Source organism: Hemicordylus capensis, chromosome 4 (assembly GCF_027244095.1).
Source record: "Hemicordylus capensis ecotype Gifberg chromosome 4, rHemCap1.1.pri, whole genome shotgun sequence".
Lineage (NCBI taxonomy): Eukaryota > Metazoa > Chordata > Lepidosauria > Squamata > Cordylidae > Hemicordylus > Hemicordylus capensis.
Window position 1 is genome coordinate 36,174,307 of NC_069660.1, and position 288,358 is coordinate 36,462,664.

The 288,358-nt window shown below is 45.0% G+C and overlaps 4 protein-coding genes and 1 long non-coding RNA gene across 22 annotated transcripts; 2 read left to right on the top strand and 3 right to left on the bottom strand.

The window, feature by feature from the left end:
* The first annotated feature begins 12,240 nt into the window (after positions 1-12,240).
* On the top strand, positions 12,241-20,002 carry LOC128325408 (uncharacterized). Its single transcript, XR_008307431.1, has 2 exons — positions 12,241-12,695; positions 17,610-20,002. It is a non-coding gene; the product is annotated as an uncharacterized LOC128325408 (long non-coding RNA).
* A 422-nt stretch (positions 20,003-20,424) lies between these two features.
* SRC (SRC proto-oncogene, non-receptor tyrosine kinase) lies at positions 20,425-154,649 on the bottom strand. 6 transcript variants are annotated; one of them, XM_053247351.1, is made up of 16 exons: positions 153,478-153,661; positions 152,158-152,251; positions 85,119-85,193; positions 72,479-72,721; positions 70,532-70,631; positions 67,581-67,598; positions 47,251-47,286; positions 46,292-46,390; positions 43,917-44,020; positions 34,702-34,851; positions 33,846-34,001; positions 32,480-32,659; positions 31,368-31,444; positions 30,353-30,506; positions 29,669-29,800; positions 20,425-28,169 (listed from the first exon to the last, which is right to left on the bottom strand). In XM_053247351.1, exons 4-16 carry the CDS (start codon positions 72,711-72,713, stop codon positions 27,961-27,963), a joined length of 1,650 nt encoding a protein of 549 aa, XP_053103326.1. In that variant the 5' UTR covers positions 72,714-72,721; positions 85,119-85,193; positions 152,158-152,251; positions 153,478-153,661; the 3' UTR covers positions 20,425-27,960. The 6 variants fall into 6 exon arrangements, with proteins under 6 accessions (XP_053103326.1, XP_053103325.1, XP_053103327.1 ...); XM_053247350.1 differs by lacking the exons at positions 152,158-152,251; positions 153,478-153,661 and adding an exon at positions 153,734-154,649; XM_053247352.1 differs by lacking the exon at positions 152,158-152,251.
* A 44,247-nt stretch (positions 154,650-198,896) lies between these two features.
* On the bottom strand, positions 198,897-219,056 carry MANBAL (mannosidase beta like). Its single transcript, XM_053251183.1, has 3 exons — positions 218,989-219,056; positions 214,700-214,896; positions 198,897-201,505 (listed from the first exon to the last, which is right to left on the bottom strand). Exons 2-3 carry the CDS (start codon positions 214,847-214,849, stop codon positions 201,398-201,400), a joined length of 258 nt encoding a protein of 85 aa, XP_053107158.1. The 5' UTR covers positions 214,850-214,896; positions 218,989-219,056; the 3' UTR covers positions 198,897-201,397.
* A 61-nt stretch (positions 219,057-219,117) lies between these two features.
* On the top strand, positions 219,118-247,929 carry GHRH (growth hormone releasing hormone). Of its 7 annotated transcripts, none has more exons than XM_053246537.1 (7): positions 219,118-219,465; positions 239,385-239,575; positions 242,050-242,150; positions 243,783-243,914; positions 245,063-245,158; positions 246,538-246,669; positions 247,782-247,929. In XM_053246537.1, the coding sequence occupies exons 3-7, from the start codon at positions 242,071-242,073 to the stop codon at positions 247,822-247,824; spliced, it is 483 nt and encodes a 160-aa protein (XP_053102512.1). In that variant the 5' UTR covers positions 219,118-219,465; positions 239,385-239,575; positions 242,050-242,070; the 3' UTR covers positions 247,825-247,929. The 7 variants fall into 7 exon arrangements, with proteins under 7 accessions (XP_053102512.1, XP_053102517.1, XP_053102514.1 ...); XM_053246542.1 differs by lacking the exon at positions 219,118-219,465 and adding an exon at positions 220,531-222,860 and having other exon boundaries at positions 247,159-247,914; XM_053246535.1 differs by lacking the exon at positions 219,118-219,465 and adding an exon at positions 220,536-222,860.
* Positions 247,930-249,144: 1,215 nt separating this feature from the next.
* RPN2 (ribophorin II) lies at positions 249,145-288,186 on the bottom strand. Of its 7 annotated transcripts, none has more exons than XR_008306261.1 (19): positions 287,962-288,186; positions 286,005-286,198; positions 281,909-282,004; positions 277,875-278,050; positions 276,925-277,000; positions 275,056-275,190; positions 268,101-268,277; positions 267,030-267,148; positions 266,131-266,236; positions 262,407-262,498; positions 261,384-261,498; positions 260,467-260,661; positions 259,424-259,510; positions 258,711-258,806; positions 258,309-258,384; positions 256,859-256,988; positions 254,647-254,732; positions 251,859-251,892; positions 249,145-249,466 (listed from the first exon to the last, which is right to left on the bottom strand). XR_008306261.1 is itself a non-coding variant. In XM_053246530.1 (18 exons), the coding sequence occupies exons 1-17, from the start codon at positions 287,972-287,974 to the stop codon at positions 254,681-254,683; spliced, it is 1,935 nt and encodes a 644-aa protein (XP_053102505.1). In that variant the 5' UTR covers positions 287,975-288,185; the 3' UTR covers positions 249,145-249,466; positions 254,647-254,680. The 7 variants fall into 7 exon arrangements, 4 of the variants coding, with proteins under 4 accessions (XP_053102505.1, XP_053102508.1, XP_053102509.1 ...); XR_008306263.1 differs by lacking the exon at positions 251,859-251,892 and adding an exon at positions 255,418-255,497; XR_008306262.1 differs by lacking the exons at positions 251,859-251,892; positions 254,647-254,732 and adding an exon at positions 255,418-255,497.
* Positions 288,187-288,358: the final 172 nt, after the last annotated feature.

Below are 288,358 nucleotides of genomic sequence, written 5' to 3' on the forward strand. Positions count from 1 at the left end.
GAGATGGCAATGGTAAGCCCCTCCTGTATTCTACCAAAAAGCCAGCATGGTGTAGTGGTTAGAGTCCTGGACTACGACCGGAGAGACCTGAGTTCAAATCCCCATTCAGCCATGATACTTGCTGGGTGACTCTGGGCCAGTCACTTCTCTCTCAGCCTAACCTACCTTCACAGGGTTATTGTGAGGATAAACTTAAATATGTAGTACACCATTTTGGGCTCCTTGGAGGGAAAGCAGGATATAAAATGTAAAAAATAAAATAAAAACTAGGGTTCTGTGGTCATCAGGAGTTGACACCAACTCGACAGCACACTTTACCTTTAGCTAAGTATTCAGTCATGTGGGCCTGCAATCTGAAATGGTGCAAGCAGGATTCAAAGTGTAGGTGTGTTAGAAGTCAGGATCTTGTGCACCACTTGTCAAGTACATTGCAGTGCTTTTCAGCCACACCAAATTTAAGGGCCATGAAACTCCCTCTGTGAGTTCTCTCTGGACAACTACTTTATGATGGCTTCCATTTGCTCTTCTGCTTTCCATTTGTCTTGTAGCACAGCTCCTCACTTGCTGCCTTCTAAGAGCATTCCCGTGTTCGGTTTCTTATCAAGGCTTCTCCCTTGCCATTTCTTTATCAGAATAGCTCCACAGAGTGTAATGCTCATCAGAGGTCATTTTGAAACAATCCCTTTAAAACAAGACTCTTTGAACTGTCAAACTCTCAGGCAAAGAGGGTGGATAGGAACTGAGTTATCCCAAATATGTCAAAGAACAAGATGAATACATGGAAACTGACTGACATACTGCGTAAAGTTCCATGCGTGTTGCAATGGAGCATGCACACAATTGCACACTTTGCGCAAATGCAAACGTTGCACAAATGCAGCTGTGCAATGGACAGCCATTATTTTTCAATGACTTGACACAAACAATACAACAGTTGGGAGGGCTAATATTGCCCCTCTCAGTAACCTCAATGTTGGGCTGGAATCCAGAATTTGGGCCATGCACAGGCCTAATGCTAAAACCTCACAATATGAGCTGTATCGAATTGGAAGCAATTATTGTTCCTGTTTGATGCACAGCCCTATCAGATATAGCCAGGGTTTTATCATTTATCTTTTGGATTTTGTAACATTAATGTTTTCCTTTTTCTTACAAGCAAAGAAATGGCCAAACCTTTTGCCACGTCTTGTTTAACGTTTGGTAAGGCCACCCATTGGTTTGGTGTCTGAATCAGCAGGGAGGCCACCTGTGAACTCCCCCAGCCACAGGTTATCCCTCTATTTCAGAAAGGGAATACTTAGTATTTACTTCCTCACCCACCCTGCCCTCTTTGCTTTTTTCCAAACACTCTGTCCCTATTGACCAGTGACAGCCCCTGCTTTCTGGTCTCTGACTCTCTTAAATAATTGCCTACAGTTTTTTTGATCCTCTTTTGCCTCTGAGGAAATGCCTTGTTAAATCTTGTTAACCTGAATTGCTAGAGTGGTCATTCTTCATAGGTCAGCTCCCTCTCTAGGGCACTTTCTAGTTTGGACACTACAACAGTGTCACTCCATGTCTGTTAAGTCCTTGTTTCTACATTGCTGTCTCTCCGCTGTCAACAAGGTGCCGTTCACATTTCTGGTGCCGCCTTTTGGGTTTTATTGCTGCATTACAGTCCTACAATATTGTAAAAAAAAAAAAAAGCAAGCTGTATTTTCCTGTTTTAGGGAGTTTTGCGCAAGCTAGAAAAGACTGCCCCCACCCCCCCCGTGGGTGGCTTTGCACAACATCCTTTATTTACTGTTTAAATACAATTCTGCCAAGCTGAAGTAAACTACCGCTGTAATCTAGAAATCACCCAGGATCTTTATACATTAAAGCTCTGACTGCATGGAACATGGTTGAATTACACGTGTGAACATGTAAATTCCCATTAACAGTGTAGTGATCAATCACTCCTCCCCTAAAGAGTTAACCAGAAGTGAACCCTGTCCTGACTGACAGCCTGGTGAACTCCAGGAATCAGCCAATGAGCACACCAGGTGGGTGGGACCTAGAGAGCCATTGAGAGGCTTTATTTGTTAGAAGAAGCAGGCTGGGGGTGGAGAGGAACACATGTGGCCATGAGGTCTGGCTGCAGGAGCATGTCCCTTCTGCAGGTTCTAGGAAGCCAGGAGGGCAGGAAGCTTGAATCCTCTACCAGAGTTTGGTAAGTTCAAGAAAAAGAAACCCAGGGCTCTGACTTCAGGAAGTTAGTCTAGGGGAAAATTTGTTTAGTCAGACTGTGCGTTAGACATTCACTTTCTTTTGTATGTGTTTTGCATATTCCCGATACTGGTCTTTTATTGCTTCCCTGTAACGTAACTAAACTAAGAAACACTAGCCTTCGCCCATCCACCCAGAGCATTGCAAAAGACTCTATAAGCTTTTAAAGGTGCTTTTGTATTTTCCTACATACCTGCTCCTTGCAACTGAGTAACCACAATTTTTAAAGTGTGCCACCCCTACATCATCTGGGATGCTTTTTGAAGCATTCTTGTGATCTACTGAGTAGTTTTACCTATAACTAAAAGCTGAGAAAGCCTCAAATGGAAGCAGTCTGTAGCATTTGAATAAAACTGTTTTTATTTTATTTTTGTTCTTTGCACTTTACAAGCCTCTCTGAGTGGGTTGTTAACTCAAGAAAGGGGCGGGGCTGAAAGGGCTCCCCCCACCCTCTGGTGCAATCTGTCAGCAGCTACCTCAATCTGTCAGCAGCTATCAGTTTTCTCACCACATGTAGGTTTGTAGGTGGAAGGCTTTTTTGTACTTTTCCAATAGCAAAAGAAAGAGGGTTTTCCCTGGGATTCCACCCAATTCTCGGTGTGTGTGTGTGTTTCAAGCTCTGTCGATAAGTGGGTAGTGGCAGCAGCCTTTAGAACCTACAAAAATTACAGGAAAGTTTGAGGAGAAGCCTTGCTCGGAAAGCTCAGAGGGGATGATTCAGCATTTTTCTTCCCCTCACGTGAGCTTGCTCTGAGACAAAGGCTTTAGTCCGCTACAAACAGGCACAATGTTAATTCTCATTTCTCATGGTGGACTTGTGATGTCTTTTTGGAACCATTGATAACTGATTGCAGGTCACCCACCTTGACCTTTCAAACAGTTCAGGGCGGGCTATTGCAAAGTTTACAAATATAGCAAAGAAGAGTAGGGGTAGCCAACCTAAGGCTCAACACCTGTTGTTGGATTATCATTCCCATAATCCCCAGCCATGGTTTATTATGATTGGGGATGATGGGAGCTGTAGTCCAACAGTAGCTGGAGATACTCCAGTTGACCATCCTTAAAATAGAGCCTTCAGCAATGCACAAAAGGCAGAGCCTTGGGCAGCAGGAGAATAAGAGTGTTACAAATATGGCCATATTTTTATCTATGAAATATTAGTTGCTCTTTCTTCTCATTCTCTTGCATTCACTTCCTTTTTTGTTTTTTGTTTGCTTATGCAACAGCCTTTATTCGACATTCTTTTTTGGAAGGCTTGCATTTATGCTCAAAAGGAGGAGGAGGAACTCTGGTTCTCCACTACAAACAAGTTGATATAAACAAGTCGGTCAACGCAGTGCCCCCATCTGCCCGCGGTCGTGTTTTCTGCCTCTTACAGAGCGACGGGTACATTCATCAACACAGAAGTTATATATTTCCAATGAACTGGAAAGCAGAGGGATTTTGCCTCCTGGGTGGTTGAGAGAGAGGTGGGTTTCTATTTCCAAGTGTGAACGCTCCAGTGGCTCATCCAGTTATCAATTATTAAGAAATGGTGTGGGGGAGAGTAGAGAGACAGAAGGTGGGCAAGAATATTTTCTCTCTGCTTAAGCTATATTTTAGGACAACTGTGGGCTTCCCTTTAATGCGAATGAGATTTTCAGCACAGAAGGCAAATGCTAACTAGTTTCCCCAAATCCTCCCCCTCTTTTTTGCAAAAATAGTTTTTTTGTTCGTCAGTAAGCCAGCATCCTCTCTGGATGCCAGCAAAACATAGGCAAGGATTGCATTGACAATGTGTTGAGAGGTGATGCCATGGTTAAGCCAGGACCGCCTAACCCCCATAAGCAGTGCAAGTGGCAGCCTAGCACAAGGCAATCAGGACAGTTCTGTAGATAGAAATTCGCCCCCTGCTCCAGGCCCTTGAGACAAGATAATCTGAGGGGTGGGGCAACTGCTCCCTCATTTTCTCTCATTTCATATAAGTGAAGGGAGCCAAAATGTGTTCCTGTAACTTCATTTGTTTTTATGGAATCAGGAGAACCCTTCAGGAGGAAAAACATTCCCCCTCATCTGCCTCCAGCAAGATTAGTGGGGTCAGTGTTTACCTAGAGTAGCACAATAGCTGGAAACACCCCTGTTGTTAATTGCCAAAGGTCTCCTGAGATGTGTGCAGCAAGCACGTGAGTGGAAAGTGCCTTTTGTGGAGAAGTCAGCCTCATTTCATCCCCCCCCCCTTTTTGTGATTCACTATTCATGGATCCGGTTTATAGCAAGATGGATTAGGTTGTTCATAGCACAATGATGCTTTTAACACTATCCCTACTCTAATACCTACAATTCTCCTTATATGAGGCCACCATCAAGAAAGATATCACCCCTAGGTGCCTGGGAAGGTCCTAAATGCAAGCCCTGGCATCTCTAGTCCAGGCTGGGAAAGATTCCTGCAGAGCTGACAAATGATTTATGTATTTAGCATATTTGTATGCCACCCACTACCAAAGTCACTTGCAAGCTTCACTGAACTTCTACCAAAACTCTGGAGAGCTGACCATTGGAAGCTATGGTAGAGCATCCGCTTTGCATGCAGAAGGTCATAGGTTCACTTCTTGACATATCCAGGTAGGATTAGGAAAGACTCTGGCCTGAACCCTTGGAGAGGCATTATGCCAGTCAGTGTAGGAGATGCTGAATTAGATGGACCAGTGGCCTGATTCAATAAAAGGTAGCTTCCTTTGTTCCTTGGCGAAGGATATGTCTATCATCCTGAATTATTTCCTCATATGAACCTTATGTTAAATCCCTCTCTCTGGTGCTGGTATACACCATAGTGATGACAATTTCCTCTGCAGAGGTAAGCAGCAGAATGCTCTGTTTCATTGAACATGATCCAGAACTTCCCCAGAGGTGGCCCAAGGTATTTCGTGCCACCAGTGCTGCGTTGCCCAATGCCCTTTTCAATACTGACCCTTGAAAATGTTCGAAGGGGCACGGAGGATACGGAGGAGAAAGGTTTGCCAGCAGCCTCCGGTTCCCTCCTCATGCTTGTTGCAAGCTTTGCAAGGGGTGTGCAGCGAGGTGCTCCTTGTAGAGCTTGCAAGGGTCAGATCAGCACCAAAGAGCTGCTCCGATGATGGCACTGGAGGGCATCTTGCCAGCCTGCTACTGGTGCTAATGATCTGCCACCTGAGGTGACCACCTCGTCTTGCCTTGTAAAGGAACTAGCCCTGAACTCCCCCCCCACCCGCCACACACACACAGGCTGATCCATCTAAAAGGTGTATGGATGGGGTGAACTATGGGTGGGGAGTGTACAGCACAGCAGGTGTTTGCTTCTGAATGACTCCTACAGAAACACAATATTTACCTGAATCCAAGACTAGTTTTCTCCCCAAGTTCTTTGCTGTTAGAAGTAGTGGTGGTGGTGTGCTAAACTCAGAGTGCTCTTCCTTTCAAGTAAATACTTGTATAACCTTTTTTTTTTTTAAGGTGGTCATATTCAGAATAGTCTTCGATTCAAGGAAATAAGATATCTAATGCCGCTTACTTAAGAACATAAGAACAGCCCTGCTGGTTCAGGCTCAAGGCCTATCTAGTCCAGCATCCTGTTTCCCACAGGGACCCACCAGATGCCTCTGAGAAGCCCACAGGCAGGAGGTTATGGCATGCTCTCTCTCCTGCTGCTGCTCCCCTGCAACTGGTATTTGGAGGGATCTTGCCTCTGAGGCTGGAGGTGGCCAGTAGCCACAAGACTAGTAGCCCTTGATAGACCTGTCCTTGGTGAATTTATCCAAGCCCTGTTTAAAGCCATCCAAGCTAGTGGCCATCACCACATCCCATGGCAGATAATTCCATAGATAGATTATGCACTGTGTAAAACAGCACTTCCTTTTATCAGTGCCAAATTTCTGACCATCTGTTTCATGGGGTGACCCCTAGTTCTAGTGTTGTGAGAAGGGGGAGAAAAATTTATCTCTGTCCACTCACTCTACTCCACGCATAAATTTATACACCTCTATCATGTCTCCCCATAGTCGCCTCTTTTCCAAACTAAAAAGCCCCAGATGCTATAGCATTGCCTCATAAGGAAAGTACTCCATGTCCCTGATCATCTTGGTTGCCCTCTTCTGCACCTTTTCCAGTACTACAATGTTCTTAAGATAGGGTGACCAGTATGCAGTACTCCAAATGTGGCCACACCATAGATTTGTATAAGGGCATTATAATATTAGAATTTTTATTTTCAACCCTCTTCCTAATGATTCCTAGCATGGAATTTGCCTTGTTCACAGCTACCGAGGATTGAGTTGACACTTTCAATGAGCTGTCTGCCATGACCGCAAGATCTCTCTCTTGGTCAGTCAATGACAGCTCAGATCCCATCAGTGTATCTGTGAAGATGGGGCTTTTTGACTCAATATACATCACTCTACACTTACATTGAACAACATTTGCCATTTTGTCACCCACTCATCCAGTTTGGAGAGATCCTTTTGGAGCTTCTCACTGCTTTGGGTTTCACTACCCTGAATAGGTTAGTGTCATCTACAAATTTGGCCACTTCACTGGTCACCCCATCATCTAGAACATTTACGAACAAGTTAAAGAACACTGGTTCCTGTACAGATCCCTGGGAGATCCCACTTCTTAGCTCCCTCCATTGTGAAAACTTTCAATTTATTCCTACCCTGTTTCCTGTGTCAAAAGCTTGTTGGAAGTCCAAATATACTAGGTCAATCGGATCATCTTTTATCCACGTGCCTGTTGACACTATCAAAAAGTTTAGTGAAGTGAGACTTACCTTTGCAGAAACTATGCTGGTTGTCCTTCAGCAAGGCCTTTTCTTCTATATGTTTAACAATTTCATTCATTCATTCATTCAATTTCTATACCACCCTTCCAAAAATGGCTCAGGGAAGTTTACACAGAGAAATAATAAATAAATAAGATGGATCCCTGTCCCCAAAGGGTTCACAATCTAAAAAGAAACATAAGACAGACACCAGCAACAGTCACTGGAGGTACTGTGCTGGGGGTGGCTAGGGCCAGTTACTCTCCCCCTGCTAAATAAAGAGTATCACCACCTTAAAAGGTGCCTCTTTGCCAAGTTAGCAGGGTATTTTGTCCTTAAGTATGCTTTCCATCAATTTTCCTGGCACAGAAGTTAAACTGACCAGCCTGTAGTTTCCCAGATCCTTCCTGGATCCCTTTTTGAAAACCAGAGTTACATTAGCTACTTTCCAGTCCTCTGGTACAGAGCCTGATAGTAGGGACAAGTTACCTATTTTTGCTAGGAGATCAGCAATTTCACATTTGAGTTCCTCCAGAACTCTGGGGTGGATGCCATCTGGCTCTGGCCATTTGTTAATTTTTAGTTTTTCAAGACAGTTTAGATAGAACATCCTCTATCATCACCTCAAATTGGCCCAGTTCTTCAGCCTCCAAGCCTGAGAAGCTCAGTTCCGGAGCAGCTACATGGTCAGTATCCTCCGCCATTAAGACAGATGCAAAGAACTCATTCATCTACTCTGCAATCTCCTTATCCTCCTTAATAATCCCTTTCACTCGCTCATCATCTAAGGGTCCAGCTGCCTGCCTGGCAGGTTTTCTGCTTCTGATATATTTAAAGAAGTTTTTGTTAACACCCCCCCCACACACACACTTCTAGCTATATGCTCATTTATTTCCATGGACACAGCCTGGGTAGTTTGAGCAGGCTTGCTAGGGGCCTTTCTTGCTTCTGGGATCTCAGCCTGATCAAATTCATATCCTGTTCCGAGATCACAGACAACCAAACATTAACACAAACAGGAAGATTAATGCCAAGTAACATAATGCCTTAAGGCTCATTGGCCAGCCCAAATCTGGATTAGCAACTGTCTTGACCTGGTAACTGGCTGGTAAAGGATCAAAGCATCACAATGCTGCAAAATGAGGTCAGAAGGGTTTGAGATGGGTGGGGGGTACTTGCTCAGGAATAAACATTAGAAAGTCACATAGGAATCTGTTAAGTCCTTTTAATAAAAAGAATATTTATTTATTTAACGTATTTTTGTCCTGCCCAAACTTACATCTCTTAATAATAAATAAAATAAAATACTTCTCATTGCTCCTTTAATTTAGTCAGTCACTCTGTCTGTCTGTCTATCTATCTATCTAATTTGTGCACTGTCCCAAACTTTCATCTCTGGGTGGTTAACAATAACATACAAGTTAAAACATACATAAAACTTAAAAACAATTTAAACAATTTAAAAAGTCAAATAGATTAGAACCTAAAATTTAAAAAGCCGAAAAAGCTTGGATGAAGAGGTGGGCTTTCAAATGCATCTTTTAAATTGCCAGAGATGGGGAGGATTGTATTTCTGTAGGGAGCGCATTCCACAATCTTGGGGCAGGAACCAAAAAGGCCCATCCCTGTGTGGTCACCCATTATCCGTTCCAGATGACCTCTCCAGATGCCCTCAAAGGGCAGTGGGGCTCATAACGAAGAAGACATTCTCTTAAATTTAGCAAGACATGCAGGGATTTTTCTACTCTGCATCAACCAGTCAGTACCAGATGATGTTTCCCCAAAATAACATCCATCCCAGAAGAAAGACTTGTGATTAAAAGGTGAACAGGGAGCCCATTCTGTGCAGCAGTACCCCCAGTTCAAATCCAGCACAGATGCCGATCCTCATGTGGGACTCTTGCATGTTTCCCTTCATGTCTGCACAGGGAGCATTAGACCCACTTTCTCCACTGAAATGAATGAGGCAACTTTTTATGCTTTTCTGCCTTGCAGCACAGCATCCACATCCACAAGAAGACCCTGCATCAAAGTGATGCCATCACACAGGGCATGTTTGCAGGGAGATGGATGCTTGTTGAGCAACCGAGAACCTTTCCAACAATAACCACCTCCCCACTACCACACACACTACTTAACGTGAAACTTGTGCAAGTTCCAATCCAGTACTACTATTCCAAGCACATACTCTGCAAGGACATTACAGAAAAGGGCTCTTGACATTGCAGAGCAGTTCGTGGAGAGGGGCTGGAGGTCACCTTTAAGTTATTTGGAAAAATTATTTGTAAAGGTTTTTGGCTGAGTACTCCAGTGTGGTGGTTGCCCAACACAGGAGGGTATAGACAGAGGAAACCTATGTGTGTGCACACATATTTATTGCACTAAAATGGATTGTGCAGAACAAGCCTTAAAAATACACCATTTCCATATTATCTTATCTCACCAGGATATTTTGCTACTGTAAGGAGCATCAAATGAGAATTGCTAAGAAGCCTCTGATTTCATAACAGCTTCATGGTGGGTAAGAAATGCCTCTTTTATGACATCTCCTTTAAGAGACAGTTGTGCTAAATAATGTGTCCTACTTTTTTCCTCACATCATGCTGTCTCAGTGCTTTTAGATTTCAGGGAAATGATGGTTGGTAGAAATCCTCTTTACCTTTTCCTCAGCAGAAATGGATGTACCAATTAAGCAATCAGTCCATGTGTCAGAGAGACTTGCAGGAAAGATGTTGCTGCAGAGAGAGATTTCCTTTCATTTTGTGAGCTGCTTTAAAGAGGGGTGTGTAGTACAAAGATTGGAACATTTAAAAGATAAGTGTGACTTTGCTTACCAGACTGGTAGATCAGAGGAGCAGAAGGCAAGATTCAAAAGGGCTGAAATTGAGAAATCAGTGACTGCAAACTGGGCACATACTGGGATTCCCAGGCCTGGTGGCATTTCAGAAGCATTAGCGTCACTTTCGGGATTTGTTGTATGGGTAGGAGGAGCAACGTAAGAACAGCCCTGCTGGATCAGGCCCAAAGCCCATCTAGTCCAGCATCCTGTTTCACACAGTGGACCACCAAATGCCGCTGGAAGCCTACAGGCAGGAGTTGAGGGCATGCCCTTTCTCCTGCTGTTACACCTCTGCAACTGGTACTCAGAGACATCTTGCCTTTGAGGCTGGAGGTGGCCTATAGCCCTCTGACTAGTAGCCGTTGATAGCCCTCTCCTCCATGAAGTTATCCAAACCCCTCTTAAAGCCATCCAGGTTGTTGGCTGTCACCACATCTTGTGGCAAAGAATTCCACAAGTTGATGATGTGTTGTGTGAAAAATGTGTTGTCTTTTTTCTAAACTAAATAGCCCCAGGTGTTGTAGCCTTGCCTCATAAGAAAGGTGCTCTAGGGCCCTGATCATCTTGGTTGCCCTCTTCTGCACCTTTTCCAGTTCTACAATGTCCTTTTTTACGTGTGGTGACCAGAATTGCACGCAGTACTCCAGGTGTGGCTGCACCATCATTTTGTATAAGGGCATCATAATATTAGCCGTTTTATTTTCAGTCCCCTTCCTAATGATCCCTAGCATGGAATTGGCCTTTTTAACAGCTGCCGCACATTGAGTCAACACTTTCAACGAGTGTCGACTCAATGTGCGGCAGCACAAGAGTGATTTCCCCTTATTGCTATCACGGCGGTAGCCCTGATCCATGATTGGTAGCTTGATAAGGAGGGAGCCTCACTGGCTAGGTTAAGATGAATGTCAGAAAGCAAAGTGAAGGAAATCAGGTATTCCCAGGGAGTGCATGTTCCTGGCATGAGCAGCTACTTTCGGCCACTTCTATATTGCCTGAACCTGCCAGTGCTGGGTTCCCTCCAGCAACCTGACATCGGCAACCAAGAGTTGAAGTTGGGAGGCGGATATTGGGTGGTGGAGGGAACCCAATATTGGTGGGTTTAGATGACACAGAAATGGCTGGAAGTAGCTGCTCATGCTGTGGGAATGCATGCTCTCTGGGAAACTGTGGTTCCCTCTCTCTTATTTTCCAGCAGTCAGTTGAACCTGCCTACTGTGTCCATGTGTGGGGCATAACCCCCCACCCAATGTTACCCATGTTCCAAAACCCATTCAGTCCCAAACAGCTTAAAACCAGGATAAATCAAGGGCTGCCTTCTTCCATCTGTGCCTCCCTCTGCACTTTACCAGCTCCAGGTTTCAGGGGGCCCTTGGCAAATAGTCTTCCATGGACCTTCTCCTACCTAGATTAATCCCAAGAATGTCCCTCCGCCTCCCTGGGGCAACCCAAGGTATTCTGGTGCCAAATGCTGCCTTGCCCCCACAGCCCTGGTGCATGCCAGCCCCTTTTCAAAACCAGCTCTTGCAGGCTTTGATAGTTGTGCTAGGGGTGGGGAGGAGGGCAGGTTGCCAGCAGTCTCCTGCTCCTTGCAAAAGCCAAATCTGTCCTGAAGAGCTGCTCTGATGGCACCAGTGGGAGGCATCAAGTCATCCTGCTGGTGCCCCAGTAATCCGCCACCTGAGGCAACCACCTCACCTTGCCTCATTGAAGGACTGCCCCTGCTGCTACCAGCACATCAAAGCTATGGGCCTCAAGGTGGTTGTAGGGCTCAGCAGTGGACCATTCTAAAGGCTCTGAGCCCTCAGCATGCTGACCCTCATCTGAGGCCCTGGTTCAGGTACCCCTACCAGGTAGCTAGGGGAGAGGGGGCTCATGTTTGCCCCCTCTTCCCGGCAGACTCTCACATGCACCACCAGCCACACACCCCTGTATGTGACATGACATGCATGGGTGTGGCAAGCAGCCGCAAGGGCCTGCACGACCCTCCTGAGTTTCCCAGCTGAAAATAAAGCAGGGGTGGGTTTTTTCTTCATTCCCTCCCTAGAGTAAGGGAGATCCAGCCCTCTAGAATTTGCCAGCACGGCTTTCCTGAGTACATTTCCTAGCCGGCTTCCTTGCTGGCTGGGTGTTTTCTTCATTCTCTCCCTTGCTCAGAGTGAGGGAGAGAACAAAGAAAATAAGGAGAGGTGAGGGACAAGCCAGGTAGCTCTCAGGAGCTGGATGGCTCAGGTGTTTTTTGAACCCATCCACCCACTGATAGCTCCACCCCTGACCCCTACCAGTTGAGATACAAAGGGCATCCTGTGGAAGCAAGGCCATTGGGATGCCCTTGTGGAATGTCTGCCTCATGAAGGCCAGATGGGTGCCTTCTAGTTCTGCTTTTCCCCTGCTTGAAGCAGTCTGAAAACCTATAAAACATGTTTGATAAGTAACCAAGGCAAGCAATGATGGCCCAACTTCATCACATCCATGTCCCTGAAAGTCAGTTGTTGGTACAGCCTCAGTGGACTCCTTACTCTAGAACAGGGGTGGCCAACATGAGGCTCTCTGGCTAATGTTGGACTACAACTCCCATCATCCTCAGCTACAGCTGAAAAGCCTAAGGTTGACCACCACTGCCGGAGGGGATTGTAATGTACTTGCTAGCTCCGTTACCTTCATTATTTTTCAAGTGTTAGAGCCATTTCTTACTGTGCTGAACTCCACACAGAGTACTGTGCTTTTTTAGTGCTTCCAGGAGGGCCCTTTAAGAAAGATGGTATCCTCTCAAGAGCTCTAGGAGGGAAAGCACTGGGAAGAGCTACACTTCCGGGCTTCAAGGAGATCTCTCCAAACTGGGTGAGTAGGTGACAAAGTGGCAAATGCGGTTCCATGTTGGCAAGTGTAAAGTGATGCACATTGGGACGAAAAACCCCAACTTCAAGTATACGCTGATGGGATCTGAGCTGTCAGTGACTGACCAGGAGAGGGAGCTTGGGGTTGTGGTGGAAAGCTCGTTGAAAGTGTCGACTCAATGTGCGGCGGCTGTGAAAAAGGCCAATTCCATGCTAGGGATCATTAAGAAGGGGATTAAAAATAAAACTGCTAAAAAGCCGCAGGCTACAACACCTAGGGCTTTTTAGTTTAGAAAAAAGACGACTATGGGGAGACATGATAGAGGTCTACAAAATCATGCATGGTGTGGAGAAAGTGGATAGAGAGAAATTCTTCTCCCTCTCACATAACACTAGAAACAGCAGTCATCTCATGAAATTGATTGCCAGGAAATTTAGGACCAGCAAATGGAGGCACTTTTTCACACAACGCATCATCTACTTGTGTAATTCTCTGCCACAAGATGTGGTGACAGCCAACAACCTGGATGGCTTTAAGAGGGGTTTGGATAACTTCATGGATGAGAGGTCTATCATTGGCTACTAGTTAGAGGGCTAGAGGCCATCTCCAGCCTCAAAGGCAGGATGGCTCTGAGTACCAGTTGCAGGGGAGTAACAGCAGGAGAGAGGCCATGCCCTCAACTCCTGCCTGTGGCTTCCAGTGGCATCTAGTGGTCCACTGTGCGAAACAGGATGCTGGACTTGATGAGCCTTGGGCCTGATCCAGCAGGGCTGTTCTTATGTTCTTAAGGTGGTGCAGGGTCTCCAGCAGGCTCTGTTTCCCTTAAAGGAGCCACTCTCCCTACTGCCTGCACTGGGCAAGGCAAAGCACTACTCAGTGGGAAGTCACCTCCCCATGGTTCCAGGGGACTGTGCAGTTTTTTTCCGTTTTGGCCAAAGCTTCACACAGACCCAACCAACAATTAGTCAGGTAGCCACACTTTGGGTGGATTGGGGCTGCCAAACTGATGTCTTTAATATCAGGAATGATCATCAACATATTTATTGCCTAAAGCCATGCTGTTTAAGGCAACTTTTGTTTTGAGAAGCTGCTTGCTGTGATACTCAAGCACAGAAGGAGTGCTTATGTAGCTTGGACTCCTATCAAGCAACTTCTTGCTTCGTGTTTGAAGCAAGACTGGTGTCTTTAAACATTGGCCTTCCTATAGGCCATTTGGCAAGATGTCTGCACTGCACACAGGCACCAGATGGCAGCAGGCAAATGCAGAGGGAATGCTTTAAGGACTGTATAGCTGAAGTAGAATCCGTTTTCTCTGCCTCATAAAGGCAGAGTAGATTCAACAGCTGAAAACCTCAGTGTCAAAAGTATTTCAGGATTTAGATTTTGGTCTCTTGGAACTGCAGAAGACAGTGCGGAATGATAGAAAGCATGCCACAGCTGTAAAGCTCTAAATATTATTTTTGAAGAGCTGAGATTCCTGAAATGCCATCCCGCTACAAAAATGTGGCGCAGCATTCTTGTTTGGCAATTCCAGAGAAACATAATGCAGGAGCAAAGATAAACACACACCGTGCACTTGATTAAGGGATCTTGTAATAGTGCTGCCTTACCCAGAAAGCATGTGCAGTGGCTTAAGGGTCAGTGGTTGGATGCTAGCACCAGGCCAAGTTAGTTCTCTTCAAAACAGATTCTACTGTGACAGGGTCAGCAGAATTGCCTGTTTTGAAATAAAGCAGATAAGAAAAAGGCCTTGGGATAGGCCAAGATAAGCAGAGCAAGCCTCTGGCCTCATAGTGTATCAAGCAAGTTGATGAAAGATGAAACCAGCTCCAGCCACATGGACACTGGTACCCTCAAGGAGAATCTTTGCATCTTTGTTATGCATCTCTTCAGAGCAACTGCTGCTGCACAGAAAGGCTGGCTCAATAGGAAGACTATTGTTAGAAGAGATATTTACTCCCTGTATTTCGCTTATCTCTTGGTTAGGTATTTTCACCAGACACCAGCATCAAAGTTTAAAACAAATCTTTATTTCATTGCTAGCAAAAGCTTTTGGGTGCAGCTGCCTGCCTAGTCTGGCAGGCCATCCATCTTTTTAAACTCTGGAGTAAACAATGTTTACTCCATTGTATACAACATCAATGTTGTATCACATCGTATACAAGCCAAAGTGTTACTTTAACCCAGGCCTGCACAACTCAAATAACCTGGTGGGCTGAAACTGACCGTGACTTGGTTCATGGGGGCCGAGGTCAATTTTTAGGGTGCTGATGATCAAAGTAACACTAAATATCAATCAATTAAATCAAATCAAATTAAAGTGAAATTAATTAAAATGAACTTAATCAAAATTTAAATTTGAAGCTCTGGCAGGGCAGGAGTAATTTAAATTAAAATAAAATGAATTGAATTAAAAACTCTAATAAAATAAATTCAATACAATCTGTACAAAATACATAACAATAATTGTTCTTCCTTTCCACCTCTGTCAAATCATCACACTTAACACGGAGCACTTTTAAGGGGAAAAATTAGTGAATTTTTTCTATTAATGTTTGATAAGAAGGTTACACTTTGATCCTTCACCACACAGGCTTTTATGAGGGAAAGAGAGAAATGAGACAAGGAAAGAAAGGGGCAGGCTTGGCTTGAGAAAGAAAATGGGGCAGACTTGGAGGAAGAAAGTTTAAAAAGAAACTTGTTGGAAATAGCTACCCCACCGCACAAGGTCTGCATTATGGAGAGCTTCTCAGCACCAGGAAATCACTAATCTGCTTCCGAGATAAGAACAGGGGAGGGGACTCAAGAATGCAACTTGGCCCTTTCTGCTTTGTTGGCCAAACACTTACTGCACACGTGGCAAGGGTGGGCTGATGCAAATGTTCCGAGGCGCTTTGCTTCCTCAGAAGCAGGCGAAGAAGGGCTCACCGAGGAAGAGGAGGAATGCAAAGGTGATATGGTAGGAGCTGTGGCCGCGGCAGCCCTGGTCAAACTGCAGCTCTTCAGCGGCTCCTCGAGAGCCACCACACTACTCCCTCCCCCACTGCCCTGGGCCCCTGGCAGGAAAAAGGCACAGCCCCTGTTGTGGAGCTTCTCTTTCCCATGCTCCGGAGCTGGCGGCCCAGGCAGGTCCTGGGAGCTTGGGAGGTCCTCCTGAGGCGGCGGCAGCAACAGGAAGCTGCCTCTTGCCAAGTAGCGCTGCAGGCGGGCCCTGGTGCCCTCTCGGTTCCCATCCCGCTTGCTGTCCTCCTCCGATGCCTCCGCCACCCCTCCGCCGCCACCTCCTCCTGGCCCGAGGGAAGCAAGGCTGCCCCAGCTAATGAGCGAGGCAAGAGGTGTGTGTGTGCATGCACCCAGGCAGGGTACACGCGCTGGACTTGCACCCACCTCACTCTCGCCGGACTGCCGGGAACCAGAGATTGGAGAGGGGGCGGGAAAGGAGTGAGCAAGATAAAAGGAAAGGCTCCTCCACCTCGGGGGAAAGCCGCGCAGGCGCTCCTTGGCCACGCGGTGGCTAGAGTTGGAATTAAAAAAACAACAAAACACCTCACGGAGATTCGCAGCAGGGAGAGGCACGGAGAATGGCCCAGCGGTCCGTATCTTGTGCAGGCCTGCTTTAACCCCAAAGGTTCTGATTTACTTCCAAGTCGTATATTTCCCTCTTACACTCTCAAGACATCTGGCTTGTGGCCTTGGTTTGGTTTCCCCTCCCCGTTGAGACATACTTTTAAGCAGTGCCATCATATCCTCTAGGCGTGGGGGGATAAACCAACAGCTTCAAGAGCCATTGATAGGGCATGTATCATAGGTAGCCAAGTGCTGTGCAAACCAACCGTGCTTTTGGGCTGTTTGAGAGCTATTTGCAAATAATATTCCAACACTATGATGAGGGTTGTGTGCATTTACATGTTTATAATTACACTGCTTGACATACTATGCAACAGTACATCAACCTAGTAATGTTGTATTTGTGCATTTTGCATAAGTTGAAAATAATGGGCTTACTCTTGTGTATCACAATGTTCACAAAGTTTCTATTTGCATAACTGATACAAACTGTGCAAGTGCAATATTACTAGGCTGATGTACTGTTGCACAGTATGCCAGCCACTAGGAACATAGGAAGCTTTCTTCTACCAACTTTTGCATGGTCCATCTAGCTCAGTATTTTCTCTCTCAGCCCTATCTGGAGATGCCAGTCTTGTGGTAGCAAGCATGACTTGTCCCCCAGCTAAGCAGGGTCTGCCATGGTTGCATTTAAGTGGGAGACCACATGTGAGCACTGTAAGATATTCCCCACGGGATGGAGCCTCTCTGGGAAGAGCATAGGGTTTCAGGTCCCCTCCCTGGCATCTCCAAAATAGTGCTGAGAGAGATTCCTGCCTGCAACCTTGGAGAAGCCACTGCCAGTCTGTGTAGACAATACTGAGCTAGCTAGACCACTGGTCTGACTCATTGTACAGCAGCTTCCTATGTTCCTATGCCTGCAAGGTCCTGCTTCCCAGAGCGGCCCCATTCCCTAAGGGGAATATCTTATAGTTCTCACATGTAGTCTCCCATTCAAATGGAAGCCAGGGTAGATCCTGCTTAGCAAAGAGGACAATTCTTTGCTTTCTAGCAAAGAGGACAATTCAAACTTGCTACAGCAAGACCAGCTCTCCTCCCTGGTTGAACATTTGATGTATAGTGTGGAATTTGATAGACAATGTAGAATTCCACCCTTTAAAGTTTAAGTTTAATAGTTTTAGGAAGCACTAGAATGCTAAACAAGATTTTTGACAGGGAGTGAAGTTTCAGCTTGTTTTCCCCCTTTCCCCTCTTCCCCACAAGCAAATATTACTAACTTGCACAATTTATCTAGCTTGCAGCAGTGAGAATTTCTTCATGAATTTGCTTTGGTTTTGTTTTGGTTTCCAGACTTCTGAAAGGTATACAGTGTACTGTGCTTGATTGGCCAGCAAACTCGCCTGACCTGACCCCATAGAGAATCTATGGGGCATTGCCAAGAGAAGGATGAGAGACATGAGACCAAACAATGCAGAAGAGCTGAAGGCCGCTAATGAAGCATCCTGGTCTTCCATAATACCTCATCAGTGCCACAGGCTGATAGCATCCATGCCACGCCGCATTGAGGCAGTAATTGCGGCAAAAGGGGCCCAAACCAAGTACTGAATACATATGCATGCTTATACTTTTCAGAGGTCCGATATTGTTCTATTCTTCAATCCTTGTCTTCTTGGTTCCATGTAATATTCTAATTTTCTGAGATTGTGGATTTGGGGTTTTCATGAGCTGTACGCCATGATCATCACAATTATAACAAATTAAGGCTTGACTTATCTCGCTTTGCATGTAATGCGTCTGTCTCATATATCAGTTTCACCTTTTAATTTGCATTACTGAAATTAATGGACTTTTGCACGATATTCTAATTTTCCGAGTTTCACCTGTATATGCTACTTGATTTAAAATATTTGTATATAAAAAAGGCAGACACCTTACCTGAAGGAACAGGAGAGGGGAAGCTTACCAGATGAACCTTTTGTAATCACTGTTAACAATGTTACATTTGCCTTTACCCTAACTAGCAAGAAAAATCTATCTTCTATATATTTAATTCTCTAAGGCATACTCATGGCTAATGCCATGAGTGGCAGCTCTCGTGACAATTCGCAAGCAGCTGCCAGATAGCCAAGGGTATGCTGCCGCCGGTGAAGGAACGTGCCGCTGCCGGGCCTGCGGGTGGAGAAGACAAGCACCGGGTGCCAGCCAGGCCAGTGGGTAGGGAGGGAAGGGAAAACCGACTGGGAGGGGAAGAACAGACTGTAGCTGAAGGAGCGTGGAGAGGAGAACGTACTGAGGCTGAAGGGAGGAAGGAGAGACAGGGAGGACTAGGGGCACAGATGCTCTGCGCCAGGTCAGCTAGTGTGTGAGTGTATATATAAATAAAACTAGTGGGCCCGGGCCCCTAGTTGAGCCCAGCCGTTTTTGCCAGCCGCCTACTCCCACTGGCTGCCTCCTCCATCCGGCCAGGCAACCAGCCTCCTCCGGCAACTGGATGCCAGCGTAGCTCCGCCCGCCACCTTGGCTCCACTGGCCCCCATTGCTATTTTCTGTCCTGCTCGTGAACTCTCGCGAGATTTCCACCATTCCTTTTTCCCAGCACATCTTGGAGAAATAAGTATATAGAAGATACACTAATGTAGTATGTGGCAAGCCCTGCCCACACAGTGCTTTACCAACCAGAGGTAATATAACAGATGCACCGTGGTTGGGCCGTGGGGATTCCATGTGCAGATAGGGAAGAGGAGCAGGGATGGGGCAAGTGGGTGAGCGAGTGAGTGGGGAGGGGGTGATAAGTCCTAGTGCACAGATGATCTGTGCGGGTTCAACTCGTATTAGTGGTTACATGGAACCAATAGTAGAACTCCTGCTGCCCTAAAGTGGAATTCACCTCAATACATCCTAGCTGCCCAGTGGAAGACTGCTTGGCCTCCTACTCACTTTTCCTTTGTCCAGCCACAGTAGTAGCTCAAGTAGTAGCCCCAGTCATTGACTTCCCCCTCCAGTTATTGCTTCCATCACCAAAGAAGCCAAGTGTCTCCAGCAGTATGTATTCAGGGCACAGCAAAGTGCTCTTAAGTTCCAGAAGCATTTCCCTACAGTTAGGTTGGTCAAGGGCAGGGCTGCCATTTCAGGCACCTGTGATGGGAGGAGCCATAGACTTGAACATGTGTGAAGGAGGCTCTCAGGATAATTTAAATTTAAATTCCCGCTTTTGGGTAGGTTCAAGATGAAGTTGCAAAAATATCTCCTAGCAATTACAGCACAGTGTTATCAACCGACATCAAAGTTGTCCCTTTTTGAAAGTAAGGGCATTTCTGCTTTTGACAGGTATGCATACACCCACTTAATTATTCTTATCTACAAGAGGCACAGCATGTAGAACCAATGGCCAACAATCTGTGCAATAGAACACTAGCATTGGGGACTTACCTGGGCTGCTGCACACCCCTAGTTACATGTGGGTTTACAAACTATATCTTTGGCATTCGATTTGTGGAGGAAAACTGACCAGTACTCTGCACAGCTGAACACTGGCATGTGGGCACTTGCGTTGTGCTACTTCTTTTATTTCCTAGGGAAGTAGCACTGCCCATGTGCTCTTTGAGATCAGCATAGCACTTCCTGCCTCCACTGAATTTCATGTTGCACAACAGCCCCAGCAGGTTTCTGATGCCAATGTTCTGCAGGATAAAATGGTGGCCAGTGGTTGTTGGGTTTTTTTAATAAATAAAAAATGCCAGAGATATAGGAGTTAAGAGTCTTCTGGTTATCGTGATATGGACTCTCATGGTGTTTGTTACTGAAAGTATATCAGTTAATTTCTTCACCACCACTCCTTTTGCGGGGGGGGGGGGGGTCGCAGAAAGCAATATCAGGAAGGGGGCGGGGCTTGAAGTAGGCTCTAAGCCATATCAGTTCATTTGTTTCCTTGCAACAGTCTTTTGAGACCTCCCCCTCGCTCGGGGTGGCTTTTATTTAACAAAACTGCTCAATAAATGAATTACATCAGTTAGTTACAAGATGATCTTCAGTTCTACACATTTAGGAATGTTTGTTTTTCAAAAAGAATTTATTCTCAGAAAAAGGGTGTTAAGTATTCAGACACTAAAATGGTAAGGGATAGAGAGAAAGAAAGATCAACACATTCTCTGCATAGATAACTGGAGATTTTACAAAATGTGGGTTTTTAATTTTTTTAAAAAAAAAAATTACAGTAGCAGGAAAGATCTGTGTACAGAATTGTTTCAACTTCATTCAAGAAATGCCAAGGCCTCATGGGCCACTCTAGCTGAAGACATTTCTCAACCTCAGGCTTCTTTTAAAAAATGAATAAGGAAGTGAATAAGGAAGATAAAGGCCAACAAAAGAAGCTCTCCTAATGCTTCTTCTGTTTAACAAGGCCATTGTAAAGGTCAGGCTCCAATTCCAAGACTGTCTCCTGGTCGGTGCCAAGAAGTCTACATCATGCATGAAAAGGTGTGCAAGGGAAATTCACAAAAGGGGACCTTGACTCATTTTTCTTTCAAAAATTTGACCTTGGCAAAGAAGAAAGTCATTAGAAACACTGTTCACTTAAATTAGTATTCATCATCATTATTGCTATACCAAAACCAGAAGAGAAACCAGTGAATTTAAACTGATCTATTTGCTTTGATTGGTTTTTAAATGTACATACTTGAAAAAAAACTATACATTCATATCTATATCTATATATATACATATACATATATACATACGTGACACGCACACACACACATAGGGTTTCAGCTCCCACACTGAAGCTTCTCCCCAGCTTGGTCTATCTTCCATTTTGTATTTGTCAAAGAACTGTTTATCCTGGTAACAGACACTTAAAAATAAAGCATATAAGTTATAGAAGTATTATTGGCACGAGACAACAATGCTGTCCTTCCCCCCTTAACAAAAAGGGTTTCTCTCCAAATGTAATAAAATGACAAAGTGGCACCCCCGTGCAGAGAAGGATTTCTTCCCTATTAAAAAAAAGCCTGTTCCAAGTTATGCAGAAACAACACACCCTTACACACATAAAATGAATGCAAGTCCTGCTCACAAATGAGGAATGCTTTTTTTTTAAAAAAATGCAGCAATTGTGGGGAAACGGCTCAATCACAGACTTCGTAAGAGAGGAGATGTTTAGACCTGGTTCTGACTGAGGTGCTAAACCTGTGTCGGGCTGTACCACTTCAAATGGTAGATGGAGGCCCCTCCATACAAAAATAGCATGTTAGGGAGGAAGCTAGGCTTAGCAACCTTCTCTCCAACATTGTGTGGCCACACCTGCAGTCTGAAATGGTACAACCCAGATGCCTCAGTAAAAACAGGGCATTATAGAAACACATTCACTGAACAAGTCTACAGGTACAGGGAACATTCTGTCAAGAATAAATATCAATCAATCTTTATTATATGAAAGAAAGCCCTCACCTATGCAAGCTAATTTTATCAATCCACACTGGCAATCTAAAATCACCTTGCTTTAATAAAGGGAGAGACTGACACAGCTGGATATATGCAGGTATATTGGGATGATAGAAAATGGCAAAAGGAAGTCATTCTGGTTCTTGGAGTTCTCCCAGCTATGGGAGAAAAGGTATGTTCAACTTGGAAAAGAACAGAAACAAGGTCTGGAAAGGCACAGATTCCTTAATTCCTGGATTAGCTCCTTTCCCACTTGATGTGGTACTTGCTTAAGAGGGTCCCATAGAAGGACTCCAGATTTTAAAAAGGGATCAGACTTTGAATTCAAGACATTAGAGAAAATGGATTTGTACAAAGCCAACACTGAGTCTCATGGATATAAAAATGGAGAGCAACATGTAAGGCATACCATGAACGAGGAATGCAGAAGAGATCAGAAAGATACAGAAGAGCGGACTTTTGACACTGCCTTCCACAGTGCATCACACCTTGGCACACTGGAGAAAGGAGGCTAGGCCCTGTTCCCAATACAGGTAAAGCAGGAATTTTGTTTAAAATCCTGCCGAGGGTTGGGGGTAAGGATTTGGCATGTAACAAAGCAATTGTTGGAAAATACAGTCATGGGGCCTTCCCATTGCTCTACTAATGGGACCCTGTTGCCTCAATGTAAACTACTGCTGTACTGCATTAAGCATTTCTGTGGTTCTAAGGTACACACACTGACCTGACATAAGGTGAAGGTTTGGCTCAGTTATCTCAAAGATTTTGAGGTCCAGTCCTTAGTATCATAAACACTTGAATCAGGACTGCGTAGGGAAGGAATTTGTGCAAAGGGTGGAAATACCATCCTGTTTCAGGTCCTTTCCTTCACCAAGAAGCAAGGTTATAGCCACTTCAGGTGCCTTCTCAGCTGTGCTCCATGGATCTCTAGGCAATCATCCCTTGTTAAGCCAAATGATCTTTCAGGCTGGGAAGGCAGCAGGATGAGATGGTAGAATGGACTCTTCCATCTCAGATTATAGGCAGGGAACACACTTCTCCCATGTAAGGACACTGGCTGGCTTACTGTGCAAGGCTGCCATCAAGCTAGGAAGGGAGCACTCTTTGTGCAAGACAGCACAGTTGTGCAAATGCAGTTGAACAATAAATGATGCTTGCTCAATTGTGCCATCTTGTACAAGAGCGCTCTTGCACAACTGTGCAGCTCTTCAATTCCTAGCCCAACAGAGCCTTGTGCAGTGTTGGCATAGCATTGGTTTTCTGTTTGCAGGGAGTTAACACAGGGGAGCATTCGAAAATGTGACCCACCTACCAAAGTGGTGCAGTCCATTCTACCACCTCAGCATGCTGCCACCTAAGTGCATGTGCCAATCATGCTTAACTGGAGCATTGACAGCCGTTGTACTTTTCAAAACCAACCCAAGTTACCGAAATCACACATCCTCTTCTCTGTATGAATCAATGCTACCAAATTCCAGCTTTGGAGCTTTCTGAGCAACGCTCCCTCCACAACCTTCTTATTCTAGCACTGACAGCAAAATGCAGTTACGTCTTGCTCGTGGGAGATGGCACAATGAAAAATGGATGAAACCACGAGCTTGTCTAAAGCAAATAAGCTCTTGGAAGCAACATCCAAGTCCTGATTCAAGTAGGCCCTGAATGATAGTTAATCAGACAATTAAAAGTGACATCCAGAATTAGACATGCATTATAAGATGACCAAGTGATGGCAGTAGCCAAAGCCTTGCAAGCCGACGACAATGAATTCCAGCTAAGTTCAATTGCAACAGACATTCTCATTACTTTAAAAAATCACATGCACTTAAGTCAACATCCAAAGCCACTGAGCCAGAGCTCAGATGACTCAAGGGCTATATACACAAGAGGAGCTATTTTACAGCTGGTAAGAAATTCTCTCAGTAAAATAAAGGGGTGCACCACAGAAGGGTCTTCTGTACCATGCTGGCAGTAACCATTGCAACAAAGGCAGATACATTTACATATGGCTTGGATTGCAGTTTCTGCTTGGGCTTTCAGTTTTCACACAGAATTCAATAATACTTTGGTGTGGGAAGGTAGTTGGAGGTAGCAGGCAACATCAGAGAGGATTGCTGGACTGCTTTTCCTTGCATTTTCCAGCCCTGTGGCAATAATGGAAAGATTCCCATCCAAAGGCTGGCCAAAGATCATCTGAAATGTCCCTGCTCTGTAGGAAGGTGGGCTTCCTTGGACTGCAGACCTCAGCTGTAATCACAGACCTCAGTCTAAAAATAGTCCCACTCAAGTCCCATGAGATCAAAGGGAAAGGTTGCAACTAACAAGGCCTACTATTTGCAATGGGATTTTAGAACAATTAGATTGGGGACATTCGCTAACATCTGGACTAAGCCAGCAGCAGCGGGCCAGGAAGACATGCCTGTGTGGTGGAGTACTCTTAGCTCTGTAGTGCATAGCATGCAGTGTGGGGAGGGATATTTGTTTCTCTCTGCTTCTGCCGAAAGTGCCCTGCATCACCTGAAAATATGTCCTAGGGCCATGCAATCCTCATGGACATATTTTCAGGTGGTATAGGACAGGGATTCTCAGCCTTGGAGCTCCAGATGTCATTGGACTTCAACTCCAATAATCCCCAGCCCCAATGACCTTTGGTTGGGAATTATGGGAGTTGAAGTTTAACAACGTCTGGGGACCCAAGATTGAGAACCCCTGGTATAGGACATTTCTGGGGGAAAGCAGTGATTGACGGAAAACCCCACCCACCCTGCCCACTCCATGCTTCAGTACTTTGGAAGGATTTTGCAGCATGGGTGTGGTTTCCCAGCACACTCCTGCTGGCTTAGTCGTGATGTTAGCCAATGAGTACAAGTAGAACCTATGCAAAAACCAGTATTTGGGTTCAGACCTAGGCAGACTTGTTGCCAAGTACATTGAGGCGAGCCAGAGTGGCCTTTGGCTCTGTCCCACATATATTTTGCCAATAGTAATCCAGGAATGTCAACATACAGAAAATAAACACTGTGCGTGTGTGGGGAAGGGGAGCAGCAGCTGAGAGTTAAGTTGAGTAAAAGACCAGAAGATGAATCCAAGTGGTTTACATCTCAATAGCACGAAGCTTTCCAGCTTCAGATGCTGGTGACCGTATTAATTTTTAAATGCTCCTACATCATGGTCACAAACAGGCACTTCAGAGAGGCTGCCTTTTCAGTCATTTGGAGGCATGTTCACAAGCGGTAAATCTGGGAGGAGACATGGCTTCTGTCTGCAGAGTTGGCCCAGTTAACAAAATGACACAGCTTCGAGTCTGAACTCTCCTGCCAACTTCTGGAGTGCATCTTGGGTCTCTCTTAGTGTGCTGTGAACAGTCCTATCCATCTGCCCATATACCCTCAGGGTGCAGATTCTTTGGCCAACGAACGCTCATCTCACAGGCATGCTCCAGCCAAGTCAACCGCTATTTGTTTTTCGGTCCTTTGCCTAGGCAAAGACCATTGAGCAAGGTTACTGCAGCACTTAGGCTGATGGGCCGAGGAGCTGGTGCCCACGTCTCCATCTGGTCCAACATCTTGTTTTCCCTCAGGAGAAGATGGTTTGGGGTTCGTACTAAAGCAGTGCATTACAGATTTTAAACAAAGTGAGAGCCGATTCTAGCAGCTTTTCCATACAGCACAACATTGATTGCCAAGTTGATTTCTGCTGTGTATGCTCAAGCTTGAATGTAAGCTACACAAACCAGCTGATCAGATACCAGCTGCCATTAAGCTTCTGATGCACAGCAGGATGGATTCAAGCTGGGAGAACTCCTGCAGGATTTGTGGAAACCAACCAACTAATTGCACAGGGCATGACCCAGCAGTAGCCTGAGCACCCATAAATAGGGCTCTTGGGGCCAAACTACAGCTGTGTTTACCTTTTCTCTCTCTGACTTTAAAAAAAAAGCAGCTTCTAAGGTTGTGACTTTCAACACAAGAGCAACAGTGCGTGTGCATGCACATGCACACTTAACTTTTCCTTTTGCATGCTTTCCTATTAAAAACCACACACATACACACCCTTTCCCTTGTGGGGTGAAAAGTAGCTTAGAGGGGTAAACATTAAGTTCCTTTCCCACCATTCCTCCGCTGAAGCTCACAGTCTCAGAGGCTGCTTTTGAATGAAAAATAGAAATATCAGAATAAAATGATAATATGCAGCTGCATGTAGCATGTTGTTTGGCGTTTAGTACTTCGCAAGATCAGAGTGTTTTCCTTTTCTGCTGCTTTGGCCAACAGAGCTTTAAAAGTGGTATGGCCTGAGAGAGCAGCAGAACGAGAACACTTGCCATGGTTTGGGATTCCAGAGGGCAAGTGGGACTCATTTCAGGTCATGACCAGACACCAAGCACAACAAAGGAGTCTGAATTCTTAAAAGGGTCACTCTGTGCAAGGAGACTGGCGTTTATAAGCTCTGGCAGGTGTTTACTAGGACAGGAGACTGGATAAAACCGATCTAAAAAAATTACTAAAATTCCATCTAGCAAGTCCATTCTCAAAAGATGATATACTCCCAAGAAAGCAGGTTTCAAGTTGCAGGAAAGAGATGGCGTTTTCAGAGTTCTAGGGGTTTCACTCTTGTAGTAACCTTTTTCTTCCTCTCACTCGTGCATCTAGCTCAATCACAAATTCTAATGGGCAGATGGAGTAATGGTTAGAGTGCTGGACTACAACTGGGGAGACCCGAGTTCAAATCCCCATTCTGCCATGAAACTAGCTGGGTGACTCTGGGCCAGTCACTTCTCTCTCAGCCTAACCTAATTCACAGGGTTGTTGTGAAAGAGAAACTCAAGTATGTAGTACACCACTCTGGGCTCCTTGGAGGAAGAGCGGGTTATAAATGTAGAAAAGAAAAGAAGAAGAAACCAGCTTCTGAGCAGAGAATAGTCTAAGGGTGCATATTATATGGCAAAGGTAATGTGGCACCTGCATGAAGCAGGACTGCACGCACTATTAGCAGACTTGTAGAACCACTTGCTCAGCTGAGATTTGCCCAGGAAAAGTATCATGCTTCTGAGGCACTACGAAGCATCAGAATCTGTAACGATTATGAAGCATCGATAAGGGAAGCCCATGTACTCAACGAATTCTTAGAACGGCACATGGAAGACTAGTATTACTTGGATGGGAGGCTGGCAACATGCTATGTATAGGGAAAGAGGGATTTATGACTTCACTATACCTTGCTGGAGTTTTATGGAATTGGTATTAATAGACATCCTTTGTTGAAAATAAACCCTGCAGTCCAAGATCCAACACAGCCCTGAAAGATGCTCATATTGTTACTGGAACCACAAGCATCATAAGTCAAGACCCTACACAGTTGTTAAGTGCAATCTCACCAAAAAGTTCAGTTAGTTTTTAATTCATTCCGCAAAGGGCAGAGAACAACCAGACCCAACAACCTGCATTTTCTTTCTTTTTGGTCAAGCCCACCACTTCCAGTTCAATTTCTTTGATGCTTATGGTCTGCAGTTGCACCTGAGAGAAGGGGACAACACTGGGTAGACAGAAGAGAAGAATGACGGGTTAAAAAACAAAAGGAGCACAAGTACATGGAAACACCAAGTGTCCATAATAAAGTGGGTTACAGTGTTTCCTGGAATGAAGCACTCAGTCAAATTCCAGGCAGTGGCATTTGGATATAATAAGGGAGAGGGGAAATTGTGCTGGTTTAGAAATAAAGGAGAATAGGAGCCACATGAATCCAAAAGGCATCATTCTATAACATTGCCAATCAGAGATGACCCAAGAACTGTGAAGTCATGCAGACTGCAAAGCAGCCCATCTGTCTCCATCAGATTCAGGTTGTCAAGTTCCTTCTGATTGTCCCCCAGAGTGGGTTGGAGGGAGGGCAAACTCCAGAAGGCAGGTGGCCCTCATGAATACGACTCCCTAGTTTTCACTCGACCTCTTCTCTTCTAGAAGACTTGGCTTGTTTGAAACCCTGTCTGCTGTACCACAGCTAACTTCATATTAAAAAGAACTGAGACATGTTGTTTAAGTCATGACCTATCAGGACTTTCTTAATACAGAGCAGCCAAGGGCACTGTATTTGTTTGAACAACCACCCCAGTAGCATCCTTGAAAGGAAGGGCAAATCACCAGATGAGGAGACGACCCTCGTGGATGTTCTGGAGTTATTCCAAATATGTCTCAAGGTCTCTGGTTCTTAAACACAGATGCAGGAGGAGGCAACAAAGAGTCTTTGGCATCAGATTCTGTCCCCAGATCTATAGGTTCTCGCCTGGCTGATACTGAGGCTCTGTTGATGTGAAGTAGTCCTCCAAGAAAGCTTGTAGGTATTCAAAGGTTGGCCTTTCTTCAGGATCCTTCCTCCAACACTGGCACATCAAATCATGCAAAGATTCTGGGCATTCTGGTGGGCAAGGCATCCGATAGCCACGTTCCACTTGATCAAGTACTTCCCGGTTTACCATGCCTGTTAGTATGAGAGAGATGTGGCAGGGTGTAGGTGTCATTGATACCACTAGCAAAGAAGTAAACATACATGCCCCTGTTGGTTCCAAAACTTTATCAGTCTCTAAAAAGGAGTATATTACTTCGCTCTTCAACAGTCAAAATGCACAGAGGCACTGCTAATAGCTTAACCTCCCATTAATTAAGTATTGCTTCAACTAAATTGCAAGGGAGCAATTCAAGTTGCTCTCCTTGTGCCAGCATTAAATCGGTGACCTCTTTTTTTTCTCCAAAGCTTTTCTACTTCCAGCAAATCAAGAACTGGAAACTTGTTGGGGATGGAAAAAACCGATTTATCCCATCATCCAGTTCCATGTCATATGAGTAACATACAGTCCCAATCACAAGGTTGGCCCAGATCACACTGGGCCTGTTTTCTGTCCCTCTCCAATCAGTTCCCCTAATGTCAGTGCGAGAAGCACCCAACTGATTTAGGCCACCCATGTGACCATCTATCACATTACTGATGCAAAGTAGAACTAGACGATGAGAAATGCCAAGCCATGCCCTGTGAGCCAATAGTTCAGGGATAACACCATCTCTCCAGAGCCTTTAAGAAATCAGCCTTTGGGAACTTTTTCATAGTTCTTTATACATCCATGGCCTGAGTGAAAAACTTTGAGGGAGCACTTGAAAGCACCCAGAAAAAAAAAGATGCTTTTCAATGCTAATAAATGTTGAAAATTTTCAAATCAGAATTCTTCATAAGGAGCCAATAGTTGATGGCTTTCCCCCAGGTAAGCTAAGTTGTGTGTTCTATGCCCGTCCCTGCCTCAGAGGGTTCTGCATTGGCCAGACAGGACTAACACTACCTTGCTGGCTTGGGCCACATATTTACTGCTGCAGCAATTGAGAGAAGACTTTCCCCCCAGATCTGATCTGAAATTCATCCTTCTGTTACCCCTTCAGAACAGTGGAACAGAAGACAAAGAAAGGACACCCAGGAGTCTCCAAGGACTGTGCGCTAAGCATGGAGGGATAAGCCTCAACTACCACTTTGGATCCATGACTCACTAAGAGCCAGTTTAGATGATACCCATCGGTGGTCCATGCCCTACGAGATAAACAAGTGAGCACTCCATGAATGTGCATGTCTGCACTTCCTTTCACCCCCTCTTGGCACACTGTTCTGTTGCACGGAGGTGCATTTCAGCTGAACCGCCCCTCTACGCACACTGCAAAGGCTACTTTAAAGTGCTAAGAGCAGCAGTTCAGATGAAGCCCATCCCAATGCAATTCAAGAATGGCATCCTGGCATGCTGGTGTTGGGAAGGACATGCATGCTCACTTGACAAAGTATCATCCAAAACCGTCGTAAGAGGCAACAGAGCTAGTTGACAAAAGCAGCATGGGATGGCTGGCTACCTGGGGTGCTTGCAAGAACGAGGAGTTTCTATGACTGGGCTCGTGGCCAGCTGCAGCACTGGCCTCGCAACACCTGTAGCAAAGCTGAGCCCTTACCTGGATATGGCACTCGGCCCTTTGTGGCTAGTTCAGTCAGCAGTATTCCAAAGGACCACACATCTGACTTGATGGTGAACCGGCCGTAGAGAGCAGCTTCTGGGGCAGTCCACTTAATGGGGAATTTAGCACCTGAACAAGACAGATAAGAATATAAAGCAAGCTCAGAAGTACCATTCAATAAGTCCACCAAAAAAGAAATGGTGGATGAAGGTTGACAACCAAGATCTACCCACTACCTCTGTCATCATTCACCACCTAGATGGTATGGCGTAAGTGTACTAAATCCAAGACAGTCTCAGGGTGCCTTCACTTGTCCTGTGGGCAACTGAGAGCACAGGCAAAAGCTAATTCTGAACAGCAACTTCTTGCTTAAGAACACAGGAAGCTGCCTTGTACTGAGTCAGACCACTGGTCCACTTAGCTCAGGACTGTCCTCACAGACTGGCAGTGGCTCTCCAAGGTTTCAGACAGGAGTCCTTTCCAGCGCTACCTGGAGATGCTGCCAGGGACTGAACCTGGGACCTTCTGTATACAAGCAGATGCTCTACCCCTGAACTATAGCCCCATTCTCTGGTTCTGTGACAGAAGCCTTTCACTCAGCATTGCCACCCACTTCCCCTTCTAAAGCGATAGTTCGTAGCTCATTATCTTGCCTAAAGCAATGGAAAGAGTAGTCCATACCTTGCCTAGCTGTGTATTCATTGTCCTCAATCAGTCGTGCCAATCCAAAGTCAGCTACCTTACACACCAGGTTTTCCCCCACAAGGATATTGGCAGCTCGGAGATCTCTGTGAACATAGTTCATCCTCTCCACATACGCCATGCCAGATGCAATCTAGAACCATTCCAACCCACAAAAGAAAAGTAGAGTTTTATTTAACAAGACTATCATCAGCCACAGTCAGGGTTTGCTATAAAACATCAGCCACATCAGAAAGGCAATAATTTAAGAAGGGAATCAATGTAGTTAAGCCACTGGGGTGGGTGTGGGTGTTCTATATGTAAAGACAGTTCAATGGGAAAACCATGTCCTTGAGCCAAATGCCTCCACAGTAAACTTAGGATGGTGTCCCAGGTTACATATCTCAATGGAGAGAGTGTGAAGAAAGCAAAAGTCCATGAATAAATGGCATCAGGAGATGGCACATAACTGTTGACTTATGCAAGTATACATAGCTGCCAGCTGTTGTGAAGACTGAAAGGAGCACGGATTCGCACTGTGCCCAACTCAATACACATAGAAAAGTGGTAGGTGGAAGAAACTAGAAAAGCCAACAAAAAGGGAAAGTATGGTAGGAAACCATATATTCGTTTAAATAAGGAAGCCAACAACATGGTTCCACAAGACTTTCCAGAGCACAGCAAGTTTAGAGCCAACCTTCACATGCAGCAGAACTCATGGTGTAGTATTTCCACTCTTTATAATTTCAGACTGTAAAGGAAATGCATGTATGAATACATCCCCCACAGGGGAAATATTCCTCTGTGAACAGAGAAAATGAGCATGTCAGGAAGACCAGTTCTAAGGTAGCCTTCTACCTGACAAGCTGTCTATGTGATCTTCCTTGAGGGGAAGCATTTCAACATGCAGTTCCCCCACATGATGTCTGAAATCGCACAAGCCCAAAAAAGCTGCAGTATTCAGTTCTGCACATCCAGATTGGCCCTCAAAGGCTATAAAGCAGGCCATACTCACCTGAGCGGCCATGTCTACCAACTGGGGCAGCCTCAGATACTTGCCCATGTCCCCCTTCAAGAAATCCAGGAGGCTTCCTAGGACAGGACAGACAGTTGTCAGCAATTAAGGTAGGGGCAAGCTCGAAACTCTTTAAAATGCCCCACCCCATCTGGGCAGAGATTTGCAGCTGGCTTAATCTCACAGAATGCAAACGAAGCCAGGTGAAGAAGCAGTGCATTTTAATGGGGCCAGCCAGTGTGTAGAAAACGCTGAATGGAGGAAAGAAGGGAAGACACCAAATGCAGAAGTGAAAGAGGAGATCACCTCAAATGCTGCATAAAAGAATTTACTGCCCGCATCTTTCAAGTACTAACTCTTCTCAGGGACAATTCTGATGTAGCTCTTCCGAAGAGAAATTTTAAAACCATTTTCCATACCATCTCAAAAAAACATGGGCAATAGGTTCTCTTCTGCGTACCTTTCAGGTTTCCTACCCTTTTGTTCTTAAAAAGCATTTAACCCACATAAAATTATTTAGGATATAAACATCTGAAATAATAATCCTATATTCTTAGGATATAAGCATGGAATAATTAAGCTATACAGTAATTCTCTGTTCAGAGAATCGTTGGTAGTGATGAAGCAGCAAGTAAGAGTTGAACTGCGAGTTCGGCTTCTGCTGAAACAGATATCCTTTACCTATCCCAGTACCTATCACACTGCATGAAGCTACTCGGTTCTTACCACACACCAGTTTGGTTGCCTGAATCAGCCCTGATATCCCATGAATCAGATAATGACCAGCTGACAAGCACACATTCACAGAGCAGCTAACTCCAGCTATAGTTAAATGATAAAATGGCAGTGAGGTGAGGAGAAGAGATGCCTTCCCTCCCAGCCTTGAATCTCTAGCCCATGGGTTCCCAACCTGTGGATCTCCAGATATTGCCCAACTATAAATCCCATCATCCCCCAGCCTGTGAGATGATGGGAGTTGTAGTTCAGCAACATCCAGAGGACCACAGGATGGCAACCCCTGCTCTAGCCCATCCAGTTTTACCACTCAGTTTGAGCATCCATACAACACATCCAGCCAGCATATGTGAGCCTTAGCACCCCATATGGCACACCTTTGCACATGTATTCTGTTACAATATAAATGGGCTCTTCTGAAACGACCGCATACAGCTGCACCAGCTTCTCATGGCGCAGTTTCTTCATGACCTGAGCTTCCTGCAGAAACGCCTCTGGAGACATTGTCCCAGGTTTCAGAGTCTTTATAGCCACTCGGGTGGTACCATTCCAGGTCCCTGGAGTGGAAACATAAGTAGATTACCAAAGCAGCCTTTCCAGCAAGAAACATGGCATTCATGGGTCCTGCTTAACACGGTGACACCATCTCTAGAGAAGAAGATAAATAAAAGTTTGCAATTCAAGGTATTTATTTCAAATATTTATATCCCACCTACTAACTAAATTCCACGACAATGGGAGTAGCTGCAATAGCACGGATTGTGCAACCGCTCGCTCTCTGCAGTGTCAGTCTGCAACAACCCTGACACAGTGCACAATGGCATTGTGTGGCTGAGCATCATGTCAGCCAGTGCCTACCTTGACATCTCAAATGTCTTTCACTATATTGGTGGAAGCCTACAGCCCAGTGTTGCACTGGAGAAAGGTGCTTTGCATTTGATATGCGACCAAGGGCAGCCAAGATGATCAGGGGCCTAGAGCACCTTCCTTATGAGGCAAGGCTACAACTGCTGGGGCTGTTTAGTTTAGAAAAAGAGACGACTGTAGGGAGACATGATAGAAGTCTATACAATCATGCATGGTGTGGAGAAAGTGGATAGAAAATTTTCTCCCTCTCTCATAACACTAGAACTAGGGTCATGCCATGAAACTGATTGCCAAGAGATTTAGGACCAACAAAAGGAAGTACTTTTGCACACAATGCTTAATTAATCTATGGAATTTTCTGCCAAATAATGTGGTGACAGCTAACAGCCAGGGCAGCTTTAAGAAGGGTTTAGATGAATTCATGGAGGACAGGGCTATCAATCACTACTAGTCTGAGGGATATAGGCCACCTCCAGCCTAAAAGGCAAGATGCCTCTCAATACCAGTTGCAGGAGAGCAACAGCAGAAGAGGAGGCATGCCCTCAGCTCTTGCCTGTGGACTTCCAAGATGCATCTGGTGAGTCACTGTGTGAAACAGGATGGTAGACTAGATAGGCCTTGGGCCTGATCCAGCAAGGCTCTTCTTCTGTTCTTGTGGTATCATTTGTCATATGCAGCAGATCATAGAACGAGGCTGAAAATGCTTCCATGAATCAGCTGCCTCCTCAGTATTCAGAAAACAGCCAGGAACAAATACCTGCTCTGCAACCAACACTAGTGGTTGCTTTTTCTCATCTTGCCCTTCTAAAAGACCCAGCCAGAAACTCAGAGGGCCTTCCAGCCACGAAGGCTCAGGTACCTGCTAGGGATCCTTACCCATCCAGACTTCTCCAAAACAGCCTTGTCCCAGCTTCACCTCTAACCGCAGTGACTCCCGAGGGATTTCCCAGGCATCCTTTGCCAGGCCTTGTGTCTGAGGCTTGCTGGTGGGGCAGACATTGGTGAGACGGTGGCACAAGCCATCTGCATGTTCTGGGAAAGGGAAGCACGTATAGCGGAAGACGACACACACAAAAAGCTACGTCACATGGAATATTTTGAAGGATATCCAGCCTTTCCTTTCCTCCTCAAACTCAGTATGAATTCCCTTGAGCATCCATTTTACTGTTCACCCTTGCTATCCCTTGTTTGTGGTCTGATAAGCAGGCAGACAAATGGTTTTATGGTACAGTGGCAGCTAGACCACATTGTGCCAAACAGTAGAGGAATACCCTTAAACGCACTCTTCAACACACTATTGATTTCATCAATACCGCCTTCAACATACTTTATTGATTTCATGATGGATGCTGGAATTCTTGATAGATTCGCATGTTTGAATCATGTGGATTAATCTGTAGGGAGCAGATTAAGGAGAAGCCTTCCTAAAGTGAATGATTACTTCCTTCAAACCTTATGATTCTAGCCCTATTGCCCTGCTTTCTTGAGATGTGTCCAAGCATGTTACCTGGTCTGCTTTAATTTAAAAAGAACTTTGGGTAAGGACTCTGCATTCTGGGAAGAATCCTGCATGATTCGAACTTCCAGGGGTTTAGTCTGTTGCAGCAAGAGGTCTTGTAGCACAAAAGATTACCCTGAAATAATTTTTAGTGTTGTTGTATGTACTCTTTGTTGTATGTACTCTTTGTAGTTTTTGCTGCATGATCAGAAGTAGTGTTGACATGACACTTACTGGAATAATAAGCCACAAGCTGCTGAAGGCTGCTGAACTGTGTGCGGGAAGTGATGTAGAAGCCCCCATTGTCCAGCTTACGGATCTTGTAGTGCTTCACATTGAGGCCCTTTGCATTGTCAAAATCCGAGACGGAGAGACAGTAGGCACCTGCCGAGAAAGAGGAGGCACAGCTCAGATCTTTTGTTCAAAGAAGCCTTTGGGGCAGTGTTATATACACACACACGCACATATGGATGGACAAAACATTGCAGTATATTCCTGGTGTTTATAGCCCCCACCCCCTGCCTTCAGACAAAAGTGAAAGCTCAGCTCATGGTTACAGGCGCCAAAGGAGGCAGGAAGTCCCACCCCAGCGCTGTCACTCATCCTCAGCCGCTAATCTCCAGCTGCTCACAGTTACAGTGGTGGTTGTCTGCAGAGGGATCCACTGAGACCATGAAGGCAGACACTTTTGTGATTGGCAGCCTGAGGAGATCCTGGCTGCTGATCACAGAAGCACCTGCCTTCACGGTTAGAGTGGGTCCCTCTGCAGACAACCACTGCTGTAACTGTGAGCAGCTGGAGAGAGCGGGTGTCAGCACCAGGGTAGGACTTCCTATCCACTTTGGTATCTGTAACTGTGAGCAGAGCTTTTACTTTTAACATCTGAATGGGTCCATGCGTTACTTGAGCCTGTGCCTAAGCATGGTGAAAGTTTTGACACCTTTTCTCCTTAGAAGCAGAAGGAATTGTGGCTTGAGGGAGTATTCTTCAAACTGAGAAACTTCCCAACTTTTGTTCAACCCTCCTTCTCCCACCTCATTGCCACCGAGTTCCATTAGCTCCACCCACCTAGTTTTCTGTTAACCAGCCACCTTCTGAGTCCACAAACCTTCTGCTCCAGTGAGTAACACTGGGGAACTTGGGGTGGGTGGAGCTGTCTCCTCAGGTCTTTTTATTCAGATTTTTGTGAAACTGAAGCATTTGAGAGTCACACCAAGTCTGACAGTACCTCCCCTCTCACCCACAGGTGCTCCAGTTATGGGTCCACAACATTTCCAATTCTTTCAGGTATCAATCAATCAATCAATCAATCCTTTATTATGCTCAGTTGACCATCTGGGAGCTTGGGGTGTGTGTGTGTGTGTGTGTGTGGTGACCGAAGGAGAAGCACACACACATTGATTCATCTATATACACCTGGGCCCACCTTGTAAGAGATGAGAACAAAGTGAAGGGAAACCAATACCTAAACCCCTACTGATTCATAGTTCCCTCATGACACTTTAGATTGGGGAAAACATGGAAGACATGTGGATTTGCAAGTAAACCTCTTGTGCTAGAATGTTTCCATGCCACATCTATAAGAAAGAGCTGGTGATGCTGCAGTCAGCAGGATGGCAACTTCACAGCAGGATTAAAATGGGGGTGGGGGGAAATGCAGAGTGGATACCTTTGAAGAACAAAAGCAGCTGGCAAGGCCAGGTCTGCCTAATTATGGCCTCCAGCTGGATCAGCCTTCAGTGTGATCCTGTCAAACCTCAGCCGCTAATTTGTGGACGGTTAACACAGAGCTCAGAGACAGAAAACCTTTGCTGCAATACCTCAAGGGGAGGGTGTGTGTGTGTGTGGAATAGATCCTGGCAGCTAATCTATAGGGAAATGTCCTTTCTTCCTTTGCTGCTAATGTGGTGCCCCAATTATACATGGGGAAAGTGCTGCCGTGTTAGCTTGTCTGAAGTGTCAGCTTTGGACCTCACGCAGAAGCTAGGATTATTAGGCAGGCTTTTCAACACAAAAAACAGCTGTATTTTGGGACTGGCTTTTCAAAAGAGCTGCTCAGCAACTAGTGTTCTGTATTGCCTTCATCTTAAAATCTCACCATCAATCACACATTGGCCCAATTCGTAACATGATCTGGTTCGTGCCTGAATAGGATAAGAATGTTTGGAAACCTCTCTAAAGATTCTCTGTAGTTAGAAAAACAAGCTTGTTTGTTACAATTATTATTCTGGGTTTGCTGAGAATTTTTTAAGGGAACAAAGCCTTTATTCCTTGTCATACAGGTGGGGCTCATGAGCCCCTGGTGGCGCAAGTGGTAAAACTGCTGCCCTGTAACCAGAAGGTAACAAGTTCAATCCTGACCAGGGGCTCAAGGTTGACTCAGCCTTCCATCCTTCCGAGGTCGGTAAAATGAGTACCCAGAATGTGGGGGGGCAATGTGCTAAATCGTTGTAAACCGCTTAGAGAGCTTCCAGCTATAGAGTGGTATATAAGTGTAAGTGCTATTGCTATATAAGTATGATATTCATCCTCATGCCCTATCCATTTTGTAAGGGGTTATGTCGTCCCCCAGCCTTATTGATTCAGCATATTTGTATACCACCCCAAACTCATGTCTCTGGGTAGTTTACAGTTTAAAAAAAAAAAGGTAAAACATTAAAACAATGATAGATTCTATAAGTCTAATTAAAAACCTGGGTGAATAAATGTCTTTTAACAGGCTTTTAAAAAGCTGTTAGAGATGGGGCGGCTCTTATTTCAGCAGGGAGTGCATTTCAAAGCTTCAGGGCGGCAATGGAGAAGGCCTGTCCCTTAGTAGGCACCAGATGAGCTGGTGACAGCTGCAGATGGACCTTGCCAGATGATCTCAGTAGGTGGTGGGGCTCATAGCGTAGAAGGCATTCTCTTAAGTACCCTGGGCCTAAGCTCTTTAGGGCTTTATAGGTTATAACCAACGCTTTGTGTTTTGCCCAGAAACATATTGGTAGCCAGTGCAGTTTTTTAGAATATAAATGTAATATGGTCTCTTCAAGATGACCCCGAGACCAATATTTTGCACCAGTTGCAGTTTATGGATTATGTATAAAAGGCAGCTCTAGATAGAGTGCATTGCAGTAATCCGGTCTGGAGATTACCAGCATATGCACTACTGTTCTGAGGTCGTGTATCTCAAGAAAGGGATGCAGCAGGTGTATCAGCTGAAGCTGACAGAAAGCACCCCTGGTTATTACCTCAGCCTGAGATACCAAAGAGGTTTGGCTCCAGAAGCACTCCCAGACTGCATACCTGTCCCTTCTGGGAGAGTGTAACCCTATCCAGGACAGGCAGACTGAAGGTATCTCCCGAGTTCTGATTTCACACAATAAGTACCAAAATCTTATTTGTATTCAGGCTCAGTTTGTTACCTCTCATCCAGCCCATCACTGCCTCCAGGCAGGCATTTAGGGAGGTTACGCCTTTTCCCCAGGATGCTGACATGGAGAATAGATTTGGGTGTCATCAGTATATTGATAACACCCTGCACAAAACTGCATGATGATCTCTCCCCAGCATTTCCATGTAGATGTTAAAAAGCATTGGAGACAATATGGAGCCCCTTGTGAGACTCCATACAGAAGCTCTCATTCTGAAAAGCAACAATCTCCAGGCGACACCATCTGGAATCTGCCCGAGAGGTAGGAGCTGAACCACTGCAAAGCAGTGCCTCTCACTCTAAAGCTCCTCAAATGCTCCAGAAGGATCCCATGGTTGATGGTATCAAAATCAACTTTTTGTTGATAGTATACATTTTTAAATCTTCTTTACCATCTTAGACAATTGCCATTGGAAAGTTGGCTGCTTAGTTTTCGGTGGAAGCACCCAGACAGCAAAATTTACTACTCCATGAGATCTGTTTAGCCTGTCTCTTGCTTTTCTCTTGGTTAGGATTTTTTTTTTTTTTTTAAGACAAGCATTTGATTTTCCTGTTTAATTGGATTTTTTATTAGCCAAGTTAAGTTTGTATTTCTTTTATTATTCATTTATTATTCATTTATTATTATTATTATTATTATTATTATTATTATTATTATTATTATTATTATTATTATTTATGGCATTATCCAGGTATATAGTGCTTTACAGGAGATGAAAAGACAAGTCTCTGCCCTTTTGGGCTCACAATTTAGAAATGGATACAAGAGAGATAACAAAGGGGAGTGGAGGCAGGGTTGCCTCAAGCCTCAGAGGCAGGATGCCTCCAAATACCAGTTGCAGGGGAGGAACAGCAGGAGAGAGGGCATCCCCTCAGCTCTTGCCCGTGGGCTTCCCAGAGGCACCTGGTGGGCCACTGTGTGAAACTGGATGCTGGACTGGATGGGCCTTGGGCCTGATCCAGCAGCGCTGTTCTTATGTAGGATTATAGGAAGGATATGCAGGGGTGGTCCTTTCATAAGTCAAGGTAAGGCGCCAAATTATTGGCAGCAGCGCAGCAAGATGCCCACAGCCACCCCATCAGAGCAGCTCCTTGCAAGTTTAGGAGGAGTTCCTCTCCTCACTCTCCCTACAAAGCTTGCAAGAAGCACAAGGAGAGAAGAGGCGGCTGCTAGCAACCTTCCCTCCTCCTTGCCCGTGCACCACTTTTGAAGCTTGAAAGGGTTGGCTTTGAAAGGGATCTGGTCCCTACCAGGGCCATGGAGCAAGGCAGGACTTGGTACTTTGGTTCAGGTGCCCCAGTACCATGGGCTGCCCAGAGAATATGCGATTATTTCTTAGTCTTGTGGTAACAAGCCTGAATTGTCCCCTTTGCTAACCAGGGTCCACCCTGGTTGTATTTGAATGGGAGACTACATGTGAGTACTGTAAGAAATTCCCCTTGGGGATGGGGCTGCTCTAGGAAGAGCATCTGCATGCTTGCATGAAGAAGGTTCCAAGTTCCCTCCCTGGCATCTCCAGATAGAGGCTGAGAGAGTCCTGCCTGTAACTTTAGAGAAGCTGCTGCCAATCTGTGGAGACAAGACTGAGCTAGATGGATCAATGTTCTGACTCGGTAGAAGGCAGCTTCCTATGTACACACACACACAGAGGCTTGGTTGCAGTAGAGCATGTGGGTCAGGGATCTGTGTGTCAAACCCATTTCTGAGGAAGAATTTGAAGGATGAAAGAGAGGTGGGATCACATGGGAAATCTGAGAGGGAGTTGTTCCCCTTTTGCCTGGGGGCAAGGGACAAAGGGCAGAGACAGCTGAGGTAATAGAGGACTTTCAGATGGCTGAGGGTGGTGGAGCTGGAGGAGCAAAGAGCATGGGCAGGAGAGATAAGGAGGGGCAAGGCCATGGAGAGCTTTGAAGGGAAGGACCAGGAGCATGTGCTGGATCCTGACGAGGACAACAGGGAGTCAGTGCAGACATGTCAGGATAATTCTGCTCTGCTGTTTTGGGTTATAGTGCATATTATACATCATATGCCATCTTAAGCACCCAATTCTGGAGTAAGAAGACAGGATATAAATCACAAATAAATTATAAATGCTGGAAAAAATATGTCATGCAAGACAAACAATGCATCAGAACTGTGGCCCATACAAGCTGCAAATGTATGATCTGTGCCAAGACCCAATGAAATACAACATCCCAGGCCAGATGAAAAACGGGGGCCATAGGCCACTTGCTGATCTATCCTTGGAGAGGAATGGAGAGAACACACTGCAATCTAGGTGCACAAATTGCAGCCTGCTAGGAGCCAAATCCCACTTGGCAATGGCTGGTGCCAGCCCAGGCAATCTTTATGCCAATACCAAGGGCTTAGCAGTCTGAAAAGACCCACTACCACAATGCCATTTTATTTCCTCAATAATGCCCAGAGTGATGCTATGCTGGGGGTGCTGTGAGAAAGTATAGTGGTTCTAGCTGTGACACCACCAAGGGGAGTGCCACTTCTGCCAGGTAAGCCAGCCAGGGCCTACCCACAGCACTGAGAGAAGCACCATCGCTGCTGCCCAACCCCACTTGCATCAGGTCTCACCCTTATAGGTGGGGCAATTTGCCCAGAGCCCCTCAAACTTGAAGCTGGCCCTGTGCCCTTGCAATGATGCCTATTAGAAAAGCAAGTACCTAAGCTAAGCATCCAAGGACTCCCCTTAACCATACAGGCCACTCCTTTCATTTTCTTCAAGGAGACAGAATACCATAAAGCAGAAGGGATGTGGTTTTCAATCCTCAAGGAGAACAAAAACTACATCCCTTCTGCTTTGTGGTGGCCATCAGTGGCATATACATCTGCACATGTTGCTTTTTACATCAACTCCTATTGCTTTGGTTCAACCCTCCAGGCAAAACAAAACCACAAAATCACCAAAAGAGGTTGCATGAGAAAAAGATTTACATGTAAAGGGCTGTATATACGCTGGGCTTTAGAGATCAAAGGTTTGCATCAAGGTCACCCAAATTCTGTACCAAGAAAAAGCTGAATTGTGCACACTGCATACATTATGCAAATAAGTATATTTGTATTTTTCTCCCTAATAGAAATTGAATTAATAATAATAATAATAATAATAATAATAATAATAATAATAATGATGATGCTAGTTATGAGAAAGAGCTAGGAATTATGTGGGGAACTGAAGCCTACCCCAAACCTTATTTAGCTGCCCCTCTAAGATAATGAAAATGAGACTTGGCTCACCCACCCAGATCCAGCCTTGCTAAAGCACCCAGGGGTTCACTGGGGTGAACCCAGGGGTGCAAAAGTGTCATGGGGGGGCCATATATGCAAGTTGCTATGAAAACAATAAGTGTCATATTCCTTTTATCACATCCTAGGCCAATAGCACAGAAGGATTTAATATAACACATTAGGGAATCTTTCAGGGAGGAAAGCACACAAAAACCAACTAAAACACACACAAAAAAACCCCACCCAAACAAAAACATTTTGAGTTTAACACATGGAAAGGAATACATGCGATACAGACATTCTGTCACTAGTAGAATGGCCACATGCTCCCCTGGTCCCTGGGGCTGCCCCCCCACCCCGCCCCATTCTAATGACTTGTTCATAGGTATAATGGCTGCTTCTAATGTGAGCTTGCACCTAGCTTGGGTAAATGTATCATACAAGGAGGGACGGCAGGGAGGCAGTCATCCAAAGCTAAACTCTACTCACGATGCTTGTATTTTGCCTGTGTGTTGCAGTTATCCTTTGCCCCTACCACTGACCAGTTCTTATGTTCCACTCACATACATGCAGACATCATAAATCTGCTCCCACAAATGCAAAAACAAAAGCCCCTGGAAGCACAGAAAGCAGGAAACAGCAGAGTTCCCTGTTGCCATTGGATACCCAGCTATTCCCAGCTCAATGACCCAGTTTCAGCACCATTCTCTTGCAAAGAGGAAGAGCACAAGACCGGAATCTCTGTTGACATTAGATATTTAAATCCCACCCAGTTCTCCGCCAATCAAATCAGAATAGGGAGGAGAGACAAAGGGAGCTCTGCCTGATTGATAGAACTGACTACCATAGGGTGGGGAGGGTGATAGGGATATGAACACCACAAAGAGTTCCATTAAACTAAAAAAGAAGAAGAAGAAGAAGACGACACAGTATGTTATTAAGGATCCTGAGCCAGAATAAAGGAACCCGGAGAGATTGCTCAACCTGCAAATACTTCAAAACAGGAGCCCAACTGGACTACCAACTCCATGGTAAATTTCTGTACATGGTTCATGGGAGTAATTTGCATGTGTGAACTGGCCTCCAAGCAGTTGCAAAGCAGATACGTTTAATTCCTTAACTGTGTTCCACTAGTGTGCCACACTACTGTACTATAAGAAATAAAAAGAATCTAATAATTAAAAGGCCCAGAGTGCCCACCCACAGAAGAGGCTACCCCATAACCCACGGCTTTGCCTCTTCTAATTTGTCTCTTCTAATTTTGTCTAATTTGATAATTCTGCCTTCTCTTTTCTTCAAGTGTGAGGGGTAACTTTAGTTGCTGCTAATGTAAGGCACAGGAGGGGAGGAGTGTTCTCAACCCAGGACTTCCAGCAGTTAGTCTCTGGTGCTGTACCTCTTCAGCACCCATGCTCCGGCCCTTCAGAAAGCCAGGCAGATTAAACCAAAATGAAGTAAGGCTGCCCTCTAGCCTGAAATGCTGGGCAGAGCAGTCAGCTGACCCCTGTCCTGCATGTGGTCAGCTGATGCCTTGGCCCAATAGAACACTTGCCTCCAAGCCACTGGAGCCTAGCACCCGTCCAATTAGCCACACGGATTGTGTCATCCTGCCTGGCCTCAACTACACTGGTACCAATTGTATCTTCTGCCTCTGGTGCTCTGCATTGCCTGTCTCACTTGGTACCTGAACCTGGCCAGTCCTCAATCATGCCTCCTGCTTCTCACCCTCTGTCCCCCTCATCTGGAGCTCATCCACGAGGGCCGACGAGGCGGGAGGGGGGAGCCGGTACAAATTACCAGGGCCCGGTGGTCCAGAAGGGGGCCTGGGGCCAAACTATGTCGCATATGTTTTTGTCTTGCCTCCTGCCGCCCCCACCACACAAAGCCGAACCACTGATCTTTAAAATAATTATAGCTGCCATGTGCACGGCTGGGGGATTTGGGGTGAGCTGAGCACATACACACCCCGCAGTGGCAGGTGGAGCAGGAGCGGCCACTGAGCCTGACCCGTCCAGCCCAGCAGCCCTTGAGAACTGCGTGGCGCTCCAGTGCCCCTGCGCAGTTTGAATCCAGCGTCAATGCTCAATTCAAACTGCGCAGGCACACTGGAGCACCTCACATTTCTCAAGGGACGCTGGGCTGGCTGGGTCAGGCTCAGCGGCCACTCCCGCTCCGCCCACCACCGCCAAGGAGTGTGTGTGTGTGCTCAGCTCACACACACACAACCCCCAGCCGCGCACATGGTGGCTAGAATTATTTTAACGATTGGCGGCTGCCTCATGGAGGTGGGAGGGCCCAAACATCCCCCCCCCTTTTCACCAGGGCCTGAAACCGCTCTCAGCAGCCCAGGCATCTCCTGTCTCTGGCCCTTCACACCCCACTGTGGGGAGTGTCAGTGCTTGGCCAAGTCATGCTACATGATTATACAGAATTACCACAGAAAGGAAGACTCATCTCTGCACAACTCTGGCCTCCTTCCAGTCAGGAGTCACACCTAGAATACCGATTCACTCAGAAAGACAGGATGTGGGTTTCTCTGAGGGCAGGTAATTCTTCCCTCTTGACATTATCTAGAAGTCAGCCTTTTAGGGTATAAGAGTGAAGTGTTACACCAGTTTCTATTCATGGGGTGGGGAGGGGAGTGTGCTTCAGCTGTTGGAAACTAGAGAAACACTGCTCTAGGAACACCAGGAATTTCTTTTTCTCAGATGCAGGGAAAGGGGCCCCTGAAGAGCAAATTGCTGGAGACAATGCCCATCCCAGAGATTCTTGTCTTCTTCACCAGTGCCCATTTACCTTTTGTTGTCTCACTCTCCCTGGCCAGGAAAGTCCCTCGGGGATTCTCAGGATTGAGTAGCAGCCGTTCAGACTCTCGGCGGGTTATCTTGCCAAAATACCACCTGCAACAGTGGGATACAGAAGAACATGGAGAGATCCCATAATCCAGTTCAGCTGCCCAAGTTCCTTTAGTCACTGCTACCATTTATAAATGCAAGAATTAACACCCACCCATTCCCATAAGTACTGAGTTTCCAGGTGCTGAGTAGGGATGTGCATGGAACCGTTCAGCACTCCATTCTAGGAGTGCCAAACCGGTTCCGGCAACCAGCATTCGAACCAGTTCAGAGGGGGCGAAGGGGTCGCTTTAAGGGGCAGGGAAGGCGCTGTCTATCTGCCAGCCCCTGCCCTGCCTCTTTTCCCATGCTGGTGCTCTTCCAAGAAGCAGGTGTGTAGGGCTGCATGCTGCCGGGATCAGCATTGCCATGCAAATGGCCAACACGCGTATGCACATATGGCGATGCTGATCCCGGCTGCAAGCAGGCACACTGCAGCCCCGTGCGCCCACTTTTCCTTTTGTGCAGTGGACAAAAGGGAAATTAAGAAAAAGAGCAACAGCTGGATTGTGCTCAATTTTTAGTTGGACAGGAAGAGCAGGTCTAAATGTTCTGAAAAGCACATGGGACTGTATGATCTCAGAATGCATGTAGGGAAAAGGCAACTGGACTGCTAGGCTAAAGGGCAGCCAACATATCTACTAGATAAAGAAAATGAAGAGAGAAAAGTTGTAAAGCAAGCTTTGGATGCAGTGCAGTGTATCTGTACAAGACCATAGGGATGCACTGAAGCTATTAAGTAGAAATAGATAGAACTGGATGGTGTGAAAGATCTGTGTAAGAAGTGGGAAAGAATCTGGAAACATTCCAGAGATAGGTCTTCTGAGATATTCATGTTATTCTATAAGTATGGACAGTATGTTTTAATGGACCTTCAGATACTGTAGCATGCCTCCAATAAGAACATAGTTTCTTTCAGGAACAAGGATAAGCATATCTTAAAACCTAGCCAATGGCAAGGTTAAGATCCAGCTATATATGCATGCATATCACTCATCTGATTAGACACAATGCATGAACTCTCCAGTGAAAAACATGGTATCCAAGGTGATGTGAGTGTGATGTTCAGTATACAAACTCTCCTCCACACTGGCAAGTCACCACTTGACACTCTATTAATCAAGGGATAAGTATGCACAGGACCACCTCATTAATCGTGGGTCCAGCACTCAAGGTTTTGTGTATCGCTGTTGGGTAATTAGCACCCAACCTCAGTATATGTGGGGAAACTCAGGGGTGTGTGTGTATTTAAACCTGCAAATCCGCAGTTTGGGGGTAGCCAGAAATGACCTCGGAGGTAATTTCCTGCCACCATTTGTGTTTGGGAGCTATTTTATGGCTTATTTAGTTGAAAAATATGGGACAGAAACAACAATTTTCAGCCAATTTTTTACCCCCCTGGATGCCTTGGACTACACTGCAGCATGGGCACTTTTGGGGGTGATTGGGGAGAAACGAGGGCAAAAACTTATTTATAGTCAATTTTTGGCTGTTTTGAGCAGTCCGGGAAGCTAACCACCCCCATGCCCCGTTGTTGTTGTTGTTATTATTATTATTATTATTATATTTATATCCCGCTCTTCCTCCAAAGAGCTCAGAGTGGTGTACTACATACTTAAGTTTCTCCTCACAACAACCCTGTGAAGTAGGTTAGGCTGAGAGAGAAGTGACTGGCCCAGAGTCACCCAGCTAGTATCATGGCTGAATGGGGATTTGAACTCGGTCCTAGTCCAGCACTCTAACCACTACACCATGCTGGCTCCAAGCTGGTTATTCATGGATTCACTATCCGCGGGGGCCTCCCCACAGAACGGAACCCAGGTTCTCCTGTATGTGTGAACCAGCCCTAACAACAACTTTATTTATATGGCTACCTTATAACAAATTGTTCTCTAAGTGGCTCAAAAAAATCAGGAGCCAGGAGAATTACTTGGCTATTTGAGGGGTAAGGGCACTCAATGGCACTCAAGTGTGCCATTGAGTCAGTGTCGACTCCTGGTGCCCACAGAGCCCTGTGGTTGTCTTTGATAGAATACAGGAGGGGTTTACCATTGCCTCCTCCCGCGCAGTAGGAGATGATGCCTTTCAGCATCTTCCTATATCGCTGCTGCCCGATATAGGTGTTTCCCATGGTCTGGGAAACATACCAGCGGGGATTCGAACCAGCAACTCTTGGCTTGCTAGTCATTTCCCCGCTGCGCCATTAGGTGGCTCCCCTAGCATATCTGGCAAAAGCATTGCTATGTCCTTTTAAACCATCTAAAAGATTTCAATTACTCTTCAGCCTGGATGGAGTCTGAGGGTGCAACATAGTTACTGGGGATGTAGCCTTTCTGACCAGTTGTGAGGGAATGAGCCAGCCACCAATCTCCTTCCCTGAAAAACACAAAACAAGAGAGGGTATCAGTGAAGTCAAGACAAATAAAAATTATCTTCCCAAGCCACTGGCATTCAGAATCTCTCCCATCGATCCCATCTAGCTGCGCCTGCTCGCTTTGCACAAGACCAGGGATAGCCAACCTAAATTCTTTGAGCTCATAATATGTTCTCCAGGTACTAGTCGAGAGATCAGAATTCTCTAACCTTTCCATGGGTAGTCAGGCTCTGTAATAAAGTTTATGGGAGCTTAGAGTGTGCATCCACTTGGAAGGTATGGGACCATTCACAGGTGTGTGTTGCCTTTCCAGAATATGCACAAGATAGAAATACTATAAAACGTATAAGCAACACAGACAGAGAGCTTCTTTCCAAGTGAAACTGATTTTTTCTTTTTAATTTAATCACCTTGATTAAACTTGGCAGAGCCACTGGGGCCCAGATAACATTGTTTTGGAGCCCGAATCTGGCTTGTGGACTGCCAGTTGGTGATCCCTGGCTTAGATAAAATGAGAAGATGGGAAGGGGGGGGGGATCCACCCACCCTACAAACAAAACAAAACAAAACAACAGTTTTTCAGACAGATTAAGTAAACAGGTGCATGATTTACATAATGTATTCCGACCAAAGAAGGCAAGATTTCTTAGCAGTGAGTTCTACCGCCTGTAACTATGGGGTATGCTGCTAATGAGGATAACTCTGGCAAATAACGTGGCCCCATAGCAATTGAACTGTGTCATTATCAGAGATTCCACATCTGGCATCTTATTAGTTTGGTTAAGTGACAAATAACACAAGATCCTTTTAAATAAGGAATTTCCTTACTTAAAAAGGGATGTCAAGTGCCCACTGAAAATACCTTTGGAGCCCTTTGAATCTGAACCAGATCTGGCTGCTGTATGAAGTATTGAAAATCCAAGAAAGCAGGGGTGAGAAAGGGGGAGGGGAACAGGCATACAAACAAAAAAGAAAAGAAAATGATAAGAGGGGAGCTCATGGCCCAAAAGCCAAGGTTTAATACACAACAGCATAAAACAGCACTAGGAACTAAAGCATATACATGCAGCCCAGGAAAAACCAATAATAAAGTTATGAAGGAAATGCTGTATCTAGGAAAGGAGAGGCGCATGCTTCATGTGAAGTCACAGTAGAAGAAATGCACTGAATAGGCAAGGCTATACAGAACAGGTTAAGGCAATATATTTTACTGAACCAACTTCTGTTGGTGGTTGAGTATACAGTCTTCTGAGTTCCACAGAAATATTCATCAAGCGGAATATAAAGGAGGAAGAGAAAAGGTCAAATACGTATTTAACAAAGCTTTGAATTAGTCACTTCAGAAAGGTCTAACACATGCATAGGCTCACATGGAAACTACTTGCAAACTCAGTTACAGAGTTGTCCGCAATCATGTGAACCCACCCTATGGCAGGAACTACATGTTCCTTTGAGACAGGAAACTAGATGTGTAACCAAGAACTGAAGTTGGCTTGTCATCCCTAGTAATGCTCCACCTTTGGTTCACACTACATGAACCCATGCTCTTCAGGAACCTCTGGTTTGTTCGCAAGCTGCCTCCATTTGTAAATCGGGACCAGGAGCTGTGAAATGAATGGTGTAGGATAAGCTTGCCAGTCAAAGGGCAGCACAAGGCAGGCTGCGATAGCATCCAGAGACTTGCAGAGAGGCTCAGATAGGGGGCCTATTTCTGGATGAAATCAGGCACTTCCAACAAACCGAGAAATGTGACCATCTGCAGTGTTAACCAAGTTCCCTCTAATTTTGTTTCTCTGTGTGAGGAGTGAGGCATGTGTTCGCATGTGCATTCAGAGTGGGTCCTTCCTGATTCAACCTGAGCGGGGTCGAAAATTAACTGAGTGGACATCAAAAAACTTATGAGTGAGCTCACACGCCTTAGAGGGAACACTGGTTCCCTCCATATCTTGGGCTGGGGGCAACTGTAGCTTCCCCACTATGTGTGCGCTCGTCCATATCGGGCCACTCTCTTAAAATGGCTAAGAGATCGGAAGTAAGCTGCAAGATTGTGTGCTTCCTCTCCAAAACTTCCCCTAGCAAATGTTTCCTTCTGTACCTCTTAAATGTTGGCACCGACATGAATTGCCATTAAGGCTACCCATGCCTTGTACTTAATGAGATGCTGACTGATCCCTCAACCATAATTAAGATGGGTGGGTTCCGCTGCAGGGGAGGAAGGAAATGCGTGGCACGAGCACACAATTCCACAGTCTGCTCCCAAACACAACCATGGTCATGAGATCAGGGCTACTCTGTCTGCACCAATGTAACTGGCATTGATATTTATACTGGTCTCACAGAAGTTTCCTCTGCAAGAGAAGGATGAGGAAGAGTGTAAGCCAGGGTGGGAAGAAGAGCACTTTAGTGACTTGGTATTTCTTTGTAGACTCTGGGCAATAAATGTCGGTTCCAAACTGACTTCAATACAGCAGTCAGGTTCTTAAAGAAGCTTCAGCTAGCCAAACTGGATTAAGCGGATGTTTAAGCCACACTCCATCATTCCCTCCTCCTCCCAAAGAGAGTACCAATTATGTAAAGTTGCTGGCTTTCTCAGAACAAATGGAGCAATGCCTAAGGATTAGTGTTAAACAAAGAAAGAGGGGAGGCGTGTGCTAAATTTTCAGAGGTGTGTTAGTTTTTAGGCAAGAATAATCCTCATACAGGACTTTGATGCACCAGACATACTCCAGTTCCTGTAAGAGCAGGCAAGAAATCTCAAAGTGGTTGCAGGCAGGTCTCAGCTGCATCTCAGGCAACTTAATATATCCAAGGGCAAAACAGGTCAGAGGTGAGGAATGCCGCCACGACTCCCCCAGGCCTGCATTCTTCTCTTCCCGCACTGCATGACTAAGCTCAGAAGAACTCACAGAATGTCCAGGTGGCTTGGAATGGCTCTCTCTTGAAAAATCACAAAGTGAACCACTACAGAGGATGCAGCGGGTCGCAAAACTACACAAATGCCTGGGAACAACGTAACTGATCCCTCCAGCCAAGTGCCGCTCTCGTTTTCTACACAAGTTTTCCCACAAATGGAAAAGTTTTTTCCAACTGGGCCAATGTAGAACAATCTTCAAGCAAAGACAAAATCTCCCCTAATTCTGGAAAGAGGCAGGTGTGCATTTTAAAAAACATGCCACATTATGTAGACCATTCACCAAGAGCCCAAAGGCTAATTTTTCCTTACAGGTTTTACAATGCATATTGAAAACAGCTGGAAGGTATACAACTTTTAAAAACAAAACAAAACTTGGGAACAGTCATACAGACAACTCATATGAATATTGATTGAGTCAGACCACTGGCCCATCAAACTCCGCTTTTGTCTCCAAAAACTAAAAAAAGAAAAAAGTAGCAGCTCTCTAGGGTCTCGGGTGGAGATATTTTCCAGCCCTGTTATTGGAGAGCCCTTTAACTGAGGGTGCCAGGAATTGAACTAGGAACCTTCTCCCATGCAAGGATATGGACTACCACTGTGTATGCCATGGGCCCACTAAGACTTAGCTGAATAGACAACTGAGAGATACATCTGAATATTTCCTAGTTGTCAAAGAGACATGTCATATATATCATATGCAGTTTAAGACTGTATGTAGCTATGTAAAAGGAAATGCAAGAACTGGCCCTGAGAACATCAGTGAAAGTCCACTGGTCTCCTGAAAGGCACAGTTTTCCTGTGTGTACTCACTACCATCAATAGACCACCATCAATAGACCACACCCATTTTTTACATACCCACCTTAAAGGCGCTTCTCAACCCACCCACCCCAAGTGTTATGGAGTGGATTTTTTAAAAACTCCAAGCTGTCCGGGAGGGTGCAAGGCAGAGCCAGGAGCACACTGGCAGGCAGAGGGAGTCGTGATGGGTGTCGGCAAGTTGTCCCCATTATGCACAGGCTCTCCTTTCAGGAGAAGGGTGGTCCTCCAACGCAGCTGAGGTAGAATTAGGAGAGAAGTCCTTCCCTGTCAGGGAAGAAGATCTTCCTGTGGCAGCGGAGGCGGCAGTGACTGTGTCGGCTGCTACTAACCCAGCCAGATCACTCTCTCATCATCCTTCCCAATCCTCCTTGGAGCCTCCGGTCTGAGACTGAGGAGGAGCAGGAGGAAGTTATTCTGCTTCCTGTTCCTGGATCTTCTCAGCCCCAGAACGAGGGTGGAGGTCCCCAGAAAGAACCAGCAACTCTAGTACCACCACCACCAAAACGAGGCCAGACCGGCTCTGAGGGCAGGGTAGTGTGGGACCACTTTGAGCTCCACCCTGGTGACCCAACCCATGCTGTCTGCATCCACTGCAGGGTACAGGTCAGGAGGAGGAAGGACCCTAAGCACCTTTCAACATCAGGCATGCTGCTGCACTGCAACAGCATCACCCGAGGGCTCCTGCTGTCAGCAATAGGCCTGGTGTGCCCCCAGCTAGTGGCAGCAATAGAGTGGCAGCTCCTTTTCCCCAGCAGGGGAAGTTGCCTGCAAGGTAGATGCACTCAGTGGTCGCCCAAAATCTCATCACTCAAAGCCCTTGCCGAGATGATGGCTTTGGATGAGCAACCATTTCAGGTGGTGGGGAATGCCGTCTTCTACCAGCTGCTCCTACTATTTGCCCACGACTATAAAATCCCCCCCGCAAACCACCTTCAGCAGTCAGGTGACGCCCTTCCTGTGCCAGACATGCAGGGAGGCCATGTTGGGGCACATCGTGCACTTCATTGCGGATCAGTGGACCAGCTGCAATGGACTGCACGCTGCTTTCTTGTCCCTCACGGTACACTAGTGGGGGCAGGAGAGTGAGAGGACAGCTACTGGTGGCATGGCTAGTCCCTCCCATGCAACAAAGCAGAGGTGTTGTCTGCTGCATGTGGAAGTGGTGAACACTGACAACATGGCAGATGAGCTCAGCAATGCTGAACCAGGCTTTGCCTGCCACTCTTCTCCTTGAAAAGGTGATGGCTGAGCTCCAGTCCACACTGACCACTGAGGAAGCAATCACCTTGGCAAGTCGGCTGAGGACTGGAGAGGTAGATTGGCTTAGGACACCCTTGGGTGCACTGGCAGCACATATTTTGTCCTGCCTATGTGACCCAAGGATGAAGGGCAAAGCTGTCACCTCTGACCAGATGCCCAGGCGGAGGGACCTCCTGGTTGAAGCAGTTAGGCGAGCTGAGAAGAGGCTGGGTCACAACCAGGAAAAGGGTGCCCCTAGCAGCAGCACCGCTACCATTTCCTGGTGCAGCAGCATGATGACCCTGGCATGGCCAAAAGAGCTGATAGTTCCACCTCAATGTTCCACCCGGTGGTTCACAGAGGGCTACCTTAGTGCCTCACCAGGGTGACAGGAGAAGCCCACTGGGTCCTGCAGCAGTGCTGAGCAGTGTGTTCTGCAGTACCTATAGAAGCCAGTGGCAGGCCAGGAGATGGAGCCAATCCACTTTGGGGCAATGCATCACCAAGTCTGGCTGGACTTGGATGCTGATACTTGGATGCTGACTTGGTGGAGTGGCTGGTTTTCCTGAAGGCCAACCTCTCTCTGCTAGGCTATCTAGAGCTGGTTACAATGGGTGAGTGACTCATGGTAAACCCCCTCATTACAACACCACTGGCAGCTCGCCCCACCCTGGCCAACCCCCAAACCAGATGTGTGACATTCTGCCCATTACTGCTGCTGACATGTGCAGACACACATGCATACCACCACCATGGCCAATGATGAGAAGATGGATGGATGCCCTGACCCATGTATCAAGCTGTCAGCTGTGGTCCAGTACCAAACTGAGGCCATGGTGTTATCCAGACACAGACAGGGAGACAGCAGTGTCACAGCGCAGAATATACAGATGCTGGAGAAGAAAGAAGATTCAACTTTTTGTTTCTTCTTGTCAGACCACTGGTCCATCTAGCTCAGTATTGTCTACAGGACTCTGTCTCCCTGTGGCAGGCAGGATGGCAGGAAGGAAGGTTTGATTTTGTGTTTTTCTTGTCAGCACCACTGGAGTATAATATGTTGTGTTATTGTTGCTATAACTATGTGGTTTTGCTCAATCTCAGATTGACAAAGGCAGAACTTGGGTGCCTGGCTTCCTTGAGTTGTGGTTCATTCATCTGTTTATGAAACAGTGTTGTTGCAAGAAATGGACAGTGGCAGCTATGTGTAATTTCTTGGTGATTACTGTGATGAGCTCATGTCTGGCCTTGAGATTAATTTATGCTTCACTCTGCTCTGCAATCTTCATTGCAAGGTATACTAAGTCAAAATGTGGCTGAAGTTGCTCTAGTTGGGTGTATGGCTATGCTTGCTGCTAAGGGTGCTGCTGTGGCAGCTGTTGCAATGCTAGGAAGAAACGTAAAGGAGTTATAATTGTATGCAAGAGCAACTTGCCAATGATGTTACTGCAGCACAGGCACTATGGCTGGCTGTGGGTTCTGGGTCAGCGGTTCCTTTTTTGGCCATGTTTGGACTGTCTTTTAAATGTGTGTTCTGTGTTGGTAGGGCCAGATTCCCTTTTACTGTGTGCTTCTGCAGTGCTTTTCAAGACAGGGTTGCAAAATTGTGCACTCTGTTCAGCCATAGGGAACAATGGGGAACTCGACTGGTCCCCATGGGTAGCTTGTGGGGACACCAAAAGTGAGCTTGGTGGTATGGCATGATGGGTGCTACCTACCACCTAAGCCACAGAAGAAAGCAGGCAATTTAACCATTCCCCATAGGATCCTATGGGGATTTCTATAGGAACTTTCCCCCATAGGATCCTATGGGAGTTTGGGGAAATTATAAATTATAAATTTATAATATAATAATTTTAAAATTAAAAATAATTTAAAAGTCGCCCACTTGCCCATTTCTTTGGTAAGCTGGGTGGTAGGTAGCACCCATCATGCCCTACCACACATCCCACTTTGGTGTCCCTAGCTACCCATGGGGAACAATGGGGTGTTTCCAGTTCCCCATTGTTCCCTATGGCCAAAACACTTATTGTTTTGAGTTGTTTTTGTCAAAACAGCCAGCTTGGCCACTGTTTCGATGTAACATTTCAAGTATTTTATGTTTCGTTTTGAGCTTGAAATGAAACAAAATCCTTTTGTGCACACCCCTAGCAAATTCCTCCACACCAATCCCTCTGTCTGGATGATAGTCACCCAGAAGCCTATGCAAGCTGGAAACTACCAATGCATTTATTCTCTCCACAGCTATCCATCATAGCCCTAGACCCATGCAATTGCATAACAGCCCAGTGAACAGCCCTTAATCGGCACAGCTAAAACAAAACAAGGAAGTACAATGCTGCATGCCACATGCTCAGGGGACTTTACATCCTCAATTTCACATGGGAAGGCGTGTGGGATAGCACCCTCCTGCCACAAAAACAAAAATCCAAGAGTTGCCACATCATAGACAATGAAATGCAAGAACCAATTCCCCAAACAACTAGAATAGTTCTACCAATAAGCAAGGCAAGGTGGTCAATTTGGGGAGGGTATGATGATTAAATGGCAGCAAATTGTCAATTGCTTAGTTAATTGTAGGAACATAGGAAGCTGCCATTTACTGAGTCAGACCATTGGTCTATCTAGCTCAGTATTGTCTTCACAGACTGGCAGTGGGTTCTCCAAGGTTGCAGGCAGGAATCTTACTCCTATCTTGAAGATGCCAGGGAGGGAACCTTCTGCTCTTCCCACAGAAGGTTCTCACCACAAAACCAGCTCTCATGTGGGAGTTATATGTAGGATAGATTTGGCGAACCATTTTGTCCATTAACATGACAACTTAAAAAAAAACCACAACTTTATAGTGCTACCACATGGTAGCAGTAAACAGATTCAGAAAATACCGAATTGCCACACCATCTCTGCCATTGCCATTACATTTTTTGCAAAGCAGCCCAACTGATAGCCAGGGTGTTGTGTATGTTACCTTGGTATGAGATGAAAGCCTCCCATTCTGTGCTGCAGTTGTACTGTTAAACATGTATGTCCTTGGCCAAGCAGCTTATCACTGATAAGAAGAGAGCTGGTCTTGTGGTAGCAAGCATGACTTGTCCCCTTAGTTAAGAAGGGTCCACCATGGTTGCATATGAATGGGAGACCTGATGTTTGAGCTCTGTAAGATGTTCCCCTCAGGGGATGGAGCCACTCTGGGAAGACCAGAAGGTTCCAAGTTCCCTCCCTGGCTTCTCCAAGATAGGCCTGAGAGAGATTCCTGCCTGCAACCTCGGAAAAGCTGCTGCTAGTCTGTGAAGACAATACTGAGCTAGATGGACCTATGGTCCAACTCAGTCTATGGCAGCTTCCTATGTTCCCAGAGTGGCTCCATCCCCTGAGAGGAACATCTTACAGTGCTCACACTTCTAGTCTCCCATTCATATGCATCCAGGGTGGACCCTGCTCAGCTAAGGGGCAAGTCATGCTTGCTACCACAGGACCAGCACTCCTCTGGTCTTGTCATATGGACCCAGTGAATTGGTCTTCAATTGTCATATGAAACACTGCATTATAAAGGGGGCATCATTTGGATCTCGTAACATTGTGGGCTATCCTCATCTCATTCACAGACAGACTGAGCCATGTGACAATGAAGTGGTGCAGGCAGGCATGGGCAGCCCTTCCATGAGGCAGAGTGACACAGTCACTTCAAGCATGGGTGTGAGGAGCAGTACAGGAAGTGGCAACCTACAGCATGCCACAGTCCTTCCTCATCCTGCTGCTCATTTTCTTTTCCTCACCCCACTGGGGTGCGCTTCTTCTTCCCTCCCATCCCAACTTGAGTGCCCCTGCCACCACTGTCTGGCTTGGTGGCCTAGTCTGAGAATGCTTGTGTGTCACCTCAGCATGATCTGAGGACGCTGAGCTCCTACCAACAGATGGTGGTGGGTGTCATAGTAGCCTCCTCTCAGGCAGTACAATGTCTTGGATCCCCTGTGAAGCCCAGCACGTATAGGCTTCAGAAGACTCATGAAGGCCAACACATACACGACCAAAAAGGAGGCCAAAAATTATTCCCTTCTTACATTCTGAATCACAAACTGTAGGGTAGGTGTGCACAGAAGAAGCCAAAAAGGAGAGCTATTTAGAATGGTGTCTACAAGGTGGCTGTTTTGATGCATGCAAATATACTGCTCTCTCCATTCAGCAAGCTAGGGAGGGGAGAGGTCATAGTGATGTGAAGAAAACCATTCCAAGAATACAGTTGTTGCTCTTAAATAAATTATAAAGAATAATAAGTGGCTGCCACTACCAACCAGTGCTCTCTAAGCACCCTCAAACCCCTTCAGAAAGTTTCAAACTCTTAAAAATAAAATAAAATCCAAGGAAGTCCCTCACCCCCAAATGGAGCAGAGAATCTCAGGGGCCATTTCTCCTCATCCAGCATGTGTAATGTCATAATCACTAGTCAAAAAGTGCTTGAAACATTCACACAACCTTATTTCACAGTCCATTATTACAAACTGATCTGCTAGGTGCAGGGTCAGAGGAAGCACTCCATATTGACTGTATATGGCTGCTTCAGTGCCGGCAAAATGCATTTTCTGACAATAGAAATGCTGCTTTAAGGAATGTCTGTATCTTGTATGATCTCTGAGAAACAACTGTGCAATTATCACACTAACCAAAAAAAAAAATCATCTACAAAGACCCTTATATAGAAATTGTTTACAACTCCGGTTCCAATTCAATCTACTATTAACAAATTGATCTATTAATCACACCAGTAGTTTAGTTTGTGCTTTCAGTCTTCTAAGCGTATCACAATGAAACTAGATCCATTCCGATGGGAAAACTTTGTTGGAAATGACAGGTAAAATAAGATGGTATGCCCACAGAGAAAACCTTATTAAAAAGAGCTTTCAGATTCTTCCCTTCCCACCCCCCCACACAACCACAGGGCTACCACCCCAGGGAATTTTTGTAATTGGGGCAGAAGCAAGAAAGAATGCCAGAGAACAGTGAGAGTGTTATTCATTTGAGAAGGAGGCTGCAAGGGCTACCTTGCATATTAGAAAGAGTGATGCCTCCCTCCCTCTATGATATTTCAGTGTCTCTGTCTAATTTACTGTGACCACAGGGGAAAACTGAGCCCTTTAAAAAAAGAAAGAAAACCTGTAATTTCTTCCCAGGCAGTCTTGAGAGAGTTTATCAGAATATAAACTTTTCAGAACAAGCTCTCTTAAGAATAACCTAGTGAAGCACAAATCGTGAAGGGCAAACCTCCCTGTTCTGACTGACAAGATCTGGATCCAAAGTTGTCATGAAATTCACTGGGTAGGTGAGCAAATCATTCCGTCTTAGTCTAATCTAGCTTGCAGGGTTAGGAGAAAATCCCATGCACACTGCTCACTGAAGGAAGGAAGAGTTACAAGTGTGATAAATAAAGCTTTTTAAAGGATGCATTTTCCTCCACACCATCACTCCATTCTCAGTTTATGGGAAATATTTATATGGACATTTGCTCCTTTCCACCCCAGGGTAAAAATAAAGATCTCACAATGTCCCGCAAATACCAAAAGAAATTAGGTCCTTTATATCCTGAAACTTCAGATTCCCTTCTGCTAAAAGTGCAACTCTGAAACAGATCCCCCGTCCCTTCATTACTGTCATCACAAACTGGGTGAAGGATACAAAACACATTTTTGGACCCATTTTATGCCTTGAGTAGCCCAGCTAAAAATGCAAACATTTGATCTGTGACCATAAGACGACACACTGCACTAATACAGCCACACAGCTAAACAAACTGAATTCCTACAGCAGTAAATTTGGGACACATTTGGAGCAACTTCCTATATTGCTTCATACAGACAAAGAGTTTAAGCACAAAGTTACTAGAGGGCATGCTTGCAAAGCAGCATATAGGCTGCATGGATCACCATCAGGGTTGCCTCAATCCAAAGAGGGAGGATATATCATGCTAGTTCCATAAACAGACTTGGCTGGGGTCACAGGAAGAGCTTCTCAAGCTTGGGCCAATTTGAGGTGATGAGAGGATGTTCTAAACTGTATTGAAAAACTAAAAGTTAACAAATCGCCAGGGCCAGATAGCATCCACCCAAGAGTTCTGAAGGAACTCAGATGTGAAATTGATGGTCTCCTAGCAAAAATATGTAACTTGTCCCTACAATCAGGCTCTGTACCAGACTGGAAAGTAGCCACCATAACGCCAATTTTCAAAAAGGGACCTAGATAATATCTGGGAAACTACAGGCCAGTTAGCTTAACTTCTTTGCTGGGTAAATTGTTGGAAAGCATACTTAAGGACAAAGTTGTTAAACATCTGTCTATATAATTAATTCTCTTAGCCGGCATGCGTGTCCAGGATTTGGCAGCGGAACTCTCGCGACACTCTGCAAGAGTTCCAGTGAGAGGCCCGGCCAAGTGAGGAGGAAGGAGGAGAGGGGGAAGAAAGTGGTGGCAGGCGGGTGGGCAGGCGGAGGAGGGGGGAGAAAAAAGCGGTGGAGGGTGGGGGAGAGAAAAGCGGTGGGCAGGCAGGCTGAGAGAAAAGCGGAGGCGGGCATAGGGGGGGAGGAAAGGTGGCGGTGGGCAGGTAGGTGGGAGAGAAAAGCCATGTGGGTGGGCGTGGGCTATCTTGGGCTATCGTGGGCTATCCATGGGGGCGGGCATGGGGGGAGAAAAAAGCGGCGGCGGCAGGCAGACAGGAGGGAGAAAAAAATGGCAGTGGGTGGGTGGCGAGGCCCTTTTTGGCCGCCCGCCGCCCAGTGAGGCTCTGTGTGTGGGGAGGGCTAGAGAGTGTGGGGCTAGAGGGAAGAGGAAGAGAGGAGAGACTGGGGCAGGAGGGAGAGGGAGGAGGAAACAGCCAGCCCCAAAGTGCCACACAGATGCTCTGTGTGGAGTCAGCTTATAGAAGAAAAGGCCCTGAAGGCAGAGAACCAGCATGGTTTCTGCAAGGGCAAACTTCACTTCACTAGCCTTTACAAGAGCGTCAACAGGCATGTGGATAAAGGTGATCCGGTTGACCTAGTATACTTGGATCTCCAACAAGCTTTTGACAAAGTTTCCCACCAGAGGCTAGCGTAATCTTAGCAGTCATGGCATAAGGCGACAGGTTCATGTGTGGATTGGTAACTGGTTGCAGGGCAGGAAACAGAAGATAGGAATAAATAGACAGTTCTCTTACACTGAAGGAAATAAGGAGTGCTACACCTGTAAGCCTGCCATCACCAAATTAGAGGTAGGCAAATATTAGTAAACCTGTCACCCCAAATGGTGACATTGGCAGGGTTTCCCCATCTTACTTCCTTTTTAATGGATTTTTCCTGACACATGCTCACCTGAAAGGTACTTTCCCACCATAATAGCCAGACTGGGAAGTGAACATAAGAACAGCTCTGCTGGATCAGGCCCAAGGCCTATCTAGTCCAACATGTCTCACACATTTTCAGTTGCTGGCAGATATGGTAGAAGAGGAGGAGGTGGGTAAGAGCAGAAACGTTCCTTAGAACTTCTTATGAGGTAGCCCACGCACAGTTCCCCTGCCCACAGGTGCTTCCCTACCAATTTCAATGGAAGGACTTAAACAGCCCCCACACAGGGCTATATATTGGTTTCTTCTCTGAAGCGAAAGGGGAAGCCCATACGCACATTGGACCAAACAGTTGGGGCAGTCATAATTCGGGCTCTGCACTGCATCTCCTGCTTTGCTTTTTGTTCTAGTCAGGTTCATCCAAAACTGCTGCAGAGTATGTGTCTGGGAAACCTCAATGAGTTTAAGAAAATATCAAAGCTGGGCTGCTAGGTCAAGACAGTACGGTCAGTTCTCTTGGAAAGATGCAACATCAAGAGATGAGAGTTCCATAACAGAACCAATACAACTCAAGCAGGGACTGACTAATGAAACACTGGTGCAAACGTTCACCATGTGCCCCAGAAGAGGCACAATTTTTGCCCATCTCCCTTCCCTCTGAAGCCTGTTGTGCCTTCTGAAGTTCTGTCATCTCTGAGGGCTGTGCAACCCTCAGGGACCTATTGTAGGAGAACACAGTGAGCTCTGGAGGAAAAGAAAGAGTGACTAAAATTGTCCCTTTTGAGGAGCACACACACACTGCTGCTACACCAGCAGTTCCGGTGGATTTTTCATCCATTCCGGTGGATAGAGCCAGCGTGGTGTGGTGGTTAGAGTGCTGGACTAGGACCGGGGAGACCCAAGTTCAAATCCCCTTTCAGCCATGATACTTGCTGGGTAACTCTGGGTCAGTCACTTCTCTCACAGCCTAACCTACTTCACAGGGTTGTTGTGAAGAGAAACCTAAGTATGTAGTACACTGCTCTGGGCTCCTTGGAGGAAGAACAGGATATAAAATGTAAAAATAATAATAATAATAATAATAATAATAATAATAACGTCAGCCGGTATCTTTAGAAATCAGCTTCCATATTTAAGAAAATAATCTGAATTAACAGACATACTCAATCGTTCTTTCACCAGACGTCTGTGTGGGGAAAGCATTTCTTCCAATTTAGCTAGGCCGATGGGGAAAGCAACGTTTACTTTATAAAGGAAAAACCTATATCAATTTCTTAGATTTTCAGTTGCTGGCAGATATGGTAGAATAGGGGAGGTAGGTAAAGAGCAGAAACGTTACTTAGAACTTCTTATGGAGGTAGCTCCTTAACCTCACTGAAGCATCAAGGATTTTGCCCTTGGAAATCATAGCTACAATTAACTATTGGGTCAACAGAGAGGTTGAGGAATAGACCCACAGGGAATAAGACTGCAAATGTAAAGGATCAGGGCTCATGTGTAAGAACAGGTTGAGCTTTACTAATTAACACCTACCCCTACCCCGCACCTTGAGAGTTACATATCACTAACTAGGTTTCTCAAACCACGAGGACTAGCAACACCTTCAAAACAAAATGAGGAGGAAAGCAGAGATTCTCAAGACTGAATAAAACCATACCATGGCATTTACTGATCAGAGCACTGGATTCCATGATACAGATTGTGGCAATGCAGATGCTTATTTTTTGTGTGTGTGTGTCTTCTGAATATAGATTGGTAGATAGATCTACTTGCTAAGCAGGGGGAGATCTTTCCAACCCATCTGTCAAAAGGCAGGAATGATTAACGTGTAGTGGTGAAGAGCCATGAAACTAGGTTACTGGAGGTTTAAAAATCCAGAAGAGCAGCACTTTTCAGCTGGGAACTAGAACAATTAAGGCGGCACTGATTTTGTACGAAGTCAGGGAAGCAGGTTGTCAGGTAATGGCAATTTCGGGCCAGAAACAGCCAACTGCTAGGACAGTGAATTGTTACATTTACAGAGATTTTAGAATTAGTTGAGAGCAATTAGTATTGCACAAATCAGAGGTGGGAATGGGCTCCAGGGCTGAAGACATTCCCCGCAACGAATAATTCTCCACTTCTACCTACTAAATTAAGCAAGTTAACTACGTCTGCCAAAGGTGGCAAAAATGGCTGCCCCTCCTTTTCATATCCTTGTACCAGGTCTGGGCATTAATTAAAGCTATAGCTGTGGAATTCCACAGGGTCAGCACAACCTGCCAATGGAGTATGTATTTTTCTCAGGAATGTTCTCTCCATGCAGTATGTTGCTAGGCAGAAGGCCAAGCACCTCAGCCATTCAAGACATTGCAGTTCATTACTGCCACAATATCACTGTGAGAACCTAGCCCTTATCCTTCGCTCCAGCAGTGAAACGATATTGGACACGGCTGTGGAATACATCGCTTGCAAGTCATCTGGTTTCCCTCCTACAAGCTTCACTATAATGCTTTAAGAAACATGCACATCTTCTGTGGATCATTTTGTTCTTAGCGTTATTTATATAAGACAACAGCTGTGAAACTGCAAATATATTCACAATATTTTACTACATTTGATTCGGTTGCTTTGTACCTAGAAAGCATTCCAGCCATCTAGAGACCAGATGCTCCAGTGGGATAAATATTTTTTTGTTTTTATCATTAAAAAGAAGAAATAACCTCAAGTTTAGGCTAGAAATATCAGCTATCCTGCTGAAGTTTAGACTGTGAGCCCATTTGAGACATGGAATAATTCTACCTTTCTTATGTAAACTGCTTTGAGAACCTTTTTTGTTGAAAAGCAGGACATAAATATCACTCAATACTATTATTATTAATAATAATAATTCAGCCCTAGGATGGCTGAATTTTATTATCAATGTTGTTGCTGTTATTATAGATATCGTTGCAGAATATAGGCCGTTCCCAGTAAAGTTGCTTTTTGTAATTGGCTGATGGTGATTTCTGTGGCCCCTATGGTGTTGAGGTGCTCTTCAAGTTGTTTTGGAATTGCACCTAGGGTGCCAGTTACCACTGGGATTACTTTGGTCTTTTTCTGCCACAGCCTTTCAATTTCAATTTGTAGATCTTTGTATTTGGTGATTTTTTCTATTTCTTTTTCTTCTATTCTGCTATCCCCTGGTATTGCTATGTCGATTCTTTTAACTTGTTTTTCTTTCTTCTCGACTGCAGTTATATCTGGTGTATTGTGTGGCAGATGTTTGTTTGTTTGTAGTCGGAAGTCCCATAATATTTTTACATCTTCACTTTCTACAACTTTTTCAATTTTATGGTCCCACCAATTCTTGGCTACAGGTAGCTTGTATTTTTTGCAGATGTTCCAGTGTATCATCCCTGCTACCTTGTCATGTCTTTGTTTGTAGTCAGTCTGTGCAATCTTTTTACAACAGCTGATTAGGTGGTCCACGGTTTCATCTGCTTCTTTACAAAGGCAGCACTTGCTGTTTGTTGTAGATTTTTCAACTTTTGCTCTTATTGCATTTGTTCTTAGTGCCTATTCTTGTGCAGCCAGTATTAAATCCTCTGTTTCTTTCTTAAAGTTGCCATTCTTAAGCCATTGCCAGGTCTTGGTGATGTCTGATTTTCCACTTATATTGTGCAAATATTGACCATGCAGGGGCTTATTTTTCCATTTTTCTGCTCAGTGCTTGACTTGTTCTTTCTTGTAGGCCTGCTTGGTTTCATTGGTGTTGAATAGTTTCTCATTACTGAACATTTTAAATGCATCTTCTTCACTGTCCTTTATATATTCTTCAAGGCCTCTTTTCTCCTCCTCTACTGTTTGATGGACTTGCAGCATTCCTCTTCCACCTGAGCTGCGAGGGAGGTATAGCCTATCTACATCACTGCGGGGGTGTAGAGCATGATTGATGGTCATGATTTTCCTGGTCTTACGATCTCGCGTCTCTAGCTCTGCCTGGGTCCAGTCTATTATTCCTGCACTGTATCTGATAACAGGTATAGCCCAGGTGTTTATGGCTTGTATGGTGTTCCCACCATTGAGTCTGGACTTGAGGATTTTTCTAACTCTCCTGATGTATTCACTTCCAATTTTTCTTTTAACTTCAGTGTGTACAATGTTATCATCCTGGAGAATGCCAAAGCATTTGAAATGTTCTTTCTCTTCCAGGTTCTTGATCTTGCTTCCATTGGGCAGTTCTATTCCTTCTGTTTTTGTTATTTTTCCTCTGTTCATTATTAATGCAGCACACTTATTATTATTATTATCATTATCATTATCATCATCAGCAGCAACATTATAGTTGGAATGGCAGCCATACTTAGATTTCTTTTGTGGGAGGTTTGAGGAAGCAACCTAGTTTCTGGCTGTTCTGAGTTGGCAGAGCTGGTCCAACAAGATATTAGGGATGTGCGCGCAACCATGGAGCTGTGGTATGACCCCGAGGTGGGGGGTGGCTCTTTAAGGGCAGGGGAGGGTGCACTTACCTCTCCCGCTGCTTCCCCCCTGCCGGCATGCCAGTATTTTCCAAAATCCATGAGGCGGCAGCATACTTCCCTACCACCCCTTTCCCCCATTGTTGGCTGGAAATGAGGAAGTATAGTCTGTCCGTGCGCATGCGACGTGTGTGATTGGTCCATGCGCAGACTACACTTCCTCATTTATGGCCAACAACGGGGGAAGTGGTGGCAGAGAGGTATGCTGCTGCCCCATGGATTTTGGAAAATATCGGAGCGCAGGCGGGGGGAAAGCAGTGGGAGGGTAAGTGCACCCTCCTCCGCCCTTAAGGAACCCCCCCCCCGGTGTCGGACTGGTGGAACCACCAGTTCTTCGAACCAGTTTGAAGGCCCATAGAGGACCTCCGGACCGGTTTTGTGCACATCCCTACAAGATAGTGTGAGGCTTGGGAAGAAAAGCTCAAATGGCTCTCCTCCAAGAGTCATTGATGGGAAGAGGGGCTGCCTAAAAGCACTAACATGCTTTTGAACAGCAGCCATTCATTCAGTAGGGCAGGGATGGGGAACCTTGGCACTCCAGCTGTTTTTGGACTACAACTCCCATAATCCCCAGCCACAGAGGCCAATAGCTAGGGATTATGGGAATTGTAGGCCAACATCTGCAGGAGTGCCAAGGTTCCCCATCCCTGCAGTAGGGTTTGTGTTGAACAACTTCCTGTTGGATTGTGACCCATGCATCAGATCAGCCTCTCCCACTCTGCCACCTTGAGTAGTGCTCAAAATCTGCCAGCGGACATTGCAGCCTGATAGGCCTGCTTCTGCAATCTAAATCAGAGTGCTGATGACTACATCTCCTAGCAGTGGAGGAGAGTGAGAGTGATCTCTGTTCTTAGCACAAGAGAGAGTTACAGTTATGCCAAAGAGGAACAGTAGTTCTAAGTTCCCCCACAATATGGAAGACCTCTATCATGGTATTGCCTGTTTACAAGCTATAGTTGCACATTGCAATGCCATATGAAAGCACAGCAAATCATCTGAAGTATCCCTAAATCTGGGAGGTAAAGGTTGGTTGCTCAATGGTATGGAGAAGAGAGGTTTCTAAAATGCTCTTCAGCCACAGTCTCCATCATGGCAACACACTCTGCACTTCATACATTACATGCCTGAGCCCTCAGAACCGAAAACAAGTTCCAGCACTCAACCCTGGTTTGATATAAGTGAAGGAATCTAAGTAGCAAGAAACCTGCAGAAGTTGATTCCTCTGAAGCACTGATGCACAGATGCTGAAGATCACAAGAATTTTATTTAAAAGTATGAATAGATTATTACTGAAAGGTATTAATATTGCAAGAGAAAAACTTAATGCCTTGAAAATTTCCTGATCTTGGCAATGTAGGTTTGAATTAAACAAAAAGATCAGGAAAATTGCTTGTCTTAGAATTTGTAAAGCAAAATAAAGGAGGAAATCAGGATTATTTGTCTTGTGCAAGGCATATACTTTTGCCTGATGAGTCAGCAAGTTTAAGAGAACGCCTTCTTCATCAACCCCACCACCTATTAAGATTGTCTGGGGAGGTCTAGTTGCAGATGCCACCGGCTCGGTTGGTGGTGACGTGAAACTGGGCCTTTTCCGGGATTTCCCTGGGACTTTGGAACACACTTAACGAAATTAGAGCCTCCCCTTCTCTGGGTGTTTTTAAGAAGTAGCTGAAAACATACTTATTTAGTCAGGCCTTTAGATTATAGTTTTAAAGTTTTAGGTTTTAGAGGTTTTATCTGTATTTTAAACTGTTTTAATTGTGTTAATTATTTAATTGTGTTTTTAGATTGTGAACCACTCAGGGTCTTGCATATGGGGTGGCATAAACATGGGTCAGATAGACAGACACAGACAGACACGTTCTCTGTGGGGGAAAGCAATTTAGCTCCCATATATTCAGTATATTCTGTGGTCATTTCTGTATGTTCATAAATATGAGAAAATATTTGTTTAGCCCAAACATAATGGTCAGCACCCTAAGTTACTCAACAGTACTACTCAGGAGTAACTAAAGGACTCCTTGAGAGTAATTTAATCTGGCTGTCAGACAGTGCCTTTGCTGCTGCAGCCTTTTATCAACAACGAATAGTTATATACTACTTTTCAACAAAAGTTTCCAAAGTGGTTTACACAGAGAAATAATAAATAATCCACCTCCTGTCTGGAACCACAGGGATGCACATTGCATCAATGTGCAGTACAGAGACTGTGAGCATGCAGTCAGGTCAGCTGGCAGCCAGTGTGCAGAGTGGGAGCTTGTGGGGAAAGGAAACAAAGAGGAACACACCATTTGCGCACTTGCCACTCATGGCAAAAACACATAATCTGGAAAGTATATGGGCTGCTTGCACCCCACTGTAGTCAATTTGAATAGTATAGCTGTGTGTATTATATCACTAGGAAGACACGAATGGGAAGGGGGGGGAATTATGGAGTGTGTGGGAAGGGGAAGCAAACAAGATGTGCAAAATTGCACAATAGTTAGTAAACAATCTATATTATCTATATTATAATTTCTCTTAGTCGCCCACCGTGGGGATGCGTGTCTTTGGGGTGGAACTCACAACATGCTGCAAGAGTTCCCGGCAAAGACGAGAGCAAGGACTGAGAAATTGGGGCCTGATTGGGAAGGAGCCACACGAGGGAAGCGGCGGGCTCGGATGTGATGGGGAGGCGGCAGCGGGCCCGGCTGCGGTGGCGAGGCGGCAGTGAGGTGAGGAGGCGGCCCAGGGGGAATGGGCTGGCTTTAAAGCCGGCCAGAAACTGCGGGCGAGGTGGGGCGAAGGACCAGCCTGGGCAGGAAACATCAGCCCCAAATACCTCACAGATGTTCTGTGTGGGGTCAGCTAGTATAGCATATTTCACATTCATGATCTTTGCTAGCTGGGTGCAGCCAGCCCAGATCACAGCTCAGACAGCAAATTCCCTTTCCACGATTCAAATCAGTGGGCACTAGCATATTTCAACACACTGTTATTGTGATTTGCCCCAAGTCAGCTGGGTCTCAGTGAAGCTGGTTGTTGGTTTTTTTTGAAAAGCAAGGGGTAGGCCTTGCTCAGAGTCATACAACCTCTGTCTGGTAGATGGCGTTAAAGGAGATAGGGCAGTCACTGGATCAGAACCTTGATAAATTAATCACTTCTTCAGCATAGCAAACGCCCAATCTTATGCTCTTTACCTTCTGCATGATTCACACTGACGGATGAGCTTACACATCCAGCAAAATCACATAGTAGGGTCCTTCTTGTACTACTTTAGACTCTAGGGAGTGGGTAAAACTGCATTTTAGTTTTCTTTTACAGTAGAGAAAGATTCAAGCCTACTCCTCCAACAATATGCATGGTGCCTGGGCCCGTAGGAGGGCCTTCTCTGTGGCTGCCCCTCGTCCTTGGAACACCCTTCCCCCCAATTCATTCAGGCCCCTCCTTCGTGGCTTTTAAGGCCCTTCTCAAGAGCTACCTTTTTCGCCTGGCTTTTGCCCTTTATTTTATTTTAATTATTGCTATTGTTATTGTTCACCGCCTAGAGTCTTTGGAGGAAGTGGTATACAAGAAATTTTAAATAAATAATAAATAAATATGGTATTATGTGCAAGAAGCTTTTATATTGCTAGCAGCAGAAAATGCTACAGTCCCAGAAATGGCCTTGCTAAACATAAATGACCCAAGTGGAATTTGAGGGTAAAAAAGAGAAGTACAGATCCTAATTCCTCACTGTTGATTGTGGAGGCTAGTGGAGTGGTGCCCACCTCTTCACTTTCCAGGACCCATCATCACAGGGAATATAGTTATTTGCACTGTGCAAAGTAGAAAAAAGAACTGTAGTATAGTCACAAGATTTCACGGCCGATGATATTTCCAGGGAGGGAGGGCAGGTTCAATGTTATGTACTCCTGTTCATAAAATGTATGTCAACAGTATACAAGTGAAGTATACTCTTCTGAATAATTTTCTCCAAATGTACTGAAAAATGATTTGCTTCTGTTCACGAGAACCCAGATTTTCATTTATTAAAATATTCAGACTGAATGTTATGTGTATGAGTTCATCTTGATCAACCTACCACCACATCTCCTAAATTATTCCAGTTAGAAACCAAAAGCACACACAACTTTCCAAATCCATAATTCATTGCAATGTTTCCAAGATGACATCAGCTGCTCAGGTACAAATATTCAAGATCCAAGCAGAGGTAAAACCAGTGTTCCAAAACTAGAGTAACAACTGTTGCATTTGCAAGAGTAAACAAGCACCATAAGAATTCAATTTGATCTAACATTATGCTTCTTCCCAGCCCATAATTGTCCTCCTCCTCTGCATGTTTCTCCCCCTCTCCTTCCACAGTTTAGACATCAAAAATCAGGTTAGCTTTTTCTGTTTATGCCAATATCAATCAAATAGAAGATACACACCTGACATCCACCTTTCTCCTAAATGAAAGCATGAGGAGCAGGATATGAGAAAGAGAAAAAGAGACAGGGCTTAGATTAAAAGAACTGCAGTTTTTAAGAAGTTCAAAAAGCAAATGGGAAAGATGCATACAAGAGTCAATAGCCCTAAAGACGGTGGTTTGGAAGTTGTGTTCCTAGGAACTTTGAGGTTCTTCAAAGGTTCGTTCATTTTCTCAATAAGATTACAAATAAAGAAGGAAATTGGGTCCAATTTACACTCTGAATGAACTTATTGTGTACCCTTAAACATGCCCCAGAACCCTCTGCAGTGCACAAGGGCTCCTTGGCAGATAAGCAGGCAAGGACAGGGTTCTCTTAAGGTAGAACATCTGAAAACAGCTGCCCTAAGATCTTAACTATGCTCCTCCTCTGTTTGCTAAATATGGGTGGGTTGAAATGAAAGTACTCAGACAAGTTTTTTGTTTTTGTGGAAGGAACAAGTTGTGACATTGTGGCTGCCATGAGTTCTTGAAGAGCTCATTGGCCGTGTGATCTGAAGAGTGTGGGATTCAATTCTGCTTACCCCAGAAGCCTCGACTTAGCCAGACATCAATTTTCCTCTGCCAGATAATAAAGTTTTGATTTTCTGGGTAGGTTTACTTGAACAGAACTAAAAAAATGTTGGAATCCCTTGGTTGTCTGGAGATATATTTCAGAATTTTTTTTTTTTTAAAAGTCACCCAAGTTTCTTTTATTTTTTTTAACAGACTTTAAAGACTCAGGAATGGTGGGTTTTCTTTTGTTTGCTATTTAATCCTTCCTATAAAATTACAAACGGTAAGGAATCTTTTTAGCCTTTTAAATTATGAATGTTAGGGTCCATGGGCATAATTTGTTGCCAATATTCCAAAACCTGCAATCCCTAACAAAATTCAAACAGAAAGGAACCCAAGGGTACAGGAATGTTGGAACAATACTGGAGGAGGGTTGAAGAAATCCCTTCATCCCTATTAGCGGCATGCATGAACCGCAGTTCAAACTGCAGCTTGAGCACTTTTGGGGAGTGGGAGCTTTAAGAAAGAGGAGAGCAGGTCCTTACCTGCTCTCTGCTGCTCCATGCAGCTTCCTGCAGGGGCAGCATGTGTCCCAGTTACCCCACGCAGTGCTAGCACACACATGACATCTGTGCATGTGCAGGCGCCCTTGGGATGCGTACCGCCCCAGCCGGAAGTTGCATGGGGCGGCAGAAAGCAAGTAAAGACCTGCTCTCCTCTTTCTTAAAGCTCCTGGTTCCCACTCCCAATGGTTCTTGAACTGCAGTTTGCACCGCGGTTCGTGCACACACCTAATCCCTATGAACGGCCATACTAGAAGAAACCAAAATGGAAACCTAATTCAGCCTTCTAATAGGTGCCTCTGGGAAGCTCACAAGCAGGGCATGAGCAGGATAACCACGTTGTTTGACTCTAGTATCTGAATGGTAATGAGAGGCATGTTGCTTGCTAAGGAAAGCACAGGGTGGGGAGGGGCAGAGTAATTCACCTGCCTTTAAAGGAACAGCAAAAATAAGATTAGCTAGCCCACAGGCTTTCATAAAGGTCTCATTGTGCTGGGCAGTTGCAGGCCAGGAGGGGGAAGGACTCTAGCAGGCAAACCAGAGATGCCTAGACAGCCTACAGGGCAGATGCAATCTTAGAGCAATGGATGAGAAATATGCTCGCTAGAAAGAGGCAGGGGGAGGACACAACATCTGCTATGAGCAGTCCACTTCCATCTGCCCGGTCTTATGGCAACAATATCATTAATGGTTTACAGTGTGCTTTTAATGTACTGAGTGCTCTACCATCTCTATCCCTTTTGAGAGTATTTTTCAGTACTATCCATGGCAGTATTGGTTCCCCATCTCTAAAGAAGGAATGGGGCCATTCTCCTCACTCTCCATTAGACCACACTTCCTCTCAAGATATATATATATATAATCCTGGGGGATGTTTTATAGCTACTTCCCTCAAACATAAAGTAATCTTATGTTTCTTTAACTAAGCTTTTTTCAGCAACAACTCCATTTTTCTTCTTCTCCTTGCCCTCATTTTTCCTTCTGGCTCCACCCCACCACCACCTCCCATACACATTATCTACAGGATCCCCACCAGGACAACCTTCTAATTAACCAAACGTGAAAGGTTGCAAGATATAGAATACAACAGGGGCTGTACTACATGCAACCGGAGAGGTGTGCTCCTTGCCTCATATTTTCTCCCATGTCTCTCTAAGAATGTGTCATTAGCAAGACATGTAATAGCATGACACACAGCATTTCCTCAGCCTGCCCCCCACCCCCTCAAAAGAGCCTGTGAAAAAGTATAGGAAAAGAGATGCTGGACATTATGCTGTCATTGCCATGCATCTTGCTTAACTAAGTATTACTGGGATGTGAGCACAGCCACACAATACCCCATTAATGTGAAGTTAGTTCTTGATCTGTGGAGGATCTTGACTTCAGGCTTCAAGCTCATAATTTATGAGCTTTTATGGACAACTCAAAGCAAAAGGCAGGAGGAGAAATTGATTGCAAGCTTACATGTACGGTGACAGTATGAAACCTAGTCTTTTCCTGCACTGTGAGAAGGGACTAAAAGCTTACTTGAAGGGCGAAAGAGGAATCCATCAGCACAGGCTGCTACTTGGAGCCTATGATCCACCAAAGATCAGAGCAGCACAACATATATAGTACTCAAAAATCAATCCCCTTCCATCAAAGCCCAGCAATTTTAAAACAGACCTAACAAATCTTCACAGCAGCCAAAAAGGAGTTGGGGAAGGAAAGAGGGAAAGAGGGGTGTGTATGGGGAGCGTGCACACTTGCACACGTTATACCTTTCTTACTTCCACAGATTACTGTGTCAGAGAAAAGGTTTACTAAAAAAATGAGATGCATCTCCCAGTCCAACACCTGAGCAAAAGATACTTACGTATTGTTGAGAATTTGGAGACGCTCTCCTTTCCTGAAAGAGAGATCCGATTCTGTCCGTGATTCATAATCATAGAGGGCCACAAATGTGGTGACTCCACCTGCAGTGGAGATCGATTCAGACAAGTTTAATAACCAAACACCATTCCACAGTAAATTTCATTAGGGCTGATCTATCTTAATGGCAGCATGTGCCAAGGAAATTAATGCACTTGAAGCACACTGACCCTAAATGGACATGGTACGTTTTAGTGGCAGTATGTGCCAATATCTTTTTCAGACTTACAGTCAAACTACACAGCATTAATCACGCCCATGCATTTCTGTCTTGTGTAGCTTTTAACAAGAGAACACCTTCAGGGGGCGATCTGGATCTGGGTGGAGTTAATCCTGTGTCCTTGTGCTTCAGCCTCAGTAAAGATCACGCCCCATCCCCACACCACTTCCAAGCTGCTACTTGTCCCAGAGAGAAAATGCCATAGCAGCCTCCCACCTAGGGAAAAGCACAACTTTTTTTGAGGGGTTGGAGTGTGATTGTCTTTGGGACTAGCGTGGTGAGAAAGTGTTAAACCTTTCTTATTGGGGTTGACACACTTGGAGAGAATTCCTGGACACAACTGCCAAAAAGAGGTGGGTGTGGGTGGGAACACCACAATTTAAAACCCTACTTTTTTGACTGGGATTAGAAAGAATGCTGAGTAGTGGAGTTTGGCAGCTGTTTTGTGCATTCCCCCCCACAGAGTTCTTTGCATAAGAGAGAGTTAGGATGTTTCCCCTCACAATTCAGTGGTAAAGCATCTGCTGAGCACAGAGGCGTTCTAACCCCTGGTCCATGGCCTCCAAGGCTCAAGGGGGCCTCCTCCCGCCACCGCAAGCCCTCCTGCCCCGTGCAAGCCATCCTCCTTGATATTCCAGCCGCCCATGTGCATGGCCGGGGGTAGGGGTGAGGCAACCAGGCCTGATCCCCACCTGTGGTGGCGGGTGGTGGATTGGTAACTGACGCTGAGCCTGACCATTCAGCTCAGCAGCAGTCCCCACCCCACCCATCTCTGTGGGCAGGGGAAGGGGCCTGCTCACCGCACCCCACCCCCACACATGGGCAGCTAGAATATCGGGGAGGAGGGCTCACACATGGCAGGGGGGACTTTGTGGCAGGGGTGGTCCAGGCGCCCAGCTCGCCTGGGTGTGCCACTGGCTTTGCATGCAGAAGGTCCTAGGTTCAATCCCTGGCTTCTCTACATAGGCCTACGATAGACTTCTGAGGCAGATGGACCAATGGTTCAACTCAGTACAAGGCACCTTCCTAGGTTCCTAACCCTTGCTACCTCTAGAGATTATCTAGAAAAGAGGGGAAGGGGTTCATTAAGCCATATATAGAATGCCAGCCTAGTCAGTTGGCAGCACTGGTGCCAGAGAAAGGGTAAGAATATGGGTTTTTTTAAACATTGACACCATGTAGCCACAATACCTGGAGAGAAGCACCAGAAAAAAATGGATAAAAGTCATTAAAATAATCTTCTCACTCAAACTCCTGGACATTTTGTATCTGGGTGACACTTTCCTTATATCTTGGACAGGACATCCAATTCCTGGACTATCCAGGCCAATCCTGGGCATGTGGCAACCCTACTTCCCACACTCTCACACACACACTGTGAGCCTAATCTGGATCAGAAACCCCTTTGGCTACTATACTTTAAAAAAAGTAAACCACACAGGCAGAAACACAAAAATCAATTTAACTTCATGTGTAGTTTTGACTCTTAGTATGTTTGGAACTCATCTACTACTTTAAAAAACAAACCCCTCATATCTAGATTTCTTCAGTTTATTATATTTGTACACCACCCCAAACTTGTATCTCTGGATAGTTCACAACAGCATTTAGATATACAAGGGAATATGTTTCACATAGGCGAAAGAAATAAGGGTCCAAAGTCATACTGACCAGCTATTCCTCCGCAGCGCTGAGGAGAGGTGACCATATCAGATGTATTTAAGCCCCCAAAGAGCTTTGCTTCTGGAGCTGTGCTAAATACACGGCTGGGAGTTTGATGGATGTCTGTAACGGTGGTCTTGCTAGGTGTCTGAGAGGCAGAGCAGCCACCGGGGATATTCTCCGTGGACTCCAGGCTGCGTCTCCGTTGACTGGGGTCTTTGGGTTTGCTCTTACTGCTCCCCATGATCCAAGCTGAAGGAGAAGACGACAATGACAACAAAGGTTAAGTTACTCTACTGAACTGAACCTGGGTTCTACACAATGTTGGTGTAGGGCTACCAGATCAAAAGCTGAAACAAGTCACAAAGAAACATAGGAAGGTTCATATTTATTTGTTTTATGGATTGATATACCGCCTCAACCTGCGTCTCTAGGTGATTTACAATACTTATTCTTACATCAAGGATCTCACTGCCCAACCTTCCACTACGACATATTTGTGATGAGTTTCCCCCACCTGTTCTATGTTGTATTCATTTTCTCTGCTGTGTTAAATGGTAGATTGTGTGCTGCACAATACCTCATCCACATGCACTTACACATATGTACACTGGAATCGGAATGCATCCACTCTCCATACCACTCAGATTCAACTACAGACTTTGAGGTGGGAGCTAATCCTGAAGGTGTTAGCAATTTACCACATTTTTAAGCATTAGAAAACAGAGACAGTTATGCTAAGTGGTTGGAGGGTATACATCAGATGGCCATGGGATCCAGAGGGGGGATAGGATGAGGTATCCACCTAGACCAAACCTGTTTTCCATTTGAAGGACCAAGTCATTTCGGGCAGCTCTATAATTGGGCCCAGATCAATCCAATGCCTAGGCTTGCCTGTTTTACAAAATTAAATATTGTGACTCTTATGCTTAGTATTTTTTAAAATTCATCTTTTTCCTCTCTTTAAAAAAAAGGTATTGTGAGTGGCAATTGAAGGGGGCAGTTAAAGAAGAGAGAGGAGCGGCAACTATCAAAGTACAGAGAGTATTTTTAACCTTGATTGAGGAATTCTTCTTTTCTAAAGAACTCCGAGGTCAGCCAGAGAGTTCGAAGAACAACGAAGCGAGTGAGACAGAGAAGACGGTTGTGTCTGGAGGATTTCAGACAAGGAGGAACAGAACGTGAGGCTCTGATGCTTCACTGCTCACGCATTAGTTAGGTCCACTGAGATTTCGCTTGCTGAATGACATGACTATATATCAGCATGACTGAAATAAGAGAGGGGGCATTGTCACAGCAAGCTTCAAAAGGATTACCCAGCTTGTGTGTGTAAAGCCATTGGCAGCCTTTTGCAGCGGCCATTTTCACACTCCAAGGAACTAAGATAATCACTTGCTGGTATGATGCAGTCACTACTAATCTTGTAAGTTCTGGGCGGGGTGGGGGGGCTTCCATGAGGCCAGGTGAGGTGGTTGCCTCAGGGGCAGGTGTGAGGAGGGGCACAGGGAGTGACAAGAACTATCATCATGGATGAACCTGCACAGATTGGAGGGAGGGGGGATGTCACCTCAGGCAGCAAAATTTGTTGGACACCCTGGAAACCTAAGTTTTCTCTTCTTGAGCACTTTGATGCCATACAGTCATCCCTTGCCAACCGCTAGGGCTCCTTTCTGTCAAAACCTCGCAGTTCACAAAATCACAGTTGGTGAGGCATTAAAGTCTATGGGAACCAGGGGATTAGGTGAACGACAGCTGCAAAAAGACCTAAAAATAAGAAAAGAGACAATACAAAAAAATTGCTAAAAAAAAAATCACAAAAAATCCTGCAATATCGCCAAGACTCCCCAAGAAGAATGAGCAGATTGAACCTCTGGACATTTTTTAAACTCCCCCCAAATCATTCAAAGGCATTTTAAATTGGCAAGGAACAGCAAGGTCAGCAAGAGGCATAAGCAGATCAAATCTCTGAACTCCCCAAAATCGCTGAACACCCCACTCCCAATACCAAAAAATATCGCCAGCCGTGGATACTTCCCATTTGCGTATACAACAACAAATATTTATTTACCACTTTTCAACAAAATTTCCCAAAGCGGTTTACATAGAGAAACAACAAATAAATAAGATGGCCCCAAACAGCTAACAATCTAAAAGGAAACATAAGATAGACACCAGCAACAGTCACTGGAGATACTGTGCTGGGGGTGGATAGGGCCAGTTACTCTCCCCTGTTAAATAAAGAGAATCGCCACATTTAAAAGGTGCCTCTCTGCCCAGCTAGCAGGGGACTAAACGGGGACTATATACTCAAAAGCGCGTTTGGCAAGGGATGACTGTACTATTGTTTGATTCCCTTTGCACATAGAAACACAATTATTTTGCAGCCAGTGAATTTCCTTTTTGGCTCTCATGGCTAAGAGCCATCAATGGATGGCGAACTGGTCTAATTATTTTGGAAACTACCTAAGGTTGTGTCACCTCACCATACCACACAGAAGTCAAGGGTCCATTAATGTTGACAGGATTGCCAATTATTATTATTATTCTTGTTTACACAGTCAGACAGGTGTTATTGACTGGTTTGTTTTATCCAGACATCGAGTCCTTCCCAAGGACCTGGGATGGCTGAATTTTATCATCAATACTGTTGGTTATTATAGATATCGTCGCAAAATATAGGCTGTTCCCAGTAAAGCTGCTTTTTGTAATTGGCTGATGGTGATTTCTGTGGCCCCTATGGTGTTGAGGTGCTCTTCAAGTTGTTTTGGAATTGCACCTAGGGTGCCAGTTACCACTGGGATTATTTGGGTCTTTTTCTGCCACAGCCTTTCAGTTTCAATTTCAATTTGTAGATCTTTGTATTTTGTGATTTTTTTCTATTTCTTTTTCTTCTATTCTGCTATTCCCTGGTATTGCTATGTCGATTATTTTAACTTGTTTTTCTTTCTTATTGATGATGATGATGATGATGATGATGATGATGATTACGATTTCTATACCGCCCTTCCAAAAATGGCTCAGGGCGGTTTACACAGAAACAACAAAATAATAAGATGGCTCCCTGTCCCCAAAGGGCTCACAATCTAAAGAGAAACATAAGACAGACACCAGCAACAGTCACTGGAGGTACTGTGCTGGAGGTGGATAGGGCCAGTTAATTGTCCTAGATGGCCTGGAGTCTCTATGAAACCCTGGAAACATTAAAGGCTTGGTATTGGGAGAAATGATTGGCAGCAGTGGTGGGTGGGGTAGATATTCAGGAATAGCTTTAGTCAGTGTTGGCAACTCTAGACGCTGGAGTGCATTTTAGTTTTAATCTGGTGAGAACATCTCAACAATGGCTGGCCTTCTCCTGAGAGAAAGAAAGCAGGGCTGTTAATCACACACATATTTTTATGTTGAGTCTATTTGCAGTCTACTGGATGCATGTAGGGCAGGGCATGGCCTGCTGTCACGATCCCACTGCTCCTCCTGTGTGTGTTCAATCAACACAGACATGTTGTCTGGAAAGGTCAAAAGTACATTATTGTATGAGTTGAGCTACAGAATAAGCATGACAAGACCACCACTGTCTTCCATATGAAAATATTCTTCTTTTTTTTTTTTTTTGCTTTTAAAATTTTTATTGGTTTTTACAATATCTTAACAATCTCATTACATCCAATTAAACAAATGTTGACTTCCCGCTCGCCAATCTGTGCGAATCACTAATTATACAATTCAACCATTGCTATAGTACCATATGAAAATATTTTCTGCAAAACACCTTGCAAGACCTGAGCTCTTTTAAGAGCTCTTTTATGGAGAGCTGATCTTGTGGTTGCAAGCATGACTTGTCCCCTCAGCTAAGCAGGGTCCACCCTGGTTATATATGAAAGAGAGACGAAGTGTGAGCACAGTAAGATATTCCCCTTAGGGGATGGAGCCACTCTGGGAAGAGCAGAAGGTTCCTAGTTCCCTCCTTGGCATCTCCAAGACAGGGCTGAAAGGGACTCCTGTCTGCAACCTTGGGGAAGCCGCTGCTGGGCTTCTATGTCAACATCTATGTGTAGACAATATTGAGCTAGATGGACCTATGGTCTGACTTAGTATATGGCAGCTTCCTATGTTCCTAAGAGTACACTTGGCAGAATGGAGCTGCTTGGTAGCTCAGATCCCGGGCTAGCAGACCTTAAGTTGTTGGAAGTTAAAGGTCTTTGCGCTGTCTCTTTGTCTCAGACAGTGGAGGACAGACTAGTAAGTCAGAGGGCTAGAGGGTCAAGACATTTGTCATCACTTCTCCACTGCTCTGATGCTATCCCTTTGAAATGTAGATTGCTACTCTTAGGGAATTCAACTTCCTCCTTCCTCCTTCTCTTCCTACCTGCCCACCTACCTTGCAACATGGCAAGCTTCTCTCCCTGCACCATATGTGCAGAGAGGATGCAGAATCCAGCTGCATCCAGCTAGATAGATAGATTAGAGATCCTAACTCCTCACTTTCCTATCTAGAATGAAGTTCCTTAATAAATGCCTTTTATATTGATTTGAAACTATGAATTGGCTCCAAGTTACTTTACTCTCAGGATACACGCATGCTTAACTAAACTACCGCTGTGTTGTGCCTCTGTGCACTCTGCTATAATGAGAAAGGGATTCTCTCACCACAGAGAATTTCCAACAAAGTTTGATTAGAATTCCATCCATTGTGTTTAGAAAGAGGTCTATTATTGTGCCTTGGATCATGGCAGAAGAAAGCATCTTCATGCTTTTTAAAAATATTAACATAAATTTAGGAACATGATCTGAAGGAACACAAATAGTAAAAAGATGTTCTTGGTTTTCTTAGCTTTACATTCAGCTCAAGTAATAGAGGTCAGTAGGAGAAAGGGCTTCAAGGTCAAGAGAAGGAACTGAAAATCTCCTTCCTCCAGATTTTCAAATCTTGGCAGGTATGGTCCATTTAGCTCCGTAATCAGTACATCTGGGAGTTCAGCCGTTTTGGCAAAGTGCCCACAGCAGGTTCAGGCTTATGCCTGACTTAGCATCTTATACTGAGCTTCCTTCTCAGAGGGTTATTTGCTGAGCCAATGTTGAACATACACTGCTCTGACAAGGCCTAGTTTGGCCTTTTCCTTGCACATGTTCTCAGGGCTTTGAGTACAAAAAATAGAACACACAAACTGAAAAGGAAGCGCTGTAGGGCACTATATCAATGCAGGCACAGCCCTCCGTTTCACTGCTTCACTATAGCTAGAACAAAACAAGAATTGTAATGCTGAGGCAAAACGGAGCCAAGGGACAACTGAGGTAAAATTGCTGGCGAGGCAACCAACTAAAAAGGCAGAAGTAGAAGAACTTGCATTTTCACAAATCACTATGGAGAGCTTGCTAATCCTAGCTATTATCTATATTATCACCAAACCCATAGATTTTTATGGGGCTATTTCACACTACATTTTTTTTGCCTTTGTGGTGGCAAGATTACATCCAAATTATTTGCATGTATGCTCGCTCTCTCTCTCACTCACACACACACTCTTTATGTTTTCTTATTACCTATGGTGTAGACAAATGAATGTATTCACTCTTTCTACCCACTTAATTAAAGAATGAGCAGAACCAATTCCTGCTCCTCTTGCAGACTGATCTCCAGTTGTTACCACAGACACCACTTTCTTTCAGCTGCAGGGAGAAGGTGGCAGGTTGCTTTTTGTCAGGGCCAAAATAGACCTGATGCAGAAGGAAGTCTGTACATGACTGGAGCTCCCCAACCCTTTTTCTTCCTACAAAGCAGCTGCATCGGGGTTGACATCTGATGTCAGTTGCTGAGGGTCCTCAGCCCTCAGAAGGGTCCATTGCCAATCCCTGAGATTCCCTCTGTACTTTGTGCTTTCACGCAATGGTGGCAAAGTGGCTCTCAGCTGAGAGTCACTTAAACATCTTCCGGTAGGAGGGTGTCATGGCGGGTAATTTGTCAAAGCCTGGAGCTGGCCCCAATTCCACCTACTAGCAACACCAGATACTCTAGTTCTCTTTATATGACAGCTGATCAGAAGATCAAAGAGATGACAAGAGTTCCTGCACTTATCAGGAGTTGTTCACACACTGAAACAAGTCCAGCAAACAAATCAGAAGTCAGCATTAATCCAGGGATTGTTATTCCAGGATGATTTATCATGTAGAACAGCCTCTCTTGCGTGGTGGTGACATAAATCAACAGTTATTGACTCCCCAAACCAGTAGAGTCGTGTTTTTGTAGCTTTTCTGAGCCAATGAAATATTCAACAAAACCTTTACTTCAGGGCATTTCCCCAGCTGCTTAAGTAAGTCAGGAAGCAGTTTGATGAGCTGCAGCAGAGCTGATTGCTTTGGAGCACTACAGTCATATAGATATAAAGAGGGAGTAATGGACATTTTTGCTCTACAGTGACAGAATCTTTGTGGGGTCCCTATTCCAATGCAACACCTTGAATGGTGTCAGCTGCGGAGCCAGGCGAATGGTGGCCTGGGTCCGGCCCCACTTGGCGGCCCCCTCCAGTTATGCCCGTGTGCATAATGTCACACACACGGGGGTATGGCTCACGCTCCGGAGGAGTCCAGAGCAAACTCTCCCCTCCCGCCCGGGCCTCTGAGAGCCCAGGTGAACTTTTTTTTATTTCAGGCAGCATCGGCTGCCTGATAGGACCTTTTTCACTTTCTTTCCCTCCAGAGAGGGAGAGAAAGGGGAAAACGTTCAGTCGGGCAGCCAGCACTGCCTGAAATAAGCTGAGAGCTCGCTCGGGCTCTCGGCAGCCCGAGCCACGCTCCCTTTGCGTGTGATGTCATTCACAAAGGGGGCATGGCCCAGGCTGCCAAGAGCCCGAGTAAGCTCTCAGCTTGTCATTTCAGGCAGTGCCGGCTGCCTGATTGGATGTTTTCCCCTTTCTCCTCCTCTCTGGAGGAAGAGAAAGGGGAAAACGTCCTATCGGACAGCCAGCACTGCCTGAAATAACCAACAGAGAGTTCACCCAGGCTCTCGGCAGCCCGGTTGTGGGAGTTCTCTCTGGGCTCCAGCAGCTCTTTTCATTGGTGGCCCGGGTTCTTTGAACCCATTCACACAATGGTGGCTACGCCCCTGAATGGTGTTCCTCTAAATAGTTGTGTGGTAGCATGTTCTGCCCATACAGCCTACTTCATTCCGAAGCAGCTCACTTAGTGAAAGGTGGAATGATTAATATTCTGGGGGCGGGGGGAAGCTCAGGGGCCTAGCTATTTGGTAGTTGGAGTAGGCTCCATTATTCCTATGTCCCGCTGCAGACTGGGCACGTTTTTGTGGGTCGCACAGATGATAGCTGGGATCAAAGTGCAATGGTCAGCAGCAAAAGTCAAGAATCAGAAAATGGACAACAGGAATAAGAGTAGGAAGAAGGCAGGTAAAGTAGGGAATACTCACTTCCCATTCAGGAGTGTGCTTTGACTTGATCTGGAAATAGTTCCCAACCAAGTGAAGCAGTGAATCAGACGATGTCAACAATCGGCATTAAAAAGGCAGAGGATGCTCTGCATCTTGAGCAGCAGCACTTGCTGCAAAGGTTTAAAAGAACAGGTAAAAGCTCTGCCCCATATACCTAATGCTACTAATCAAATGGAGTTTCAGCTTTTCTAGAATCCAGCCAACATAGTACAGTGGACAGAGAGTTAGTCCTTGACCTGGATTCAAGTCCCTTTCTCAGCCATGCACCTGTCTCATTGCTTTGAGCAATTCACTCAACCTCCATCAGTAAAAATTTCAGCAACCATGACCAGTGTTCCCTCTTAGGCATTTTAAGTTTTTTATGTCCACTCAGTTAATTTTAGATCCTGCTCCGGGTTGAATCAGGAAGGCCCCTCTCTGAATGCACGTGCACACACACACTGCCTTGATACTGCCACCCAGAACAAAACTCATTCCGCACTCAGATGAAAAAAATTAGAGAGAACACTGACTGTGACCCGACTCACATGGCTATGAGGTGACAGGTAACGATCATGAAGCACTTTGCAATCAAACATGCTATTAAAAATAATCTCTATAAAATAGAGATTCTATTGTTCACACATGACAGTGGACACAGTTCTCAACAAAGTCCCTCTAGCTGTTCTACTGGTTATAGAGTTCTTTTCTTTAGTTCAAGAAGTGCAGCACAGTTGTACTTGAGAAACATTTGGGGAGGAACCATCAGTCATTTGGAAAGCATGTGATCTGCAAGCATATGATTTGCATGCAGAGGGCTCCTGGTTCAGCCCCTAGCATCTCCATTTAAAAACATCTCAAGAAAGCAAGTTAGGAAAGATCTCTGCTTGTGACCTCAGGGATCTCCAACCAGCCTAATACTGACCCCTATGCACTGAAGTGTGACTGTATAGCATCATGTGTTCATACCTGCATGCCTTTCACAGTACTATATTCAGAACAGCATTTGGACTTTTCAAAACCCTTAGAAGGGTCTCCCCCGGGGATGGGTGGGCAGGTGGAGTACTTTAGTGTCTCCATATCTTCAAATATCATCTCCCACACATAGAGACCACCCAAAGAACACTGCCACCCCCGCAAATACTCACCTTCCATATGGGAGTGTTCCATGCAAAGTCTGTAACATTTGAAATCCAATGAGGGCAGGGCCCTGATTGTATGGTTAGTCTCCATGCCAACCTCAACAGCTGCCCTGAAATATGCAGTGCAGACTTCCTGCTCCCACTTCCCCAATTCTAGCTTTTCATTTTGTTGTTTTCCATACGTCATAAGGCATGTGTTATAAAACCAAAACCATATTAGATGAAGTAGGACAGTTTTCAAAATCCATCTTCAGTTTGTTAAATGTGCTTGCAACTGATTTCACACCTGGTTGGTCAATGATGAGGATCAACAAGGATGTTTGACAGGAGAGGTACTCCTTCCTTCAGTGTACCCAGCCTTTATGCAGAGGTGAAATGGAGTGCAACTGCAAACAGTCAGCACCAATTACACGTGGCATAATAAGACACAGCTTCCTGTAACTGGATTAGTATCCAAGCAAGTCCAGACTAGCAGAGGCTTGAGGAAGAGATCTCTAAAGGGACATAGTACATAGACCAAGGGTGATTAATCTTTTTGCTGCCTGTAGGCAAAAAAGATTTGCTGCCCTGGCTTGAGGACTGGAGGCAGGGGTCGAATTGCTATGCCCCCCGAAATTTCTGGTTTTACCTGGATGTTAAGCAGTTACCCAGATTTCTTAGCCCACCCAAATTTGTCTGGATTTCAGCTTTCTTTTTTCTTTTTAAAGATCTAAGCTCTAGCCCTTGTAGTCTGGGCGGGGGGGGGGGAGACGACTGCGGGGAGATATGATAGAGGTCTATAAAATCATGCATGGTGTGGAGAAAGTGGATAGAGAGAGATTCTTCTCCCTCTCACATAACACTAGAGCCAGGGATCATCCCATGAAATTGATTGCCAGGAAATTTAAGACCACCAAACGGAAGTACTTTTTCACACAACACATAATCAACTTGTGGAATTCTCTGCCACAGGATGTGGTGACAGCCAACAGCTTGGATGGCTTTAAGAGGGGTTTGGATAATTTCATGGAGAGGTCTATCAAAGGCTGCTAGTCGGTGGGCTAAAGGCCACCTCCAGCCTCAGAGGCAGGATGCCTCTCAGTACCAGTTGCAAGGGAGTAATGGCAGGAGAGAGTGCATGCCCTCAACTCCTTCTATAAGCTTCCAGCAGCATCTGGTGGGCCACTGTGTGAAACAGGATGCTGGACTAGATAGGCCTTATCCAGCAGGGCTGTTCTTATGTTCTTAAGCAGAGTTATGGAGCAAAACGTGCAATCACTATTCTGCTCAGAAATTATTTTCAAGACAATTTACATAATACTAGCCGACCCCGCACAGAGCATCTGTGCGCTCTTTGGGGCCGACGGTGAACGCTCCCCCCACCCACACCTTCTGCCCCAGTCTCTGCTTCCGGGCCCAGCCACCTCTCCTCCCCACCGCCACTTCTGCCCCCCCTTTCTTTCCCCCCTCCTGGGCCTTGCCTCCAAGGCCAGGCCGGGCCCGCCGCCACCTCTGGCCTCCACGTCCTGGGTGCACCTCAGCCAATCAGGTGCATCCGCCAACCAGCCAATCAGTTGGGCGCCGGGACACACATTCCAAGGCACACCCAGGAGAATTATATATATATATATAGATAGATAGATACAAATTAGGCACCCAGATTTGGAAAGCCAGAATATGGCAACCCTAGCCGGGGGCAGGTTAAATCTTTTCTTTAAAAAACTTTTTTCAACCGTGTGTGTGTGTGTGTGTGTGTGTGTGTGTGTGTGTGTGTAAGGGGGAGAAGTGCTCCAGAATCAGGACCTTAGCAAGAGCACAGGGTTAAAACATCCCTCTCTCCACTATTATCCCAATCTGGATCTCTCCCCCTGGCCTGCCCCCACCTGTTGCTATTTGGCTCAGAAATATGAAGCATGCTGTGATTAACAATATGGGGTTTGACCCCACTGTGACAAGGAAAAAAAGGGCACTTCTGAGCTCAACAACAAGCAAGGATCGGCAAGTGTCTTTGTCATGATAGTGACTTTTCCAGGGGGAGGCAGTGGAAGCAGCTGCGAACTTCCTGGACACTTGTGTGCATATATCTGTGCCCTTGTGTGCTTTTGCCATTTCCATTGTTTCCCAAAGAGTGGATGTCTCTCCCACCCCAGGGCAAATGCTGGTACTCAGCAAATGAGCATATTGCCTTCTTCACATCACAGCCTTGTTGACTGGTGTCAAGTATCTTCTTTTCCTTTTCCACACACTGGGGAAGAACACTCAGGAGGAGGATAAGGATCATAATTATAATTATTAAGATTATAATAATTATAGATAGTGCTTTTAATATGCAAAGTGCTTTACAATTTTTATCTCATCCTCACAAAAAGCCTGTTCAGCCTCCACTGCTAACCTGAGAAATGAGAATAATTGTTCCCTACTCATCATTCTCATTTATTGGGTTAAGAATGGAGGCTGAAAGTTTGTATGGCTTGCTCAAAGATGAAGGAGATTTGAACTCGGGTCTTTTGAATGCAAGCCAAGCACTCTATCTAGTGAACCTATCTACCTACCTAGTGAACCAAGTATTATATCTCACACAGAGACTGTCTTGACGAATGCAAGACAGTCTTTGAATGTTTTATGTTTTGAAATATTGTGTACTCATAGAGTATTCCTCCATCTTTAGAGGTTTTAAATCTGGCCACTGTATGATGTCCCACCCCACCTGCTTCTTGGATATCCAAATACCACTGAGAGAGGCCTTTGCTTAACCATTCAAATAGTGTGTTGGACTTCATAATAATGAAGCTGCATGTATAATTCAAAAATCTGCATATTCCTGCAACAACAAACGTTGACTCAAACACATGAAATCAGCTTTCTGGTTTTGTATTTCTTACCAAATGCCACATCTCCCTTTCCTCTCATATCACAATAGTGTTCACATGGTTGCCAAGTTCCAGCTCAGCAATTATTGAACAGCTGTATTTAGGTTCTCTCCCATCTTGAGTACAGCCAATGAGGGTGTTGAGGTAGGGAGAGCAGGGTCATGTCTGGCAGCCCTGCTCCGCCCGCTGTGCTTCCATAGGTTATGCCCCACACCACTTAAGAACAGCCCAGCTGGGTCAGGCCCAAGGCCCATCTAGTCCAACATCCTTTTTCACACATTGGCTCACCAGATGCCTCTGGGAAGTCCATGGGCAAGAGGCAAGAGCACGCCTTCTCTCTTGCTGTTGCTCACTCGCAACTGGTATTCGGTGGCATTGTGCCTCTGAGGCTGGAGGTGGCCACATGTGTTAGGCACAAGGTGAGAACTCATGGTAGCTTTAGAGATGATACTGAAGCTCCATAAACAATGCACAAGTGAGACTTAACATCCCTTCTTAGCTGCACCTGGGTAATTTCTGAAGCAGAGAAGCTTCCTTTCAAGCTTCCTTTCTGCAACAATGTGTGAAGTGGGTTCCCAGTCTACAAGCATCAGGAGACTACCAGTCTCCCTAATGAAAAGGTTAAGTTTTTGAACAAAGTTTATTCTCAAACTTACTTCCTTTTTAAAAGAAAGTATTATTACACATATAATTTACATACAATTTAAAAACAAAAACCCCCATCTCAACCATATGATTTATTCTGGAGTGAATGAACCGACTCCAGAAGCAAGAAAGACTTATCAAGCACATATTTAATATGTGATATTTTGTATAAATTTATTTCTTCCTTGTCTGAGTTGTATGAGATAACCAAGCTTCGAACTCTTCTATAGAAGTCAAATTCTTATTCTCCCATTGCTTTACTGGGGATGCATCTGCTTTCTTCCAAAAAACCAAGCTGTAAGTTCTAGCAGTGATTATAAAATGGTATCTTATCTCAGATTCTTGTGCTGTACTCAAGTTCTCCAAATAGCCAGGAATAACCACTCATAGATCAGAAGGAACAATAATTCCTACCATTTTATATGCTATGTTTTTAGCACACATCCATATCTGCACAGCATTTTGTGTTCCAAAACATGGGTTTTGAAGCATGCAAGAGCCCTGAGTTGGCTTTACAAAGCAATCTTCATCATCAAAAAAAGTCTAATGCTTGAACATTTGGGATTGGCAGTAGGAATTCAAAGAACAAGATTACTCACATAGCTCTGTCTATGTGACAGCCGTTCTATGGAGGACAGGGTGGCAGATGAACAATCCAGTGCCGCTTCAGGAACCTAAGGGAGAAAAAGAACTTCACAATCAAAGGCTGACTATGTGACTACAGTATAGAGTTGCCATGCCCCCACCCCCAACAAATGCTGGGTTTCACCCAGATTGCTTATCCCATCCAGATTCACCCAGATTTCAGCATTCCTTAAAAAAAAAAAAAATTTAAAAGCTAAGCTCTAGCCCTTGTAGAAGCAGAGTTATGGAGCAAAATGTGCAGTCACTATTCTGCTCAAAAATTATTTTCAAGCCAATTTACATAATATGCAAACAAGGCACCCGGATTTGCAAACTCAGAATATGGCAACCCTACTACAGTACCATCCTAAGCATGTGTACAATACTTGGAAGTAAATTACAATCATCTGAATGGGGTTTAGTCCCCTGTAAGTCTGCATAGGATTGTGCCTTGATTACAGAAATCTCACAATTAAGTAGGGATGTGCGAACCAGTTCGAATTCGAACCAGGGTGGTTCGAAGGTTCGAATTCAAACTGAACCAGCCATCAGGTTTGAGCTGCAGATTCGAATTTGAACTGAACCAGGGGGTGGTTCGAATCGAACTGGTTTGAACCGGTTCAGACATCCAAAAATTGGTAGGATGGTAGCTGGCACCCAGGGGTACCTGCCACCCAAACCCCAAAGCAATTGGACACTTGTACGATTTTTTTATGAATTTTTGAAAGTTATTTCTATTTTTTTCTCATAGGATATAATGGGACTCAAACCAGGCCATTATACCTTATTGTGGAGTACCCATGGGTGCCAACAACCACCCAAACCCTGAAGCAATCGGACAGTACTATGATTTTTTATGAATATTTTCAATTATTTTTCTCATAGAGTATAATGGGACCAGAACCAGTCCATATCCCCTATTGTGGAGCACCTAGGGGCACAAAAGTGGGGTGGGTGGTAGACAGACAGGGGTGCCTAACACCCACAAAACCCCAAGGCAATTGGACACTCCTCTGATTATTGGTGAATTGTTAAAGTATTTTTGAATTCCTCATAGGGAATAATTAGGATTGCAGCAAATGTATAGCTTCACGTCGGGGGAAAGGGGTGTCGTAGAGCAGAGTGTGGTGGGTGGTAGTTCCTAGGGTGGGCAAGGAAGCTATCAGAATTATTTGAAAGGAATTTATCAAAGGGCTGATTTTTAAGTGATTTTTGAAGTTTATGTGCCTTTAAGGTTAGCAATGAGAGTGGATTCATGGTTTGTCATTGAAAATCTTATATGCTACCAAAGAATCTACACTCAGAACACTTCAGAAACAACAAAACCCAGTACCCCATGGGTTAGCAACCCATGGGGATGGTTGGCACCCTCTTTGCACTAGACCACCACTCACTCTGGGCCACCCCAGCACCCCACAAATGGCTTTAAGGTTTTTCTCCATAGGGAAGAATGGAGGTTTCAGCAGCCCCATAACTGCACTTGGGGGGTGCTGGGGTGGCCCAGAGAGAGGGTGCCAACCACCTCCATGAGTTGCTAACTCATGAAATATTTCTCACCGTGAAATATTGCATAGTTATTAAATTGAAAGGAAAACCAAAAACAAGCACACGTGGCCTGGAAATGCCCAAAGAACTATCAATATTTGTGGTTCTTTCTTAAGGTTAAAATAGTTGCCTGACCTATTCCATCATGAAGGGGAAACCCAGCTTAATGCAACGAGCATAAAAGAACAGCACAAGCTTCTCGCACACTTTCAACTTTTGTTGCCCATGGGTGGAGGCAGAAAACAATCTTTCTGATCTGTGATGTGTGAAGAAGGGACAATTCTCTGCTCCACTTCACCAAGTCAACAGGGTAAGGAAAAGAGGTGGTGGCTGCTGGCAGCCCAAGGCTATTAACCAAGCTTATGCAGCAAAGCATTTGATGAGGAAAGAATCCCATGTTTATGCCCACAGGGGTATCCAGACTGACTGGATATAAAGTTATTGAACATGGCATCTAGCTAGGACAAACATCCTTATTCTATAAGTGCTGTCCATACAATTATGGGGTTCCTCCTGGTACAAAACTACCTACTTTTAGAGCCAGAGAGATTCTTTTTTCCAGCTGAGAAAAAAGTGCCCTCCAGCCACACTCCAAAATGTTTACCTTCCTAAGAATAGGGGTGGTCTGTTGCATCTTGTCTTGTCACAGGATGCTGGACTATATGGACCCCTTCATCTGACCTAATCGTAAATTCTTGATGACAATCGAGTTAGGCCAGGTTTTTCCAATAGTGGCACTCCTTGCAACTGCTAAATGGTATTGCTAACACAACTGCATCCTTTAGTAAACACAGAAACATCTCCATCGATCTGCTTCAAGAGTAGCTTCCTAGAGCCATGTTTTAAAACCAGAACTGCACATTTGAAGCTGCAACTTTGAGGGTTCTAACTGTAGTTCATATTAATCTGATTTATAGAAAGTTTAGGAGTGATCGTCTTCTTTAGCAATACCAGCCACAAACCATTTCAGTGCCTGAAGTCAAAAGAGGACATCCTACTCAGACTATTCTAGGGTTATTAGCTTTATTAAACACCCACCCCACATTTCCTCTTGAGCAGAGACGATGCACTAGCTAGCAGTAAGAGGCAGGGGCATAATACAGCTGTAGTGGGCCTGGGACAAAAAAATGTAAGTGGGCCCCTGCCTCCCCCCTGCCTGGCTTCCTTGCCTTCTTCTTTGGCGGGATGGGAGGGGCAGAGCAAAGAGCAAACTTTTGCCCAGACTAATGGCCCTCTATTCCTCAGGGTCACAAGGACATTGGTGTCCCCCACTCCAGCCGCCATACACACTTTGTTCAATTATAACTGCACCCCTGGGAAGAGGACAATGTTCACCACAGTATCTGTCCAGATGAGTCAAGGAATATCACGGGGGAAGCAAATGTCTCTTAAGTACTCATTTTTCTGACAGAAGCCATCAGCCTGAAGTGGTAACTTTGCAGCAAATAGCACCTCTGAGGGCCCATAGCAGCTTGTGGGGAGGCAGCTTTCAGTAGAAAAATTAAGTGGCATTAAAGGATTAAATGCCCTATACTTGCACACCATAGTCCTAATTTGGATCAGGTCTCAACTATTTTAAGATGTTAAAAAAACAACACACAACACAACACAACCAAACTAGACAATGATGCACTTAATGGCTAGTCTGGTTTGGCTTCTAGAGAGACACTAACGGAATGAGACGCAGACTGCACAAATTGTACCAAGGACAAATCATGGGAAAGATGAACACACCCATAAGAGGAAAATACATACTGTACCTTTTAAGTGTGTTCTGAGACTTATGGGGAAGAAATACTGTGCAAAGCGACCTTTTTGTTACTGTTTAAAACTTGAACCTTATGCACATTGGTGGCAATTTACATATTGCAGTACCACCAGAGCAGTTACTATATTTTCTATGTGCCAGTCTTTCTTTTGATAATAATCTCCCCTCACCCAGTTTTTAGTCTGCTTGATTAGGAAAATAAGCAGCGTTTGATTGACAACACTCAGTTCACTCCTAGAGAGAATGAGTTATAATTTATACTTGACTAATATTTCCCTAGAAGTAATTGTACTGCACGAAGCCAAGCATTTGAATTAAGTTCCTCTACAAAGGATTGGAGTACATACAAATGAGGCCTTCCCTGCCCCCAGTTGTGACATTGCATTTGACTCTTACATAAAGGACATCTGTGGCATCTCCAAGATAGGGCTGAAAGAGATTCCTGCCTGCAACCTTGGAAACGCTGCTGCCAGTCTGTGTAGACAATACTGAGCTAGATGGACCTATGGTCTGACTCAGTATATGGCAGCTTCCTATGTTCCTAACATGGAGGACTGGGTTGTCTTTTAGGGAGTGTGGCTATACAATTTTAAGGGCCTCTTTGTGCCTACTATGGATATTTTAATCTGATGTGTTTTAACTGTTAAATTCTTGGTTTGTTTTATGCTGTAAACTGCCTAGAGACTTCGGTAGTGGGCAGTATACAAATTTATTAAATAAATGAATAAATTTATTAAATAAATGAATAAATTTATTTGCATGGTGGTGCTGTCCACGCAAATGGTTGCCGAGTGTGTGCAGAGTCCTAAATGCCAATAAGAATGCTTGGAACATTCCAACTCAGAACAGAGTCATTCTGTTCCAACTCGCAACAGGCCTGTCTTCTGGACTTTCTGTTCCAAGCTCGGAACACTCGGAACGACCCGTTTCGAGTCGGAACGTTTCAAGCTCGGAACATTCTGCACATCCATAGTACAGATCTGTACACAGGTACAGTCATTCACATGTTATGCTGAACACAGATATAGCAGTACACTTCCTAACTGTACCATGTATTTGAAGAGCCTGTACCCAAGTTCACTTTTTTCACGAATACAGGTACAGTCATTCACGCAAACAACAGACATCTATATACTCATACAGCATCATGTCTGAATCTGGCTAGGGTGCCTTCCGTATGTAAACATTAAACCATAGTTTTAATTACACTTGAACACTTCCTGTAAGTGAATGGATTTCTCTATATTATATTCATTCTCCACACTATTGATATCTATTTGTAAGCTTCTATCACGATCCTACCCCTTGTTGGAAAGATGTCAGTTTTCTGATGCATACTACGTAATAAGTCTGGACCAAAAGAAATTGCATGAGAAAAAGATTTAGATATTTGAGAACACTTTCAGTCCTCCAGAGCCTTTTGCTGTGTGGCCAGTGAGCCATGACTACAACCTGGGACAAACTAGTTACGGGGGGTGGGGTGCTTTGGCAACATCTCTTTTGCTTTGCTAGAGATACTTTTCAGTAGAGTTCAACATTCAAGGTCAGTCCAGATGCTAGAAACAGTAGTTGCCCTATACAGACATCATCACCTGGGTGAAGACAGAACATTCTAATTGTGCCTCCCATGCCAATGCATTGCTACCATGCTCCCGCCCACCAAACCACACTGAATTTAGCCCTTGCCTGCAGAGACAAGCACTGAATGCAGAGAGACCTTCTCCCTGGTATTTGAAACACTACCAGGAATTTTTCTAGCCTGTGCAGAGTGAACAGCAAGTAATCTCCAGGAAAGGGTTTCCTTTTTTACAAAAAGGATTTTGTTGCCACTAGCAATTTTTATTAAGAAACAACTTTATGCCAATACAAGGCAGCGGACACCCACCCACTCCCTTAAGATTTTAAAAGATGTTCATTCCACTTTTCTTTTCTGGCACTGCAAGCAACTCAAAGTGGCTTACAAATACCGAATGCAACAGAATACATACAGCAACAACAGTAAAACCAACCATCAAATCAGAACTCAAGCCAGAAAATAAACTAGTCAAAAATAAGACCCCCACCTTAGGGATTGCTGCAATAAAAGGTTCCCGGGTTATATGCACTCTGCCAAAAAAGTCAAAAATCTTTACTCAACGAATCCAAGTTCTACAACAAATTAAGCACATTTGCACAACTTATCAGTGTTGTCACTACTTTGCATTATTTGTATTGTTTTTGCTATTTATGGGAAGGGACAGTGGGACTTCAAACCCATGAAATCGTATTCAGTCATTCCCTCTGACAGCTGTGATTTCTGTAGGTAGTGCCCACACATTTTAAGGCATATTTTCACAGCCGTAAGGACTAAAAACTTCTCTCGCTCTCTCTGCAATACACCCCGCCCCAAGCAGAGACTCCTCAAGAGCTAAATTCTGCAACGAATGCAACATTTTGTGCTCCCACAAAATCATAGTACAGGACACACAAAGCACTCCCACAGCCTCTCTCTATTCCCCTCCCCCACCTCCTACAGATGGCAGAGCAAAATGCTGAATAGCCAAGGATTTGTTGTGACGGATCCAAGAGATCTTTCCTTTGAATGTTGGAAGTGGGGTAGACCACCTCCCAGGATGAGTGTCTGTTGTGAAAACTCAATAACTAACAATTCTCTCTCCCTATAGCAGTGATTAAGCAGTGGAGAAATTCTGGATAAGCTGAGATATGTAATTTCTGCCCTCCAAAGGCAAAACAACAAGGCAGCCCTTAGCAACTGGCCTCTCCCTGCTCTACACTCCCCCCACTACCACCAAAGCAATTAAAAACAAGACACAGTCAGCTGTAAAATTCAGCTTAGAGCATATCAGACAACATCTCTTCCTTGCCCTGGCAGCCGGTCCCCTGTCCCAGTCTGCAACATCCCAGATTGATCCATGGTAAGTCTTGAAAGCTTCAGTGCTCTTAATTCAGATGATCCAACGGCTACGGCTAAGCAGAGTATCAACAACATACAAAATCCAAAGACAGAAAGAGCTGTATTGGGAAGCTAAAGCCTTCGAAAGGGCCTAAACCAAAGTCCTTGGGGTATCCAGCAGTTCAACTTATTATGACTTTGTTCACACAAACAGTTTATTCTTATGCACTATGGGAAACTATCTTTGATAGACATAACCACAGTTCTACAATTCCTTTGGGGGAACACTGGAAAGCAAAACAGTCCTGGACCGATATCGTGCCCTTTTCAAAAACAGCAGCTTCTGTACACAGGAACATAGGAAGCCGCCAAATACTGAGTCAGACCATTCCATAGGTCCATCTACCTCAGTACTGGCTACACAGACTGGCAGCAGCTTCTCCAAGGTTGCAGACAGGAATCTCTCGCAGCCCTATCTTGGAGATACCAGGGAGGAAACTTGGAACCTTCTGCTCTTCCCAGAGAGGCTCCTTTCCAAGGGGAAATATCTTACAGTGCTCACACTTCTAGTCTCCCATTCATATGCAACCAGGGTGGACCCTGCTTAGCTAAGGGGACAAGTCATGCTTGCTACCACAAGATCAGTTCTCCTCCCTGTAGCCTTAGTAAGTATAAAATAATATCATATGTAACAGTCACTATCTTCTTCTCAGAAGGGGGACAAAGCAAAACAGTAACAGCAGTAATCTACCCCCACCCCTGGCGTAGTAACAAGAATAAGAAAGTACTTTACTGTTCCAAAGTTTTTATTGGGGACTGGATTAGAAGACCACCTGGATTTCTTCCTACCCTATCATGCTATTATTCTGTTATCGATATGTGCCACAGCAAGTTGCATGAGCACAACTGCACATTCCACTGTGGCTGGTGTTCAATCAAGGACCTCCCACACAAAAGGTAGAAGATTAAAAGGAGGCGAGGTTACCATGCTCAAAATGCTTGAGAGCCACTGGATTAAACTAGTTCTGACGATACTACCCTGGCACACGCAATTATGAATTACGAAAAATGTGCCTGCCGTGATGTTCTCTGGAGATGTCCAGACACCCTCCTGGCAAATCCCCGTCATAATTGTGTGTGGTCCATAGTCACCTCAAAATGGTCTTAAAATTATGTTGCTTCTGTGTCCCTTATAGCACTTAGCTAAATAAAATTTTAACTACTACAAAACAGCACTAAATAAGCATGAAATAATAATACTCATTCCGCATGGCAGGCTGAGCTCTCGTCTCACCAGCAATAAGGCTGGAAGATTGTCTTACAGCAATTTATGCATCTCCCCACAATTTCCTGCCCTGGCCTTCCCTTGGGAGCCAAACCAAGAGAGAGCGGCAGAAAGCCAACCCAGAAACTTAGCACCTCCCTTGATGCAGACAGACCACATCAATGGCTGCAGCCCAAGGACATCCAGCTGCACTGGAGTGTTCATTCAGTTCCATCCGAGAGAGATTCCTGATTGACTGCCTGATGCCGCTCCTGCATAAAGGAAACCTTGTTGAGCCCAAATATCTAAAAGATGAAGCGATATAAATGTCGTTTTGACAGAATTTTTAGTGGGGGATGTTGGGGGGGGCACACCCGGCAAGGGAGCCAAGGAAACAGAAATAGCTTTTTATTTGCAGTTCATAATAAGGGACTGTGGCAAAAAGAGGAAGACACCCCAAAGTAGGGTGGGTTCTTAAACCGATTGCTGTCTGGAGCCTCTAGGGCATATTGTGTTTTCTCTTTGCAGCATGATTTGCCCAGGCACCCTATTTGTTTCTGGTTGTGACCTCTCAGGCCCTCAATGACTTGGGCCTCAGGTAGCTTAAAGACCACCTGCTCCCACTGGCCACTCGTTAACATCTTCCAGGGAGGTCCTACTTTGTGTAACAGTACTGACAGAGGCTTGCCTGGCTAGCAGATGGGAATGGGCTCTCTGCAGCAATAGCGACTGGTAAGGCTGGGGCTGGTGGTGGTGGGGTGTAGGCTGGGGCAGAACCAGCCACAGCTGTGCTCCTCTTTCTCCCTTCCCCCCTCCGGTGAGAACTACCACTCCCTCTCTCTCTCTCTTCTCACCCGGGCTTTAAAAACTGAGCCTTCTGGGCTGGTTATTCACTGGGCGAATGTCAAACCTACATAGCTCAAGTTAAAGTCGGAGCAAGAAGAGAGTGAGGAAGAGGCAGCCATGGTGTGGCGAGAAGAGAGGGATATGCCACTGGGGCTGGTTCTGTGCTTGCCCCATCCTTCCCCTTGCCAGCCCCATCTGCTGTGTCGTGGTAACCAGACTCTGCAACTCTTTCCCTTGAAAACTCACTATATGTGCAAGCCTTTGGGGCTCTTCAGGGTTGAGTTAATGCTGCAAGTTATTGTTACTGAATTTTATTGCATTTTATCCTGTATTTATTGTTTTAATATTGATGTGACCCATTTTGAAGCTTTGGGGAGATAATGTTTTAACAAATAAAATCCTTAAGAAAGTAGAGCCTGCAAGCAAGATTATAAAGTCATCCACAAAGTCAAAAACTGTGCTCTACCCAGGTTTGGCAGCTGTGTGTGCTCCCAGTTTTTGATTGTGTGGAAGCACAGGTGGATTACCGCAAAAGCCATAGAGGCAATTGCCTAGGGCGGCAAATCTTGGGGCAGGGGAGCGTTGAATCTTTTTTTTTTTTTTTTACTTTAAAAACTGCCACGCCAAGAGCTCCTAGTGGGCCCGCCCACCTCCCAAATCATGTCCGGTGCAGGGCATTGCCTGCAGCAGTGATGGAGAGGGGTAAGTCCCCCCTTTTTCTTCTAAAAGCTGCCACAGTGGTGGGAAGGTGGCGGCTATGAGGAGCGGGAGATGAGTGGAAAGTCCCCCCTTTTACATTAAAATGCTGCTGCCAATGTGGCAGCGGCTGCAATGGGAAGGGTTGTGCTATCTCAAAGCTGTTTGAGGTATCCCGTTTACCTCAAAGCTGCGTCTGCTGCTGCTGCTGTGTGGAAGAGTGGCAAGGGAGAGCTCCTTCCAGCTCCCCTCCTCCGCCCAAATGATGTGCCTAAATACACTTTTCTGGGTTCTTGTCTGGGTCCTTATATTAAGAATAACCAGACAGGAGAAACTTTTCCAAGGCTTTTAATATTTGCACTACTGCAGACAGTGAGGTGCTCAATGGTTCTCACCAAAATTGAGGACCCTGAATTACAATCTCAGTAGGTCTTTATACCTTTGCTTCGTGCTTACACAGCTCGAATAAACATTTGTCACACAACAATGAGAAAACAGGATATGCCTTATCAACATGAGCCACTGACTTCTGTTTCCTAACTAAGACATCACTTTATCTTTACAAAGCTCTAAACTTCCTCTAACATAAACACATTAGCTAAGCACTTACACAATTTTCACCTTTTGTGGATTCAAATACATCACAAATGAGTGCACGCCTCCATCGCAGCCCATTTTGGACCTTTTTGCACACATGGAGAAAGGTCAAAAATGGGCTGCGACAGGGGTGTGCACTCATTTGGGAGGGAGGGAGGAAGCTGGAAGGAGCTCTCCCTTGCCGCTCCTCCACACAGTGGCAGCAGACGCCACTTTAAGGTAAATGGGGGAACTTCCCCACACGCACCAGACACCACAACTCTTCCCGCTGCTGCCCCATTCCACTGTGCAGGCAGTGGCGTTTTAATGTAAAAGGGCGGACTTTTCCCTTGTCCCCCACTCCCTGCAACCACCGCTGTGCGGCCTTCGCTGCCCCCATCCCTCCACTGTGGCGGCTTTTAGAAGAAAAAGTGGGGCTTCCTCCTCACCACCCCTACCCTCGCTGCTGCGGTGTGGGCGGCAAATCCTTGGCCACCTATGGGCAGCAAAAGGCTTAATCCGCCCCTGTGTGGAAGCATGGTAGGAGGAAAACCTGGGTAGGTTTCCTCCCACCTTGCTTCCACACAATCAAAAATTGGGAGCACACACAACTCAAGGTAATTCTACCTGGTCAGACGGAAGACAAGAGGTACCATTTATGAATTCCTTGCTAGTAGAAATGTTGCTAGCATCTGTTCTAGCTTGATTTCAATTGCTGTTAGTGACGACGACGACAACGACTATATTGAACCTCCATGTCTGAAGGCAATATGCCACTGAATATCAGTTTGTTGAAAGACAACGGCAGGAGAGGGCTATTGCTTTCAAGTTCTGCTCGCGGGCTTCTCAGTATGTTTCTACTGCATCTCAACCAAATTTAGAAGGTAAGACTTAAAGATTAGCAACACAGGGAACACATCCTGTCAGAAAAATTACAACACAATCTAGAACATAATCTATAGGTTTCAGGACAGCAAAGAATATTAAACCATAGCTGCAACACCACATGGGCAAAATTACATTTTTCTAATGAGATAAGATTTCATAAGTCCTTATTTAAGCTAAAAGAAATAGTGTCAGATTTGTTAATGAACTCTAATTTGGTAGCATCTCGATTTTATGATCCCCTAAGCATTTGCTTAAAATATAACAGCTTTTAGGTCAGAGACAGAAACAGAATGTCCAGGTAAATGGTGCACTGGGACTATGCTAGTTGGGAGAAATTGGAGAGAGGGCACAAGCAGGCAGCCATTGGTTAGAATCATTTCTGCTACTTCTTAAATCCCACTGTACCACCACACTTGCCACTAGGTTACAGGATCCAGCCAGCCAGCCGTGTTCCCTCTAACAGAGATTCCTAGATGTTGTTGACTACGACTCCCATAATCCCCAAGCAAAAGCTAACCTGGGGATTCTGGGAGTCGTAGTCAACAACATCTGGGAATCCCTGTTAGAGGGAACACTGTCAGCCACTATTGGTTTCTGGCTGGGCCCAATCTTGCCTAGAGTGGGTGAGGGCAAGTGGTGGTTCTTCCCCAGGGTGCTCAAGCCTCAGCAACTGCCAGAGGATGCTGCATTGTGTTGCTGGCAAAAATAAATTTCCTATCATATTTGTACACTGCCCCATACTTCTGCCTCTGGGCGGTATGCAACATAAAACAAAACTAAAACAGAAATGAAAACCACAAAACAAAATGAAAACCACAAGTCCAGTTAAAAAGCCTGGGTGAATATATGTATCTTTAGAGACTTCTTAAAAGTGGTGAGCAGTGTTCCCTCTAAGGCAGGGGCGTAAGAAGGCTGGAGTAGGCCCAGAGACAAAAATTTTAAATGGGCCCCTCGCTGATACACCCACACACACACTTCACAATATATAGTCATGTGACTTGCCACTGGGGGGGGCCATCGAGGCATAGGGGCCCCCAGGCAGCCGCCTCCCCTTGCCTAATAGTAGTTACGCCCCTGCTCTAAGGCATGTGAATGTGCATGTGCACAAAAGTTTTTAGATGTCCACTCAGTTATTTTTAGGTGCTGCTCAGATTGAATCAGGAAGGCCCCACTCTGAATGCATGTGTGCACACACTGCCTTGATACTGCCACCCAGAACAAAATTCATTCCACACACAGATGAGTAAAATTAGAACACTGATAGAGAGGCTCTAATTACTGCAGAGATTGCACATTTCAGAGTCTCAAGATAGCAAAAGAGAAGGCCCTTCCCTGTGTGAAGAGATGGTGGCAACTGCAGACAAACCTCTCTAGATGATCGCAATGGGTGATGCAGCTCATAATGAAAGAAACGCTCTCTTAAATACCCAAGGCCTAAGCTGTTTAGTGCTTTAAAGGTTATAACCAGCACCTTGTATTTTGCCCAGAAACTTATTGGTAGCCAGTGTAGTCTTTTAATAAAGGACTAATGTGGTCTCTTCGAGATGACCTGGAGAACAACCTGGCTGCTGCATTCTGGACCAACTGCAGTTACCGGACTATGTATAAAGGCAGCCTCACATAGAGTGTGTTGCAGTAGTCAGGTCTGGAGGTTACCACCATATGTTCTACTGTTTTGAACATCTCTACTGCATCTATCTCAAGAAACAGACGCAGCTGGCATATCAGCCAAAGCTGGTAGAAAGTGCCTCTGGCCACGGCATCAATCTGACACACCAGAGAGAAGTTTGGATACAAAAGCACTCCCAGACCGAGTACCTGTTCCTTCTGGGAAAGCGTGACCGCATCCAGAACCAGCAGATCAAAATTTCTCCCGACCCCACACAATATGTACCTCCATCTTATCTAGATTCAGTCTCAGTTTGTTATCTCTCATCCAGCCCATCACCACCTCCAGGCAGGCATTTAGGGAGATATACCTTCTCCTGACGATGTTGACATGGAGAAATAGATTTGGGTGTCATCAGCATACTGATAACACCCTGCACCAAATGTTATCATCTCTCCCAGTGGTTCTCACGTAGATGTTAAAAAGCATTGGAGACAGTATGGAGCCCTTATGTGGAGGGGGCACAAGGCCATATAAAAGTCCACATTTTGAGGAACTACAGTCTCCAAGCAACACCATCTGGAATCTGCCCGAAAGGTAGGAGCGGAACCACTTCAAAGCAGTGCCTCCCACTCTCAAGCCTCTCAGACGGTCCAGAAAGATTCTATGGTCGATAGTATCGAAAGCTGCTGAGAGATCCAAGAGACCAACAGAGTCACACTCCCTCCGTCAATTCCCCATTGATCATCTATCAGGCTAACCAAGGCAGTCTCTACCCCATAGCTTGCCTGAAAACCAGTTTGAAATGTGACTAGATAATCAGATTCCGCCAAGACTGTCTGGAGCTGTGAGGCCACCACCATCTCAATTACCTTACCCAACAATGGAAGGTTGGAGACAAGCCTATTGTTGCTTAACTCTGAGGGATCCAATGCATGCTTTTTCAAAAGCAGTCTAATAAAATTGTCTCCTTATGACAGGAAGGCATCCTGTCCTCCTTCGGGGAAGCATTTATAATATCTCCCAAGCCTTCTACAATGACCCTGCCAGATAGTATAAGCCGTGCCAAACAAGTGTCAGGAGAACAGGTGGTAGGCTACACCATTCCAAGCAGCTTGTCCATTTCAACAGTCACAAACTGAAAATGATCCAGCCTAACCACATAAGAAGAGTTGCTGGACACCACCACATTAGACTCTGCAATAATTGTGGAGTCAATCTAAATTGGCCCACATACAAGAGATTTTATCCAAACAAAAGTCATTTTAAAACATCACAGCAGGTAATTGATGGCTCCAAATTCTGATTCAAGGTAGGAGGAGCATATACTAGTGTGGATGTGCAGCATAGTGTGGATAAGCATGCCCTGCTGTTGCTCCTACTGGTGCTGTAGGCACATGTTATGTTCAGTGGACATAAAACCTAGGTATAGTCTACATTTGTATGCTTATTCACACACTGGGCCGGTTGAGACAATTGTCTGCCAGCACACACGATAACATTGGGGACCCAGCCCCAAGAGTATGCCCACCCTGACATCACCCATAGACATTCCAACATGCTCTTGTAATATCTTTTAATTGTGTGAGAAGTGTGTTCATCTCAATCGCCCCTCTACATGCACAGCAAAGCCCCGTAAACTTTAAAGCATGTATAGATAGATTAATACCCCCTCACATGATTAAAAGGACACCCCAAGAGCATGCCAGGATGTCTTCCAGTGACATCAGAGCAGGCACATTCTCAGCGGAGTCCAGCATGTGAAGGGTTGTGTTCACCTGAACTAGCCCACAATATTAAATGCAGGCACAAACAATAAAATTTCCATCTATACCTTTCATTTGAAAAAGCTTGTTCCCAGAGTCACATGTAAAATGAATGCATGTCATCACTCACACAAAAACATACCGTATTTACCCGAATTGAAGAGACAACCCCCTTTAAAGTAGAGATTAAACACAGGTTATATCTGCATTTAATTGAAAGGAACAGGACTCTGAATTTAAGCCAGTCCTGTTCCGACACAGGTTTACAACAGTCAGAACTGGGCCTTACTCAAACGTAAGTTCAGGTATTGGCCTGTTATATTGGATGGCTTTGGGCAAGTCGCTGTTCAGTTTCACAAGACTGTTTCAATGACCAATATAGGAAATGCCTAAAGAACTTCACATGTTGTTGACACATCACATGAATCCATGACATGTCTAAAGAGCAGCAATTGGGAATTTCTAGAAAATTTCCCCATACAAATTTCCCCATTTGCATAAAATGTACATTGATTAAAAATATGTTTTAACTGCTATACAATTTTTGCCAATGCCCTAAATAGATTATGATCTGGCTTGTTATTTGACCTATTTATACTTTTTTTTTAAAACCCACCTCCACCATATTAATTTCCTGCACTGTAACTCAATTTTTTTCAGTTAGCCAAGTAGTTGAATTGAAATATTTGAAGCGGGGGGGTGGGGGCGGGGAATCAATAAAGACACTTCCCAAGCTTTAATTGTTTTACAGAAACAAACTCAAAGCTTTATGTGGAAATTATTTTTTTATTATTAGAATACTCAATTAATCAACAACACATATGCACACACGTCCCAAGTATAAATCACCTGAAAAATGTTAATTACAACTTTGAAAATGCTGAACTTTCCAGATATTGCATTGACGTCCATTCATTCTTACTAATGAATTTTATGAAACAATGCTGGACATCCAGACTACCATTGCGCATGTGCTGCAGTCAGAGTTCCAGACTATGGCTGCACTGTCACTTGACCAGGGGAAGAGTCCATTTTATTTATTTATTAAAAATTTATTGTATACCGCCTCCTCCAAAGACTCTAGGCAGTGAACAACAAAAATACCAATAACAATGGGGGAGGGGAGGGAACGCCTTGTGACACAGGTAAGTCTTAAGAAGAGCCTTAAAAGCAACTAAGGAGGGGGACGAACAGATTGGGAGGGGGGCGGAAAGAGTGTTCCAACAAAGAGGGGTGGCCACAGAGAAGGCCCTCCTATGGACCCAGGCACGACGCACTACACCAGGGCCTGGGATACTAAGGAGGGCCACCTGAGAAGACCTCACAGGACGAGCCAAGAGAGGCAATCCTGGAGATATACAGATGCTGAGCCCATAAGGGTTTTTCACCAGTCTTCTCTTCCTTCTGAAGCCCACTGTATGAATATGTCCTCATGGACATATTTTGGTGACACACAGTGGGCTTCAGAGGAAAGAGAAGACTGGCAAAGGTCATCCCTTCCTCCACTCAAGGGAAAGTGCAGCAGTCGTCCAGAACTCACACTGCTGTGCATGTGCTATGCTAGTCTAGATGGCAGCCAATTACATTTCAGATAAGGAAATTTTTCCACAGAAAGAATACTTTTGTTGTGGAGATGTATTTTCAGATAACTCCAAGCATCGTATTTTGTACCTTGGAGAACCCTGTACTTCCCCCACAGAGAATGTACTCATTCATGTTACAATTGCTGTGAGGAATGGGACTGCACGAGTTGAGGGCAAGCCTGGGATGATGACATGCTGTTTGAAAAAAACACAACTTCCCCCCATCCCGGCCCCTGCCATGTCCCTCAGTTATACAAGGCTAAACATGAGAAGAGCTTCTTGATCGGCCATATGAAGTTTCTACTTTTCTTGGAATGACGCAAGTGGTTTTGGACACACCCCAAACCCCAAATAACCCATTTGCTTAGAACAAGGCTCAACAATTCCAAGGCGCCAGCTTGCCATGGCACCTGGAAATTTAAGCATTACACCTGAGCAGGTGATGGATGATGTGACCAGGAGGAGGAGGTGGGAACAAGCAAAGCAGAAAGTCTGCCATCCCATGGAGCAGAGGGCGGTCTGGCTCCTAAATCTTTGGAGTGACTCCTAGAGCCAAAGAAAATTTGTTGAGGCTTGCCTTAGAACTCAAGAGTAGCCTTATTAATTACAGAGTCCAGTACACAGAGTGGCAGCAACTTGGTCTTCTCAGCGTCACCCCACCCCCACCACGTAAATTAAAATAGCACAATTGCTGCTGGTTGTCTTTGACCAAGATTTTTTGTGCTTCATCGACTGGATCCTTGAAAATGATAAGCCAGGATGCCATGAAGCTAACCAACACATGTACACAGAACGTCAGCAATGCTGTGTCTGGTACTGAGGTAGTTAACTGAGGCCAGTTCAGTGATATCTGCAAGCAGGGCTGACCCAAGGTATTGCAGGCACAAAAACGCTGCCATGCCCCATGCCGCTGGTGGGTGCCAGACCTCTTTAAAAACCAACACTAGCAAGCTTTGAAAGTGCATGGGAAGCAGAGAGAAAGGAAGATTGCTAGCAGTCTCCTCTTCTCTCCTTGAGCTCAGGGCCAACCAAGGACTTTTTGCGCCTCACCCCTGGTCCCCCCTTGTTCTTTTCCTTTTGTGGCACCATTACCTCCACCGTTGCCCGCTGCCACCAAAGCAGCCAGCCAGTGGGTGGACCAGAACAAAAAGGTGCGACCGTGGGGAGCAGGACAGGGATCTTTAAAAAAAAATCGCCACCACTGCTTTGCCCACCAGAGCAGCTGGCCAACAGCCAGGCCAGAGGAAAGGAGGTGGCAGCACCAAGTCTAGGCAGGGTTTATCTGGCCACCCACCTGGCTTCTCTGGCCACCAGCCCTTCCTGCTTCTGCCTGGGCACTGGAAGCAGGAAGAGTGGGCGGGCAGGCCAGAAGAGAAGAGGTACAGCAGAGGGTGCTGGACGTGGCTGCCAGCTGGCTCACCAACTTCTCCAGCCACCTGCATAGCCAGATAAGCTAGTCTGCTGCCACCACGCCTCCTCTTTTCCTGTGGCCCACCCGCTTGCTCTTCCTGATTCCAGTTGGGAGTTGGAAGCAGGAAAAGTGGGCAAGTAGCCAGAGAAGAGGAAGTGGCAGCAGCAGCTGAGGGGGAGACAGCTGGGCACAGGGCCCACCACTCCCCGCCCCAACCATCCCTGCCCTAGTGCTTGCCACTGTGCTTGCCACCATGGCAGTCGTCAGGCAGTGCAGCAGGGATGGTGGGGAGCATAGCAGGGGGTACTTGTTGGGCAAAACGGCACTCCCCTCAGGCTGCTGCCCTAGGTGGCCTAGCAAGCAGGCTGGCCAGCCCTGCTTGTGTTTCTTGCACACTTTGCAAGCAACGTGAGCAGCACTCCTTGGAAAGTTTGCAAGGGTCAGCTTGGTCCTCAAGAGCTGCTCTGATGACGGCAGTGGGGACCCTGCTGGCACCCCAGTAATCTGCCACCTGAGATGACTGCCTCACCTCGCCCCATTAAAGGGCCGCCCCTGCCTGCAAATAAACCTTGAAGTTGTTTTCAGCAACCTGCCCATTGCTGTCCTATAAGAATGGCAAGCCAAAGGAGGTACGATGAAGTATCCCATTTAGCAAAAATGAGATCCTGAAGCTTATGATCTCCAAAAGGAGGATGCAGAAACATGCCCACGTACCCATCCAAATCATGTCAGCTCCATTCAAACATTCAAAACCCAACTTAAATTAGAAGCAAGACCTTGCAGGTCAAAGATTACAGCGAGGAGGAAAAGATAGATTTAATTAACAGTAGAGCACTCACTCCCACAAAGAGAACCCCCCTCCCCAAATGCCTAGCTTTATTTGAGCCAATTAGGAAAAAACTGAGACAGTCTCTTAAAAGAACAATCAACAGTCTGGCCAAGAAAGCCCTGAACAAACAAATATCTCCAAGCCCATCTCTAAGATAAGATAGCAAACAGGAGTTTGGTCTTCACTACACAAACACCATGTAGTCTTCCTGAAGGATCAGAGAGACAATCCTGCTGCCACCATCAGTTGCATTTTGGCTTGGCAAGTAAGATATGCACAACTTGCTAAGACAGGCAACATTCCACACAAGTGATCTGTAAACACTCAGCAGTGGATTGCTATCAGAAGACCTAGCGGGGAGGGGGGAAACGTGTTCAGCCATCCTGTAAGCCTATGAAAACTTTGACTAGGAGAGGATTATGAAAACACGGAGGGTTGTTGAGGTGGGGAATGGGGTGGGGGGAGAGAAGCAGAGCTAGAACAGGCTCACCCCAAAATTTCTCCTCTGCAAGTCTGGCTTCTTTTTCTCTTTGCAGACATAGGATATCTGAGGGGAGAGGAGCAATTGGAGCAGGGCATTGCACCATATGTTGGGTGAAGCGTAGTCGTTCTTGGAAGGGAAAGTTTTGGAGGTCAGACCTTATAACTGTCTTAGGGCAGGCACTTGTCTCTGTCTACCACAGTACCACATTTCCAACAGGAGCCAGCCACATGCCTCTGGGAAACTTATAAGCAAGGCATGTGGTATACTGCTCCTGAACATGGAAGTTCTATCAAGCTACAATAGATGACAAAAGTGGCTCCCACAGATGGAGCAGGTAAGAACCGCCCTGCTAGATCAGGCCCAAGGCCTATCTAGTCCAGCATCCTGTTTCACACAGTGGCCCATACCCACTAGATGCCTCCGAGAAGCTCTCAGGCAAGAGGTGAGGGCATGCCCTCTCTCTTGCTGTTGCTCCCCTGCAACTGGTATTTGCAGGCATCTTGCTTCTGAGGCTGGAGCTGGCTTATAGCCATCAGACTTGTAGCCATTGATAGACTTGTTCTCCATGAATCTGTCTAAGCCCCTTTTAAAGCCATAGGAGCCTCTTTGGTTGGTGCTGAGCAAATATACCTTGTAGCACCTACCCCCACCATTTTTAGAGGCACCACCTGGGGATTGCTGTTCTCCATTTTAACCTGCGAGTCATTGCTGTGTTAGTGACATCATCTTGAGTGATCAAAGCACTTGATCCTTATCTCAGACAACCAACTCACTTGCTTTCTAGCCAGGCCTAAGTCTAGACATGCTGCTTCCTTCTTGGATTCCATGCTATAATCAACAGCAGGGGAGTCGGGTGGCAAGCACAAGTTGAGTTTTTCCATGGAGTTTCATTGATTTGCCGTTCCCTTAAAAAGCAAAGCAAGGACTCCCAGAGCTGAAAGCTGCTTCTCAGTCATTATCTCGAACACCCCACCGACCTATTCCTGACTGCCCACATGGAGAGCAGTAGCTTAAGTTTTGGGAAGAACCAATTACATTAAAAATAACCTGCTCCCCACAGCAGCTGTGAGCTTAACATCCCTTCCTCCTCACCCCCCACTGTGCAGTGAGAATAACCCCCTACATCTTCTGAGAAACAATACAGAGATCAAGCATTCTGCAGATGGCCTGGGGTGTCTTGCGCAGGTCCAGATGCAACATGAGAGGAAGTGAGCAGCCGAGCAAGTCAAGCTGGAGTCAGGACGGAATCAACCCTTCCTTTTGGGGAAGTAACGCGTAGCAACTGCTTGTTTGCAGCTTACCTTTTACTTTTGTTACAGTGTTCTTCAGACTAAAGTACTGAGAGCATTTTGAAAGGGAAACACATTGGATGTGCTATACTATAGCAGCTATGGGAGTGATCGCTACTACAGCTAAGGATAAGCAGTGGCTGGTGCTTTGGACATGGATAACATTTCTGTATGCTGCAAGTATCTTGCACAGACTGTCCACTCTCAAGTACTGGAAAGCAGATGCAGGAGTTCCAGATGCACGCAGAGTTCACGCACTGAGCCACAGGTGAGATCATATGCAAGTTCCCTTTCAAAAGGGAAGAATGAAATGCAGAAGCACAAGTCTTGTCAAATACAGCCCATCAGGGAAATGTTCGTGGATGGGTATATGAGTGCATGAGGGGTGGTGGTGGTGGAGGTGATCCCAATGGCCAAGCACACGAACCGTCAGCATACTAGTAACAAGCCTGCCCAACCATCACATTCATCCTTTGAATCTTTGTTTTCCAAGTACCCATGCCTGCAAAGCTTAGGCAGGTGGTGACCAGATTTAGGGCCTTCTTCGTCACATCAGAAGAAGCTGTCTAGAGTCAATCGATCTGGGCCTCCAAGCCTCCATCTGGGCCAGCTACTAAAACTGGAAACAGCTCTCCAGGCCTACCCCAAAGACTGAACCTGGGACTGTTCATAAGCAAAGTAGATGCTATTCCACTGATCTATAGTCCCTAGAATGTCCGTCCCAGAAAGGCTCACCCGATATCAAATCGGCTGTATTTCCAGCACAAAACAAATGTACTTTTTATTTTTCCTGGCCTTTCAGCATATTCATTAGCTGATTTCAAGTGCTGATCTTTTGCTTCCCTGCTGGTTTAATTGTTTTTATTAAGGTTTTAATCATTTCTGCTGTTCAGTTGTTGTGTGTTTTATGCGCCATTTTAATATTTCATTGTAATATTGTTTGCTACTCTAAAGGCTATTTGCTGAAGAGTAGCCTACAATATAATAGTTAAACCACATTTGTCTGTGTTTGAAATGCCATCTTTTGGAGGGGGAGGGTCAAACTGATTTAAGTTTGATCATCAAACAATGATCGTCCATTGATCGACAAACAATGATGCTATACTGAAGAAGTTGGGTCAGCTTACAACCAGCTGGGATGCAGTCCTCTGAGACCTTTAAAAATGTTTTTGTATTGAACCAGACCAGGGGTTCTCAAACTTGGGTTCCCAGATATTGAGGTCATACATATGGCCATCTGAGAAGAGATTTGGGAGAGGGAAGGGCCCATAGCTGGTTCCCAACACAAAAGCAAAGGCTCTGTGTGTCTGTTAGCTCACCCCACAGACGACTGAGGATCCCGATGTTCTGGGAAGGGAAAACAAAGCTGGGTTGGCCGATGATATCCCAGCATGCATTGTGCACACAGCCCTCAGTACAGCAGCAGATCTTCTTTGCCTGGCCCCTCTAGCCTTGAGACTCTATGATAAACATGGTTGCCGGAAACCATGAGGCATTTCAGTACAGTGGATGCACCTGCACGACCAAACTATAAGGTGTGACCTCTTAAGGTATAGAAGTTGGGCTTTGTAGGTTTGAATGAGCTAGGCAGGCTTCCTGTGGGTTCTTGCAATCAGCAGTAGCTGCCTTTACTGCCTCCTACCCTTTGATTTCTGATCGTGAGAACAGGCTTGTTATTCAGCTACAACTCCGATCATCCCCAGTTACTGTGGCTGGAAATGATGGGAGCTGCAGTCAGGGGTCCACATATTTAGGATTAGCTCACTTGACAGCTATTTGTGTCCGCAACCAATCCCCTCTCTTCCCCCAAATCCCCTCTGGCACACAGGCAGAGGGTTTAGGAGAGAAGCGAGTCTTCTCTCATTTACAGTGGGATATGAAGTGGGTAAGAAACAGTGGGAGCCCTTCTCCTACTGCTCAAAAGGGATTCCTTCTGTTTAACTTTATCAGAAATGGCATTGGAAATGAGACCTCTGGGGTAGGGATGTGCACGCAACAAGTTCAGTGCTCTCTTCCTGGAGCAGAATATCATCCAGTATATCATGACATGTGCACTGGTCATGAGCATGGCACTGCTTCTGGAGCTGCAAGCAGGAACACTGCAGTGCAACACACCCACTTTTCTGGAGCGCGCCGGTTGGGGGGAATCGGCAGGGTGGGAGCTGACAGGTAGGCAGCGCCTTCCCTGCCATTCAAAGCAACCACCACTAGCCCCGCTCTCCTGGGACTGCATGGACCAGTTCCGTGCACATCCCTACTCCAGGGAGGAGATCTGTGTTGTGCTGGGTGTCTTGTTCAGAGGGTCAGGGGCACTCGGCATTGGTGAGCTGGCAAGTGGATTTATGGATGCCTAGCTGTAGTTCAACATCATCTGCAGATCCTGGACACATTTGCTTATAGATTCATCTAGAAGGGCAATCCAAACTTGGTAATCCAAATTTTGGATTACCAAGAGAAAAAGTGGGAGATAAGCCTTGAAAGATACATAAATAAAATATAAATAGCAACAGATACTTGGGGAAGTATCTCAATTCAGAGTAGACAATCTCATTTCCCAGTCCCTCCCTAACAGATGGTGGACCTAAAAACTACTTTGTAATCCTTTGGCAGGGTGGAATTTTTATTTATCACAGAATTGCAGCTACACTATCTATAAAAGTTCAAAAATATAATTAGAGGTCCTGGAAATCCCTTACCACACACAGGCATATTCATTCCAAAACAAAGCCACACATCACATAGACAACACCTGCGTTTTTGGAAAGTTGGAAGCCACAGATTACATTCCTAGCACTCTGGTGAATGTAACAGATTGCCATATTCAATTTTCAAAATAAATGTATTACCTGGTCAGATTGACTGACCACTCTGATGTGTATAAATAAAAATCTACAGTTGAGAAGTGGTCAAGATTCCCTTCCTTCGCTATACACCCACCATGGATTCAGTTTGCACAGATCTTAATACAGATTACTTGTTTACCAGGCAGGTTTCCTACATGTGGTTGCTTGGGCATCTGTAATACTAATCATGTGATGCAGATTTTTACCATCAACGTGCAGAATAATGTGTGAATCAGGGGTTGTCTACCAAGTGGTAAGTCTCTGCATATGCCACAAGGGGTGATGGTTGCTTATATTGCCAAACCAGTTAGCCTACAATCAGACTCTCTCACTTACACATTACAATAGGTAGTCAAGGATGTCAGACTTATTAGCAGTATGGTATTTTGCAAAGACCTCAGGTGCCATGCTTCTGAGCAAAGTGTTGCATACAATCTGTGAAGGTAAATAGTTGTGGTAATTAATGATGCACTGTGTGTGTGTGTGCGCGCGTGCGCGCTGTGCTATATTCTGGATTAATCTGGAATAATGGTTACCCCTGGCTCCTCATCCACAGTCCTTAATATGGGTAAAACCACTATTGAAGCATGTATACATGCATACCTTTCCAACACCTCAGCAGACATACACTTGTGTACCTGTAACACCCACTATTCTCATATCAAAAACCACTGCCTAAGGCAACATTACGGAAAGCTTTTCTCTACACGCAGTACATTATATTCATATTCATTCATTCCGTATCTATATGCATAGAACATGTGCTTTTGATTAAGGACTAAGGACTAAAAAGACAAATTATCCTATCAGATCACACACAAAGGTTCTTCCATATGAAGATCACCAGAGCTTGCAAACACAGGTTTGGAACCCTGACTAGAGAAAAGGGTTAAGTACCCCTCAGTGAGGCTGGGGAGGAAAGATAATTTTTTGGTGTGGCAGGTACACAAAATGCCACCAGCTGGCTACAGGCCTGCTATGGAACACACTCCCTGTCGGAATAAGAACATCGCCATCTGCAGCACCCTTTCAAAAGGCACTTAAGATGCACCTTTTCAGTCAAGCTTTTAGTTAAATCTTATACTGGTTTTATATAATTTTTAAGTATTTACATTGTTTTAACTAGTTTTAGTTGCGTAAACTGCCTAGAGAGTTGAATTTTGACAGTCTATGTGTAAAACTAACCAACCAAAAAACAAACAAACAAGCATTAGAAACACCATGCACTCATCCCATCCACTCAGAAATTAGAGCTCCAGGGGAGCTAAGGATGAAGTCACTCATAATTACAAAAATGTTTACATGCATTCCCCAAGATCTCACCAAAAGGGAAAGCAGAGACAAGAGCCTGTAATAACGATTCCCAGTTGTTGTTGACTACAACTACAATCATCCTCAGCCAAAGGCCACTGCAGCTGGAAATGATGGGAGTTGTAGTAAACAACATCTGGAATTCCTTGTTACAGGGAACACTGGACAAGAGGTACCAGAAAATTTGAGCTATTCCTGGTAAATAGAAAGGGGTGTGTGTGCGCACAACACATACACGCCAGCGAACTAAACTAAGTCTGTAGCTATCCTTTAATTGCCCTGATTGAGAGTACAAAGAGGTGGTTCAAGCACATTAAGGGGGTATCTAATCTGTGCCAAGCGATCTTATGTATGAGACTTGGAAGACAACCAAGTCACCTGGCCAAGACACAATATTCTGACTCTCCAGTGCTGCCCAGAATCACTGCTCTTGATACAGGGTGTCTCTGATTCAATCCTTAAAGCCCCTTTTATGCTCCCAGCCTCTCCTTTTATTTTGGTGTGAAGTTAAGCTTTGTCGATGGAATGTGCTCTGAACCAATGCAAGGGAAGAAAACCCCCTCCATCACTTGGGGGCCTTGCTCATTCAAAGCCAAGCTGTGTGAAAGGATGCCTGCTGTGAGCAATCAAGGCTGCTCCTGTAGCTGAAAGGCTGAACAATGCCACATTCTCGGCCCTTGTTTGCTGCTAAAGTTGGAGAAGAAGGCTTCAGCCTTCTTGTCTTCCTCTTCATGCCCCTCTCCACCCACACTCCTAAGCACACATACTTTGGGCCAAAATAAAGGATCTGTAAGCTATATTAACTGGAAATATACATTTGTTATTCTACTTTACATAGAGCACATACACACCACACACACTAATTCTGTGATTTACAAAAGGACTCCCATTATTACAGCAAATTCACATAGCTGCTCTTTTTAGTCCATAGATTCACTAGGTGTTGACTTAGTCTTCTCAATGACTTATACCTGTGCTTGGATAGCACCTTTACCAAGTCTTCAAACATATTTGGGGAAAGGTCAGTCGAACCCAGTGGGTTGTGATACATCATTTCAAGATCAGTTCCATTAAACATCCAAATGAGGCATCTCATATCTAACCTATCCAATTGTCTCAAGAACTCACTCAAACGCAACAGTTTTTTTGGTTCTGAATCTCAGGAGTCTTCCAGCCATCTGATACTACAAAGTGGTTGAAAATAACCTCTGGTACTTCAAGCCGGTTCTTAGCCAAAGAATGAACACATGAAAACATATAGAAACACACACACACACACAGGATCAAATCAGACTAAAGATCCATCTATTCTAGTCCACTATCTTGTTTAATGACCTAGAAAGCTGCCTTATATTGCATTTAACCAGCTCACCAAAGTTTCAGGCGAGACTTTCTCAGCCCTATCTGGAGATGCCAGGGATTGAAACAGGGACTTTCTGCATGCAAATCAGGTGCTCCACAACTGAACTGCTGCCCCTATAAGCCCTTTTACGATGACATATTCAAATTCATTGCATTTGTAGATGGGAGCAGCAGGAACACACTGCTGGCCCTGCCTCTTACCGCTATGCCAGAGCTGCACAACTTCGGCCCTCCTGCAGATGTTGGACTACGACTCCCATCATCCCTGACCACTGGCAACTGTGGCTGGGTATGATGGAAGTTGTAGTACAAAAGCAGATAGCAACCCTGCTCTACATGTATACAACTGTATAAATTCAGGCTCCCTGTGCACAACCCCTGCCTTCCTGATTGCACAGAGCAAGTCACCAACAAATTGCAAATGCATTGCCTCTATTCCCACTTGCACCTGAACACATGCTGGCTGGAAAAAGACAAAGGGGTGATATTTATTCTCTTCCCCACAAAGTTATGTGAAAATGCTCAGTTCCTTTTCTGCACAAGAACAGTCCTAAACCATCTTTGTGCACACATCCAGGCAGGCAAACATATGACCAGGGTAGTTGCTTTTGTACACTGCACAGCAACCCTATGCTCTTTATGGTTAACATTAACAATATTTATTATCAACAATAAGGAAAGCACACAGGAGCAACTTCTGTGAGTGTGGTGGCGTTTCCCCTCCCCCAGGAGAAACAAAAAAATCCTGCTAGCCATACTTTATGATCACCCTGTTCCACGTTACCTTTGCTTACACAAATGCACCCCCGAAGAGAACCAAAGTGAACCAGCCTATAGTCTGCAGACACTCTTGCTCTCATATCTATATATATCATTCTCCTGGGTGTGCCCAGGAGAAATGCGTCCCGGCAGCCCAGCTGATTGGCTGGGCTGCAGGGGGCACCTGATTGGCTGGCAGCACACCCAGGAGAATTCGCTTGCTGGGCAGCTGCGGAGGCAAGGCGGCGGGCCCAGGGCCGCCGCGGCGGAGCCCAGCGAGGCGGTGGGCCCAGCAAGGTGACGGCGGCCCCGGCCGTGAGGCGGGGCGAGGCGGCGGGCCCAGCGCGATGGCGGCGGGCCAGGCCGTGGTGGCGGGGCCCAGCGAGCGGCGGGCCCAGCGAGGCGGCGGGGCCGGGCCCGGCCGCGGAAGCGAGGCGGCGGGACTGGCCGGGCCGCGGAGGCGAGGCGGCGGCCTGATGGCGGCACTCTGGGGCCGGCCGCGGCATCGGCGGCGGCACTCTGGGGCCGGCCAGGCCTGCTGGCGGCGGCCGCCGCACTCTGCCCCGCTGGAGACGGGGGGCGGGAGGAGAGAGAGGGGTAGCCTGGCCTGGCCCGGCCGCGGAAGCGAGGCGGCGGGACTGGCCGGGCCGCGGAGGCGAGGCGGCGGTGGCTGCATGGGTCAGCTAGTCTTCTTTATTTTCAGCCAGCCATCTGACCATCAGATGGAAATGCAATACAATTTTTGCTCCACACATCTATGCCCAGACAGTTAAGAATGTTTAGAGTCAAAACCTACAATGTTTTTTTACAACAACTTGCTGATCTGATAAGAAAATGATGGAAGCTATTTGGGTCAAATTGAGAATGAACTTTTAAGGGGGGAATGGTTATTCTCTTTCTAAAAATGATTATTTCCTAAAATAATTGTTAAGTTCAGTTTTCTACCACTTCATAGAGCAAGTCCATTCGAGAGAAGGTCGACAGGGATCACATGCACAACACAGAGCTAGCAAGCTGAACCTTAGCAATGATATTATTATTATTATTACATTTATATCCCGGTCTTCCTCCAAGGAGCCCAGAGCGGTGTACTACATACTTGAGTTTCTCCACACAACAACCCCTGTGAAGTAGGCTAGGCTGAGAGAGAAGTGACTGGCCCAGAGTCACCCAGCTAGTTTCATGGCTGAATGGGGATTGCAACTCAGGTCTCCCTGGTCCTAGTCCAGCACTCTAACCACTACACCACGCTGGCTCTATTTATTCACTGTGCTCAGAGAGCCTGTTTTTCCCCAGTGGCCTCCTACAACCCTCTGACTCACAGGCTGGTGGGGAAATCCACTTTGTAGGGCATAAGCATTTGATGGCTGGTTAGTATCAAGGAAGGAAGGAAATAAAAACTATGGATTCTAAGATGATGGAAAGCCAGACCTGCAGTACACAAAAGGTACAACATGGGTGGTGTTTGTTGTGTTTTGCCTCTTTAAAGCATCAATCCCAGAAGACCTCTGAGTGAGAAAGGCTATGTGAAGGAACTGAGGAAACCATGTCAGTTTTGCAACAGAAGCCTGTGTGAGTGGTTGACCCTGTATGGCCGGCCGCCTCAGAGGTTTGAACAGACCTAGGTAGAGATGAACAAGAAGCTAGAGCAGTGCTTTTCAACCAATCGTACAAGTACCACTAGCAACACTTCACAATCTGACAAGGATTGGGATTGTTTTAATAAAAGGTGGTATATAAATTTAACGATCAATCAACCAATCAACCAATAAAGTGGCACTTCTCCCAGCTAAAACAGAAGCTTCATGGCACTGCTGTACCAGGCCTGACCCTCGCTGGAAGAGGAGATAGCTGGAGTGGCAGTACATTTGCAGCAAGGGTGGGCAGTGTGGTGGCCCAGCACTTCAATAGAGCCACAAGTTGCAAAAGGGGTGTGTAGAGTGAAGGAAAAATCACGAGGCAACCACAACTTGAGAAGTCTCTCCTCACTGCAGGGACAGCTGTGGGACAAGATACTCACTTCTCTGCCAAGCAGCTGCGATATACACAGAAGTGGTATTTATTCTTAATTTCTCTATGAAAACTGCTTTGGAAACTTTTGTAGTGGTATAGAAATATTTGTTGTTGGTGGTGGTGGTACTTGCCAAAAAAGACTGAAAGGTCCTGAGCTTTTGTCACCCAAAAAGATGTTCCCAAGGGTTGTGCAACCCTCAGGGGCATATTTCCGGGGCTTCCTGGGGAAGGGGAGGATGTCAAAAGACTGCTGCTTACCCAATGCACTTAGTTGGAAAGCTCCAATAGGCTGCTCTCTCAATGCACCAGTGCTTCCTTGCTCTAAAATTTCAGTCAGTCTTCACATAAATCATGCTTGTTTTTAATCCATGACTAAATATAAGCTTTTATGCACTGATTTTTTTCCACCAAGTTGTAAGCAATTAATAGCTACATTATTAGCAGTATTGCCAAGCCTCCAAGATGGCCTGTAGTCTTCAGGAATGGGCTTCAATCTCCAGGTGACCATTGAAAGCAAGCCTGGAAGAGATTTTAGTGGCTTAATATGGTGAGCCATGCGGGGGGGGGGGGCTCTCTGGGAATAGCTTCAAGTCAGAGCTAGAAGAGGTTTGGTGTTACTGTTCTCACATATCCAATCATACTACAGAACAACAGCTGAGCAGTCACAAACAGCAAGTAACAGTGGTCACTAAACACATGTTCACACACAGCATGCCTGGCACAAGCCATAGGACTTGTGCTCCGCTAATAAAAAGCTGGCCACTTGATCAAACACTGCCTTTCCTTTCCACACCACATTCCTTTCACAATACCCTTTTACTTGGCACTCTGGTTGAAAAATTCCCTCCCCAGGCAAATGTGTCTGGCACCATCACTGCAATATTTTAGAATGCCAGTTCCACTTTACTCCATTTGCCAGGGCTTTTAATGGAAATATCACTTTACCATCTGTGATTTATTCTTTCCACTTATTGTACTGCTGGGGTTTTCTTTTTAAAAAATGTTGTTTCATTATTCATTTGATCGTTTTAATTACTGTTGGTATTTTATATTGTTTTTATCAGCTCCTAAGCTGCCTCAAGGGTTTTGTTTTTTTAAGTGGAACAGCAGCATGAAAATAATTTCAACTAAATGCATGCTTTTAGTAGGTCACTAAAATGCACCATCGGCAAATGTCAGAATGGTACCATCTCGGGGAAACCATCCGCCACACCCCAGTAGGTACTTTTTAATTTTCTGTTTCCTTAACAGCTTTCACACGAGAAAGCTATTATTGTATTGTATTGTCTTTGGGCTCAAAGCAACACCAGGTGCATGAAGGCATTAAAACAGATATCAATATTAACAGAAAGCATATTGTACTCACTTGTTTCAAGATTTTTTGAAATCTTACAGACTTTAAAATGAGTCCTTTGACTAAAGTTGATCGATCTTGGGAACAAAGGTGCATCTTGTTTTAGAAGATGAAGTGCCTTATTCTTCATGAACCTCGCCGCCTATTAAGATCATCGGAAGAGCTCTGGCTGCAGTTACCACCAGCTTGTTTGGTGGTGATCCAAAGCTGGCCCTTTTCTAGGGTTGCTCTGGAACACACTCCCAAATGAAATCAGAACCTTCCCATCTCTGGTTGCTTTTAAGCAACTCTTGAAAATGCACCTATTCTATCAGGATTTTAGTTTATAACTTTTAAAAGTATTATTAATGGTCATTTTAATTTGTTTTATAGGATTAAAGGTTTTCATTATTATTTAATTTGAAAACCGGTCAGAGATTTTATATGGGGCAATATATAAATGTGATAAATAAATAAGTAAAATTAAACATACAACGCATCAGGGAGAAAAGAGAACAACAAAGTTTTTCCTGGAGCCTAGAGCAAAAGTGATAATTTATATTATGCTTGACTGACACACAGCCTTTTAGTTCTGTACCAAACTAGCAAGCAATGCTGTTCTTGCAACATAGCATACCCATGCTATTTAAGATAGATATTTTAGTCTGGATACTATCTTAGGAAGAAATTGAGGATGGGATTGTAGTTCAGTGGAAAGACACATGCTTCCTTCCCATGCAGAAGGTCTTAAGTTCTTAAGGTCCCAGGTTCAATCTCTGGTATTTCCAACTTGGAGCTGGAAAACTCCCCCTCTGAAACTCTGGAGAGCTGCTGCCAATCAGCATGGACAGTACTGACCTTGATGAGCCAATGGCCAAGCTTTCTATAAAAGCAGCTTCCTTATGCAAGATTACATTAGATTTCTGCAGTGAGACATCCAACTTTCCTCAAAACTTTGTTGAAGTGTACAGGTGGAACTCGGAAAATTAGAATATCGTGCAAAAGTCCATTAATTTCAGTAATGCAAATTAAAAGGTGAAACTGATATATGAGACAGACGCATTACATGCAAAGCGAGAGAAGTCAAGCCTTAATTTGTTATAATTGTGATGATCATGGCGTACAGCTCATGAAAACCCCAAATCCACAATCCCAGAAAATTAGAATATTACATGGAACCAAGAAGACAAGGATTGTAGAATAGAACAATATCGGACCTCTGAAAAGTATACAGTGTACTGTGCTTGATTGGCCAGCAAACGTGCCTGACCTGACCCCATAGAGAATCTATGGGGCATTGCCAAGAGAAGGATGAGAGACATGAGACCAAACAATGCAGAAGAGCTGAAGGCCGCTAATGAAGCATCCTGGTCTTCCATAACACCTCATCAGTGCCACAGGCTGATAGCATCCATGCCACGCCTCATTGAGGCAGTAATTGCTGCAAAAGGGGCCCAAACCAAGTACTGAATACATATGCATGCTTATACTTTTCAGAGGTCCGATATTGTTCTATTCTACAATCCTTGTCTTCTTGGTTCCATGTAATATTCTAATTTTCTGGGATTGTGGATTTGGGGTTTTCATGAGCTGTACGCCATGATCATCACAATTATGACAAATTAAGGCTTGACTTATATCGCTTTGCATGTAATGCGTCTGTCTCATATATCAGTTTCACCTTTTAATTTGCATTACTGAAATTAATGGACTTTTGCACGATATTCTAATTTTCCAAGTTTCACCTGTATGTAATTGGTAACAAGAGACTAAAAAAAAAAGATAAGATAAAAGCAGCTCTTTGGCTGAAATCATACAAGTGGGAAAGGTTCTGAAAATACAGAGATGAAGGGAGTGGGCATAGCACTTATATAGCAGTGACTATTGCTACAGGGCACTGCCAAGTATGATGGTAATACAGATGGCCCTCGTTATTCGCAGGGGCTCCATTCTCGCCTATAGGCGCCAATATGGAAAGTGTAAATCACGAAACCTTGAGTCAATGGGAATTGCGGGGTGTGGGGTTAGGTTCCTAACAACAACAAAAGGTCCAAAAAAGCATGGAGAGCGGAAATAAGAGAAGAAACCGATGGTACCTGGTTATCCAGGTCCCCAGCAATGCCCCACAAAACCCCAAAATGGTAGAATATGTGCCAATTTTTTTTTAAAGAGCCACAAAATGGCAGCCAAAAATGATATTGGAAGTCATTTCCAGGTCATTTTCAGCCACTCAAAACCACAGATGGGCAAATTTCGCCTATTTTTCTATCCACAGATGATGAAACTGGGTCTTTAAGACCCAATCGTGGATACGCAAAACCACGGATATGGAGTCGGTGGGTAAAAAGGGCCACCTGTATTCTATTCTTCAGGTAGCAGAGAAGTTGGAAATCCAATAAAATGTGTTAGATTGAAACACTGCACATACCATGAGCACATAGAGGAGAGAAATAGGATCACTGTGTTGGGCCCACCCCTGACCTCCACATGTCAGAGTTTCTCTGTACAAGCAGTATACATGTACGAAGGTCCTGTACTCTAAACTTCTGCAGGGTTACAATCCTGTCTATAGAGTGGTATGCACATACAACTGTACATAGAGTGGTGGATGGGATCTGCATATTAGGACTGATGAACCTGCAGAGATCTGCAGAACCTGCTGGCTCAGTCCTAAGCTTCCCTTCAAGTTTTTATTGTACATGCTTTCAGAATGTTTGCCAAGGGCTAAGGTACTTGGATCGGCTGGGGTCATAGGAAGAAATCCCTGACTCCAAGTCCGGATGATATTAAGAAGATGGCTGCAGAAGAAGTTGGAAACAGTGGGAAGCTGGTGCATGAAGTGCACTGGTGTGTTAACCAGGTAATAGCCAAATGTCAAACTACAAATATTTATACCTGGCCAACCTAGGTGCATCTTACTGGCTGCCAGTCATAGGGGGCAAAGTTGTACGTCCCTGTTCCCTTCGGAACCTGAAGATGCTTCAGCATCACAGTGCTCACCATTCACCAAGGTAGGTGAGCAATTTGTTTTTAAAAAATTGGATTTCCAAGTTCTCTGCTACTTGAAGAATAGAATACAGTTGGCTCAGAAATTACTTCCGATGTCATTTCCAGCTGCCATTTTATGGCTTTTTTTTTAAAGACAAATATTTGACGACTTTAAGGGTTTGGGGGCACACAGCTGGAGAGCTGGAAACCTGGAGAATCAGGTACTGTCCTTTTCTTCTCTTATTCCTGCTCCCCTTGCTTTTTTGGCCCTGTTGTTGTTGGGAACCTAACTCCTCCATTCCCACCAACTCAAGGTTTTGCCATGCAGCTTCCAATTCATGATCCAGAGTTCCTGAACCAAAGTTGCTTGCTCACTAGATAGGGCTGTTTGGACACTACATCCAACCTGTCCTGCCTATGACACCATAAGAAACATGAGTCTGCATGTCCAGCTCCTCTCAATACCATGTTTCTTTTCTCCTTATGCAAGGAAATTTCACTTGGCCTCTGGGAAGTTTCACCTGAACCACCCTCTCACTTTAATGTAGTACTTAAGTAATATGTGAAGGGGCCTTTCAGTTAAAGACCCCCTCCACACAACTATTCAACTATTCAACTATTCCCAGAATAGCATGCTGGGAGCAGAACTCGCATCTCTTATGGTGTGGTAAGTGAAGCCAGCCTTGTCTGAGCCATCCAGAAACACTCAGTTGCCATGATTCAGAAGGTCATAAAATCTGAGGTGAAAAGGGCAACACCCAATGATGTACTCTCACTGTGTGTGTGTGTTCTGTGCACACACACTCACACACGCGGGTAGATAACAGCATACACACCATAGGGGGAAAAATGTTAAGACTTCACAATGGATAGTCTACATATGCTTGCAGAAAAGAAATAACCAAATTGGATTTGTTCTTTGTAAGGATGCCAACCCTTTGCTAGCTTTCAGTGTGTGCATGAGGACCAGCTGTTAATTTCAGGACCATGTGGCAATCAGATTAGGATGCAGTCTACACACAAACACACCCAAACTCCATGCTGATTGTTGTAATGATCCAACGTTTGTCAATCCACTGTGTTCTGCCCAGTCTACCCACAGCTGTTTTGCATTAATTACAGTTGCACATTTAATAATTTCACTCCCTCCAAAGGCACAACACAAAAAAGAATGTTGGCTTCTGAGCAGAGCTGCCACCTAGCAGGGTTAAAATTGGCTCACAAAGGATTTTGAGAGAGAGAGAGAGAGAGAGAGAATATAAATATGAATATGAATGAATCTTCTTAAAGCAACTGCAGCCAGCTGTCCAGGACAGTTTTCAATGTACATTTTCAAAGAAGCCATTTTTAAAATGCAGTCCTACACGCAATACAACCTGAAGCCTGTGTTAACATTGCCTCCTTCATCCCACAATACCCACCTTGGGTTCTGGCCCCATCAGTAAATGGTAATGACAGTCCTTAGCTCCAGAAACAAGGCAAAGGCACCTAATGCTGGTTTAATGAAGGACCTACATAGAGAGTGTTTACTATTTTAATTAGAACTAGGACAAAGGGCAAGTGGAAAGATTAACCCTTGTGGGTAAAATCCTATTGAATACCAAGATTATCTTTCCAATGGGAGCAATGTAACAGGGCGACTGCTTCCTGAGGATTCCTATTGGATAGCTTAATCTCTCTTTTTTAGCACAATCTTATTGGTTTAATCCTTAGAATGGTCTGGCAGATTTCTGCCCCTCACCCCGCAAGGGAAGGAACTAACCCTTTTCAAAGCATCCCCTTTCAAGCGACTGGAAACAGGATGGAACAAGGCAGCCCGATGTCAGCTGGGTAGCTCAGGCACTTGCAGAGAGGGACACACCCACCTTTGTTGCTCCAGCAGCAGCAGAGTGATGCATTAAAATTGCAACAACAGTGCAGGATGCGCAAAGCACTCTCTCTCTCTCTCTCTCTCTCTCTCTCTCTCTCTCGATGGCAGGCAAGCATCAAGACAGCTAAACAGAGTCAGAACATGTCCCAAGAGAGAGAAGTCCATAGCCATCACCCTCCTTTCAGTCCCGCCCATAAAGCAAATGAAAGCCATCTCCCCCAGTCTTCCATCCATAAAAACTCATTAGCTTCCCCTCCCTTAGTCTTCCTGAGGCCAGGGCGGGGGGGGGAGAATAGGGCCCAGGCGTGCACCACCCCCTGTTTGACCTGAATTGCTAGGATTTCCTTTAATCTGTTTCTCCATAGAACAGCTCCGTATTCCTCCTCTTCTCATCTCTTCTTCTCTCCTCCACCTAGCAATACACACCAGTCACATCATATTATTGGACTACAGGGGGTTGAGTATTTCAGATGCTGGCCCCTATTTGGAGGCTGATCAGCCTACAGAAACCACACATTCCCAAGAGGAAACAATACTACCATCACCACCACCACATTATTTATCGAATAAATAAATTATTCATTGTCGTCATAGTCATCATCATCATCATCATCATCATCATCTCCTCCGCCTAGCTGGGAATGTCAGAAAGGACCTCCTTCCAAAATATGCCCTGCTCCTCAGGACAGAGAGCATAGCAGCATTTTGTAAAGCATGAAGGAAAGGACTGAAGGACCATTTTGATATGGGCAATCATCTGTCTTCCCAAGACAACTGCTTTGTGGCAGTTTTCTGGGTGAAACCAAAAAAAGAAGCATCTCTTCTGTGCAAAAGTCTGCAGAAGGCTCATACATGTCCCACTTTTGTCCCCTTCATAAACTCAGTCCAGAGGAACTCTTGATGACAGCCATGAAAGCTGGAGTCATTTTGCTTCCAAGGATCTACTAAAAGTTGCAAACTGTCTACCTGTGTATATACAACATATCCCAAATATATGCAAGAAGATTCTAGACTGGATCGATATAATGCACACAATCTTCCTCAGGGCTACATCTCCTGTCTAACCACAATGTCTCACCACATTCAATATCATATCCCTCATTTTCCAGGTTCATTCATCCAGATTAGCCAACCACCCCAAGATTTCATTCTAAGCTGTGCATGATTGTTGAGAACCCCCACTTTACCCATAGACATCCACTGAGGATGGAAAACCATACTGGCAGATCTGGATCCTTTGAAAAGTCAGGATTGTCCAGAGAGCAAGTCCCGATGAGGCTGGATAGAGTATGCAAAAAAGTTTATTGCTCTCTGTCACAGGACCAAGAATCTGCTTGTTGCTTGCGCTAAAGAAAAGCGTCACCTGAAAGCTTTTATAGGAGTATGCCCATGTAATATGGTCTGTGTCAGTGTTCAGAAACCTTGCTACTCGGCTGGCTAATCATTCTGGAGTTCCCTGTTTTGGCCCATGTTCAGAAATTTCACACAGGTTAAATTCTCATCTGACATCTCTTAGCTTAGGATCCACTGCAGGCTTATGAAGCAACTTTTTTCGAATTCACCCACTGGAATTCCAGCCATTCTAACACACTGTTGGAATACCAAGATAGTTTTCCCAGTTGCTGGAAGATCTTGCTCATCCCCTAGACCAGGGTTTCTTAACCTTGGGTCCCCAGATGTTGTTGGACTAGAACTCCCATCATCCCCAGCCAATAGACTTTATTGATGGGGATTATTTATTTTATTTTATTTTTACATTTATATCCCACTCTTCCTCCAAGGAGCCCAGAGCGGTGTACTACATACTTGAGTTTGTCTTTCACAACAACCCTGTGAAGTAGGTTAGGCTGAGAGAGAAGTGACTGGCCCAGAGTCACCCAGCTAGTTTCGTGGCTGAATGGGGATTTGAACTCGGGTCTCCCCGGTCCTAGTCCAGCACTCTAACCACTACACCACATTGGTGTCGCATCTGGGGACTCAAGTTTAGGAAACCCTGCACTAGACAACTTAGGAAGACCCTGGGTAATTGACATTTCCCCAGTTGGAAATCTTGTGTTTTATAATTAATGCTTGCTTAGACATCTAATCTAATTGATCAATATCCAATTCCTGGCCTGTAAGCTTCCACGTGGCACCAGGAAAGATGAGACTGTCACCCATTTGTCATTTCCAAAGTGGTGGGGGGAAGCTGACAAAGACTGAACTGACTCATTACCATTTCAAACGACATTGGGCTTGGCTTAGCTCAACAAAACAGGCATTTGCTGGCTTCAGGAAGACGGGGGGGGGGGAAGAAAGACTGTTGGGGGCTGGGGGCTTGCTTTCCTCAACAAGAAATGCTTCGACTAGCTGCAGTGAAGGAGCATGTGCTCTCTGTAACTCAAGCCCCCCTTACTGGATATCTGGCACGACTGGTGATAGCGGGTGTGTGTGTGTGTGCGCTTTATTTTGTTTTTATGCTTTATTTTCTATGCTAAAAGTAGCTGCTTGCTTCTTAAATAAGCATTTATTTAAGAGTAAATGTGCTTTGCCTTGACATTCAAAGGCTGCCGTACATCACTCTCCTCTGTCTTACTGTTTGGCTCATGCTTTGGAAAACAGCTTCAGCCTCTGCCCGGCAGCTGTTTGGAGGTTTAAGGCAGGGGTGCAGGTGCTCCCTAAGCTTTTGTGTCCCCACCTTCATGTTACTCAGCTCCCCATCCACACCAAACCTAATAACCTATATCTCCCCGCACCAAAAAATAAAAAATAAAAATTAAAAAATGCTTTCATCTCCCAACCCAACACCACAACCAGATTTAAATAAGTTGCTCCTTGAGCTTTCCCTCTGTCTGCAGCCCTGGTCTAAAGAGCTCTGGTCTGAAAGAGACACACTTGGGTGGTTTCACAGGAGGGCTGTACCTACAGATTTCTCCAAGGATTAAAGCTCCCTTGTTCCAAGAAAAAATAAACTGGTTGTGGCAGCAAAGCCTTCAGCAACAATGACAGATTTAACCACTCTACTGATTTGGGCAGTTTGTACAACTAACAGATCCACCTAATGGCGCAGTGGGGAAATGGCTTGACTAGAAAGCCAGAGGTTGCTGGTTCGAATCCCCACTGGTATGTTTCCCAGACTATGGGAAACACCTATATCGGGCAGCAGCAATATAGGAAGACACTGAAAGGCATCATCTCATAGTGCGTGGGAGATAATACAGTACTATTACAGATCTTGGAACAAACCTGTAACAAGCTGCATTTGTTCATTTGACAATACAGTAGGACTCTCTATACCAGGGCTCAACAAAATTCCAGGCATCAGCTCATCATGGCACCTGAAAATTAAGTATGGTGCCTGAGCCAGGCAGTGGACGGACACAAGCATAGGTGGAACTGGGGGGTGGGGCAGGCAGGGCATGTGCCCTAGGCGCCACTGAGGTGGGGGCACCACGCCAGTTCCTGCCACCCCCACCCCATTGCCCACCTGCCCAGCCCCAGGGCCCCTCAGCCACTTGCCTCCAGCTCCGGCTGATCGGCGAGGCCCAGGATCGGCAAGGCCTGCAAACTGCAGAGCTCTTCTCTCCCCACCTCTCAGCTGATCGGCGGGTAGGAGGGACTTCCAGAGAAGCCTTGGAGTAGGCCTCCCTGAAGCATGAACCCGGCAGGCCCCAACAAGCCAGGAAGGAGGCTGGCAGAGCTCCCTGCAGCAGACCCTCCCTGCAGCAGACCAGACCATCCAGCACAGCTTTTGCAGGTAGGCTGTGAATTCCTTTTTGTGGTTATCCCCATATATAGGGATCTGCTTGCCATAGGGCTTTGATATGGGTGGTGGGGCAAGACTGAGAAGTCTCTGAATATTTAATTTAAAACAGACTGAAAAGTGTGCTGGCTTTAAAAACAAAAACTATCTAAAAAGGCCTATAAGTGGCTTGTTTCAGGGCAGAAAATTACAAAAACTTCTGGAACAAGTATATTTTATTTATTTTCATTCATTCATTCATAAATGCACTTATGTTCAAGTTGTTTTGCAACCCAGAAGGTCTGAGTGAGAACTGTGAAGCATGTGTTGTGCTTTTATTTTATTTTATTTTTCTTGTGTGTGAACTGCTCCCCAATAACTTGCAGGGACTTCAGGGTAAATCTGGCCAACGTGAATGCAGCACCTCCATTCCAGAGGAGATGTGTCTTAAAGGGCTTTAAAAGCCTCGTGTGAAAAACCTCCCGGAATCAAACTTTACTGAATTTGTTCAGAATTCTGAGAAAACAAACATAGGCTCACCCTGCATGGTTGAAAGTCTCCTTTGCTAATCTGCAGTGAGGGGGCCATTTTAATAATTAGCGTTGCTAGTGTGTTCTAGGCATTAAAAGCAGCACAAATATATAGTACTCAATGTATATCACAAGGAGGCAGAGGCAGCAGTGGCAGCAATGTGGAGCATGTCCACCCTACCATGGAACAGAGGGTGTTGAATGCTGGCACACACACAGATTAATTGTGACATAAAATTATGAATGACAAACTATGAACAATTGGACACACAAAACAATAAAGTGCGGGGGAATAAGGTTCTCTGTTTAAATGATGTCAAAACCTGAAGGCTGAAAAAAATGAGGCTGGCTTCAAGATTTTGGGGTTGACTCCTAGATCCAGTGTAAGTTTGTTGAGTCATGCACTTGTTTTAAAACAGATTCTAGCCATGCCTCCAAGGCTGCATTTCAGACTTTTGACCCAGAATTTGTCTGTCTTGGCTGTGGACTACCAGATATCCAGTCTGAAGCCTGCCTGACTTATCAATATATACTTGTCGTCATCATCATCATCATCATCATCATCAACAACAACATCTGTCGATTTAGCATTCCAAAATGCCCCATTTTGCTCCCTACAAACATTCCTGTTGCCTACCATCCTCCTCCTTGTGCTGGTGTCTTTATGGGGGCTCATATCTGGAGGTACCCAGATTCTCTGACAGTTGAGAACAGCAAATCAACACTGGTGGCCCGAAACCAATCCATTTCCTTTCCCCAGCAGTGTGCAACTAGTGAGTAGGCTTGCTAGGAGCCAGACAGATGGTTGTTGTACAGAGGCCCAACGCCAGCTGGGATGAGGTTTTCTTTCTTGACAGCTGCCCCACACGTACTCATCTCTCTCACTTGCCACCCTCAGACATCTATCAAAATAGACGAGCGATGAGAGTCCCTCGCTCTTGCACATGCCGACTTCCTACTCACAGTGTGCTTTAAAACTCAGTCACCCGTTATATTAGCACACAGGAATAATCCTTTCCACAATGGTGCTCTAAGTACAGACACACACAGTTTCATACAGCTCCTTTTCGTTAGAGGGAAGCTGCCTGCCACTATGAAGCTTATTCTTTGCTGAATCCACAGGCGGCTATCTTGAAGGCCTGGATTAAAATGTGGAGCCTGTGCACAACATCACAGATCTCCACAGAGCTCTGTGACACATGTCATTCTTACTTCTCTATTCATATGGAAAGGGAGGCTCATTCCCTCCCAAGTGAGCAAGCCTCACTTGCTGCTGATCACCCCTAAAGTCTTCAGATGCTACTCTCTTTCTCATGTTTTGCTAGAGTCCTTTGTATGTAAAGTGTCAGGCTTTCTTTACCATATTTGCCCACATCCAAGACAAGGTCCCCCCCACCACCCAGTTCTTTCCAGTTAAGAGAGACAGTGTGTGTTTCCCCTTAGATTCAGAGTCCTCTTTATTTTGGGTAAGTACAAGTATAACCGGCATTTAACCTCTATCTTTTAAGGCATCGCCTTGCATTCAGAATTGCCTTCTATTCTGGTAAATACAGAAGTAACTAGACCAGCTGCTGCCTTGTCACTGCTTGTGGCTGTTAGTTTTTTCAGCAGCTTTTGGATGAGTGTTGGCAGGCACCCATCTCTCTCTCTAACCCATTTTGGGGGAGTTCAGGGCAGAACAGGACAGGGCACCATTAACACAAAGCTTCTGCCAAGAATGGCATCCCTCTGCAGAGTTCTCCACCCTTCTAATTTGTAACATGTAGTAAGATTTATCTCAAGTCCCATCCTCATAATCGCGTTTGCAACCTCTGCTCTACACGTGGCTATAGTTTGTGCAGCAGCAAATGCAAAGCAATGGCATCAGAACATGGGGTATGCTTTTTACTACGTGAAGAGAACTGGAGGGGGAGAACTCAACACAAAGATGCCATTTCTGGCAATAGTCCTATGTTTCTATGTCCCACCCTAATATATTCATGTCTTTTGTAGACAAAGATATTTCATGCCAAGCTATTCTTTATTTTCCCATTTAGATTTTGCCGAGCTGTCACATCAGTAGCATCCCACCAGGATAAGCAATAAATAATATTTTGCTCAAAAACCAATGGCTACATTACCATTAGGCATGTTTGTGAAGATTCATTTGTCCGATGCCAAGAAGACGGAAATATAAGCAATCTTTGTCATTTGCAACATATGGATACCAATTTGTGGGTATTATAAGCAGATGCCTGCAGTAAACATGAACTATATACTTGTAGTGTACCATAATGCATGCTATAAATTTGGCATATGGTTTTGTACGTGCAAATAAAAGTGCAGTCCAAGCTGCATATGGCCTCTTCTTTTCCAAAGATTCCAGTTCATTCCACAGACTAGGGCCAATTCTGGAAACTTCAAAGTGATAAGTTACCACATGTGCATGCACTAGAAATATTTTTTTTTAAAGGAATTCCATGCTAACATAGGAACATAGGAAACTGCCACAAACTGAGGCAGACCATTGGTCTATCTAGCTCAGTATTGTCTTCACAGACTGGCAGTGGCTTCTCCAAGGTTGCAGGCAGGAATCTCTCTCAGCCCTATCTTGGAGAAGCCAGGGAGGGAACTTGAAACCTTCTGCTCTTCCCAAAGCGGCTTCATGCCCTGAGGGGAATATCTTGCAGTGCTCACACATCAAGTCTCCCATTCATATGCAACCAGGACAGACCCTGCTTAGCTATGGGGACAAGTCATGCTTGCTACCACAAGACTAGCTCTCCTCAAGGTAACTCACATTCTGTATGGGGGAAATGGAACCTGCATAAATTATGCAAATTAAATTTACATAATTTATTCTAATTCTGCATCTCATGGGGAGCAAGTGACCACACTGAAATCATAGAAATCATCAAGGGGATGGTTGTATGGCCCACATACTTGCACCCTTAAATTTGCTGCCTATTTTGATGAATAGAAAAGTGCAGGTTAGAAACTTAATTTTTTTAATTCTGAAGGATGCTGAAATTCTCAGGATGCTGTTAAATTTGACACTCAGTACTAGATTCAGCACCAACCTTTTGTACAATTACAAAAGATATACTGCAAGGTAGCCCACTGTTCTGCAAATAAAAAGTTGATTGGAGATGTGTAATAGTAGTATTTATAATGCCATCCAAATACATGGAACTTTACAATAGGGGTGTGCACCAAATGGGATTTGCGCTCTGTTCTGAGCTTGGAACGCAACACAAATCCCCAGAACGTTTAGTCGGAACAACTGGTTGATGGAACAAGCTCGCGTTTCAAGTGTTCCGAGCCGGAGCGCGGGGACTTTAAAAATCATTACCTCTGTACTGCTTGCACCTGCGAGCTCCTGCAAGCAGTGGCGTCCCACCACCTGGCATCTCACACTCTTCTGGCATCCGCACATGTGGCAGCCATTTGCATGCATACAAATGGTTGCCACAAGTCTGCAGAGGCTAGAAGAGCACCATAGATGGGGCCACCTCCGTGAGAGAAACCATGCGGGGCACCACTGCTTCCAGGGGCTCACAGGTACAAGTGGTACAGAGGTAATTATTTTTTTTTAAAGGTATCTCCCGCTGCCACTCGGAACTTTCTGGCTCAGAATGGGGTAGTTCCGTTCTGAGCCAGAAACAGGCCCTTCATTTGAAGAGCGTTCCGTGTTGAGCTTGGAACACTCGAAATGGCCTGTTTCGAGCTGCAACGTTCCAAGCTCAGAATATTCTGTTCATCCCTACTTTACAAAGAACAAGAGAACAAGTCCCTGCCCGACAGGATTTACAATCTGCATACTGGCACAAAGAAGTGAGGAAACTGAAATGAAGCAGGCATAAAGGGCAAGAATATGCAATTGATTCAGTTACACTGACTTAATTTAGCTACAGTCAGTGGTAGCTCAAGAGCTCTAGGTGCTTGAAGCGGGGTGCCAAATGGCAGGGTGGCCAGAACCTCAGGGGTATACTTGTGAGTCAAATGGGCCATAACCCCAAATTTGGCTTTAAAAAAGCCAAATCTGGCAACAGAGTGCCATACTCCCATTATGCAAACCCTCCTACCCCTTTTTTTAAAAAGCAGGGGCAGGAAGACATCTTGCTGCCTCACTGGCACCCCAGTGATCTACTGCCTGTGGCAGCCACCTCACCTCGCCTCATGGAAGGGCCGCCCCTGGTTATAGTAGGGAATGGGGACTAAGACGTTGTGCCAAAGCCTTTGTGGGAAAGGTTGATTTTAAGAGGGAATTTGAAGAGAGAGACAGCATCCCACAGGTGTTCTAGGAAGCTCATGCACTTTTAATTATTATCTGAGTGCTACTTCTGTAGAAACCTGTAAAACTGTACTGCCCATGTGTGGGATCCGCACATCAGATAGATTGCCCATGAACCCTATATCCATAAAGACGACAGGTGGAGGTAAAAGTGCTGCAGAATGTTTTATTTATTTATGATTAGTTACATCCTGCCCTTCCAGTACAATATTGCTCAGGGTGGCTCACAAAGATAATTAAACAAATATCACAATACAAAATTAATAGGAACTGAGTTAAAAACTAGACCCAGTTAAAGCTTTATCTTCCCAGGTTTCCACGGAAGCAGCAGCCTGACAGGAAGGAAGATGCTGGTTACATGTCACAGTCTGCATGTTACAGTTGCCTCCACAGCAGCGAGGAGGCAATAGGGAAGCCTTTCCCAGGAGTAGGAAGCCAGAGACAATCTGTGTGAGACACCAGCCCTGCTTCTATGAGATTGGGGGACCCTGGTGTGGGAGCCAGATAAGGCACAAGGGTAAAGTAACCACCTATGCCTTTGGGGCATCAGTTGCCTGTTGATTTAAATCAATACCATGTCTTAGCACCGAGGGAAGATAAGGGGCATTTAGCTCCAGCCTCTGTGACCAGGTGAGCCTGTCTCCCCATGGATTCTCTTGCTATCACCAATGTGCCCCCACATGATTTTCTGCTTCTGCCTTGTACAATAATGCCATCAGTGGTCCTCTCTTAAATTACAAGTGTGGAATAAAGTCAATTTTCCCTTCAAGTCATCTAAGCTTTTATAACCATCATGAACTACAGAAATACTTACAAGTCTAATTCACTAATACGCCAGACTCTGAATATCCAGGCACACATTGTTGATAGGGCTGCAGCTTTCCAATTTCAAAGCCAATTCCATCTTTGCAGCAATCAATACATTTGATAATTAGCTCCATATCAGACTTTTCCACTATATGTTTCAACTAACCAAGCAAAATTACCAATGGTTCAAAAAACAACTCCTGGGCTGTCATATCAAGGATCCTTCTTAATATAGATTTCCAATAAGTACTGGGTCGTCCTACAAAATCACCAGCTGGGAATAAAAACTGCTCATCATATATGCTATTTCTGCAGCATCAGAGAGAGGTTTATAAACCTATTTCCCCATCAAATATCTTTAAACAGCTCCCAGTGTTCTGCAGCTCCCAGTTCAAAAGCAGAAGCACTGCAAAATTTTAATATAACCTTAATGAACGCCATCAAAGTTACAACCATGGAAGTCTGTGCATAATATGCAAAGAATATATGTTGCCTCACTTGTGGCATTGCTTATATCAAGGGTTCGCAAACCTGGGTTCCCAGATGTCATTGGACTACAACTGCCATCATCCCCAGCCACAATGACCTAAGTACATTATGAGTGGGGATGATGGGAGTTGTAGTTCAGCAACATCTGGGAATCCAAGTTTGAGACCCCCTGCCTTATACATTTGAAAGATAAGCATGGAGTACATTAGCAATTTTAAACCTAAAGTCCCAGCCAATTTAGCACCAACTCTAATGGACACTATCTCCTCCGAGACGTCACCCTAAGCCAGGGATAAAGCACCCTCAGTCTGCTTTGGCATCCAACAGTTATTGAACTACATCTCCCACCATCCCCTGTGTGTGGGGATGATGGGAGTTGTAGTTCAACAATTGCTCGAGTACCAAAGGGTGCCTACCCCTGCCCTAAGCGGTCTTGTCTCTACAAATGCCTGCTACCAGGTTTGAGTTGAAAATGCAGAGGCTAGGTTATTGTGAGCAGTTTGGTACTGGTAGTAATGCTCTGACCAAACAAGCGCTCAGTACTGCCAGTAGCCCCAACAGTCACCTACACTTCTTGGGCAGGGCTGCACAATTCTGGCCCTCCTGCAGATGTTGGCCTACAGCTCCCATCATGCCTAGATATTGGCCACTGTGCCTGGGGATGCTGAGAGTTGTGGTCCAGGCTGGAGGGCTGAAGTTGTGCAGACCTGGTCTTGGGGTTCCTTCCCTTGTTGCATACTTCCTGAGCCCGTGGCAGACCATGTCTGTTGCCATAGCAACAGCCCATGTTCAACTCATTATTTGTAGGGTTGTGCCTGAACCGGTTGGAAGGTCCTTTTCCGGACCCTCCCTCCGACAACATTTCCCCCACCGGCACTGTGCCAAAAATCACTGCCGCCCCACACCAGCAATTTTTGGCACAGTGCCGATTGGGGAATCGTGGCCAGGGAAGGGTGTAAGAGCACCCTCCCTCCTGCTTAAAAGGTAACCCCCTCCGCCAAATTGTCTGTCTGCCAGTTTGTGCACATCCCTAATTATCTGCTTCCCCCATGGAGATACAGGGTGGCAAAAGCACCACTTGAGATCTCTCCATATGGAGAGAGATGCTAAACCTTTCCCTCTTCCACCACCACGTGCCTACTCCAGATTCCAAATGTCCCTCCAGAAGCAGCTTTTCTGGTTTCAAGAGGGCCATCAGGGCAATGGTAGCTAAAAAGAGCCATCAGGCCAATGATGGAACACTAAAATACAATAGCAGCTCTACATTCATCACTTGCTTTCAGTTAAGCAAACAAGGACTTGTGCCTGATGATATAATCCATGATATCAGTCAGTGTTCAGATCACTTAATTACTGTACCTCAATGATCTTTACAATAAGCGTGAGAGGTAGATTCATATTTTTACTCCTATACTGCAGGTGGTGGTAGAGGGCAGTTAAACTATTTCAACTCTGCCTCCAACCTCCCCCCACCCCACCCCACCCTCCACCCTGCCCCCCCCCGCCTTTGTAAGTCTTGAAGAAAAGCACTTAACAGCCCTATTGCCCTGAAATAGCACCTGTAACAGCCCAGTTGACCAAGTGTTCCACCAACAATGTTTTACACATTCTGTGCAGTGGTTCCATTGAACCTCTACTGTAACGAGGAAGCCCTTAATGCATTTAACCCAAGTGTTACCGATACATAGGGAACATTAAACATTTAGTAGAGTTAAAGGTTCGGTATGGGGGTGGGGGTGGGAAAGGTATCAACATACCACCTAACATTTCAGGAGTCTGATATAACTGTATTCCAAAGATTAATGTGAGTGTTTCTCTAGCAAGGAGGATTGCTAAAATAATCTGGGCAAGGGTTTGGCAGTCACATAATCTTGTCTTCTGTGCCAGGGATCACATTCTTTGTGGCTTCCCCTCTTCTCTGGAACACCCTTCCCCACCAGAATCATTCAGCCCCCTCTTTAGTGGCTTTTAAGGCCAATCAATCAAATTTATTACAGCCCATGACCAAAAAAACAAGGAATAAAAACAATACAATACAATAAAAATATATAACATCAAAAGAATAAATTACATAAAACTGAGTTACAAACATGGTAAGGTCATACACAGTTAAGTTTATCTCGTCTCATTTTACATGCTGCAGCACAAAATCTTGCAATCCTCTCTGTAACCTCCGCGTGGTGATCCATTAAAAAATAACTAACATAATAATCATCAGAATAACCCGGTTTGTCTTTTAAAAGAGGTTCTATCCATATAGGGTGAATAGTCCTATAAAAGGCACAGAGTAAAAGGACATGTGCTCCCGACTCAACAACTCCAGCGACACAAGGGCATAATCGATTCCTTAAGGGAATTCCCTTAAACCTCCCTTCTAACACCGCAGAAGGTAACGCATTAAAGCGTGCCTGTGAGAAAGCTCTTCTATGACTTAAAGTGGTCGGGCGTATCAAAGTTCTCTTTGTTTGGCTTTTAAGGCCCTTCTTAAGACCTACCTTTTTTGCCAGGCTTTTGCCCTTTAATGTTTTGGTTTTTTTTTTTAAATTATTGCTATGGTTATTGTTCACTGCCTAGAGTCTTTGGAGGAGGCGGTATACAAGAAATTTGTAATAAATAAATACATACTCTCCAGTGTTTATAACATAAGCACTGCCAAGGCCCACTGAGCCCATCTCATTTCCCACAGTGGCCTATTAAGGGACCGTTGGAGCCTTTGCAATCATGTCCCTTCCTAGCAGCCTTTTTCTCTAAACCAAAAGCCCAAATGTAGTCTTTCCTCGTAAGGAAGGCTGGCATTTCCTCATGGGGAAAATTCCTTTGAAGTTCTAAGGAAGGAATTTCTTCATAATTTCACAGGTTAAGACCGTATGGACATATGCATTCATAACACCTTCTCACACCAAAGATGGTTGCACTTGAGTTCCCTCCCCTTCCAATATCCTACTAATATATTGCACATTGCATTTGTTTGGTCTGTAATAGCCTACCCTACTGACTTCCAAGATGCATCCACCCTTCAGTGTGGGCAAACCTGGAGAATTTCAGTGTACATGTGCATGCACCATAAAAAAAAGTATTCTCAAGAGGACAAAATACTGAAAAAGGTACCAGAAAACTAGGACTATCCCTGGTAATTAGGGACAGTTGGAGTGTATGGAATCATGGCACTGCCTAACACAAAACTGCCTTCAAGCATATTGTTAAATGCCTTTCCTTAGCTGCACAGAAGTCACAAGAACTGCCACACTTCTGGGATTAGGATGAAGGACTTCTCATTCAGGTATGTTCACTTGAGTTAATGCTTTCTGAGTGGATGCTACACTTAGCAGCTGTTCATGTTCCCAGAACTCTAACCAACCAGCACAGCCCCAGTGTACTCTCTCTCTCTCTCTCACTGACCCACATACGAACATTTGTGGCCATACACAACTGTGTATGGCACAGGGTTTTAATTATTTGATTTATACCTTGCTTTTCAGTCAAGATTAGAAATGGCTTATAATTAACGTTCTCAGAAAACTACAATCTAATTAAAGATGTTTGTGTGGGGGCAGTCTCTTATGGCAGGGGCTGTGCCAAAGGCCATTGTGGTTGGGAATTTTATTCATTTATTCAAAATATTTGATGGAAGTTGTAGTCCAACATCATCTTGGAACCCCAAGTTGTAACCAGTGCCTTATATTTAATATATATTTAAATTTAAAATTATATTATTTATCTTTACATTTCTATACCGCCTCCAACAGCTGTCTCTAGAGCCCGATTAAGACATTATGCCGAACGAGTGTACAGATGTCTGTACACTCGTACATGTGTTTGTGTGAATGACTGTACCTGTGTTCATATTAAAAGTGAACCTGGATACAGGCCCTTCACATGCATAGTACAGATAGGAAGTGTACTTCTGTACCTACATTCGGAATAACATGTGACTGACCGTGCCTGTGTACAGATCTGTTACCTGTATACACTGTACACTCATTGTACAAGTGTTGAATATGACGTATGAATGGGCCTTAGGACGGTGGTTTATTTACCTACAATATTTGCAATATAGTCCAGGTTCTTTCCTCCAAAGGAAGGGCATAGAAGGAAGTTAGGAAATAACTTTCCCGTGACCACAGTTGGAGAACCATCACACAGAAAGTGTAAACCCCACTATGGATAACCACATCCTAGAAGCCAAAACTAAAGGATATATGATATGAATCCCCTAGTCAAGTCCCTCCCCCCACAACTCAAATTAAGTGCTCCTGCTCCAGTCCCTCATACCACATGCTGCTGCTTTTTCCTGTCAAGGGACTTGTAATCATCAGCACTCCATCCCCCACTCCCCATATACAGGCAGCTCATAAGAACTAAGCTAAGGAGTAGCTTCTTTCTGTCTCTGAAGTTTCCTCAGCTCAGCAGGGAGCACAGAAAGAGACGCCTGTCAAGGAATTCTAGGAGCCTCCGTTGGTTATATTAGCAACACATCACACAGGCTCCAAGTCAAAAGGCACTCTGAGCTTCTGGGGGAAGCTAGCTACCCACGCAGACACAGACATCACAATGGAAGTGGGTATCTGTGCCTGCTTGGACCTCTCTTCCACCTTAGAAAGCAAACAATTAAATATATTTGGTCTCTTGTTTATCCAAAGACCCTAATTTGAAGGGTGAGAGAAGCCCTCACAATTCTGACCCTTTTCTGTTCTCATCAGCTGGTGACTCAAGTAAACCTCACATCTGCCAAGGGCCTGTGACTTATGAGAATCTGCCATTCCAACTGTAAAACAAAAACTCAGGTAATTCTAAATAGAACTATGGGAGCTGACTTTCTGCTTCTCTTGCAGTATCTAAGTCACATTATACATTTAGAATGAAATACTTTTGATGGTATCTGTTTATTTTTCATGAACATCCAACTTGTTCATTTACTCTTTCCCTGCCCCCAACCACAATATTGAAAGGGAAGGTGCTTATATGTGCATGACCACCATCTGTTTTCAAGATGAAAGACTAGAACAAAAAGTTATCCCATCAGGATCACATAAGACACCCCTCCTCTAGACTGAATTTGGTTTCTATCAAACTGTTAAAAAATAAGTTCTGAAGGGTAACGTCTTATACCTGAGTGGCTGCCATCTTGAAACAAGATGCAAGATTGCAATAAAAATCTCCCTCATCAGGTCCATGTGCTGTACATTTTGTTTCTACAGTATCTGACTGTAAACACAAACGTTATCAGGGATAAACACACACACACACACACAGTGATCTAGCTAAAATAGTTAGATGCTCCCAATTTATTTATACCCCGCCTTTCTGCACAAAATATTTTAGAGCTATGTTATTAGAAAACACATTTTTGTAATAAAAATAAATACATTTTAAGAACTATTGACCATAACCATTATTTCATAAAAGCTCAGATCTTCTTTGTTTTGCATTTCCTCTGGTTGTGTGTTATTGGCGTCTACACCACCCAGACAAAGAACCAGCCTTGTTCTGGCATATCAGTCTGGTCACTTTTTAATATTATCAATAAGACATGGCATCACATCATGCTTCCCAAGTATATGAAACACTTAACATCAGTCATCCCTGAAAGAAATCCTGTATTGCTATCCCTGTATTGCAAGTGAGAGTTTGAGGGTTTTGTTATCCCTGTATTACAAGTGAGGGTTTGGGGCTGTGAGCCTGAAGGAGAGTGGATTGCCAAGTGAATTTTTGGCCGAGGTCAGATTTGAACCATGGAGGTGAAGCCCGGCGACTTCTGGGGACTCCCTCCCTCACTTAGCCAATTTGCTGCACCAGTGGTGCAGACCAATTAAATCTAGAGCATTCATGTTAATAACCCAGAACTCTTTGCAGGAGCTATCGGAATCTCGCTTTACTGACTTTGAAGGCTTTCTGGATTTGCTGACTTGACTACTGAAGATCTCACATGAGATTCTGGAAAACTACTGCCTGTCAATGCAGAACTCTATGGAGATATGGAACTGCTTTATACAAGTCAGGTCACTGACTCAGGAAAATCTGCGTTGACCAGCAATAGCTCTCTAGGGTCTCAAGTGAGGTCTTTTCTGGCCCTACCTGGAGATGCCAGCAACTGAACCTGGGACTTTCTACATGTAAAACAGATGCTCTACCATAGAACTACAGCTTCATCTCCATCACTGATACAAGACCAATAATTTGGTTAATTCTCCACACATTTTAAAAAGCCACAACAATTTCATAACTTTTCATGTGTCTTTAAAGGGCTATATATTTTTGGGAATAAAATTAAAACAGTTGTTTTTGCCATGGAAGTATAAGATTAGCACTTAAAGATGGGTGAGCATATCCGCTGCTACGGTCATCACTAAACATAGCTGGGGGAGATAAATACACACAAGTTGCACAAAACTGCACACAAATATACTGTATCAAATCTAAACTCTGCTGAGGTTTGAACAGCATAAGAACATAGGAAGCTGCCTTATACGGAGTCAGACCCTTGGTTCGTCTTGCTCAGTATGGTCTACACTGACTGGCAGCAGCTCTCCAAGGTTTCAGGCAGGCATCTTGCCCAGCCCTACCTGGGGATGGCGGGGATTGAACCTGGGACCTTCTGCAAGCAACGCAGATGATCAGTCACTAAGCTATGGCCACATCCCCATAAGTCATTCACCCATCTAACACATCTGCACAATCATCTTCATTGACTAGCAGCAGCAGCTCTTCCAAGTTTCAGGCAAGGAACTTTCCCAGCTCTACTTCCTGGAGATGACAAAAATCCAACCTGGGACCTGCTGCATGCAAAACACGTATTCTACTCCTGAGCTTTAGCCCACCCTAATGAGATAACACTATCAAGAATTAATCAAGGGAACTCAAGATCAGTTGATACCAGCTGCTCCGATGAGTGCTAAGCAACCATTTGGAAATCAAGGCTCAACATCGCTATCTATATATTAATCAAGGCTCAACATCGCTAGCATCCGAGCAAGACACACTAGTGAGGGTGGAGACAGCTTTGTGGCATCCAAACATCACCCCATTGCATATGCAAATTTATTAGACTTACTGGCAGCCATTACAGAAATCTCTTGATAGCTTTCCTCAGCTGTAAACATAGGAAGAAGCTGCATTACTTGCCCAAAGGCCACACAGGAAGTTGTGGTAAGGCCAGGATCTGACTCTAGATGGGGGTGGCCAAACTGAGGATGTCCAGCTGTTTTTGGACTCCAACTCTCATCATCCCTATAGCGGGACAGCCTCAGGTTGACCACCCATAAGCTAGTAATTCCAGGCCAGCCTTTTTTCTGCATAACCAAAGAATGCACTTGACTCATGCTGCTTAGCAATTAGTACTGGGGAGTGGGGAGCAGGGTGAAGCCTCCATCCCTAGGGAAGGCCTGCCTAATAATGACCAATTGCCACTTGCTCCATTCGGCAGCCCCCTCATCACTGCTGTTGCTTACTTATAAGGGAATGGTGGAGGATTTTTTCCTCCCAGCTGCATCAAGCCTCAATCCTTGTAAAGCAAAGAATCCCTCCTGGATTCTTTGTTCACAAAAACAAAATGCGGCAGAGTGTTTAGTCTCAACAGTGAAGGATAAACAGTTCCAATCGGAAGCCAGAGCCAGGTTTTTTTCCCTTGCGGCAGCTCTGCGTGGAGTCACTTTTGACCCACATTCCTGCCTTTGAACACCCCAACAACACTGCCATGGAAGTGTTGGCGATGCACAGCAGCCCCGATCACACCCAGTGTCCCCCAGAGGAACAAAGTGAAACCTCTCCGGCAGCAGCAAGCACAGGGCTAGGCTTTCACTCTACCTAGTACATTCGTTTCACCTTCTAAGGCCTCTCTTCTGTGCACAGTTCCACACAATACTACTGTTGCAAATATTCAATATACCTGTGCAGAGTGCAGAAGCAAGCAAGCAAATCCAGACCAGAGAAGCCAGAATGGGAAAGGGCCAGAGCCAAGCAGAAGAGCTCAGGCACCAGCTGTCCCTGTTTACCTGGAAGAGTCCCTGTTCTCTGGAGTCTGTCCCTGGTAAATCACGGCTCTTATTTTGCTCTGCTGGAGATGTCCTGTTCAATTTCCTTCATGCAAGTGGCAAGAGTTGTCATTCTTGGCTCCCTCCCCAGAGTGTCTAGAAATTAAATCTCCAACTGGGTGGCTGGATGGATGTATCGCGTCCCTGCTGCACCTGAAGCTCCATGGATGCACAACACTAAGGAAGCATGCCATGCACAGTCAGGCCTGACCTGAGGGGAGGGCAAATCAGGGCCATTGCCCAGGCCAGATGCCACCGCCCTTCCCTCACCTGGAACATCCCTGCAAAAGGGACCAGCAGGGTATGGAGATTCCTGCCTGAAGCCTCCCCACAGCAGCCAGCCTCAGAGCAGCTGGTGGTTTCAGTTTTGAATTGCCAGTGTGGGCGTTTCTCAGCTGAAACACCCACTTGGGCCGCTTGGAACTTAAATGGCCAGCTCCACAACTCTCTGTTAAGGGCCCTTGCCACAGCCAAATTTCCTGGGCCTCACACCGCCCCAGGGACAACCCTGTGCACAGCATATAGCAAGTGGAATCCAGTCTTCAACAGGTATAATAGTGGGTGGGAGCAGGGGTTCGGCAGTCATCCTTGATATGGGAATTGGTTGTCACAAATCTAGCCTTATTTTCACCTGCGAAAAATGTTGGGAGGGCATGTACTCAGCTCCACTGCTTTAATAATTGGGACATGTCTGCTGCGTGTACCTTACTACTACATTCCATTTCTGGTGTGCTTGTAGTCAGAACTGGAACACCATGCCTCACAGGCTACTTGGCCATGCCCTCCATGCATTGTAAACCCCACCTCCCAGGCAGCTTGGCCACACCCTCTATGCATTGTAAACCCCACCACCCAGGTGGCTTGGCCACGCCCCCTACACATGTACAGGCATGTTCCTATTTTCACTGGTGGAATGTTGAATGGCATGGAAGCATCACATTTAGAAGATCCCAGGTTCAGTCCTTGACATCTCTAGTTACAAGATCTCAGGCAGCAGTGCTGGGAAAGAGATAGCAAGGAGCTGCTGCTATTAGAGCAGACAAAGCACGCTGGCCACAAATCTAAGGCTGCTTTATAGTCTAAGTTTATTGTGGGGAGCTATCGCTTCACCTCTAGCATGGCAGATAATAATTGGATCACAGCCACAATAAACGAACAAATCCAATATCCACAGAAAGTCTGGACTTGCTTTGTTTCGGAGCACATTGCAGCTGGTAAGGTTATTGTCCCAGAAGCAAGGCTATAGGAGGTCAGATATGGGACCGGACTGGGAAATGCAAAACCAGACTACAAAGGTTTCCTACAGTCTTGCAAGTGGGAGAGGAAATATCATAGATCAGGAAGCCATATGCTGTGCCAGCTTGAGCACACAGACAAAATAACCCAGTGAAGCAGAGAGATCAAAATCAGTGTTAGCAGAACAAAACCTTCTCTCCTTCTCCCACAAATCTGACAGGCCGGCCAACTCAAACCCCAAACAAGCACCTGCATTTCTTATGTGTTCCTGCCCATAATATTCCTTGTGACTCAAGCCGTCTCAATATGGTGCTATAATAGCATTTATTTAGCTCTCAAAATGCTCACATCACATTCACACACATTCTGTTGAAATCCTTACACAGGACCCTGTAAGATAGGTTAGTATTATGATCCCCTACTGCAAATAGTGGGCTGAGGCTAAGAGAGTGTGGATTGCCGAGGGCAAGCTAGCAAGTTAGTGGCAGAGGCAAGATCAGAATTATTTATTCATCACTAAGTCTTATAGACATAATGGTACAGCAGCAAGAGGCTGGGAAAGGGTTATAGCTTAGTGATAAAGCACATATTTTGCATGCAAAAGGACCCAGGTTCAACCCCTGGCATCTCTACATAAGGCTGGGAAAGATCCCTGAATGAGACCCTGAGCTGCCAGTCAGTGTAGACAATGCTGAGTTAGATGAACCAATGGTCCAACTCAGTATATGGCAGCAGCTTCACATCTATCCAAAACCCTGCTAGCCCATTGTTTCAGCAATGTCAAATTGTACTGAAAGAACGGATGATACGGAAGGATTGATTACACTGTCACCACCTCTCCAGATCATTCTCATTCCTTCATTCAATTTTTATACCACCCTTCCAAAAAATGGCTCAGGGCGGTTAATAATCTCAACTCCTAGCTATTCCTCCCTGTTCTTTGCTTTGCTTCATCCCCCCCCCCACACACACTTCACTTGACGGTGCCTCAGACAACCAACAGCCATAGCTTCCGAGACCCAACTGGCTGGCCAGCCAACCAGACGACAACTGCAGCACCAGTCTGCTGGACCCTGCAGCTTAATCAGGGGTAGCCAACCTGAAGCTCTCCAGCTGTTGTTGGACTACAACTCCCATCAACTGGGGGTGATGAGAGTTGTAGTCCACCAACAGCTGGAGAGCCTCGAGCTGGCCACCCCTGATGTAGTCAAGTGATCACTACATACAGCTTCAGGCAGTGATGGATGCCGTTTCTTTCTTTGCAACCCCCTTTCAATAGCACAGCCCTCTTCCCAGATCTCAGATGTGTGGCAATTGAAAAAGCACTCTAAATGCACTCATAGACATTCTTCTCCGTTACCACTTTCACATACTTCAGGACTGACCCAAATTAAGCTCTGCCCCTATGAACCAGGTGCTAGCATTTCAGGATTACAGGTAGGAAATGAGTCGCACATCCAAAGCCACAGTTTCCCTGCCTGGTCACCCAGAGGAGATGGTTGCTCACTTCAAGTAAACAAGTCTGTCTCCAACCCTGGATTGAACCATACCAACAGCTATAGATCTGGGGCATCATACAGCATTGCCCACCCCCCATTCTTTAAAACACTTTCCAAACACAAATATTCTAAGCCTCATTACACCCTATTATAATCCTGATATTACTAAAAGGAAAGTAGATGACAGACAGCTTATAATAAGTGTCCCATGGGGAAACTGGCATCAGACAGAATTAAGTCTTAGAAGTTCCAATTCCCTGCCCTGTGATCCGATAACAAACGCTTGAAACCACACTGGGTTTCCCAATCACATTCTGACCAGTTTGCAGGCATCCAAGTATGTACTGTTTGGCAATGGATTCTTTGCCTCTGGAAAGCACATGGGTGTGAATCCAAACGGCAACAGCACTCTGCACATCACAACTGTCAAATGAGAATCTGAAGATTAGGGGACATTACGGTGTTAGGTGGCTTGTCGGATGGCACCATAATGCTCCGAAATGCTTAGAGTCAAGATGGGTATGGATTATTTATAATATTAATCCTTTAAGACAAAGGACATCCATTACAGTAATGGACTAGGCAGCTCTCTAGGGCAGCCTCATTCAAGGTGCTCCCACCATACCAGAAGCAGCATGCAAATCTGGACTCCTAGACAGCTTAAATCAGAGTGCATTTTAAAAAACCCTCTAGGACAGGAGCTCCCAATCTTGGTCCCCAGATGTTGTTGGACTACAACTCCCATCATCCCTGGGCACAATGGCCACAACCTAGGCAAGGAGGCTATTTTCCAAAGACTATGGAACACTCTACTGGATGTTGTGCTGGGTAAACAACACTTCTAATGTTCTGAAATGAGACCTTGATTATACATATGCTGCCAAGGTGAATGGTGACTCTGCAACAATCCTTTAAAAGAAGGGCAGTAATTGCTAGTAAGAGAGATCCGGAACCCTGTGATTCAGCCTGCAAAGCCAAAAGCAAGATCTAGAAGTCCACAGAGTGTTTAGATACATGTTTATCCAGATATAGCTATCCAAAGAGTTACACAAGCACCAACCTAGGCGAGGAGAAAAATCCTGAACTGGCCCAGACTATGTGAGTTAGCTCTAGAACTGCAAAGAGAACTGTCGGTTGTGGGTCCATGCTGGGAGGTGGCCATGGCTGACTAGAATAGCCAAGGTTCTCCCACTTAAATTCTGGTGCCTGTGATCTACGAGTAAACTCTTTGGGTAGCTATATTATTATTTCTTGTTTACACAGTCAGACAGGTGTTATTGACTGGTTTGTTTTATCCAGACATCGAGTCCTTCCCAAGGACCTGGGATGCCAGAATTTTGTTATCAATGTTGTTATAGGTATCGCTGCAAAATGTAGACTGTTCCCGGTAAAGTTATTTTTGGTTGTTGGCTGATGGTGATTTCTGTGGCCCCTATGGTGTTGAGGTGCTCTTCAAGGTGTTTTGGAATTGTACCTAGGGCACCAATTACTACTGGGATTATTTTGGTCTTCTGCCACAGCCTTTCAATTTTGACTTGTAGATCTCTGTATTTTATTTTTTCTGTTTCTTTTTCTTCTATTCTGCTGTCACCTGTCACCGACATATTCTGCTGTCACCAACATATTGATATGTCGATTATTTTGACTTATTTATTTGATTTCTATACCGCCCTTCCAAAAATGGCTTAGGGTGGTTTACACAGAGAAATAATAAATAAATAAGTTGCTCCCTGTCCCCAAAGGGCTCACAATCTAAAAGAAACATAAGATAGACACCAGCAACAGTCACTGGAGGTACTGTGCTGGATAAGGCCAGTTACTCTCCCCCTGCTAAATAAAGAAAATCACCATGTTGAAAGGTGCCTCTTTGCCAAGTTAAGCAGTTATATCTGGTTAAGCAGGTATCTACACACACACTGTAGACTTCTAGATCTTGCTTTTGGCTTTGCAGGCTGATTCACAGGGTTCCAGTTCTCTATTACTAGCAATTACTGCTCTTCTTTTAAAGGATTGTTGCATAGTCACCATTCACCTTGGCAGCATATGTATAATCAAGGTCTTATTTCAGCACATTAGAGGTGCTGTTTACCAAGCACAACATCCAGTAGAGTGAAACTGAAAAGTTTCTGAAGACTATGGAACATCCAGTAGAGTGTTCCATAGTCTTCAGAAACTTTCAGTTGGTAGCCCATTGAATTTATCCTCTTTTATAAGGAGAGATTATATATGTATTATAAAGAGAGATTATATATGTATATCTCCTTTGCTGGTCTTTTAAAAAATGTCTTTGTTTAAGTAGCATCACCACATATCTGAAAACCCGTATTTCTAGACTGGCCTTAAGCCAACAAGCTTTCAGAACAACCCCTCTCTCCCAAATGGCTAAGACTTTATTAGAATAGAAACTCTGACCATTAAACCATGAATGAACGAATGAATGAAGAGGAGGCAGGCAGTCACTTCCATGCTACAGCTCTAAGCTTGTTCTACTTTCAGAAGCACTTCACAGGGAAAGTGTGGACCAGAGTATACAATCAACAGAACTAAACCCTAAAGTGTTTCCTGGACTGTAGCCTTTTGGGCTACATGTGAAGAGCTGCATAATTTAACACTCCCCTAGGGAAAAACAAAACAAAAAAGTCTTCCTGCACAAAGAAAGAGTGTGTGTTTGGGAGAAGCCAAGTTTGAACACTTTATGCTAGTTGTCTATGTGCAGGGAGTGTTTGGCATAGGAATTCCTTCAGTTATGTAACCTGGCCTTCTCCACCTGCAGCCTGGAATGGTACTGACCAGGAAATGCCTGGTCAGTTAAATTTTTTAAAAAACAAAAACAAGTGGACTTTTCCACCAAAAAACCCCTAGATGCTACACCGTCTTTAAATTTGTTTTAAACACACACTGGATTAGAGCCACTGGGGAGTAAAAGGTGATACGAGGAGGAGGAGGAGGAGGAGGAGGAGAGGAGGCAGTAACTTTGGAAAGAACTCTTGTGGGAAGTTTTTACACCAGATGAAGCTCATGAGGAGGCGTTCCAGCAGGGCTGTGTGAAAGGAGGCCAGAAGTACTGAGGAAGTGAGGTCATCTGGGAATTTGCTCTGAGAGATAAAGGAACAAGTTAGAAACAGAGCTACAGAGCAGACAGCACAGGAAACAATAGATCTTTAGATAGCCCTTCAAATTTCCTCAAGTGATGCCAAAAATGCAGCTATTAGTACAAGTGGCTTAAAATAAAAAAATAGAAGGAGAGATAGACAGAAAGTGCACATTGTAAAGAGCCTGTCAAAAAATTAAAAATTAAAAATGAACTGAATTAATTCAGGGAGCCTAATTTCTGCATACACCCCCCCCTCCAAAAGATGCTTTGTTGTAATTTGGTGCTCCTCAGAGAGAGCAGCAAGCTCTCAAGCTTTTTAGTCAAGCTAAGGTTTCATGAATGATTGGCTGAGGGCAATCCAACCTCACTGGGCACAAAGCACTAAAGTTCTCCAGTGCTACTGAAATGAACAGGAGCGGCACGTGCTTGCAGAAGCAACTCTGGTGGAGAGATGTTCTCCACCTGACTCTGACAGGCTGTAGAGCACAGTCAGCACCAGAACACTCTCTCCACCAGAGACCGTAAGCCTACAAAACTAGGCATTCACACAGCAGGAGGGTTCACATGACAATTACTAGGGCAGGAGAAGCATCCTACCCTAATTTGGAAGATGCACATGCTCTAATAGTCTGTGACTGTAAAACAAGGTCAGAGGTGGGGATCCTGCTTGTGTCAAGCCCCAGCTGGGTAGGATGAATACACCCTACCCAGATTCTGCCCCAGCTTCAGAATGAGGTAGGAGAAACCCTCCTACCCAGCTTGGGGCTTAGCACACAAGCAGGATCCATACCTCCAACCTTGTTTTATACTCACAATCAGGCACTGAGAGCGTGCGCAGCTCCTGAACCAGGTAGGAGGCATTTCCTACAACAATCACCAGACATCGTTAGCTGTCCCATAACAAATAGTTCTCTGGGTGTCTCACAACAGAGGATTAAAACATACAACAGACACATAAGACATTAAATCATAACAGACAAAAAGAAAATACAACATACAATACAAAACAGCTTCCCTAACCATTGTGTGTAAACCACCCTATAATGATTCCAGATGCTACCCAGAACACTTCCTTCACAGAAACTTCTACCACTCATAGGAACAGAGGAAGCTCCCTTACAGGGAGGGACCACTGGTCCATCTAGCTAAGTATTCAGGGTTTCTTAACCTTGGGGCCCCAGATGTTGTTGGACTACGACTCCCAGAATCCAAAGCCACAAATGCCATGTCTGGGGATTCTGGGAGTTGTAGTCCAACAACATCTGGGGGCCCAAGTTTAAGAAACCCTGGTCTACACTGACTGGCAGCAGCTCTCCAAGGTTTCAGGCAGGACAGGAATCTTTCCCAGCCCTACCTGGAGATGCCAGAGAGTGAACCTGGGACTTTCTTCATGCAAACATGAAGAGAGGAGAACTGGTCTTGTGGTAGCAAGCGTGACTTGTCCCCATAGCTAAGCAGGGTCTGCCCTGGTTGCATCTGAATGGGAGACTTGATGTGTGAGCACTGCAAGATATTCCCCTCAGGGATGAAGCCTGCAACCTTGGAGAAGCCGCTGCCAGTCTGTGAAGACAATACTGAGCTAGATAGACCAACGGTCTGACTCAGTATATGGCAGTTTCCTATGTTCCTAAGAGTAATGTAATGGAATATATTAATTTTAGGGAAAAGAGAGCTGGTCTTGTGGTAGCAAGCATGACTTGTTCCCTTAGCTAAGCAGGGTCTGCCCTGGTTGCATTTGAATGAGAGACTAGAAGTGTGAGCACTGTAAGATATTCCCCTTGGGGGATGGAGCTTCTCTGGAAAGAGCAGAAGGTTCCAAGTTCCCTCCCTGGCTTCTCCATATAGAGCTGAGAGAGATTCCTGCCTGCAACCTTGGAGAAGCTGCTGCTAGTCTGTGAAGACAATACTGAGCTAGATAGAGCAATGGTCTGACTCAGTATATGGCAGCTTCCTATGTGTGTGTTTGTTTGTTTTTAAGGAGAGGAGAGCTGGTCTTGTGGTAGCAAGCATGACTTGTCCCCATAGCTAAGCAGGGTCTGCCCTGGTTGCATCTGAATGGGAGACTTGATGTGTGAGCACTGCAAGATATTCCCCTCAGAGGATGAAGCTGCTCTGGGAAGAGCAGAAGGTTCCAAGTTCCCTCCCTGGCAACTCCAACTTAGGGCTGAGAGAGATTCCTGCCTGCAACCTTGGAGAAGCTGCTGCCAGTCTGTGAAGACAATACTGAGCTAGATAGACCAATGGTCTGACTCAGTATATGGCAGTTTCTTATGTTCCTAAACATGCAGATGGTATTCCACTGAGCTATGGCCCCATGCTCTAAAAGGAATACTATATCTTGCAACATTCACATGTAGTCACTCATCCAAATGCAAACTAGGGCAGACCCTGCTTAGTAAAGAGGATCATTCATACTCGCTACTACAAGATCAGCTCTCCCTCCTAAAGTCATATTAGATGAATTTAAAACTAAGTGAGTAAAAGACAGGGTTGCACAGCTTCTGCCCTCCAGAGGTTCTTGGACTAGAACTCCCAACATCTCCAGCCACAGTGGCCAATAGTCAAGGATTATGGGAGTTGTAGTCCTATATCTGCAGAAGAGCCAAAGTTGTTCAGCCTTGGTGAAAGACAAGACAGCAGAGCAGCATATTGCTTTCCAATAAATAAGGATGGAAAACTTCTGACTGAGTCTGCTATGTAGGAAGCTGCTAAATATCTACCTGTTGACACAGTCAAATCTTTAGGGTGCTTCCAGCAGTGACACTAGCACCTAGCTAGAAATGGGGGTGGGGTGGGGGAGTGTTTCTCCAAGGAGAAGATTCTAATTTGAACTGTTATTTGAAGCTTCCATTGCTATTTTGCCATAGTGGTTACTATGCCACCCACAGAAATCCTGCTACTCCATCTGGATGGGAATCAATCCTCACAGCAATTGGGACAGTCCTCATACAGACTGTGGGTGTCTAGTGTGGTGATAAACTAGATTGACAGAAATATTGGCATTAAGATGTGTCTAGGACCTTCTGACAATCCAAACTATTGATTCTGCCTCCCTAAAGATGGGACTGTAACAACTAGATCTAGAATGGCAGATGTTCATCATACTAGTAATTTCCTTCTTTAACCAAGGAAATTACTGCCTCCCTTTCTGCACCTTTTCCATATCCCCAGAATGATGCATCCTTGCCAGCTGAAGTCCTTCCAATGGTGCATACCCCACCCCCACCACATGGAAGACGCAAGGAACAGCAAGAATTAGGGCATGTGATTCACTGTTTTAAAAGGGAACCTCTAGGTAATTTAAGAGTCATCACTTCAAGGAGGGGAATTCCAGACTTCTTAGATGAGCAAGTCACAAGTGACTTTCCGATGGTAAATTGAATTTCAGTTATTTCCAGATCAGAAATAAATTTCATTGGATTTTCAGCAGATGTACCTAATGGTACTTGCCTAGGGAGCAAGAGGTTGCTGATTCGAATCCCTGCCGGTATGTTTCCCAAACTATGGGAAACACCTGTATCAGGCAGCAGTGATAAAGGAAGATGCTGAAAGGCATCATCTCATACTGTGCAGGAGATGGCAATGGTAAACCCCTCCTGCATTCTACCAAAGAAAACCACATGACTCGGTGGTTGCCAGAAGTTGACACCAACTCGGTGGCACAACTTTACCTTTTACCACTGGGCAAATGGTTTGCAGTTTACTGTAGGATTTTTGATAACCAAGCTTGTAATTCAAGAACAATTGTCAAGAGTGCTCAGAATGAGAGTTATGAAAATTAAGATGAGACGGAGAGGGAACAGGAAGTACAACTTTGTACTCCTGTTCCCTATGCTTCACCATGTCCAAAGATGAACTTCCGCAGCAATGAGATGCACATGTTCCTGATATGGACAGCTTGCCCATTTCTAGGGAGATAGGGAAATTCTCCTTTGGACATGGAGCAGGAAGCACACGACAAGTACTCTTGCTTTCTATGCCCCAACCCTTTTTAAGACCATCAGCTTAGATTAGGCTCTTAGCTTGTAGAGGTCAATATAAGATTGGCAAAGAACTGCAGACTTCTACATAACAGTCAATATGTCTACAGAATCCTTAAAGGCAGAAATGTTGAATCATTTCCCTGGTAATATTTCTTATCACATACCAATCCGTCCTCACTTCCCCCTTCTCTTTCAAAAGAAGAACTGATCTCTGGTTCACTGATAAAAGGCCAAACAGCAATATGTTCTGATTACAGTAGAGCAATTTCGAATAGTTATCAAGCCAACACAGGAACATGTATTTATTTTGCACATTTTTATACTACTCCATACACAAATCTCTGGGCAGTTTACAATTTTAACACATAAACAATTAAAAGCATTCAATCAAAACAATTTAAAATATAGATATCCATCACTTTAAAATCTAAAACTTATTAACTAAAAGTCTGATTAAACAGGCATATTTTCAGAAGTTTCTTAAAAACAGCCAGAGATGAGGAGGCTCTAATTTTGTTTGGGAACACAGTCTAATGTCCTAGAGCAACCCTAGAAGTTTAGGGTCACCATCAAAGCAGGCAGTGGCAACTTCAACCAGACCTCCCCAGATGATCTTAATAGACAACAGGGTTCAAGGCAGCAGCACTCTCTTAAATACTTTTAAAGGCTATAAAGCCTTTCGGGGCTTTATAAGTAATAATGAGCACTTTGAAGTTTGCCCAGAAACCTACTGGCAACCAATGTAGTTCTTCTAGAACAGGAGTAAGATGGTCTCTTTGGGTTACTCCCGAGACCAACCTGGCTGCTGCATTCTGCACCAACTGCAGTTTCCAGTCTATGTACACAGGCAGCCTAATGTAGAGCACATTGCAGTAGTCCAGCCTGGATGTTATCAGCATACTCACCACTGTTTTAAGAATCTCTAGAAAGGGACGTAGCTAGCATATCAGTTGAAGCTGATAGAAAGCAATCCTGGGCTCTGCCTCAGCCTGAGATACCAGGGAGAAGCTTGGGTCCAGAAGTACTCCCAAACTACATATATGCATACAAACATATCAAGCTAACATAGAAAGCTGCCTTATACAGAATCAGACCATTAGTCCATCTAGCTCAGTACTGTCTAACTAGCTAGTAGAGACTCTCCAAAGTCTCAGGCAGGAGTCTTCCCAGCCCTACCTGGAGATGCCAGGGAGTGAACCTGGGACCTTCTACAAGCAAAGCAGATGCTCTACTACTTCACGACCCTTCCTCTAGTTCTTCTCCTTAAAACCATGTGCAGAACTGGAGGAGTATGATCTCAGAAGTTGCGGACTAGGTCTCTCCAGAAGACTTTGGAAAGGGGGAAATGCGTCTAATCAAGAGAATCCATTCATTGCAAAACTTGCTTTAGATAAGTTCTTGTAGAATGGCAGAAGTAGAAGGAATTACATTTTTCTTAAGATCAGGAACACAGGAAGCTGCCATATACTGAGTCAGACCATTGGTCCATCTAGCTCAGTATTGTCTTCACAGACTAGCAGCGGCTTCTCCAAGGTTGCAGGCAGGAATCTCTCTCAGTCCTGGAGATGCCAGGGAGGGAACTTGAAACCTTCTGCTCTTCCCAGAGTGGCTACATCCCCTGAGGGGACTATCTTGCAGTGCTCACACATCAAGTCTCCCATTCATATGCAACCAGGGCAGACCCTGCTTAGCTAAGAGGACAAGTCATGCTGGCTACCACAAGACCAGCTCTCCTCGATCTGAGAGGACAGCAGTAGGTTTATCTCCCATGCTGTGGTCAGGTTCTCTCCTCCAAACATGTGGTTTAGAGGTGACCAGTGCTTAGATTCAGATGCTGCTCCACCCACAGATGTATTCATATGGACCTGCCTCCAGAGATACCATGGTCTAAAGGTAAAGTGGTGGACTAATTCTGGAGCCCTTGAAACCAGGCTGAGAATTTGGGATTCCCTCCCAAGCTTGAATATTTGAAGCTGCCTTCTGCTGTGTCAGGCCATTGGTCCATCTGGCTCAGTATTATCTACACTAACTGGCAGCAGCTCTCCAAGATTTCAGGCAGGAGTCTTTCCCAGCCGTACCTGGAGATGCCGGAGATTGCACCTGGGATATTCTGAATGCAACCAGGTGCTCTGCTACGGAGCCACAACCCTATCCAGCTCACTCAAGCAGAGTGCCCTGTACACACAATTTGAAGATAAGTGTCACCAGCCAGGGAGTTGTATAGTCAACACAATGACACTTCTCCCACACCCACACCCACCCCCCCCCCAGATAATAACTTTGAAACAGCTAGCTTAGTTTAAAGCCAGCAGGAACACTGACCCCTCCCTGCCTAGTTAGAACTGGAAGAGATGCTTCATGAGTAATTGTCATTTGCTTTTCAAAGTATCTGAGAAAACCAGCAGAGTAGCTGGCCAATGTTGCTGCAGAATCACTCATCCTTTAAGGGGTTTATTTTAGCCTATGCCTTTTTAGCAATTAGCACAGAAAACCTACACAGTTCACATATGCATGTTCACAGACAAGGACTTCCATATGTAATCCAACCCTCACTGAGCAGATACAATGGAGTTTTCCTGGCAATCAACTGAAACATAACACTTATCAGCAAAGCTAATTCACCAAGAGAACTGGTCTTGTGGTAGCAAGCATGAATTGTCCCCTTTGCCAAGCAGGATCCAGCCTGGTTTGCATTTGATTGAGAAACTACATGTGAGAGCACTGTAAGATATTTCCCTTAGGGGATGGGGCCACTGCATGCTTGCATGCAGAAGGTTCCAAGTTCCCTCCCTCGCCTCTCCAAGATAGGGCTGAGAGAGACTCCTGCCTGCAAGCTTGGAGAAGCTGCTGCCAGTCTGTGTAGGCAATACTGAGCTAGATGGACCAATGGTCTGGCTTGGAATAAGGCAGCTTCCTATGTTCCTACACATTCGAGCCAGACGATGGAGAGGAGAGCTGGTCTTGTGGTAGCAAACATGACTTGTCCCCTTAGCTAAGCTGGGTCTGCCCTGGTTGCATCTGAATGGGAGACTTGATGTGTGAGCACTGCAAGATATTCCCCTCAGGGGATGAAGCCGCTCTGGGAAGAGCAGAAGGTTTCAAGTTCCGTCCTTGGCTTCTCCAAGATAGGTCTAAGAGAGATGCCTGCCTGAAATCTTGGAGAAGCCACTGCCAGTCTGTGTAGACAATACTGAGCTAGATAGGCCAATCGTCTGACTCAGTATATGGCAGCTTCCTATGTTCCTATTGACTAATGGAATGATGAGGCATTGTGAAGTGTATGTGAGTCACTCTTTACTTTTTGGTGTTTGGTACTTTCATTCTTATTGCAGCGAGGTAGCTGTCCTAGCCTGCTGCAGCAAACACAGGGAAAAAAACATTCCTATGAGAAGACATCACAATTTATTGTGATGGGTGGTATACAAAGGGCAGGACTTAAGCTTATGCCACAATAAATTTGTTACTTTTCAGATGCCACAAATCTCTTTGTAATCTTCCTGCTGTCATTTAAAAGACTAGTCTAATCCACATGTTAGGAAAAATATTTGTTGGGTGAAGCCATTAGGACAGGGTTTCTTAACCCTGGGCCCCCAGACATGACCTTTGTGGCAGAGGATGATGGGAGTTGTAGTCCAGCAACATCTGGGGGCCCAAGGTTAAGAAACCATGCATTAGGACTTTTCATCAGTGAGTTCAGAACAAGCAAAGGAAAGTACCGTATTTCTTCACATAATGCAAAATTGACTTGAGGAATTCACTACCACAACTAGTGTTGATGGTCATTAGCTCAGATGGCTTTACAAAAGGATTAGACAAACTCATTAAGGATAGACTGAGCAAGGAGGCCCCTTTCAAATGGCAATTTTCTTATATTTAGCAGAGGGAAATCAACTGTCCCTATCCAACCCCAGCACAGCAACCCTCCAGCAGCTGTTGCTGGCCTCTACTTAGTGTTTCTTTTTAGACCGTGAGCAGTGTCTCCTCTAAGGCATGCCCGTGTGCACGCACTCACACGTTTTTTGATGTCTGCTCAGTTAATTTTAGAACCCGCTCTGGTTTAATCAGGAAGGTCCCACTCTGAATGCACATGCACACACACACTGCCTTGATACTGCCACCCAGAACGAAACTCATTCTGCACACAGATGGAAAAAAATAGAGTGAATACTGACAGTGAGGCCTTTTCGGACAAGAAACTACCACTTTATTTGGTTTTATGTGTAAACCACTTTGAAAACTTTGTGTGATATATAATTATTTGTAGTAACAACAACAAAAGCCACCTACTGGAACAGTGGGGAAGTAGCTTGCCTAGGGAGCAAGAGGCTGCCGGTTCAAATCCCTGCTGGTATATTTTCCAGACTATGGGAAACACCTATATCGGGCAGCAGCGATATAGGAAGATGCTGAAAGGCATCATCTCATACTGTGCAGGAGACGTCAATGGTAAACCCATCTTGTATTCCACCAAAGACAACCACATGGCTCTGTGGTTGCCAGGAGTTGACAGTGACTCAATGGCACAACTTTAACAACCACAACCACAAGCTAGTAGCTACATAGAACCTCCATACTCCATAATAATAAACCACCAAATACCAATGCTGGAAACAGCCAACTGAGAGAGGCTATTGCCTTCATGTTTTGCTTGTAAGCTTCTCCAAAGCATCCAACTGGCTACCGATGGGGAGAGAATGTTAGATTAACTCAAGGCTGCAGAACTTCAACTTTCCCCCCGGATTACAACTCCCATCATCCCAGCCACATCAGCCAATAAGGGAGCTGCAGTCCAAAAAGTCCAATGTAGTCCAATGGGAGTTGCAGGAAGACTGAAGTTGTGCAGCCCTGGGCTAGCTGGATCAAACCAGAGATCCACCAAGGAAATCCTTAAGACATGCTTCCTGTTTAACACCACAAACCTAGGAACACATAGGAACATAGGAAACTGCCATATACTGAGTCAGACCATTGGTCCATCTAGCTTAGTATTGTCTTCACAGACTGGCAGCAGCTTCTCCAAGGTTGCAGGCAGGAATCTCTCTCAGCCCTATCTTGGAGAAGCCAGGGAGAGAACTTGAAACCTTCTGCTCTTCCCGGAGCGGCTTCATCCCCTGAAGGGAATATCTTGCAGTGCTCACACATCAAGTCTCCCATTCAGATGCAACCAGGGCAGACCCTACTTAGCTATGGGGACAAGTCATGCTTGCTACGACAAGACCAGCTCTCCTCTCCTCACGTAGCAGGTATGTGCACATAACCTCAGAAAATATATTACTGCTAATTATTGCATATAGGCTTATATTTATGTAGCATATTTCATTTATTCAGAAGTAGTTCACATACATTATCTCAGTAATTGCTTCCCCAACCCAGCATGGTAGGTCCGTATTTCCCACACGATGCAGCCAAAGCTGAAAGTGACATACCTAAGGCTACCTAGCAAGTTCTGTGGCAGAGCTGAAGCTGTTCACAGCTCACACTCTCACTGGGCATTTCCTCACCAGTCTCTGAGAAGCTTGCCTTTGAGAGAGTAGAAGACATCTTTCAGTAGAATGAACAGTAAGTTTTTCAGTAGACTGAGTATTACAGAATAAAAGACCCAGGTTTGAACACCCCAAGGACTTCCATGAGGCAAAGTGAGACGGCCTGTCTCAGATGGTAAATTATTAGGGCACCAGTGAGGCAGCAAAATGCCTTTCTACTCCCACCATTTAGAACAAAAAGAGGGGGGAAGGGAGTACATGGGGCATTGTGACTTTTTTTGTATGGGGTGGTATATAAATGTACTAAATAAATAAATAGTGCCCTGCCTCAGACGCACAGAGGACTTGAGCCCACTGTCCCAAGGGACCAGATACTCCAGACAGAAGCACTTCAAGCCTCCAATGACAAGATATATTGGAATAGAGAAGGTGGTCTCCAGTTGACGGGAAAGGGCCAGGTTGCTCTTTCGCTGGGAGGCACTAAGGAGTTAACTAGGCTCCCACCGCGAATGCTCGCAATTTTTTTCAGGACGGCACACACAAGCACCGCGTTGGCCCTCTTCCCCGGTCTTCAGGTCGGACTGCCCAACCGCTAATGCCTTAACGATGACAGAAATCACCCCTACCCGACAGCGAAGTGGGATCTATTACATCCTCAGGCTTCGACACAAAGCAGCAGAAGTTACAGGCTGTGATAGCCCCATTTATTACTTAATTAAGTAGCTTCCCAATTTTCCACTAGATTAAATCCTACCAGCAGTTTAAGGCGTGACCAGGTTAGAGAGAGAGAGAGAAGCAGGAGAGTAGGCGTGCTCCTAGACGATATTAGGGCAACACAAAGATACACACCTTCCCCCCCAGCCTGACCTCCGAAGTCCCACTGAAAATGAATATTTTAGCAAATTGTAAGGAGGAGATGGATTGGAAAAGCCACCGAAGCAGACATTATTAATATTTCATATTTTGGCCTAGATACAGCTACCAGATTGCCCTCCTCCCCCTTCTGCCCTTGTTTGCTTTCCCAAGCGATTTGATTAAAAATACATCACAGAGCCGCCTTCAATCATACAGTGAGCCAGACGCGAAACCATAACAAAAGAAAGTCAATCGGAAAGAAGTCGCGCGTCAGGATCTGGCTCTTGCGCGCTCCCGCTTTCTTCACTACCGGGGCTCATCCTTGCCACACAAACGGCGCCCAGCCCAAAACAAAGCCTCTTACCGAGCAGATTTTGTTTTTTAAAACGCGCCCTTTATCAACAATACCTTTATCTGCCTGACCCAAAGACACCCCTCGGGACGCAGCCAATCTGTGCCACTCGTAGGAAATTTCGCATCCAGTCTCTCTCATCCCACCGCCCTTTCCCCAAGAACAGGATATTAACAAAGCACTCTTGGTCAGTTGCGGCGAAGGATTAGTCAATATCACATACGGCCAGGCAGGCGGAGACACCCGGAATATTAACGAGGCGAACATCCCTCCCCCACCCCCTTGCACGCACAAGTAGCCGGCAATGCTTACCTTTGCCTTCCTCCTAAAGGCAAGGAATCCAACGCAGCCAGAAGGAGGCGGCTTCCTTTCTCAGCCCTCTCGCGGCTCGTCTGCCTGCCTCCCCTCCCAAGCACGGGAAGGGAACCGATCAGATCTTCAGCGACTCTCAGTGGAGCCAAGCAGTAAAATAAAATAAATAATAATGACTCCGCGCCTCAGATTGAAAGAAAAGGGAAACAAACGCGAAATAGAAAGAGAGAAGCTCAAGAGCGGGCCAGCCGGCTCATTTTGGCGCCTCTCTGGCCCGGAACGTGGGAAAGGGGCGACGCGGCGGGAGGGAAGGCGAGAGACCGGGACGCTGGCTCTGTGTGGAGGATCGGGCCCCTGAACGAGCCAGTGTGTGTCTGCGTGCCAGTTCCTATCTCCTTCCAGACAGGGCGAGGGGGGCTGACTTCGCCCCGTCTCCTCCTGCTTATGCTGCCCCAGCCCTTCTCGGTGTGAAGGCAAGAGATCAGCAAATGGCTGGGGAGACTGATTGCAACTTGGAGCAGTTTCGAGAAGTGATGTCAGCAGCAGAGGTCCACGCCCGGCTGCGGCTCAGGGGCAGCGTCTCCTCTCCCCAAAGTGATTTCTAAGGCGCCTCCCGGCTGTTGGGGGTATCCCGTGGGGTGGGGTCTCTCTCTCTCTCTCTCTCTCCTCCCGTCACCGCGGCATCAGGCGCTCGCGTCGCCCCGCTTTGCTTCCTCCTCCTGGCTCGGTGCCTTGTTTTATTTCAAGGCTCCGTCTCCCCGCCCCATTCCAAAAAAGGAATATGGCAGCACAACCGGAAGCCGCTTTTAAGACAGGGGGGAACCCCTTCTTCCTTAACCACCCCGTCCTCCTCCTCCATCATCATCACACCCCGCTTGGTTTGTTTATAAAGAAGGATTTCCAAAAGGAAAGGGGCTGCAGGCGCCCAGCCTGCCGAGGGAGTGGAGCAACTCGAGCAGATGGTGGCGTCCTTGTGAGCGAAGCCGCGACGTCCGCCGCAAGCAGGGAATTGACGTCGGGTATTTTGTCTGCCGGGAGCAGCCCGGCGACCAGCGCATGGTGGCCCCGGGCGAGTGGCGGCTGCATGGCTTGGGAGAGGATGGGCTTTAAGGGAGGACACTGGCTGGCCGCCGGGGTTGGAGCAGGAGTACGCAGATCCAGCTTTCCGTGGGGCAGGTGTGGGGAGCTTTCACGCTTTTCTAATGCGAGGCATGTGTGCATTGGGAATTGCAGCCGGAATCAATCCAGTGCATATTTACTCGGAAGTAAACCTCATAGATTTCAGTGGGGACTGAACTCCCAAGCCAGTTTGTGTTGGAGCAGGGCAGGGGTGTAGCTATAAGTGAGTGGATGGGTTCAAAGAACCCGGCCCTCAGCTCCTGAGGGCCACCCGCTCCAGTTCCATTCCTCCAGCTCCACCCCTCCCTATTTCCTTCAGGCTTAGCACCTGCTTACTTTCAGGACCGTCTCTCCCAGCCAGTTCTTTCCCGTCCTGTGGGATCTTCTCAGGTTGTCCTTCTTTTGGTCCCTGGTCGCAGAGAGGTCCTTAGTTACAGGGCCCATGGAAGGGCTTTCTCTGTTACTGCCCCTTCACTTTGGAATTCTCCCCCCACACACACCCATCCAGTCTGCCTCCGACGTTTCAGCCTTTAAAACCTTACTGAAGTGTGTGTGTGAGAGAGAGAAGTTTAATGGGTCATTGACCAGCAAAACCTTACTGAAGACATTTCTTTTCCCCAGGTGTTTGTCCATTTATTTATTTATTTATTTATTACACAGGCAGGTGTTATTGCCTGGTTTGTTTTATCCAGACATCAAGTCCTTCCCAAGGACCTGGGATGGCTGAATTTTATTATCAATATTGTTGTTGTTGTTATAGATTTCATCACAAAATATAGGCTGTTCCCAGTTGCTTTTTGTAGTTGGCTGATGGTGATTTCTGTGGCCCCTATAATATTTAATGTTATATTATTATTATTATTTTAAAAAATCTTGGATGCCGTTCTTGTTTGTACACCACCCTGAGTCTGTGGATGGGGCATTATATTAAATCTTTTAATAAGTAATAAGTAATCTCCCTCACTCGGAGAAGAGGTGAACACCGGGGAGAGGTGAACACAGTCTCCTTTCCCCTAGCTACACCCCTGCATTGGAGATTGCAGCTGGAAGCCCCTATTGCCAGTGCCTGTTTACTTGGAAGTAAACCTCAGAGTTCAGTGGGACTTAAACTCCTAGGAAAGTGTACATGGGGGATTGCATCCAGAAAGCCCAATTGCCAATGCATATTTATTCAGAAGCAAACCCCATTGATTTCAGTGAAAGTTGAACTCCCAGCATTGAGAGTTGCAGACCAGAAAACTCAACTGTCAATATGTTTTTACCCAGAAGTAAACCCCAGTTGGTTGCAATGGGATTTTAATTCCCAAATGTGTGTGGGAATTGCAACCCAGTTCCCAATTCATGTGTATTTGGAATTCCAGATAAACATGCATTGCTTATGCCACCCCTCCTTCAATGGAGCAGCCTCCCTTTGGCAAAAGTCCCACTCATAATAGGATTTAATTCCCCATGCATAGGATTGCAGCCTCATTCAAAAAAGGGTTGCCAACACTTGGGCACATCTTAATGGCACTTTAAGAATGGCTGGAGGCAAAGGACCATATGAAACACACACCCCACACCCATCAGGGAGAGCTGGCTTTGAGGTAGTGAGCATGAATTGTCCCTTTTGCTAAGCAGGGTCTGCCTTGGTTTGCCTTTGGATGGGGGACTGCATGCAAACACTGCCTGCTGTAAGATATTCCCCCTTGGGGGATGTGCCATAGCTCAATGGTAGAGCATCTACTTGCATGTAGAAGATGCCAACACCACCTGGCAGAATCTCCAGCTAGGGCTAGGAGAGACTCCTGCCTGAAACCTTGGAGTGGTAATCCTAGTCTAAAAACATGTGTAATGCCCCCAACCATCAGCAGCACATCTAATTGATTTCAGTGGAACATATTTGGAGAGATGATATAATAGAATTATGGGTGCCAGTGGGGGGGGCAGAGGAGACACAGCCCCTTAGAATTCTGAATTTATTAAAAACAATTGTTTTGACATATGGGGCATTTGGCAATTCTAGGTCCCCACATTAGCTGGCGGCTTAGAGAGATCTTTGAGATCATTGCCAGTGAGAGAATTGTAGCAGATTCTGGCTCCAAGCTGGAGCTCTGTACTATTCCAGAAAAGGGCTGAGAGCTTACTGTTCTGACAAAACGTTGGTTGTTATGCTCCAATTAGTTGCTTCTGATTAGCTCCTGAAAATCTTGCAAGATCAGACACTCCACAAATACAAAGATAATGGGACAGTGAGACAAACATTTCTGAAAACTCTTGAAAGCATGATCTGTGTAGTAGAAAGCTGGGATGGAGCTACTGCAAGTAACGCTATTACTGTGATGGGAAGCCTGAAGGTAAACTGTAGAACTCAGATTTCCCATTGTGGGAATAACAGAGTTACTTCAAATAGCTCTGTCCAGACTTTGCTGGGTCCTGATCAAATTGATTTCTCCATCTCCTGGCTTTGTCTCTCAGCTTTCCTTGCTCCCCAAGCGGAGGCTGAGAGTGAGAGGAAGATTATAATTGAAGCCATCCATTCATTTTATCTCAACTAAAAGTCATCTAAGACACCAATATGTCCTGGGAATATGAGAGTTGAAAGGGTGGGGGTTATATTCAAGAAAAGCAGAGGATCTCTAATCCTCTAAATATGGCTGTTAACAGTTATCGGGTAACGAAAGAAAGGCACTTTGCTCATGCTCAGAGGTTATATTTCTGGGGCTGAATCATGGCATTCAAACCAGATTCTGGTTCTGAGCCTTGGCTCAAGTCAACCCAGACAGAATCTGATAACTGATAGTTTTGTACTTTCAAAATAGAATTCTTTGCTCATACTTTCCTTGGAGTAAATCCTATTGAAATTAATTGGACTTCCTTGAGTAGACAAGCGTAGGATCTTGCTCCTGATTAGCTTCTCTGGCCCAGAGAATGCCTCAATGTGACAATAATTTGATACCTTTAGCTCAAGTCAGTATTGTCCTATTTTATCATATTATGAGGTAGCTTATTGATATGTACACAGTTTTGGAGAGATTCCTTGATAAAAGGCTATACAGAAATGTTTTAAATAAACAAGCCACAGTTCTTAAAAGCCACAGACTGAGCAAAATGTATCACCCCTCCCAGAAACATCTATTTTCCCCAATTTAATTGCATCCAGCTTGAAGAAAGAGTGTTGTGTAACTCAAAAGCTCACATACCCCTATCATTTCATTCCCTATCCTTGTACTTTTTTTGCTGTTCTTCAAACACGTAACTTTACATGTTCCACTTTTGTATTAGCCATCTGACCACCCTTTTCAGTTTATAGTTCTGATAAATAATGGTAACAATAGTGGATTATTCTACTCATTCCTGGTATCAGTAAAGGAATGGTACTCTGTGTTGTGATAGATACATTCCTTGCAGTGGGGTGAGGGACGTGTGGCTCGGTTGTTCAAAAGTTAGGAAAATTCACTCTGCTTATGTTTAGAGGAACCACCTAATAGTGCAGCGGGGAAATGGCTTGACTACCAAGCCAGAGGTTGCCGGTTCGAGTCCCCGATAGTATGTTCCACATACTATGGGAAACACCTATATCGGACGGCAGCGATATAGGAAGATGCTGAAAGGCATCATTTCATACTGCGTGGGAGGAGGCAATGGGAAACCCCTCCCATATCATACAAAGGAAAACCAAAGTGCTCAGTGGTGGCCAGGAGTCGACTCCGACTCAACGGCACACTTTACCTTTATTTATGTTTAGAGGCACTTTAAAGTGCCCTGCAGAGTCCCAAGTAATGTTTATACAGCTAATGATTTGGTAGATGTGCTGCCTGAAGTGGGGTGAGGTTGGCTATGAAATTCACTGAGTGGAGGCTGGTGTCTACAAAGAAAGTGTTTACCCAGTGGTGGGGGGGGGGACAGAGGGAGCAAAATGCATTTATGGGTGGGTGAGCTCTGTCCCAAATATTAGATTTCTGAAACAGAAATGGGAGGCGGGGGAGTGGTGCCAGCCACTTGTGGGGGCGGGTGCTTGCATGCACCCCAGCTGCAGCTCCTCCTCGCTCCGAAATGCACTAGCCACCATGAGACTTCCTCACTCCCAAGCATTATTTCTGCAGATGCCTGATGAAACTGAGCTACATATCAGGAAGTCTTAAAGTTATCATCATCCCATCCTTCCTCCTGGGAGGTGAGGGTGGCATATATTGCCATTTGCCTTCCCACGCCCACCCCTTATTTTCACAACAGCCCTGTGAGGTTTGTTAGCCTGAAAGACAGTGACTGGCGCAGAGTATTCCAATAAGCTTAATGGCTGAGCAGGGAGTTAGGAAGGACATTGAAGAACTGGGAAAGGTGCAGAGAAGGGCAACCAAGAGCACCCCTAAGAATTTCAAAATGATCCCCACAGTACATCATGCAGTTAATAGGGCTGCATTAAGATGGACAGACCAAGATAAAGGTTTCTGAAAGGAGACACCCAAATATGAAAAAGAAAAAACAAAACCACTTTTGTTTTATTGCAGTTGATCCTCAACTTCTCTTTGCAGTAATTACTAATCGGCCAATTTGACCAGCATTCTTCTAAGGCCAATCTCGACACAAGATATAAGTGCTATATCATCAGCATACATCAAGACTGAGACTTTGCACTCATTAAGTGACGGGGAGAAGAATTTATGGGATTCCATGTCCTGTACTTTAGTCACTCACTCACTCACTCACTCACTCACTCAACTCAATTTATATACCACCTGACTACAAAGGCTCTATGTGGTTCACAAAAATAAATACAACAAAAATAAACAAAACAGCAATTAAAACAACAATTTAAAACATTCAAAAATTACTTTAAATAACACACACACACACATACATACATACAAAAATGTGTCTTCAAGACTCTTTTAAAGGCTGGTAAAGATGCCAAAGCACAAATGTCTATAAGGAGTGTATTCCACAGCCCAGGAGCAACTACAGAGAAGACCCATTCCTGAGTCACCATCAGATGAGCTGACAGCATCCGAGAGATAGGAACTCAAGCACTGCAAAGCACCAGCACCTACTGCCAAATCTCTCAAACAATCCAGAAGGATACCATGTTTGATAGTATCGAAAGCTCCAGAGTACTCCAAAAGAACCAACAGGCACACTACCTCTGTTCATTCCTTGGTAGAGATCATCCATCAGGCCGACCAAGACTGTCTCCACCCCATAGCCAGCGATAAAGCCAGTTTGAGATGGATCTAGATCAGACCTGCTCAACCTAGGCCCCCCAGATGCTTTTGGACTACAACTGCCACACAGGCCAATAGCCAGGGATCATGGGAGTTGTAGGCCAACATGTGCAGGAGGACCAAAGTTGAGCAGCCCTGACTAGATAATCAGTATCTTCCAATACTGCCTTGAGCTGATCAGTCACCACCCTCTCAATTACCTTACTCACCCAAGGAAGATTGGAGACTGGCCTATAATTATCCATCACTGAGGGGTCTAGGGCAGGCTTCTTAAACAGAGGTCTCACAATTGCTTCCTTCAAACATGGAGACATCCTGCTGTCCCTCAGGAAGGCATTTATGATGTCAATTAGGCCATCTCTAACAGCCGCCCTGCTGGATGTTATAAACCATGCTTGGTATGGATCCCAAGGACAAGTGGTAGGCTGAACAGCCCCAAGGAGCTTGTCCACAGCCTTAGAAGTCACAAATTAAAATGAATACATTCTAATTGAACCAGAGGAGTTACTGGACATCTCTGCAACTGACCCTGCTATAACCATGGAGTCCAAGTTGGCTCGAATGCAAGAGATTTTATCCGCAAAAAAAGTTGCTAAAAGCATCACAGCAGGATGATGAAAAGTCCAAATCTAAGTTCAGAGAGGAGGGAACCTGAGTCAATCCCTTCACAACTCTCAAAAACCCCACTGGACACAAACTTGTGGACACAATACATGCAGAATACAATTGCTTCTTTGCTGAATGTATTGCCACAGAATAAGCCTTCAGATGGGCTTTATGCTGTGCCTTATCAGATTCACGTAGAGTCTTCCTACACTTATGCTCTAGCCTTCTCCATAGCTCTTCCAGCTCCTGTAGCTGTTCAGTGTACCATGGAGCCAGTTTTGAAGCAGATCGGAGAAAATGCTTAGGGGCAATAGTGTCTGTCTATTGCCCTGGTAAGCTCCCTATTCCAGGTCTCCACCAGGGCATCAACAGAATTATCAGCAGAACTGACTCTAAAACCCTCCAAGGCCTCTTGGAATCCTATAGGATCCAATAGCCTTCTTGGGCAGACAATCCTAATAGGTCCTGCACCCTGGGTTGTGGCCACAAAACCAACCTTAAACAGATGGTAGTCCATGACAATGGAAACACGCTAGGAGTCTCCACCAATGGAACACCACCCTGATCTGAACAAAAGACCAAATAGAGACTCTTACTAGCAGTATGTATTGGCCCATGACCAACTGGGATAGGTCCATAGTTTTCATGTTCACTATAAACTCCTGAGTAGCACGAGACAAGCGAGCCCCGGAGTGAACACTGAAGTCACCCAACAACAAAAGCCTGGGTGACTCCAACACCAACTCTGCAACCAGCTCCATCAGCTCAGTTAGAGACTTGGTTGTTATGAGGGTGCTCAGTACACTAATAGAATCCCCAATCTATCCCAAGTCCCCAGGCCAAGATACACACACTCTATATGGTCCAGTTATTTCACAGGGATTCTGGTAAGGGAGATGTTATTCCAATAGATCACAGCCACTCCACCTTCCCCTTCCCCTTCCACAACCTGCTCCACCACAGAGTACATAGGAACATAAAAACAGCCTTGCTGGATCAGGCCCAAGGCCCATTTAGTCCAGCCTCATGTTTCACACAGTAGCCCACCAGATGCCGCTGGAAGCGGACAGGCAGGAGTTGAGGGCATGCCCTCTCTCCTGCTGTTACTCCCCTGCAACTGGTACTCGGAGTCATCCTGCCTTTGAGGCTGGAGGTGGCCTATAGCCCTCTACTAGTAGCCGTTGATAGACCTCTCTTCCATGATGTTATCCAAACCCCTCTTAAAGCCATCCAGGTTGCTGGCTGTCACCACATCTTGTGACAAAGAATTCCACAAGCTGAGATTATGCATTGTGTGAAAAAGTACTTCCGTTTGCTGGTCCTAAATTTCCTGACAATCAATTTCATGAGCTGACCCCTGGTTCTAGTGTTATGTGAGAGGGATAAGAATGTCTCTCTATCCATTTTCTTCACACCATGCATGATTTTATAGACTTCTATCATGTCTCCCCACACTTGTCTTTTTTCTAAACTAATAGCCCCAGGTATTGTAGCCTTGCCTCATAAGAAAGGTGCTCGAGGCCCCTGATCATCTTGGTTGCGCTCTTCTGCACCTTTTAAGTACCCAGCTGGGAGAAGCTGAGACCATACCAGGCCACTAGCTTCCCCCAACCAGGACTCAATTATACAAGCCAGGTCAGCTCCCTCATCCATGATCAAATCATGGATGGTTTGGGTCTTATTTTAACCCACCTGGCATTACCAAGGAGCAAGGTCAGGTTCTGTAGGTGGTTGTAACTATTCACAGAGGTCTGGGAGCTGACAGGGCAACTGGAAGGGGAAACCGCTGTTAAATTTCTGATCTCCCTTCCCCTGTAATGGCCTGCTGACCTTGCAATGCCAAATCTTCTATTCCCCACCACTACTGTAACAACCACTCCTGAACCCCCAAAGGCATTCCCTATTCCCTCGTCTGTACCAGAGCTCTGACACATAACTGTGATTAGCCAGGCACTAACAAGAAGCAAAAAGAATCTCTTCAAAAGCACAAAAAGGACCTTCAACACAAAGCTCTCCCCCAAAACTTGCTTCAAAGTCTTTGACCAGGTGTGGAGGGAGGCCAGCAGCGGCCTGGGCTCTGCTGTGCCCGCCCCCCAGCCCTGCCCCCTGCACCTGACATCAGATTCAGGGAGCATTTCACCATTGCCCCCCCCCCCGTGTCTGATGCGTGGCCCTGTTTGGGAGCTAAATTGGCCAGCGCTGCATTTGCAGCACAGTCAGGAATGGCTCTTCCTGCCTTTAAAAGGCAGGGAGATTCACTCTGGCTGCACTGCGAATGCAGCGCTGGCCTCAGGGGCGTGGCAAAGTTGGAGTGGGCCCAGAGACAAGATTTTAAAATGCCCCCCCCTCACTGAAACTCAGCTTATGAAGTAAAGAAATCTTAAAGGAGGCTGAATAGTGGTAACAAAAAGCATAGTCATATATATATATATATATATATATATATATATATATATATATATATATATATATATCTCCTATGTGCCACAACACACACACACACACACACACACACATAACCTATGTGCCACTACATACATACACACACACACACACGCACACACACACACACACACACACACACACACACTAAAATGCTTAGGTGTAATCCCGTGTCCCTGTGCCCGTGTCTTTCTCGGCTGTTCTGGGCATGCGTGGAGCGCATGCCCAGAACGTCTGAGAAAGATACGGCCGCAGAGACACGGCGGCCATGTTGGAGAGCGGCGGTCGAGGAACGGGCTATGGGGAGGACAGAGGCGGCAGCGGGGGACCGGGAGAGCAGAGGCGGCTACGAGGGGACCGGGAGAGCAGAGGGGGCAGCGGGGGTCTGGTTTCAGGGGAGAAACGGCCGTGGGGAGGCAAAGGGAGAAACGGTGGCAGGTCTGGCCCGCCCACCGAAAAGGACAGAGGCGGTGGTGGCGGGTCCAGCGGGTCGGGAGGCAGCACCCCGGCTGCGGGGAGAGGAGAGGCGGCGGCGGGTCTGGCCCGCCGAAAAAGGAGATAGAGGAAGAAGCCGGGCAGCAGAGAGGTGGGGACACTGAAGTGCAGCTGGAGCCAGGAAAAGAAGGCAGCAGGAACAAGAAATGAGCGAACGGGGGGGGGGAGGGGCGGGAAGAAGCAGAGAGGCAAGGCAGGGAAGCGAAGCGTGCGCTGCGCCTCCTCCTCGGAGCCTGGAGCAAAAGAGGGGGGGGAATTGGCGGAGCGCCTCCCGCCCAGGACCGCACATCGGCTCTCCTGCGCTGCTCACCTCCCTAGAGCCGGTCACGGAGGTGCTGTACACCATGAGGCTGGCCATGGTGCTGGGTTCGGAGCCGCTCCCTCTCTGCTCTGGCTGTACTGGATGGGAGGAAGGAAGGGAAGGGGTGGGGAGGAATCTGCTTCCTTGCCAGCCCCGCCCAGCATGTGAGAAGGCAGGAGGAGAAAACTAGCACACACCCCCACTAGAGCCGGTTATTTAAACGGGCTTAAAATATATATATATATATATATAATGCCCCTCTTATATCTATATAGAGAGAGCCAGCGTGGTGTAGTGGTTAGAGTGCGGGACTAGGACCGGCGAGACCCGAGTTCAAATCCCCATTCAGCCATGAGACTTGCTGGGTGACTCTGGGCCAGTCACTTCTCTCTCAGCCTAACCTACTTCACAGGGTTGTTGTGAAAGAGAAACTCAAGTATATAGTACACCGCTCTGGGCTCCTTGGAGGAAGAGCGGGATATAAATGTAAATAATAATAATAATAATAATATATCTATATCTATATCTATATCTATATCTATATCTATATCTACAGTGGTCCCTCGACTTACAAACTACTCGACATAAGCATTTTTCGAGTTACAAACGGCAGTTTTAGATCCGGTTTTAGATGCGGTTTTTTCGACTTACAAATTTTTAGATGGGGTTTCCTCGACTTACAAATTTTTAGATGGGGTTTCCTCGACTTACAAATTTTACATGCGGTTTCCTTGACTTGCCTGCCTGTTTACTGCCTGTTTATTTTTGAGAAGAAATGTTCCTGGGCAGTTTGCAAGCCTTACTGGGGGTCTGGGTCTTTTTTCTAGGCTCCGGAACGCATTAATCCATTCCCAATGCATTCCTATGGGAAACCGCTTTTCGACTTACGAATTTTTCGACTTACAAATTTGCATTCGGAACGGATTAATTTCGTAAGTAGAGGGACCACTGTATATCTATATCTATATCTATATCTATATCTATATCTATATCTATATCTATATCTATATCTATATCTATATCTATCTGTCTCCTATGTGCCACAATAGAACATCCTCCTAAATTATTTTTTAAAAGGTTTTGTAAATTGTGGGCGATGCAAGTTATTCAGTGGTACTACAGAAAGGCATGCTGTTCTAGTAGCTTGAGGTCTTAACACCCACATCAATTTTGGAGCATGAATACAACTGAAGGAAACCTAGGCAGGCGGGTGCACAGCTGGGGGAGTCAGTCATGTGACTTGCCTCTGGGGGACCCCCAAGGCAGTAGGCCCCCAGGCAACTGTCTCCCCTTGACCTAATAGTTACGCCCCTGGCTGGCCTATTTAGCTCCTAAATGGGGCTGTGTGGCCCCGTTTGGGAGCTAAATCATGCCCCCCGCGTCTGACATCAGACATGGGATGTGTGTCTGGGGCACGAGGCTTGGCCCCTGAGGGGCGGCAGCCGAGGTTCATCGAACCTGTTCACTCAGTGGTGGCTCCACCCCTTTCTTTGACCCCAGGCTGCCAGAAATACAAGGGAAACATAACCCACCCTTCACCCACCTCCCCACACTGAAGACCACCACCAAAGAGCGGCCCCCTTTGGTGGCTGACTTTGGTGGCTGCCTGCAGACGGCCTGCCCACCAGCTGTGCCAACAGCCACGCCAGCTGCCTGGCCGGGCTTCCTCTTATCAGCAGGAGAGCCAGCCACGCCTCTCACACATAGCCTCCTTCCAGCAGGTGTTACACACCAGAAGACAGCTGGCCAGGTTTTTTTAGCCCTGCCTCTACTCCAGGACTGGAATATTAACAGTTTAATGAAATAGGTATATTATATACAGAGAGGCAAGTGCAGTCTGCCTTCAGTGCTCTTGCTGCTGGCCGGTTTTTTTAGCCCCGCCTCATTGATATAGACATTAAATAAAAAGGGAGCCAATAGACAACCCTGTTGGACTCCTCTGTTTAAAACAATGGAGTCGGATAGTGATCCTTGTCAGCCTACTTGCACCCTGGCCGTGAGATTAGAGGGCAGTTCAATCAGTAACCCGAGAAGCCGTCTGTCAATGTCCGTCCTCTTTAGCGTTCCCCACAATCTAGATCTATTAATAGAGTCAAAAGCTGGTTTTGTTGGTTGTTTTTTCCTCAGGGAGAAAATTAGTTATTTAAGACTGAGGCTTTAAAACTGGCTGCTGTTCTATCGCCATCTTGGCTCCTCCACTCGGTGAGTATGTATATACTTACTTGGACATATGCACATCAAACTCAGTGGGACATCGTTTCCAAGTCAACATGCACTGGATCAGCACGGAGCAGGGCGGATTGATCATGAGGCTGGGATTTCTTGTCCCGGGCGGCCTCTATGAATCCCACAATGCACTTCATGACATGAGCGATGCATTGGGGGATTCCCCAGGAGACGGGTGCTCTAGGCACCTGTCTCTGTGTCTGCTGGGGCTAAACGTAGGTCCCGCAGACACTCGCAGGTTAAGGGAAAGGGAGCACTTGCTCCCTTAACCTTGGCTAACAGCTGGGTTTGAAAGCAGGGCTAGGTGGCACTGCCCTGCCAGGATTGGGTCCAATCCCAGCAATTCTCACATGCAGCCTAACTTAGGCTGGGCGTCACTAGCCCAGGTTAAGCTATGGAGAGGAGAGCTGGTCTAGTGGTAGCAAGCATGACTTGTCCCCATGGCTAAGCAGGGTCTGCCCTGGTTGCATATGAATGGGAGACTTGATGTGTGAGCACTGCAAGATAGTCCCCTCAGGGGATGAAGCCGCTCTGGGAACAGCAGAAGGATCCAAGTTCCCTCCCTGGCTTCTCCAAGATAGAGCTGAGAGAGATTCCTGCCTGCAACCTCAGAGAAGCTGCTGCCAGTCTGTGAAGACAATACTGAGCTAGATAGACCAAGGGTCTGACTCAGTATATGGCAGCTTCCTATGTTCCTAAGCTGCGTGTGAGAACAGCCTCATAGTGTAACACTCCAAACCTACAGGCTAGAACTGTACTGAAATCTAAATAAAGCAGTTTGCTTGGGGTTTTGCAGAATGCATTGAGCTACCAAGGCAGATTATAACCTTGTGCAAAATATTATCAAATGCATTTTTTTTAGTAAAGCCTGAATAAGCTGTTGCATTATGATTTATTAATCCATGGTTTAAGGAGCCTCCAGATGTCTGATTCTCTGCTTCCCCCCCACCCACCCCCGCCGCCCATTCCTCACTGAGGTAAGGCATTTGCCTGCCTCACATGTCCCATGTTTGTAATAACAGGTTTGGTTTAAAAAATCACGAGGTTTTTTTTTAAAAAGAGCCATATCGAGTTCTTGTGATTAGATTCTCAATTCTAGCAACCTTGGTTGCCTGACACCAGTATTTAATTTCTACAGCTAAGACAAGGGGGTCAGAGCTGGATTTGGTGGTTACACCCCACTGACCTAGAAACACTGACTTCTAAATCTAAGGCTGAGAACTTGATGCATACAGACAGGGTAGTACATCCCATAAAACTCAATGGGACTTACTTTCAAGGAAGTGTGCAGGTGTATCATATGCCATGTTGGTTGCTGGAGTGGAGACAGGATGGACCCTGAGTGAAGAAAGGATATGGACTAGGCCCTGTCACTCCCCTGCCATCTCCCAACTCCATTCAGATGGCATCATCCTACCAGCACCACAGACACTATGAAGGCAAAGTTGTGCCGTTGAGTACTAGTGGCATATCTTTGGGGACTTGGGAGTGATCCAATCCCTGCCCAGAGCTGTGAGGGATAGAATCACACGAATTAATGAGAAGGTACAAACAACCCTGTTCAGCACCAATACAGTGTCTTTCCAGTGAGTGCTGCTGGTGCTTGTCTTCCTTTTTGGGTTGTGAGCCCTTTTGGGACAAGTGCTGATTCCACATCTTGCACAACAATATGTGGGCATTTTTGATTGGGCCATGCTGCTGTGGGCATCCAATGAAGCACCAGCAATCTTGTGCAAGGATGCAAATTCTTAAAGTTGCATGTCCATGCTTTGGGAGCACAACTTACATTGGAAAGACTGTAAGTTGTACTGAAATACCAACATGCAACTAGTCTTTATGTATTTGTGCACTTGGCCTCTGACACTTCCTTAGACACCTGCAGCAATGCAAGCAATCAGAAATGCCAATGTTTTGACATTTTGATTATTTAATTATTTTTATTATTATTATTTCTTGTTTACACAGTCAGACAGGTGTTATTGACTGGTTTGTTTTATCCAGACATCGAGTCCTTCCCAAGGACCTGGGATGCCAGAATTTTATTGTCAATGGTTATAGATATCGCCGCAGAATATAGGCTGTTCCCAGTAAAGCTGCTTTTTGTAATTGGCTGATGGTGATTTCTGTGGCCCCTATGGTGTTGAGGTGCTCTTCAAGGTCTTTTGGAACTGCACCCAGGGCACCAATTACCACAGGGATTATTTTGGTCTTTTTCTGCCACAGCCTTTCAATTTCAATTTGTAGATCTTTGTATTTGGTGATTTTTTCTATTTCTTTTTCTTCTATTCTGCTATCCCCTGGTATTGCTATGTCGATTCTTTTGACTTGTTTTTCTTTCTTCTCAACCACAGTTATATGTGGTGTATTGTGTGGCAGATGTTTGTCTGTTTGTAGTCGGAAGTCCCATAATATTTTTACATCTTCATTTTCTTCAACTTTTTCAATTTTATGGTCCCACCAATTCTTGGCTACAGGTAGCTTGTATTTTTTGCAGATGTTCCAGTGTATCATCCCTGCTACCTAGTCATGCCTTTGTTTGTAGTCAGTCTGTGCAATCTTCTTACAACAGCTGATCAGGTGGTCCACTGTTTCATCTGCTTCTTTACAAAGGCGGCACTTGCTGTTTGTTGTGGATTTTTCCACTTTTGCTCTTATTGCATTTGTTCTTAGTGCCTGTTCTTGTGCAGCCAGTATTAAATCCTCTGTTTCTTTCTTCAAGTTGCCATTCTTAAGCCATTGCCAGGTCTTGGTGATGTCTGATTTTCCACTTATATTGTGTAAATATTGACCATGCGGGGCTTATTTTTCCATTTTTCTGCTCGGTTCTTGACTTGTTCTTTCTTGTAGGCCTGTTTTGTTTCATTGGTGTTGAATAGTTTCGCGTTCTTGACCATTTTAAGTGCATCTTCTTCACTGTCCCTTATATAGTCTTCAAGGCCTCTTTTCTCCTCCTCTACTGTTTGATGGACTTGCAGCATTCCTCTTCCACCTGAGCTGCGAGGGAGGTAGAGCCTATCTACATCACTGCGGGGGTGCAGAGCATGATTGATGGTCATGATTTTCCTGGTCTTACGATCTAGCGCCTCTAGCTCTGCCTGGGTCCAGTCTATTATTCCTGCAGTGTATCTAATAACATTATTATTATTATTATTATTATTATTATTATTATTATTATTATTATTATTTTATTAATACATGTGACTTTGGAGAAAATACTCCAGAATTTATATACACCAGAAACTGGGGCACATGATAAAAATAGGGACGGCAGCTTTTAGATTAGCACAATTGTGGCACAAGTGCTAAGTTCCAATCCACCCTTTGGGAATCTCTGCAGTTCCCCCCACTCCATTTGCTGCTCAGTTAACAATGAGGCCTTTCTTGTTCATGTTACTGTCTTTTAAAATGAGGTAACTAGGTGAGCCAATCGGTTATTAGAGCCTCAGGACTCTTATTGCTTTTCTATGAGCCATTACACCAGGTAATAAAAACTCAATCTACTAGCTCTGTATCTGGGGAAGATAACACCTTGCTCTTGAAAGACTCTTGTGGTCTTTCAGAAACATGCTATTTCAAGTGAGAGCAGGCCTCGAGCAAAAGAAAAACAAGAAGAACCCTTCTGTGAATAACACTTGCCTCTCCCCACCCCGCCGTCCCTTTTATTCAATTATTTCCCATGACAGTGCAGAAGGAAGACATGCCTGTGAGTCACAGGGAGCAAAAGAGTCACACAGAAGTCCAGTTCCATATCTCAGAATCCAGGACTAGGGACTATTAGGGTGAACAGAGCAGTGCAGGCGCCACTTGGTAGGAATGGGCAGGAACTGAGGTTCCTGCACAGATTCAGCACCAAGGTCAGAACCGGGTCAGAATCAGGGGAGTGGAGCGGGGCGCAGGATCTTTTTACAAGAGGAGAGCAGGTGTTTACCTGCTCTGAGCTCTCCACCGCTGCATGCAGCTTCCTGCTAGGGATGTGCATGGAACTGGGCAGGGGTGGCTCAAGGGGTTGAGGGTGTCACTTTAAGGGTGGGGGAGGGTGCACTTACCCCTCCTCCCGCTTTCCCCCTGCTGGTGCTCGTTTTCTAGAAAAGCCTTTAGGGTGGCAGTGTACCTCCCTGCTGCACCTTCCCCCTCTTCAGCCGGAAGTGGCCGGAAGAACTGTGTGTGCATGTCGCATGTGCGTGCCCCTATCTGACGTGCATGTGCACGTGCACAACGTATGCACGTGCACCCGGTACTTCTGGCCACTTCCGGCTGAAGAGGGGGAAGGGGCAGCAGGGAGGCTTTTCTAGAAAATGAGCACCAGCGGGGGGAAGTGGGGGGAGGGGAATATGCACCCTCCCCCACCCTTAAAGTGGCACCCCTGGCTTCGAACTCTGAACCCCCCCCCCGGTGTCTGAACCTGTTCGAAAGCCCATAAAAGGGCCTCCAAACAGGTTTGTGCACATCCCTACTTCCTGCTGCGGCAGCAGTGGCCCCAAGAACCCACGTGTGGCGCCAGCACGTACATGGCATCTGCGCATGTGTGGGTGCCATTTGCGAAGTCAGCATGGGGTATTGCGTGGTCAGCCATGTGCACGCCGGCACTGTGGTGGGGTTCTTGAGGCCAGCGTTGCAGCAGCAGGAAGCTGCATGTGGCAGTGGAGAGCAGGCCAGTGCTTTAAAGAACGCAGCACTGAACCTGTGTATGAACCTTGGCTCTGAAGGTTCCGAATCTGTGCACGAACCTTGGAAGCTGCATGCAGCAGTGGAGAGCAGGTAAGCTCCTGCTCGCCTTAAAAAAATAAATAAATCTTGCAATCGGACCTCCCCAGATGATCTTAATAGGCAGTGGGGCTCGCGAAAAAGAAGGCGTTTGCATATCTTGGACCCAAACAATTCAGGGCTTTATTTATTTACTTATTCATTTATTCATTTGATTTCTATACTGCCCTTCCAAAAATGGCTCAGGGTGGTTTACACAGAGAAATAATAAATAAATAAGATGGATCCCTGTCCCCAAAGGGCTTACAATCTAAAAAGAAACATAAGATAGACACCAGCAACAGTCACTGGAGGTACTGTGCTGGGGGTGGATAGGGCCAGTTACTCTCCCCCTGCTAAATAAAGAGAATCACCACGTTAAAAGGTGCCTCTTTGCCAAGTTAGCAGGTCTGGATGTTGCCAACATATGCACCACTGTTTTAAGGTCATTTATCTCCTGAGATGTATGTAGCTGGCGTATGAGACGTTGCTTATAGAAAGCCCTCCTGGCCACTGCCTCAACCTGAGAGACCAGGGAAAGGTTGGGGTCCAGAAGTACTCACCGACTACTTACCTACCTTTTCTGGGGGAATGTAATCTAAAGCAGAGCAGGCAGATCTAAGCCACTTCTCAAAGTTCCGACTTCCTAAAATGAGTACCTCCTTCTTGCTTGAATTCAGCCTCCGTTTGTTCTCCTTCATCCAGCCCATTACTGGCTCCAGGAAGGCATTTAGGGAATTTAGGTCATTTCCTGATGAAGTTCGCATGACGAAATAGATTTGGGTGTCATCAGCATATTGATAATATGCACCAAATTCCCATATGATCTCTTCCAGCAGTTTCATGTAGATCTTAAAAAGCACTGGAGATAGAATGGAGCCCTTCAGGACCCCATACAATAGCTGTGTATGTTGGGAAGAGCAACAATCTCCAAGTGACATCATATTGAAATTTCCTGAGAGGTAGGAGCAGAACCACTGCAAAGCAGTGCCTTCCACTCCCGACCCCTTCAGGTGCTCAGGGGAAGATGATATCGAAAGCTGCAGAGAGATCCAAAAGGATCAGCAGAATCACACATAGGCACATAGGAAGCTGCCATATACTGAGTCATATGATTCGTCTATCTAGCTCAGTATTGTCTAACCAGGGTTTCTCAACATGTGGGTCCCCAGATGTTATTGGATCCATAATCCCCAGCCCCAGTAACCTTTGGTTGGGAATTATGGGAATTCAAGCCCAATTACATCTGGGAACCCACATGTTGAGAATCCCTGGTCTACACAGACTGGAAGCGGCATCTCCAAGGTTGCAGACAGGAATATCTCTTAGCCCTATCTTGGAAATGCCAGTGATAGAACTTGGAACCTTCTGCTCTTCCCAGAGCGGCTCCATCCCCTGAGGGGAATATCTTACAGTGCTCACACGTGTAGTTTCCCATTCATATGCAACCAGGGTGGACCCTGCTTAGCTAAGAGGACAAGTCATGCTTGCTACCACAAGACCAGCTCTCCTCCTCCAATCTCCCATGGTTGGAGACTGGAGGAGACTGGAACTGACACTCCCTCTGTCAGTTCCTAATTGGAGATCATCCATCAGGCTGACCAAGGCCGTCTCAGCCCCATAGCTCATCTGAAAGCCAGTTTGAAATGGGTCTAGATAATCTGCTTCTTCCAAGACTGCTTGGAACTGAGACTCCATCACCCTCTCGATCATCTTGCCCAAGCACGGGAGATTGTAGACAGTCCTTTAATTGCCTGATTCTGAGGGATGCAATGCAGGTTTCTTCAACAGTGACCTAATAATTGTCTCCTTGAGACAAGGCATCTTGCCCTCTCTCAGACAAGCATTAATGATCTTCCAATAACCTCTCTGCTAGATCGTATAAGCCATGTCAGGCGAGGCTCAAGAGAACAGGTAGGAAGGTGAAGTGTACCAAGGAGCTTATCCACATCCTCGGGAGTCACAAACTGAAATTGATCCAATTTAACCATACAAGAGCAGTCGCTAGACACCTCCACAGTAGGTTCTGCAGTAACTGTAGAGTCTGGGTCAGCTCAAATACGAGAAGTTTTATCTGCAAAAAACTCATTCAAACTGTCACAGCAAGGCAACTGATGGATCCAAATTCTCAGTCAAGGGAGGAGGGGCATGTGCTGGCCCTCTCACAATCCTAGACACCTCTGCTGGATGTGAGCTTGCAGAAGCAATGTAGGCGGAAAAGAACGGCTTCTTTGCTGCATGCTGTGCAAGAGCATAGATCTTCAAATGTTCTCTGTGCCGTAATCTATCAGATTCGAGCCAAGTCTTTCTCTACTTGCACTCTAGCCATCTACCTTGCTGCTTGAGGCCCCAAGTTCTTCTGTTGGGCACTGTCCGTTGGGCACTGACTAGTAGTAGGGATGTGAACGAACGGCTCGTGCATCTGTGGGCGGGGCGGGGCGGGGATCGGTTCCTTTTAAAAGCTGCTAAGCAGGACCATACCTGTTCCTTCACCGCTCCACTGTTTTTCTGGGCACGGAGCTCACTGTTCAAAAGGCCACGTGTGGCTGCAGCAGCAGCCATATGCCTGTGTGGCAGCCTGGCATATGTGTGTGCTGACACCACGTGCAGGCTTCTGGGAGCAGTGCTGGAGCCACGCATGGCCTTTTGAACAGCTAACGCCATGCCTGGAAAAGCGGTGGGGTGGCAGAGGAGCAGGGAAGGTTCTGCTCATCTGCTTTTAAAAGGAACTGAGCCTCGCCCCATAGAAACAATTCAAATACTGGTGCCTGAACTGGTTCAGCACTTCCTTGAGGTGCTAAACTGGTTTGGGCGCATCCCTGTTTTGTAGCTGATGTCTGCATGTGGTCAGGCAGATTTGACTGACAGTTTTCCTTTTATGGCCAATAGAATGTTCAGGGCTTATACTGTGGCAGCTGTTGGGGGCAGAGTATCCTTTTAATAATTGGTAAAGGCTCCAGCTGCTGTCCAGCATCCTGTGGGGCCAACCCACTGCAGGCCCTGTCCCCACCACTCTGTTGATCTCCTTGCTTCCTTCCATACTACATATTTTAGTACTGATTCAAGTATTGTGGGGGTGTGCATATTACATGCCTGTGATGATTGTACCATTTCAGAATGGATGCTGGGCACTGCTTGGATGTATGAGGCTCCATTTCAAAATCTTGCTGCATTTAGAAAACTACTATCTCAGGGAAAAGGTGTAAGCTTTCAATGTAGAGGGATATTTTGAGGTGAGGGAGGAATTCACCAGGGGGATTGTTTCAAACAGGTAATTTTGGGGCAAATTGTCTTCCTTTTATGAACAGCATTCCTTTGATGTCCATGAGGTGCATGTGGATCTGTACCACATGCCTTTCAGAAAGTTCGAACTGTATCTTAAATGTGTGAGTAGAGGAATCAGTGGGATCAACTCCCAGAGGTTACTGCCATGGGACAAAGAGAACATCAACAAAAATACACATATTCTGTGACACTATGAATCAATAAATAGCTGAGTTAACTGAAAAGTTAGCCCCTGGAGGCAACACAAATTTGTCCTAATTGGCTCCAGGAAGCATGACTCAGCTCCCTGGATTGTACCTGATGCTGCAAATACATAGCTAAAACAACAGGAAACTTTTGGTGTTGGGACTTGAATGCAGTTTTTGTTTGCCGAAGGGAAGAGAGAGAGAGGCTGGTCTCTGTGACTCTTACTTGATCATTCTTTGGGATTCTTTCAGCCTATCATTTGATGCTATATGAAACATGAGTCATGCATATGATTGTCTCTCTGAAATGAACAGAAAATATTAGCAACATAAAGCCACACAACAAATAAGGAATTGATAATCTTCTAACTATTTCCAAAAGAGCTGGAAATGTTATGATCCTTATAGACACTTAACTAGATCAGCTGAGGGCAAGAGGGAGTTACTGGCAGGCTCAGGATAACCCACAGATATGTCAGTTTCACAGAAATTTGAAGAAGAAACTTAAGGGGCAAAACACACACACACACCCTCAAAACCATCCTAGTGTAACTCAGTGGAGTGGAATATTCATGAACTCAGAGGATAGTTAACAGCTAATCAAGTGGGTGGAGCTAATGGAATTCAGTGGCGAAGAGGAAGAAGGGCTTGAACAAAAAGAGTGAAATTTCTCGATTTGAAGAATACTTCCTCAAGATAGTTGCACAACCCCTTCTGCTTCTGAGAAGGAAAGGTGCCTAAAACCTTCACCAGGCTCAGGCTCAGATAACATATGCAGACCAGGAATATATTTCAAAATCTTGTTGCAGGTCCATACTTGTCATACTACTTAGAGCTGACATGGGACTTTTGAGTATTCAAGTGGCTTCACAGTCGTTTTTGTCGTTATACTGATAACAACCCTGTGAAGTTGGCCAATATTATCTCTATATTGCAGATGGAAGAATGAGGCTGATCGGTAGTGGCTTGTCAGAGGCTACAACCCCAAACATAGGGAGTAAGAAACACTGAACACAGTGGCTGGCATCCAGAGCTGCTGACCAGTGATATGGTGGGAAGATGTGCCTGTGCAACAGAAAGCTTTCCAGGCCGCACTCTGGCCTCACAGGTTCAGGCATCCATCAGGGAGCAGCGAATTTTGAGGGTCAATCAATCAATCTTTATTACGGTCATAGACCAGCATAAAGTAAGAGGGATGATTACATGTCACATTTTAATAATAAAAGGAAAAGTAGATATTAAAAGCCTAATGCACAATACAAGCATATAACGAGATACTATGAAAATCAGAAATAAAAATAAAATTTAAAATAAAACTGTGGCTGGCTAAGTCTGAGCAAAAAAGACTCTTAATAGCTAAAAATAATGGGTTAAAACATCATTAAAAGGCGTAACAGAGCGGCTCAAGAGTGGGTTAAAAAGTTATATGAGAAAACCTGGAAGCATATAAAAGTCATAATTTTTAAAAAGGCATAATAAAAGAGAGTAGCAAGAATGCATTAAAATGATATATGTAAAACGTGGAAACATATAAAATCATCCAGGAGCAACTACAGACATAGAAAGAGTCCTATCAATTCAGGGCAAAGCAAAAAACCAAGAAGTTGTGGGTCCAGAGAACGTTGGGCTGCCATGAAGCGCTCTGAGGCAGCAGGCGTAGCTGTACTCTAATAAAGTGTGCCGTCAAGTCGATTTCGACTCCTGGCGCCCAAAGACCCCTGTGGTTTTCTTTGGTAGAATACAGGAGGGGTTTACCATTGCCTCCTCCTGCGCAGTATGAGATGATGCCTTTCAGCATCTTCCTATATCAGTTTCCTGAAGGTATGTCCCCGAGAGCCACACAGCAGCCTAGAGCAGTGGTGGGAAAATGCTCTGCTACATTTTATTTTATTGATTTATTTAAAATATTTATACCCCAGCCTTCCAGTACACTGCTGTTTGGGGCAGCTCACAACATTAATAAAAATATATAATGTAAAATAAGACTAATAAAGTTAACCAAATTTAAGTGAAGCAAGTTAAAAGACCAGGCTAAGACCACATTTAAAATTACATTGTTTAAAAAAAGTTTCAAATTAAATGTTATTTTAAAAGCCAAAAACTGAGAACTATATAAATGAAAGAACCTAACAGATACAAACAGAGATGAAATATTAAAAAGCCTCTTTTAAAAATGTTTTCAATTGTTTTAAAAAAAAAACCACTGAGGGAGCATGGCAAAGCTCTTCTGGGAGGATGTTCCAAAGGTGAGGGGCCACAACTGAAAAGACCCTGCCTCTAGTTCCCGCCAACCAGATCTCTGTTGGCAGGGCCATGAGTAGGGCCTGACATGAGCAGAGATCCATGGCAGATTTTTATGGGTGAATGGGCATATCTTCTGCACTACCAGTAGGCTGCTCTGGATAGTAGCCACAGTGCCTAATGCATAGGATTGCACTGTAAGATGGGCCTCGTGAGAACATGGCTGAGGAAAGATTTGATTCCCTGGTTAGTAGCCTCTTAGCCAATGAAGCTCTTCTCACGATCGGTGAGAAGAGCTTCTGTTGGGCTTGCAGGGAGAGCGGATTTAGCCCGCTTGCCCTGCAGATGAGAAGCCACTCATAGCTGGGCGGCCGAATTGGCCGCCCACATGGCTGCCGCTCCATCATGGAGCCAGCGGAGGCTGCAGGGATCGGCTGCAGGGATCGGGGGCTGTGTGGCCCCCGGAAGTTCCAGGATGCCCCATGCAAGTGCGCGGGGCATCCTGGAGAGACCCCTGAGCCCAGGAGGCTACTTGCAGCCTCCCGGTCGGGGGTCTACGCATGTGTCGCCATGCGCCACATGTGCAAAAAATGAGGTTAACGGAGCACTCGCTCCATTACCCTCATTTAAGGGGAGGGGGAATTAGGCCGGCTAATTAGGCAGTGCTCCACCTTGGCAGCACTGGGCTCGCCTGCAAGCCTGGTGGTTTCCACAATCCCTGGCAAGTGAGCTAAGCTCCCTTTGCCCACTTTCCAGGGATTGTGGGAATAGCCTCACTATGTTATCACACTAGCTCTCATGGTAAACCAGGCACTTTACACACAGAAGGGTTCCAGACCTGGTTCTGGAGATCACTGGGTCAAATATCCTAGTGGCCCACATGTTGTGCAGTCAATGGCAGAAGAAGGACTCTGCCCTCATGGAAAGGCTGGAGAGCACTGCTGTGAAGGCTTGTTCCACAGTCCAGTGCATGCAGAAGGAGATGGGGGAAAGTAATTTCTGCTTCTTTCGCTTTCCTCTGCCCCCCTTCCCTTTGCTTCTAGAAAGCAAAGGGGGTAAATCACAGCCCTCAGGGACATACACAGCCCTCAGAGATATATTTCCGGAAGTTAAAAGGGCTTTTGCAAGGGGTCGGGGAGAAAAGCTATGCAACATGTGAGTTTGCAAGGCTGGGAAAGACTGCTCTCTGCAATCCTAAGGGACCACTACCAAAACAGACAGCCTTGAGCATGGGGAACCAGTGATCTTGCTCCACACCATGCCATTTGTTGCTGCTGGTATGTTTTGGGGCAAAAAATAAAATGCTAGTTATCACCTTTCAATCCCCGAATGCTTAGGTCCAGGTTATCTGAGAGAACACTTTTCTCTACAAGGTCCCCACTGCTCATTAAGATCATCAGGAGGGGTCCATCTTTGGATGCCACCAGTTCATCTGAGCTTTCTCAGTTGTTGCCCCTAGGTGGTGGAACATACTCCTTGTGAGTATAAGAGGCCTACTGTTTTTGGAGGCCTTCAAGAAAGCCCTAAAGACCCATCTTTTCAGCCTGGGTTTTAATAATTTTAATAGGTTTTTAATAGTTGTTAATATGAGGTTTATACTACTATTTTAACTGCTGTTATTTTATGTTTTATGTGAACTGACCTGAGACAATCTGGGATGGGTGGTATATCAGTTTATCGGTCTGTCTATCTATCTATCTATCTATCTATCTGTCCATCCATCCACCTACCTACCTATCTTATGATATGTTAATTGCTAACTGAGCAAAGAGACACCTTTTTAAAGTGATGATTATCTTTATTTAGCAGGGGGAGAGCAACTGGCCCTATCCATCCCCAGCACAGCATCCCTCTGGTGGCTGCTGGTGGTGTCTATCTTATATTTCTTTTTTTAGATTGTGAGCCCTTTGTGGACAGGGAGCCATTGTGTGTGTGTGTGTGCATGTGTGTGCGTGCACACGCATGCACATAAACTGGTTTGGGGACTTTTTTGAAAAGTGGTATATAAATATTTGTCATATTCCTATATTTGTATTCAAATACCATCAGATTTAGATGGATGTCCTGTGAAACCACTGAAACTATGATATGATGAAAACAGCATTCACTAAGTAAACATTAATAAGAATAAGCTCAATTAATGTTTGACTTCAGTTCCCAAAGGCCTGGACAGAGGTGCTTAAGTGAAGCACCTGAAATGAGTATACCCAGGAATGTACTGTCTCTGGTGAGTGTACAGCCGCAGTAATGAAAGGGTAGCCAGACTGGTTTATGCAAACTGACAGAGAAGTTCATTTCCTGGAATAGCTCTGCGTGGCATGATGCAATAACTTGGACCTTTTGATACACTTGGTCTCCTGGAGATCAATGGTGGGGGGTAATCCTAAAAGAAATGCTATGGGCTAATATGCCATCTCTTATAGGACTGGACTTATCAGACCATTCTGTGTAAGCGATATAGAGCGATTTATCTTTTCTTCAGCAATATCAAGACAATATGTTGTGCTTTCTTGGACTATGTTTCATAAAATCTTCATTTATTTTAACTCAACTGTACATATCAAAGGGCTACATTACACTTGTTCTACATGGAAAAGCAGTTTGTGTGTGTGTGTGTTTTAAAAGTGTGACATACACATATTTATCATATTTACTTTTCATATGTTTATACCACCTGATATGTACATCTCTAGGTGGTGTACAGAATTTAAAACAATATAAAAAAACCATAGATCCATGAAACACATTAAAAACAATTATTTATATCACAGATCCCTGAGGAGTGTGTCTGTATGAATTAGTGCAGAGCAGTGGTCCCTCTAATTTTTTTCCTCTCTGTGCGGGATGAGTTTTGTTCTGGATGGCAGTATCAAGGCAGTGTGTGCACACGTGCGTTCAGAGTGGGGCCTTCCTAATTCAACCTGAGCGGGATCTAAAATTAAGTGAGCAGACATTAAAAAAATTGGTGAGGGTGCGCACATGTGCATGCCTTAGAGGGATCAGTAGTGTAGAGATGGAGTACATCAAACTAAAACCATGTTACAAGATAGGGATGTATGTTCAACTTGGAATTTGAAGGGCCGTAGCTCAGGGATAAAACCTATGTTTCGCATGCAACAGGTCTTATGTTCAATCCCTGGCCTGGTAAGAGAGGAACAGGCCCCTGTCTGAATCCCTAGAGAGCCACTGCCAGTCAGCATAGATAAAACTGACTTAACTGGAGGGGCGGCCCTTCCATGTGGCAGGTTGAGGTGGTCGCCTCAGGAGTGGGTGCAAGGAGAGGCACAGGTGATGGCAAATGCCAGACCCCCACCACCACAGGTGCCACTCCACCAACTATTGCTGCTGCGCTTCCTTGCCTTGCTGGGGCACAGTGTTCATTCCCTCCTCCTCACCCTGCTGGGGCGCACTTCTTCTCCCCCTGGACTTTTGCTAGGAATGCCTCGCCACCACTGCCTGGCTTGGTGGCGTAGTCCGAGTGCTTGTCTGGCTCTACCACTGCCTTGGCAGCATAGCCTGGGAATACTGAACACCCACCGGCAGATGGATGTGTGGATTGATTGATTGATTGATTTTATTGTTGGATTTATATACCGCCTTTCATTAAAAACAATCTCAAGGCATGAATGAAAAATTGAGCTGCCCATTTGATTCAGTCTTAATTTGTTGTGAAACAAATGTCCATGAGCTTTCCCAGACAGCAGGCTTTACCGCGGGTTTTCTGCAAGGTAAACTTGGAATTGTACCAAGTTTAAAACTCCAGGTTTACTGAGAGTTCGAAGTAGCCCCCAAAACCCAACACTTAAAAAACACACAAAAAACTCTAGATATAAATTGGGCTATACTCTAATGCGGGGTGAAAAACCTGATAGCTCACAGGGACTTCAGGGTAGATTTGGCCGATATCTGAACTCACACCGTCCATTCTGGAGGAGATGCGAACTAAAAGATGGGTGTGAAGAACTTCCATGAGACTAAAAATGAACTGAAGGGCATATAATACACTCAGTTCACTTGGTACTACATTATTGTAGTGAAGGGGTTCAGGAGTGGGGCTTACCTTATAGAAGGGCTGCCCAAGCCAACCTGTGGTACTCCAGATGTTGTTGAACTACAACTCCCAGCACCCCTAGCAACTCCCAGCACCCCCAGCAACAATTTATTGTGGCTGGGGATGGTGTCATGGCAGATGGTGTGTCCCCCCCCCCGCCACACACACACACTTTTCAAACTGCTTCTAGAATTGTTATATTGGTCCAGGATGGGGATAGGGGATGGACATGGTGGATTTCCGACACCCCTTTTTAACTTCAAAGGCAGTTTAAAAAGAAAAATAAAGCCAGCTCCTTTGCCATGCCATAAGGTGATGCCATTATTTGCAAAAATGAATGGGACAACAAAAATGGGAGGAGAAAATTGTGTGAAATTAATCCCTTTTTTAACAAGCCATTAACGAAATGGATAGAATCCTGAAATTGAAAAGCAAAACAAGACTCATACACACCTATCAAAAGAACTCCAGGCTTATTGCACAGGAGTCTGCTCTGGCTTTTTAACACAAATCTGGAAATACTCAAAAAAGTCTCTGAGAAAGCAGGAATGATGACGAGGTATATGAGAGAAGACTGCACCTAGTTTGGCTCTTTTGGTACAGTGTATAATACCCATGCTAGCCCAATTATGCCTGTTAGCAATTCAGATGGCCAGAAGATTGGCACAGATCCAATTAAAAAAAGAAACCCAACATGCAGCAGTGATTTTCCAGGACATAGTGGACATGAGGAGGAAATGTATTATGAGCAGTAGTGTATGCAAGTCTAGGATTTGAAATACATATTTGGGAGGGGGTCCTTTGGCACTCCAGTGCAGCAGAAGAGCAAAAGAAAATATGGGAGGGGTGAGCAGATGTCTAGAATTTCAGAGTAGTGAAAGGGTGCTATTGGGCAAGAAATTAAATAAATTAGGGATTTGCACAAACTGAGGTTCATGCACCAGTTCGGCACCCAACGGGTTTGGATGAGGTCTGAACCAGTTTGGATGAGGTTCAAACTGGTTCGGCGCCACAGGGAGGGGAGCAGTGATCTTTAAAATCTTTAAAGCAGGGATCTCTTTAAAACAGGAGAGCAGGTCCTTACCTGCTCTCCACCACTGCATGTAGCTTCCTTTTGCAGCGGCACATGTCCCAAGTACCTGCGTGGGGTGCCAGCATGCACATGGCATCTGTGCATGCACAGGTGCCATTTGTGTGGTCAGCATGGTGTTGCTGGCCACACAAATGGCACCTGCGCATACGCAAATGCCATGTGCATGTGGGCAGGTAAGGACCTGCTCTTCTTTTTAAAAAAGATCTCGCTTGCCGCTCCCCTCTCTGCAGTTCTGAACCGGTGCCGAACATCCATAAAATAAAATAAAAAATAAAAAATAAAATAAATCCTGGCTTTCTATGCATGCCCCCAGAAAGCACTTTATGGGACGGCGACTGAGGGAGGTACTGGGACTGCCACCTGCAAAAGGAGGGAACACAACCTGCAAAATCTGCTCCTATATGGTCAGAGAAAAGCAGAAGAATCACCACAAAAGCTACCTAGATGGGGATGCCCAAGAAGGGCCCCCATGAGCAGTTGGTGGCTCGCTGAATCTTCTGCAAGCGTCCCCTCCATCTGGGAGTACCCCAGTTGCAAGCCCTGTGTTAGCTAGCTAGCCAAGTGTGGAAGCTCCGAAATGCCCAAAGCCTTGTGTGGGCAAAGAGTGGGTTAAATCTATCTACTTATTTATTTCTGAAATCTAAATCCTCCTACGAAACAGCTCACAAGATCCCTGGGGCAGCTTACAGTGTATAAACACTCATGAAAACATCTAGATCAATAAAATATAACAGATTAAAACAACAAGATCCATACAATAAGAAGTAAAATTGTGTGTTGTTTTTAACGTAGTGAACCACAGCAGCTGTAGACATTCCTAATCAAATCCTCTGTACGGCTCGAAAATCTCAGCTAAACATTTGTAACCCCATCTGAGTACAGGTGCATAAATCAAATGTAGATCTGTGCTGGGTCAGCTACCTAAAGTCACTCCTGGCTCTGGGGGGAGGTGCACCATAAATTCTCTCCTTCAAGAGAGATGTAGCACCTGACATGTTTTAAGGATTAGGGCTGTTCAAGGTGAGACAATTCCCTCAGTCACTTGGACACAGGGGTTGATTTAAAAGGAACGAAACGACTTTATCCTGGTGGCATTGCAGTCTTTCATCCCATGAGTATTATCCTGGGATATATTGACTGAGGTCAATATAAAGCCAGGTGACAATCAAGATGAAAGAAGAGGAATTGTTGGGGTGGAAGAACTTTACTGGAAAATAATGAGCATATGCCAAACAATGGACAGCATCCAGACTTCGTCATATCTAAGTCACATTTAAATTAATGGTACTTAATGGTGCAGCAGAGAAATGACTTGACTAGCAAGCCAGAGGTTGACGGTTCGAATCCCCCGCTGGTATGTTTCCCAGAATATGGGAAACAGCTATATCGAGCAGCAGCGATATAGGAAGATGCTGAAAGACATTATCTCATACTGCACGGGAGATGACAATGGGAAACCCCTCCTGTATTCTACGAAAGAAAAACCACAGGGCTCTGTGGTCGCCAGGAGTTGCCATCAACTCAATGATGGCACAACTTTACTGTTACCTTTAAGTTAGTTGTGAAGCCACCGAATGGTGGGGAAGTAACCTGCCTAGAGAGCAGGAGGCTGTTGGTTTGAATCCCCGCTGGTGAGTTTCCTATATTGGGCAGCAGCAATATAGGAAGGTGCTGAAAGGCATCATCTCATACTGCACGGGAGATGGCAATGGTAAACCGTTCCTGTATTCTACTTAGAAAACCACATGGCTCTGTGGTTGCCAGGAGTTGACTCTGACTTGACTGCACAACCTTTCCTTTCCAAGTTAGTCATGACAGACTTGTCTCAGTCCCCTGCTAACTGAGCAAAGAGGCATTATTTAAATTAGTGATTCTCTTTATATAGCAGTGGGAGAGCAACTGGTCCTATCAATCCCCAGCTCAGCATCTCTCCAATGGCTGTTGCTGGTGTCTGGCTTATGATTCTTTTTTAGATTGTGAGCCCTTTGGGGACAGGGAGTCATTTTATTTATTTATATCTATGGAAACCACTTTGGGAACTTTGTTGAAAAGTGGTATATAATTATTCATCATATTTGTATTTGTATTCAGTGATTTCAGTGACACTTAGTCATGACTAACTAGTCTGGAAGTTGCCCAGTTATTCTTTATGTGCATTTATATTGCAAAAGTGTTGAAAGCACTTTAAGTGGTCCCAGGTTTCCTGATAACAATGCTGTAAAGTAGGGTCAGTATTAATATCCCCATATTACAGGTAGGGGAGAGGGGAGACTGAGGCTCACAGAAAGTGATTTGACTGAAGCCACTCTGCCAATTCATAGCTGAAGAAGTGGACTTTGAACCAGGGACCTCCCATCACAAATCATAGCCACTGTGCTTTACCAGATCTACCAATGAAAAACCATTGATTGCACAACATTGCTTTAGTCTCCAAGAGCTACTTTTTAGAATATTTCCAGAGGGAGGGCTTTTTGAATACGAAGCATGCTAATTCAGTGCACCTGAACGTAAGGGTGAGACTTCCGCCATTGCATTTGTTTCAGCACAAATGAAAACATAAACCAGAAGCAGACAGTTCACTGCATTCATCCATTCATTTCCATGGGTATTTAATAGTGAAAGAAAATGGGGCCCATTTGTTCAGTAATGGATGCCAACTGGAAGCCAGCGTGGTGTAGTGGTTAGAGTGCTGGACTAGGACCGGGGAGACCCGAGTTCAAATCCCCATTCAGCCATAAAACTAGCGGGATGACTCTGGGCCAGTCACTTCTCTCTCAGCCTAACCTACTTCACAGGGTTGTTGTGAAAGCGAAACTCAAGTATGTAGTACACCGCTCTGGGCTCTTTGGAGGAAGAGCGGGATATAAATGTAATAATAATAATAATAATAATAATAATAATCATAACTGAAATGAATGAATAACAAATCACATTTGCTTTTGTTCATTATTGTTTATTGTTATGCATAGGTGTGGGTGGTTTTAAAAAAATAGTGGCTAACATTCCATGCATAGTAATGCAGGCGGTTCTCAACTACCTGTGCCACTCCAGGCATCTAAAACTACACCTGCAGTGTTGTGCAAGAGATCTCTTGCGATAATACAACAGATTATGCAATCACACTTCCATGACACTACAGCCATTATTTCCAATGGACATAGCTGGTCTTGTGGTAGCAAGCATAATTTGTCCCCTTAGCTAAGCAGGGTCTGCCCTGGTTGCATTTGAATGGGAGACCTGATGTGTGAGCACTGTAAGATATTCCCCTCAGGGGATGGAGCCACTCTGGGAAGAGCAGAAGGTTCCAAGTTCCCTCCCTGGCAGTATCTCCAAGACAATCTCCATGGCTACTAGTCAGAGGGCTGTGGGCCACCTCCAGCCTCAAGGGCAGGGTGCCTCTGAGTACCAGTTGCAGGGGAGTAATGGCAGGAGAGAGGGCACGCCCTCAACTCCTGTCTGTGGCTTCCAGCGGCATCTGGTGGGCCACTGTGTGAAACAGGATGCTGGACTAGATGGGCCGTGGGCCTGATCCAGCAGGGCTGTTCTTATGTTCTTACAGGGCTGAGAGAGATTCCTGCCTGCAACCTTGGAGAAGCTGCTGCCAGTCTGTGAAGACAATACTGAGCTATATGGACCAATGGTCTGACTCAGTATATTGCAGCTTCCTATGTTTCTAAGTGCAATTGCACAATATTCTATATTTGTGCAAGGGTGCTATTCTGAAACAGTGCAGACACTTGTGAAACACCCATGTTACTTTGCACAGAATTATCAGTCAGGTTTTTTTGTTTTTGTTTTTTTGCTGTTGCCTAATATGGCAGTGGAGTTTGTTTCAGTGGTTGCCTCCTGGTGGTCATCACCATTGCTTTTTTACCCAGAATGCCTGGCTGTCACACTGTTCTAAGAAAAAATAGCAGTCACCTTAAAAAAACCCAAGTTGTTCTAGTAAGAACTAATCAGCCTACTTACCTTTCACTGTCTCTACAACTGGATTAAATTTGGTTCAAATAAAGGTTCACAAGTTAGATCTCTTGCACCTCAAATGTTCATGCATCCACCATCTTGGATCAAAGTGGATGACATTATTACATACTATATTATTGAGGTGTCCCTGTGTGTCACTCACTACAACTGTATCAAATTTGGTTCCAATGGGTTAGACAGTCCAGAAATTAGCCCGCTTGTGCCTCAGATGTTCATGTGGTCGCCATCTTGAACTGGAGTGGATGACATTGTCACACACCATGCCATTTGGGAATCCCTGTGTGTCCCTACAGCTGTAGCAAATTTGGTTCAAATCTGTTAGACTGTCCACAAGTTAGTCCACTTGCGCCTCAAAAGTTTACGCGTCTGTCATCTTGGATTGGGGTGGATGGCATCATCACAAACTAAGCTGTTGAGGTGTCCCTATGTGTCCCTACAACTGTACCTGATTTGGTTCATATTGGTCCAGGCATTGCAAAGTTGTTGGGGCTGGTGGGGGATACACGGACATACACACAGAATGCCGACTGATCTCATAAGCCTACTGGAAAGCAGGCTAAAAAATCCTAAAACATGAATCGAAACACATGCAAGAATGAAACAAATGTGATTTTAACTAATGAATGTTGAAAAGAATGAAGTTTTAAATAATGAACAAAAATGGAACAATAACACTAAACAGAATTATTGTATATCTCCTGCATGACACCTGGCTGCAGGCTAAACAAGGAATGTAATCCTTGTTAGACTTAACAGCGGACCGGAAACTAACAGGAGCAGCATGGATTGCAGCTTAAAAGAGCATTGTACAAATAACCTGCACTAGTTCGTACTGTTGTTATTTTGAACAGTATTAATTTTTTTAAACCGTTATTCACAGACACTTCTGAATTAACACTACAGCACAAAATCAGCTATGGGAGAAATTGCTATTTAAGTGAGCAAACCTTGGAATGAAGAGATAACTAGAGCCTTCTTCAGGCATGCTTCAATGTGAATGTTCTACCCCAGTATAGTAGGTTAAATTCAAATGTCTTTGGGAGGCAAAAACTGGGTTGCAAACAGCATGAGGTGTCTGTGTCACAGATATGACGCTTTTGATGAAGAGATATATGCACCTGCCAAGGACGTATTTTTTAATCTTGACTTAGGCTTTCTCTCTCCCAGCAAAATGAACTCCTATGGTATTAGGCTAGGCTAATTTGAGGTTTGTTCAGACAAGGAAGAAGAAGAAAAAGGAGGAGGAGGAGGAGGAGGAGGATTTGTTACTCCTCTAATACCTCTTTATTACTAATTATCAAAAAACAAAGCTCAAACATTGACATGATGTCAAGGCACATCACTTCATTAGAGGTTTTCCGTTTCACAGGACAGTAGCAAGCACAACAACAAAAAGATAGAAACCAAAAGATGTTATGAAATGCAAAAAGCAAACTAAAAATTACAAAGCTGTTGCTCTCTCCCCCCCCCTCTCTCTGTTCTAGATATCTCCAAACTACTTCAGTGTCCACTCCAGATTTTTCCCTTCTGTGGCAGCACACAGTTTCAGGCCTTAGTTAAAGGGTTTTGCTCTCATTTCCCTCCTTCCAATTCAAAACAAAAAGTCAGGCACCAATGATCTAATTGTTTTGTTGGGAGGACATAGGTGAAGGCCACGCACAGAATGCAAAAAACAAAAAACAAAAAAACAAAAAACCAGGTGCTGTTCTCAGCAAAGATTAGGGCTCTCATAAAATATACAAAAAGGCTCCTCTTAGGTTCTCTTTTTAAAATTTTTTTAGTCATATAAGAAACACCCAGCAATTCCACCTCAAAAAGGGACATGTTCCATTACATCTGATCCCAAGCAAACACTTAAATTGACTATAACTTAGACATGCTTTATAATACCTTTTGGAAGTTTGGTCAAATTATGACCATCCACAAGGTCGGTGGTCTATGCCAAATTTCCTATGGCTAAGACAACTTTTTAAACTTTTTAATGATGAATAGAATATTTAGGCTTCATAATGCTGAGAAACCCACTCACCTTAACTATACAAGCACTCCTGTGCCTGTACAATACATATAATTGCTCAATTAACCAGGAACACATTTTAAAATCAATTAAAAGGTTTTCAATCAATCTAATTGATTAATCAACTCCACTTTGCAGCTGTATGACAGATATACTTTATCGTTCACAGTGATTTTCCCCATCCTTTTCTTGCTGTGTCCTTGTCTCACCTACCTCGATGTCTCTGCTAACTCAACTCATTATGTCCCCAGCTCATTTTATGAGTGGAATTATTCACCCAGGGAGGAGCATGTTGGGTATGCCGGTCTCTCTCCTGTCCCTGCTCTCCCAGACAGGCAAGAATGGCAAGGGGAGGAGCAAGAAAGGCAGGCTGTTCAAGCTGGCCAAAGGCCAGACTATGGATGTTAAAAGTTACTCTTTGGGCATGTTTCTACCAAGTGGTATAGCAGTTGCAAAGAAGGAAAGAGTTAATTTTCATTTAGGTTACAGGAGAACATAGCAGAGAACCACCTCCAGATCAAGCCAAAGGGGGCATTCATACTCACCTTCCCTGACCCAGGTATAGCAAGCTCACAGTGTAACTTGATACAGAGTACTGCATGGGTGTAGGTGCATATGTGTGGAACACCCAGTACATCATTCTCAGATGAATGAACAAGCTCTAGGATAACTGGAGGGAACACCAACATAATTACTGGGATTGGGTGGTGACTTGCTGAAAGAGCTTTGTATGTGTATCCTCCCCTGTCTCCAGGCTGTATGGTGCATTGTGATCCAAGATTAATTAACATCTGAAAACTCCTATAAAACTAATGTAAATCAGTGGATAAGATGTTCAATGTGAATTTAGGAGATGTAGATTTCAGCTTTGATCCATGTATACTCTATATGGATGAAATTAACATAGTAAGTCTGTACCACAGACTTAAACCAGTTTTATAGTCATTATAGTCACTCTGCCTAAAACTCTGGGAATGGCACTTCTGTGAAGTTGGCATAGGGGGATCTCTACCTGAGAATTCACAACATCATCTCCAAATTACAATTCACCAGATTCTTTGGGGGGAAGCTGTACTAGAAACCTGTATAAGGTTGCAGTGTAGATGCACCCATCATATTTAGAGGCACGGATACAATTGTTCACATCCACCAAAAGAGAAACAGTGGCTGAGAAGAGGGATGGGCTGAGAGCTCAGTCTAAACCAGTTGTGGAAAGGCTTATACCGCTTTAATGATCAAGAGCCCTGTTATGTATGTACTGCAAAACAGTACGTACATGTTCAATTATGCAAAGTGGTATATTTTCTATCTGTACCCTGTATTTGAGAGGCCTGTATCCGGGTTCACTTTTGAATGTTTCATTATTATTTATGAAGGTCATTCACATGGCCAAAAACACTAGTGGAGGGGGGGGCAGGGGGGGGAGAAATGCTGGTGGGGAGGCAGGCTCCTCTCTGCACACAATCAAATGAAGTCTGAAGGCTCTGCCAGTTGTGCGGCACACCAGCTGCACTGCAGCGAGAGCAGCGGAGCAGGGAGCAGGAGGTGGAAGTCCTCTGGCATCCCTCAGTGCACAGCACCAGGAGAGCGGTGCATTGAGGGAATCCCCCTCAGGTAAGAGGGGGGCTCTTGCAAGGGGGGGTTTCTTGCTGCCCAGCTGAGTGTGTGCTCGGGCTGCTTGCAGCCCACGATCACACACAATCAGCAACCTAGGGAGAAGGGTGCACTTATGCCCTATTACTTGGGGGAAACCCCCAGGCTACCCAGATGGGCAGTGCCAGCAGGAGCGGCGCCACCATTGGGCAAACAAGTTCAAAGAACCTGGGCTGCGCCCAATCAGGGGCCACGAGTGCGGCCCCAGACATGCCGCCTGCGTGTGACATCAGACGCGCGGGTGTTATTTCGGTCCCAAACGGGGCTGCGCAGCCCTGTTTGGAGCTGAAATCGGCTCGCGCTGTGTTGGCAGCGTGGCCAGAGTGACTCTCCCTGCCTTAAAGGCAGGGAGAACTGCTCCTGTTCCCACTGCCAACGCAGCGAGGCCGATCGATCTCCCTTCCAAACAGGGCCGCACGGCCCCGTTGAGGAGAGAGATCGGCCTGTGTGCTCAAAGCGGCACGGGCCGATCTATTTTACAAATGGGGCCGTGTGGCCTCATTTGGAAGGGACACCACGCTCCCGTGTTGGACGTCAGGCACAGGGGCATGGCTAGCCGGGCGCGTCTGATGTCAGACACAGGGGGCGAGGCTAGGAGGCCGCCGCCACAACCGCACATGGGCCACCGCCAGCCTGGCTCCGCTCCTGAGTGCCAGCCTTAATCCTGGTGCTTCACACAAGCAGCCCTACCCAGGTAGGGCTGCTCGTGTGAACAGCCTTCTAGACTGTTTTTCAACAGTATAAAAATCGAAGGAATAAATAAAGGAATGAATGAATGAATGAATGAATGAATGAATAGTTCCCAGAGTGATAGTAATAGGAAGAGGAGGGTTCCCTGTCCCCAAAGGGCTCACATTCTGAAAAGGAGACACAAGGTAGGCACTACAACAGTGACTGGAGGAATGTGGCGCTAGGGCTGAATAAGGATAGTTGCTTTCCCCCTGCTAAATATAAGGCACATGTACGATCATTCACACAGAACATGCACACATGTACCACTATGTATACACATACAACAGGTCTAAATAAGGAGAACCGGGAAATTGAATGCTTGTCAGGGACCAAGTGTCACAACATGTGGTGCGGGCTCTGCCTCCTCCTTGCATGACTAGGAATAACAGAGCAGGAGAAACAAAACATGCAACCACAGAAACAAAGTCCACTCATCTGGACACATCCAGAGAGACAAATAAGCAGGGGTGCTATTTAGCAGGGCTGTGCACAGATCAAATTATTGGATTCAATCCAGTTCTGATCAAATGCAAGCAATGATTATATTCTTCATCTGATATTAATACCCGCCCAGATTGAATCAATTGATGCATTGTTATCGAGTCAATGCATCGCCTCATAGGATATAATGACCCACAGGAAATAATGGCAAAGGACTGAAATGTCTATAAAAATGTGCTTGAACATTAGAATGGGATGAAACTTTCCATCATGGTAGACCTTCCTTAAGGTTGATGGTGGACCCTTGTTAGGGCTTGATACCGTCCCCATTTCATGCATAAGGGCCAGTGCCAGGGTTTCTGAGAAGCAGTCTTACCCATTTCACATTTCTGCTTTGATTACATCCTTCATTTACTTGGATGCTTGGAGGCATTGGTAGTCCCTTCTGAGAGGACTTTGTTCCCTTAAAGCACAGAGTTTCCAAGAAAGAGCCCCCCGCCACTGGCCCAATTTCTGCTTTGCTTGCATGATTTGCTTTGTGAGGACTTTGCTCCCCACATTATAGGCAGATAGGGGTCTGGATATTTTGTTTAGCCAAGGAGAGATGCATCAAGCTCCTGGTAGTAGCAGCAAAGTTCCTTATAACGGCTGAATGTGCTAAAGTAAGAACATAGAAGAGGGTGTGCATTGCTGGTACTTTGTGTAGTGGAGTGGAAGAGCCAGCTAGGCAGTCATACATTATTTCTACATCCCCACCCCAAGTACTGTGATTGAAAGACACAGATAAACCAAGACACAGATAAACCAAGACACAGATAAACCAATTGCAGCATGCTTGGAGCAGTTGCAAGCCTGAGGACATATTGAAGCAATGTGCAGCTAGAGATCTCAACGCCCCCCATCAGTGTTTTATACATATGACATCTCACCAGACTGAAAAAGAAATAAGTTTTGGATGGGACATAAGTGATAGAGAAAAGCATGAAAATAGCTATCCAATCCTCTGATGCAATTCAATATGATATGGAAAAGATTGTATTGGGAAGCTGAAGTACCAATATTAGCAATTTTGCATCAAATACGAAATGATGCAAAATACTGCCAATAGGGGCTGTATTGAAAGGGATAAACGTATTGTTCCGATTCGATGCACAAGCCTACTATTTAGAGATGGGCATGCTTCCCCTCCTTCAGCCCACATATGGTTATTCTTCAGGAAGGAAGACATATGCATCTGACTATAATGAAATAACTGCAACAAATGCTTGTAGAAATAGAGCTGAGACATGGTGACATTTTCAGACATTTTCACCAGTGCCCGCCCCCCTTTTAGGGGGCCCCCTGTGAATGCAAGGCGAAAGCATTTGCCTTGAGGCCCAGAGAGCCAGAAAGCCGAGAGGATTCTGCTTCTACAACACAATTTCATCTCCACCCCTCTGAAATAGCAGAGGCAGAGAGCACCAGCTGCTCCCTCACCTCTCTCATCAACAGCAAAAATGTCTTCCTTGTTGCTTTAGAAAAAAGGCAACACTCCCCAGACCAATTAAGATCACTCATGTGACCAGTCCAGGAAGCATAATGATCACTTTAAGCCATGATCCCCGATTGGCTGGGAATGCTGGAAGGAAGGAAGGCTACAGGACAAAATGGCATGGGCAGGGTCATCAGCAGCTCAGAAAAAGAGTGCCACTGTTTTTCAGAGACCATTTTGGCCTCTTTGAAAGCATAATGCTCACCTCAGAAACGTCCGCTTGCAAATACACAGGACCTCGCCTTATTGCTTTGTAATGCCAGGTCGGTCCAAAATAAACCTGTGATCATCCATGATTTGATCTTGGATGAAGGTGCCGATCTGGTGTGCATTACGGAGACCTGGTTGGGAGAGGCTAGTGGCCCGGTTTGGGCCCAGCTCCTCCCATTGGGTTACTTCGTGGTGGAGCAGGTGAGAGGATGTGGGTGGGGAGCAGTGCCATCCCTTGGGGGGGGTGAAGGGCCTGGGGCGAAGGGGCCCACCCCTGCGTCTGACATCAGCAGCTTTTAACATCAGACACAGCAGGGGGCGTGGCCTCACTCTGAAACGGGGCCACATGCCCTGTTTTGGAGCAAATGCTGGCCAGTGCTGCGTATGCAGCATGGCCGGGAGCTGCTCTCCCTCCCAGAAGAGCAGTTCCCAGCCACACTGTGAGTGCAGTGCTGTAGGTATTTGCTTTGAAACTGAGTGTGCAGCCCCGTTTACCCAAAGGAACCATATAACACCGATTTTAAAAGAACTGCACCGGCTGCCGATAGGTTTCCAAACAAAATACAAAGTGCTAGTTATTACCTATAAGGACCTTAACGGCTTAGGTCCAGGGCATATAAGAGATTGCCTTTTCTGTCGTGAACCCTGTCACCTATTAAGATCTCTCGAGAAGTCCGATTACGGGTGCCGTAAACACGTTTGGTGGCAATATGGGACTGGGCCTTTTCTGTGGAACGCACTCCCTGCTGAAATAAGTGTACCTCCTTCTCTGTTTGCTTTTAGGAGAACCCTGAAGATGTTCCTGTTTCCCCAAGCCTTCAACTGAGATTCGATCTTTAAATTTTAATGTGTTTTTATCTATGATTTTTATCTTTTTATGAATTTTAGAAGTGTTATATTTTATGTTTTAATTCTGTACACAGCCTAGAGATTTTTATACTAGGTGGTATATTAAATAAATAAATACATACATACATACATACAGCTGGCCCTCATTATTTGTGGGGGTTCTGTTCTCACCTATAGGTGCAAATATGGAAACCATGAATAAAGAAACCTTGAGTCAATGAGAATTGGGGGGTTCTGTTCCTAACCCCTCAAAAGGGCCAGAAAAGCAAGGGGGGCAGAAATAAGAGTAGTAAAGTACAGTACCTTATTCTCCAGGTCTACAGCTCTCCAGCAATGTCCCCTACAAACCCCGAAAACAGTTGAATATTTGCCCCCCCATAAAACCCCTATATATAAAGAGCCACAAAATGGCTCTCTGCTGGAAAATGGGGGGCAGAAATGACATTGGAAAGTAATTTCCAGCCACTCAAAGCTGTGGATATGCAAATTTCACCTATTTTTCTACCCGTGGATGACACTGGGTCTCCAAGACCTAATCACAGATACGCGAAACTGCGGATATAGAGTCTGCTTCTAATGAGGGCCACCTGTATAGGCCAACATTCTGAACAATGGAACACTGGCATTAGGATCCTCCTGGGGCCACTGTATATGTGGCAGATGGCTCTGACAGTGTTGCAGAACATGGCAGTTGTGCAATGACTTAACACAGCATCAGCACAATTGTGCAGCATTATTTCCATTGGAAACAATCAAAGTAGCATTGTGCACAATCGTGCAAATGCAATTTTGTTGCGCAGCTGCCCTGTTGTGCAGCACCATCGGAGCTGCCTGCAACATGCACAGCAGCCCTGGTGGGTCCCTAACATTGGCGTCCTGCTACATGTAACATTAGCCATTTTGGGCAGCTCTATTGCACTGGCTGACATCCTGTCTAAATTACTTGATGAGAGTTCATTGAAATTAAGTAGTCCTTTAAAGTAATTCCTGAGTAGCACTATTGATTAATTTAGTCCAGATGTCAGCCTTTTTTTGTGGGGTTGTGGTTTTTTTTTGCAATTTAACCAAGAGTGCATCCAAAGGAAGGCCTGTGAATCTTCCTTTCCAGACCCACTGAATCATAAAATGGTATCCTTGGAGACAAGACCCACTGTTCTTTCTTTTCTTACTTTTAGAGCACATCCAGTCAACAACTTTACAAGGGAACTCTCACTTGATTGATTGATTGATCGATTAAGTGCCGTCAAGTTGGTGTTGACTGTTAGCAACCACATAGATAGATTCTCTCCAGGATGAGCTGTCTTCAACTTGGCCTTTAAGGTCTCTCAGTGGTGCATTCATTGCTGTCATAATTGAGTCCATCCATCTTGCTGCTGGTCGTCCTCTTCTTCTCTTCCCTCAACTTTTCCCAGCATTATGGACTTCTAAAGGGAGCTGGGTTTTGTTAGCAATGTAAAATTTTAAATACATGTGTAATCTGCTCAGAGCCTTTAGGACAGAGCAGGCTTATAAATCAAAAGGAAAGGAAAGGAAAAGGAAAAAGAAAATAAAGAAAGAGTACTCCCAGTCCCCTAAACTGGAATAATCTGTTTATGCCAGTATGGTTTCCTTCCTTTCTTGCCCCTTTCTTAAGGGGTAAGATGCTAGAGGTGAAAATGAAAATAAAGGAAAGATACCTTACTGGCAGCTACCTAATGGTGCAGCAGGGAAATAACCTGCCTAGAGAGCAGGAGGCTGTTAGTTCGAATCCCCGCTGGTGTGTTTCCCAGAATATGGGAAACTCCTATATTGGGCAGCAGCAATATAGGAAGGAGCTGAAAGGCATCATCTCACACTGCATGGGAGATGGCAATGATAAACCCCTCCTGTATTCTACCAAAGACAACCACAGGGCTCTGTGGGCACCTGGAGTCGACACCGACACAACGGCACAACTTAACCTAACCTAACCTAAACTTACTGGCATAAACAGAGGAAAATAACAGTCTGAGAAGCAGTCCTAAGCCGTCCGTTTCTGATACTGGGAGAAGAGACAGAGATAGTTACTTGTCTTCCCCAAACCAGCTCAAGGGCTTCTCACGTCTTTCATGCACAACTTTGCTGCCTGGGTGCATCTGAGGCTGATAAAAACTGAGCGCACTGGAACAAAAGTAAATGAGGCCCAAATAAGATTAACAGGGATTTCAATGAACTGTGCCCACCAGGATTTTGGTCATGAGCTACTTATTGCTGGGCCTTAGGGGGACTGTGCCACCAGTATAGGAGCAGCACAAAGACACATTGTTAACATAATCACTTTCACTTGAAGGGGCAACAAATGCAGCAAGTCCATAATGAAGGGAACATTTTTGAAGGAAGGGTAAAAAAACAACTCCCCAAACCCAACACACAAACGTAGTTTTCTGTCAATACGAAACACCAGCTTATTGCTGAGGAGAAAATTGAGTTCAGAAACGAATTTGCTGCAGAAATCTGGGGCATCATCCATTGGGAGTTGCTGCAGCAGGCCTGCTGAAAATGAAAGGGAAATATACAAGAACACAACTATGCTCCAGAAGCATTTTAATTTTTGCTCTCTCCTCTTAGGCTAGAATTGTCCCGTGAGAAATCTATCAGTTTAGGCCTGCTACTACTTATTGCCCTCCTTGGCAAAGGTGTGGTAGAGCGCATGGATTAAGGGGCACCATGTGGATAGGCAAACTGGGTTACAACAAATGCACTTCATAGGAAACATAGGAAGCTGCGATGTACTGAGTCAGACCATTGGTCTATTTAGCTCAGTATTGTCTTCACAGACAGGCAGCGGCTTCTCCAAGGTTGCAGGCAGGAATCTCTCTCAGGCAACGTACTGTATGCTTTGGTAGTTTGTTAGTTCAATAAAAAATCTTGTCCTATTAAAAAAAAAAATCTTGTCCTATCTTGAAGAAGCCAGGGAGGGAACTTGAAACCTTCTGCTCTTCTCAGAGCGGCTCCATCCCCTGAGGGGAATATCTTGCAGTGCTCACACATCAAGTCTCCCATTCAAATGCAACCAGGGCAGACCCTGCTTAGCTATGGGGACAAGTCATGCTTGCTACGACAAGACCAGCTCTCCTCTACTCCTCTCACTTCAAAGAGGATCAGATGAATGCCTTGGCATACAGCCCAAAAGAGGGGTAGGAAGGGCTTTTCTGAACCAGGGCTTTGCCAGGGAATCTACTTTCAAAACCAGAGCCCCGGATTTATTTATTTTTTAAATTTCACATTTTATATCCCGCTCTCCCTCAAAGGAGCCCAGAGCGGTGTACTACATACTTAAGTTTATCCTCACAACAACCCTGTGAAGTAGGTTAGGCTGAGAGAGAAGTGACTGGCCCAGAGTCACCCAGCAAGTATCATGGCTGAATGGGGTTTTGAACTTGGGTCTCCCTGGTCCTAGTCCAGCACTCTAACCACGACACCTTGCTGAAGGACAATGGCTGACAACCACACTGAGTTACTCAATAATACTACTCTGGTGCTACTCTAAGGAATAACTTCATTTCACTAGGACTTTTCTTGAGTAATTTAGTCAGGATGTCAGCCAGTGCCTCTAAAGACGTGCAGAGTGCCAGCCCTACAGCTCTTAGGAGGGACTGCGGGTCAGAACGCATGACTCCTAAAGCAGATTTAAGCTGTGGAGCCCCTCTTTTGAGAGAGGGGCAAAACCAAAGAGCTTGTCAGCTCAACCCCATTTCTCCTGCTTCTTGTGTTTATAATATCAACCTAAACGAAACACAGACCATGAATTTCAGAACACAAGACTCAGGGCACAATCGTTTGTGATGGGTGCGGTATCCATATGCACAGGATACTGCATAGTATCCTATGCATAGGCTAAAGAGAGCCTGGTTTGTTCTCTTCTCCCCACTGGCAGAAAGCAATACACCACTGTTAAGGGGAATGAGGAGGTTTGTACGGGGCAGTCTGAAAGCGAAGAGAGGAACGGTGGGGCGGGGGGGGAGCTGCCCAAGGTCCACACTTACAGCCTCCACCTCCCCAAATGCTGTAACGCAGCAACAGAGACTCTTCCAATGCTGGCAGGGCCAAAACAATATTGATTCACTGGGGGGGGGGCACAAGCTAGAGGCATATGGGACATATGCAGCCCTCCCTCTTACATGGTTACTTATGCTCTGGAACTTGGCATACACAGACCTCCAATTACTCACAACAGTCTGTTGTCTGCCTGCATGTGCCTAGGAAGTGGTGGTGCTGGTGATGATGAGGAAAAACAGAGCTCTATTAAACACATGGGAATCTTCCAAGAGCAGGCACTGTGCCTGTGGCTAATTGGAGAATGTTCATTGTTAAGCGGTAGGGAGAGGGAAGAACTTCCTGCCACTTAAAGAAAAGCCCATTCAAATTCCTAAATATAAGTTATGCTAATTTTCTAAAGAATCATGAAATATTTGAAAGGTAGTGAGAGAAGTCAATGGGAATAGCCATCATTTCAAATAGACAGAGGCCCTGTCCACCAGTTTTACAGGATTTAGGCTGTAAGATGGCTCCATATTACCAGAAAGGTAGAATACCCCCAAATGTGGTACAGTGTTTCCCAAGTCATATGAAGAAAGATTACTCTAGGTATGTAATGTGCACTACAACTTCATTAATTAATGAAGAATGGCTGCCTCTAGAACTTATGCAAGTCCTAGAGGCTGGCTTTGCCATTCTATATTATTAAATGAGGTTCCCTTCCCAGGGACAGTAGCAATTATTATTATTCATAGGAACATAGGAAACTGCCATATATTGAGTCAGACCATTGGTCTATCTAGCTCAGTATTGTCTTCACAGACTGGCAGCGGCTTCTCCAAGGTTGCAGGCAGGAATCTCTCTCAGCCCTATCTTGGAGAAGCCAGGGAGGGAACTTGAAACCTTCTGCTCTTCCCAGAACGGCTTCATCCCCTGAGGGGAATATCTTGTAGTGCTCACACATCAAGTCTCCCATTCAGATGCAACTAGGGCAGATCCTGCTTAGCTATGGGGACAAGTCATGCTTGCTACCACAAGACCAGCTCTCATCTGAAGACTCTGGATGGAAATACTAAGCAGGCCAGAAGACTACTGGTATTACAGATTACAGCCATTACAGATGACTGTCTTCTATAATGTGCAGTAAGGAAGCTTTGGCAACTTATCTTTATCACTCTACTGGATGATTCATTCTAGCTGGGCTAAATTTCAGGTCTTCTTTTATTATAGATGGTCATTACATAAGAGGGTAAACAACACAGGAAGGTCATAGGAACATAGGAAGCTTCCATATACTGAGTTAGACCATAGGTCCATCTCACTCAGAATTGTCTACACAGACTGGCAGCGGCTTCTCCGAGGTTGAAGTTGGGAACCTCTCTCAGCCCTATCTTGGAGATGCTGCTGGGGAGGGAACTCGAAACCTTCTGCTCTTCCCGGAGCAGCTCCATCCCTTAACGGGAATATCTTAAAGTGTTCACATGTGTAGTCTCCCATTCATATGGAACCAGAGTGGACCCTGCTTAGCTAAGGGGACAAGTCATGCTTGCTACCAAAAGACCAGCTCTCCTCTCCTAAAGGCACAATAACCAGCTCTAATCTAGAGAAAGTCACACAGGTTCTCACTGAATTTAGAAGGGCCAGTACAAAGAAAACAGGTAGCTGATGGCAGCCATAATACAAACGATCCCCAGTTTCTTCCTAGAATAGCACAAGGACAAAATGGTCACCTCTTCGCAAAGGGTCAATAAAACACAAAAGGTTCATAACAGTTCTTTATATGAAAAGGGACAGGGTACATTATTGGCGAGAGAATCAACATGTCAAAAACGTGACAGTGGAATTCAGCTGTGTTTCTCAACCCCTATTAACCATACCTTTGAACGATCACATGGCTGACAATTTAACTCTAGACCTGTCCTTCCTGGCTTCCCTGAATACTGTAGAGAGTGAAATTGACAGGCATCTACATGTTCTAAAATTACACTCATGTGGATCTTTGAGAACTTTGGTTAATGAGGTGGGATATAGATAGAATACATACCAAATACGTAAAACAAAATGATTTCTTGAGATCTATGACCAAAAAAAAATGTGAGAAGCAGCCTGCTATGCAGACACTCATAGACAAGGGAGGCTAACAATGGCTGCGACATCCAGAGCAACAAACTGCTTACAGAATGAGCAAATTTGTGATCATGCAAGAAGTTAGCTTAGTTGTGCTAAAAATGTGATGGCACAAGAACACTATAGAAAAGTTCCCATTGAAATAAGCTGTGTTGCTGTTGCACAACCAGAATAATATTTATGGGAGCACAACACTAGTTTGGAATGCAGCCTCCAGACTTAGTGCTATTAGATAGAGCAAAAGCTGGGCTAGTGTAAAATCCTTCCACAAGCAGTACATTGCTCTGGATGTCAAGCAGAGTGCTTTGCTAGTAATATAAATAAAGGCCATTGACAGGGGCGTATCTAGCATGGGGCATGCAGGGCACGTGCCCTGGGCGCCACTTGAAAGGGGGTGCCATTTTTTAACATTAATTTTTTTTAAAAAATGGCTGCCAAAAACAAAATGGCCACAGCGCATGCTCAAATGGCCTCTGTGAGGCCCTAGGCCATGCCAGGCCTCGCAGAGGCCATTTGAGCATGCGCAGTGGCCATTTTGTTTTCAATGGCCATTTTTTTTTAAAAAATATATATTTTAAAAAATGGCCACCGCACATGCTCAAATGGTCCCTGTGAGGCCCTAGAGGCCAGTGGGGGGGAGGGGTAACCTTTGTAGACCCCCCATGGCCTTTAGGAAGCCCCCCAAAGGGGCTACAGGTAATTTTTTTAATAAAAAAATTACTATAATATGACACTGTACACATATTCATATATGTGACTTGTATGTGACCTTCAGACTTGTATTTTTCAGCTGATATTATGGTAAAGTTATCTGAAAGATGAGTGTCAGATGTTTGGACAGGGGGCGCAATTTCAGCGCTTGCCCTAGGCGCTATCTTCCCTAGATACGCCTCTGGCCATTGAACAGCACTGGATTCTGTGTATCTCTGAAAGAACTAGGGATGTGCCCGAATCATTTCAGTGCCTAATTAGAGAGACACTGAAACAATCCAAGTTGCTGCAGCCAAATAGTTTCAGCGGGGGATGAGTAAGTTTTAAAAAGGAGGCATGCAGGTCTTACCTGTTTCTCCGCCCGCCACCCATCCCCCCGTGGCGCTGTTGGTCCTAAAAAGCCACGTGGCTGTGGTGCTGCTATGAGCAGCCCGTGTGAGGGGTAGGCATGCGCATGGCCACCATGCATGTGCGGCAGCCATGTGTGTGCTGATGCCACACATGGGCTGCTCAGAGCAGCACCACAGCCACATGGCTTTTTAGGGCCAACAGCGCCACAGGGGGCAGAAGAGAAGCAGGTAAGATCTGCATGCCTCCTTTTAAAGCTACCGCTTTCTGTCCCCACGCGGCTGCATGAAATGCTTTGTGCACATCCCTAACTTGAACTGTTCTACTTTTGTTCCTACTGTGAAGTTTTCATCTGTATGCAGATAGTTCTTTTCCCCCTCCCAAGTTCCGCAGGAACCAACACCTCCACTACCAAGCAAGCTTACCCTATCACTTTATGTGAGTCATGGTTCTCATTCATTCAGCCCACCTAAACCTTAAAAAAAAGAGAGTCACAAATGCATTTCAAAGTAGAAAGGAGAGAGATGACTTACTTATATAATAGGTGCAAGGGAAAGAGTAGTCAGAATAGCAGAGAATGCTCTTACCCAAGGAAAGCTAAAATCAGGGAGGTAATTATAAGAATTACGAGATTCTTTTTAACAAGGTGAAAACATCACGAGGTTATAAAATCAGTTATTTTAAGCTCATTGAGAACATACAAAAAAAGAAGCTGTTGTGCTTGATCCCTCGTCTTTACAATATATCTATATGGTAAAAGGCATTTGGAGGAGGCAAAGCCTATGGTCCAATTTCCTTTCAGGGAACCTGCACTTTATATCTCAGACATCCCCAAAGGAGATAGACAACTCTCTTCTGCCCCTATATTTCATCCCAAGGAGGGAAGTTCAGTAACCCATACAGGTATTTACAACAGATCAGATGAAACAATAATCCTCATGTGGTTCCTCTTGACCAGACATAAGAATAAGCACAGCTGCACTGGATGCTTTGTACATTGCTGTTCACAGATGTCATCTTCAAGAAAGATTGATGGTTGCCAACACATCGCCTTTAAAGGTTCATCATGATGCTGCTTTATCGCTTCTTTTTGGTTTCTTTCTTGGGCTTCTTGCTCACTGATGTAGCCACATTCCTGGGTTTCTTCATCATTTCTGAGCTTTTCATCTCAGAGCTTTCAGTATCCTGTATCAAGAAAAACCAAGGACAATGGTGTTTGTACATACGCTTCTCAAACCACATGGAACCCTAAAGGTACCTTTGAGCCTCTCCTGTGCTATTCATTGGTGCATGTTAGTGTGGGACAGAAAGTGGGAAAGTGTCATTTTGAAAATCATAGAATTTTAGAGCTGGAAGGGACCTTGGAGGTCTTCCAGACCAGCACACTGCTCAGCACAAGAAACTACAATAGCATTCTTGACAAATGGCTGTCCAAATCAAATGCTGATTCTAGCCACTGTATGTTGTTTTTTACTTGGAACCAAGTCCATTTAAGATCAATTTCAAAGAAAGTGTAGTGATAGTAAAGATTGGAGGGAGGACAAGGCCTCACTTGGAGCAATGGCTGGGAGGGTGGGCCTTTCCTAAAAAGGGGGGGGGGGGGAGCCTGGGAAGTTCAAATCAAAAGGACCAATCCAGAGGACTAGGTGGGGATTTCTGGCTCAGCCACCAGCAGAAGCTTTGGTTTGTCTGTTAGTCTGTCCCAGGAGGGCTCTGAGGAAGCAGTAGGCTAAGAGCTGCTGGGGAAATGGGAAGGCTGCAGGCTGTAAGTAATAGGTTAGGACCAAATCAGTTAAACGCATCAGGGAAGTTATTTTTCTTTACTGATTGCTTGGAATCTGCATTGCCAGGTTAATGAAAACTCTCTCTTACAATATGTTTCATGAAAAGACAATTGTTCTTATTGCATACCTTTTTCTTTTAATCTAATAATAAATACTTGTTGCTGAAGTGTGCTATTCTTCATTTTGGGTATGACTTAGTCACACGCCTCTGGAGGCCTAAGAATTTATATTTATTTATTTATTCATTGAACTTATTTCTATACTGCCCAAAACTTGCGTCTCTGGGCGGTTTACAATTAAAATCATTTAAACATTAAAATCAATTAAAACCCAGCATTAAAAGTATTAAAACTATTAATTTAATTAAAAGCCTGGGTGAATAAATATGTTTTCAGCACCTTTTAGAAAGTTGCCAGAGATGGGGAGGCTCTTATTTCCACAGGGAGCACATTCCAAAGCCCAGGGGCAGTAACGGAGAAGGCCCATCCCCGAGTAGCCGCCAGATGAGCTGGTGGCAACCGCAGACGAACCTCTCCTGATGATCTCAGTGGGTGGTGGGGCTCATGGTGAAGAAGATGTTCTCTTAAATACCCAGGGCCTAAGCTGTTTAGGGCTGTATAGGTAATAACCAGCACCTTGTATTTTGGCCAGAAACTTATTGGTAGCCAGTGTAGTTCTTTCAGCACAGGAGTAATGGTCTATCCTAGATGACCCAGAGACCAACCTGGCCACCACATTCTGGGCCAACTGCAGTTTCCGGACTACGTACAAAGGCAGCCCCACATAGAGCGCATCGCAGTAGTCCAGCCTGGAGGTTACCAGCATATGTACCACTGTTCTGAGGTCGTTCATCTCAAGAAACGGACGCAGCTGGTTTATCAGCTGAACGCACCTCTGGCCACTGCCTCAACCTGGGATACCAGGGAGAGGTTTGGATCCAGAAGCACCCCCAGACTCCGTACCTGTTCCTTCCAGGGGAGCGTGACCTCATCCAGAACCGGCAGATCAAAATCATCTCCCGAGTTCCGACCCCACACAATAAGTACCTCCGTTTTATCTGGATTCAGCCTCAGTTTGTTAGCCCTCATCCAGCCCATCACCACCTCCAGGCAGGCACTTAGGGAGGTTATGCCTTCTCCCGATGAAGTTGACATGGAGAAATAGATTTGGGTGTTATCAACATACTGATAACATCCTGCACCAAGTCTCCCGATGATCTCTCCCAGTGATTTCATGTAGATGTTAAACAACATCAGAAACAATATGGAACCATGAGGGACACCATACGAAAGTTCAGATTTTGAAGAACAACAGTCTCCAAGAGACACCATTTGGAATCTGCCCATGAGGTGGGAGTGGAACCAGTGCAAAACAGTGCCTCCTACCCCTAATCCCCTCAGACATTCCAGAAGAATACTATGGTTGATAGTACCGAAAGTCACCAAGAGATCCAAAATGACCAACAAAGTCACACTCCCTCTGTTGATTCCCAACTGAAGGTCACCCATCAGGCCGAACAAGGCAGTCTCCACCCCACAGCCCACCTGAAAGCCAGTTTGAAATGGGTCTAGATGATCTAGATCAGTTTCCTCCAAGACTGCCTGAAGCTGGGAGGCCACCACCTTCTCAATCACCTTGCCCAGCCATGGAAGGTTGGAGATAGGCCTGTAGTTACTTAACTCTGAGGGATCCAGGGTAGGCTTCTTCAGAAGCGGTCTGATTGCCTCCTTAAGACAAGGAGGCATCCTGCCCTCTCTCAGAGAAGCATTTATAATTTCTACCAGGCCCTCTACCTCGGCCTCCCTGCTAGATAGTATAAGCCATGTTGGGCAAGGATCAAGAGGACAGGTGGTAGGCCGCACCATTCCAAACAACTTGTCCACATCCTCAGGAGTCATGAACTGCAACTGATCCAGCGTCATCTCATAAGAGGAGCTACTGGACACCTCTGCATCAGACACTGTAACAACTGTAGAGTTTGAATCTAAGTCAAACTTAGATACAAGTGATTTCGTCCACAAAAACTCATTAAAAACGTCACAGCGAGTAATTGTTGTAATTGAGCCAGCGTGGTGTAGTGGCTAGAGTGCTGGACTAGGACTGGGGAGACCCAAGTTCGAATCCCCATTCAGCCATGAGACTTGCTGGGTGACTCTGGGCCAGTCACTTCTCTCTCAGCCTAACCTACTTCACAGGGTTGTTGTGAGGAGAAACTCAAGTATTTAGTACACCGCTCTGGGCTCCTTGGAGGAAGAGCGGGATATAAATGTAATAATAATAATAATAATAATAATAATAATAATAATAATAATAATAATAATAATAATAGTTGGTTCCAAGTACTGATTCAAGGGGGAAGGGGCACACACTAGCCCCTTCATAACCCTGAATAATTCCGCCGGACGTGAACTTGGAGATGCTATAAGGGCGATGCTCAGCTCCTTTTGGGAGGGTTTTCCCACTTACCCCCATGCCTCCCCAGGAACCTTATATGGAGAGTGGGTTTCCCCTCATCAAAATGAAGTGGATGGTGGCAGCCTATTGTGAATCCTTTACAGACAAGGATTCAAGCCCAGTGAATTCCTCCCTCACCCTCCTCTGGCTCTGGTAGGAGTCATGACATGTATATGAGAATGCCTACACTTTCAGAACGTGAAGGCTTGCAGCTCTAGAAACCAGGAGGGCAGGAAAAAGATGGCGGCAAAAGACAGAACAATGAGGACAAAGAGGATCTGGGTAAGGCTGCCAGCAGTAGGCAGAGGGTGCAGAAAAAGGAAGGCTATGCTAGAGTCATGTTATTTGAAGAGGGAACTGGAGAGGCAGATATCTCAAAGGACAGAGATGGAAGCTTTTAGTCAGGGTTTGCCTCAATGAGGACACTAAAGGGGCCTCCGATGAGGAACCCCCTGATGTGCACCCTGAAGATGCCTCCAAGGAACCCCTTGATGTGAACTCCAAGACTACCAATGAGACAGCCTTGGGCAATTCTGCCAATGACCCCAGACCATCAGCCTCCCTGGAACCCGAGGCTTCTCCAAGCCACTCTGTGAACCCCGCAAAGACGCAGTCCCTGGGGCAACTGGGGATATGCAGACTACAGAAACAACCCTGGCTGGGGAATCTCCACCATCATCATCACCTAGTCCAAGAGAGCGACACTGTTGCTAGGCTCAAGTTGAGACACGGCAATGTCACAGAAGTGCACAACTGGCAGCTCGACGCCTCCTCCTAGAAAGAGCTACCCAAGAGGAAGAAAAAGCACCAGGGACAGGTGTTTCTGATGAGACTGAGGAGCTAGCTAGCAGGTGCAGAGGCTAGACCTGCAGGTATCTATTTAAGCCTCAAAGCTTCATAGACTGACTGCTGGTACTACAGCTCCTATTGCTGTGTCTTCCAGCACCCTAGACCTTGCTGCCTTGGTCTCAGCCCTCCAGGAGACTGTGCTTCACCCTAGCCTTGTCTTCATCCCAGCTCTGTCTGTTGTCCCTGCCTGGCCTCCTCTAGCTTCAGTCCAGGCCAAGCTTTGCACCCAGACAACCTTCAGCTCTAATTCAGTCTTCAGGCCCCTGGGCTGCACTGCAGACTGCTGCCTTTGTCTGCACCTCTACTTGTATCTAGCAATCCCTATTGAAGACAGGACACTGTTCTAGGGATAGGGACAATTTACAGCAACACAGATAGAAATCCTATGCTACCCAAAAATAGCTGTGCTTTTCAGAGGCAGGATATCTCTATAAGTGTTATTAGAAATGACCTCCTCGCCTGAGCGTATGGTAGAAGATACTGCACTGGGTGCAGGGGGAGATAAATAAATAGATAGTTATTACACACACACGGGAGGGGGGTAAATGAACAAACATATCCACTCTTTAGATTGGTTGATCCATATATATTTCAATGCATGAAAGCGGAATTTAATGCCCGCCCCCCCAACACTCACACACACACACACACACACACACACACACACACACACACCCTCGCCCTCTGCTTGTTTAGGCTGCCAGAGCAAGACAGGGAGAAACTGGCATTTAATTTGGAAGGGCAACCCAGGAGAATAATTTCCAATTTATTATCTTGACATTGAGAGAGGTGATGGCAGGAAACATTTATTCTATGGGAAAGATAAGTCTCACTATCTTGTATTAAAGAAAGAAAGAAAAAATCCCACACATGCATGGGAGTAGAGCCAGGCTTCTGGAAGGAACCACACACACAGATTGCTTCCCCTCATTAAACAAGCTTTGTTATAAATATTGTTAGGCTTCTGGGGACTCTAAAAATCCATGTGTGCCAACTGGAAAAGGCTATAGAAAAATGACACAGATTTGTGCTAGTTTCAAGCATAGAAGAAAGCAGCACCGATAACGCAGGGGTAGAACAGCTGACAGTATCTTTATCATTAATGAGCTTGGCTCAAATCTTTCTCAAGTTAGAGGGTGACTGCAATTCACACTCGTGAACTTCCAAAAAAGGAAAGGAGACTTGGCCTGCATCCTAAAGGATGTGATTCACCCACAGGAAGCTGGCCAAAAAAGCTCCAATCTTCTAGAGAAATTGAGTGATAGGCTTTTTTTTATTATTCAGGGACTCAAAAATCATAGATGCTGCAGCAAGAGGAACACTGCTGCCTTCTAATGTTCTCAAGTCAAGGTGAGTCTCCAAAGGCTAATTCTTCCACAATTAGGGAGGGTTTTTGGAATAAGAAACAGATTGAATGAATGAATAAATATTTCCTTCCTTCATTCATTCATTCAATTTTTATACTGCCTTTCCAAAATTGGCTCAGGGCTCTGGGATTGATATCCCAGTCAGAAAGAATTCAGGCAGGCTTATTGGCTTGTAAATCAAAACCAAAGATGCATGCAGTGTGATACAACTATTTTCCCCTCAGGATGTATTGTACACTGTAACACAACTCTCAGTAAAATGGCTTGCTTGTTCCATTCTACATCCACCCTCAATAGACGTTAGGAAAGTTCAACTTCATTATTAAATGACTAGTAATTTTAAGCCCGTTATAATAACGGGCGCTAGCCTTCCCCCCCCCCCAATTTATGAGTTCTTCATCTCTTTTCTTTCTCTCTCTCTTTTTTTGTCACCTGACTGTCTCTCTCTCTCTCTCTCTGTCTCTTTCTCAATTTTTTTGTTTTCTGCCATCCTTTGCTCTGGCTTGTGTCAGTCGGGTGATCTTTAAACTTAATCAGAGCAGGAGAGAGGAGCTCGCTAGCAGAGCTCCTCTCTCTGCAAAGCCTCTTCCCAAACTGGCGCTTTGGGCGCAAAGGCGTCCTATGGCGTCCTTTGCATCCATAGCGGCAGTATGGGCAGAGGCTTTGCATAGAGAGGAGCTCTGTTTGCGAGCTCCTCTCTCCTTCTCTGAATATGCATTTTTCCGGGTAAGGAGGACTCGGGCATCTGGGAGGGAGGGCGGTCGGTGGCGGCAATTTCATGGGCCAATTTGGCCCGTAATCATGTGGGAGGGTGCGCCCCCGCCCCCCAAGTGCGGCCGCCAGCGGGCCCAGTCCTTCCCTGTCCGCCCCACGGCTACCGCCACCTCTTGCTGTGGTCGCGGCCACCATCGGGGCCAGTCGCCCCACTGCAGCTGTCGATGCTTCACTCTCACTGCCGCCGTGGCCGCCGCCATCGGGGCCAGTCCGCCCTGCCACGGCCGCCGCCTCACCCGCACTCTTGCCGCTGTGGCGGCCGCCGCCATCGGGGCCAGTCGCTCCGCCGCGGCCACCACCGTCTCGCCCGCACTCTCCTCCTGGTGCCGCCGCCTCACCCGCACTCTCGCCGCCGTGGCGGCGGCCGCCATCGGGGCCAGTCGCCCCGCTGCGGCCACCGCCACTTCTGGCCGAGGCCGCGGCTCCGCCGCCGCCTCGCTCGCACTCTCTTCCTGGCGTTGGCGGCGGCCGCTTCTCCTGGGCCGCCGCTTCTCCTCCTCCAACATGGCCACCCGTATCTTTTTCGGCTCCGCGCATGCTCAGAACTGCCGAAAAAGACACGGGCAGCACGGCCGCACACTCAGGGTCTTTATTATAGAGGATATAAAAAGGAGAAATTGTACTTATTGCAAGGATTTGGGGATCTGTGAAAACTGGCGAAAAATCACATCATGAGCCATCCAGTACTATCCAGTACATAGACACAGTTTTTGATGCAAGACCGGAAAACCCAGTTCAGTTAGAATCCAACTGAACTCAGTTGAACTGGGCCTGGTTCAGTTTTGTGGCCACAGCAGCCAGGTCTGATTCAGTCTGAGTTCAAACTGGTTCGGACTCAGCTAAAGGGGAGCGAGGGGCAGTAAAATTGTTTTTTTTAACAATGGCAGCTTACCACCACTAAGGGCTTTGGTGGCCTTGCAGGGGTGCTGTGGCAGCTGTGTGTGTGGGGGGGGGGGTCTCCAGTGGCTCGGCCTCCCACTGGGAGCATGGATTCTCATTAGTGTAAGGTCTGAAATGTTCACTTTTCTTAGCTAACAATTCACATACTCATTGAGTTATGCAGTTACATCAAGTAGAGGATACTTAATGAGATGAACTAGGTACAAACCATGAAGGATATCATTCTTGAGGATTTTTATGTAGTCCATTACTCCTGTTGAGAGTCCTAGATTTTGGCTTTTGTTTAAAAAAATCTAGTCCTCATGGTTTTAGAGATTAGTTAGAGTATGTAATGGCAAGGTTTTCCACTGTTGTTCACAGCACCAAAAATGTTGTCCATCTCTAACCCTATTACTGCTATTAAAGAACATTTATATACCCCCTTTCAACAACAAAAAACCTCACAGTGGTTTATACAGCAAAAGAAATAATATAATGGCTCCTGTCCCAAAAGGGCTCTCAGTCTAAATTTGCCAGTGTGACAATCTGTGCAATTTTAGAATGTATACACAACAAAAGAGCTTTGCATTCTTTCACATCATCTCACATCTTTGTGTGTTTGAACAACTTAGCCTTATTGAGACGCGTGCTATATGTGTGTATAGGTGTCTGTGCACATGCGCTTTTATACGAATGTGTTCACTGTAAAGTAAACTTGAGTACAGGTCCCCTCAGATGTGGGGTACAGACAAGAAGTGTACCATATGTGCGCATTGGACATGTGTGAATACTTGCTCGTGCATACAGTTCTGTATATGCAGACACTGTACACAGGTTGTACATGCACTGAACATAACACGTGAATAGGGCTCCTATGATGCTAATCTGCAGTTAGTAGACCCACAAGAGCATCACATGGCTCACACCTGTGGTCAGATAACCTAAAGGTGTATTATGTGGGTAGGCTTTGAGTGTGCTTGGTGTAGTGCTGAAAAAAGAATCTAAACAAGTTCTAGAAAGAACTTGTTTGCCTACTTTCCTTCCACTATCTCTACAACTGGACTAAATTTGGTCCAAACAGATTAGACACACAGTTCACAAGTTGGCTCACTCGCACCTCAAACATTCACGTGTCCACCATTTTGAATCAGGGTGGATGACATCATTACAAACTATGCACCTGAGCCATCCTTATGTGTCCCTACACCTTTAGCAAATTTGGTTCAAATCAGTTAGGTGGGTCGTAAGTTAGCCCAGTTGTGCCTCAAATGTTCATGTGTCCACCATCTTGAACTGAGGTGGATGACGTCATCACAAATCAAGCCGTTGAGATGTTCCTATGTGTCACTCACTACAACTGTGCCAAATTTGGTTCAAATTGATTAGACGGTCCAGAAGTTAGCCCACTTGCACCTCAAACATTTATGCGTCCGCCATCTTGAATCGGAGTGGATGGCATCATTACAAATTATGCTCTTGAGCCATCCCTATGTGTCCCTACACTTGTAGCAAATTTGGTTCAAACAGGTTAGGCGGTTCACAAGTTAGCTCACTTGCACCTCAAACACCTTGGACCCAAGCTGTTGAGGGCTTTATAGGTAATAACCAGCACTTTGTATTTCACTCAGAAACATAGCAGCAGCCAGTATAGTTCTTTTAAAATTGGTGTTATATGGTCCCTTCGGGTTGTCGCGGAGACCAGTCTGGCTGCCACATTCTGTACAAGTTGTAGTTTCCAGACTACATACAAAGGCAGCCCCACACAGAGTGCATTAGAGTAGTCAAGCCTGGAGGTTACCAGCATATGCACCACTGTTTTAAGGCGCTGAAGCTGATAAAAAGTGCTCCTGGCCACTGGCTCAGTCTGAGAAACCAGAGTGAGTTTTGGATCCAGGAGCACTCCTAAGCGACGTACTTGATCTTTCGGGGAGGGGGGAAGCCCCATTCAGAATAGACCGATCTAAACCATCTCTGGGGTCCTGACCCCCCCATAGTCAGTACCTCCATCTTATTTGGATTCAATTTTAGTTTGTTATCCCTCATCCAGCCCGTTACTTGTGGAACTACATACTTTAATTCTTGCTTTGCAGAGCAGTAGTCTCCAGGCGACCCAGGAGGATACCACGGTCAATGGTATCGAAAGCTGCTGAGAGATCCAAAAGGATCTGCAAAGTCACACTCCCTCTGTTGATAGCCAATTGGAGATTTTCCATCAGGCTGACCAAGGCAGTCTCAACCCCATAGCCCGCTCGGAAACCAGTATGAAATGGGTCTAGCTAATCTGTATCATTCAAAACTGCCTTGAGCTGAGAGGCCACCACCTGCCCAACCATGGAAGATTGGAAATGAGTATGTAATTAGCTAGCTCTGAGGGATGAAATTCAGGTTTCTTCAAATAAGGTCTAATAATAGCCCCCTTAAGACAAGGAGGCATCCTGCCCTCCCTCAAAGAAGCATTTATAATATTTACCAGACCCAAATGACTTGCCTAGCAAGCATGAGGTTGCCAGTTCGAATCCCTGCTGGTACCTATATCAGGAAGCAGCAGTACAGGAAGATGCTGAAAGGCATAATCTCATACTGCATGGGAGATGGCAATGGTAAATCCCTCCTGTATTCTATCAAAGATAACCACAGGGTTCTGTGGTCGCCAGGATTTGACACCGACTCGATGGCACACTTTACCTTACCTCCGATAATATGATTACCAGATGAAATAAGCCAAGTAGGGCAAGGGTCAAGAGAACAGGTTGTAGGGTGTACAGTCCAAACCAGTTTGTCCACATCCTCAGGAATAACAAACTGAAAGTGATCCAATCTAATCCTATAAGAGGAGTTTCTGGACACCTCCACAGTAGATCTGCAGTAACTGTGGAATCCAGTTTGGCCCAAATATGAGAGATTTTATCTGCGAATAAATCACTGAACAGGTCACAGTAAGTGACTGAAGGTTTCAAGTTCAAATTCAAGGGGGAGGAGCATATACTAGCCCCCTCACAACCCTAGACAACTCAGCTGGATGTGAATTTGCAGAAGCAATGCAGGCAGAAAAGAACCGCTTCTTTGCCACCCGCACTGCCAGAGCATAGATCTTCAAATGTGTCTGATCTGCTGCATTTCCCTCCACTTGCACTCTAGTTGTCTGCCTTGCCGCTTCAGCTCCTGTAGTTCTTCCGAAATCTACGGGGCTGATTTTGAAGCAAGTTGGAGAAGATGCTTAGGAAAGATTGTGTCTACTGCTCTAGTGAGTTCATTATTCCATGCTTGCACCAGAGATATGACAGAAACACTAGCAGAGCCAGCTCTAAACCCTTCCAAGGCTTCTTGGAATCCTATTGGCTCCAACAACCTTCTTGGGCGGACCAACCTAATAGGTCCTTCACTCCTGCAGAGGTGGGTTATGATTGCAAGTCCTACCTTAACCAGATGGTGGTCCCTCCATGACAATGGGGATATGACAGGAGTCCCCACGCATGGAACACCACCCTGATCAGAGCAAAAGATCAAATCAAGCATGTGACCAGCATCATGTGTCAGTCCAGAGGGATAGGCCCCTGGCCGCTATGAACTCCTGAGCCACCCCTGACAACCTGGTCCCGAAATGAACATTGAAATCCCCCACTACCATCAACCTGGGCAACTCCAATGCAAACTCCACAACCAGGTCTGTCAGCAAAGTTAGGGACTCTGTTGGCAAATAGGGTGATTGGTACACCAACAGAAGTCCCAGTATATTTTTGGTCCCTAGACTTTCAATATAGGCCAATTCCCTGACAGAGATCCTGATAAGAAAGATAGTATTCTTATAGACCACAGCCACCCCACCTCCCCGCCCACATCCTCTCAATTGCTCCACCACAGAGTAACCCACTTGGAGAAGTTGAGACCAAACCGGACCACCAGCCTCTCCTGCCCAGGTCCCTGTAATGCACACCAGGTTGGCTCCATCCAAAATCAAGTCATGGATGATCTCATACTTATTTTGGACCGACTTGGCACTACTCTCCAAGGTCAAAGAGGTGGTAGGCCTGTTCGAAGGTAAATCAGCAATTAAATTTCTGAATTCCATTCCTCTGTAATGGCTTGCTGACCTACAAGCGCCATTTAGCTATTTAGTGGTTTTTAGCTATTTTAATTTGAACTTTTATAAGTTTTAAATTGTTGTTGTTTTGTTTTGTTTTTTAATGTTGTAAACTGCCTAGAGACTTTGGTAGTGGGTGGTATACAAATATGCTAAACAAATAATAAATATCTTCATCAATACCCCACCACCACTGGAATAGCTGCCCCAGATTCGTCCCCTGCCTTCCCATCTTGGGACAACCCAAGACACATACCTGTACCAGGCCCAACCAATTAGGGGTGTGCACGGAACCACACAGCTGCGGTCCAGCACTGTGGAGGAGGTTCCTTTAAGGGCGGGGAGGGTTTACTTACCTCTCCCACCGCTTTGCCCCCTCCAGAGCCCGTAGTTACTGTAGAAATTGGGGCGGCAGGATACCTCCCCGCCGTCCCTTCTGCCTCCTCCTCATTGCAAAAGGCTGCGACAAGACTTTTGCGCACGCGCACGCAAGCTTCACGTCTCCCCGACGCGACGGGTAGACCGGGCCTCCCATCGCCGGAGGCCCGGTCTACCCGCTGGGACGAGGCTGGTAGACCGGGCCTCCGGCGATGGGAGGCCCGGTCTACCCGTCGCGTCGGGAAGACGTGAAGCTCGTGTGCCGCGTGCACAGAAGGCTTGTCGCAGCCTTTTGCAATGAAGAGGAGGCAGAAGGGGCGGCGGGGAGGTATCCTGCCGCCCCAATTTCTACAGTAACAATGGGCGCTGGAGGGGGCAAAGAGGCGGGAGGGGTAAGTAAACCCTCCCCGCCCTTAAAGGGACCCCCTCCACCCGGACCGGACCAGCCAGGTCTGAACCGGTCCGAACCAGTCCGGAGGCCTTTACAATGGCCTCTGGACCGGTCCGGACCCATCACTACAACCAATTACTAAGGTAAGGTAAAGTGTGCCATCAAGTCGATTTTGACTCCTGGCACCCACAGAGCCCTGTGGTTTTCTTTAGTAGAATACAGGAGGGGTTTACCATTGCCTCCTCCCACACAGTGTGAGATGATGCCTTTCAGCATCTTCCTATATCGCTGCTGCCCAATATAGTACCAGCAGGGATTCAAACCAGCAACCTTCTGCTTGTTAGTCAAGCATTTCCCTGCTGTGCCACTTAAGGTGACTAACCAATTACTAGGCAACAATAATATTGTAGTCAGCAGGAGTCTTCCTTTTAGAAGTCTAGAACAATACATTTGACCCCAGCCCTCAGCCCCATCCCTGAAGGCCTGCCCCCTTTGTGGGCCGGCTTTTGCAGTCCAGCCACCAGCAGGCTGCACCACCAGCATTGCTTTCCGTTATAAGGGCCAAGAGCTTAAAAGCCCAACAAGCATGGCTCTCACCAGATAACAGATAGCAGCCAAAAGAAAGGAATGCACAAAAGCCACAGTAAGAGTCCCTCTCCCAATCAGAAAGGGGTGGAGAAGCCAGATGAAACAAATTCCTACCCCACATCGTCTCTTCCAGTCACCTTCTGTGCTGCCTCTGGCGTTGCTCCCCTTTATAAAAGGGTGAACAGGCATGCCTTTCACCCACCCTATCAAGAAAACCCAATCCAAATGCAAGACGTTATAGTAATTGGGTGAGCAAAACACCAGATATGTCCCTGAAGGTTACACATCCCTTGGAGACATATTTTCAAGTGGTACAAGAGGCTTCTTGGGGAAGGGGAGAGCAGCAAATATTGCCATTTCCCTGCTGCACCAATGCAGTTAGTTAGGAACTTCTGTTAGGCTGCTCTCTCCCTGCACTGGTGCATCGCTCGTAAGTCAGCCATAAATAAATATAATAAACAATAAATTAATTACTAATAATATTTATATAATATTTATATACTACTTTTCAGCAAAAAATGTTCTCAAAGTGGTTTACATAAGTAAGATGGTTATGGCTTACAACCTGAATCTTACTGGGGCCTTTTCCAAAGCCCAGAGAGCCCTGTAGACCAGCCATTCCAAATTTTAAAAATCACTTTTTGGGAAGCCTTGGTGGCCAAGATACAAATCATGTCTGCCTGTGTTCTAAGCAAAATGAAGAAATGTCAACTTAATTTTGTAAGCAAGTTAGGTAATAACATTGCAGAACTGTCAGTCAAAAACAGAATCTAGCTATGGCCATCACCAGCAACTTCACCGTTTGCTTTTCTACAGAGAATAAGAATTGCTTACTGTTTTATATGACTTCGGAATGGGAAGGATTATGGCCAACACACAGATGAGCTGGAAAATGGCACCAAAGAAAAGGCCATAGTGTAGGATGTTCTCCATGAAGGTAGGCTCTGGAATTTCAGGGGGAGAGAAGTCCAGCTCAGCAGCCATGGTCGAATCACCAACTTCACCTCCAACAATTTCAAATTTCTTTTTTTCTGTGATGAAAGGAACAGCATCTCTATCATGACATGTATTTTATGTCCTTCACAAAGTAATCAAAAGAACATTTTTAGTGCCTTGCAAAACTTCAGGTTTTGAAAAGCCATGCATCAGACGGATCTCTTTTAGTCCAAAGAGCACGAAACCTTGAAATCAACAAGATGACCTGGACCTACCACTGGGAGGCAAACAGAATACAAAAAACACTTGGGTTATTGTGGAATGGGGTGGCTGACAGGTGGCCATAGTTTTAGTTGTTTCAATGAACACCTACAATGTGGAAACCACTGACAAATCTAGTGCATGGTAGTTTTAATCGCACAAAAAGCCAATCATCTGTAGCTTTCAGTCACATAGTAAGGTAACTGTTACCAGGTTCTCACAACACCCTAGCCTGATTCAGATGTGATAAAATCACATCGCTGAGGTGGCGTAAAGTGGGAGGAAGCGCCCCACTGCTCAAACTTACAGTGGGGTTTGTCTGAAGAGGAGAGAGCCCCACCCGTGATGGCGGGCACTTCTAGGATTGCTTGTCTAAGCCCTAAGCATGATGGCGGGCACTTCAGAGATTGTGAGACTGGATTAATCCCGGAAGCACCCACCACCACACTTTCGGCATTTCTCTCTTCAGACAAGTCACACTGTAAGTGTGAGCAGTGGGGAGTACTGCTGCTTGATGTGGCAGGGGTAGGACTTCCTTTCCCTTCACCCTGCTGTACATAACCACAGTCGGGCAAGCTTATAACTTCTGAGCGATGAGGCTTCTAAAATCGGAGAAAATGTGGTAGCACGTTCAATTTCTAGTTATTAATTTTAAACTGCTTAATTTGAGCACTGAGCAAGAAAATACTTGCTGAAATGCTGTGGTTTGGAAACAGTTCACAATGAAAGAGAAGGAAAACAGAGCCAGTCTTCTTTTTTAAAAAAAGTGATTATGTTATTCAACATCTCCTGTTATTCACCATTAAATGGGACTAAATCCACTAAACACAAAGGTTTAACAATCAAATTTGGGGTACATTGCCTGTGCATGGAGGAGTCTTACAGGGTTCAATATTGCTTGCTCAATAAGGAGTATGGACTCAGGAAGCACAAGGGAGAACAGCAGGGAATGGAAGATATTCACACACCTTCAATATCCCCATTAAGCCTTCCCTTCAACTGTCAAGTCTCCTCTCACTGCCTGCACATTCACTTATGCCCTCATGTTGGCTGGGGTGGGGGGAGAAGAGAGAAGCAAGGTTCTTTGGGATTTCTCCACATGCAGTCAGTCTGCCTGCATTAAACAGGATCAAGTCCATAGGCCACAATCCAGCACTAACCTAGGCACAACAGTGCTGAAACACACCTCATTCTGCACTAGCCTAAAGTAGATAGTCTAAAGTAGATACCAAAAACAAATGGAGAATCACAGTTTCTGCTATTAGAATGACTACCCAAATTAACAAGATGACCTGGACCAACCATTGGTAGGTAATTTGCATGGGGCGACAGCTTGATTTACAATAATAAGGAAAAAGGGCCAAATTAAAACATTGATTTTAAATGAGCTTTCCCAATTGGTGATTAACAGATTCTCTGAACAATCTTGCCAAGTAACTGGTTAATCTAACCACTGAAACATAAAGAGTTTACAACTAAATATAACTTTTACACTTTGAACTGGGCCAGGAAATAAATTGGAAGCCAATTACAGATGGCATAGTATTGGCATCAGAGTTATTGGCCTATCTGTTTCTCTTCCCTTATCTATATTCTCCTGTTTCTTGAATTGTTCTTTGTGCTCTTCAGTCATTCCCACATGTTTAATGAATGCATGCAGTGGGGATTGGTAGCACTCCAGCTAGCCACCTGTCCCCACCTGCATGAACTTGCTTTGTCTTCTGGGTGTCTGCACATTCAATACTCATCTGCAAAGGTAACCACTGAACACATGGAGGCTTTCTCCATATGATTTAGAACCCTGGCCAGCTAGGGTTCCAAATCACACAGAAAAGGCCTCTGCATGTTCAACACTTGCTTTGCAAGCAAACCACTAAATGTGTGCAAGTTTGGGAATGTGGCTAGCTGGAATGTTAGTGCAGGGAGCACAATGTGCTTCTGTGTGCCTCCCAACACCCATTCATGCATAACTTCTGAACAGGCCTCCGACAATAGGTACCTCTAGGACAGATACCTAGTCCTAGACATTTAAAAAAATAATAAAAACAGGTCTAATTTTAAGAATCTAGAGTCTGAAAATTTCAGTTAGGTGGAAAAGAAAGAGGCATAGTATTATGTTAGAATTCTCCTGGAAAAAAATATTTTATAGCTTTTCACTTCCCTGCTCACTCCCATCATATTTCATCATTCCTATCATTGTACAGTATGTGCTCCTCATCACATGCCCAAGAAGGCACAGATGTCTGCTCCATTTGGTTGTCAGTACTCTTTTCATGCCCAAACCCTGAACACCAAATCAGCACAACTCCCTCCTGTTAGTCCTACATCTATCTGCTTATATCATTTTTAAAAGGTGGGTTTTAAAACTTTAGCCAATTCTACAATACTTCATTGAGGTTGTAGTGTCCTTCTTGTCACTCTTTGTGAATCTACGCCTATTTAACTTATGCAACTCACTGCCATAAGATGTAGTGATGGTTACTAATTTACATCTTTTTAAAAGGAATTAGATACATTCACAAGGAGGGATCTATAGCCCTGTTCAAACATTATGTTGTACTTGCATTCAGATAGCTAAACATGTTTTTGTGTGAATGACTACCTGTGACATTCATTTAAGAAGCGAATCCCCTGAAAAGCAGGATTCAGACTAGCACCTGTACCTGCATTCAACATAACATGTGAACAACTGTACCTGTGTACGGATCTGCACCTGTGTACACTGTATGCCAGTGCTGCACAACTTTGGCCCTCCAGCTGCTTTTGGACTACATTCCCATCATCCCCAGGCACAGTGGCCAGTAGTCAGGAATGGTGGGAGTTGTATGCCAACATCTGCAGGAAAGCAGAAGCTGTGCAGTCCTGTTGTATGCAGATTGTATGAGTGTTGAACACAAGATATGAATTGGACTTTATACATTTGTTATGTCTAAAAATTTGCTATGGCTAAACATAATCTCCTAATTCAGAGCCAATATGCCACTGAATATTATGTCACCAGTTGCTGGTGCCACAGAAAGGGTGGCTCTTTGCCTTCAATGCCCCATTTGTGAGGTTCCTAGAGGTATCCCGTTGGCCACTGTAGAAAACAGGATGCTGCACGAGATGTACATAGGAACATAGGAAGCTGCCATATATTGAGTCAGACCATTGGTCTATCTAGCTCAGTATTGTCTTCACAGACTGGCAGCAGCTTCTCCGAGGTTGCAGGCAGAAATCTCTCTCAGCTTTAACTTGGAGATGCCAGGGAGGGAACTTGGAACCTGCAGCTCCACCCCCTAAGGGGAATATCTGTGTTCACACTTCTAGTCTCCCTTTCATATGCAATCAGGGCAGACCCTGCTTAGCTAAGGGGACAAGTCATGCTTGCTACCAAAAGACCAGCTCTCCTTTGATCTGATCCAAGAGGGCTCTTCTGAAGGAGCTGGCTCCTACTTTCCTAAACCTGTTTTCCATTTCCAGAGGTTACATTTTGATGCCAAAGTAATAATTTAAAAAACAAACAAACAAACAAACATTACCTGATCCACTTTCTTAAACTCACCCCCTTTGGGAAGGAGTTAGACTAATTGCTAGTTACACCGCAGAGAGGCAAAGCGTTATTTTAAAGGCAGTTGGGGAAAGAGAGCGAAAGGCGGGGTGGAGGGGCGTGAAGAAGGAGAGTAATAAGAAACCTGGAGGCGATTTCTAAGAGAGGTACAAGGTGAAAATGCCTGTGTGCTGCACGCTTTGCACCCCGATGCATGCACAGGCTGGTCTTCTAAAAGAGCAGAAGGAAAACATGTTCTCTATCAAAAACAGGGGTGAAGCTGGATGCATCCACCCATTCATTCCTGCACTGGAGAGACTTTAAGGCGTCTAGGAAAGGATAGCTTTATACCTTACTGCCACCCCTCTGCTCTACCCCACCCTAATGCATCCCTTACCTCTCCGCTCCTTCAGCCAAACCCAGTTTACGTCGCCTGGAAATGCTTCTGATCGGCTGGGGAAGTACTTCCGCTCCAGCGCCCTAGCAACCGCCACCAGCAGGCGTTGCTAAGGAGGCCGCGCCTCCCTCCCGCTCTGTTCGCTGAACAGCTAGCTTCAACGCGGGCCGAGCTCCTTTGGGCAAATCACGCAGAGAGCATTCTTCCCCATCATCCCTGAAAGTGCAGCTAGCTCCGTTGGTTCATTAGAAGAAGGAACCCAAAGAGAAACAATAGGACGATGCTTTTATGAGGACCATTTAAAAAGTCACCCAAAAAGTCACCTACAGTTGTTGGACAGTGTGCACATGTACAGAATTGTTCACACATACGGCTATTCACACAACATGTTCAATGCTGGTCTTATTGGAGCTGGTCTTATGGGAGGAGAGCTGGACTTGTGGTAGCAAGCAGGAATTGTCCCCTTTGCTAAGCAGGGTCCGTCCTGGTTTGCATTTGAATGGGAGACGTGTGAGCACCGTGGGGCCACTCTGGGAAGAGTATCTGTCTGCATGTTTCTAATTTCTGTGCAGCAGGTTACAGGTTTCCTCCCTGGCATCTCCAAGATAAGGCTGCGAGAGACTCCTGCCTGCAAACTTGGAAAGCTGCTGCCAGTCTGTGTATAGATGACAACATGAATACGAATACAATGGATATTTATATACTTTTCAGCCAAAGTGCCCAAAGGGGTTTACACAGATAAATTTTAATTTTTTTTAAAAAAAGATGTCTTGTCTCCCAAAGGGCTCACAACCTAAAATTGGGCTGCTCTGGGGAAAATATCTAGGTTCCGAGTTCCCTCCTTGGCATCTTGAGGTAGGACTGGGAGAGGCTCCTGCCCGTAATCTTGGAGAAGCTGAGCTGCTTCCTATGTTCCTATGATGATGTGCAAGTTGCTTTTTCTTTGTGAAGGGATCTAGTTTCTGTCTTTTAAAATGGACCTAAGGGCAAGGAGCATATACAGAATCTCTCATACACAGACACACAGAGGAGTAAAAGCAAGTATAATAGAAACCAAGATAATGTGTGTGTGTGTGTGTGTGTGTGTGTGTGTGTGTGTGTGTGATGTGTATGTGTGTGGCAACTGGACAGGAGGACACCATTTTGGATAGATCCATAAACCTAGCAATGCTATGAAGTCAGCTTTCTTCTCTGCAGGAGGGACCAACAAGTTGGGAGGGATGGACCATCCACTTGGCTGTTGGCAGTAGATTGGATTGCAGTAATTCAGGACAGACAAAAGAAATTTTGGGCTTTTTTTGCATGGCACATAATTTATTAAATTTGCTGCCACCAGATGCAGTGATGACCATGGAATTCGATGGCACATAGCAGATTCATGGAGGATAAATCTATCAATGGCTACTAGTCATGGTTATATGGAAGAAACTGCAGGTTCAAGTTCAGTATCTCTGAACTTGAACTGAACTTGAACTGCAGGTTCAAGTTCAGTATCTCAATACCAGTTGCTGTGGAGCAGCTAGGATTGACTGAAACAATTCTTGAGCCCCCCCCCCCCCCTTTCATGATATCAAGGCAATCTTCATGAATGCTTTCAACAGTCACCTGGAGATTGATGCCAATTCTTGGAGACTCCAGTCCAGGCCTATCCTGGAGGGCTGGCAACCCTAGCTGAGCAATTGTGGGAGGGGCTAATGCCTTCAAATCATGCCTTGCTTGTGGGCTTCTTAGAGGCATCTGGTTGACCACTGTGGGAATCGGGGATGCTCAACTAGAATGACCCTTAGTCTGATCCAGAAGAGCTCTTCGTATGTTCTTGTCCCTTCATTGATTATTCCTATCCTATGTTGCAGAAAATCTAAGATAGAAGAGCAAATGTTATCATTATCCATTGCAAACCCCTCAACCCTGCTTCCCTTCTCCCTCTCCCCTCTCGGGGGGGGGTATGAACTGCCTCATGACTATTTATCTCTAAGTAATGCCTTGATTGATTACTCTTTGCAGAAGGCTGATCTGATCTTCTATGTTGATGGTTCCTGTCTCTGTGATGAACGAGGCGCGTTGTGTACTGGTTAAGCTGTCTAATTATTTCTCTGTGCTTGAGGTTTTTTCTTTATCCACTCATATGAGCACCCCAACTGCCTAGCTGATAGTTTTTACCTGTGCTTGCACACTTGCTGTTGACAGATGCACTATTGTGCATCTGTCAGTCGTTATGCTTTTTCAGACACTGACAGTCGTTATGCTTTTGGGGTTGCTTCTGGAGAGAAAGGGGACTCCTTGCTTTGGAGGGGACCCTGATCTCCCATGCTGAAATTATCTGTGAACGTTTGCAGGCTATCCTTCTATTTACAACCCTGGCTATTGTACTTTGCCACCCTCACACTTCTGCTACTGATTTGGATTGGCTGCTTCATGTAAACCACATAAACCCCAAGGGCCAACACCCCTGCTTCAAGAGGACTCACCCAGCCTTCAGCAGGCAACCTCGGAGGGGGAATGGGAACTCTGCCTACAAGCCGGCTGCAGTCAGGATGCCCAAGCCGTCTGGCACCACCCAGATGGCTGCCCTATGGCCCCTGGGAGCTGGCTAAACGTTTTGTTCATGTGAGGGGGGATTGTTAGTAATTGAGTAATTTGTATACTTTTTGGTTTGTATAATTTTTTGGTTGGCTCCTTTTGCAAGCATTTAAGCCCAGCAGATCTGCCAGTCTTGTTACTCCAAGATTTGGACTTCCTCGGGTACCTGGACTTAAAGACTATGCTGGCTAAAGTGATGCGAGACTCTAAACTGTCCTCTGCAGATGGCTTACCCTGCGTCCCGATGTCTATCAGAAATGGCAGAAATGGCTCGAGGGAGGAGAGAAATGGGCATACTCCTCACGGGCCAGTGAGGGGGAACCTGTGAGGGCCAGTGAGGGTGGGAATGGAGCCTCCCACCAAACCTATCAGGGAAAGTCTGGTGCAACTGGACACTGACATAGTTCAATATTGTGTGACCCTCACTAATGTGTTTGAGTCTCTTAACAGGCGTGTGAAGGCGGCCCAGTCTGGACCTGCAATTGGAGCCTGTCACGCCCTCCAGTCCAGCCCGGACATTGGGTCCTCATCAAAGAGTTTTGGGAGGAAGAACTGTCTTTCCCCAAGAAAGACGGGTCCTTTCCAGATTTTGTTGGTGAACCAAACGGCAGTCAAGTGTGAGGAAAAGAATGCCTGGATCCATACGTTTCACTGCAGAAAAGTGACCCGAGAGGATCCTCCAAGGGGGTCAGCCCCATTCCCAGAAAATGGGTCGATGGCTTAGCTGGTCGCGTTAACTGATAGCTACAGCCCACCCAGAAAACCCCACTGACACGGCCACCAGGTCCTGTGCTGACAACCTGCCCATCTGTTGAGCTACCCCCGGCGTAAGCTGTTGGCTCAGTTTCGGCTAGAGCAAGTGTATTTCCACAGGTGAAGGCCCCACAATGGTTCCAGTTGGGAGAGTGGCTTGGTGGAGTTTTCCTGATGTTGGCGATGGGAGTACTGCTATTGGCCTTGCTGTTTTGGCCCGGACTGTGGTGAGACCTATGTCAGTCAGGTGGGAGGCTAACCTTTGGGGTGGCTACTGTGAACGTGACTGCTGCTGCTGCCAATCTCTCTGATTGCTGGGTGTGCAACCATATCCCTGGATGTGGGACGGTAGCCAGTCACTTTGGGTGTGGTGGCACAAGAACATCAGTGGCAGTACGAGAACTCTTCATCCTTACTGAAGTCCGGGGTGGAACATTCCCTTGGATCCCGGCCCCTGTCAGCCAGCTCGATCAGGGTGCAAGGCAGACCTTTCCTTTGTGTTCAGAACTATTGGGACTCTGGGGGAGTCATATTCACAGGTGGGTTACACATGTCACTGTCTGAGTACTGTTACCTACAGTCTTTGGAACTATCATACTGAATGGAGCAAATGTTACTAATTCTACCTTTTGTCCTAGGTGGGAGATGCAGGCCTGGCAGTTGGGCCTAGTGTAGGTGATGGACAATGTTGAGATGAGCACAAATGATACTATACTCTGTGAAAATAACACTGAGATTCTAGTTGCTACCCACCTCTTGGGAACTGTGGTAACAGCTTACAGATGTTCCAAGCCTTCACTAAGAGGCTTACCCAGGTGAAGAAAGGTGTGCGGGAGTGAGTTGGCCTCCTTCCAAGAGTACTGGGCCCAAACTGATCTTGTGGGATGGTACTGGATCTGTGGTGACCTGGCCCTGAAGTTCCTGCCAGGGAATTTCCAGGAAATATGCACCTGGGGGAATCAAAGTCCCTCAACCTGAAGGGACATCAACACTTTCATTGTACCTATTACCTCAAGAAGAGAGATAAATACTCCCGCCCGATTCAAGAGAGGAATAAATCTCCCCGCCACGCTAGAACGATAGCTGTATTTCACTCAGTAGCCAGCTCTATGGTACCCTGGCTGGGAGTAGCTAGCCTAGAATTAACTAACTAACTTCCTTCCTTCCTTCCTTCCTTCCTTCCTTCCTTCCTTCCTTCCTTCCTTCCTTCCTTCGGAAGATAGGAACATAGGAAACTGCCATATACTGAGTCAGACCATTGGTCTATCTAGCTCAGTATTGTCTTCACAGACTGGCAGCCACTTCTCCAAGGTTGCAGGCAGGAATCTCTCTCAGCCCTATCTTGGAGAAGCCAGGGAGGGAACTTGAAACCTTCTGCTCTTCCCAGAGCGCCTCCATCCCCTGAGGGGAATATCTTACAGTGCTCACACATCAAGTCTCCCATTCAAATGCAACCAGGGCAGACCCTGCTTAGCTATGGGGACAAGTCATGCTTGCTACCACAAGACCAGCTCTCTCTCCTTCCTTCCTTCCTTCCTTCCTTCCTTCCTTCCTTCCTTCCTTCGATTTCTATACTGCCCTTCAAAAAATGGCTCAGGGCGAAATAATAAATAAATAAATAAGATGGGTCCCTGTCCCCAAAGGGCTCACAATCTAAAAGAAAAATAAGAAAGACACCAGCAACACAGGGGCAGAGCCACCATTGGGCCAACGAGTTCAAAGAACCCGGGCCGCCGACCAATCAGGGGCCACGTCTTGTGGCCCTGACACGCTCCCCACGTCTGACATCAGACATGGGGAGGCTAGTTTAGCTCCTGAGCGGGGGCCGTGTGGCCCCTTCGGAAGCTAAACAAAGGCTGGCGCTGCGTTCGCAGCACCAGCCAGGAGCGGCTTTTCTCTGAAAAAGGAAGGGAAGAGCCGCTCCTGGGCTGTGCTGCGAAAGCAGCATCAGCCTTGACTTAACTGCCGCGCGGCCCCTTCGGGAGTTAAAGGGCTGGCGCTGCTTTCACAGCACAGCCCAGGAGCAGATCTTCCCTGCAGAGAAGAGCCGCTCCTGGGCTGTGCTGTGAAAGCAGCACTAGCCTTCGTTTAACTGCCGAAGGGGCCACGCGGCCCCTTTGGCAGTTAAAGGGCAACTCTCCTGTCCTGGGCTGAACGGAACCTCAAGGCTCAGTTCAGCCAGACCACGCCCCTGCATCTGACATCAGATGCAGGGGCGTGGCTAGCCCCAGCGTCTGACGTCAGACACGGGGGTGGGGTCAGTGGGCCGGCTGCGGCAGCCGCACACAGGTTGCCGGCGGTCCCGCTCCGCCATTGCAGCAACAGTCACTGGAAGTATTTTGCTGGGGGTGGAGAGGGCCACTTGTTCTCCCCCTGCTAAATAAAGAGAATCACCACATTAAAAGGTGCCCCTTTGCGAAGTTAGCAGGGGTATATTCTCTTCCTTTTCCTGGGTAACAGGGAAATACCTCTCCCCCAACACCCCCAAAGTCGTGCTTGTGCAGAACTATTTAGATGCAGGGCTCTTAGGAGGGCAGCAGTGCCATCACGGTTTGTGAGTGCAAAACAATAAACAATGGCCTCTCTGTGGCTTGAAGGTCGGACATGCGCAGTAGCAAGAGGAAATGTATCTAGCCTAGAGTACTGTGACTGGTCATTGCTGGTCTGAAGATGTACAATGTATGGGTACTTATTCTTGTTGGAAGTTAAAGGACTTTGCGCTGTCTCTTTGCCTCAGACAGTGGAGGACAGACTAGTAAGTCAGAGGGCTAGAGGGTCAAGACATTTGTCATCACTTCTCCACTGCTCTGATGCTATCCCTTTGATGTGTAGATTGCTAATCTTAGGGGATTCAAACTTCCTTCCTCCTTCTCTCTCTTGCTACCTGCCCGCCTACCTTGCAACATGGCAAGTTCCTCTCCCTGCACCATATGTGCAGAGAGGATGCAGAATCCATCTGCATCCAGATAGATAGATAGATTAGAGATCCTAAATCCTCACTTTCCTATCTAGAATGTCCTTTTATATTAATTTGAAACTATGAATTGGCTCCAAGTTACTTTACTCTCAGCACATACGCATGCCTAACTAAATCCGCTGTGTGCTGTGCCTCTGTGCACTCTGCTATAATGAGAAAGGGATTCTCTCACCACAGAGAATTTCCAACAATTCTGACCAAATGTATTTGCATAATGTTAAGGCTTTGGTATATAATCTGTAACCACCATTTTATGTGTCTTCTCTCACCCTGGTGATTGATGGAGACCCGGTATCTCGATCAATAAAGCTTTGAATCTAATGGAACGGTGCGGCCTCTGCCTATAATCAACCCTAGTTGGTGATTTCTCCTACACCTACTACAGTTATCCCTTACAGTCATTGTGAAATATGCATCTTCACCCTTCAAGTAACATGGCATTGTTTTCCCCCAAGCCTCATTGCCTGGTATGAACTTTGGAAAGCTAAAATTTGTAAAGCCAATACATATCATACATTGGATGAAGTAGACTGTACTGTTCCAAGTGCAGCTGAGAGCCACTTTGCATGTGATGTGTGAAGGGTTCCCTCCCCTGCATCTTGAATAAAGAGACTCCAATAAAATGACAAAAGCAGAAATTCCGTCAGCATTTAAGACCACACTGGAACCAGAGCATCTTTTCTCTTTTACATCTTGCTTCAGATACAGGCATGGCGACAGGAAGACATTATTTAATTATAGTGCATTGCAATGGCCAAATCATAAGTAAAAAAAAATAGCAAGTGCAGGGGGCACAATTTGGGTTGAGGGCACAGAGGAAGGGGTTAACCATTCTTCCCCACACTATTTCCCCAGTCTGAATTGCCCACTAGACATGCTATTTGTTGCATTGAGAAACCATATAGGCTCATTCTGTCACTTTGTTTTTGAGCCTTCTTCTGCCCTTTGGTCCTTCTTCTCACGAAAATATCGAGGCTGTAAACTGGAGAGTCAAACTTTGAAACCAATGATCTCATACACATGCAACTCAGAGCAGAATTTCAATTGTCCTTCTCAGCTAAACTTATTTCTGAAATTGGCTTGATTAGTACTAAGCAACATAAGCCATATGTGATTTTCCTTTAGGCACAGCAGATAATCTGTTTCATGTAACATCACATTTCTGGTCTTTAGAAGACAGATTCCTTCTTGCACAGAGCAGTAGGTTTATGTCCCAAATCTGTTCAGGATTGCTTTCTTGGCAAATATCATCTTAAAGACATGTCACTTCAAGTAGTGTTCAGCCCTTTGAATCAATTACATGTATTTTAAAATGTATATTAAGATGGAACATCAAGTCTGAGAAAAGTACCCTCAGTAACCAGGATCGTAAATGATACTATCCATCTGAACATATTCACCTGCTGAGGAGTGCAGTGCTGGTATTTTTCCAGTTGTTGCTGTGTATTGTCTGCAACAGCTGATCAGGGCTGATCTAACTCAGTGTACATGCATGTTACAAGTAAATCCAGAAATGCGGATAATGAAATTAGAAAAGCTCATAGTTGTGGGGCATATTTTGAAACAAATTTGAGTGAAAATGCATTTCTAGAGATGGCATGTTGCAAGTTGTGATGGGTCTTATTAGATAGTTCTAGAAATGAGCCTTGAAGTCAGAGTCAGTCAGAATCATTTTATCTTCTGTATTTGCTGGTATGTTTGTTGTTTTGGATAATTTCTGTTTTCACATACCTAAGGTTATGGAGGTTCGGGATTTATCCCGATTAATTATTTATCATCATTATTATTTACATTTATATCCCGCTCTTCCTCCAAGGAGCCCAGAGCGGTGTACTACATACTTAAGTTTCTCCTCACAACAACCCTGTGACGTAGGTTAGGCTGAGAGAGAAGTGACTGGCCCAGAGTCACCCAGCAAGTCTCATGGCTGAATGGGGATTTGAACTTGGGTCTCCCCGGTCCTAGTCCATCACTCTAGCTACTACACCACGCTGGCTCTCTAACATGCATGAACATAGATGCACACACAGTGTATTGTGTAGTGTCTTTGCCACCTTGGTCAGCTGGACTTGAGTGACAAAGGGTGTTGCCAATGGATGTTTGGCAATTACTAGTCTTCTGAGTTTGAGTAATTAGCTGACCGGCTATTCTTTTGTCAGTTGATCACTGGGTAATGGATGAAGAGACCCAGAGGATGTTTTATTAACTACTCTACATGGCTCCCATCCCACTGAGAAATGTGACAAAGATACATATATTGTGCCTTCTGGGATAGAGTCATGGGAACATGTAGGGTTGTATAAATAAACCAAATATTACAAAGACACCACCAATCTGCAGAAACCCTCCTTCCAAAGGAAACCAGAATCCAAAGCTCTCTGTGAGCTACTGGAACTTCTCACCACTCAGGGAAGTGGGGAAACAGGAGGCAGCATAACATCAGGTTTCTATCTATCCACTTTTAAATTGGTCTGATTGGTCATATATTTAGCTTAGTCTCAATGGGAGAGAATAGACAATTTAAAGTTAGCAATGAATTAATGGTGGAGCAGACTGGCATTGGACAGTTCTGTGGATCATTTGGGATATGTGGGGAGGGGGCAGTAATCCTAAATAGTAATCCTATTTGTTTTGGTGCTATTTTGTAGCTTTTCGGAAGCTGCAAGAAGGATGTAAGAAACAGGGTGCAAACATGAGGAGGTTAGTGATAGTAAGTTTTAGGCCTGCAGTCATGGGGCAGAGATGTTGTGCCCTAATGGAAATCCAAGGAGGTACATGATCAGAAGGCACATAGCACTTGGAAGAACTGCAATGATCAGCATGAGCAAAATTTGGAAGAGCAAAGATATTAGTCTTCCAATCAAATGCAGATTAGTCAATGCAATAATATTTCCAATAGCTACATATGGCTGTGAAACTTGGACTTTGAAGAAGGCAGATAGGAGAAGGATGGATGCTTTCGAGATGTGGTGTTGGAGGCGACTGTTGTGTATCCCATGGACAGCGAGAATCACAAATAAGGAAGTTTTAGATCGAGTTAAACCAATAATATCGCTAGAAGCCAAGATTACTAAACAAAGACTGACATATTTTGGTCATGTCATGTGAGCTGATTCACTCGAAAAGACAATTATGCTGGGAATGATCAGCAGAAGAAGGAGACGGGGACGGCCGTACTCAGTGGCTGGGTATTATTAAAAATGACACTGGAATGACCATGGTGGAATTAAAGGAAGCTGTACGAGATAGGATGGCATGGAGTGCATTGATCCATAGAGTGACCAAGAGTTGGACACGAATGAACAGATAAGAAGAGAAATGATCAGAGGTACAATTAGGAAATATTGGAGCCTGGACCTAAAGGTCTTTGGAGGCCCTCTCTCCCTTGTGGCCCCACCTTCCACTGCAAGTTAAGCATCATCCCCCCCCACATACACACACCATGACAAACACAGTATTTTTAACACGAGTGGTATATTTATGCAAATATGCATTAGCAGAAACATTTTAACATACAACTTAACATAGTCCCATCCCACATTTTTATTTCCCCCCCTCCTCTCTGTCTCTAAAGCACTCGGCACAGGTCATAGCCACACTCGGCTGCCTGGCGCAATGCAGGCCAGCGGTGAGCCCACCATCTGAGCTAGATTTGGGGGCCTCCAGGGGGTGTGGAGGATTTGGGGGCCTCCAGGGGGTGTGGAGGCCCTGGACTTCGGAGTCCAGGGATAAAAGTGCCACTGTACATGATGTCACATAACCACTTGACCTGCATGCTAAAAGCACAGTTGCAACTCTCAACCCTGGCATGTTGGTAGTACAACAGAAATACCTCAAGTAAATGGACTGTTAAACAGTGACATCTGCTGGTGAACAGTTTGGCCTTTCATTTGTTCACAGGAACACTGTTTCAGACGATGCTCATCACTGATCCCCTGTCCCCAGTTAGATAAAGGGGGTTTCCAGACAGCAGTAAAGTGTGGGATATGCAAAGCTTATGCACAAGTTCCAAGCATGATCTTACTCACTGTACAGACACTCCTGCAGACTTCCGTATTTCTTCCTAGTGTGATCTTACCCTCTATATACATGCCAAGAAAAGACCTTGTGCAATCTTTGCAGCTCCATCTGCTGGCCAGCTCTTGCATTCTGAGAATAACCTATCCTTTTTCATTACTAGTTTTGTGGCCACTGGGGAAAAGAGTGGGTTTTCTTGGAATGGAAAACCTGACCAGCAGGTGATGCTCTGAAAATCACACAAGCTTCCTGTTCACTGTGTGTACTGAGGATAAGATTGCAGTAGGAGAGAGCACCGAGGCCTGCGGAAGTATTACAGCAAGTAAGATCACATTTCAAACTTGCCCCAAAGCTTTGCAGATCCTGCACTTTATTGCAATTTGGAAACCCCCAAACTGGGCTCTTGCCATAAAAACCTATGCCACAATAAATCTGTTAGTCCTTAAGGTACCATAAGATTATTTATTAGTTTCGTATATTTAATTTCCAATCCACCCTATGAAAAAAGACTTGGGGCAGGCAACAACATTCAAAACAGCAATTCAATAAATAACCCTAGTAAATGCAATACCTTTTACTTCGTAAGATACATTACATTACTTCCATGAGGTAGCCTGGGCCAGGCTAACCAAGTTTGCCTGCACACTGGTCATTTTATTTGGCTTTCTTGCTGCTGCAGCATAGTGTCTAGAAGACTGAGGTGCACACTGGGGCTTTCCTAGTTCAAATCTCACCTTTGCATGAACTCACTAGGGGGCCTTATGCAAGCCAGCCTCTGCCTCAGCTTCAATCTAGGAGTAAAAATACTTACCTACGACAAAGGGTTGTTGTTAGGATTACAGCAAGATAGTATGCTCTGCATATTGTTATACAATGCTGAGGAGTATCTGCTCAGCTGTTACAGAAAACCCAGAATCACTTCCCAACTGTGTTCTCTATCCCTGCGTTCTCTTCCACTTTAATAATCTGGTTTGTGGCAATATTTCTGACCTGGAACAGAATTGCAGTACCAGCAACTGTGAAATGGGCAAGTGCTACCGAAGTACCTGGCAGAAGGCGTGGACCCACTGGTGAAATGGTGGGTGGAACCTTGCCTTTCAGCATTGCTTGCTGTCTATTACCCAGTTAAGTCTGCTCAGCTATGTCTCTGAGCATATTCAGACAGCCAGGCAAAATTGAGCTACTTGAACTTGCTTTTCATGGTGCTGCTTATTGGACATTTCTTTTGCCTGCTAGAAAATTTTAAAATGATGTTACTGATTTGTTTGATTTGATTGTCTGTTTTTTGTTGCACTACATTGTAAGCCGTTCTAAGCACCCTTATCAGGTGGAAGGTGTGGAAGTGGTTTTTCAGGGGTTCCCAACCTTGGGCCCCCAGATGTTCCTGGACTACAACTCCCATCGCCACCAGCCACCATGGCTGAAGGCCAGTTAGTGAAAAGACTTCATGGATACAGGCAGGGGAAATACATATATTGTGATGTGGCTGCTGAAGCGGAAGAATCCAGTTGAGAAGATTTGTTGGGATTTGGCTGTTGTTGCCAGAGATAGAAGTGAGGAGTTGAAAATATTTATTGCCTTCTAGATTGAAACACTATGATAATCATATTGTGGTTATCAGCATTCCTTATAAAGCTGAGCAATTTGTGTTTAGATTGACTTGAGTGTATAACTGATACAAGAGAAGGTGACTAGGCTGACAGATCTGGGGAACTAAAAGAGGATTTCCTGGATTTCTATCTGTGGTACTGATATAATTGGCAATGGGATGTCTTGTCTAGCTATCTGTCTAACACCCGAGCCAAGTGCAATTACTTATGTAAGCAACCGTAGCTCCAGCAACTGAGGTCTCCAGCTGCTAAGTTTAGGACACAGATGGCATCACTCCAGTTGAGTTAATAGAGCAATTCACAACATTTTAGACTCTGGTCTGGAACAGCATCTGGAACATGAAATGAAATGGCTAGATTCTGACTGAGCTCAGTGGAACACATACTACCAACGCCTCATTGGCTACGATACTGCCACTGCGCAAAGCCATCATTTTTTATTCCACTTAAGAGGAAGGAGGCTACGCATCGAGGAATACAGGAAGAGGTGGCTGAACCCCCTTGTAGGTTACAGGAAGAGGTGTCTGAATCTCCTGTGGGTCACAGGAGGGGGTAACTGCATGCCCCTGTAGGTCTGCTTTAGATTGGTCACTGGATTTTAAGTCGGCCTTAGCTAATCCCTTGTTGGAGGATGGAGGCATAGATTTAGCTTCTGAAATAGCTCTTGTTGAGGACATGGACTGGTTGAGCAAGTTGGAGAATCAAAAAGTGATGGAAGAAAAAATGGCACGAGAGATCGATCTTTTTGCTCGATCAGTGAGTGCGTCTAGCAGGGAAGTAGTTGAGTTGGAGGCTAGAATGGGCTCTAAGGGGGAATTTGAAGCAATAAGGAAGGAGTTGAGTAAAATTATCGAAGAACAGAGCTCCATGAAGACATTTCTTTCCTAATGTTTTAGCCTGCTGGTAACTATTGTAGAGTATATGAAGCCTGGGGTCCTTGAGTGCAAATGTAGGGGTTTGGGGAGTGAGTTGACTGATGATCTGCCTGGCAAGGGAAAGGAGCCTTATAAAATCTGAAGGCCTTGAAAGATTAGTGCAAAACCCAAAAAGAATAAGAATATTAAAAATATAAAGATAGGGCAGAGATCTAACCCTGTGAGAGGAAAGATGAATTCCAGAAATTGTTTAGATTACTGGATGTGGAGACTAAGTTTAATAAAAAAAAAACATTACAGCCACCAGATTGGGGGAAGTAGGCTTACGGTCCAGTAAACAATTTTTGCCTGGATTGGGAAGTGAGGAGGAGGATGTAGGTTTTAGATCTTCTTCTTATCATCTCAGTTGATAGATGAGGATATTAAGAAGGAAAATGGGAAATTCCATTTAAAAGACTCAGTGAATCCTCCATCCATAGACTGTAGTTCCTTACCCCCTGTAAATAATGGCAAATTGATTGATCTGCAAGATCCCTGGTTATATGTGCTTGGGCAAGGGCAATCTCAGGAAGTGCTAACCCATAGAATAACTGCAGGGGGTGTGAAGAGAGATGGGAAATTGAATGTAGTCCTGGCAAACCATAAATTAGTCTTTGATAATTATCCTAGATTCAGTGAAATGAGGTACCAGTCAGAATGTAAGTTACAATTGATTTCTGTCCTGGATTCAATTTTTTCTAGGACATTTACAACTACAGATATTGTGCATATAGAGTTCTTGAATTGTAGAACTTATAATGCCAAGTACAAGTTTATGAACATAGGGCTACAGGTTTTTAGATTATTCAAGAACAAGGCTCCCCCCATATCCTTGCTGAGTAGAGCTTTGGAGCAAGGTATTAATGATGTTTCAGGCCCTGGCCACAGTGATAGTGGTGTGGGTGTCCTTATTGATTTAAAAGTGAACTATCTTCCTTCTTTTTTCCCCAAATAAGAATTTTTAATTTAAAGATAGAAAGAAAATAAAAGTTTGCATTGTGAACTATCTTCCTATATCTGAGGCTAGTCCCCAGATCTGAGAGGTTATAATCTCAGACAGTATGGCCAACAACTCTAACTGAGGGTTTTCTTTCAGAAGAGCAAACACTTTGCTACTTTTCCTGGGTTGGTTCAGGATGAATTAATTGATCATTTGTCACTTTTGCAGAAAATCTTGCTTTCTATACATGCACAATGCCACTAATACTCCAATACTTGGCAATAAAAAGGCTGAGGGGATTGAAATATCCATGCTTGCAGAACAGGGTGTGTGTGTGAAACTTGATGAGTACAAGGAGGTAAATAATGGATTGTCAAGGAGGCTTCTTTCCCTTGAGGAATCTGAGATGGCTAAACCTATAAATAATCCATTATCCAGTGCAGAATGGGTTTATACTAGGTACCTAGAAGCTGCTGAGTTGGAGGGTGCTATAATTGTTACAGCATCATCAGATGAGAAATCATCCACAGATACAATACGGGTCCCCCCCAATGGCTAATGGAGTAGTGTTCATAGATACGAGGGAGAATTGAATATGACTGAGGATTTGGACTGACCATCAGCGTTCCGGGCATGTAAAAGTAAAAGTATTAATAGTAAGGGACATCCTCTAAAATTGCTTAGTTGGAATATTGCTGGCTGGAACAGCAAAATTTTGGATGATGATTTCAGGGACTATATTAAACAGTTTGATATACGGTTATTCCAAGAGACATGGGCGAAGGAGGAAGTTAAATTTCCTGGGCATTTCTGTTATTCAGTAGAGGCAGTGAAGTGTTATAAGAAAAGAAGATCTAGAGCAGGTTTAGCTTGTATGATAGCTTCACACTAAATGTAGAAATTGTTCATCTCCCTTCCTTGAGCTCATTTGCAATAGCAATTCTTCTCCAGATGCAGAATACCAAATTATTGTTGATAAATGTTTATTTACCTCTGGGCAAAGGCAGGAAACAAATTGACAAATTTTGGGAAGATCTGGGAAATTATGCCTTTGAACTGATGACTTCCTATCCTTCAGCTCATTTTGTGGTGGCTGGTGATTTCAGTGCGAGAGTTGGGAAGAAGGACCAAGCCTTCTCCTCCTCTAAGTTCTGGATATTAGATGAAGATGAAGTAATGGGATCTATTAGTAGCAGGGAATCCAAGGATAAGACTGTAAATCATGCAGGAGCTAAATCAATTAGATTCACACAAAAGGTTGGATTGACCATTTTAAATGGGCTGTATGAGGGAGATAAGGAAGGGGAATTCACCTTTAATACTACAAAAGGGAGTAGTGTGATTGATTAGTGTCATGCCCCCACTCGAGGACATTGGAGAGGAGTGGGAGGCAGGTGACTTACTAGAAAGTAGAGAGGCCCCTGAGGAGAAGCCGGCCGGTAATTTGAATGGGGAGGTAATTGAGACAGGCCAGGGCGAGTGTTTGGAGCAGGAAGGTCCAGCAGGGCCAGGTCATCTTTGGAGAGAAGGGTCAGGATCTGAGTCAGAGTTTGAACGGCCACGATCTCCTTGAGAATGCAGACAGGGGAAATGTCAGCCGCAGTTGAGGGAATTATGAAGGAGTAATCAGCTGGTGAGAAGCCAGATTGATCTATGGCAGCTGGCGGGGGTGGAGTGTTGATTAAGTGCACGTGGCTGCTGACTATAAATCTGGCAGCCTGTGCCTTGAACAAACGGCTGGAAACAACACGTCAAATCGGCTTGGAGCTTTTCTCAGAGAGATTGTGACTTTGGAATTTGGGCTTCTCACTTCTGTATTCTTGGTGAGACTGTTAAACCTGACTATTTAGCAGTAAAACTGAAACTTGAGCTACTGGCTATTGTGTCATATATTTCTGGCCAGCATCTTCTGTTGAGTGAGCTCGTGACAATTATATGATGATTTCCAATTCACTTTGTGAGAAGGTTTCAGAGTTCCAGATTGGAGCTCAGTGCTCTAGTGACCATCAGCCTCTTATGGCAAAGATGTATTTGACATCCACCCAATTGCGCTCCCATTTTAAGATCAATTAGGTGCGATGGGAGGAAACAACTTAAATGGACTCTTGAGCTGAGTAAAGAAATTTGTAATATATTAAATAAGCCGGAGTGTAAAGAGCTTAAAGCCCAGATGGAATCTGGTCCATCTTGTGAGTCATTGGATGCTTATGACAATTTAATTTTAATACTACAGGGTTCCCTGTCTGAGGAGGTAAAATTAAGGTCGGGAAGTGGTAACATCAGTGGTAATTCTTGGTATGTTAGAGAATGTTTTCAGGAAAAGACAGAGTTGAAGGAATGTTATGGCCAGTATAGGGAACAAAAAACAGTGGAATTGTCAAAATTATATGTTCATCTGAAAAAGGAATATAAATTATTAATAGTAACAAAGAGGAAGGCCAAAGAAAAGGAAATTTGTTCTCAGTTAATAGAAGCTTCATATAGGGAGGACAATAGAAGATTTTGGTAAATTGTTACAAGGAAAGGGAAACATGTGTAAGGAGTTAATGACTGCTATATTTTGGCTACCACTTGGGTGTGTTATTTTTTTCTCCATTTTTAATTCACTGGCAAATGAGGCTGTAGGAATAACCCTGACACAAGCAGGAAATGACTTGCCACCATGGGATCCAGTGATGGAATCGGAAGTGTTTAGTCTTATAGGACAGTTGAAGTTGGGGAAGGCCCCCCGGGCCTGAACTCATCTCAGCTGAGATGCTGAAAGCAAATGCTGAATGGTGGGCTACTCCATTGGCATCACTGGTCTCCCATATAGATAACACAGGGCAGGTTCCCCTAAGTTGGAAAGAAACAGTATTAGTTCCTATTTATTAAAAGGGGGCAAAATCGGATCCAGCAAATTACCATCCAATAAGCTTGTTGTCTATAATCAGGAAGCTTTATGTGATGTATCTAAAAACCAAGCTTCTAGATTGGATGGAGGCAGAGAATGTATTAGGAGTAGAGCAGATTTGGTTTAGGAAGGGTTGTTCACCCATGCATCATGTTGCTGTTCTATATTACATTCTGAACACCTTAAAAGAAAGTTATATGTAAGCTTTATTGATTTAAAGTCAGCATTCAACTCAATATTGAGAAGGCGTCTATGGGAAAAATTGGGCAGATCTATGATAGATAAGAGGTTGCTGTTCCTAATACAACGCCTATATACTGACACATCTTCAAAAGTACAATGCTCTCTTGCTGGGGACTTAACTAAGGCAATTATAATGACAAAGGGAATCCAGCAGGGTCGTGTCTTGGCACCCTACCTATTTAACTTATACTTGAATAATCTAACCTCTACCCTATATGCTTCAAAGTACCATCTTCCAAACTTAGCGGGGAAAGAAATCCCCCTGTTGTTATATGCAGATGATGCAGTCTTATCATCTCAATCTAGAGTGGGGTTAAATAGATTGATATTGTATTGATACAGTTCTCAAAGTAATGTTCTAGTGAGATGTTGTCAATAAATTATGAGAAAACAAAGGTTTTAGTATTCTGTGGAGGCAATAAAAGATACAAATGGTTAATGGATAACCATATAACTGAACAAGTAAAAGACTTTAACAATCTGGGAATTGTATTTCAGCGTCCCTTAGTTGGGCTAAACATAGGGCTTGTGCGCTTCAAAATGCAGCGGCCTTCCTTTTAGATAGTATAGTGCAGTTTTATTTCACAAAAGGAGGGAAATATATTCCCGCGGCCCTAATTGTTTATAGGGCTAAAGTAATTTCCAAGTTATTATATGGTATACAAGTCTGGTATTTAGGTATGGACAAAAGTATGGAAAGAGTTCAGTTAAAATTTGTTGAGGTATATTCTGAGTTTGCCCAGATGCGTTAATTTTTTTAATACATCTGGCCTTAAAGATAGAAGTAGAGTTTCCCTTAATAGTTACCAGGGCTTGGATTCTCTCCTCGAATTTTTGGATCAAATTACAACATAACATACTGTAGCTCCTAATAGTTTTTTAGCCTTAATGATGGACTCATTTTTTTTAGTTCATGGCAGACTCTAAAATTAATCTCATAGGGCTGTTTGGGCTACAATTACGTAGATATGATTATCTGGAGGCGAGAAGACAGATATAGGAGAGATTGTTGGATATAGACTATCAACAAACCTCTGCAAGGGCAAAACATGGTTGTTCTCCCCTGGAATGGGGTGAAGCACAGGACATAAGGTTGTCCTCTATATTTCCTGAATTTGCCCAAATGTAGGAAAGTTTTTATGACTGCTCCATTCAATTGTTTACCTACTGCTGTCGGAGAGCTGTTTCAAAAAAATCCCTTTTGATCTGAGATTGTGTTCTTGTGGGCAAGGGTATGTTGAAACTGTTGAGCATGTTTTGTTAGAATGTGTATACTATGATTTATTTATTATTTATTTATTTGATTTATATACCACCCTTCCAAAATGGCTCAGGGCGGTTTACAATTAAAACAACTTATATAACAATGAAAAGCTAAAACAAATTAAAAACAATAAAACAACAACTAACACTTTAAAAACATTTTAAAACAAAAATTCAACATTGTCCCCAGACCCCAGCTCAAGAAAACATCTAGACTTAGTATGGAAGAAAAGGGCCACAACTTTGTTAACTATTACACAAAGCATGGCAGACTGGAACACCAGGTGATTAATCACCCTTAGAGAACAGTGCGGGCCAATAGAAGCAGGTCAGAACTCTGAAATCCTACCCAGCGCCCTACTGGGTGACACACCCTGGCTCGGGAATGGGCAGGTACACTCCACCCAATTCCTTCAAAGCCGACCCCCCCTTCTGTAAGAGAGGATCTGGCATTAGAAGTAAATGATGACATTAGAAGTAAATTTGTGAAATCTCTGTTGACTCCACTTCAGGGGAGGGACAGAGGTTTTTATGTTGCTTATCTTCTCACTGGATTCAATAAAGAAGTAACAATAAGTACAGCCAAATACCTTGTTGCTGTTACTATTAGAAGACGACAAATCCTAGAGCTTAAGCAATAGTATAAATTGTAAGGGGTCAAGGTGGATTTTTTATGTCACTAATTGTATTTTTGTTAATGTCTTAGTTGGTTATTGTATTAAGGTCTGTAGACTAATGTATTAGTTGGATGATTGATATTGATTGATTGATACTACCAACACAAAGCCAAACACAGACTAGCATTGATATTAGATGCTAAAAGCAAAAGCTCTTGAGTCAGAGCTAATCTGAAGTCTGGACATCTTGCTGCATGGACTGTGGAGAACTATTCCAGGCTGTGCTGGTGCCTGAACTAAGCACAGTCCAGCTATTGACACTGTATTGCAGCTTCTTGGAAAGTAGTGGCTTGGGCTATCCCAAAGTAGGAGAGTACTTCCTCCCTGAAAAACAAATAGGAATAATGAATAACAACGATGTGTTAAACTTACAGTTTCATGACCTTGGAAAATTCCCCTTGGGATGTATAGCCTCTTTGAAACCCACTAGGCAAATTGACATGCCCATTTGGAGGGTGAGTAGGAGTCCAAGTGAGCTCCTCCATTGTCAGTAACGCACGAGCCACCCCTCCATTTGGGTCTGCAAAGAGCTCCATTGTTGAACTCAGCAGCTGCAGGCCTCACCCCTCCATGGAAAGTCCTCCTTGTTGACCCAGCATGCTTTGTGCTGTCAACAGCCTGGAAAGAGCAGGAGATACATGCTGCCCTGCCTGCCAAAGCTGCTGCAGCCTCAGGATCATAGAGTCTGCTTTGCTGGATAGCATGTCTGTTGATGGCAGCCGCAGTAGCCACAGCTTTCTATGTTTTCTGTGTGGAGGAGGGTGTGCTGAGTGCCAATCGCTGGGTAGAAGAGGTGCAAAGGTTCTTACAGCTGGGAAAACATAGTAGGAGGCCTCTTCTCTCTTCCACAATTGGTTAAAAGTTTTAACCAAGGATGGAGGAGAGAAGAGGCCTCTGAAAACCTGGATACAAAAGCTAGGTAGCTCTGCCAGGAGCAACCTGGGCTGGAGGGAGATCATGAGTTCTGACGACCATACAAATGCAGGTAGCTCACCTCCTACCCTGACTTTAATCATCATGTGAACCAGCCTGCTATTTTGTAGAAATGTTTACAACCTTTACAACCAACAGAGCATGGCTCTTGATGTGTCCATGGATATGTGCTCAAAGTAAGGCTCTCTAGGTGTTTCCGTTGCCTGCCATGTGGCTGCCAATGTTTGCAAAGGACTGAAGCATGAAGTGCCCAGCTTTGAGCAACAAAGGCAAAAGAGGGAAACACTGATAATTGGGAGGAAAATAACATGTTAGGGAAACGTACCTTTTCACAAGAGACAGGAGGTGATATTAATGGTTAACTTCCCCCATTGTTGGCTTGCATGTTAAAAATGGCCGTTTTAAAGAAATGCGAAGTTTACCTAACAAAGCAAATTTGGCTTTTGCTCTGCCCAATTATCGTAATGATGATGATGATTTGCATGTCAGCTGCACTCAGTTTCCCTCTTGAGCCTGCGCACCTTCCATTGCAAGGCAGGGGATTCTAAACACAGCCCTTTGAGTGACAGGAAAGTAATTGACCCTCTGACGTTCAGAAGCTTGCAGGTTTCCTGAGAGAGTGAAGGTATAAAAGAAGGGACTGCAGTACCCATAACAGCTAGAGAGACACTCTAGTTTGGAGAAGCTGAATAGCATTTTCTCAATTTCCTGGGACACACTGACAGAAAATTCTGAACAGCAAGACAGAGTTTGCAGGACAGAAAAGACATTGTTACTGAAGAGAACTGTAAGTTTGATGCAATGCATGTTTGTTTTTTTAAATAAATTGGATAACTGATAACAGCTTCATCATGGGAAAGGGGACACAAATTATTTTTCCTTGCTTTCAATAAACTTTGTAGATAAAGACATCAGTCCTATGCAGATTTACTTGGAAATAAATCTCCCTGAATTTAGTGGGATTTACTTTTGAGTAAATATGCATAGGATTGGATTATAAATTACAGTCAGTATTCATAATTTCAGTGTATGTCTAATGTCCTAGATGTTTATTAGTCTAATTACCCCAATTTGGTCTAAAGGTGTTGGTCTTCTTTTGGTGATATAAAAATTATCTTGTTGAAATTTTATTTTCATTTATAGAGTAAGTAGATATTTATAATTCTGTTTTAGTTACAAATCTGCTGATGGGACAAATAAAATAAGTTGTAGAGATGTCTGGTTCTTTATTTCTGAAATAAATCTGTGAGAGGCTTTTTCACCTAATTAACTTTCATCCAATTGTGTAAACTTTCAAAAGTTTCAGAGTGTTTCTTTAGGCAAAAAGATTCATGTGGCATCATCTATGCCTAGCACAAAAATCCCAGATCTATCTACAAAGATAAAGGAGTGCTTAACAGAACTTAATCCTATCCTTTTTGCACTATTTTCCCAACTTGATTAGTCAAAAAATCCATGACATAGTAAACAGAAGTGTATCTGCCCATCTGTTTCTTTGCCTGTCATCTCATCATTATCTCTGCAGCTATATCTCGTTGGTTTGGAGACTCATTTCAGAAGTGCTACCAGCTAGAAATGAATTTGTCTTTTAGGATTAGACAAAATTCTTTTACTTTGAAAGGGGATTTTTTCTCCCGCCCACCACACACTGCATATTTTCCTCTCTAGGAAGCCAAGATGAAAACAATGATTTGCATCTTCATTTTCAGAAACAAAAATACAATTTTACAGGGCTGTCAATTCACTCTTGTGTAGGGAGAAAAACTTGAAAATTGTTTCCTTTATCCTCTGAAATATCAGGATATTTGAACTCAGTCTTTGTGCTCCAACAGAGCAGACTGAGATAAATAAGAAGTGACTGAGGTGATTCTCACAATCAGCCCAAATCGGGCTAAGGGAGCCTAGCCCGATTGCAGCCGAGCGTGAGAACCACTGGGCTTGCAGCCAAGGCCAGTTTCTCCAAGCCCATCTTATTTGATCATATATTACCGCACCACAGCCACACATGAGGAGACCCCTGCAAGGAGACTGAAACAAGCCTCCCGACCCTGGGGGTTGCTCCAGGATTGCACACCTTCTGGGGGCCAAATAGCCCCTGATCGTCGCAGCCCCCACCGGCTCCATGATGGAGCCAGCAGTCGTGTGGGCAGCCGATCCGGCTGCCCAGGCTGCCTGAATGATCGTCTGTGGGGAGAGTGGGCTAAGCTTGCTCTCCCCGCTAATCCGCTCTCAGCGAGTCTCACTGATCATGAGACTCGTCTCAATGTTTTTATGTCTGTCTTGTTCTCCCTTTAGAAATCTCAGAGAGGCTTTGTATGGACTCTTATTGGTCTCTCGTTTAGACACCTATCTGGTCCACACTACCTTAGTATCACTAGAGGTATAGGAGTTGGTGCTCCCAAATTATTGACTCAGCTACTTTTTTAAAAAACAGTACTTAACGAAGAATGAGAATGAAGGGATGCCATGTTCAAAACAGTTTCATCATCTGATGTTGCATGTCTCAAGCCACATAATCTGAAGGATCAAAACAGCTCAGTGGACCTGCTTCAGACAGCATGGGTTCAGCATCTCCCAGTCAGAGAACCATTTGTTAAATAAATAAATTTCCTTTTCTTTATTCATAGTTAGTGATAGTAACAATTTGCTGTAGTCCTTGAAGACCAGATGGAGATCTTGCATAAGGTGGGTTAGCTGACAGAGTTCCAGCTGTACTGAGATAAACTAGACAACAAACTGGAGAACTTGTGTATTTTTGCAGTAATATTTGTGTGCTTCCGAAACAGGCTTCTATTAGGTATCTTATTTTGAGGATACAGAGGTTTGATTCCTTCTTCATATAGCAGGGCTGAAAAGCAGAAAGAATTCCAGTGCTCAGTAACTGCCCACTGGATCACTAAATCCAGGAAAAGCAATACTTGGGCTTAGGAGTTTTAAAAGGAAGAGGCTGTAGCTCGGTGCTAGAGCAACCGCCTACTTTGCAGGGAGAAAGGCCCAGATTCAATCCCTGGCATCTCCAGCTAGGGCTGGGAAAGACCTCCTTCTGAAACTCTGGAAAGTGGCTGTCACAATACTGAGAGAGACAATACTGGACCTGTGGTCTGACTTAACGTATGAAGTTATATGGAATATTTTCAGAGCCCTGATAAACTGCAAAAGCACTTCCTGACTAGTGCTGCACAGCTCTAATACTGTGAGTAGGTTGCTTTTGTGTCTGTACTAAACTCCAATTTCTGTTTGGGGTGTTTTTTTTCCCTTCAGATTGCCCCAGAAGGCTGAAGAATGCTGGACAGAGCTATTTTCCTCCTGTTCCTCCATTTTGTCATGTGTTCCCTCTCTTCTCCTCTTTATCCAGCACTCAGGTGGGAGACCTTCCCCCTTACCTTCCTGCCTATTCAAAATATTGTCTTGAGCTCCCTCTTTCCTTGTTATAGGATATCCAAGAGCAGCTTTACACGATTATATTCCTTGCGAGGAAACAGAGCTGGATATGTGCGAACTTTCTGTAATATCCATTTACCTGATGCAAATTAAAGTTCGGATGGAGGCAAGGGAAGGAGCAAGCAGGCACAGAAGCACGCCGATCCACAAATATAGGTCTAGCTCACTAGCCAGACATTGAGGCTATTCTCACGAGCAGCAGGAACCGGGCTAAGGGAAATGCCCCACCTTTAAACAAGGTTAGTGGAGCAAGTGCTCCGCTAGCCCTGGGTTTTTGATCGCGATTCACCACGCTGCGGCTCTACACCGCAGTGACTCATGAAGAGACCCCCAACAAGGAGGCCTCAACAAACCCCCGATCCCTGCTACCCCTACGGGCTCCGTTATGGTGCCGGTAATCATGTGAGCAGCCGATCCAGCTGCCCAGGGCAAGGCGCAAGGTCGGCTGTGGGGAGAGTGGGCCACGCCTGCTCTCCCCACAGAACCCTCTTCAGCTCTTCACACTGCTCATGTGGAGAGCCTCATTATATGTGGTTGCTACTAATTCCCTCTTTTCCCTCTGGTGCTTTTCTGACATACAGGCAAAGGGCTGAGAAGAGAAGTGGGTCTTCTGTAATTTGTACTGGGATATGGAGATGGTAAGAAACTGTGGGAGCCTTCTCCTACTGCTCAGAAAGGATTCCTGCTGTTTCTTACCTTCTTGAAAATGGCAGTGGAAATTAGACCACTAGTGAGTTCTGTGTAGTGCTGGGTGTCCTGCTCTCCAGAGGGCTGGGGGCATTCACCACTGGTGAGCTGGCAAGTGGATTTGTAGATCTTGCACAAGCAGACCATGCCAGTCCTAAAGCCTCATCAGCCTTCCTGAAGCAGCAACACACCCTTGCAGTCTTCCGAGCCTATTAGTTTTTACCCATTGCCCAAGTTCAAACTGATGGATTCTTTGCCTCTTCAGATGGCCCATGACATTTTGGTGCCTGAGGCAGAAAATCTAAATGGTGGCCTGCCAGGGTAACAAACAAAATAATTGACATTTTGCTGTCTATTGGCAAAACAGAAAGATTGCATCTTTCTGCAGTGTAAAAGCATGTCACATCTAGGTATACCTACCTCTGAATAGGATCTGGCTGTGTAATAAAGTCAGTAGGGCCATCCTCACAATTGGAACTAGGGTAGGACAAGCCTCATACCCTAGTTTGGGAGCTGTGTGTGCTCCCATTTTGCATGTGTGCGTTAGTTAAAAGCAACGTTGGAGGAAGGGAGCTGGCTCTTCTGTCAAGCCCAAGCTGGTAGGAGAATCCCCCCCATCTTGTTCAGAACCTGAGGATGGAATCTGGGTAGGATGTGCTCATCCTACCCAGCTTGGGTTTGACAGCTGAGCAAGATCCCTGTCTCCAACCTTGCTTTTATAACTCATGATCGCAAAACAGGACCATGCACAGCTCCCTAACTAGGTTAGGAAGCTTTTCCTACCCTAGTTCTGATTGGGAGGACAGCCCTAGTAAGTGCTTAAGGTGTTCTGCATGTTTTCCATCTTGTTTGGCTTGTTGTTTTAGGTATAGTCCACTACCCATCACTGGCAAGGTGGTGAGTTTCCAGCTCCAAGAAAGTGGGCCAGTACAGAGCCATAATCTCTCGGTCGAAGAACAGGAGGAGGGGAACTTCCTCACTGACTCTGCAGAGAAAAGGTGGGTACAGAGCTGCACCACATCCAGCAGTCAAAGGTGGTGGCTCTGGGCTCCGATTACGGTGGGAAAACGAAGGAATGTTATTTCATGGCCAATTAAAAAGAAAAAAATCCAAGCACAGCACATATTCAAGTTACCTCTCAAAGTCTTTACATACAAAATTATGAAATAATCTAACCATCACTCCAAGGATGTTAGCACTCCCAACGAATCTAAGATCTTTTCGGTTCTTGACTTAATGGCCTAGGCAAGGGGAAAAAAGGTCTGCTTTTCTTACAATATACTTACTCTTCATCTCCCTTCATACAATGTCTTAGCAGAATAGCAGTTGACCTACCAGGCCAGTGGTTTCCAAGCTTGGATCCCCCAACAATAATGGACTACAACTCCCATCACCCCCAGCCATTGTGGTTGGAGATGATGGGAGCTGTAGTCCATCATTTGGGGACACAACACTGGGAACCCTGTACTAAGTAGTGGAAAGATCAGAACTTCTTTTCATTTCCATTGTGAAAATTACAATAAAAGGCAAGATGACTAAGAGCCTTCTGGTTGCCCTCTTCACAGGGAGAAAGTAGATTTCTCATGTGGTTCCATTAACTTGCCTTTCCATTAGTGCGGATAGGCAGACAGTGAGTGGCTCTGCTATTTCCTGATGATTTATTTTATCTTGCTGTTGATGTAAATATTTGTGATTGCATTTGGTGATGGTTCAGGTTTTGTTATTGTTTTTATTTGTTAGATTGGCAAGTGGGGTAGAAAGGATTGGAATACACCTGAACATAATTCACCAATACTCCAAAGCACGTCTAGGGCTCCTGTTCAATCAGACTTCCCAATTCTTTTGAATGAGAGTGGGGGGGGGTATTTGTTCCCCAAAAGGACTCTCAAGTGTACAAAAGGCCCCCGAACCAGGATGGGTACCAGTATTCCCTCTAAGGCAGAGGGCATGTGCGTGCCCTCACATATTTTACGTCCACTCAGTTAATTTTAGATCCTGCTTAGGTTCTGCAAGAAGGTCCCACTCTGAATGCATGTGCGTGCACACTGCCTTGATACTGCCTCCCAGAACAAAACTCATTCTGCACACAGATGGAAAAAATTAGAGAGAACACTGATGGGTACATATATCTATCTATATCTTATAGGATGCAGCGTCATGCAGATGCTATATTCACGGATCATTATCGGAAAGTTCTCTCCGCTCAGAAGATCTTGCAGGGCATTTATGGAAAAAGACTTGGGTAAGTGGAGCTTTGCTACCCATTATTATGACTATAGTAGTATTATGCCTCTACATTTGCTTAAAGCAGGGCTTCCAAAACATAAGCCCCAGGTATGACGGCCTACTGTTCTGAGAGCCAGTGTGGTATAATGGTTAGAGTGCTGGACTTAGGACTAGGACCTGGGAGAACAGAGTTCAAATCTCCATTCAGCCATGGAGTGATTCACTGAGTAATTCTGGGCCATTCAGTTATCTCTCAGCTTAACCTACCTCACACACAACTCTCTGGGCTCTTCAGGAGAAGAGTGAGATATACATGTAAAAACAAATTTCATGTTGAACCAGGTCATGGGAAACTCCTGTACATTTGTTCTCTAGAAAGGCAGTCAGCAAAAGGGCAGAGGCAGCTGTATTACAATAGCAGAGTGGCAGACATCATAACAAGGTTAATGCTATTCATGTTATTGCAGCGACATACCAGGAGCCCTTGTGCAACTGTGCCAATCCCCTGCATTTGTGCTGCTATGCCAGAGTCCTTTGATTCTGGAGCTCTCCCATGCTCCAGAAACACTGCCAGATCTGAAACACATTGCTTAGGGTCAAGACTGCTTCCAATCAGACAGAGCACTTCTGGAATATGGGGGCGGGGTGCACTGAACTCTAAGGGGTCTGGTGCAATAGCACATGCTCAAGGGGCCTGGCACACCCCTGCTTCATTAGTCAGGATGTCAGCTACTGTATTTCAAGCAGTGCTCAATTATTCAGTAGGGAAAGTTGAATTCAAAGAAAGTTAAGAGATCAGCATCACAACTCTCACATTCATTCACAAAAATCTAGGTGTGTACTTTGATAGAAAAAAAATATAGAACTTTAAGATTACTCATCTACATGGTTATCCTGCCAGTGCCAACCAAAGACCTAAAAAAAGAAATTCCCTGGGGTATTCAAGGGTTTTAATTTATAAAAATTAGAAGTATATAAATGTTTTAAATAATAATTAAAAAAACAAACCTCTTTACATTGGTATACTTCTTTCAAAAGTTTTAATTTTCCTCCCACGATCAGATGATGGAGACATCCCAATATGCCGATTACACTATTCCCCATCTTTAGCCATTAGAGGAAGACATTGCCTCACTTTTCCTTTAAAGCACTTCTAGTTCGAAACCACAGAACTTTCTGTTTACCTGGTATGCTGTATCGTATCTTTCTTCAAGTAGCTTAGGACAGAGTACCTGCAGTCATCCCCATTTCTGTCCTCACAAGGTGGAAGGGTAGGCTGCAAGTGACTTGTCCAAGGCTGTCTTGTGCACTTTAGGGCAGAGCAGCAATGTGAACCCAGAGATCTCTTTGGCCCATGTCTACCCCTTACATTAAACAGACTTCCTTATTTTGCAGGGCAGGAAGCCCAAGAGATGAGGAACATGGATTCTTGACCAGGCGCCAATCTGACAGCATCCTTATGGACAGTCGCTACCAGCAGCAGATGGTACTGAAAAATTTCCTGGGAGCTATGTTGCAGAACCAAAGGTTAATAGGAGAACATTAAGGCTGTATGATTCTGAAGATTACATGTTCAGGTGAAATGTACACATAAACATGTGACGTGTGAATGTGTATCATGCAGGTACGCTTATCAGGGAGCCATTATTGGCTGCAGCTCCCTGTTGAGTATTTGCTATGACAAACACTGTGTAATGTGTTAAACGGCCCTCAGTGGCTGCTTCAACAGATATTCCAGGTAGGAACATTGTAATGTGAGAAGCCTCCCTGTCACCATGGGGTTCTCGAACTTTTAACATAACCTAATTCAGTGTTAGTAGTTTGTGTCAGAACGATTTCTCAGTTGTATCATCAGATCTTGAAATCACTCTGCATAGCCTCTGCAGTGCATTGTCACAATGCACTGTAATTTGGTGCCTTGTCCCCAAAAGCATTGCCCTACATCCATCTGTCCCCAATGAAAATAGAAATGGTTTTGCTACATGAAGACCTTGTGTTTCTCATTTTTTCCTCCAGACCTCAAGATGTCAACAGCCACCATTTAGATAATTTTGTCAGTGTCCTGTCCAAGCTCATGGAACTGTAAATAAGCACCCCTTCTTTCCACTGTGCTCTGGTTGGTACCATTCTCCCAGTGTTCAGCTTTGCAGGCCCTTCTGTCTTTGAAGCAGTATAATGAAACAAACTGGCATGCACCAAATACAGTCTAGAATGCCATCCCTTATGGCAGACAGTGATTAGGAAAACAGAAACAAACCTAATGGAACTTATATTTCCCATATTTTTACTACGGCTAGATTGCCAATACTCAGAATATTAATAAAGTAGAAATACAGAAGCTTATTTTTAACCATCCACATGCCTGATTGACAAACTGAAGAAAAATGATCAAATTTGAACTCTGTTCTTCTGAGAAGTTTGTGTTTCTACACAAATTGGGATTCAGTGAGCAATTAAATGTTTGATGCTCAAGTTTTGTGTGTGAAACTAGCCATTTGGAGGAACATCAACATGCTAATGCTAAAATTATTTGCTTATTGCATAGTTAGGGTTATACCTATAAAATGCTTCACTACACTTAATTCATTTTATTCTTCCATGGCTCCAATGTTCTCCTCTGTTCTCGTTTTTGTTGATAGTGAAGAAAATTGTACTGCCAAGATCAGGAGCCCGAATCACTAAGCACTGCAACTGGAAAACATTTGTCTGTCCCATGCAACAAGCTAGCATGGAGTGTGCTTTGTCAAGTTTGCAGAAGAAATCTGTACTGAATAAATCTGTTCAATAGCAAAATATTCTCTCTTTTGCTTTACCTATTCTTCTGTTTCAGGAATTTAACAGATACAAAGGTTTAATATTTGCCAGCGGTTAATATTTGGAACAGATTTTTTCTGAACCAAGTACTTCCAAGTACAGCAGGCATGCTGTTCATGCCAACCTCTGAAAATCCCCCCTCTGCACTATGAATTGATGGTGAGGCAAGAGTAGATAGAGGGGAAGGTCAACCAATGAAACCGATTGGCAGTAGAGTCAGAACAGACAATAGATGCAGTGCATAATTAAGTTCATGAAATTCACTGCTACAAGAAATAGTGGTAACCACTGCCTTAGATTCCTTTGAAAGGATACAGATTCATGGAGAATGGCTCTATCAATGGCTGTTAATCATAATGGCTATGAAACCTCCAGATGCAGAGACAGTATGCTACTGAACAGCAGATGCTGGGGAGTATCAATGTGAGAGGGCTGTTGTCTTCAATCCCTTCCTGTGGGTTTTCTGGTTGCCCACTGGGGGAAACAGGATGGTAGAGGGGCCTTTGGTCTGATCCAGGAGGGCTCTTGTGTTCCCACAAGCTGTGCTGACCAATATGAGATTCAACATACACAGTTTCCTTCAAGATCCTTCTCAAAGTTGATCCATGACAAGAGTCACCAGTACCTGAACAACAGATCCCTTTCATATATAAGGGCAGTACCCAAACTAAATCCCATTGAAACTAACAGGACTTATTAGTCATGTCTCATTGATTTCACTGGTGCTTTGCCATGACTAATGAGTCTGGATGCTGCCCTTATTTATAAAGTGAAATAAAAGTTTCACTATGATTACAGCTGAAATTGCACAGGGGCACCTGCTCATGAATTGTAAGTTGATCCTTGGGTTTAATGGGATGTATTCCAATAAGTGATTTCAGGACCATGGACAGCCCCCCCCCCCAAAATTAAGTTATTCTACCAGTGTAAATGTTTATACAAACTGCTATTTCGTGACTCTGCCTCCCCAAGCTGCTACTTTGTGTTGGTAGCTCCCAGAAAGCCTTAGCCTTATCTGCCCATCCCTGTCATAAATCACTTCTGAAAACTCCCTCCCTCTTTCTCCTACTGTTGATATTCCCCCAAGTGGCTTACTAAGCAGGACATGCATCTGTTCTTATCCAAAATACAGGCATCAGAAGATAAGCATTTATTTGGAGGCAGCTGCAAAACACACAACGACGACTCTTTTCTTCTCATCCTCTTTATTCCACAAAGGAGACAAGTAAAAACAAGTCTCAAATTATAGTATTGGAATCCTCTGGTTTCTAAAATCCTTGGTGGTAGGCAAGGTGTTAATGCCGCTCAATGCGCTTAGACATTCAACTAAACAGTATTTCAATTTCTTTTTTTGTAAAAAAAAGTATAACAAGAAGGACCTTTTTCAATATTACAGGCAACTCTTTTCCACATTTCAGTTTATGGCCCTTTAACTCTTTCTTGGCTCCTCTCCCTTGAAACTCAGATTGATTTTCTTTCAGTTCTTCCTTTCTTCTGGCATTAGTGTGTTCTGGAAGGAGACAAAGAAATCCCCTTCAAAATTAAATTTTTGAATGCAGAGAATCAACTCTTCATGTTAAGAGAATATATATTTATATATTTTCATTCTTACCATAAAATTCTAACACCCTGTTATAACATCTGATTCAGAGATGGACAAACGTGAATACAGAGGACATGGACTAAAAGGTTGTTAGTGAACAATTTAAAACAAGGTTCGTTTGATAATCAAAACTTACCTATTGCTTTAAGCTGGTTAAAGTGACTGTGGTAAAACTTAAAAGTTGTTTTGTTGTCAACATGAAGTGAACATTACAATAACGATCAAGAGTGTCAAAGTGCATACAAAACATCTAAATCAAAAAGATGAGGGTTTATGCAACAGCAAGGATCTAAACTCTTGACATCCAAGCAGGGCCAACCCTCCCATGAGGTAGGTCACTTCAGGTGGTAGACTGCAGGCCAGTTCTCAAGGGTGGCATGGCAGCCCGCCCAGCACCCTCCCCATTGATGGCCCTGCAGGGGAATGAAGGCAAAATGGCACCTTACTTTCCTTCCCTTTCTATTAGGAAGGGGGAAGAGATAAAGAATGGATGTATAGGTTATAATTTTAACAGAAAGAGCGAGGAAGGGGGTGCAATTTCTGTTATAAAGTGTTACAAGCAGCAAAATCTCATGGGCTGGTAGCAGATCCAACATTCAACAACCTGAACCCAAACCCAAACGAAATGTACATGGCACACATATAGACACATTCTTATCACACTGCGGTTTTGCTGGTAAGGGGGAAACCCCAAACAAAAATATGGCCTGGTGTAAAGTACAGGTAGCAACTGTTTCTTATACATTGTATTACATTAGGATGTCTTTCACAGGATATCCAGACATTTTCTTTGGAAAGAGATGGGTATTGCTCTAAACTTATCCAGCAGGAACACTCAGCAGTTATATAGCACTTCATACACAATGAGGCTATTCCCACATGCAGCAGAAACCGGGCTAGGGGAGCCCAGCTTGGTTTCTGCTGCATGTGCGAACCACTAGGAGCTGAATTTGTGGCGCCTGGCGGTGAGCCCTCTTAGGTAGCCTGCTGCTTATCCTAGGTTCTGGACACAAGTGCGCCCAAACACCAGGTTAACAGACCATGAGTCTGGGTAAACACACGGGGGTGGGGGTGGGGGTTTCCCAGTAATGTACCACGCTAGTTGGTGCTCCAGGGGGTGGGGCATTGTGCAGTGGCACTTCCCTGCACCCGACCCCCGGAGCTGCTAGGTGAGCGGTGGCCGGGCGTGGGAGCTAGAGGTGTGCACGGAACTGGCTGGCCCGGTTTGGTTTGATTGCGAACTGCATTCGAACCTGACTGGACCAGTTCGGTCCGGCCCCCCTTTGAACGCACCCCAGTCTGGTCTGGGGGGGCGGGGTGTCCCGCGAATATTTCCCCCCCCCAAACAAAACAAAACACCTAATTTTTTTTAAACCTCTAGCCCCCCCGCTTAATTTTTTAAAAAATGGCTGCCGTACATGCACATGCCATGCCAGGCTCGCAGAGGCCATTTGCACATGTGCGGCAGTGGGCAACATGGCTGCCCAGCCATTTTACCAAGGCCCAGATGGGCCGAGAAAGGGCTTAAAATGGGCCACAGCAGTGATAAACAAAGCTGGCAGGGGGAGGAGGAACCTTCGCGGACCCCCCCACCCTGCAGCCTAGAGAAAGCCCCCCAAAGGGGCTAGAGGTAAACAATTTTAATTTAATTTATTTATTTTTAAAAGTGAACTGGCGCACAGGGTGGGGGTGGGGGGTTAGTCCTGGTCCAGACAGAACCGTGTGTGTGTGTGTGTGTGTGTGTGTGTGTGCTTGGTTCAACCCCGAACCATCGAAGACCCAAACTGGTTCACACATCCCTAGCGGGAGCACCAGAGACAAGCCACTGCTTGCCTGGGCAGGCGATCCACCTGCTCAGCGATGGGTGAGCGCTTGTCTGCAGGGAGAGCACGTCAAACCCGCTCTCCCTGCAAACTGCCTCTAGGCACTTTACACTGCTTGTGTGAAGCGCCTCATTATCTCCAATTTTTACAACAACCTTGTTAAGTATTATTATTCCCATATTATACATGGAAGGCTGAAGAGGAGAGACTGCAGCTTGTCTAAGGTTAACTAATGAGTGCATGACTATTCATAATTAACTTCACAGCTCAAATTCTTAAACATTATTTTATTTATATTTATTGTTTGATTTCTATACCACTTTTCATTAAAATAACCCCAAAGCAGTTTGCAATTAGAACAATGCACAATTACTATACAAAAGTACAGATATTAAATATAAAAATCTCTATTAAGAGTTTAAAAGCCTATATAAAACAGTAACACACAAAGCAGCATCAGTAAAAACTATACTCACATTATTTATTTATCTCTGCAATCCTGAAAACATCCTGGTGGTTAAGGAGTATTATTATTATATTACATCAGCTCCAAACTAGATCACTTGTCAATCACTCATGATTATGTATGAAACAGACAAATGTGTGCTTCTGGAAATTTCCAGGAAGGATTAACTTCTTTGAAATTTGCAACAAGAAGTTCTTCTCTTGAGCAACTGTGCTCTCATAGTGAATATTCTAAGATTAAATACCCAGGACTTACAAGAATGAATGTTTATATCCTAAAGTACACAAGACTAAATGAGCTGCGCAATCTCAAGTTTTATATCCATAATCTAGACTGGATTTTATCCATGCTAGTATGCGCAAGATTGCACATACTCTCTGTATCTAATGGGATGACTGCACAAGTGCAGGACCTGAGATGCAATACTAAATTTGACATCCTGGAAAAGTCTCAGCTTTCATTTTAAAAGCAGTAAGTGTCTAGTCCTGGTAGCTGCACAGAAAAAACATGTGAACAGTTGGTTAGAGCACTGAAACGAACCAGGGACAATGCTTTCAGTGGTCTCAGAGATACTTAAACTTCAAAAGTTTAGGCTGCCTGAAAATGCTTCACAATTTTTCCAAACTCCTTTTCCAAACCAGGAAGAATGCACGGTAATGCATGAGATATGAAGCTATTGCATGCAGAGAAATTAACGCACGTGCGCATACACCCCCCCGCCCCCAGTGTGCCAGGCAGTCCATGTCATGGAGCATTCCAGGGCACACATGGGCATATCGGCCAATCAACATGTTCCTGAACTGCAGAGCCTTGTTTTAAATTCAGAATCATGTTCCTACTAAATTCCCAAGAGCCTCAGCTTTTCAAAACCTAGGATTTTGCAGTCTAAATAAATATTATGAACATTTTTACTCCTTCAAAAATTAACATGATATCAGTCTGACTGGAAAAAGTGGAGGGGAAAGCAGCACATTGGATACTGGGCAGGGGCAGCAGTTGTGTAAAAGCATGAGAACAAGGTCAGAGGAGGGGTCCAAGAATTAACTGGAGCAACAACAACAAAAAAATTCCAGTCGTTTATCGGTAAACATGCAGAATCAAAAATTTCTTTCTGTAGTGTAGAATTGTGGAGTCCTGAATCCCATGTAAAATGAAACTTGTCAGATTACCAACTCACAGCAGAAATGAAAGACAAGGCTTTGAAAAGCAAAAACGAAACTACAATTGTTACTCTGAAGCAAACAGAAAAGCTATTTTGTTCTGTAGCCCTGACTTCGGATACAACGAATACAACGATGGACATTTATATTCCGCTTTTCAAAAGTTTCCAAAGTGGTTTGCATAGATAGATATAAATAAAACACAGGATACATTCCTGTGTTGCCGACAGCAATGATGCTGCAACACTTCGCTTTACACCCAACTGAGACCAAAAGGTCTAGGCTGGGTTCCTCCTTCTCTAGACCACTCGAGTCTCCCCATTCTCTTCCCGAGATGTCTGGTTAGAGAGCCAGCCGAGACAGGGCAGATCAGGAAAGCAACATTGATAGAGCCACATTAAAGCAAGCTTGTGCAATAAAAGCTTTCACTATGTTCCCCTCTAGCCAAAACACCCTTGGCACAGGGAAAACGCACAGTGGAGTGTTTCCCATTTATTTTGTCCCACATCAGACACAACCACTCTGTACACAATGGGGTTGCAACCATTAATTAGCTGATCGGTCTCCAAGAACTTGGGTTGTTTAATCAGTGGGGCTATGAATGAAGAGCAGATTTGTTTCTGAAGCTATTTTGGTTCGGGCATCTTACTGTAAAAAGAAATGAGAGAGAAACTATGAAAAATAGACTTGGTTATCAATGAGGGCTGAAGAAAACATGATGGGGCCATCATGCATGTATCTGCCTCATTCACACACAAAGCATGTCTCTCTCTGACACTGTGCAGAGGAGTGCACAGGAGAAGGTTGCAAAGACTTCCTCCTATCATACCTTATCTCCCAAGAAAATTGCTGCCATCTCTGATCCAATACTACAAGTGAGTGCTGAACACTGTAATGGACCAAGGGGTAATGGAGTAAGGGGAAATAAGGTGCATGCACATGTGTGTGTTCAGTGCTCCTCTCCTGCACACTCATTTGACTGTTAAAGACAAACCCTACCACTTAATATGCAAGCAGGGTAGTCATGCGAAAGGAACATGCATGCACCACCATCATGTCTGTGTCTTTAAGTGTAGCCTTTGTTTATTCAATTGCAAGTTCTCACAAGTTCTCACACATTTCCTTCAGGGCCCAGGGCATTGGCTGAGCGCATATGATGCAGCCACCTTACTGAAGCCAAGCTCAGTCTGATCAGTGCCTAGATGGGAGACAACCTGGGAACCCCATGTTTGTTGCCCTGAGTTCCACAGAAGAAAGGAGGGATAATCATCGTAGTCATCATCATCATCTGAGAAAAGGCACTTAACATTGAGGTTTTGTTAAGATGCAAATTATTTAAGTGTAGTTGATTAATCAGTTAAAAGGCAAGTGATGAAACAACTAATAATGTTTTAATTGGTGGACAGCCCTAGTAAGCAAGGATGCATGTGCTGCCCATTAATACATTACCCAGGCTTGGAACAGAGTAAAAGCATCATGGAGGCAATTTGACAGGCAAGATGACATAAACTAACTAACTAGACTTTAAACCATGTACCCTTTGGCTTCCACTAAGTTTGGGTCAGGAAGAGGCGAACGAGAAGCATGAAATGAAGCAGCCGGCATGCCCAGGAAAGGCAACATCCAAAAGACCCTTACTTCTAGGAAGAGCTGGTCACTAGTACAACCCCTTTTATCGCAGCGTCCTATACTTTGCCAACCTACTGCTCTGTTCTGCAGCGATCCTGCCAAAAGGAGAGAGGGATAAAGGTTCAGAGACGACAGTAAGGTGGAGAGCAACGTTGCTCCAGGAACTGGACACACACAGAATAGAAAACAAACAGCAAATAGCAAAACCAGGCCTTCCAGAAACTCAACTGAAATAGGAGTGCGCATCAAGGACTGCTTTTCCACAACATGTTCAAATAGAATTTACACCACCAGAGAGCCTGGATTCAAAGCCAATGGCTCAATGGCAATGCCAAAGCTGCATTAGTATTGTTGTCTTTTACAAGTTAGAGAATAAATCATGTGTCTCATCTAAAAAATGTGCGCGCAACTTTAAGGTTGGCCTTTAAATTGCAAACCCTGATGCACCACTGATAGCAGCAAGAAACATTCTGATTATGTGTATGCTACTAGAAGCCCTGGTAGAACTGAAAGTAAGATACTTAAGAGTGCTTCTCATCTTACCACTACCTTACAGAGGCTACCTAAAATTATCTCCACACAGTGGTTGCTACAACTATCTGGTTTGCCTCTACACCACCACCAGAAATGTCTGGTAGCAACATGGAAGCACATTTCATCTGCATGGCAAGGTGGAACACACGATGGGTATCCTTCCAGAAGTTTCTAGTCAGCTCCACATCTCATCTCACAATGAATTTTATCTCTGTTTTTCTAAATTAAGAAACATGGAGCACTTACAAGTTAAAGTAGCAGTTTTTGGTACACTTCTTTCACTTTCGAAAAGGCATCAGTCAACTCATTAGGATACCTCAAGTAGACTTGGGAGATAGAAAACATTACTTTAGAGCCAGAGACACATCTAAGGGTTGCTGTCCATGTTACAAAGTTCAGTGTTAGGACTGCTCTTTCAAATTACTTCCTTGACAAACAGTAATTGGGGATGTATGTATGCAGGTATTTAATTGCAGATAAGACACAGCCATAGATTCTTGGCTTCCTCTTGTCTGACCTGCAAGTAGCCACGCAAATGAACTCTACTTGAGTTACAACAGTAATGACTTCTACTCATGCATGTATGAGAATCATTACACTGAAGTGACACTAACAGAATTGACAAACTCCATATTGGAAAAAGACTAAGTTGGAGTGAAGGTCTATTGATCCCGTTAAATATCTAATGACAGGATTGGAGGTGTTGCCTATGCAGTAGATCAGGGCTCCTCAAACTTGGGTCCACAGATACTGTTGTGGCTGAGGATGATGGGAGTTGTAGTCCAACAACATCTGGGGACCTTTTTGCAAATCCCTACAGTAGATACTATGAGTAGGAAGGCTGCCCAGAGTAATGGACAATAAGTCTTGGCAACAGCTAGGTAACCAGTGGAACGTGTCTAGGGACTTTACGTCGAGTCACTAGCTTATCTGAAGTGTACGTTCGCTACAGTTGTATGAAAATGGAGGGGAAATTGCACACAGAAAACACAATCTTAAAATATTGTGGCAGATCTCTTAGCTTTGGTAAGCACCAACCACGATTGTCCATTGTCAGTGAAAACTAAATTGACTCAACACAGGCAGAGCAACATCCCTATCTAGATGAGAGAGTTTTTTCCAGGACTTTCACACCAAGAATAAACTACTAATGAAAGCAGTCCTTATCAAGCTGTGCCCTCAGAGTTTACCACAGAGTACTAAGCTTCAGGACATCTGCTCTGTTGCAACATGCAGCTCTTCCAAATAAGGACTTGATTGCGAGTTCACTTTCAGAACATCCGGACAAAATTTACATCTTTAGGAGCCTCAAACACCAAGCAGCTTGCAGGAGTGAGCAAGGTTCCAAATGCCCCTACAGACACCAGCCTGAGCTGCTGGGTTCTCACCACTGTTCAATGGAGTCCCACATGCATCAGCGTACTAGAAAAGGAACTTATTTTGTTTGATCTCTGCAACAGCCAGAACCCTCCATTAAAGAAAGAATGCAAGTCAGCAATGGCAGAAAGAATGAGGATCTGAAATGCCTATCCTTTAACACGAGTCACACCAGAAGAATCAGGAAAGGTCAGCTGGATGTTCTGCACTGGACTTTTTTCTAATATCATGTTTAAAGCCTGACCTGCTGCTTCCCATCTGCTCTCTTCAAGCACAGTTCCTACTGCAACAGTCACCTTTGTCCTCTTACCTTTTCACTGCTTTGTGAGCCAACATTCTGTTGCCTGCTAGGAAGGTGAGACTGCCCAGAATGGCCAGGTACTTCAGGGTCTGAAACATGTTGAGCTGAGTCCAGTAGACATACATGAGCCCCAACATTGCTATAAAGAGACAAGTCATGGTTGGTAAAGCCGGATTTGTGAAAAGGATGAACATAATGAAATTCATAGGAATGAACAGTGCAGAATCTATGCATAATAATGCCCAATGACCATTTCTTGTCATTTTCTGGACCAGGAAATGAAGACAAGTTATACATCAAGGACAAATGGCAAGACAACTCCAAACTTGTGATAATTCATAGTAGGTCAGGAGTGGGCAACTTAAAAAGATCTACAAAACCACACAGGGCAGGTAGAAACATTCTCTTCCACTGGACAAGCTACCTATTCTGGTGTGTTGGACATTTGAACCTTACCGAGTTGTTCTTCAGAGAAAAGATAGGAGTAATTTCTTCCATGTCAATGCTGCACTGCTCACTGTCCAGCCACTCCAACATCCGGACTATGATGTTGGCTCCAACTGAATCAGTATTATAGCCTGTCTACACAATCCCCTGTATTTCTCAAAATGACCAACAGCCCCACTTGGACATTAAAGAATCAGAATGCCCTACACTGAAAGTCAAAACTTCCCACAGAACTTTATTTCTATTTTCAACATTTTTCTATCTATATTGGACAAATAAAAACTCCTTAGAAGGTTCAAATGCAACACTGGCTGGCTAAAGGGTATGTTTTTCAAATTATTATTTTACTATCTATCAACAACAGTGACACTGGCTTCCCATTTCATCAGGAAAATATGAAGCTATGATTAGTCCCCGTCCCCCTCACCCCCAATTTCACAGAGGTTGCCTCTCAGGATGCCAAGTACTTTCTCTGTTGGATAATTTAGTACTGCAGAGACAAGGTAAAAGCCCCAAATAAATATCAGGAAGCACTAAGAGATAATAGCTGCCTTTTGCCAAATTAGCAATTACACAAATTGGCTGCAGTGAAACCCAAATCTAGGTACTGAACCGGGAGCTTGACAACGTAACATCTCCAAATGTGGTAAATAAGAGGCAGAAGGAGGAATCCCAGAAACCCACTTCTCTTCAGAAGTGTGGTACTGTATATACAAAAACAACAAACCGAAGTGTAAATTTTGAACACTGTGTACTAACAAATGTATCTAAATGGAAAGCAACAGAAGCCCAGGATAATGACAGCTGTTAAAGCTATGGGTAACACATGTTTAGTAGCGTAGGAATAATTCTGAAAGATGGAAGGGGGGGGGGGGGGAATCCAGCAACAAGAGGAATGCAGTGTTATTATGGCCATTATAGCTAATAGGTTGTGAGACCATTTATCATCTGGCTTTTGCCTGCAAAGCTCACATGAAAAAGATGAATGGGAAGGGATTTCTCTGGCACTTACCTGCATGACCAAGATGAAAGATAATAGTGCTGGGAGCAAAGCTGAAGTTGGAGATGTTAGCCCCGATCTTTATCCACTGGAAGGTTACAAAACATACGTGAGACAAAAAGGCCAGAGAACTACCAAAGACAAGTCACACCGACCCATGTTGCCCGGGAGGTCATTTAAAACCAGGCTCATTTACAGCGACAGGAATTTAAGGGAGGGGGGGAGAAGGGGTTAGATTTTGTGGTGCAGTGGCAGCTGGGCCATATTGCAGTAAACACTGGTGCAGTCCCTCTAAAATCAGGCCATACTGCGGCACTGTACCTTAGGATAGTTTGGTCTTTAGAAGCTATGAAGCCCTCAGAATATTCCGATATCAGCACCGTCCCAGAGCCTGTTTGTTTAAGAGACACTTACCAGAATGAAGAGCAAAAGCAGAGGAGAAAGTATCAAGGCTGTGAATGTGTTGGATACAACAGTGGGAGGCCTCTTCTCCGGTTCCCTGAACAGGTGCTATACAAAAACGGGTTTCAGGAGAAACTTATCAGAAGGATAACCCATTTCATCAGGCAGTTAAAAAACACCACCACCACCTCTGGGTCAGGATATCCAATACCCATCAGTTCGATCACAGCTACACATCCAGCCACCATATATTGTAAAACACCCAAGTTTTAATGTTCAACAGAGATGCCTTAGCAGCCATTCAGCCTAACAGCTTCTTTTGCTGCAATGGCTTTTCTATACATGTCACATTTAGAGAATTACTCGGTATCTTCCTACATACAATCAGTGCTAATCTAGGAAGTTGTCCAGAAAGGAGTGGGCATTTAAGACACGTTTAGGTATAAGGTAATTTTCTTGTGTATCTACATGTCAGACGAAAGACAGACTGTGCTGGAAGCAATCAGCAGGTATGCCGATTACTCAGCCATGAAGCTATCTGAGCATCTGTGCAGACTAAGGATGAGGTGGGGGATTCAACACAACAATATGATGCCGATTGGGAAACTTTACAGAACAAAAGTGGCAAATGCCTCTTAGGAGCAAAGGCTGTCTAAAATAGCTGCCACAAAAATGGTAAATTCAAATGTAAAGAAATACAGCCGTTTCACCATCTGGGCTGTTACCTGTATCTCTGGCTTGGGAGTGAAAAGGCTCTTTGATTGAACTGTGGATGGAGCATCTTCCTCTGGGAATTTGATAACAACATCAGCCTGAAATGAATATCACAAGTAATTACATACTGCTATGTGTACATAGGTCATTTACACCTGGCTGATACAAACATTCCTGAGTAGAGAATATATTATGATTAGAATACATCACTGTTCCCTCTAACAGGGATTCCCAGATGTTTCTTACTACAACTCCCAGCATCCCCAGCTGCAGTGGCCATTGGCTGGGGATTATGGGAGTTGTAGTCAACAACGTCTGGGAATCCCTGTTAGAGGGAACATTGGAATACGTATGCGTGCTTTTCATGCCAAAGCACTTCAAGGCTGATAATGAAAAAAATGCACCGCAGCCCCTCCAGAATGAAAGCAGTCCATCCTCCTGTAAGATACACTCCTCCACATCTTAACAACAACTTTTTCATAGTAATGAAAAAGTGATTATTGCATTCACTGAACTCTGCTTCCAGGTGCTACATAAGCCATATAGATTTACAAGATTCAAAATATGCCCATGCTAAATGCCTACAGAGGGGCAATACTTCAATCATTACCAACCTATCAGTAGACTAATAAGCCAAACATTTATATCCAAGTAGGCTAAAGAGTGGTAAACACAAAAACAACACAGAATAGATTTCTTTGCACACAAAACATGAGCTATTTTTTTTTATTTTAGTAACTATGACCATGGTCAATTTAAAGGGATAAAAGGATGAGAGAGAAGATGACATTTGCAGCAGAGAAACCTAATGCTATCTCACAACATTGCTTAGCACATCCCTCATGCGATAGATCCCAATAGGAAAAGAACAACATTGTTCCTGCTCTCCGGTCTCTTATTAGAGAAAGTCTGCTCCAGTGTATTTGGCCTTGAGTCAAATTGGTTCCTTGCCACGATCCTCAACATGGGAATCTCACCACCAGTGACTGTAGTCATTTCTCTTTGTCCATCCCCAATTCTGAAGGCACAGCATGATGTAGCTGAAATAACATACCACATTCCAGAGGACTGGATTTTCCAGAGTAGCATCACCAATGATCAAATAAAGAGCATAGGTCCCAGAGGCTGAGTCAAACTCTGTTTTTCTCTCTGAAGTGTCCAGTTCAAACTTGTAGATGTTTTTACTGTCTGGTTCTGCCACAAAGACCACCTCCTGCCCCGTCTTCTGATTGTGAAGCCGTACAAAGGTCTGAAGGAAAAGGCAATCCTTCTTAATCACAGTAGTAACACACTTAAAAAAATCAGCTGGTGTAAATTTATAATTTTTATCCTGCCTGACTCCAAAGGCTCGAGGCGGTTCACAAAAGAAGAGATGTGGTATACAATTTGTTGCTCAAGGTGAAATGATAACCATTTCTTTTAGAGCTCTGAATGGACCCCAAGGCCCCACATTTCCACTAACTGTCCATTTTTATCTCAAAAGTACATTAAATTATACCTCCTACCCAAAACACAGGAAAATAGGAAGCTGCCTTATATAGAGTCAAGCCATTGGTCCATGTAGTGTAGAATTGCTTACTCTGACTGACACCAGTTTGGGAAAGGCAGGAATCTTTCCCAGCCCTACCTAGAAATGCCAGGGACTGAACCTGATAATTTCCACATGCAAAACAGATGCTCTACCACTGAGCTACAGTACCACCCCCCAAATACTTTGGGGACACTGGCTGACATCAAGACAAAATTGCTCCTGAGTAGTCCTACTGAAATTTAGTCCATCTTACTGCTACTATTCAGTACTTTAGCCTCAATGTCAAGTACCATCTCTAGGCTTTCTGTCGCCATCCAGTACTGAATAAAGTGATTTGATGGTTTGTAAATGCTCACCAAATTCCTTCCAAATGGTATACTGCCAACAATTTTTCCATGGGTAGCAACCAAGTGACAAGATAATGACATGAGCTCACTAACCTGGTGGGGGATGAGTTCTGCTCCAGTGTTCACATCCACCAGCTGGAAGGACAAGGCAAAATTCTGATGGCTGTCAGCAGTGAAGGATCCTTTGGCTTTAGCTGGGTAAGCTACCCTGAAAGAAAGGGAGAGAAAAGCAAACTGCTCTTTAACGGTTCCTCTGGAGGGAAAACTAAGAGATTTAAGATTCTGAATATGGACTGATACAATTGTTCTCCTTCTACCATGAGCCGATGGATCACAGGGACATGAAAAGTAGTCTTATGGGTGTGTGTGTGTGTGTGTGTGTGTGTGTGTGTGTGTGTGTGTGTGTGTGTATATATATATATATATATATATATATATATATATATATATATATATATATATATATATATCTTGTCTATTGCTGTATACCTGCAATCCTGACGTGCTGGAGAGGTGGTGGTGGTGGTGGTGAAGCCCAATGAATGTTGGGTGCCTTCTGACCTACCTGCCATGTGGATCTGTTCCCACAGGGACTGCAAATAACTAACTTGCAATGGGAAGCAAGAGGATGTGAGAATCTGTCTTAAGTAAGACATGTGTTTTCCAGTGCACATGGGGAGAAATCATATGAGCACAGGGCTTCTGACACTGCCCAAGAGAGGACAAGGATGTGTCCTCTTCCTGGTCAATCTGTAGGAGGCCTCTCCTGTGGTATTCAGTAGGTAGGCCTGACCCTTCCACTTTGAACATTTGGGAAGGAGGAAAGCGAATGGTAGGCAGATGGGAGGAATGGAAGCTATAGCTCTTCAGTAGACTGAATGTCCTTTGCCAGGCTGAAGTTGCCAGAGGCAGCCGAGAACCAGGAATTGTACAGGGCTGGTTACATCTAATATTATGAACTGCTACACCAACTGTGGTATGCATGTGTGTCCAACAGTACTGTCAACATGAAGAAGCCTCACTGTCAAAACACCCCCTCAAGAGCAATTCTGTCTTCATCTAAAGTGGTAAGCAGCCAGCGTTCACAGTGCTCTCCCTTTGCATCGTTTGCTATACCTGGTCGTTTTTGGTGCAATGCTCTGATCTTTATCCACAGTAAATAGATCCACATTTGTAATGCCAACTTCTGTTGAGACTTTGACTTTCAACTGCAGTTAAACACAAGATATAATCAATACAGTATATGTCATCAGTTGCACACACGGTCAGGTGCTGAATGCTGCTGGGAATAATATTTGTATCCCATCCTTCCTCCAAAGAGCTCAGGGCAGCACACATGGTTCTCCCCTCCATCATCTTCCCCCGAACCCTGTGAGGTAGGCTAGGCTGAGAGACAGTGACTAGCCCAGGGCCATCCAGTAAGCTTCATAGCTGAGTGGGGAATTGGAACCAGGTCTCCTCAATCTAATTCCAAAAGTAATTCCAACAACTATATCACAAACTAGCTCTCTGTGACAAAATCACCAAACAAATAGTCTTGTACTAACACATTTTAATATTTTTCTCATGTACAAATGTAAGATCTAGACACTTGTTCCTTTTCTTAAGGAAAATAAATGTTTTAAAAAGTTGAAGACAGGATTCTGCAAAAGCCAAAACAGAACAAAGACAATCTACAAGAATCAAAGTTCACCAGAAGAAGCTTTAGGGTGTAAAAATCTATTTAAATTATAATTCACACTCACTGACCTTCTCACTAATGATGTGTGCGCACACTTGTGCAGTAGAAAAAACACACACATCCATACCTAGCAGCCCTGCTTCTGAAGTGAGGATGTTTACTGGGGTGGGGATTTTGCTGATCCCGCCTCTCCTGGGAATAGGTTCCTGAGGGTTGCAGGAGCGGGGTGGGATTGGCTTAAATCACACCCCAACCACGCAAGCATCAAAGCTTCATTAGCAAGAACGTCAGTCACTGTTAACAACAATTCATATATTTGAGAAGCATGATCAGTAAAATCAATCCATAAGCTACAGAATAGTGATTTTATCAATCATACTTGTATCATCATCATTTTAGGATGAATTCATAATTTTATATTATTTATATAATAATTTCTTTTTGGTAATGGAAACTGTTTCCCTCTTCCTTTTGTGAGACATTTTAATCCATAGAAATCAGCAGCTGGGACTTAATGACGTGACTACAGTTATACAGATTATAGATTCCCTGTGTACCATCAGCCATCCAAAGGAACTATGGCCCTTACATTTTAAAAGCATCTGTTCAGTCCCCGAAAGCAAGTTGTGTCAATTTGATGTAGTCAATATGGGCTGGTAGTGATTGAAAAGCAAGACTATGGACATTAAAGCTTGGTGTGGGGAGGCAGAACCATGCACACGATCCTCAGCTGCTGTTGGACTACAATTCCCATCATCCGCAGGCACAATGGCCTTCAGCTGGGGATGATGGGAGTTGTAATTCAACAACACCAGGGGACCCAAGTTTGAGAGCCCCTGTTCTTAGGAGAAGAACAAAAAGAAGATACACAAACAAACAAAAATAAGCCAACAAACTTTCTTCTCTTGAATGACTACAAGAGCAGTGTATCGACAGGGAAACGTCAAGCTATGGTATGAGCGCATTCCATGTCAGTTTGGAGAATGGCAAAAAAACTGAATACAGACACAGATGCTTATAATGTAACATCCAGTTAAAGTCAACAGGAGACAGAACAATGGTTCGTGTACAGAGCAACTCTCTATGGAATGCAGAGTCTGTGCAGGCATTGCTTCATCTCTGGACAGCCTCCAGAGCATCCCAATAAGCCTTTACTCAGGATTGAGGGCTCCCAGGTTGTAGCCATGGGCCTTGGTGTTGGCAGATACAAGGGGAGGGGAGAGAGCTGGGTGGGAACACGGGTTTCAGGGCTCTCAGCCTATGTCAGGCATTGCTGAGGGTCCACTGACTCCAGCAAGGGCTTTACAGGAAGTTCAGGGGCTGTCTACAAAAGAGGAGACGGCTGTGTAGAATCTGCATTCTGCTGGCATCGCCCTGCATTTGAGCCATTCAAGACGTGAACCACTTCCGGCTTAGAGCGCAATGAAAGCCTTCTCTTGCTAGACCAAACAACTTCCTTTTCTGGAAGGCATGTGCCTCTTCCCCCTCATGTTCTGAAATGCATCTGTCCATCTCTTTCTCCTACACTCGAATGTCAGGAAATACAGTCTTCCTGCTTAGCGCACTAACCTCTAGTTTGGTTCATTACTGTCAAAAATTCTGGGGCACTAAGTAGACTTAATGCTAATGACAGCCTCTAAAGAGCAGCTCCTCTGACAGCTTTCCCCGGTAACAATGAAGCTCATTATAAGGCTCTGCTCATACAAAGCCATCAGCATTAATGCAGGGCTGCAAGTGCTTGCTCATGCTTCCAGAGTGTTTAAGCGGCACCATCAACCCCCTTCCGATGCTCTAAGAAAGATTACTGCCCCAATTACTACATTTATTTTGATATGTGTGGCAAAGGGGAGCACTTGTATATAAGTGCCTTCTTCTAGCTGCTTCACACTGATGGAGAAGCAAATCTTCAATGCTAATTTTTTCAAGTAAACAGGTAATTAAACGCAAAAAACTAACATTCAGAGTAAAGAGCAGTTTCCATCACTGCTGTGACTTTGGGAAGGAAAATAATCAAATCCAAAATAGAGGAACACAGGATGCACCTCTGCTTGGTAGGTCAAGAAAAAGAGCTGCTTGTCGTTTTAATTTTAAACACACTTTTTTTGTTCAGAATACCTACATTGCGAAAACCTGAATAGGAAATAAAATGTTTTAAATAGGTTTTTTTCATCCGCTCTGTATACTACAGAGTACTGAACAGATGGCCACTTTCTATTCTGCATGATGCCAATCAGCTTTGTTCTATAGATCCTTAGCAGGACATTTTCCAGCAAGTAAGAAACTATCATAATCCTGAGTTAGCCTGCTCCAACTTGTTTGTAGAACAGTGTGCTAGGTGCTGTACAGAACGCAGAGATAACTGACTAAACCCTCAGGGAGCAGGATTTCATATCCTGAGCCATTAGAGGACAAAAGTAAGGAAGTGAGAGGTCACTTGTTTGGAGACAGAGCAACACACAATGGTTGGCATCCAGAATGAAGCTGTGTGTGCTGAAAGATATATTGGGGAGCGGTGATTTTAGCAGATCTCCCTTTTCCTCTGTAGCCCATTGTGCTTCCCAAAAATATGGCCCTGAAGGTCCCACAATCCTCTGGGACACATCTTTGAGAGGCAGAAGGGGAGATTGGTAAAAATTGCCTCCCCCCGTCACTGTGTGCATGAATTTTTTTTGGCACATACAACAATCTGGATGTTAGTGAACATACTTTCAGACGTGCAAGGGCCAAAACTACACATTACACCAAGAACATCAGTTGTTGTTGTTGTACTTCACACTTAAAATAGTGGTCATGGTGGCAGGGGGGTGCATCTTGATCATCAGCCCTTGTACGCTTGAGTTAACACGCCACAGCTGTCATTAGGAACAGTCTATTTTTAGTCTTGTATGTATCAAGTCATGGTTAGGCTCCTAACTGTCCCTGACCTGATAAATGTCACTCCTCCATTGGTCTGAGCAATTCAGTAGTTGCCCAGACTTTGGAATAATGTCTCCAGGCTCTCAGTCCTGAGTACAGGTCCTGAAGCATGGCCACAACGTGTACTCACACTTAGTACATGGATTCAATGTAAGGGACCATATTTTCAGCTAATAATAACCAATGTGGTTCCAATGAACAATGAATTCACAGAGTCAAAGTGTGATCAAAACACATACCCACCTCAACTTTGTTTGCAATAAATCGACTGTCCCCATTAACACTGATCGCAAAATCGTAATAGCCGCTGGCAGGTTTAACATTCATGAAGTTCAGCTCAAAGGCATCTCTGTTAACAAAAGCACAGGTGAAAAACAGCAGGAAATCAGTGTCCATGTGCCCAACAATTACTAAAAGGCATTAGATGCTAAGCTTCTAATACTGGACCATATCACCCTCAACAGCCCAGCAACAGAAAGAAGTAGGTAAGTATCTTTAAGAAGAATTTCACAGATTCAAACACTTTTTCTGAAGACTACTCTAAAAAGCCAGACACACCAGTTAAGTATATTTGACTGAGACTATATGCGTTCCTATTTTCAGCCTGTTCCTAGGCTTTACATATGCTTGCTAGGGAACCCCAAATTCTAGATTCAAAACAAGGCAAATCAATTACACATCTAACACACAATTTCCTGGCTAATATCACACTTGTGAAAGTATGTTCTGCTCACATGGAGGGTAGATTTTTGCCGATTCCCCCTTCTCTCAGCTGATCCTTGAAAACGTGTCTCTGAAGGTCCCTTAATCCTCATGGGCATTACTGGGGCAGAAGAGGAAGGGGAGATTAACAAAAATCACCTCTCCCCTGCTTTGTGCAAGTTGAATATATTTCTGCAAGTGTAATACTAGTCAGGATGTGAGCCACTGTTTTCATGATCCAGGATTTAAGAATAGTCTACTTTTTTGGCAATGGAAAAAGGTAATATACTGTGAACAATGAACATATAAAACTTGATTACAGCAAGATGATAGTTCCCAGTAAAAACATGAAATGTTTTTTGGAATATACAGGTTTTTTTCTTTGTACATCCCAACAGAAAAATGCTAAAGGAAAACAAAAACCAAATACTTCTCCATACCCAGACAAGGTAAAGGGAGTCTGATGAAGGACAGCAGCTTTAGTAGCAGAAGATTTTGCATTCTCTAAGTTTACACTAGCTTGAGTCAGTGGCTGCGACATAACATTGGTCACTTGGAGCTAAAGGAAGAGAAAGATTTACATGATGTAATTATTTGCATTTATATGTATATTTTTTACATGTATATCATACTTTTTTTCCATTCTAGAACTCAAGATAGCTTACATGGGGCTGACCCATAAGGAAAAGAGCATGGTTTTCCAAAGGTGTGGGGCACACCTTCATTGATTTAACCTGAAGATGTAACATTTGTTTTGCATGCAATGACCCAACTCACACGCACCTATACTGTGACATCATTACTACTACATAGTATGGACTTTATTCCAAACACTATAGGAGTTGAATTGTGCAGCCAAATACATTTCCAATCCTCAGGTCAGTGCCAGGACATTAGGGATAGGGATGTGACGAAACGCCATTCGGCTGAGGGGCATCCCCCTTAAAAAAACTGCCCTGAGCCATTCTTGGAAGGGTGGTATAGAAACAGAACAAACAAACAATCAAACAGAGGGTTTCCTCAGCCCCTTTAAAGCTGAGAAGAGGAGGCCCATACCTGCTCCTCCTCCAATTGTGATCGCCGTACTCCCGGCGCTCCCCCAGGATTAACCGTGTGCCGGCAGAGCATCTCCCAGCTGCCCCTGTGCCCAATGCCGGCACACATATCATCTCTGTGCACCAGGCATTTGCGTGATCAGTGCAGTTAATCCTGGGGGGGAGGGCCGGGAGTACGGTGATGGTGATCAGAGGAGGAACAGGTATTGACCTGCTCTCTTCCGCTTTAAAGGGGCTGGGGAAGCCCTCATTTTAAAAGGGAGGTGTCCCGCGATTCAGCTTCTGAATAGCGTTTTGGCACATCCCTAATTAGGGACCCCTTGCCCCCGAAACCAGATAGGCTATCCCTGGTTTATCATCAGTTTCAGCACTACCCTTTACATGTACCAAGTTTAATGATCAAGTTTTGGGAGGAGGAGTCAGATCAAACAGAGAGATCCCCATCTACAAACTCACCCCAAGTATGGGTTGATGGTGAGACACAGCAGCAGGCCCAGCAGGGACGACAATGACTGGCAAGTGGTAATGATTCTGGGAAAGGGAAGCTGCGGCACAAGCCACACTGAAGGCTTCAGAAAGAACCTCAAAGTTCTTCTTGCTGAAAATTGCATTCACCACCTGGATGATTTGATCCTTAAAAATAAATAAATAAAAGTATAGGACAAAGTATATATAAGTCAATTTACAGAAAGACCCAGATTCTACATGTATAGCTCTAAGTGGCCAGGTTAGCCTCTCTTATCAAGAGTCTTTTTAATTTTTGTGTGAACCGCCTTAGAATTGTTTTAATGAAAGGCCGTATACAAATTTAACAATAAATTAAAAAATAAATAAAAAGAAGACGACCACACCACATAATAGCAGCAGAATTATGAGAAGAGGTAAAGATTTTAACTGGTCTTTCCACCTTCAGAAACATAGGAAGTTGCTATATACTGAGTCTGACCATTAGTCTATCTAGCTCAGTATTGTCTTCACAGATTGGCAGCGGCTTCTCCAGGGTTGCAGGCAGGAATCTCTCTCAGCCCTATCTTGGAGAAGCCAGGGAGGGAACTTGAAACCTTCTGCTCTTCCCAGAGCAGTTCCATCCCAAGGGGAATATCTTACAGGGCTCACACTTCTAGTCTCCCTTTCATATGCAACCACGGTGGACTCTGCTTAGTTAAGAGGACAAGCCATGCTTGCTACCACAAGACCAGCTCTCCTCAGGAAAAGCACAAAGCCAAGAAGCCTTGCTGAATAAGGGCCTTGGGTACTGGTCATGTAGCCATGCTCCAGAGGTCCAGCTAGCAGTTTCGGATGCCATGGGATTGTTCTTTGGCCATAGACTTCACCACTTTGGCCTTTCATATAGAGTGCCAATGCCCCACCTGACCAGATGCTGAGATAACTTCCCCCAGCAGTGGTTTGTGGGCTCTGGAGGCCATGATGATTCCACCTGATGACATCTCAGAGCTGCTCGAGTTAGGTGCAACTCACCAAGCTGAAGGTTTGAGTCTGATCAGGGCTGTGTTCAGGTAGGTCCTGTTTGGGTGTTTTCTAGGAAAGGTGAGCCTTTGCTCCCTTTTTTCTGGTCTCCCTAGGGACTGCTGCTACTGCCTTCAGCAGGGACAATGGCTTTGCTGACTTAAGCAATGGCAAGTCCCAGAAACCTTCATACATGGCAGAACTAACAGATGAAAGAGAAATTTATTAACAAAGTGTAATCCACATTTTCCAGCCCATCTTAAACATATACGGCACACACTGAATTCAGTTTATATGCCAAGTACTTATGCCTGAGGAAGATTCTTGCATTCAGTTTACCTTCCCATCATTCTTCAACCCTGCCCCTAAGAGAGTCCTAGGTTGCATAAAGCCTAGCAGCAGCAACTTGCACAACTGTAAAGCCACTAAGGGCCAAACTGGACTTTACACCACAACACCCAGCTGCCACCATAAACTGGGTTGCATGTCTAACTCCCCTCTTCATAACAGGAATACTTACCCGTGTCCTGATGTACAACAGTTACACGTAGCACTGAACCTGAGGTTGCCACAAGCTGCTGCAGCCCCAGGAGTGTTCCAATATTAGTAAAGATATGCCTGAGATTGGTGGGTTTGTACGACACACCCAATATTTGCATATCTTGCCCTATTTGCAGCATGGAGCCTGACATCTGCAACTTAGACTTGACGTGAGGGACAGATGGGCGTGTGTGCATTCCCAGCAGCTTACAGTAACCTCAGGTTCAGCACGATGTGTGAAGCCAGCCCCTGTGTCTCCTTTGCCAGCAGTGGCAGATTGAAGAAGAGGCAGAGTGGGAGTTTGTCTACAGCGGGAAAATTTGAGGAGCGGCATTTTGCTGCCCCTCAAATTGCTCCCTTTGGGAGCGGCAGCGGGGGGAGGTGAAGTTAACACCCCCCCTTAACCTTAATTTTTAAAAAGCCGCCGCTCCCAGAGGCAGCAGTAGCTGCAAGGAGGGGCGAGGGGAGTTTCCCCTTTTGCCCTCTAAAGAACGCTGCTGCCAGCGGCGGGATGGGGTGCGGCAGCGGCTGCAGGGAGGGTGGGGGCGAGGAGGGGAGAATCCCCCCATTCACCTTTGAAGATGTCGCTGCTGGGCGGCGGGATGTGGGGGTGGCGAGTAAGCTCCTTCCAGCTCCCCTTCCCGGAGTGACTGCATGGCCTCTCTGCTGTGCAGCCCGTTCTCAGACTTTCTCCACGTGTGGAGGAAGGCTGGGAACGGCCTGCACAGCAGAGAGGCTGTGCAGTCACTTGCAAGGAGGGGAGCTGGAAGGAGCTCACCGCCCTGTCCCCCATCCCACCGCGCAGCCGTGGCGTCCCAAAGGTAAAAGGTCAAGGGGAAACTCTCCCCTCCTGGCCCCCCCTTCTTACTTCCCTGCAGCCACCTCCGTTGTGCCCCACCCCGCTGCTGGCAGTGGTGTTCTTTAGGGGGCATAAGGGGAAACTCCCCCCTCCCTGCAGCTACTGCTGCCGGGAGCGTCCTTTAAAAAACATAACAGTAAAAGGGTGGCAAAAGCCTTTATGCTTATGGGCAGCCAAAAACTGTATCTGCCCCCATTTGCCAGTAGCCCCCAATGCTTTTGACTGGGGAAAACACAAGGTGTCAAGACATGGGGCAGCCGGGCACCTAATGGGAACCTCATTTGGCTGTCATTGTTAAAGTTAACTCAGAAATGTTATGCTGCTAAAAAGGCATCATCTCATTCAGCTGAAAACAAGTTTTAAAAAAATTCATAGTTCCTGACAATATAATTATCTTAATTGGAACACTCAGGTGATTCTCTCTTTATATACACACAGACGCACACACACCACTGATGCCTGGTGACCTATAATGTGTCACATTAGATCCAGCAGAATGACTCTGTCAAAAACTATGGGATGAAAAATGTTCCGGCATTATTTGTTTTGCAGCAAAACTCTTTAAAAGGGTCATATTGAACTTCAATTTCATATCTTAGTGTCTTTCCCGTTCATCATAATTTCTACTACTCATTAGAGATGTTAGGCATTAATTATATCTTTGGTTCAGAAAAATACAGCTTGGAAATTAGAACCTTCACCGACAGGGAGAAAAAGTGACCCGGAAAATGACCTGCAAATATTCCTAGCTGGACTTGTTCTATGAATAACTACAGAATATCAGGTCATCAAATTTTAGCCATTGCAAGGCATTGGTTTTTACCAGAAGCCTCCCTTTTACGAAGACCACTGGCTGACACCCTGGCCCAGTGAAGCAGGCACACTCAAGGGACTGCAGGGGTGGGCTAGGAGCCCTCGGGCAACTCCTTCAGCCCCCCTGCATGCACCCTGTTGCGCCAGAGTCCTTAACATACAGAGTGCTCCCTGCACTCAGGGAGGGCTGTACAAGATTGGGAACAGGAATCTCCAGGTGCAGGATCCATGCATGGAGAATTCCAATAGGGCTCCAAAGAAATCAGTTTCTTCCCTTCTCTTCCCCTAAGCGCATGAGTAGTAGGGGGTGTGCACAAAATCAGCTGCCCCGGTTTGGTTTTGTCCCCCATCACCCCACCCAGGGGGTGCAGTTTGGGTGGGAGGGGGTGTTGTGAGCAATTTTTTATTTAAAAAAAACAACAACAATTTTCAGTACTTACCCCCTCCGGGGGCTTCTCTGAAGCCACAGGAAGGGGTCAGCAGAGGTTCGCCCTTCCCCCGCTGGCCTCTGTTTTGCCAAGAACTGCTCGTCATGACCCAGGCCACGCAGAGGCCCATTGAGCATGCGTGGCAGCCTCCAAAATGGCCACCGCAACAGGGCAAAGGCCCAGAACGGACTGAAGAACACCCGAACCGGGCAGTTTTTGGCAAAACGGAGGCTGATGGGGGGAGAGGGAACCCCCACGGACTCCCCTTTGGCCTTGGAGAACACCCCCCACCCCCCGGAGAGGTAAGTACTTTAAAACATATATTAAAGTTTTATCAAAAAATGCCTGTGGGCATTTGGTCTGGGGTCGAGCTGAACCAGGGATGGTTTGGCTCAACCCCGAACTGACGAACTGGTTTGCACATCCCTAACAAGCAGCCTGGAGAGGGAGAGAGAGCACACAATGGGGCAAACCTTCCATTGTGAGGCTTAGGCATATATCCATTCAGGCACACAGGCAGGAGGAGAAAGCAGGGCTCTCTTTTACCCCTATGTGCGAGGATGCTGTACTAATAGTATGAATGGATCATGCCCATAGGGTGCAATCATTAATCTAGAGTCTTTATCCCCAAAATTCTCTGTTGTACTCATTACATTTATTAAAATACTGGTACACAGTTTTGAGGGTTTCTATTCCACTTTCTCCTTTAGGGACTGTAACGGGGCCTATGGGGAACGCAATCCCTACTACATGTGCACTGAGCGGATCATGTGTGCTGCAGATAACCCCTGCTAACTGAGCAAAGCAGCATCTTTTTAAAGTTGTGATTCTCTTTGTTTAGAGAGAATCCCTATCCAGCCCCAGCATAGCATCCCTCTGGTGGCTGTTGCTAGGGTCAGTCTTATGTTTCATTTTAGATTGTGAGCCTCTCTGGGGACAGGGGACCATCTTATTTATGTATTATTTATTTTTCTATGTAAACCGCTTTGAGAACTTTGGTTGAAGAGCGGGATATAAATATCCATAGGAGTAGCAGAAGATATACATTTTCACAGCCAAAGTGCAGATGAGCCCATAACTGGTAAGGTGATAGTGTGCTTTAGCTCCTCTTGCTATTACAGACCCACACAGCTACTCTAAAACAGAGTTATGCTGACATTTTCTTTTTGAATGACTAAAGACGGAGTCTTCTGACACCTAACTAGTAGAGTATAGTCATCTGTCACCAACCGTGGGTTTCCCAATCGCGGATTTGAGTATCCGCGACTGGGAAATTGTGACTGGTCATGCCAACCACGACCCGAGTATCCACGGTTTGGCAAGATTCTTTTTCAATTTTGGGGGGTTTGGGGGTGATTTTAGCGGGCCAGGGGGTCATCTTTGGGGGTCCCCTTCACTCTTCTTACTCACTCCTGGTGATGTGGGGGAATTTTTTCCTAATTTATACTGTATTTTGCAGTCCTTTCGTGACCATAATTCCCCATACCCTGTTTGCCATTGATTTCAATGGCTCGTCTACCACGAATTCACCAACTGCAAGGTTTCCCCGGAACAGAACCCTCACGGTTGGAGAGGGATGACTGTAGTTGATGATGATGATGATTAATTCGATTTTTATACCGCCCTTCCAAAAATGGCTCAGGGCAGTTTACACAGAGAAATAACAAACAAATAAGATGGAACCCTGTCCCCAAAGGGCTCACAATGGCATTATATAATGATAGTTATACCCTGCCTTTTAGAAACAGTCTTCTTAGGAAAGTTAACAATCAAAAACCACAATCACAAAAAAAAAATAATAATCATAGTATGCGTATATGAATGTGAGGAATATTTATATACCGCATTTCAAACAGTAAACACAAAAGAACAGCAGTCAGAACACTAGCCAAAAACCAACCATTAAAAGCCCTTTAAGAGAGGAGGGTCTGCTTAAAAGCAGAGAGGGATGGAGTGGCTTGGCAGAGATCTTTGGTGAAAGAGTTCCAAAGAGGAGGTGCCACCACTGAGAAAACCCTGCCTCTAGTACCTACCAACTAAATTTGCATCACAGTCAGAGGCCGACTTGTGAGGCCAATCAAAGGGCCCTGTAAGGCTCACCTGGGTGAAACCTTAACCTGTAAGGCTCACCTGGGTGAAACCTTAAAGTAGCCAAGTTCCAGGCTGTATAGGGCTTTAAAGGTTCAAGACCAACATTTCAAATTGGGCCCAGAAACAAACTGGCAACGAATGCAGCTGGTATAAGATTGGTGATATACGATTTTGATGGCTTGCCACCACAAGTATCTGTGTGGCATTTTACACCCACTGAAGTTTCTGAAGCATCTTTAAAGAAGTTTCACAACAATCCAGATTACATGAGACTATTGCATGTGTAACCAAGTCCAGACGGGGCTTTTTATGTAGGGTTGCAGTTGTGAAAGTCACAGCTGGTCAAAACTGCTCTAAGCAGTTGGTGTCACCTGAGCAAGTAGTCAGTCTGTGAACATGGTCCTTCATAGGGAGGACAACCCCATCCAAAACAGGCTGCACACCACCAAAATGGATGGAATTTTTAGACAACTGTTTTTGCCTTCTCAGTTGCTATAAGTTCTTACTAGGGATGTGCAATCGATTCAACGTCAAACCAATTCAGGTAGAATCAGGGGCTCAACCTCAAATCAAACTGCCTTCAAAATAGAAAGCCCAATTCGGAGTAGAGGAGAATCACCCCCAATTCAACCTGAATTGATTCAGGTGATTTGAGCGCCTTTTTTCAGGAAGAGCTGGTCTACCAATTGGGGCTGGCGGGTAGACAAGCCCTCTGCTCCAGACTTAGCATGTCAGCCTGCCTCAGAGAACCGGTCTACACAGGTAGACCAGTCCTCCAAGGCAGGCTGACACGCTAAGTCCAGAGCAGAAGGCTGGTGTACCTGCCAACCCCAATTGGTAGACCAGCTCTCCCCGGAAAAACAGCACCATTCTGGGGACTGTTTTCTTAGCTCTCCCTGGAAAAACAGGCCTCAAAATGGCGCTTAAATCAATTTGAGGCTAATTCAGAGGCAGCTGGCCAAGCCGACTGTTTGACAAATCAATTCAGGTTTTTGTGGTTTGATTCAAGCTCAAATAGCAAACATCTATTTGTTCACACCCCTAAATGCATTATCGGATTTATTCATCCCTCATTATAGCCCAATTTCTGCTTTAGATTTTCTATTACCATTGCTAATTATTCCTTATCAACAATTTTGACAATTTTTTCTTTGTAAGTATTTATCCACTACAATATTATAGATCAGGTAAACAAGCAACATCCAACAGATACCTCTTTCATTGCTGGTTCTGTCCCTACATGGTCAGACAATCCATATGTAGCAGCCACAAACAATGCAGTTGTCTCAAGTCCTTCTTCAAACTGCAGATAAACTCCTCCTAGGTCATCCAGTCGGGCAACAAGATCCTAGGATCAATTGGAGGAGTAAATGAGGCTATAAGGAAGAACCTTGCATGAGCAGAATGAAAGTCACCATGTCCATCTAATCAGCATAGATTCATGGAGAAACTGTACCTTATTCTTTGGTCCAGTTTTAGAAGTTAAATTATTTATTAAAATAGTCAAAGATCTGTCTTGTAGAAACAAAGGAGGAACTGAAACATTAACCAGCATGGGACTAGTCCGATCAATATTATGGGGTCTGCTGGCTGAGATCCAGACTAAACCTGGGCTCATGGGCCAGGGTTTTCCGTTTTGACTATCCCCCCTTTCCTCTGCAGCCACCTGTGCCTTCCGAAATTATGTCCCTGAGAGTTGTGCCACCCTCTGGCAGATAGTTTCAGGAGGCACAGGCAGCTGAAGAGAAGGGGAGATTGCTGAAAACTGCTCCTCCCCTTTTGTGCAACAGAAAACATTGGTGCCTCAGGACATGCTGAACAACATTTAAAAATGTTTAATGTTTTGAAACTATAAAAACCCCACACTTCCTTATGAGTAGAGGAATATTTTTAGTAGGAAAACAACTGTGCATTAGTGACCAACTGTTAATCAAGCACACTCTGCTCCTGGTTCCACCCATACTGTATAATATAATTACTTTATAGGGGCACGGCTATTGCTGGGTCACTTAAATGAACATTTTAAGTGTATACTGGTGAGGCAGTATAAGGGAAGGTGGTGATTAACATTTAAGACATCTTGTATATAGGGATGTGCACAGAACCAGTGGGGTGTGACTTGAAGGCGGGGGGAGGGGATACCTTTAAGGGCAGGGGTACTTCCTGTTACTTCCGGATGAAGAGGACATGGCGTGGCAGGGAGTTATGCTGGTGCCCCGACGGACACTTTTAAAATGGAGCGCTAGCGGGCGAAATGCAGAGGGAGGAGTAAGGGCACCCTCCCCAACCTTTAAAGATATACCCCCTTCCTTCGAACCGGCCGAACAGCCAGTCATTCGAACTGGTTCGGAGGCCCTTTTAAGGGCCTCTGAAAAGGTTTGTGCACATTCCTACTTGTATACATGTGTTAGTTCAATAACCTTGTTAACTGTGCAAAGAAGCACCTTTTAAAGTGGTGGCCCTCTCATATTTAGCAGGGGAAATCAACTGTTCCTATTCAGCTCAGGATAGAGTCTCTCTGGTGGTGGTGGTTGCTGATAGTGTGTGAGTAAGAGATAGAGAGAGTGTGTTTTTAGCTGTTTTAATTGTGAGCTCTTTTGGTACAGGGAACAATTTCCCCATACTTTTGGTATGCAAACCACTGAGATTTTGTGTTGCTGAAGAGTGGTGTAATTTTTAAAAATAATAATAGCCCGAATAATGTTCTAGCATGACTCGCATTCCTGTGTAGTGAGATAATCTGATGCAATGCTCCAAATTAGAGCATTTGTGGAAGTTCAATTGTCATTTACTAGGAGCATGCTATTAAGAGCCTTTTCTGTAGTAGTCCCTCTGTTATAAAATGTCCTCCCTCAAGAGGCTATATCCATTTTAGCTTTAGAAAGCAGATAAAAGCCTTTTTCTTCCACTTTGGGAAATAGAGGTGGAATCTGATCTTCCTTGCTGCAGTATTTAGAATTCTGTGGACATTTTAATGTTTTTGACTTTTTAAAAGCATCACTTTTAATGGCTATATTGTAGCCACTTTCTGACTCTCTGCGCTGATGGGGGAGGGGGAGTCATTTATCAAATAAATACATACCTCTATCTCTTCTACAATGCCTCTCAAGTCTGCCTGCTGGGATAAGTATGATGCTGTCTGCAACGCCTGAATTGTTCTGAAATAGAAAATAGAAAGTGAGTGGATAAACATGTAACATGTGATTTTATCAGGAATAGTGTTTAAAGGCTTGCATAGACCTGAAATATAAGTGAGGAGACACTAGCAATCCTTGTCTGTTGATTCAGGGAATAGAGGTGTCTGCAGGAAAGGGAATGCAGGAAACACACCATTAGAGCCACAGTGATTCCCTATGCTTAAGATGAAACCCAAATCCCAAAATGTTCCCTACTTCAAATGTGGAGGTGATGCACATTTGCCATCCCTTTGGCTTTAATGGCTATCAAGAGTGCCTAGCATTGTGCCAATAGGGTTGCTGTTCCTACAATGGAAATATCCTATGCATGGCAGTTACTTATGACTGTAAGGCTACATCAAGCCCCTAATTCTAGAAATAGTTCTGGCGTGAAACTGCAGTGCTTTTAACAGAATGTTGATATTTAAAACACTAAGAAAACCCAATTGCTTCCACCCACCCTTGCCCTAAAAAGAATTTACCCATTCAAAGAAAAGACAGTATAGTGCATCAGCTGATCCACAAAAAGTATACTGTCAACATTCATTTATTACTGGCACTGGCATCTCATCCATCCTCTAAGGTGTTCCGGATGGTGACGAGATACTCCCTTGTGTCCTCCCAACAACCCTGTGAGGTAGGTTAGGCTGAGAGAAAAAGCCACCTAGTAAGCACTGTGGCGGCAGAGCAGGGATTTGAAGCCAAGTCTTCCCCCAGTCCAACACTCTAACCACTACATCACAAAAACTTTTACAACTGAATGACAAATAAAACAAGAGTGGTTGAATACAAGTGGAACAACAGAAACAATTTGGGGAGAACCAGGTCCATCCATTTTGTTTTCTGTAACACTTACGCCAGGACATTCTCTTCCTTGCTAAGACGAGAAGTGAGGGCACTCAGGGCTTCTTGGGAGGCGAGAGGGAGCCCAAAGCCACTCAAGGCTCCCACAGCATGGTAGATCTGAGTGACGGTGGAGTCCTCACTCACAGCGGCAAGCAGGAGCTCTCTGGTCTCATTTGAAATGGCAATCTAGAAAAGAAAACACAGAAGTTGAGACAAACCACTTTCTTTCATGTCTAGTCGCGGTTTCCATGAACTCTGGTCAGAGATCTTCAGCATTTCATCTGCTATCTGATGAAAGAGGGAAAGGCTCTCAACATCTAGAAATAAGTGACTACCGTTTGAGAAGAATGAAGAAGGCCATCTCACAAAATGTTTGAGACACAAACTCTTCTCTGCTGACTACATATTGGTTCCAATCCAGAGACCAAGCGAGCTGAGTGTTCCTTATTCTCGAACTTGGGTCTCCAGATGTTGCAGTCTCACATCTGGGGCAGTGTTCCCTGTAACAAAAGTTCCCAGATGTTGACTACAACTCCCATCATGCCCAGCTATAGTGCCTTTGGCTGGGGATTATGGGAATTGTAGGCAACAACATGGTATACTATGCCAACAGGCACGTGGATCAAGGTGATCTGGTTGACATAGTATACCTGGACTTCTAAAAAGCTTTTGACAAAATTCCCCACCAAAGGGTCTTGAGTAGACTTAGTGGTCATGGGATAAGGGGACAGGTGCATGCATGGACTGGTAACTGGTTGAAGGATGGGAAGCTGAGGGTAGGAATGAATGGGCAGTTTTCACACTGGAGGGAAGTAAGGAGTGGGGTCCCCAAGGGATCTGTACTGGGATCAGTGCTCTTTAACTTGTTCATAAATGGTCTAGAAGTTGGGGTAAGCAGCGAAGTGGCCAAATTTGCAGATGACACTAAACTATTTAGGGTAGTTAAATCCAAAACTGATTGTGAGGTGCTCCAAAAGAAAATGCAGTTCAATGTAAGCAAGTGTAAAGTGATGCATAGGGGGGGTGGGGGTAGAATACAACTTCACATAGACCCTGACGGAGTCTCAGTGACTGTCCAGTGATCTTGGGGTCGTGGTGGACAGCTGGACAACCAAATTTGAACCAAACTGCGTGCTGCTGAACTGGTTTGGTGGAACCAACTAGCTGGTCCATTTGACTGAACTGGTTGGGCAGTTCGGCTATGCTTGGAAAGGAGAATCCGGTGAGGATTCCCCCTTACAAGCAAGTGGGGAGGGAATGGGGAAATCTATAAAGAGGCATGGGGGCACGATAAAAGTAATGTAAATACTTCTTACTAGTGGGCACGGCTGCCGGCGCTGCCGCTCACCCCCTCCCTGGCGCTGCCCAACTTAGCACAGGGAGGTCTGTATTTACCAAGCTTCCTACATGGCGGTAGCAGCCTTTGCGCATGCCCAGAGGCAATTTGTGTTGCCTCCACGCTTGGAAGCAACACAAATAGCCACCAGGCATGCGTGGAGGCCACAACTGCGCTGCCATGCAGGTGGCTTGGTAAATACCAGCCTCTAAGCACTTGGACAGCGTTGGAGAGTAGGTGAGTGGTGGCACTGGCAGCCGTGCTGGCTGGTAAGGAGTACTTACATTACTTTTCTCACAACCCCCTGCCACTCTTCGACACAGAACCAGTCTGTTTGAACTGGGCTTGGTTCAGCTCGATCGCCGACTATACTGGCCCTGGTTTAGTCTGCGATTGAACTGCCAAACCAGCCGGGTTAGATATGAACCGGTTCTACATCAAACGGTTTGTGCACACCCCTGTTCCTTATAAGGCTAGAGCATTTGGGGCTTTTTAGTTTGGAAAAGAGGTGACTATGGGAGACATGACAGAGATGTATAAAGTTATACATGGAGTAGAGAGAGTGGACAGAGAGAGAATTTTCTCCCTCTCTCACAACACTAGAACTAGGGGTCATCCCATGAAACTGAAGGCCAGGAAATTTAGGACTGACAAGAGGAAGTACTTTTTCACACAGTACATAATTAATCTATGGAATTCTCTGCCATGGGATGTGGTGATGGCTACCGCTTTAAAAAGGGGCTTAGACAGATTCATAGAGGACAGAACTATCTACCAGACTGGGGGCTATAGGCCACCTCCAGCCTCAGAGACAAGATGCTTCTAAATATCAGTTACAGGGGACAAAAGCAAGAGAGGGTGTGCCCTCACCTCTTGCCTGTGGGCTTCTCAGAGGCATCTGGTGGGCCACTGTGTGAAACAGGATGCTGGACTCGACAGGCCTTGAGCCTGATCCAGCAGGGCTGTTCTTACATCTATAAATCCCTGTTACAGGGAACACTAATCTGGGTACCCAAGTCTGAGAAACCCTGACTTAATGACTGGGGACGGGGAAGAATGGGAGATGCCAAATTTGTACAGGGGGAAAAACTTTTTCACAGCTCTATGAGCCTCCAAGATCTGGGATGTATTGGTCATTGATCAAGGCCTTGAGAGGAAAAGGACCAAGCAGAGGTTACAGTATGGAGAAATAAAAGAAACTGGCTGAATAATGGGAAATATCACTAAATATAAGACATACCCTAATTGTGGCATTCTGTAGCTTACAGATATGATGTGTAGCCTATGGAAGATCCGAGTACCACTCTAAGGCTAACAGTGTGTTCAGGAAGTTCTCAAGAGTACAGCTCAAGGAAGAAATATGGAGGAAATGCAGGGAACCATTACCTTAATTAACTGGAAGATAATACTACTCATGGGGAAAACAAACAAACCAGGGACTACAGAGAAAGGCCCAATGAATGGACTGAGGGTACATGATGCAGCTCCACTGCTGAAGTCAAGCATCTTTGCCTGTATGGGAGACCAACTGGAACAAGTTCTGAGCTCTTTGCAGGAAGAGTGAGGTATGAGTGTAATTGCTGCTGGTGAGACTATCTGCGATGCAAAATTGTCACTGGCTGCTGTATGGCTATCAGCTTTGGAGAGGAAATCCTAATGCCTAATTTTAAGCACCAGAAGGAAGCACCTCAGTCTGCACTGCTGCAGTTGCAAACTGGATAGCTTCCCTGGGGCAGGCTGCTGTGGTCAGCAGGGGCAAACTATCTGATCAACTCTGCACTTGTACACTGCTGACTGAGGTGCCCCCTGCCATCAGGAGGAGAGCTGGTCTTGTGGTAGCAAGCATGAATTGTCTTCTTCGCTAAGCAGGGTCTGCCCTGGTTTGCATTTGAATGCATGATATTCTCCTTAGAGGATGGGGCTACTCTGGGAAGAGCAACTGGTTCCCTCCTTGGCATCTCCATGATAGGCCTGAGAGAGACTCCTGCTGAAACCTTAGAGAAGCTGATGCCAGTCTGTATAGACAATACTGAGCTAGATGGACCAAAGGTCTGACTCGGTAGAAGGCAGCTTCCTATGTTCCTATCTTTAGGCCAACGCTTAAAGATAAGGGTAAGAACTCTCCTCCTATGTAGGGGATGTTGCTAATGTTGCCAAGTGAACTGCCTCATCAGCCACTGCTACAAATAATAAATAAATATTAATAAGAGAGTATAATAGAAACTTAGCCTAACTTTATTCTGAAGCCTAGCCCGTTTAGCATTCAATGTCACATCACTCGGATCAGACTGGCAAAAGTGCCAGTGACTGCCTTAATTTAGCGCAGTTCATAGAACCGCAGACCTTTAGAGCTTGAAGAGACCTTGGAGGTCTTCTAGTCCAAGCTCTGCTCAGTGCAAGAATCTGCTGCAGCAGCCCTGACAGATGTCTGCCTAGCCTCTGCTTGAAAACCTCCTGTGAAGGAGAGCCCACCACTGCATAAGGCAGACTGTTCCATTCTCGAACAGCTCTTAACCCTGATGTCTAGACAGCTCTTCAAATATCTGAAGATAGCTATCATATATCCTGAAACTCCTTATTTTAATAGTTGAACAATTGCCTTCAAGGTAGCTTCTGTCATACAACACACACATGCCATGTAAGCCAGAGGAAAGATTTGAGCAATAGGAGACTCCTATAACAATGTCCTCTGCAAGGGTTGAACTCACCTCGCATCCAGACAATGCCTGGCTGGCTTGTGCAGCATAGAAGAGGGAATCAATACTATTAGGGTCCAGCTTAGATTTGATGAAGGTACAAGCAGCCTGTGCAAAAAGAAAAGGTACAGTTATTTCGCTTGCCACTAGATTGTCATGCAATGAAGGTCTAAGTCTGCAAACCAGAATCTGCTGCCAATTCACCAGTGTATAATATATATTATTTCCATTGCTACAGATTATAACATCAGAAGATTTTTTAAAAAATAGATATGGGGGATTTGGAAAGAGAGAAGAAAAATGTCATACCCATATCCCTAGCTTCTTCAACAGAGTCTGCCTGAGATGGTGGGATGCTCAGCCTCTGTAGGGCCACTGAGGCAGAGTATATTCTAGGCAGAGTACAGCAACGGTCTTGTGAAAAGCAGCATGCAAAATGATGCCAGTCACCTCCATAATGGAATGGACAGAGCTATACACAGCGAAATCATGTTTACATATTTGCATTCAGGACATAAGCACACTACACTACAAATGCAGTCACCATCCCTATACTGTAATTCCCTATTACAGAAAATGATTTACACACAACACTTATACATGTATATGTACCAACAGCAAGAACAGCTTGGTGGAATATTTTTAGCCTGCTTTCTGAAGAGCACCATGTCCATGCATGTCTGTGTCCCACCCTGCAAACAGGTTTTGTGTTTACATTCCAATGCAACCAAGTTTACGCACATAGGAGGTGGTCCTAGGGGACCCTGATAGGGTATATATATTTTTTACTCATACATCATTTTTCAAAATGGTGGCCATTCAAAATATAGACAACACCCCTTTGTAATCCATGTGCTGACGGTCAGATACCAAATTCACAGCATATGGGAATGGGTCTTAGGTAAGAGTTACCACATTAAGAGAAATGGAATGGTTCTATTCAGGACTATGCTTTTTAAGTTTGCACCTGCAGCTTTGACGATGGGCCAAAAGGACTGAATTCTGGTGGGTTGCCAATGTTATTTGTGCTGTGTGCTTACCCCTTTTATAGGTGGTTTGTTAGCACTGAGACCGAAGAGCAGTGCTTAATCTGTAAAAGGATGCCGAGACTTAAGCCTACTGGAAGACTGCTTCCTAATCCCAGATTGGCGGGGCAAGGAGAAACACAGTACGACACTGAAGATTAGAACTAGGTGATTAAAAGGCAGATTGCACATACTATTTATGTTACTTTACATATTCAATAGTCTCTGAGAACTAGGAGAGGAACATGGCTTATTTAAAAGTCTAAATCAGAAGTTTGATTTAGATTAGTTTAATTAAAAAATAACCCAATTTCAAACAATTTTTTCAGGTTTCCATAACATGCTGTGGATTCACAGATTTTCACCAATCAATAGTACAAAGAAAAATCTACAGAAATTCACATTTCCCTCTCGTATAATGCCTTCTTTATGTGCATCCTCCCCACTTATTACATATCGGCAATACTCAATAATACTACATAAAGACCAAATGCAGAGCCATTACAGGTGGAGCAGTAGAAGTAAAGATAATAAAGACCCAACAGCCTGCTATATCTTTTCCCTGCATGCTTTGCCATGCTCAGAGGTGGTAGAACAGATGAGAGAGATCACTCTTTCCTGGTGTGAGCCTGCTCCTCCATGTTTTGTGATATTTGCTATGAGCAGACACAACACAAGGGGTAGAAAATCCTAAATCAATGTGTTTTAACTACATAACTATATGCCATATATGCCAATGTATAACCTTCTCCCTATTAGGGGTTGGCCTTCGTGTGTGTGTGTGCGTGTGTGTGTGTGTGTGTGTGTACACACACACACACACACACACAGGCCAACCCAACCTACTAGGGAGAAGGTTGCACATTGGCTCCATCTATTGGAGGAACTCTAATACAACATCTAAAAATAATATAGAACATACTAATGAAATATTTAACAACTAGCTGAACCGGCACAGAGCATCTGTGCAGAGGCACACCCCGCCCACCCCCTTCTGCCCCAGTCTCCTCTCCCCCTGCCCCTTCTGCCCCAGTCTCCTCTCCCCTCCGCCCCAGTCTCCTCTCCCCTCCGCCCCCTTCTGCCCCAGTCTCCTCTCCCCTCCGCCCCCTTCTGCCCCAGTCTCCTCTGCTTTCTCGCCACCGCCACCACTATTATTTCTCTCCCGCCCACGCCACTCCCAAAGCGGCCATACTTCCTGTCGGGCGTCTTAATGGCGGATGCCTGGTGTCTCGCCACCTTCAATGCCATTCCCTCCCAAAGCAATGGGTCCGGTTTCCAACTTTCTTCCTCCTTCCCCCTGACTCTGCCGATTCCCCTTCAATTCTGCTTCTTCCTCCTCTCTCCTGCCTGCCTCCCTGGCTGCCGTTCCATCCCAAGGCAATGGTTGGAACCCTCGCGAGAGTTCCACCATCAGGCATCCAGATGCATTCCCACATCCCCAAGCAGCTCCCTATTCAGTTGGCTGTAAGAGAATTAAATATATAGATGTGATGCAGATCAGTCACTTAAAAAAAAAAGTATAATGACTTGGTTTGAAAGATATTTTGAGAAGTAACAAGAGAATTTCAAGAGCAAAAAGCTAAAGTGTCTATTACCGTAATAAATGGCCAGAAATAGGATTAACAACACACAACCCAATTCAAAACAGCTTTGTCAAAGTCTCGAGTTTAGGCTGTTAAAAAAAGAAAAAAAGGCTAATTCTAATTCTTCCTCCCACTTGCTTTGGAAAGACCAATATGCTGCAACTTAGCTTTGCTCCTGTACTCCTATCTCTTGATCCTTCTGCATCCCCTGCTTGTGTCCAGTCCTTGACCACAAGCATATGCTCTGATATCAAATTATAATATCATTGTGCACGAGTCTGATTTCTGATCCACAGGGATGCTTTTCTCTACCTGGAAAAATTGCAAGAACAGGGAGGAGGAAAAGGAAAAAAGAAAAAGGCTTCCCATATCAGGATGTAGAAAATAAAATGAATAAATTTATTCTGCCAATAAAACTGGATTATCCCCTATGAGAAATAAATATGGGAAGGAATATGTAGCAATGAGCTAGATTAGTAAAACATATACCAGTCACAAAAAGCTGCCATACTCCAGATTAAGTTTGGTTATAGCATGGCGTAGTCATTAGAGTGTTGGATGAGGACTGGAAAGAAACAAGTTCAAATCCCTATTCAGCCTTGAAGCTCACTGGGTGACTCTGGGCCAGTTATGTATCTCTCAGCCTAACCTAACTCACAGGGTTGTTGTGAGGATAAACATAACCATGTACTCTTGGCTCCTTGGAGGAAGAGCAGGATATAAATGTAAAAATAAATAGATAAAGTTGCTCACATTGATTACGATAGCAAAGTATTATCTAACCACATTTCTTCTGTATTTCTTGAACTTTACGTAATGCTCTGCTTTAACACCAAATTATTCTGCCTGTTATTTCAATACAATTGTGTGTGTAAATAACTGTTAAAGACTGCCACGTAGGAACGATGATTTGGGATTTTATTGCTTTGTCTACTGCATGAATGCACACACCCCATCACGTGTCGTCTCCTCAATCTTCCATCAAATTATCTATATACCATGCGTATCTAGAACCATTACATATGCTTTTCCTCTGCCTCCCCACTCTGAGAGAGAGTGTGTGCACACAAGCCAGGATTAGCAGCTGCCATAGAACCAAATGGAGTTTCCAGTGCAACACTGAGACAGCTGTTGGTTATGGTTCTTCCTCTCTCTGCTGGAGACGAGAGAAGGCAAATAATGTACAGGCAGCTCTAGTCTCAACTCTCTCTCTCTCTTACACACACACACACACACACACACACACACACTCACCTCAAGGCAGAGCATTGTGTTATGTTTCTCAGTCAGTGAACAGGGATTCAGCACTGCAAACAAATAAGCAGTAGAAAGGAGGTCTTGGACATTTTAGCACTTGATTGATCACCCCAAGGTAAATATGTCTCTCCAAGGCTAGCAGAAAATTGCAGATTGATTTTAAAAAGTCAGTGATGCACACAGATGGAACTCAATTCTTCATGACCTGATAATACACCATACTTTACTATGATACATCCTCACCTTCTGGTCAGCCACTTGCCCTCCTAATTTGTTGAGTCCTACAATGGAGTAATAACTCCCCTCCAAATCAGAGAATGGACGCTCCAAGGAAGCTCGTAGCCTCTCGACATCGTGTTTTGTGAGATAATGGCTAGGAGTCAGAGCTCGGATGTTGGCCACAAATATTAAAGCTAAGATGAAAAGTGTGAGACATCCTGGAAATAAAAAAGGGGGAAAGAAATCTGAATAAATGCTCTTTGAATGTCTCCTTAGAAAGCCTTCTAAATAGCACCATTTAAGCAAATATTTATGCTAGTTTACTCTCAGTTACATAACGCAAACAAAGCACCTACTCTGGGGCCAGAAAATAATACAATTGGCTCCAAATAGGACAACTTGTTTACCTGGCAGCCTTCAGGCATGAAATATGAAACTGACATCCCAGGATTCAAGGCTAGATTCAAGTGACACTAAAGATGTTTGTCACAAAGTCTGAAGCAGCATCCATGCTTCTCATTATTAAAGAGAGAGAGCATTCTTTTGCTCTATGCACAGGATCATGCTTTTGCATTCCACATTAATCCAGGACAAACATCACCATCTCTCCCCCTTTGATTTCATATTCACAATATTCTATACAGATTGAAATTGATAATCACTTACAAATATAAATTTAAGCGGGGAGACAAACCAACCCTTTTAGTCCTCTTTTACTATAAAGGGACTGACAACATGCATGGCAAGGTAGCTAAAGCGGATTCAGTAATAATCTGCCTTAAATTGCAAGAGATAACTTTTTTGACTGCCCCAATTTCAAAGGGGTCACTTCCAAGTAAATAGGTATTATTTATAGGATCAGGGTATTAAATTAAACTAGAACTGCATTTGTACTAAGGCTTGCAGTCCATTGAACACAGATGGACTTACATTAGAGTAAACATGCATAGGATTAGACTGCATGTATATGCCTTTCACAACAGTTGTTCCACAAGTAATAGCTCAAAGTATAGCACGTTTGGATAGTCAAATACATATAACTGCAAATAATCTTAACAAGTAAAACCTCCCCAAGTATTTAAATCTATGCCAGCTACTTAAAAAAAAAAAAAAATGGCAGCTCCTGTGTTTCCAACAGTTGCCTGACAGGCAAACATTCAATTATCACCCCACTCTTCCTCATCTAGGGAAGGCTTCACCTGCTGCATGTCTGCTTGCCATATAAAGGCCCAGGAGCCCTCACAAGAAAAAGGAAGAAACCTTATTGCCCTATTCCAAGAGCTCTGTGATCAAGAAGAAATTAGTCTGCTCATACTGAGTCAGACCACCCAGCTCAGTATTGTCTACACCAGGGATTCTCAATGTTGGGTCCCCAGATGTTCTTGGACTTCAACTCCCATAATCCCCAGCCAAAAGCCACTGGGCCTGGGGATTATGGGAGTTGGTCCAACATCTGGAGACCCAACATTGAGAATCCCTGGTCTACACAGCCTGGCAGCGGCTTCTCCAAGGTTGCAGGCAGGAGTCTTTCTCAGCCCTATCTTGGAGATGCCAGGAAGGGAACTTGGAACCTTCTGCTCTTCCCAGAGCAGCTCCATCCCCTGAGGGGAATATTTTACAGTGCTCACATGTAGTCTCCCATTCAAATGCAAACCAGCGTGGACTCTGCTTAGCAGAGGAGACAATTCATGCTTGCTACCACAAGCCCAGCTCAAGGGACACACATGGAAAAAGATCTTGCAGTTTGATTTCTACACCGTACAGGAAAGGACTTTCAGGCCATTCTGGCTACAATGAATGAGGCATCTTCCTTAATCTCTCCGAGGGGTATCCCGAGCCCGCCTCCAGTCTTCACCTAGGAGGAACCCCGCGCCCGTCCATCCCCACAAATGACAGGATAAGAACAGCCCCTTGGCGGGTTGCAATTCCTTCTCCCCCGCCCCCCGCGCGCCCCTTATCGCCACCTCACTCTGCTCCTTACCCAGAGCCGCCATTTTCCCCTTCGCCTCTTCTGCACTACGGGAAGAAGAGCACACTTCCGCCCGGAGCACCGGAACGTACCACTCGACCCGGTGCAATACTGGCCTCTAAGGAAAAGCCCAGTACCCGGGGAGGTAGACCAACTTGACCTTCCCGCACAGAAAACAGCAGAGCAGCCATAGGGATATAAACCTGCGGTGAGCGCGAGAGCTGTGCTCCTATTGAGCTCCCCCTCGCCAGTGAATTCGAGTGGTACGTCCCAGTCCGGCGGCTTCTGGTGAAGGGTGGAGCTCGTGGGGGGAAGGATGTGTGCTCCGCTGATTGGCTGGGAGGCGACTCATTCATATGTTGAGAGGTAGATTCAAAGAGGCTGCATGGGGCGGAGGTGTGGTTGTTCC

What these genes read in the sequence shown, in the direction of transcription:
- GHRH (XM_053246542.1), top strand. Translation starts at nt 242,071, where the DNA reads ATGCTGGACAGAGCTATTTTCCTCCTGTTCCTCCATTTTGTCATGTGT. An exon ending in CCTCTTTATCCAGCACTCAG is followed by an intron (nt 242,151 to 243,782) that starts GTGGGAGACCTT and finishes TTGTTGTTTTAG; the next exon opens with GTATAGTCCACTACCCATCA. An exon ending in ACTGACTCTGCAGAGAAAAG is followed by an intron (nt 243,915 to 245,062) that starts GTGGGTACAGAG and finishes TATATCTTATAG; the next exon opens with GATGCAGCGTCATGCAGATG.
- SRC (XM_053247350.1), bottom strand. Translation starts at nt 72,713, where the DNA reads ATGGGGAGCAGTAAGAGCAAACCCAAAGACCCCAGTCAACGGAGACGC. An exon ending in GCTTGTGGCTTATTATTCCA is followed by an intron (nt 34,002 to 34,701) that starts GTAAGTGTCATG and finishes TCCCTTTCCCAG; the next exon opens with AACATGCAGATGGCTTGTGC. An exon ending in TTTTGGAGAAGTCTGGATGG is followed by an intron (nt 32,660 to 33,845) that starts GTAAGGATCCCT and finishes TTTCCACTCCAG; the next exon opens with GGACCTGGAATGGTACCACC.
- MANBAL (XM_053251183.1), bottom strand. Translation starts at nt 214,849, where the DNA reads ATGGCTGCTGAGCTGGACTTCTCTCCCCCTGAAATTCCAGAGCCTACC. An exon ending in TTCCGAAGTCATATAAAACA is followed by an intron (nt 201,506 to 214,699) that starts GTAAGCAATTCT and finishes TTCTTGATACAG; the next exon opens with GATACTGAAAGCTCTGAGAT.
- RPN2 (XM_053246530.1), bottom strand. An exon ending in GGCAAGTGGCTGACCAGAAG is followed by an intron (nt 282,005 to 286,004) that starts GTGAGGATGTAT and finishes CTTTTTGCACAG; the next exon opens with GCTGCTTGTACCTTCATCAA. An exon ending in ATTGCACCAAAAACGACCAG is followed by an intron (nt 261,499 to 262,406) that starts GTATAGCAAACG and finishes CCTTTCTTTCAG; the next exon opens with GGTAGCTTACCCAGCTAAAG.